General features: G+C 33.3%; 1 protein-coding gene across 3 annotated transcripts; it reads right to left on the reverse strand.

The window, feature by feature from the left end:
- Nucleotides 1-21,155: 21,155 nt before the first annotated feature.
- GABRA5 (gamma-aminobutyric acid type A receptor subunit alpha5) lies at nt 21,156-138,877 on the reverse strand. Of its 3 annotated transcripts, none has more exons than XM_051984648.1 (10): nt 138,779-138,877; nt 135,720-135,876; nt 127,627-127,748; nt 123,253-123,320; nt 122,912-123,132; nt 54,175-54,257; nt 38,359-38,502; nt 30,133-30,285; nt 24,562-24,773; nt 21,156-22,484 (listed from the first exon to the last, which is right to left on the reverse strand). In XM_051984648.1, the coding sequence occupies exons 2-10, from the start codon at nt 135,803-135,805 to the stop codon at nt 22,182-22,184; spliced, it is 1,392 nt and encodes a 463-aa protein (XP_051840608.1). In that variant the 5' UTR covers nt 135,806-135,876; nt 138,779-138,877; the 3' UTR covers nt 21,156-22,181. The 3 variants fall into 3 exon arrangements, with proteins under 3 accessions (XP_051840608.1, XP_051840606.1, XP_051840605.1); XM_051984646.1 differs by lacking the exon at nt 138,779-138,877 and adding an exon at nt 138,550-138,636; XM_051984645.1 differs by lacking the exon at nt 138,779-138,877 and adding an exon at nt 138,351-138,449.
- Between the last annotated feature and the right edge of the window lie 149,481 nt (nt 138,878-288,358).

The raw sequence follows: 288,358 nt of genomic DNA on the forward strand, positions 1-288,358 counted from the left end.
TTGATAACTTTTTGGGCATAATTCCAGATCGCTCTCCAGAATGGCTGGATTCGTTCACAACTCCACCAACAATGCATCAATGTCCCCGTTTTCCCGCATCCCCTCCAACATTCATCATTGTTTTTTCCTGTCATCTTAGCCAATCTGACAGGAGTGTAGTGATATCTCAGAGTTGTCTTAATTTGCATTTCTCTGATCAATAGTGATTTGGAACACTCTTTCATGTGAGTGGTAATAGTTTCAATTTCTTCATCTGAAAATTGTCTGTTCATATCCTTTGACCATTTATCAATTGGAGAATGGCTTGATTTTTTATAAATTTGAGTCAGTTCTCTATATATTTTGGAAATGAGGCCTTTATCAGAACCTTTAATTGTAAAGATGTTTTCCCAGTTAGTTACTTCCCTACTAATCTTGTTTGCATTCGTTCTGTTTGTACAAAGGCTTTTTAATTTGATATAATCAAAATTTTCTATTTTGTGATTGGTAATGGTCTCTAGTTCATCTTTGGTCACAAATTTCTTTCTCCTCCACAAGTCTGAGAGATAAACTATCCTATGTTCCTCTAATTTATTTATAATCTCGTTCTTTATGCCTAGGTCATGGACCCATTTTGATCTTATCTTGGTATGTGGTGTTAAGTGTGGGTCCTTGCCTAATTTCTGCCATACTAATTTCCAGTTATCCCAGCAGTTTTTATCAAATAATGAAATCTTATCCCAAAATTTAGAATCTTTGGGTTTGTCAAACACTAGATTGCTATAGTTGACTATTCTGTCTTGTGAACCTAACCTTTTCCACTGATCAACTAATCTATTTCTAAGCCAATACCAGATGGTTTTGGTGACTGCTGCTTTATAATATAATTTTAGATCAGGTACAGCTAGACCACCTTCATTTGATTTTTTTTTCATTAATTCCCTTGAGATTCTCGACTTTTTATTGTTCCATATGAATTTTGTTGTTATTTTTTCTAAATCATTAAAATAATTTCTTGGAAGTCTGATTGGTATAGCACTAAATAAATAGATTAGTTTAGGGAGTATTGTCATCTTTATTATATTTGCTCGGCCTATCCAAGAGCACTTAATATTTTTCCAATTATTTAAGTCTGACTTTATTTGTGTGAAAACTTTTTTGTAATTTTGCTCATATAATTCCTGACTTTCCTTTGGTAGGTAGATTCCCAAATATTTTATGCTATCAACAGTTATTTTGAATGGAATTTCTCTTTGTATCTCTTGCTCTTGGATTTTGTTGGTGGTGTATAAGAATGCTGAGGATTTATGGGGATTTATTTTGTATCCTGCTACTTTGCTAAAATTATGAATTATTTCTAATAGCTTTTTAGTAGAATCTCTGGGGTTTTCTAGGTATACCATCATATCATCTGCAAAGAGTGATAGTTTGGTTTCCTCATTGCCTACTCTAATTCCTTTAATCTCTTTCTCGACTCTTATTGCAGAGGCCAGTGTTTCTAATACAATATTGAATAATAATGGTGATAGTGGGCAACCTTGCTTCACTCCAGATCTTACCGGGAAAGGTTCCAGTTTTTCCCCATTGCATATGATGCTTACTGAAGGTTTAAAATATATGCTCCTAACTATTTTAAGGAAAAGTCCTTTTATTCCTATGCTCTCAAGTGTTTTTATTAGGAATGGCTGTTGGATTTTATCAAATGCTTTTTCTGCATCTATTGAAATGATCATATGGTTTTTGTTTGGTTGGTTGTTGATATAGTCAATTATGTTAATAGTTTTCCTAATATTGAACCAGCCCTGCATTCCTGGTATAAATCCTACTTGGTCATAGTGTATTATCCTGGGGATGATTTTCTGTAATCTTTTTGCTAATATTTTATTTAAGATTTTAGCATCAATATTCATTAGGGAGATTGGTCTATAATTTTCTTTCTCTGTTTTCAGCCTACCTGGTTTAGGTATCAGTACCATATCTGTGTCATAAAAGGAGTTTGGTAGGACTCCTTCAATCCCTACTTCTTCAAATAGTTTATTTAGCATTGGAGTTAATTGATCTTTAAATGTTTGATAGAATTCAGATGTAAATCCATCTGGTCCTGGGGTTTTTTTCTTAGGGAGTTGATTGATAGTTTGTTCTATTTCTTTTTCTGAGATAGGAGTGTTTAGGATATTTACTTCTTCCTCTGTTAGTTTAGGTAAGCTATATTTTTGGAGGTATTCTTCTATTTCATTTAAGTTGTCGAATTTATTGGCGTAAAGTTGGGCAAAGTAACTCCTAATTATTGCTCTAATTTCCTCTTCGTTAGTGGTGAGTTCTCCCTTTTCATTTTTAAGACTAACAATTTGATTTTCCTCTTTCCTTTTTTTAATCAGATTTACTAAGGGTTTGTCTATTTTGTTGGTTTTTTCATAGAACCAACTCTTAGTTTTATTAATCAATTCAATAGTTTTTTTACTCTCAATTTTATTGATCTCTCCTTTTATTTTTTGAATTTCAAGTTTAGTGTTTGATTGGGGGTTTTTAATTTGTTCCTTTTCTAGCATTTTTAGTTGCAAGCCCAATTCATTGACCTTCTCTTTCTCTATTTTATACAAATAGGCCTCTAGAGATATGAGATTTCCCCTTATTACCGCTTTGGCTGCATCCCATACATTTTGGTATGATGTCTCATTATTATCATTTTCTTGGATGAAGTTATTAATTATGTCTATGATTTGCTGTTTCACCCAATCATTCTTTAGTATGAGATTATTTAGTTTCCAATTATTTTTTGGTCTACTTTCCTGTGGCTTTTTATTGAATGTAATTTTCAATGCATCATGGTCTGAAAAGGATGCATTCACTATTTCTGCCTTACTGCATTTGAGTTTGAGGTTTTTATGTCCTAATATATGATCAATTTTTGTATAGGTTCCATGAACTGCTGAAAAGAAGGTGTACTCCTTTCTGTCCCCATTACATTTTCTCCAGAGATCTATCATATCTAATTTTTCTAGTATTCTATTTATCTCTTTGACTTCTTTCTTATTTATTTTGTGGTTTGATTTATCTAATTCTGAGAGTGCAAGGTTGAGATCTCCCACTATTATAGTTTTACTGTCTATTTCTTCTTGCAGCTCTCTTAATTTCTCTTTTAGGAATTTAGATGCTACACTATTTGGTGCATATATATTTAATATAGATACTTCTTCATTATTCATTCTACCCTTTAGCAAGATATAGTGCCCTTCCTTATCTCTTTTGATTAGATCAATTTTTGCTTTAGTTTGATCTGAGATCAGGATGGCTACCCCTGCTTTTTTGGCTTCACCTGAAGCATAGTAGATTTTGCTCCAACCTTTTACCTTTAACCTGCATGTATCACCCCGCTTCAGGTGTGTTTCCTGTATACAACATATTGTAGGATTCTGGCTTTTAATCCATTCTGCTAACCGCTTCCTCTTTATAGAGGAGTTTACCCCGTTCACATTTATGGTTAAAATGACCAATTCTGTATTACTTGCCATCTTGTTAACCCCGGTTTATGCTTTTCTCCCTTCTTACTCCCTTACCCCCTCCCTTACCCCCCTTCCCAGTATTAAGCTTGTGAGCTCCCCTTGCTTCTCACAGCCCTCCCTTTTTCAGTATCCCTCCCCCCCCTTAGAGTTCCCCCCCCCAACTTATCCCTTTCCCTCCCAGTTACCGTATTCCCTTCCACTTAGCTTATTCCTTCCTTTTTCACTTTTCCCTTCTCACTTTTCAATGAGGTGGGAGAAGTTTCACCATAGATTGAGTATGTCTAAAATTCTTCTCTTACTGCCAATTCTGAAAGCAGTAAAATACTCACTATTTTCATTCCTCTCCATTCTTTCTCTCAGATTTACTAGGTTTTCTTTGCCTCTTCATGAAATGTAGTACCCCCACTTTCCCTTTTTTCTAGTACAATGTCCTTTCCACGTTATCTTACCTCTTAACTGCAAAGTAGGAACACCCGAAATGTTTCCCAGCTAATCCATATTCAGAAATTCATTGCATTTGCTCATGGCACTGATTGCCCCAGATGTGCTATTATTATAAAAAGACATTAAGCCTAATTTTTAAATATTTAAACTACTGTTTTCTCTGAAAGACCCATGGTATTTCCAATTTGGTGGAAAATATCTCATTGATTTGATGCTACTTTTTCACAATGCAAGCTAATGCTGATTGAATACTCACTATGGCCTTCAAAGTTGTGTTCTTCACTCAAGGTACACCACATATGAATAGACTGGCTATAACTGGAATCAATCATTTCAGCTCTTAGCAAGGTGCAATCACATTCATTTACTGGCACTACAGTTGATCAGCAAGCTACTTCATTTTGGGATAATGTCTTTTTTCATGATGGCTGTGGAATAAGGTTGTTTCTTTATGTAGTCTATAACATTTTCAATTTAGATTCATAGTACATAGAACTGTACGACACCCCAAAAACTATATAAGTATATATTCTCACTTCCCTATCCAGTCCCAAATATTGAATAGTAACAAGAACACTGTATTCAGAGTCAAAATATTTTGGCTCATCATCACTATCATCATAATAAATCAATAAATCAATTATCCACATTCACAGCCCTTTTATCACATCATAACTACCTCTATGTTTTAGCTATGTTTAACTAACATAGTTAGTGACTATGAGGCAAGTCGATTATTAACATTATACTCAATTTCCATCAAATATTTATAAAAAGAATAATAATACTTGCACTACTTGCCTCACAAAGCTGATGCAAGAAAGCACTATGTGAATTGTAAAATTCTATATAAATGGAAGACATTATTAACTGTGTGGATATCTTTCAGTTGAGAAAATTGAGGTCTAGAGTGGCTGAGGGATTTAAGGAACATATGACAATATAGTTCATTGATACATCTGATAGCCATCGAGTGTCAAGGAATAGTGTGGTAAAAGGAAGTAACAAGACAGAAGAAATAAGATGACCTGTATTATATACACTTGGTTTAGCAGTGGAATTATTGTGTAACTCTGGGAAAATTTTAAAGTATCTTTTCACCTTAGTTTCTTTATCATAAAATGAGTATAATATTAATTAATATAATAAAATTGGTATTTTATGAAGCATTACATGAGATAATGCTTCAAATCACATTTTTAAACAAAAAAAGGTTATATAAATGCAAAATATTATTGTTATAAAATATTTCATCAAATTTCATCAAATGACTAGTTTATAATGATATATTGAAAGGAAGTCCTCTGACATTCAATCAATGGATCATTTCCCAGTCTGTATTATATTTTCTTTCATACCTAATGAGACCCATTATGGAAAAATGATCACTCAAATACATTCATTCAGGCTAGGCCATCAAAACACTTGCCTTGAATAGAAATATCATGGAGAGATATTATTTTATCAATGACGGTGAATATCCCAATCTTCGAAAAAGAGGACACAAGAGACCAATGACTATAACGTGCCATTTCCTGGTTATAAGATCAAAGATCAGATGATAAAATATTTGTAAAGCTTTTTTTGAAAACCTTCAAGTCCTATATAAATTTTAGATATTATTATCATCATCATCAACTTGAATTGAAAGAGACTTCAGAGACTACTAAACAGTCTAATGCTTTCATTTTACAAATTTGTGCCGCAAGATTTAGTCAGGGTTGTATAGGTAGGAAATGGAAAGGTCAATATTTGAATCCAATTCCTCTGACTCCATATTCTATGAACTTTCCATCAAGCAACAAGGGAATACTATCCCTTGATATCCATGACATAATATCCATGAACCACATTGAAAATTTGGCAAAATTTCATTCAATATCCTAGAGTAAGAATAAAAAAATGTAGATTGATTGGTTGACACAATTATATTTCAAAACTGATTGAATGATCAGAATCCAAAAACAAACTGATTAATAGAATGATTTCTAATTGGAGGCATGTTTCTATTTGAATACCCCTAAGGAAAATTTCTAAACAATTTAAAAATGGAATCATGTTACTTGAGAGGTAGTGAATTCCATATTTCTAAAAGTGTCCAAAAATAGGGTAAATAATGACTTGATGAGGATGGTGAAATATGAATGCTCTTTTTAAAGATTATCTATATCTCACCCCTGGACCCAGATGACTCTGGAGGAAAGAGTGAAATTGGTTACTTTGCACAGCTCTCCCTTATTTTAAATCTAATTCACTTGCAAGTCATGATATCTCCTTTCTGATGTCATGGTGTTCTTTCAGAAATGAGAGACAAACAACAAACTATAAGTAATGGTAGTAACTGCCACATTGGGGAACTGGCCAGCTCCAGATGAGCAACACAGTTCCTTCCTTCCTTTCCTCTTTCATTCCTTCCATTGTTCCTTTGTTTGTTCATTTGTTCCTTCTCTCTTTCCTTCTTTTTTCTCCCTTGCTTCTTTCATTCCCCTTTCTCCTTTTCTTTCTGCCTTCTTTCCTTTCTTCCCTTCATCCTTTTCCTCTTCTCCCTTTGTCCACATAGGGAATCATAATTTTACCTTTGGCTCCCTCTGCCCAAAGGAATATAAATTTTAATCCCTGGAATTTAGCAAGATATGGTGGGATTTATAGGGTAGATTTCTTTTTTATGGATCATGCTTTAAACTCATTCACTCTGCGCTCTTTTAACTAGTTAACAATGGGGTGCAGTCCTGAGTCATATCTGGTCATTGTTTGGATTCTAATGGATTAAGAGTTAATAGCAGTTGTTTCTGCTTTTGTTAAGAAAAACTTAGGTGTTCTCCTCGCAGAATGATTTTATGTTATTTTTTCTAGTAAAAGAAGTCTTCTTTGCTCCATTTTACTTAACCTTAGTCACTGAAAGGCATTACCTCAGACAAACTAAGATCTAGAAAAGATTTTGGCTTTAAAAGAACAAAGAAGATCTTCCACTGCATCTTAGGGCATCTCCAGTTATCATGATGTATATCTGGCCACTAACTCCGATGACTCTGAAGGAGAGGATGAGGCTGATGACTTTGCACAGCCCTGCCTCACTCGAACACAATTTATTTGCAAATCATGGAATCACCTTCCTGGTATCATGGTCCTCTTTGAGAATGAAGCACAAACAAATGACAGACTATACAAGGTGTCCCAAAAAGTCTTAAACTGAACTGATTACTGGAGGTTTATACTCTTTTATATCAAAAATATATAAAAGTATAAGAGATTTATGCACATTTTTGTTTCTTGTCCTATCATATTCCCAAGGTTAGTTTTTATTATGAGCTTGGTTAAATAACAAAATAACAGAATTACAATACCTATAAGTAGGAGATCAGAAATCTAGAAAAACTATTTAATTTTCAAAAAATATATATAATGTTTAAGTCTCAACAATATTTATATGTAGTGGATTAATATTCAAATTTGAACTAGCTCAGCAGGATTGAGAGTTTACTGAATACTAAATTTAAATAGGAAATCATTGTAAACAGGTAGAAAATGGGCTCCCCCCAATAAATGCAAGAATCAACCGATCGCAGTATATGTTTTCTTTATTAGTTAAAAAAAGATTTCTCTACAAACTATTTTATCAAGATAGTATAGAAAGAATGAACCGGGTGAGGGTTATAAATCAAGGAGGAAAAACAAATAATAGTTTCTGATGATATATAATGATATATAAAAACATTAGACTTTTTCTTTGAGGGTATTGGCAGGTTGTAAGAAAAAAAGGAAGTGGTATAATTCTCAACATATTATCCTATAATTATAGCAACTTTCATCAAGCACCAATTCTGGTCACTTTAGAATTGAATAGCACCTTTTGGGGAACTTGATTTCTCTGCTTCATGGAAAGTGGTGTGGGTATTGACTGCTGCTGGGAACTGATAAATCTCACTTACAGAAGAAGCAGAAATTGTCCAAGGACATTTCCCTTCTCGAGAGTTTCACCAACTCTGTAGATCTTTCACAACATTATGGCATAATTAGAAGCAGAAATTAGAGCATGTATTTAAATGTTGTCCACAGGCGGGAGTTTACTAGGCTCATTAAGTAGATAAAAATAACATTATTTGCTCACAAAATTTTAATAGACTGAAATGCTTTAATCTTAGGAACACTTACATATTTGCACATGTAAAAATATATTAAACTAAATGAAAAACTACCCCATAGATAAAATAGCTGAAAAAATATGGCACATACATGTAAAGAAATATATTGCATTATAAGGAAGGACAGATAGGATAGTTTATGACAAACCTGTAAATTCATCCATGTAATGATTCTGTGTAAAAATGAGAAGAGAAGCAGAATTATAAATGCAATTAAATCTATATATTGCAAAGAACACCTTCTGTAAATTACTGATCAATTCAGTAATCAAACACAGTAACAGAGGAGCATTATTGAATAATGTTACCCTCTTTCTAAGAGAGAAGTGATACTCACAATGCACAATAAAAATGACAATTTTTTTAAAAAACATGATCAATATGGAAATTTGTTTTGTATGACTATCCTTATTTGTTACATGTAATTTTTTTTTCCTTTTTCAAAATTTTTATTGGAGGGAGAAAGGTAGTAGAATTAGCATGGTCATTGATAGGATTGCCAAAAAGTGGGGAAAAAAAGAAAAAGAGCACATTTGAAGCAAATATATATGTGTGTATGCATACATATAAATATACATTGTGTGTCTACCTATATGCATATATACACATATGTATGTGTGTGTGTGTGTGTATATATATATATATATATATATATATATATATATATGAAGGAGAGAAAAATAGAAGGAAGTACAGACAAGCAAAAAAAATTGGAAAGTTATACATTTGACTTACATATTAAAATTAAAAAGTAAGCTATGCATGTTAGTGATTTATAGTCACATTAGTCTCCTACATTATATATACATAAGAAAACCAAACTGATCAGTGACTTCCCAGTCCTTAGAAAATGTACAATATACTCTGTCTCACAAATTAATGTTGAATCTTGGTGAGTCTTCTTCAAGCAATGTATGATGGAGGGATCTTTCTAATACCCAAAACAAAAGATACACAGGTGTTCTCTAACTGTTTCCAATTCATTTACAGCATAGTGACAAACAGAACTAAGTTTACATATAAAATATGAATAGGCAAAAGACATTTTTTCTTCTCAGGGATTTTCAAGTGAGGAAAAAAAAAAACTATTGTTTACCTTCTAGATAGAAAAACAACTAGCAGCTGTGGCTACCATTAATTGTAAATGCACTGTCCTGTTCTTTTTATCTCTTTGTGTCAACTCTTTCCTGATCTCAGGGAAATAAGAATCCAAGAAATAAAAGGACCATGCTGGGAGCTTGTGAGCCTCAATATGTGAGAAGAACCAGAGAGGATTAGTACCTAAAGCCAATTGAAAGGCATAACTTGTAGCCATAGCATTCCAAAACCTGGGGAAAAACCAACCCTGTGGAGCAACCTCTTTAACTTAGTCCTTCTGACCTGACCTGATAGTAGAGACAACATGCCTTTTAAGAAAAGAAGTATGTGACTTATTCATTGGCTTTCAGAAATGAATTTGAATACTGTTTGGTAGTTGTTGGAATCCTTACTAACTGCTAACAAATTAGAGTTGATCTAATCTTACAAGAAGATGTTTTGGGCAGAACCTGAAACAAGGTACTAAATAGAACTAATTAATACAAGGCTTGTGTTCACACCTTTACTCATTGGAGTTCAATGAGTTCACATCTCCCTTGAAGCTTTTTGGGCCAGAGAGCACTATGGGAGAAAACCCACAATCCCTCTCTTGAGTATAAATAGAGCTTCAATGGGCCAGTCAAAGAAGTTCTTCAGAGTGAAGAAGCTACAAGTCGAGATTTCACCGGAATGACATGAAGAGTGGTGCTGGCTCTGGAGGCTGAAGAAAGCAGAGGCTGAAGCAAAGGACAAAACAGCAAGAGCTCTTGGAACCAAGCAGAGAGATAGGCCTCTAAGCTAACCGGGCTATATTGGAGATAATAAAAAGATCTGAACTTTTATTACCTGGCCGAATTTTGAGAAGAAAAAGCTCACCACATTTTGGCGCCCGAACAGGGACTAACAGACCCCCTCAGTGGATTTCAGTGGAAAAGCTCTGATCCTGATTCAAGTGGAAAAGCCTCTGATCCTGATCCAGTGGAAAAGATTCTTCAACCCAGAAATTAGGGTGAGTGCAACAAAGAAATTTTGTTAGAAGAGTTAAAGTAGAATTTCAGCTAAGATGGGACAGATATTTAGAAAACAGCTTTCTGTTTCTGTTCAAGGAAAATGTTTAGAGAGCATTGTCAAAATTATGGAAAGCCAAGGTTTAATTATAAGTTTACAGCAAATCACTGATTTTTTACAAACTGTAAAGGACATATGTCCTTGTTTCTCTCTTGAAAAGGAATTAGATCTAAATGAATGGAAATTGGTTGGAGAGGATCTTTGTCAATTCTATGATAAAAATGGGCCTAACTCAATAATTAATACATATAATGTAATACAATTGGCTATAAGAAGTTATTTAAGTGATAGAATGATGAAAAGGAAAGTACAGGAGGAAGAAGTGCCAACTTTACTAGGTGAAAAGGAGGATGAATCAGATGAGAATGGAGTTAATTACAATTCTGAGTATGATACTTCACAGCAAGAGGAATTAGGTGATTCCACATCTCATGACCCTCCCCCCACAATGAACCCTTCATGGGTGGAACAAGGGGGAGGGAGAGAGACAGAAATACAGTCAGCTTCTCCTGTAAAGCAGAATTTGACAAGATTAGAAAAAGCATTAATTAAAGCAAAAAATGAAGGAGAAGATATGTCTGATTTTATAAAGGCATATCCTGTGATTGAAAGGATTGACTCTTCAGGTCAAAAAGAGAGAAAATACACTCCTTTTAATTTGGGAAAAATTAAAGATTTGAAAAAGGGTTGCACTCTTTATGGGGCTACATCATCTTATGTGAAGATGTTACTGGATAATTTGTCTTATGAAATCTTAACCCTGAATGACTGGAAATCCATCGCTAAAACTTGTCTAGAACTGGGACAAAATTTATTGTGGCTTTCAGAGTTTCATGAATTATGTAGGATTCAAGCCCAACGCAATAGGCAAACAGGAGCTGTTGTACAAATCACTTTTGAACAACTAGCTGGTGAAGGTCACTATGCAGAGAGTTCAGAACAGATTTATTATCCCATAACAGTGTATGAGCAAATTTCTAAGGCTGCAATAAAAGCTTGGAATTCTCTCCCTGGACAGAAAGATGGAAATAATGCTTTCACAAAAATAGAGCAAGGTCCCAATGAACCTTTTGCAGATTTTGTGGGACGTTTACAAACAGCTGTAATAAGAACCATTGGAGATAATGCAGCAACAGAAATAATGACTACACATTTGGCTAAGGAAAATGCCAATGAGGTTTGCAAAAGAATTATATGGGGGCTAGACAAAGATGCTTCTTTGGAGGAGATCATAAGACGCTGTGCCACAGTGGGCACAAATGCTTATTATGCCCAAACTATGATGAACATGGAAAGACAAGGTCCTTCTTGGCAAAGGAATTCTAGAGAAACTCGTCGATGTTTTCAATGTGGAAAAATTGGACATCTAAGAGCCCAATGTAGATACAGAGATACAATGAGAAGACAGGGTGAGAGAAAACCCAAAACCCCATGTCCAAAATGCAACCGAGGCTTTCACTGGACCTCTAAATGTATATTGACCCAGAGGAAGGAGAGGCAAGGCCCAGCTCCAAAATATCAATCAAAGGACAGGTGGGGCATGATAGCAGCTGAGGTTACACCCAGAGAGACTTTAGAAATTCAGAACTCTGATGTCATCAACCAAGACATCATTGGGAAGAATATAGGCCTTTTAAGACAACAAGGCAATATCCAGTGCAAATGGCTCCAATGTAATTACCAGATGATGAGGAGAAATCCCAAATTTGGTAAATAGAAGGGAATTAGGTTAATTGCTTGGGGAAGAGGATCTGCTTATATTTCCACAGATGGAAAAGGCTAACAATGAGACTGTCAAAAGAACTTTAAAATCTTCAGCTTTCAGTTCCTGAAAAACCAGTGAGAATCATTGGATTCCTTAAAATGAAAAATTGTTGATGAGACCTTTTGCAGTACTTCAGAGCTTACAAGAATTATTAGATTCCTGGCACATGAACTAATGGACAATGGAATCCTATTGGACTGTTTCTAGGACTTATGGACATGTGTAAATTTTCAGGATGATTCATGTTATTTGTTACATTACTACTAGCCTGTGTTATATTGCTATGTGCTTATGTAAATTATGTATAATGTCTCCCATATTGATGGATTTATGTATACCATGTATATCTGTTACAAAGTTCTGGCCCATATTGATGGATTTATGTGTACCCCCTCAGAAACCCCCTATGTTTTAAAACAAAAGAAAGGGGGAGATGTTGGAATCCTTACTAACTGCTAACAAATTAGAGTTGATCTAATCTTACAAGAAGATGTTTTGGGCAGAACCTGAAACAAGATACTAAGTAGAACTAATTAATACAAGGCTTGTGTTCACACCTTTACTCATTGGAGTTCAATGAGTTCACACCTCCCTTGAAGCTTTTTGGGCCAGAGAGCACTATGGGAGAAAACCCACAATCCCTCTCTTGAGCATAAATAGAGCTTCAATGGGCCAGTCGAAGAAGTTCTTCAGAGTGAAGAAGCTACAAGTCGAGATTTCACTGGAATGACATGAAGACTGGTGCTGGCTCTGGAGGCTGAAGAAAGCAGAGGCTGAAGCAAAGGACAAAGCAGCAAGAGCTCCTGGAACCAAGCAGAGAGATAGGCCTCTAAGCTAACCGGGCTATATTGGAGATAATAAAAAGATCTGAACTTTTATTACCTGGCCGAATTTTGAGAAGAAAAAGCTCACCACAGGTAGTCACTACTATTAGTGTAAATCCAGTCTCCCAAAATGAGAGAAGGTAAAAAAAGGTGTGTTCCTGTATTTCAATTCTTGATATGTCTTTTCAGGAAATCCTCCTTTTTATTTTTCGTTATGTAATGCTTCATGAATTTGCATGTTATACTTTCACAAGATCATTTCAATTTTAGTTGATATTAGCTTGAATAAGGTTAAAATATGTTACACTGAAGAGAGCAATAAATGTCCCTTTGTAAAAGCAAAGTGATATTAACCAATCATCAGTAATATTAGGGATAAAGTAATACAGTCAGTTTGGGAAACACATATGAAAGAGGTTTGGGTAAAGAGTATTAGAAAAACTGTCCATCATCCTTCAGGGTTACTCTTAGAATCCGAAGATACTCGCTTTTATCTTCAGAATAAAACTCAAACATACAAAATGAATAACGTCATAGACTATAGATAGAAAGATTTTGTCTGACTAGAAGAGTTGCATTGGTATCTGTTATATATGTTTTATATACTAAACTTAGTTCCACAGCACAAATAAAATAAATGCTTTAACTAATGTCTATTTAGTGAATTTTATCAATGCAGTATGTGCCATAGAATATGTACATAATTTGGGTCCCAAACTCAAATGTGAAATAAAAGCATTTTAGAAGTTTTCCTTCTTTTTTTGTACGCCTGCATTTTTTAGTTCCTTCACAGATTAATTGTACATTATTTCAAAGTCCAATTCTTCTTGTACAGCAAAATGACTGTATGGATGTGTATACACATATTGTATTTAACATATACTTTAACATATTTAACATATATTGGTCTACCTGCCATCTAGGGGAGAGAAGAGGGGGAAGGAGGAGAAAAATTGGAACAAAAGGTTTTGCAATTGTCAATGCTGAAAAATTACCTACGCATATATCTTGTATCTAAAAACCTATAATAAAAAAAAAAGTTTTCCTTCTGAATTCTATAAGCTAATAATAGCACTTCTTGTTTACTCCCCATAACAGAATATCAATTTAATTCAAAAGAACTTTTTTCTTTTTAAAGATATCTTAAAATTAATTATAAAAAATTTATTCCTACTTTCGTTTTTTAATATCATCTGAATTTCTTCTGTAAATGTAAGAGAGCCATACCTAATAAGAAAGAATTGCTTTATTAAGTAAATAAGAGAATAGAAAAAAATTCAGGAAAACCAATAAAAAAATATGAAATTATTTAAAATATCCCAAACTAATTCAACTCTGAATAGAGTAATAGGAGTTTTTCATATTTTTCTTTATAATTTCAAGATGATTTGATTTCATTTGTTTCATGGTTATTGATTTTTTTTCCATTTATGTCATCATAGTTGTATATATTATTTTCCTAATTCTGCTTACTTCACTTTGCTTCATTTCAGGTAAATTTTTCAGTTTTTTTCTGTTTTCATAATGCTCTTTATTTCTTACACCACTCTAATGAATTCACACACCACGATTAATACTTCTTTGATAAAGGAGCATCTACTTTCTTAATGTGTTTGCTACTAAAAAAGTTCAATTACAAATATTTTACTGTATAAGGAACCTTTATTTTTCTCCATGACATTTTTTTGATTACATACGTAGGAATAGAACCAAAAAGAAAAATTTCTAAAACTCTTTAACAGTTCTAATGATGTATCCCATAAAATTTAGAGTTGGGAAGGACCTTAAAAATTATGTAGTCTGGATTTTTGTCCAGATTGAGGAAAATAAAACATGGACAGAGAAAATGGTTTACCCCAAATCACATAGCTAATGACAAAAAAAGGACATGCAACAGCTTTTCTTATTTCATCTCCAGCATTATTTTCAAAACACTTTATTTTCTCTCTATTAAACATTGCTATTTGTATTTGGTAAATAAAAATAAATTTGATTAAAAATTTTAATTATCTTTTGTACTTCATGCATGTAATTCTTTTGTGCTGAATAACAATTAAAAGTTATGACTAGGTCTAGTTATATCAATAAATTTGACTCTTTGCTTGATTAAAAAGGTATTAATCTGCAAGTCTCAGTAACTATTCAATTAGAATAAATATTTAAGTCTGCTAACATATATTTATAATGTCTCACATGTTTACAAGTCAATTTATTATAAAAACAGGCCTGCATAAGATTCAAATTTGGTTTTCATTTTACATTACTTTTTACTTTTCCAAGTTTAATGGTTGCTTATGGGAAATTACATTAACTTATTTAATACATATTCTTTGAAATTTTTTAAAGCTTAGAAAAATACTTTATGTAAGTCTTAGGGTATATACTAAGTACAATATTTAGATAAAATATTATCCTTGGCTTGGTCTTACATGCTTTTTTTTTAAATTAAAGCTTTTTATTTATAAAACATATGCATGGGAAATTTTTCAACATTGACTCTTGCAAAGCCTTCTGTTCCAAATGATCCCTTTCCCCCACCCCTCTCTGAGATGTCAGGTAGTCCAATAAATGTTAAATATGTTAAAATATATGTTAAATCCCATATATATATATATATGTATATATATATATATATATATATATATATGCATATTTATAGAGTTATCTTGCTGCACAAGAAAAATTATATCAAAAAGGGAAAATAAATACTGGTGAAGAAACCAAAATGCAAGCAAACAACAACATAAAGAGTGAGAATGCTACATTGTGGTCCACAGTCAGCTACCATGATGTAAATGGATGTAGATGGCTCTCTTTATTAGTGAACAATTGGAATTGGTTTGAATCATCTCACTGTTGAAAAGAGCCACATTCATCAAAATTGATCATCGTATAGTCTTGTTGTTTTCATATATAATGATCTCCTGGTTCTGCTCATTTCATGTAAGTTCATGTACATCTCTCCAGACCTTTCTGAAATCATCCTGCTGGTCATCTCTTACAGAACAATAATATTCCATAACATTCATGTATTATAATTTATTCAGCCATTCTCCAATTGATGGCCATCCATTCAGTTTGCCACAAACATTTTTGCACATGCGAATCACTTTCCCTCCTTTAAGATCTCTTTGAGATATAAACCCAGTAAAAACTGCTGGGTCAAAGGGTGTGCACAGTTCGATAACTTTTTGAGCATAGTTCCAAATTACTCTCCAGAATGGTTGGATCCATTCACAATTGCACCAACAATGTATCAGTGTTATGGGCCAGAACTTGAAACAAAGGATTCTTATAAGGTGTTAACTCAGTGGAATTGATAAAGATAATGGTTGTTTAGCATGGTGCTTAAAAGTTCTCTAGTTCAGTACATGTACTTAGTACTTAATATAGTTCCGCAAGATTTACACCTGTGATAAGAGAGCATATAAGCTCCGACAAACTTGGGGAGAGACAGAACTAGGAAAGACAGAGCGGGTGGTGGTCCAACTGCCTCCCCCACAGAAACCAAGACACATTCTGGAGGACCTCAAGAAAGCTGGAAGGGGCTCCAGGCAAAGAGATAATAAAGTATTTGGACTTTAACCCCTGGCTACTTGTGTGGTGATTACTGAACTGAAAGGAAGGCTGCTAACAGAGAGCCCAGGAAAATCAAAACAGAGAACATCACATATCAGTGTCCCAGTTATCCCACATCCCCTCCAAAATTCATCATTATCTTTTCCTGTCATCTTAGCCAATATGAGAGGTGTATAGTGGTATCTCAGACTTGCCGTAATTTGCGTTTCTCTGATCAATAGTGATTTGGAGCACCTTTTCATATGACTACAAATAGTTTCAATTAATCTAAAAATTATCTGTTCAAATCATTTGACCATTTATCAATTAGAGAATATCTTTAATTTTATAAAGTTGAGTCAATTCTCTATATATTTTTAGATATAAAACCTTTATCAGAACCTTTGAATGTAAAAATGTTTTCCCAGTTTATTGCTTCCCTTCTAATCTTGTCTGCATTTGTTTTGTTTGTACAAAAACTGGTCTTACTAGTTTTAATGTAGTATTTTTTTTTTTTTTTGTCATGGAATGGGTAGCTAGATGGCACATGATAGAGTGCTAGATCTGCAGTCAGGAAAACCTATCTTTCGGAGTCCAAATTTGGCCTCAGACACTTGTGTGCTATGGGATTTGGGGAAATCATTTAACACTGTTTGCCTCAGTTCTTCCTTTATTTGGAGAAGGACATTACAAACCATTCCAGGATCTTTCCCAAGAAAGCCCCAAATGGGCTTAAGAAAAATTGGGCACGACTGAAACAACAACAAAAATAACCTTTTCCATTTCTGAATGATTACTTTTTCAGTTTCATGGGAGAGGAACAGTGATTTATCTAAACTTAGAATATCTTCCAACACTTAATCCTGTGCTCTACACAACATTGATTTGCTGCTGCTGCTGTTCTTGTTGTTTTACCTTATTGCTCTTAGTCAGAGGTTCTTGTTCTGAAAGTCCCTCTCAATCTTTTTTGGAGATCAGTCCAGAGTACCTTGAATCAACTTGCTTTCCTGTCCAAGAGGAAAATGTTCAACAAAATATAAAAAGGGTAGGATTGTTTCTTTGAACCATAAAAGATTTAGGATATACATGAATAGAATACACACTGCCCTGCACTGAGGAAAGAAGATAAACAGTTAGTTTCATCTTAACTCTTAAGTTAGAATAAGGTAGAAACAGAGATCCATGTAAATCCTTCAGGAGAGAAGTCTTGCTAAAAATTTCTTATGAAACATTTTGGGCTAAGTTAAAAAATACAAACAACATCAATAGAATGTTTAAATAGTTTGGAGATCCCTTTCATAGTGGCACTAGAGAAGTATAGTACTGTTAGCTGAAATTCAATATATGGGTCAGCTGCTCAGGCATATATCCTAAACTACTAATGAACACTGTCTGCTATTGTATGGATCTGAAAAATAGCAAATTAAACCATAAAGATGAATCTATAACACTTGCCAGAACCAAGCATAAATACAATGGAATTGTTAAGTACTAACTGGGAATAGCAATGGGATATTAGGCAAAGAGCAAGAGCAGAATGATACAGGGGCAAGTCTACCTATCAACTAGAATTAATTAATTACAATTTGCCAGTGTTGGTAATTAAAAAGGCAAAAAGTATAGTTTTTGCCCTCAAGGCGCTTGCATTGTAATGGGAGAAGATAGTCTATAAAAGGGGCAGCTAGGTGGTGCAGTGGCTAGGAATTAGGAAGCATCATATTCTTGAGTTCAAATTTGGACTTACAATTTGATTCTGGGCAAATCACTTAACCCCATTTCCCTTAGTCTCCTCATTTAGAAAACGAGCTGGAGAAGGAAATGACAAACTACTCCAGTATCTTTGTCAAGAAGAGTCAGACACAATTGAAAAAAAGAACTTAACAGCAACAAAAACAAATGTGGAGGGATGGGGAAGGTGGCAGGAAGTAGGAAGAGGAGATCTCTGCAGGATACCATGTGTGGGGGAGGAGGAGGGTGATGCTAGAAAAGTTTAGCATGAAGTGGGACTATTTTAGGTTCTCTCTCAATATGGAAGTTTCAGGAGTAACTCACCAATGAAAGGAAAGAACTTCAGAGGAAGAGGGAGAAAGCAGATGAAATAGTTTGGCAAAGTGCAGCAAATATATCAATAATCCAACCTCCTCCAGTTTAGCATAATATCTTATACTGATATTATAAATGATCTGGAGTGTCCAAGTCCCTAAGAAATAGAAACCCTCTGGAAGGACAGAGAGAGGTTCTTAATTCAGTGCAAATTTGAATGTGACTCTTTTTTTTTTTTTTTTTTTTTTTACTCTGTATTTGCAATTGGTGCTATGTTTTGAATCTTTGTGAGCTTAACTATTTCTAAAGTTATGATTGTTTTTGTTTGGTTGTTTTTAATTGTGTCTGATTCTTTGTGACCCCGTGTGTGTGTGTGTGTGTGTGTGTGTGTGTGTGTGTGTGTGTGTCAAAGATACTGAAGTGGTTTGCCATTTTCTTCTCTAGTTCATATTACAGATGAGGAAACTGCGACAAAAAGAATTAAGTGAATTGTCCAGGGTTTTTGAGCTAGCCTTAGAGGAATGCCAAAATACAAATTTCCACTTGGGCAAGAAGATAAGACGTAAGTAAGAAGGCTCCAAAATATACCCAGGCTATCTTGGAATACTGAGTCCACCTCCATTGAAGGTATAACACTTATAATTCCAAAATGAAAAATGAAAAAAGGAACTTAGAGGTTATTTAATTAACATTTTAACTTTACAACTTTTAAAATAAAAAATAGTTTACATAATATGTAAGGAATTAAAACCGCTAGAAGTAAAATGATTCAGAACCAACTCTTCCAACTTTGTGTCCAGTCTTCTTTTCACTACAGAAAACTAAACAAAGGATGATTGAACATTTGTTGGTATTGTTGTCTGGGTTTTCTACTAGAAATGTTCAGACTAAAACAGCTTAAAAGTGGAAAATATTTAACAAAATAAATGTAATAAAATAAAGGAAATACCAATGTGTGGTTTTCTAAGACAGTATGGAGCCCATAGGGATCATTATGAAGGTTCAGTGACCTTCCTTACCACCCTTTTCTGTTTGAAATTGAAAACATTACATCAGGGGATTTATTGTACATATTGTACTAAATAATTTCAAAATCCCTTATGACTTTCAGATTCCCTAGTTATTCTTGAGTTCTTTGTTGTACTCATGATAATAGAAACTTGAAAAAAGTAAGTGTTCATTTGTTAAAATGATAGCACAAAAAGAAAAAGAAAACCTCAAAAACATCATGAAGAAGAAAATAATAGACAAAGCATACATTAAGATCTTATAAATTTTGGAAATCTAGCAAATGTGTTATAATACAATATGAGATTTTACATTAGCCTCTCCTCATGTTTTACATTTTTTTCTCTACTTTTCAAGAATACATTTGTCTCTAAAGCTATAGTGTCAAACTTAAATAGGAATAAGGATCCTTAAACTGTAAATAAAGATTATGGGCTGCATATTGACTAAGATATAGGTTTACATATTTCTTTTTTACTATGAAATCAAAGCATTAAAAGCAGATAGGAACTACATTTTAATCTAATGTAGCTCAGCAGGTTCTCTTATCTAATGCATACACCACATGTTTGACATTATAAAGGATAGGAAGTGAAATAAAGAACACTTTTTTAAAATTGTGCAATTCTTTAGTTTACCTCAATTGATGAAAGACTAATTTTTAAAACTTGAAGGGTAGGAACTCTTTCTTTCAATGACACAAGTCCATCCTTCTCATTGTCATGGATAACTGAGAGCTAATTTTATCACACTATCACACATATCACAATTACATCTTTAGAAGAAGGGTGGGAAGAATCAGGGTAATTGAAACCCATTATACATTGTCTCATATGAATTCAGCTATAATCTTCAAAGTACATCTTCAAAGTATAGAGAGGTATATAAGTTGTTTTCATTCATAAGAAGAGACTGCGAACAATTTTTTGATAAAGCAGGTTTTATTTTAGTCCCAAGTAATTTAATATTTGAAAAATCTGTGATTTTGTCAATTTGAACATTCTAACTATTCAATTGCATTTTTTTCAACATACAAATTCCTTTTGCTCAAGAGTTTCTGGGACTATATATTGACTTTGTGGACAACTTAATGATGAGTGTCTCTAAAAATAGTTGTTACTCAAACAAAAGATACACATGCCAGGCCTGGGACTCTGGGCTTTTGTCCACAATGAGCAGTTAAAGGACTTTATAGAAATGTGAACTTTATTTGAAGTCTTCATCAATTTTTATGCCATCAGTCAAAAAAAATGCTTAGTTCTCCTATTCTGTTTTAAAAAGAGGTAAAACTATACATATCTTGACTTTCTCTTTTATCTTACTCGTGTGTTGAACAAACAACCAAAAAGTAGAAGAGAGCTTTTCATCAATGTCTCATCTGAAAGTTTTCCCCAGATGCTGCTTTCCTATCTTGAAATAATTTTATCATATTAACATGGGGAGAGAAATGAATTAAGAGTAATAAATTAAGAGTAATGGATGATAACCTGAAGAATGCCTCATTGTATGCAAGGCTACTCCTTCAGCGAGTTCTCAAAAAATGACTGAATAATGTAGATAATAAATGAGAAAAGCTATGAATAGTATGATTTTACTCAAGAAAATGAAAGAAATAATCTTTCATTTCTAGATTTTTAGTGAATTTATATAAATTTAATCTCCATCTTTGGAAAACTATATTTATTACTAAGCATAATGAGAAATTAAATGAAAACATGATCCAAAGAAATAAAGATGACCTGACAACAATTTGTCAAGCTATTTATTGAATGAGTTTTCTTCACGAATTTGTTTAAAAAATAACTCCAGCAAAATCTTAATGTTTGCCTACAAAGGATGACATTTTACCCACAAGAGTAGATTTTTTTATTTAATAAACATTTAAGATTAATTTACAAAAGCTACTAGAGCAATGAATCAGTCATGAATTACTTACAAGGCAATAAAATTGAAAATAACTAATTACAGATTCTCACCACTGAAGCAAAACACACTGGCAGTAGCGAGGAGATGATATGTCTCAGATACATTTAATACATGGGCCAAGATTCCAGTATTGTCTCTGATCCATTCTTCTGTGCTCACATCTCACTTCTTTTCTATGGTACTTATTTTGGTTAGTGGGGAGAAACATGATTTTTTTCCCAAAAGAAATTTATCCAGAGTTGTTTGTTTTAGGGAGGATATTCTGTTAGTCTAACATATGGTATATTTGCCATTAAAGTTTGTCTGCATAAATATTTTCTTATTCTATTTCTTAACATAAGTTCATGCAGTACGTTTTAATTTTAGCACAAAGTGAAAATTAACAAAGGTACCTTATTCTGTATGCGAAAGCTCGTAGTTTCTTTAAAATGAGAATTATGTTTTACAGTCTTTATGACCTGGATTTTTATCAGCTGGGGAAATTAGTATGAATTGACATTTGAAATATAAAAAACATTGTTATGTAATACTTGGAGCAGTTAAAAAATATAACTTGTCTTGTTTGTAAACTAGCAAGGCAAAACCCTGAACAGTTGGGTGCTATTCAGCATTTTCTGACCTTCCAGAATATTGTGTAGCCGCCATTGTCAACTGTCACTTCTTTGAAATATCTGAGGTTACATGTAAAAACAATCAAGGCAATATTATTTGTACATATTATTAAACATGCAAAAATTTCCTGAAAGATGTCGCCCAAATATCAAAAGTCTTGTAGAGCTCAAATTTCTCCTTGGTATCCTTTTGCTGGAAGTATGGCTCTCATAGGGTCTGGGAGTCCTGAAATTTATTTTGGACGAGTTGCTCCTTTAATAACTGGTTCCCTATTCAAATACGTTGCCCAATAGACTAAGTTGAAAGTGCCAAATAGGACTGGAAAAACAATTCGGGACATTTTGTCAATCTTGCTGATGCTATTGTAAGTCTTTTTACTTTCAGGAGGCTTCTCTTCTGCAGGTTTCACAGGAACAGGAGTTGCATTTGAGACACCTGAGGGAGTTGGATCTTTGGGGATGTTTGGGGGATGGGTCATCTTTCCAGTATTATAAGCATTTGTTGATTTGTTTATGAATATTTCACGTTCTTTTTTCTGCAAAATAAAGTTTAAAAAGATAAAACAGATCATGTTGCTTATAACCTGTTTGAAAGAACAAGGGAAGAAAGATGTAGCAGATACAATTACCTCTTTTCTCCCACTGCCATTTCAGTTGTTAAAATGTTTCTCCAATACTATCAGATGGAGGGTTTTTTAAAATAAAATGTTTGCTGAATGATTAAATTGAGACTATTGCATGCATACACACATATATACCACATACACACAACACACACACATTACTCAGTATTACTAAGGACTCCAGTTTTTAATTCCTTATAAGCCATATAATTATCTAATAATTCGGCAGAACATAATGTAATCCTCATAAATGTAATAAAAGGTAAGATTTTATGGAAAAAGAGAGAGAGAGAGAGAGAGAGAGAGAGAGAGAGAGAGAGAGAGAGAGAGAGAGAGAGAGAAGAGAGAGAGAGAGAGAGAGAGAGAAAGAGAGAGAGAGAGAGAGAGCGAGAGATCAGAGAGAGAAACAGAGAGAGGGAGAGACAGACAGACAGACAGAGACAGAGACAGAGAGAGAGACAGAGACAGAAACAGAGACAGAGACACAGAGAAAGACAGAGACAGAGAGACACAGACACACAGAGAGAAACAGAGAGAGAAATTAAGGGAAAGAGGAAGGGAAGGAGGGAGGCAAAGAGGAAAGGGAAAAGGAAGGGAGAGAGGGAGAGAGGAAGGAAAGAAGGAAAGAAGATAGGTTAGTTGTGTGAACATAAAATCCTCCAAGTAGACTGTCAAGCCCACGAGCTCATTACTAGCTGTCAAGGAAAATGGTAAGAGACAAAGTCCTCTTCATCATTTCTATTTTTTGCCTAACATCAGTCTTAGTATCACTGGATTGTAGATGTCAATTTAGAAGATTATATGGAAATCATGAAGTCCAAATCTCTCATTTTATAGAAAAAGAAACAAAGGGCTAGAAAGGCAATACTAAAACCCAGGACTTGCAATTTCAAGTTTCATTTAAAACCCTACCATATAATGCCTTTCCATTTTAGGTCAATTTTTTCTAAGTAGATAATATATAGAATATTAATTATTTATTAAGTGCCCAGCTAATTTCAGGGAATGCCTATATGGGGGGGGGGAACTATAGCTCTCCTGAGGAATTTACATTCTAATTGAAAATTTTTTAACAGATTATAATATTGTAACATAAAATAAAGCCTATAACAAAATTAACAGTACAATCAGAACAATTAGAAATGCAAAATCTCATAAAAATCTTGCTCAATAGTTTACTGGTATAAAATTATCTTTTAGAGGAGAGAAGTAAAGTATCATTTTGTGATTATCATTATTAAAGAGGCAACTTATTCCCCAAATCTTTTATATTATAGACATTTTTGTTTATTTATGTAATCAAAAATGAATACTGCACTCACTTATCCAATATTACTCATGCAATATTTCCCTATTATCCCTCTCTCCAATTATGTTTTATTTTGACATGTGAAGTTCTCCTTCCTCAAATAGATAGGACTACTGTCATTAAAGACTTCCTTTGGATTTTAGGAACTATGTGCGATCGATTAGTTGCTTCATTAGTTTGATGTAACACACTACCTAAATATATCAACTCAAGAAAATAGGAAGTTTTGTGTAACGGCTAACATCTACAAGGTTGGAGAGTGGAAATTTAATGTTTAGAACTAAAAAGAATCATCCCAAGATTATTACTCTTGATCATCCCCCCAAAAATGATGATGTAGGAACTTGTGAGATCCATCTCTTTATTCATAAGCTTTATTTTGTTCATTAATTTTAACCTCCTCTGCTGGCATATCTTTGGTCAGGGTTGTATCAAGTAGTAGTACTAGCTTAAGCTGTATCTAAATATAATTATTAATTTGTGATACCTGTATGGTCAATCTGTCATTTTTCACTTGTTCACATGTCTCTAAAGTTTGTTTTCTTTTTTTCTCACTATCATGCAAATAATAAGGATCCATTTTACCTAAAACCTGAGTTAATGTAATAGCGCACTAATCAGATCCAGCAGTAGATAAAATACATTTTCTTAATAGTGAAAAGGAAAAATCAAAATAAGTACCTTGTTTTTTGCTGCTTCCTGAGCTTTTTTTCCATCCCATGCCCAGCTTCTCTTTGTAAAATAGTTCACTGTTGCAAATTCAATCAATGCAGAAAATACAAAGGCATAGCACACAGCTATGAACCAGTCCATTGCTGTTGCATAAGCAACTTTGGGCAGAGAATTTCGGGCACTGATGCTCAAGGTTGTCATTGTCAGTACGGTAGTTACTCCTTTGGTCAGAAATACCAGGCAAAGAAGGTGGGAGGAAAGAAAACAGATTAATTAATTAATTAGCATCTTGAGCCCTCTGGAGAAAAAAATAAAATAAAATCCAACTACAGTCAACAAATGAATTAATGTGATCCATAACCCTTTGTGACACTGAGATTACTGGGGATGTATAGCATTTAGTGTTATATAAAGTTTTGAGAATGATAACAAATTTAAAGTATTATCATCAATACTACATACAAAGGTTAGATGTGTCTATATAAAGTGGGAGAGATTAATGGTCAATGTAACAACACAAGTGCATTTTATTTTTAAATATCTTAAATTCAAGTTAAATCTGAATACCTATGAGGCAAAATTGGAGTGAAGATACTGATTGAACCTCAGCTTTAATCTGCCACAGCCCTTCATTTTCCCAAGAACAGAATGCTAATCTGTCAGAAGATTGAATTATTATTTATTTCTTAAATTCAGAATAAAATAAAAATAAGATTACAAAAGGTGATACTAGGCATTTCTTCCTGGCTTTGGAGGAGGATGGGTATTTAATTGTAGAGACACTGCTCATGACAGGTGGTATTGCTGATTTTTCGATTCCATGAAATTGGGTAGTAACCCAATAAATACTTTTTGAAGTATCCATGTATTACTGTTGACATGAAAAAGTACAAGTTCCTTCTGAAATAATCCCTCCCTTTTACGTTTTTCTCTCAATAGATGCATTAATTTAGTTGAATAAAGTAACATGGAAAGTATATGGCAGAGAAAGGAGAACATATTTTCCAAAACATGGAGGAGAAAATGTCTATGCCCCTCACTACAATAAAGGGATCCTAATTGCTTCAACTAATAATATTCAACCTTTAAAAAGTAAAGCACACAAGAAAAAAATTCCTAGGCATTCATTCATCTTTACAAATTTTTGAAAGAGAAAGCAGGCAAGAAAAATGAACTAGAACCTCATAGGAAAACAGCAATACAAAATCAGACAACAGACTTCCTGTATCCTAGACAAAGATCCCCTGTTCCCATAGCATAGAAGGGTAGCAATATATAAACTACATTCATTTATTTGACTTTGCATCATTGTATGATGCTATTGAAATGCAATATTTGTAATATTTCCATATGCTATGATATGCAAAAGAAGATGGACTTGAAAAAAATTGCTGCATTGCCTAAATATGTCAAATGATGCATCTTTGGTTCCCTTTACAGTATTTTATTAGTTTTATTGATGAATATTTAAAATGTATCTTAGAGCTGAAAAGACCTCTAAAGAACATATAGCCTAAGAACTTCATTTTACAAATGAAGAAACTGAGGCCTAAAGTAGAAAGGGATTTACCTAAAGTTATCTGACTTAGTTAATAAAAGAATTAAAGCTAGACTTGAAGTATTGATTCCAAATCCAATATATATAATTTTTTACTCCTGAACCATGTTATTTTTCATTTATGAAGTACGTTTTTTGGGTGAAGGTAAAATTTTTCAAATTTTGTTATTGTAATAGTTTTGTTGATGTGTCATTTCTGATACTTTGTAATCTTATTTGAAGTTTTCTTGGCAAATAAACTGAAGTGTTATGCCAGTTTTTTCTTCCCCAAAATTAAATAACAAGTAAAACTAAGACCTTACTAGTGATAGTTCCTTTCCATGTTAATTAAGAAATTAGATTTCCAACTACCTCAAGCCTGTAGAATGTAGTTAAGAACTCAGTATGTGCATAATAATGGAATATAATAATTACTTAATAAATGTTTATTGGATATAACTTGTTGCAAAATCTCAAAAATAAATTGAAGCAGTCTGGGTTTTTTTGAATAATTTTTCACAAATCCCTGGCATATAAGTCTATCCTAAAATTTCAGAGGTCTCCAATTAAGTCCCTAAATGTGGAAGAGGAGAAAAAACATTAAGTTAAAAGTTAGAAGATCTAGATTGTAATTCTAGATGTGCCTTTAATTACCATTGGATAAGTTATTTAATCTCATAGACCTGATGTCAAGAAGACTCATTTACCTGAATTCATATCTGGCCTCAGACACTTAATAGCTGGTGACCCTGGGCAAGTGACTTAACCCTGTATGCCTCAGTTTCCTCATCTGTAAAATGAGCTGGAGAAGGAAATGGTAAATCATTTCAGTATCTTTGCTAAGAAAACCCTATTGTTATATAACATAGCATAACATAATATAATGTATAATTGTATTGTATTAATCTGACATATTTTACATGTATACATGTGTACATGTAGCTTTGCATATATCTATGTATAGCTTTCATTGTGAGAGTTAATATATGCATATTTGTATGTTTTTTGCGTGTATGTATATCTGTGACTGTGTGTGACCATCTTAGAACTATAGTTCATGACTGAAAAATGATTAAAGAAAAAATCCAGTACTAAATCTATGATATTTTATAAAAATAAAATTCCAAATAAATTGAATCAATTGATATTTTATTGTACAGAATAGTAAAAGCAATAAATTAAAGGTGGAATGGAAAAACTAATATAAAGAAGAACAATGACAAGAATGAAACCAGTTAATGACCAGCTTTACAGGAGCACATTAAAAAAGAAAAAAAATAGAGGTTTATATAAAATTGTACTTTATATTATAGCTGAATAGTGAATATCTATAATGATAACCTTGAATCAAACAGAAAAAAATGTTCAGTTATGTTTAGTATCCTCTTTTTAAAATTTAAAAATTGTGAAATATTATTTAGAATGATTTAAAATCAAATTACTTTTAAAAAAAGAAAATGAAATGACACTCTAAGAGGCATACTTTAGTTGTCTGTTTAATTTTCCCCATCTGCATTTTTTGGTAATTGTATAAAATTGTTGATGTTTTTCAGTTTACCAATTCCTATGATATGTCTCTTCCTTTGATTGCTCTAAGTTCAAATAAAGGTGAAAAACTAGAATGGTTGGCTAGGAAAACTCCAAGCATTTCAGGGATTTGCCTAAGGGCTTGAACTAAATTCTGAATTCTGCTATGGGAGGAACCTTATATTTGTCAATTTACATTTACATTTCCCAACAATTTTGGAAAACCGGGTGTTTATTATAATATATTGAATACACTATAATAATATTTTTCTTAAGCATGTCAAATCCGAATACTCAACTTTCTAAAAACTAACCTAACAATATACTTCTGAAGACTGTATGCTACACAGAAATGTAGATAGTTATATATAATATATATATGTGTGTGTGTATATATATATATATACACACACACAGACACACACACATACACACACACACACACACATATATACACACACACATATATATATATGTGTATATATATGTATATATATATATATATAATCTTGTTAATATGTCCAAATTGAAATTGAAAACTTATAATGAATAAAATTCATTTTAAAATTTTCCAAAATTTGTGTATGTCATTAGTTACATTAAATACGTTCTTCCATGTCCTTATGCTATGAAAATATATTCTATTCCTTATATATTTTTCTAATTACAATTATTCCTTCCACATCATGACTTTCCACATTGAAGCTTTGACATATCTTTGTAATTTAGTGGGAGTTTTACAGAAGCTGCAGACAACATACAAAGGCCAACAGATGACACAGAGCCTATGACCAAAAACTTAATCCAAAATTTAGAAGATATTGTAAATACTCCATAAAAGAAAAAGAAAAAAAAAATCAAACTTTGCTGATGCAAAGAGAAAACCAAAATAAATAAATAAATAAATAAAGTATTTTCTAGATTGTGGAGATACATACCCTAACCCCTGTGAAGTGGAAGGGATAACTGTAATGGTTCTAAAAAACTAAAATCATTGTATCTTAAACATGTATGGGTCTTCAGGGATCTTCTATTTTTTTAAAATGTATATTCTTAATCTTAGCTCCCAAACAAAGCAGCATTCCTCTTTATGAGTATCTCATTAGATTCTACTAACAAAACTGAAAGGCAACATATTGTTAATCTTGAAGGAAGACAGACTTGATTGGGCTTACAACCAGCCTTGACATATTATGACGAGCTATACACATAGGCTAATCACTTACTTTCTCAATGTTCTAGGTAATTTTTAAAGAATAAGTAATATATGATTATCAGGGGAGGGTCTAGAAAGATGCATTATATTATATCATCAATATAATATAATATTGTATTAATCTGACCTATATATATATGTATGTACATGTGTCCCTATGTAGCTTTGCATATATCTATGTAGAGCTTTCATTATGAGAGTTAATATATGCACATTTGTATGCATCTGCATGATTTTCATATCCGTATGATTCATGGTTTTGTATGTATGTGTGTATGTTTGTGTGACTACTATAGTTCTTTTTTAAACATTACTTTCTGGCAAAGGTAACAATGGGAACTTCTATTAACTTGTTTTTTTATCTTAATAATTTTATATATCAACAGTTTACTAAGATAAAATATAGCTATTATCAGTATAAAATGATAAGGTGGTTTTCTACCAGAAGCAAAGAAATTTGACAGTTGAAACCAATATAAATTTATTGATCATCCATTGTGTGAAAGGATTTATTACTTTGAAAATAATGATGAAATAACCAAGAGTTAAGTTAATGTTTTGAGATGATCTAAAAATGGCATTTTCAGCATCTTCCACCTCTTTTTTTTTTTTTTTTCTGCTCTACTATCTTCACTGCAGAAGTGGGTGACAGACTAAAGGATTATTTCTTATCTGTTACTTAGCCCAAAGAATTCGTCATAGTAACTATATTCCTGGGGATGTCATCTAAGATAGATACGGACTAGGATGATGCCATAATGTAAATCATGCTACTGTCCTTAGGTTGAGGATCTCAAAACAGATAAAAATTGCTCTTAGTACAGTGGGCAAAGAATTCCCAGTATGGCAGAACTAATCAGGGTATCTCAAGGCTAAAATCCATTGATACCACACCCTCCTCGTTGGCGATAAGATTACTTGATATTTCATTCCTTATATGAATAATGAGGAAAAATCTAACACAAATAGACTTCAGAGCTTGCTAAGGTAACATTGAAATACTAAATGGATTGATTCTAAAGAAAATATTCTTGAACTGAATATGTTAGCACACATGCAATAAAGGCCTCTAAACTTCTCCCTCTTATAATAAACTCCACACTAATTCTTTGTTTCTTTGACCATTAACAAATGGGACTTTCCATTAAAGAAGAATCCCAAGGGAAAGAAAGGTGTTAACAACTGATTAAGAATACACCATAAAACCTGTGAAAATTTAGATAATAAAAGATATATAAGAAATAACTAGTCAAAGAAATGCTGCCTAGTATCTTATAAAAACACAGACATGAAAACTTACCAAAAACAGTTCTAGCTGGAACTGATTCTCTGTTCAGCCAAAATGACACTTGGGATAGGATCACTGTCATTATGCAGGGAAGATAAGTTTGAATGACAAAGTAACCAATCTTTCTTTTCAAATGGAAATGTGCTGTCATTATTGTGTATTCACCTAAAAATAAAAATAAATAAATAAACATGTCAACAGAAATCGGTAAATCCCTTATGAAGAGAACTTTAAAAAGCATATAATTTTTTTCAGCTGCAGTATTAGGGCAAATGACAATGGAAATGTTTATAGGATCTATTTAATGAGCAAAGTAAAGTTCATTTCATAGCTTTTCAGCTTCATATTAAGCAGTGTTTTTTTTTTTTCCTTTTTAAAAAAGAGTGGGGAAAAGGAGGCATATCACAAAAAGGTTGGAAGATAATGAAAGATTATATAAAATTTCACATTGTAAATAATGGAAAAGTTCATAGCCAGAGGAATTTATAAAAGATAGAATAACTTCAATTACATTTTGTAATAGTGAATAGATTGAGGTCCTCAGAATTAGACATATCTAATTATGTGATTCTGGGCAAAATTTTTACCATTTACATGCCTTTAGCAATCCGCTAAAGCTATACATTTCTGTGATGATCAATTTTGATGTATTTTGCTTTTCAACAATGAGGTGATTCAAGGCAACCAATAGATTTGCGATGGAAAGAACCATCCTCATCCAAAGAGAGAATTTTGGAGACTGAATGTGAATCAAAGTATATCATTTTCACCTTTTATTGTTTTTGTTGTTGCTGTTTGTTTGTATTTTTTCTTTCTCATTTTTTGTCTTCTTTTGATGTGATTTTTCTGGTGCAGCATGATGAATAAGGACACATTTAGAAGAATTACACTTTTAACACATATTGGATTATATATAGGCAATGGGAGGAGAAAAAAAATTGGACCACAATGTTTTGCAAAGGCAAATGTTGAAAAAAGTTTTTGCATGTTTTTGAAAAAATAAAAAGCTATTATAAAAATAAAGCTATAAGTTTCATGACTTTCATTAATAAGGGTGTGTGGATGAAAAGAAATGCTGGATTTTCTTGCAGAAATATGTATACATGCAAATGAATATTCCATTTATTGCTAATATAATATATACATGTGTGAATGTGTTTATATGTGTGTGTCTGCATACATGATGTACCCTTTTGGAATAATTGTTAAGCCTTATCAGAATACTATTTTAAATACATAAAATTAAATATATAGGATTATAAAGCAACTAATTATATTAGTTTCAATAATTATACTGAAAAACTTAACAAAATTTTTTGAATTGACAAATTTAGTTTAAAAACTCTTTCTCTATGGAGTTTAATGACATTAAGAAAATACTTGTCATTTATACAAATTATTTTTACTATTATTATTTATAATAAGAATAAGTAGGAAACAATGGGTTCAGTGTTAGAGAATGGTGAAATAAAATTAAATATAAAAGTAATGGTATATTCTTGTGATGTATATTCTTGTGATATAAGCAATGTGGAAGATGAAGAAAATAGAAGAAAGAAGTAGGGGAAGGCTTGAATGAAGTGAAACATACTGAAGCAAGGTCAGGTATAAGGACAATATACAAAAGACTCCAACAACACATATGAAGACATAAAACCAATAGAAACAAGATTAAAAGGGAAGTAGAAAGCTGGAGGAAAAATTTTACAGCCAGTGTTTCTGATAAAGGTCTTATTTCTAAAATATATAAAGAAGTCTGTCAGATTAATAAAAAAATAATTGATAAATGGTCAGAGGCTATGAACAAATAATTTTCAGATGATAAAATAAAAGCCATCTATAGTCATATTAAAAATGCTGTAAATGACTATTGATTAGAGAAATCAAATTAAAACAATTCTGAATTATCATCTCACACCTCTCCAATTGACTAAGATGACAGAAAAGATAATGATAAAAATTATTATCATGTGGGAATGTGGGGAAACTGGGACAATAATGCATTATTGGTGAATGTGTGAAATGATCCAACCATTCTGGAGAGCAAGTTGGAATTGTGCTCAAAAGACTATCAAATTGTGAATTTCCTTTGACCCAGCAGTGCCACTACTGGGTCTGTATCCCAAGGAAATCATAAAGAAGGAAAATGGACTGATGTACAAAAATATTTATAGCAGCTCTTTTTGTAGTAGCAAAGAATTGGAAAAAAGATGCCAATTAATTGGGGAATGGTTACATAAGTTGAAGGCAATAAAATATTACTTTTTTATGAAAAAATGATAAATAACCTTAGAAAGGCCTGGAAAGATTTACATGAACTGATGCTAAGTAAAACAAGCAGAATGAGGAATACACTGTATACAATAACAGCAAGAATGTGTGATGGTCAACTATGAAAAACTTGTATCTTCTCAGTGGTTCAGTGTTCCAAAGCAATTCCAATAGACTTTGGATAGAAAATGCTATGTGCATCCAGAAAAAGAAATACGGAGATTGAATATAAATCAACATGTGCTATGTTCATGTCTTTTTTCTGCTTTTTTTTTTTTGTTCTCTCCCATGGTTTTTCTCTTTTTCTCTGATTTTTCTCTTCCAAAATGATTCACAAAGCAATATATGTTAAAATTAAAAAAAATAAAAACACATAAAAAGACAGCACTACAGGGCATTAAAATTCATATCATTTTCATTGGACAATGTTCATACTAAATCATTTAAGTTAAAGCATTCTTCCTTTCTGTTTCCTGGCACATAGTAAGTGCTTAATAAATACTTGTTGAATTCTAAAGACCTATCCCCAGAGAGACTGATGAAACCTATGTGTAGATTGATTTTTCTTATTTTATTTCTTGTCTTTGTTTTCTTTTGCAACATAGCTAGTTTGGAGATATGTTTTGTGGGACCTCATATGTATAATCTACATCAAACAGCTTGTCTTCTGAAGGAGGTGTGTGGGGCAGAAACAAAAAGGAGGGACAGAATTTGGAAATCATAACTTTAAAAATTTAATACATTTTAAATGTATTTTTAAATAATACATGCTAAAAAATACATGCTAAAAAATACATGCAATTTGGATGTATTTAGCAAAGTAAATAAAATGCATTAAAATAAATGTTTCTTAGTTGGCTTACTGACTGTTACTACTGCTAAATTATAAAAGTAGAAAATGGCATATGCTAAGTCCCAAACACTTAGGTTGGTTTGAGTAATTATGGTAATATACTGAAGACAATTTTTCTTTAAATTATTTTCACTTTGAGTATTTATTGGAAAGTATTGATTATATGCAAACAAAATTCCTTTATTTAAAAAAAATAGAGAATAGTTAGAGGAGAGAGAAGAATAAATGGAATTCCTTAGACCATATTTCCCAAGTGACCCTGATTACTGGCCTCTGGAGAGCTTGATGAAGACCACCAAATTCAGCAAAGAAAAATTATTTTCACTTTGAGTATTTATTGGAAAGTATTGATTATATGCAAACAAAATTCCTTTATTTAAAAAAAATAGAGAGTAGTTAGAGGAGGGAGAAGAATAAATGGAATTCCTTAGACCATATTTCCCAAGTGACCCTGATTACTGGCTTCTGGAGAGCTTGATGAAGACCACCAAATCCTTTGCTGAATAAGGCTTTCCCTGGTTAAAATCGGATTTCTGTATTTTACTAATCCCTAGTTACAATCTGTGTCTTGCTCTCTGAGCTATCCACCCTGCAATCAAAATACAGCTTACCCAGATAAAACATCAGTGCAAAACATCAATGCATATATAAACTGATATATATAGGCGTTCCCTCTTTTATTAGTCTAAATTCAAAGACAAGAAAGTGGATGTGGATCTAAGCACTAAGATTGTGAGTGCAGATTCCCAAGGATCCTACCTAAAATTCCAGTATTCTTCCCTAAGGAAGAAGCAGAAGAAGAGGAAGAAAACAGAAGCAGAAAAAGTCTTCAAGAGAAGAGATTGTTCACTATCAGTGAGGGTGGGAATCTGTTTCCTCCCCATTCTGCTTCTAGTGAAGTTTCTTGGAGATGTACCAATATCTTCTCTGGATCTTCTTTGCTTTGTGGGATGCAAGAGGTGAACTGCCATTCATTGCTGACAATAATGCTGTCCTCACGGTGAACTGGTAAGAAATGGGATTGGTGGATACTTAAGGGGTAGAGATTGCAATCATTTATACTTAGCTATTAGAAGGGTTCAATTTCAATATTGTACTGGAACTTTACCAGAGTACCAGGAGGTATGTGTTTTAGTGCTGGAATTGTGGAGGGATAATGAGTAAAGGGAAAAAAAAAATGGTACACATAATAGAAAATTTGGGAAGGCAGTATGTTGTCTTTTTATGAATATATTTTCAATTAGTAATTGATTGAGTGAATCCTGATTATATGACTATCTAGAAAACAGGTATGTATTCTAGAATACAAACAGATTTTCTCAAACAGATTTTTTAATAAAAGGAGATGATGAAAATGGTTGGTCAAGGGAGACAGTGGGGCTTAGTGGGAAAGAACCATGGGTTCAGAGCTCAAGGACTTAGATTTTAATATTTACTGTGCAACTTATTATCATTATTTCCTCAAGTTAATCATTTAACTCATCTGCTAAATTCCTTATTTCTAAAACAAAGAGTTTGGATTAAATGTTACTTGAAATCTCTTTTAGCTTTAGATTCCCAAATTTTTTGAGGAGGTGGGGAAGAAAGTTTTCTCATCCTTCCCCCCAGATTCTTACTAACATTCAGTATCATAGTCACAGAGGCAAAACTTTTAATGATCAAATAGAGTGTACCCTATCTGCTGGACATTTGAGCTATCATAGTATAGCCAATAAGATCTTGGTTGTGCTCTTGTTTCTACAACATCATAAAAGCTCTAATTTTCTGTAGTTCAACCCTTCAACTTAATGACAAGAAAGGTAAGGCCCAGAAAGATGACATGATGGAGGTAGGTTCTTCTGACTCTGGAGCCAACACACTATCCCTTATCTTGTGCCTCCTAAGAGTATCCACTCTTTGGATCAAATTCCTGCTTTGCACTAATTATTTGTGTAACTTTGGAAAAATTACTTGGATTCTTAAAGTATCTTCCATTTTTAAATCTCTGCTCCTTCATCTGAAAGTCTCCTATGATGTTTTCTAATAGAAATTGCTTAGTTACTTAAATTTAATTTTGAAAGCAATCTTAAAGTAGTGACATGCCTTCCTTCAAATCCTACTGCTAGCAGAGCCATAACAAACACCATTATCCCCTAATTCAAAATACATTCCCTTTCCCCTGACATTCTGCTGCTCTCATTCTAATACATTTGAGAAGAAAAGAAAACATTTAGTAAAAGATTAAACTGGTCAAACTTGATAAAAAGAGGACATGTAGGTACAGGATAAGAAAATATGTGATTGCATAGGAGAGATATAAGGTCATAAAGTAGGGAGTCGAAGGAATAATAGATAATTAAGATTGTGTATTTGGGAGATGGATTGGGTAATATGCTAGATATACTATTACTAATATTGAGGGTTGATGTAGAATACCAAGGTATTAATTGACAAGATACCATAAAACCATAGTTAATGTTAAAAAAAAACGGCATACATTAGTTCACAGTTATTTCACTTCCTCATTTCTTATGGAAATATATTTTCTAATTTTTTCTCACCTTCAAGTCAACATCTTCCTGAAATGGTGAAACTTGTACTATAGATTTAATAATACTTCTCTACACTACCTAACAAGTAGGTTATTATTAATAGGTAACCTACAAACTAGAAGTAAAATATTATTTCATCCATGAACATAAAGAAAATACACACACATTGATTGAAACTTTCCCCATCATCCATTTCCTTTTTTATTCCCCTTCACATTTCAATACAGAACAGTAATAATATAATAAAAATAATAATGAGGGCTATAGTCTGAATGTATGACTTCATGACTATAGGGAATTGCCAAGTGAGGAAAATATCTCTACCAGAGCAGATTGGCACCTCTCCTTTAACTAAAAAAATAAAAGATTTATAATCTCAGAGAATCTAATTGGTTTTTCTAGGATTATACAGGCAACATTTGTTAGAGAAAAGACTTGAACCCATGTCTTCTTGGCTAACTCTCTATCCAGTACTGTCCCTACCAACAATATGAACTATCATTTTCTGGTCATTTTTCAGGTTTGTCAAACAATTATGTACAATATTTCATTTTCATTTTAGGAATATTTTCTGAAGTAACTCTTATTTTCTAGAGAAGAAAAATGAGGCTTGGGGAAATAAAATGTCTTGTTTCTGGTCACACATCTAATAAGTGTTGGAGAAAATAAGCCTTCCTAATTTTAGGGCCAGCATTCTATCTTCTGTTTCATGCTGCCTAAGAACAAACAATTCAAATCCTTGATTTACCCACTTGGATTAATCACTTAAATTCCTTGGACCTCAATTTCTTCATGTTAAAAATGAAAGTCTTGAACTAAATTATTTCTAATCTCTGCTTCTTTATCTGAAAGTCTCTGATAGTTTCCAATAGAACTTGCTTAATTAGTGAAACAGTTATAAAGGTAGTCTTAAAGACTCTCATATTCAGTGACCAGGAAGGCTGTGTTTGGTCACAAATGGTTGGAAATTTTTGGAGAATTTATGACCTTTTACCATCTATTGATCCTCATTCTTTTTTATTATAATTTAATGACTACTGTGATTAACACTTTTCCTGTAATTTAGAGATTGTTGTCTTACAAATGGGACAGGTAACAATTTCCCTCCCACAAATTAATACATTATCTCCACCCATCCTCCTAATAATATTCCCACTCCTAATGGATGACCCCATCTCCAGACACTTAGAATGGAAAGCTTCGAATTACTTTTTTAATTTTTTTAAAAATAGTACTGGATTTTTCCCCAGTTACATAACAAGAAAATTTTTAACATTCATTTTTACAAGATTTTGAGTTCCAGATTTTTTTCTTTACCCCTTTTCCTTTCCCTCTTCTAAAGAAGATCTGCAGTTTGATGTAGTTTAAACATGTGCTATCATGTGAAATTATTTCCATATTAGTCACAGTTGTGAAAGGAGAAACAGATCAAAAGGGAAAAATTATGAAGTAGAATAAAATATAAAATGTTTCTACCTTCTTTTAGACTTCTGAATCACTCTTGAATTTTTGCCTCTTACCTCCTTTGCAAAATATTCAATCATTGCCAAATTGTGTCAATTTTATCTCTGTAGACTATTATGCCTCATAATGATTCCTTTCTGCCCACTTTCATAGCCAAAGTGTTATCTCAGCTCCACATAACCTCCTCTCTAGACTATTATAATGACATATAATTTAATAAAACAATAATTGATCAAACTACCTTTCCAAATGTATTTCATAGCAATTACTGTCATCTTTTTAATCAAACTTCTAAACTGGACTATTTATCTTCAGTCTTTTCCTGTACACTTAACCCTGGGTGCCTCTATGAATATATGTATCATATCACCCTTATCAAATCTTCTAAAGATAGCCTGTTCTCCATAAATTATTTCTTGATCTTCTAGATGGGATAATTTTTTTTTTCCTTCCAAAAACTGTTGGGCCACTTTGACTTTCCATCAATTCTTAATAAACAAGAAGCCCACTGTCCTTATGTAACTATCTCTATATTTTCCCTGGCAAAGTAGAACTGTCCATAAATCCTCTCCTCACCATTAATACCTATGTCAACAAATACACAAATATGCATGTGCCAGTCTGATGTTTCATTATTATCCTACTATATGTGAGTACCTTAATTTCCTTCTACACAGAATAAGAATACTGAAAGTCAGTACCTTCTTGATGGCCAATATTTCACAGCAAAGAGTGCTCTTACTTCTAGTTTCTCTCTTTTCACTAGTTTGGTTTTGTCCAAGAAACTAATGTTAGCTATGTAGTTCAAACATAACTTATGTAAAATTTCTCTTGATATCTTCCATTAAAAGTAGAAATGTGCTCTGAAGGCTAATAAGTCAGAAACATAACCTATGCCTATGCAAACTGGCATTCATGTGCCACGTCTATATGTCTTAAGAATAGTTGCCAACCTATAGTCTATATTCTTCTGTAAAAATTCCATATGTTTGCTCTCTATTTCTATTATAAAGGAATGTAGATCCTGTAAGAAGGGCAAATCCTATATGGACTGAAAAGTGTCATGGGATTTTTTTTCTTGGAATTAATTTAAAAACAAATAGTGTTTTTTTCTCATACCCGTGCTGGTACTGATGTTTTCTGTTCCCACAGTCTGCCCCATCAGATGGTACTGGTTTAGGCGGGATCCATCTTCTGCTACCACCACAGATTTAGCAGTGCCATTTGTCCAGATATAAATCACTTCAGAATTAGGGTATGCATCTGCAAAGAATAATAAAAAGTGACTGTTTAAAAATAGTTTAATTTCCTGTCAGGTAGAACTTAGGATATTTTAGCAATAATAAAGAATAATGATTTGAGTCATCAAGTCTAGTTCTGAAGTTATTAGGTCAAAGCCCTGTGATTTAATAAATATGTAGAGTAGTCAGAATGGACCAGATGCTAATCTATAATCCTTCAGTATCCTTATAGTTTAGATAGATTAAAGTACTCAGAAACCAATGCTTTTTGATGACCTTATAAAGGTATTAGTATGTTGTTTATTCTTCTGTCTATCTGTCTATCTGTTTTGATACAATTAGATCCATTTATGAAAATATTGAATTTAAAGTTTTGGAATCTTCCATTCCAATTTCAGGTTTTTTGTATCCTTTTAGGGTGATTATTTGGCTCCCTTATTATTCACAAAATCATGAAATCAGACAATGTTATTTGAAAATGACCTTAGTGATCATCTAATCTAACCCTTTCTCCTTTTTACAGATGAGAAAACTGAGGCTTAAAGAATAACTATCCATTGTTACATAGATAGTATGCAGCAAAATTAAGATTTTAATCCACAAAACAGCTAGATGGTGCAATGGAGAGATCAATGACCCTGGAGTCAGGAGAACCTGAGTTCAGAAGTGGCTTCAGATACTTAAAACTTATTAGCTGTGTGACCCTAGGCAAGTCATTTAACCCCAATTGCCTTGCAAAAAAGTTTTAATCCATGTCTCCTGATTTTCAATTTTAGAGATTTTTATACTTCACTTGTCAATAGGAATAAAAGTGTACCACATGAGCTAAATTCTGAATCAACATAAAGATAGCTATAAAAAAAACCTTCAATAACTCTAGAATAAAGTCATTATACTGTTTCCTTATCATACATCTTGTCCAAATTGAATGGGACCAAACACTATCTACATTTGTGACATTCCAAAGGAATGTTTTTAGGATCTATCCCTTATATGAGATCCCGACTGGCAACAGTTATGTAACAGTTATACATCCTAACAGTTTTTGGTCATGCTATCTGACATTGCAACTTCTCTTGAAGCTATATGACTAAAAGGTCAAACATTCTTCTCTGAAAGAGACCGGCAGAAGTCCCTTTAGTACAAAACAACTGTATTTGCAAAATGGTAACCATATAAATGAGGTTGTGGGGTACATAAATATAAAAAAAAAATATTGTTTAGCGTGTGTTGCTACATCAAACCTTTCAGTGTGCTAAGGATTTAAGAGCACTAATGTGAGCCAGCTAAAATACTCCTAAAACCTTTTGTTCTTGGATAAGACAAATTATAACCTAAGCCGGTATGCGTTTACATATTCTAAAATATAGCTGGTACTTCAGATCTACAGGTGAATAGGGGAATATATTCAAGGGAGTGATGTGATAAAAAGGTGTTATAGAAACTCTGAGGAACAAACCAGATTGACAAGCTGAAGAAATCTGAAAATTTTAAAGTTCCATTCAAAAGCACAAACTGTGCCTTTGCTAAGGAGAAAGGAAAAAAAAAATAGTACCATAAGTTAAAAAAAAAAAAAAAAGCATGATGATGATACCAATTATGTTTGTTAAGAGTGCTCTGTGAAACCTGGGAGACTTTAGTCATTTCCAATTGAATTATTTTGTGAAATACAGGGGTCTAATATTATTTTGGTAGGGTAGAGGTCATGCCTTTGAATGTTGCATTTGACAACACATAGAGATTCAATAACTTTTCAGAGATGATTGGTAAAATGGTCTCCAGTAAATTGCTCTTCCCCTAAAGGTTTTTTGTTTTTGTTTTTTGGTAAAGCAAACAGAAAAACACAAAAGTACAAAGGGGTTTTTACAAGCTTGTTTGCCAGGTTGTCAGGGTTCATTTTTAGAAATGATTAATAGTATTCTAGGAAGTTATACCATTACTAACAAAACATCTAGTTCAGTACTAGAGAATATTTCTAGGATTTTTGTTTTGTTTTTGGATGGATATGATATCTACATGGCATTAGGATTGATTGCCTCAGTTGGTTGGATTATTATAGTAATGAAGAAATATAGTTTGAAACAAGAATTAATGTAATTAGCATTAGTATAAAAATTATGTCCCCTGACTATATGCTGTATCCTGAATCTTAACCAGCCATCTTCAATGCCAGCATCACAAAGAAGCCCAGATAATAGTGTGAACATTTCCAGGAAAATGATACCAAATGTATGGACAACTTAAAATGAAAGGAAGTCAACAAAATGGTTTTCAACATTTTATATTGTATCTGCCCCCGTTATACAGTGAGCTCCTTAAGGGGAAGTGCTCTTTTCTCCCTTCATTACATGTCCAATGATTACTACAGTGCATCCCCAAAGTAAGAACTTTAATAAATACATTAATAAGATCCAGCATTTACAAAGCATTTCAGGATTTGTGAACATTTTGCAAATATCTTTGTCCTTACAACAACCAAGAGAGATGTCCTAATAATTGTCTGAGGCCAGATTTAAATTCAAATTTAACACATAATTTATTGTACTAGCTAGCTGGCTGTTAGAACCAATTGTTCCTTATTCTAGATGTCTTTTGTTCATAGAAGATAATCATACAAATATTAAATATTAAAATTAACTAAATATTAAAAGCAACTACAATGAAATAATAGAAACTATGCACAGTTATACTATATCATATAGTATATGTGTACATAGTAATGTGTACATATCAAATCTAGTGATATGCTGTGTGGTATATTTGACAGACACCTAGAACTGGACTCAGAAAGACTTGAGTTCAAATCCTACCTTAGTTGTGCAGAAGTCACTTAATATTTAATTGCCTCTGTTTCTTCATTGAAATGATGTTAATATATTCCATACAGGATTGTTGTGAGGAACAGAGATAATATAAAGAAAGCTCTTTGCAAAACTTTAAGTAATATATGTTTTAGGCTTCACTATCATAATCATCATCTTCATCATCATCATACATGACTAGAAAAGGAGGTGAGTCAGTCATCCAGCAAGAATAAAAGATAATAAATGGGTCTAATTACTAAAATAATGCTACCTCGATAACAAAGTATCTGATGAAGATCTTTTATGACTTGGAAAGGGAAGGACAATATTCATACATGATTGGAAGTCACAGAGAGTTTGTTTTCTGCAGAGATAAAGGGAATACGTGTAGAGATGAAACTATGAAGCCAACCAAATATCACAATATTAAGGAGAAAGCACTTTTTGACTGGTAAGGCCCTCATTCATCAATGACAAGGCCATTTTGGAGCCTATGAATATCCCATTCTGAAGAATTGATTAGAATTATATTTAATGGTTAAGTTAATTCAACATATACATCTATGTCACATTATCCTTGAGTGCAACATTTTATTTTTGCCATATGCAGAACAAAAGTTACTTGAAAACAAATAACATCTTACCTATTGCTCCATATCTGTGGAGAGTAGGCTCTCAATACAGAGAATAATAGTGTTCCTGAATGTCATAGTACAATGCTAGTAACAATACTTTGTGATTAAAATTGAAGTTGCTAGCATGTTTGTTTGTTTATTTTTTAATATTTTATTAAGACATGATGTCTCTACATCTTAGGTTTCTTACAAATATGCTTCTCTACCAAGAAAATGCTGGTGGCTGTTTCATCAAAAACGTCCTAATTTTTACTTTATTCATTAAATTGAATCCATGATATCATTGGTATAAAGAAGTATTTACTAATGCAGATTGGTTCCAGCTCTAACATATTCCTTGAGTGTTTTCTGAGGCACCAAGACTTCAATTTTTTTCTAAGTCATATAGTCAACATGTATCAGAGGCAGAATTTGACTCTCCTGCCTCTGAAGCCAACTTCCTATTCTTTATACCAAACTATACCTAAGAGTTTCTGAGAGTGTCTTCCTCCACCCTAAGAAGTACAGTAACTTTTCTTCTTTTGGATTAAATAATGCTGGATTTTCTGAATCCTAGTATCACAATCATCACTCTATTTTGTGTGTGTGTGTGTGTGTGTGTGTGTGTGTGTGTGTGTGAAATTCCACAAGAAATGGCTGGTCAATTCTGATATAAATAACACTAGATACTTTTGAACAATATTTGTGTCATTTCTACTTTCTGTAAATTTTATAGAATCCTAAATTATGTAAAATGATGACATAAAGATATGTATTGTTTCCTATCCAAAATATATATACCAAATTCTGTCCAAAGAGATTAATAAGAATTGAGACAGCAACCATGATGCTTCTATATAGCTAATATGAGCTTCTTTAGCTCTTGGTTTCTTCCTGATCTGCTGAATGACTCATGCTTCTATGACCCTTTCCACCTGCTATCCTGTATTCTTTCTTTTCCCAGTTCATCTATTCAAAAATATTGACACTCAGTGAAACCTATTTTAGAACTCCCTCTGTGGAACAAGCTAATCCTAAATAGCAGTCATTTCTAGTCACAAAATATCTTTCAACCAGAGACAGACTTCCTCACAAATAGGGAAAGCATTAGGTTCTACAAATTTCTTCTCCCTCATTCTTCCAGATATAATACAGGGAATCACTCTAATATGTTGATAAAAATCTAATTGAACACGTAGTTTCTTCTGGGGTCCCAAAAGATAAATGAGGGAAAGGAAATAAATTTCAGATTTGGGAGGAGAATTTAAATTCAAGAGCTCTAAATCCAAAGCTTTTCTTTGGACCCAAGCAGCTGACTCAGCAACTACTAGGAAGTCTAGAGGAAAATGCATTCCTTTTGTGGCAAATCATAGCCAAAACCATCTTTAATTAAAAACAAAACAACAGCAAAAAAGAAGAAAGGGAAAGAAAGAAAGAAAGAAAGAAAGAAAGAAAGAAAGAAAGAAAGAAAGAAAGAAAGAAAGAAAGAAAGAAAGAAAGAAAGAAAGAAAGAAAGGAAGGAAGGAAGGAAGGAAGGAAGGAAGGAAGGAAGAATAGCCATTTACAATCAACTAGGATTTATGCATTGAAAACTAAGGGACTAAGGGAAGAATGAGTCACTGTGTTTTTTGCTGTCCAGAATGCAGTGGAGATATGGGAAAAAGAATTATTCTATATGGTTCTGCTCTTTTATTTCTCCAACAAAAAAGAAAGCAAGTTTAATATAGAAAGGGAAAGAAAGGTGTGAGATACAGAGAATAAAAAAATAATAATAATGCTTTTTCCATGCTCAAAAAATCTTTCCCATTTCACTTTCTTTAGATTTTACAGCCATTTAAAAAAAATATAAACCCTTAAATCATACCATGAAACATAATCAAAGCAAGGCACATCTCTTATATTTTCCTTGTTCTTTATTGCACTGACTTGTCTGGTTGACTAAGTTTGCTCCTGACAGTCTGTAAGTTTCCTTTTTGGTTCCCCTGAGATGCTCTTTTCACATCTGGAATTTCAGGACAGTGATTTAAAGAATACCATTCTTGGACCTCAAATTTTCTAATCTACTTGATTTGTTGGACATGCCTTCCAATCTTCAACATTAAATAAATTCTTCTTTCACTTTATTCTCCCTATTTCTGAGATAGAAAAGATTTCTAGACAAAGGATGCAATTTAGTTTCATTAAAAATTCTATCTAACGTTATCAGGACCTTCAATGCTTAGAAACACTTTTATTCATCCCTATTTAGCCAACTATTACAGAATTGGTTATTTCAGGGCAAAGTGATGATTATACTAGATTTGTAAAGTCATCAGGAAAAGAGGAAATTATATCCTGTAGTACTGTAAAAACAAACTGGTAGATATGATTGTTGAGTAACCACAAGTAGTATTAAAAAGGCTATGCATCTTCTAAGACAGTGTAGGACAGAAAAAGGCCAAATTCACAAGAGAGGTGTCCTGCTTTGATTATGTTTGATGATATAATTTAAAGGGTTATTTTTTTAAAATACCTGTATAAATCTATAGATTTACCTTCCTTTTGAGACTATTTTATTTATGTATATATGCATACATATGTACACATTTGTACATGCACAATCATATGTGTACATATACAATAAATATATATATATATACATATATATATATATATATATAATTGTCTGACATTTTTCTCCTCATTAGATTGCAAACTACTTAGTACAGTACCTAGTATGTAGTAGCATTTAAAAAATGCTAGTTGCCTGCCTGATTGAATAATGATACAACCATTTCAGATTCTCAAGCTAAGGAAACTGCTTTGGTTTTCTAAATTTTTACAAATCATATGCAATAGATTGGCAAGCTTTTTAAATTCTACTCATCAATATATCTCAAAACTAAGCCTCTTTCTATTCACATTTTTACCTCTTAATTCAGCCCCTTATTACCTCTAGCATGGATGACTATAATTATCTTACTAATTTATGAACTAATTTCTCTTCTTCACAATCTATCCTTCACACTGTTACCAAAGTTATCTGACTAATGTGACACACAGAGAATTCATTCCTGTGCTCTGTCTCTACAAGTAGGTCATATAGTAGAGAGCAGGTCTTGGAATCAAGAGGACCCAGTTCAAATTTAAATTCAGAGATGTATTAGCTGTATGATCCTCATCAAGTCACTTAACCCTGTTTTGCCTCAGTTTCCTCATCTGTAATATGATCTAGAGAAGGAAATTGTAAACTGCTCCATTTTCTCTGCCAAGAAAACCCAAAAAAAGTTAAAGACGAGCCATACAAGACTAAATCCCCATAAAAATAGTAAGATCCCTCTATATTGCATACCAAAAGAAAAAGAAAACAAAACAAACCCCTCTTTTTTCCAAAACAATCCAACAACCTGACTTTCAATGTTTTACAAACTGGTTTCAAACTATCTTTTTACTTTTATTTTGCACTATTCATTTTCATTCATTCTAATTTTCAGGAAAACTGAATTGTACATTATCTGATCTCTTATCCTGAAATATCTTGATTCAGTCATTTACATATACTATTCCAAAAACCTGGAATGAATCCCTCTCAATTCTCTGATTATTAAAATTTTTGATTTTAGTGCTACATGAAAGAAATCTACTGTGAAGATTTTTTCATCAACCTAACTAGAAATTATTCTTAATCCTTGAATTACAAATACTACTGTACTTGACTTTTTCAATGTATTTATTCATATTCTAATTTGTATTATAACTATCCCTCTGCACATCTTATTCTTCCTCTAAGAGCATATTGTTCCTAAAAGTAGCAATAATATAATCTCTTTCTTTTCTTTTGTAAGATCCTAGCATGTCCCTTGCACACAATAAGTGTTTGATTAGTGGTTGTGTAATTGAATTGCTGTTTTATTCCTCTCTGTAGAGTGCTTGTCATTTGGTGGATCTAATTCTTCATCAACTTACTCCTTAACCATTTCCAATCTATCTTTTATGCTCATCATTCTGATGAAGTCCTCCCTGGAAGGTTATTATTTCTAATGACCATAATCTGTGTTAATTTTCAGCACCCATTGCTATGTCTGAAAACTCTCAAAAAAACTGAAAACTCCCTTAGCTTCTACAATACCATATCTCCTTATTTTTCTAAAGATCTTAATGTTACTTCTGCCATTTTAAAAAAAAATGATTCTTATTTCCACTAGAATACCATACTCTTAAATTTTTGTCCACCCTTATAGTCAAGGAAATGTTGGTATTGTATAGAGGGAAAAAAGAAAAAAATCAGGTTCTTCTCAAAATGTATAAACAAGGAGGAAGAAATTTAGTTTTTATAATAAAATTATATTTTTGCACTTTAATGTACAATGTTAGAAATAATTTATTTTATTTTTCTTCATGTAATTGGTACAGCATTACAAATGTGGTTTAAGTTTTTTCTTCAGTATTCTAGATTTTGGAAGAGGATATTCAAAAAATTTTTTTTGAAAAATTAACCTATGATCTTATATTGTACAGAGCAGCTCAGTCTCAGAGGGATGACATTCTATTATAATATAAAAAATTGAAAAATAGCAAATGACTGATAAAAAGAAAATTATGAGGAGTCATAAAAGAGTGATACTTCTCTAAGGTTTGCTCAGTTTTACACACATTATCGTATGTGATACCAATAACATTACTGAGGAATCTCATTGATAATCAGATTTCTAAAAGACAGACATACCTGAAGGAAAAAAACCTGGGCAAATAATTAATGAGTAGGTAAACATTCTATGAATGATAGAAATGATAAAGCTCTGAAAGAATTGAGGATTTTATTCCTAAAGACAATAATAACAACAAAAGTTTATGTAAGATATAAATGACAAGATGAATACCACATAAGGGACAAGATTTCTCCTGGCAAATTATAATAAAATTATAAATTATAATAAAAATTCTCCTGTGTAATAGTGGAATCTTTTCTCTGGAATATTAAATAGTGTATAGTCTCTTTTGACAGAAAATTAAATACTCTTGTTAGCTAGCATATTCAAGTAGCATGACATATGTAAAAAAATTACAGTTTCTTTAATATTCAATTTAACTTGGGAGTAGCAAATCTTTAATTACAATAACTTTATATTTGTTTTTCTAAAGTTCCAACTTACCTTGAAAAGAATGTTGTCCTATAGCTTCTTTCAGAATCTGAATTCTATATCTTTGAGTCTTTAAGCAACTGATTGGTGATATATTCCACAGTTTCAATAGGAGTGGGGTAGATAAAATTGACCTACAATATTGAAAATGATGTATTCCTCATGTTTTGCTGACACTATTGGCAAGCGATACCTGTGAAAATTCCAGGAGACTTTAACAAAAGCTGTTCCTTCCTCTTCTTCTTCTTTTTTTTTTTTTGTATGATGGAATATGTGATAATGTAATCACTGTTACCCAAAGTCTTCTCTTGAGCTATTGTAAATGTCAAATATGTTATTGTCATGAGGTATTTTAATATGAACTCTACTAAAAATGATTTTACAAGATATCTCTAAGAAAGCATTAAATTTTGCTTTTGAATTAAATAGCTTGATATTTTCAACAACAATTTGAATGCACACATGAAATTTTTTTTTTAAATTTCATGCTCCTGATAGTGTTGATAATCTTTTAATGATTCTACAAGTTCACAAAATGTAATTTCTTTTATAGGAAACAGAAGAAGTAAAATATTTTATTAAGCTATATGTTTAGGCTATAACAAGTGTCAGAGGTATATTAATTTTCTGTTCATGACATTCTATTTTAATTTCAATGGGAACAAATTTTTTCATAAAGATTTCAAGATGCTGATTAAGTTATGTACAAATTTTCTATATGTCCAAAACAACCATTTGATCTTCTCAGGTTCTGTGATGGAAAATACATTCAATTACTTACCAACTGCACTTGAACATGGAGTTATTCTGCCCTTATTTTTCCACATTAATAGGATATGATTCTAGAATCCAGAAGAGTTATTTTTATGGGTATTAGTAAATGGGAAAAGGAAAAGCATTTGATCAATATGATTTCCTCTTTAGCTGTAGAAACTACTCAAGAAATCAGTGTATCATACAACTTTGGAACTCAAAAGATAAAATGTATCAATGAAGTCAACATGATATTGCAGAGGAAAAAGAGAGAAGCTGAATTTGGAGTAAGAAATCTTGAGATTCAATCTTTGTTTTGCCATTTACTAAATTGTGACAGTTGGCAGTCCATTCTTAGTCTCTCTAGGTCTGAATTTCCTTATTTATAAAATTAGGGGATTTGACTAAATAATCTCCTACAACTAGGCTCTTTATTTCCCACAGAAGAAACTTTGTTTTCTGCAGGAATTTTGTCTCTTCATGTCAATAATTTTCTTCTTTCCCAACTTAATATTTTGGCTGTCTTTGTTTCCTCTAAATTCCAACTAAAATCCTACCTTCTCAAGGTAGTCTTTCCTGATTTCCAGGCCAATAGTGAAGTTCAAACATGATCATAGATATAAAGTATTTTTTAAACTTTAAAATAATGATGATGAGGAGGAGGAGGAGGAGGAGGAGGAGGAAGAGGAGGAGGAAGAGGAAGAAGAAGAAGAGGAGGAGGAGGAGGAAGAAAAGGAGGAGGAGGAAGAGAAAGAGAAGGAGGATGAAGAGTCTCCTTTTACTAGGCCTCCAGTCTGGTGATATCTTCATTCTCTGAGCCTCCCGTTGAATTCAATATTTATAGAAATATATAAAAACAATTTTGTAAATGCTTAACAACCCAGCAATCCAGAAACAAAAATATCTGCCCACACATTTTTAAGCCTAATCTGCATCATTAAGAACTTCTAAAGTTTAGAAAATCAACAAAATAATAAATTCATTTCTGATTTAGAGCACTGTCATTTTTTAATTGTATAAATGCTTAATGTAAATATGCACATTGAAAATTTAGCAATCTCTCCCACTGATCAGCCTTTACACAATTCCTTCCCTTTGTTGATTATCTCAGCTTTAATTTATATTGTACATAATTGTTTTCACAGTTGTCTCTCCCATTAGATTATGAGCTTTTCAAGAGCAAGGAATTTTTTTTTGCCATTTTTTTTTTTTTGCATCCCTCTGCTTAGCACAATGCCAGGCACTAAGTAAATACTTAATAAATACTTATTCACTGACTTCAAGCTCTAAGTCTCTAAATCTATATATTAGAAAACACAATACTTATCTTAAAAGAAGTGATTCCACATCTACAGAAGGGAGAGTTTATTTTAATTTTCTCACTCTTCAGTGAATTCAACATAAAGATGCAGGATAATAATGTTCTTGAAAACAACTGAGTAAAGGCACCATACTAATAAAATTCATAGTCCTTCTTGTACAACTGCCAATATCTAAAATCAAATCAACCCTCAAAAAGTCAACTTAAGTATTAAATAAACTGAGATCTGAAAAAATATGAAACAAAATACATAGTTTTGTCCCCATTGAGTATAAGACATGGAGATAGAAGTAAATTCTGATTTTGTTTTGATTCATGAAAAATGGTAATACATAGATACAGTGGTAAAAAATGAGACAGTGTGACAATAATATGAATCAGGCTAAAAAAGGATACCTATTATCAATGCCTAATGTAAAAAGTGAATGCATCTGCATATGAAAGTAACTATGTAAATCGAGAATGTACTGATGGAAGAATGCAAATATGTGTTTCTGACATAAAAATCTTCTTAACCCCTTCTATGACATTCTTTGTTAGTCAGCATTTCTTGGGATATATTGCTATTGACACAATCAGAAATACCTCTGAATTAAAAGTTCTGTCAAGGAAGAAAACAACATAATCATAGGACATAGAACATGGAATCACCAAACACACATTATGAGTAGAATTCAGAAAAAGTAAGGTTTAAAAAGATGGAAGCCTAGATCTGAACAACATTCAACATTTGTCTGAGTAATATAGAAGGCAAGAAGTAAGTTGCTTTAAAAACTGGAATTTAAAAACAGTACACATCTATTCCAAAATACAGGAGTAAAAATTTTTGTGATTACTCAAAATTCCATAGAGCTTCTATAGGCAAAACCAAGATATGTGAACATATTATGATTTATGGGTTGTCTACAAAGTTGCTATGCAGAGATTGAATGAAAGTTCCCCTAATAAACAATAAAATTAGGGTTTTTATCTGACAAACTTAAAACAAAACTATTTTGATAATTATATTTTAAAATAAATTATTTTCTTTAGATTTATGTGCACTTAATGCATTTAAATCCTTTATGCTGAGAAGGGATCCACAGGCTGCACCAGATTGTAACATATACACACACAGAAAAATGATGACTAACTCCTGAACTAAAATAAGATGAGTCAGTCTAAAATTTAGTAATGTGATGTAGTAATATAATATTAAAAATAATTTTTTGAGACCTTCTGATTTAAAACATAGATGGCAAAGAAAATAGAATACTTTGGCTGGTGTCAGGAAGATCTGAGTACAAATCCAGTTTCAGACACTTATTAGCCATGTACCTTTGGGGAAGTCACTTTATCCTGTTTGCCTCAGTTTTCTCATGTGCTTTAATATTCTATGTATAAAGAAGTGGCCAGAGATAATAATTTATTTGTAAATTTTTCCATGAATCACAGGTATTCCATTAGTTACTTTCTGATGTCTCAATAATTCAAATGTTCTTTTCTATGTTTATAAAGAATTATAATATATAAGAATCATTGCTTTAATTCTCATTCTTATTGTAAATCAATCCTTGCCTTTAATTTTATTATCTATTTTCAAAACTTGAAATTATCTATATTTATTTATATAATATAGTTCTAAGTTATTACCACTTACAAAGTTTTTCAAAGAAATACACTGAAATATAACTAAGTTTTTTCACTGGATCAGAGATTTCTGTTTTATTCTTAATAATCTTAATTATTAAATTATTAACGTATCCTAATATATAGACCAATGAGAAATTTCTCATAAAAATTTTGGAGCATATTTATGTACAATTAAAGTTAAAATGTGGTAGAAAAACACACTACTACTCATACTGAATGTTACTTCCAAATAGTTCTGTTGTTATTGTTAACTAATTCCCTGGAGACATATTACTGTGTTTTTAGAGATTCTCTAAATATAAAGTATGGTATCAATACAACTAGAACTATATCCTATATTTCCTGATCCCAAGTCCAAAGCTCCCTCTATGATAACAATAAATATATCTAATTATTTTTTTGCCATATTTTAGAAAATACCAAATTAAATTATAACATTCACAAACAACCACTCCCACTTGATGTAAGGTTATGACCATTTCCAAATAAGGAGAAATTTTCTAACAATGTGGCAATGAGACTAAGTCACAGGTAGCCTTAGAGCAGGGGAAAAAAGCAAGCCTAAAAAAGACATTAGTTAGGAAAAAAGAGCCTTTCCCTAATCAATCCCTCTATAGGTTAAGAGATTTTTTTTTCTTCTTCAAATCTTCCCATTGAATCATATCTAGAATTTTACTTTGCATATTGTACTTTCTTTCCCAATTTAATTTAACAGATTATGTTTTATAACAATTTAAACCCAGTTTTGAGCATAATCTACTCTAACAAAGCTGTCCGTAGCTATACCTCCTTTATGAAACATGTTCTGAGACAGGTGTTGCTTTTCAGTTTGTCTTACAGGAGTTTGATTCTTTCCTTTCCTTCTAATTCTCTTCATCATGTTTTATACTTGACCATATATACTTGACCTATGCATTTTCTCTTTCCCCCATCTCTAGAAGAATATAAACACTTGAAAGAGTGATAAAACAATACAACAGCAAAAGCTTTGTATTTCTTAAAATAGCAGTGTGGTGTAATGGTTGGAGAAAGGGTCTTGTATTCAGGAAAAACAGGGTTCAAGTTCTGCCTCCCTTACCCACAGTGGCTGAGTGACCTTCAAAAAAATCACTTAACTTCTCCCTTCCCAGCAATTCACTAAAGCTATGAACTAAAGAAATCACCAATCTTTATTGATAGCATTTTTGTTATAAACTCCTCATAGCTGTAAAATCATATATGCAAAGCCTCTCTCATTCTTTATATCTGATAGAGTCCTTGCCATATAAAAATATTTAATACACATTTGTTAATTTAATTAATGATGCCCTCTCCTTTATCTATGATGAATTGCATATATTGATTGACAAATATTGGTTGTCATTGAATAAGTACTTAAACCTGAGAAATGGCTATTTAGGTTCAACCCTAGTTGTTGATTTTAAAAATCTATACTAATGCTCAGATCTATAGAAAATAACTATAGAAAGTGAAAGTCAGGCAAAGATGATCTCAAGAGTAGTTTTGAGTTTTTAATTCCATGTAAGGTATAACAAACTTCTACCAAGAAGGGCCTGAAATTAACTTCTTCAGTGTGCAAGCATACTAAAACATTACAAAATAGTAACAATAACAATAACAACAACAAAAAAAAAAAAACCCTAAATTCCCATAAGGTATTTATATTGTTCTGAAATAAGAGGTCTCCAGATTCAGAGCAATGCCACAGCTCTCCTCTAAACTATTTTAGATCTCTCATTGGATTAGTATGAAAATATTTAAAAGCAGCATGATGAAATAGAAAGACCATTGAACTTAAAGTCTGAAGACTTAAGTTGAAGTCTTTCATTTCAACCAGTGAAGTTGTCTTCTATGAAATGAGGATCATCTCTCTTCTCTATCTTTTTAGGTTATTGTAAGACAGAATTGTAGGAAAGTATTTTTTTCAAAGTACTAGGCAGATTTAAGATATATTGTCTTGCACATTTAGACACAGCCAAATATTTTTTGTATAAATAAATGAGACTGCAAATATATGAACAGCAAGGTATGAGTGAGCAAATTTGAAGAAGAGTATTCTTATTTATCTTCTATCATATTTAAGGTAAAAAACAAAATCAAGTCTACCTGAATGAGCTAGGAAATCTACTGAGATTAGATCCATAGCATGAAGAATGAGATTATAAATAAATCAGAGGAACATAGGACAGTTTATCTCTCAGACTTGTGGAGGAGGAAGGAATTTGTGACCAAAGATGAACTAGAGATCATTATTGATCACAAAATAGAAAATTTTGATTATATCAAATTAAAAAGCCTTTGTACAAACAAAACCAATGCAATGTATACTTATTGTGTATCTAATTTATACTTTAATATATTTAACATCTATAGAGAACTGACTCAAATTTATAAGAAATCAAGCCATTCTCCAATTGATAAATAGTCAAAGGATATGAACAGACAATTTTCAGATGATGAAATTGAAACTATTACCACTCATATGAAAGAGTGTTCCAAATCATTATTGATCAGAGAAATGCAAATTAAGACAACTCTGAGAAACTACTACACACCTGTCAGATTGGCTAAGATGATAGGAAAAAATAATGATGAATGATGAAGGAGGGGATGCGGGAAAACTGGGACACTGATGCAGTGTTGGTGGAGTTGTGAATGAATACAACCATTCTGGAGAGCAATCTGGAAATATGCCCCAAAAGTTATCAAACTGTGCATACCCTTTGATCCAGCAGTGCTACTACTGGGCTTATACCCTTAAGAGATACTAAAGAAGGGAAAGAGACCTATATGTACCAAAATATTTGTGGCAGCCTAGTTTTTAGTGGCTAGAAATTGGAAAATGAATGGATGCCCATCAATTGGAGAATGGCTGGGTAAATTGTGGTATATGAATGTTATGGAATATTATTGTTCTGTAAGAAATGACCAGCAAATGAATACAGAGAGGCTTAGAGAGATTTACATGAACTGATGCTAAGTGAAATGAGCAGAACCAGAAGATCATTATGTGCTTCAACAATGATACTATATGAGGATGTATTCTGATAGAAGTGGATTTCTTCAACAAAGAGAAGATCTAATTCAGTTCCAATTGATCAATGATGGACAGAAGAAAGAACACCGGGAAATGAATGCAAACTGCATTTTTGTTTTTCTTCCCGGATTATTTTTACCTTCTGAATCCAATTCTTCCTGGGCAACAAGAGACCTGTTTGGTTCTACACACTTATATTGTATCTAGGATATACTGTGACATATTTACCATGTATAGGACTGCTTGCCATCTGGGGGAGAGGATGGAGGGAGGGAGGGGAAAAGTTGGAACAGAAATGATAATGTTGTAAAAAATTACCCAGGCATGGGTTCTGTCAATAAAAAGTTACAATTATTAAAAAAAGAGAGAGAGAGAGATTAGAGCCATAGTTTTTACTTGCAAAAAAAACTTACAGCTTCCAAATTTGAGAGGACAAGCATGTGCATCCATTGGGAAGTCTTCAAGTTGCATGGGACATTCAGCAGAGATGGTCAATCTAAAAAAACAAAAGCAAAAACAAAAACAAATGAAAAGAGCTATTTAATTACCATAATGTTTAGGAATTATTCTCTCTGGATTTTGCAGTATGGTAATTAATGTTCATTATCTCACAACTTCCATAGTAATCATCTTTAACCAAGATTTTCCAAATGATTTGGTGGTAATACCTTATGTACTTAGAAGTCTGGTGAAATTGAGAAATTAGGATCAGAAGACCTAATTTCCACTTGTATCATCAACTAACAGTGTGACTTTGGACAAATAATTTAGCATCAGTAACTTCATCTGTAAAGTAGGATGATAATAATCCTTTTTTAATGCAATTTTATTGGCTCTCTCCCCTTCTCTGCCTAATTTCCTCCTCATTTCTTCTCTGAATTCCTTCAATACTCAGCTCAAATTGTATCTTCTGCAGGAGAACTTCCCTAATCTTCTTTAATGTTAGTGCTTTTCCTCTGATAATATCTCCAATGAATTTTTCAATTTTTTGGCAATATTGGTATTTTTATGTTGTCTATACCTATTGGAATGAGTTCCTTGACAACAGAGATTGTTTTTGCCTTTCTTCATACATTCAGCACTGAGCATAGTTCCTAGCATATCTTAAGTGCTTATCAAATGCTTCTTGATGCTATCAGTTTTGGGGAAGGGATTAAATGAGATTATCCAAGTTAATTTATAAAATGTTGTATAAATATGTTATATTATTCATAAAATAATCTGATACCTTCACTGTTCATATTGTTTCTTCCAACCACACTTCCACCAAAATTGCCTAAGATATTTGATTTGGAAAGGAATGATTTAAATGTGTGTGTATGCATGTATGTTAAAATACAAAAACCAGATTTAAAAAAAAATAAATTTTATTACTAACTTTTGATTTTAAATCATCTGTACATTGTTCCTATCCTAAAATATCATTCTTTATAACAAAGAAAAATAAAATCCCAGCAAAATTAAGCAGCATAACAAAAAAGTGTCTTTTTTTTTTCTCATTCAATATTATACATAATTTTGCTGGATATGATATTTTTGGCCACAAGCCCAGTTCTTTTGATTGTCCATAGATATGATTCCAGCACTTGTGATCTTTTATTCTGGCTGAAGAAGTCCTGTACAATCCTAATTGCAGCTCCAGCATGTCTTAATTATTTTTTTCTTGTTTCCTACAAAATGTTTTCTTTGATCTGGAGGTTTCAGAATTTGGCAATGGTATTACTATATGTTTTCCAGAAAGAATCTTGTTGAGATGGTGATTGTTGGATTTTAAAATTTTGTTTCTACTTGCTCCTCATATTCTATCACTCCAGGAATTTTTTTTTTTTGTATTGTTTCCTTCATTATTTTTCCAAGTTTTCTTTTTTGGTCACAACTTTCAAGCATTCCAATCATTCCTATATTTCCTCTTAATCTGTTCTCCACATGTATCATTTTTCTTATAAGGTGTTTCACATTTTGTTCTTTTTTTTTTATTCTTTGTAACCTGTTTTATTATTTCCTGATTTCTTATAGCATCACTGACTTCCCTTTGCTTAATTTTAATTTTCAAAGAGTTATTTTCATCTTTGAGACTCTGTATCTCCTTTTCTAATTGGTTAACTTTTTTTCAAAATCTTGTTTTTCTTAAATATTTTTTATTTTTTTTTGTTTTGCCTCAATGTCTCTTATTTGATTTTTATATATATTTTTGAGTTTTTCTATAAATTCTCTCTGGTAGAGAGCCATTTCATTTTACTCTTTGGGGTAGAAACTTTTTTTTTTTTTACTTCAGCATCTGTAATGTTCTGCTTAGCTTTCTGGAAGGCCTTTGGACTAGCTTTGGTCTCAGCAAAATAATCACCACAAGAATAGTCAGGGATAAAGTCCAAAGTCTTTATCGTCTCCTTCACAGTCTGTCTCCTTTGCCTGGGGCTGGGTGAGCTTTCTAGGGGATCTTTAGATAGACCTTGGTCTTCTTAGTGGAGGAATACAGGAGGCAGAAGAGCCCCCATGAGGCTGGTCGTCCCCAGTTTATATACTCTATTACAATTAAATCAATTCATCATACTGAGTGTAAACCAATCATTATATCACTAGGGAACTATTATTTGTTGTAAAATTAAATCAATCATACTTAACTAGAGAACTTACATGCTAAACTGGATAACCATTGTTTTATCAAATCCACTGAGTTAGCACCTTATTGTAAGAATCCTTGGTTCAAGTACATTTCTCCAGAATTCTGGCCCATTACATGTATCCTCCTCTGAAGATGAAGTGGGTCTTCCCTATTCCTGTAGTAAGTTTCTATGGCTGGGTTCTTTCTTCTGTCAGTTTCTATTTTTTGTCTTTTTGTCTGTCTGTTTGTTTGTTTAATAAGAGGTATTAGTATAAGCACCTCTAATCCTGGGGCTAGGGGGTGGTGCCTCTGTCTCCACTTCAGCTCTCCTCTCTCACCTGGAGTCCCAAACCAAGAGCAAGTTCCTGAAGCTGTCAGCATCCTTCCCAAGTGTTTCTGCACTCACTGGTGTGCTTGTTCCTTATGGTCTGGTGGTCCTAATCAGCTGAGATTCACTCAGTCTACCCTGATTCAGACCCTGACTCTACAAACAATCAAGGAATTGAAAGTTTCTGTGATTCTTGCTTCACTAGTTCCAGCCAAACCTAGCTAGTTGCAGTACTCTGGTGGTGTTTGTGTTCACTTAGGTTAATCCCTGGCTTTGGGTATTTCTTCATATCTTCTTTGGCAGTATCAGGAGGATCCTAGTTTTGTACCAAATCATCTTGATTTTTCACCAGAGTATGTTCACACTGAGGTGAAATTTGTTCTATTTGTGGGGGAAATCTAGAGAGCTTAAATTTTTCCAACCTATTCCAATATCTTCTCAGAATCCTTATATTCATTTTTTCTTGCAACACTTGTACTACAGTCAGTCTCTTTAGCCATCCCAGAGTTGATTGACATGGACTTTAGCTCCTGCTATAAATATATGGGCACTTTCTTTTTAGCATTGATTTACTTGGTATACATGCTTAGCAATAGTATTTCGTGTGTCTGTAGATATAACTATTTTAGATGCTTTATTAGTTGTCAATTATCTGGGACTCTGGTAAAATCTCAAGATTATTTTGATTCATATTAATCATATTTTGAGCACTTTGGAACACTCTTTCACAGGATTATCTACTATTTTTAATTCTTTTGAGAATTGTACATTCATAATTATGACCTCTTTTCTGTTTGGGAATAGTTCTTGGTTTTTGGTCTTAACGTTTTTCATTTGATACCTATATATTTTGAATAGTAGAATCTTATCAGATATGATTGGCAAAGGTCATAATTCCACCAGCTCTTTGATTCTTCCTTAATAAATTTTCTTGTTCCATCTTAACTACCAAATTCTGTTGACATAGATCATTTTCCAACAAATTTCCAGTGTACGTAAGAGTTGGTAATATAAATTTGATTGTGATTTCTCCAAATAATTCTATATATAGAAAATGATTTTTCATTTTTTAAAAAGTTAGGTTGGTTTATGCTTTTTAAAAATTTCCTTTCCTTTGTTTTCAAAAGCAAAGGAAATTAAATGCAATGTTAGTATTTTTTGTTTTGAGTAGTTTTAAATTTAAACATACAGTAGGATTCTAATAGTAGCATAAGTTTTGCTGCCAGGTAGGTTCTCAAATTGTTCATTCCAAGTTAAAATCTTATATCTAAATGTGAATGTGCTGTATGTGTGCCAAATGAGCAATTTATTATTGACACAAGACTTTTGCTATTTGCATTTCATGACTTCTTTATAACTAAATGTATTTACTATATGAAATTAGAACAGAATTCCAGCATTTAAGCACTTAGAGATGTGACATGATCAGTCCAATATATATATACTTACTGTTTTTAAAAAAATAAAAACCTGCTATTTTTGTTTTTTGTATTTCACTTCTAAAAAAAACCCAACCAAAACAAAACATTCTATTGAACTCTGTTCAGTGAAAGAAACAATGAAAAGGAAAAAAAAAAGTACCAGTACTACTTCTATTCTGTCCTTTGAGTTCTTTATTTTTATTTATTTGTTTGTTTTTGTTTTAGGCCAGAAAGGAGAAATGTTTCATTATTTGTCCTAGAGAATCTTTTGAATATGTTTCATCATTTGACAATCTTTTTATTATTTTTTTTGGTTCATTTTGCTGTAGTCCATGTATGTATATGTAGTTGTTTGCATATACATATATGCAAGTGTGCATGTATATATATATATATGTGTGTGTGTGTGTATTTAATTTTGATCTGCATCAATTTATTCAAATCTAAATCTCCCTATAAATCTCTGAATTTCTATATGTATGACCTCTTATACAATAATATTCCATGACATTGATTTACCAGAGGTTTTTTTTTTTTCTTTTCCTCCATTCCCCAATTACTGGAATTTATTTTTTTCAAGTTTTCAAAAAAAAAAAAAACAAAGTGTGGATATAAATATCTTGGTATATGCTGGACATTATTTTTCTGTCTTTGATATCTTTGGGAAAAAAATGGCAGTCATTAGCCATTTAGTCAATCAATCAACAATTTTTAAGTGTTCACTATGAATGAGCCTGGCACTATTCTAGTCACTGAGAATAAAAAATACATTCAATAAAATAATCTCCACTTGAATTAATTACAGAAATTTTATTTTTTGATGTTAAACATGGTAGAAATATATGTTAAATTTAATGTATGCATACATATTTATACAATTATTGTTCTGCACAAGAAAAATCAAATCAAATCAAACAATAAAAAAAGAAGCAGCAAAATAAAATGCAAGCAAGCAATAACGAAAAACAGTGAAATTATGTTGTGAACCACACATTCAATCCCCACAATCCTCTCTCTGGGTATAGATGGCTCTCTTCCTAAATGGACATTTGGAATTGGTTTGAATCATCTCATTGTTGAAAGGAGTCACATCCATCAGAATTGATCATCTTATAATCTGGTTGTTGCCGTGTATAATGATCTCATGGTTCTTGTCATTTCACTTAGCATCAGTTCATGTAAGTCTCTCCAGGCCTCTCTGAAATCATCCTGCTGGTCATTTCTTACAGAATAGTAATATCCCATAATATTCATGTACTATAATTTATTCATCTATTCTCCAATAAGCCAGATCTGATGAGAATAAGATTGGCAAAATGGTCATCCCCCTCCTTTCTTTCCCTCAATAATATTTTCCTTGCCTCTTCATGAGATGTAATTTCCCACACTTTACCTGCATTTTCCCCTTTTTCCAGTACAATCCCATTTTCACCTCTAATTTCTTTTTTATATTACAACAGTAAAATCAAATTATACATGCACTCCCTTGTATACCCATAACAGAAATATAGTTCTCAAGAGTTCTTTTCTTTTTTCCTTTCTATGCTTCTCTTAAGTTCTATATTTGGATGTCACATTTTTTGTTTAGCTCTGGTCTTTTCATCAGAAAATAAATGCAATTCACCTGTTTTGTTGAATGTCTATCTTCTTCTGTGAAAGAAATTGCTCAGTTTAGTGGGATAATTTATTCTTAGCTTCATTCTAAGTTCTTTTGCCATTCAGAATATCAGATCCCAGGCCCCTCGATCCTTTAAGCTGGAACCTGCTAAATCCTGGGTAATTCTTATTGTGGCTCTTTGGTATTTGAATTTTTTTTTTCTGGCTGCTTGTTTTTTGAAGTCTTAATATTGGGGTCTCTTTCAAGAGGTGTATGATGAATTTTTTTAATGGTGATTTTACCTTCTGATTCTATGACATCAGGACAGTTCTCTTGGATGATTTCCTAAAAAATAGTGCCTACATTCTTTTTTTCATCATGTTTCCAGGAAGTCCAATAATCCTTAGATTCTCTCTCCTAGATCTATTTTACAGGTCAGTTGTTTTCCCAAGTAGATATTTTACATTTTCTTCTATTTTTTTCATTTTTTTTGGTTTTGCTTGACTGATTCTTGATGTCTCATCGAGTTCTTCATTTCCATCTGTTCTGTTCTGATTTTTAGTGAATTATTTTCTTCATTTACTTTTTAAACTTCTTTTTGTATTTGTCCAATTGAATTTTTAAATGAGTTGTTTTGTTCCATGGATTTTTTTTTTTTCATTTCACAAATTCTATTTTTCAGGAAGTTGTTTTCTTTTTCCATTTTGTCAAATTTATATTTTAATGAGTTATATCTTTTCCCATTTCACTAAGTCTATTTTGTAGTGAATTTTCTTCATATAGTTTCTGTGTTGTCTTTTACAAATCCTCTTGCAAATTTTTCATGTCCTTTCCCCATTTTACTTCTAGCTCTCTTTTAAGATCCTTTTAAATTTTTTCTAAGAGAACCTTGTGTGATGGGGACCAGATTAAATCATTTTTTGTGGTTTCTTCTGGAGGTGATCTGCTTTTAGTCTCCTCAGGGTTTGAAATCTGTTCTTTTCTTTCACTATAAAAACTATCTATGGTCAGAGTTTGTTTTGCTTTTTTTACTCATTTTTTTAAAGTTGAGATCTGCTTTTAGGACAAGGGAGATTGTCCAAGCTTACTCTACAAACTGTAGCAGCTGCGCTGGATTAGTTGCTGGCTGTGCTGAAGTTAGTGCTTACTGACTTCCAATGCTGGGTGGCCATGGCCAGGTCCCATGAAATTCTGGTGTTTTGTAGTTCACTATCTTTTGAGTTTGATGTTTTATAACTTCTCTGCTGATCTACTGACTTGCAACTAGGGCAGAGTAGCCAACACTGTTATAGATTCCTCCCCATAGATTCTCTGATGTGCAGAGTCCTCACCACCCAGGGACTATGCTGCTTGTACTTGGCATTTGTGCTTTGTCTGTTAGCACTTGGCCTGCTTCCCTCTTATTGAAACAGATCTTTTCAGGAGAGCTTTGAAATTATCTTCTGCTGGTAATTTGTTACACTCCCAATATTCATGGGTTCTGCTAGTTCAGAACTAATTCAGAGGATGGATTTGCTAATTAGTTTGAGGGACATGGAACACATCAGAAACATGTGTCCTCTCTGCTACCTTGGCTCTGCCCCCAGAAATTTCTTGTATATTTTCAATTTGCTATAGAGAAAGTTGGGCCATTTTGTAGTGTCATAAAAGTGTTGGGCTCTTCATTGCCAACATTTACTCTTTTCATGTTTTTTAATTTGCATTACTTGATTTGTGTTTCTCTTACTTTTTTAATGATTTGAAACATTTTCAAATGGTAGGTTACTTTTTACAATTTGTTTAAGGTTTTATTCATATCCTTTAATATCTTATCGAAGAGTAGCTCTAGGTTTTATATTTTTGTGTTTGGGGTATAAGAATTTTAACACTAATATTTGCTATAAATGTGACTTTTTTTCCTATTTGGCCATTTTTTCTTAATCTATTCCCATTGATTTTTTTCATGTGAAAGCTTTTAATTATTTCTAACATGAAGGGAGAAACATTTGAAGACAATGGAGGAAGATAGAACTCTGGGAAAATAATCTACTGTTGTTGCAAAAAAAAGTACAGTGAATGAGTTCTGGATTATAAATTAGATTGTTTTTCTGATTACTACTCTTATGGAACAAGGTATAGAATATAACTATAAATCTTGAAAAAAACACATGACATTTATATGTCTCAACATTTCTATAGATCCAAAGGATGGTGTTAATGATAATAATTGTCTTTTTCACTTTTCTGAGGATTAAATTATATTACGTAAAATCATATTGAAAACTGTAAAAATATTATATCAATGGAAGCTAGGATTACTTTCATTATTATGAACTTTTATGTAGAAACCTTTATAAAGCATATACCATACCAGGCATTATGAAAAGTACTTTAAATATTATCTCATTTGATTCTCACAATAACCATGAGGATTTTACATTTTATACTTGAGGAAACAGAGGCAAATAGATTAAATGATTTTCCTAGTCATACAACTCCTAAGTATCTCAGACATTAAGTTAGGCCTTTCTGACTTCAGGCCCAATACTCTATACAAGTACTTTGGTGCCTCAATTTGCACATGGAAGGCAGAATTTTGCATAAGAGGCAGAGGGATGAGAGAGGATTTGGGGGAGGGGTTGTTTTTTTGCTTTTTGCAAGATAGTTGGAGTAAAATGGCTTACCTAGAGTCACAAAACTAGAAAATGACAAGTACCTGAGATCAGAATTGAACTCTGGTCCTCCTGACTCCAAGACTGATGCTTGATTCACTGAATCACCTATCTGTCCCCAACTTTTAATTTTTTTCAACCAAGATTCATAAGTCTAGAAAGGTAAAGCCTCAATAGGGAGGGTGTTTTTAATCAAATTATAATTGGATGAGGCATCTACCACAATTTTAAATACTTTTATGATCATATTTCATTTACTTAATGCCTTCACATTTACAAAGTGTTTTCCCAACAACTCCATGAAGTAGATAGTATAAGCATTATTATCAGCATTTTATATGCAAGAAAATTGAAGCTTAGAAACATTCATTGATTGCATAGTGAAGAAATACTATAGTTGGAGCTTGAAACCAAATTTCCTTAACTAGTTGTTCTTTCCCTTGTACAGTGTTGCTTTTCTCACAACTAAAGATGCGCTTGAATCTTGACATAATAATTATAGCTGACATTCATAAGGTACTTTGAGGCTTACAAAGTGTTTTACATAGAGGCAGCTAGATGGCACAGTGGATAGAACCCCAATCCTGAAATCAGTAGGATTCAAGTTTAAATCCAGCCTCAAATTCTTGCTTCCTAGCTGTATGACCCTGGGCAAATTATTTAACCCCAATTGTCTTGCCAAAAAAAAAAAAAAGAATTCTTTTACATATATTATCTCTTTTAAACCTTGCACCATTATCCTCTGTGGTAAGTACTTTTATCTTCTTCATTTAAAAAATGATGAAACTGAGACATGAAGAATGTGACTTACTCAGGGTCAAACAAGTTGTGAATGTGTGAGCCAGGAAATGAAGTATTCCTGACACCAAAACCAGAATTCTATACATGAAGGCTTCTTAATTTTTTTTTCTATTTGCAACTTGTTTTTGCCCAAGATATTTTTACATGATGCCTGTATATGGGTATATAAAATAGGTAAACAAATCAAACATTTACTGAAGATGAATCATAAGAAATTTATTTTAAAACAATTCTATGGAATATATATAATTTTTTACTATTTATTAAAGATGAAAATAAATGGTCTTGCTTGAGACAGATTGCTTGTTTATTTTAAAACAAAGAATGAAATCTTGGTGGAATATTTAACATCAATTTTTTTTTGAAGCTCACATGACCTTCAGTCTCATGATCCCATATGAGGTTGCAACACACAGTTTAAGAAGCTTTGCTTGGGTGCTTGGATGAGGTTCCATACCACAGGAAAGAAAAGTTAGAAAAAAAAAGAAAAATGACAATGGAGAGAAATAGGAGGAGGGGAATAATTTGATTGGAAGGAGTGGAAGAAGGAGTGTAGTTAAGTGGAATGGAAGGAATGTAGGAGGAGTAAAAAGCAGAATGAGAAGAGAAAGGAAAAAAAAAGGATTTCTTGTTACCTTGAAAAGCCTATACAGCTTACTATTTATACACATCGCAAAAACTGAAACCATTAATAAATGTAAAAATATTTAAATATGTTAATTGAAGACAGATTCACAGCAATCAGCTATTTGGATAAACTGGAATGTGACCCATCCCAATATTGCTTTTTTCATGTGTTTTCCTCTTCTTTCTTTGTCAGAGGTTGAACTATAAATGAGGGACTACTGGGCTGTCAAAAATGTGGTAGTTCATTATACATATTTTAGGACTAAGTATTCATAGAAATACCATGATACTCATTGATGACAGAGGTAGTAATGCTCCCCCCCCCCAAGAGATTTCAGAGATCATTTTTCCTATTTTCCTAGGTCTTATCTATGGGAGGTGCTGTTTCATATATATTACTTTCATATTAAATACCTTATTTTCTAAATTTGCCCAACAAGACACAAAGACATCACCTGATTATCAGTATGTTGGGGATGGACAAATAAAGAGGTATCTGAGTATTAAAAAGGGGAGTCTACAATCCCAATCTAATCAAGTAGTATTCAAAAATCTGTTTGCTATTAGCAAAACAAGAGGAGGGAATCCTGAAGAAACTATATAATCCAGCCTGATGTAAAACAAATAATTTATGTAAATTGTGTTTATGTAAATTTATGTAAATGTAAAACAAATAAATTATGTAAGAAAAAAACAGACATAGAAAAAGAAAATTGTGGAATATATAATTTAGCTTAAAACTGCATTAAGACTTTTGAGACATCTTGTATTTGGTTTCTTAAAACTTTATCATATCAAAAAATTAGGAGGCAAATTATCTCATTTTCCTTTGTCTCCCTGCAGAACTAACATTTCTTTCTATAAAAAAGATATTTTGACTCATTTCTTTTCTGAATGAGCCCTTTATATTCAAAGGAAATCTTCCAATCAAAATATGTTCATTGTAGTAGTATGGGGAATTTAGATTTGGAGTTCTTGAAAAGAATCTCAGAAAAGGACATCTACCTCCTATTTTAATGATAAAAATTAATATCAGAAAAGAAACATTTCTTTTATACAATCAAGCTCCATTTTTTTAAAAGTGAGTACACGACATGAATACTCCAATAGAAACATTTCATTGCTGCTTCCATTTTTCATTATGATATTCAAGCTCTGTTTTGTTTTGTTTCACACCTGTACTATCATTTGTGAATGGCACTAATTCTTTTTTTTTCCTGAGAAGAATTCTAAAAACTATAAATAGGCCATGGCATTGGTTATTGCTAATTGCATCAGTGAGGGTTTGCAAGTGCAAGTAGTGGAAGAATTATTTCCTCATCACTGAAATCATTACATGTCTGTTTGTTTTTTTCTGCTGAAAGATAAAGTAATCTTGTGGAAGGAACACTTCATTTGGAACATAGGAAATCTGAGTCATAGGCCTGAGTCTGATGCTATATGACCTCTGGCAGGTAGCCTAAAATCATTATGTTGAACACCTGTAAAACATAAATAATAATAGCAGTTTCCAATTCAGGAATATTGAAGAGATAAAATTAGGTGATAGATAACATGTGCAATTAAAATCATTACCTTTAGCAAAAAAGCTAAGACTAAACCCCACCTGACTCATTGTCTGATATTCATTTTATAGGATTACATTTTAGCTCAACCTATAAATGTTCCATGTTATGAGGAAATGTTAATTTTCACTTGCATTAAAATAAGTGTACAAAAAAAAGATTACTTGAAATAGTTACGTACTTCTCATCCAGTTTTCCTATTTAGTCTGTATTAGACAAATTTTTTAACAGAATACACTCACTGAATAAAAACAATTATATAGATTCAATATGTTAAGATTGTTACAAATGACAAAAATGTTCCTGAATATATATATATAGATATAGATATATATATAGATATATAGATAGATATATATACATACACACATATGTGTGTATGATCATATTAAATTGCCATGATAACTTTTCATAGACAAGTATATATAGATATGTGTGTGTTATATGTATAAATATATATATATATATATATATATTTATATGTGTATACACAAATATATTTAACATATATATATATATAGATATGTGAATCAGAGAGGCAGTTTTTTCCAAAAGAATTCATACTTTTTAATATCACTTTTGCCAGTTAAAATGTTCATAATCCTAATATAATTATTCATTTGTAAATTACATAAACATTCTATTATACTATAATTTGTGTACACTAGATAAGTTATACAAAATAAAAATTTTAAAAGAATGAGATAAATATAAAATAATAGTTGATTTTAGAATGTATAAAGTTTTATTAAGTAACCCGACCATATCTGTGGTTTAAGAAAATTATTTTGTCAGTAATGTAGAGGATATATTAAGAGAATGACAGATGTGTTTCTTGGGGGCACAGTTAAGATGGTAGAGTAGAAAAAACATTTAACTGGACTTTTTCAAATTTCCCCTCTAAACAGTTTTAAAATAATGCCTCAAACTAACTTCCAGAGTTACAGGTAGCAAAAGTTCTGTGAGATATTTTTCAAGCCCCAGAAAATGTATGAAGTTGAAAGAGAAAGCTATGACAAAAGGGTGGAGGATGACCTATAGTCCATGTATAGAAATGGTGGTACTAGTTGTTGATAACAGAAGCAACAGCAGGAGCTTTTATGCAAGAAATGGCAAGGGCTCAGGGGACTGGTCAGAAATAAATAACAGAAAGTTACTGTGTTAACACTTGATGCAGAACCAGACATTGTTTGGCCACTCCATTGTGGATATCCACTTCTGAGCCAGAGTTCAAAGGTGAAGAGAAGCTCTCAGTCAAAAGAGAAGCCTTGAGAAGTAACACTGCTTTTTTGTCACAAAAAATCAGGAACCCTGAGGAACAGTATTGCTTCCAGTGCTAAGAGATCAGGGATCCTGAGAAACAGTAATGTTCCTGTTCCTAAAGGAAGAGGCTCTGAAAAGTGTTACCAATTATAATCCCAAGGAATTAAGGGTCCTTCCTAGGTAAGGGATCAGAGTGCATACCAGTGACTACACATCTCCCCAAGATCATACAATCTTGGAAGGACCAAAAATTTCTGACCCTCCAGAACTAGCTCTGAAAACAAAAATATAAAAAACCCTCTAAAGTTTGAATAGTATTCCTCACTACCATCACCTCCAAGACTGGAACAGAACCTAACTTTAACACAAAGTTCAAAGTCAAGAAACAGGATTGAAAATGAGCAAATAGGAAAAAAAACCCAAACCAAACAAACAAACAAACAACAACAACAACAACAACAAAACTGACCATAAAGAGCTTCTATTGTGTCAGAGAACATCAAGACACAAACTCAGAAGAAGCAATGAAGTCAAAGCAGCTTCAAAGTCTCAAAGAAACAAAAGGGAAATGAAACATAAGCCCAATTAGAATTTCTGGAAGAGCTAAAATAAATTTCAAAATCAAATAAAAGTGATAAAGGAAAAATTAGGTAAGAAATAAAAGCAAAACTACTGGGCTTATATCCTAAAGAGATACTAAAAAAGGGAAAGGGAACTGTATGTGTCAAAATATTTGTGGCAGCCTTGTTTGTAGTGGCTAGAAACTGGAAAATGAATGGATGCCCATCAATTGGAGAATGATTGAGTAAATTGTGGTATGAATGTTATGGAATATTATTGTTCTGTAAGAAATGACCAGCAAGATGAATACAGAGAGGCTTGGAGAAACTTAAATGAACTGATGCTAAGTGAAATGAGCAGAACCAAGAGATCATTATATACTTCAACAATGATACTGTATGAGGATGTATTCTGATGGAAGTGGATTTCTTCAACAAAGAGAAGATCTAACTCAGTTTCAATTGATCGATGATGGACAGAAGCAGCTACACCCAAAGAAAGATCACTGGGAAATGAATGTAAACTGTTTGCATTTTTGTTTTTCTTCCAGAGTTATTTTTACCTTCTGAATCCAACAACAAGAGAACTGTTTGGTTCTGCACACATATATTGTGTCTAGAATGTACTGTGATATATTTAACATGTATAGGACTGCTTGCCATCTGAGGGAGGGGATGGAGGAAAGAAGGGGAAAAGTGCAAACAGAAATGAGTGCATGAGATAATGTTGTAAAAAATTACCCAGGCATGAGTTCTGTCAATAAAAAGTTATAATTATTTTAAAAAAAAGAAATAAAAGCAAAGTAAGAAAATTATTAAAAAAACAATGGATAGCTTCATAAAAGAGGCATAAAAATGCTGAAGAAAATAAGTCCTTAAAGCAGAATTAACCAATGAAAATAATTGCTTAAAGATTAGCATTGGACAAGTAGAAGCTAATAACTCTATGATACCTCAAGAAACAATAAACAAAATCAAAAGAATGAAAAAATAAAAGAAAATGTGAGCTATCTCATTAGGAATAAATAACTTACTAGGAAATAAATCAATTAAAGATAATTTAAAAATTATTGAAATACCTGAACCCATTTTCAAAGAGACATCACATTTCAAGAAATAATTGAGAATGTTTCCAACAAACTACATTGATCACCTTATGAAAAAAATTCTAAAAATGAAAATTCTCATAAGTATTATTGTTAAATTTTTGAGCTACCAAGATCAAAAAAATATATATTTCAAGCAGCCAAAAGGAAACTATTCAAATATCATGGAACTCATAGTCAGGGTTATGCAATATTTAGAAGCTATCACATGAAATGACTGAAAGGCTTAGAATATAACACTCTGGGAGGCAAAACATCTGAGACTACTACTAAGCATAACTTAATCAGCAAAACTTATTATAATCTTTCAAGGGAAATGAATGTTTAAAGAAACCAAGAACTTTCAAAAATTCCTGATGAAAAGACCAGAGCTTTGTAGAAAATTTGACTCCTAAATACAAGACTCAAGAGGAGCATAGAAGAAGAAAAATAATAGAGGAATCATAAAGGGCTCAATAAGATAAAACTTTACAAAATAAGGTAAGACTTTACTCAATAAGGTAAAACTTTATTTTTCTTTATGGAAAGATGATACATGAAACTTCTAATAACTATCTAAGGCAGTTAGAAGATTCTACATAGAAAGAACGTACAGGAGTAAAATCACTAAAGCAGTACCATTAAAAGAATGAATAGGTGAAAAAGAGGAAAGTCCTGGGAGATTTACACATACACACACACACACACACACACACACACATATATATATACATACACCCACACCCACATGTGTTTATATGTGTATTTATACATGCATGTAAACATATACATACATACTTAATTCATATTAGAAATTTACTTACCCAACATTGAAGTAGGAGTAGAAGGAGATAAGAGAAAATGAGATGGTAAAAGGAAAGGTAGATTTTTTAAAAGTCAGAAAGTTAGAAGCAAAATAGACATTAGAGGGTCAAAACAAAAAGAGGAAGAAAAGTATAAACAGAAAAAAAATATGCTCAAGGGAAATGCACAAATAGTAATCATAACTGTTAATGTGAATGGAACGAACTTATTCATAAAATGGAAGCAAATGGTAGAATGCATTAGGATCCAGAATTCATCTATTGTTAACAAGAAACACTCTTGAACCAGAGAGAACCATAAAGAGTTAAAATAAAGGTCTGGAGAACAGTGATTATGCTTCAGTTGAAAAAAAGAGGGCAAGTACGGCAACCAACATTTCAGACAAAGCAAAAGCAAAAAAAAAAAAAAAAATTAAAGGAATAAGAAGTGAAACTACATCCTACTGGAAGTCACCATAGAAAATGAAGTAGTTATCAATATTAAATATGTATGTGTATATATGTATATATTATATATACACATACATATTTAATATTATATATATATATATACATACATATATATGGATAGATGTGTGTGTGTTAAATGACAAAACATCAAAATTCTTATAGGGAAAGTTAAGTAAATTGTAGGAGGAAATAACAAAACTATAGTAATAGAGGATTCCAGTTTCTTTCTCCAAGAATTAGATAAATCTAATCATAAAATAAATAACAAAGAATTCAAAAAGATTATTAGAATCTGAGAAAAGGTTAATTATTAAAAGCCTCTAGAGAAAATGGAATTGAAATGAAAGGTTTATGCCCTTTTTTAGCTGCACATGGCACCTTCATAAAAGGTGTCATTGGTTAATTTGATTTAAAAAAAGACAGAACATCAAATTATTAGTATCAAAAATGAAAAGGGGAAGACACCACTGATAAAAATGAAATTAAAACAACTACTTGTAATATTCTGGCTAGCTCTCTGGAGGTCCTCCAAATGGCCCTTGGTTTCTGCAGCATAATCATCACAAGAATAGTCAGAAATAAAGTCCAAAGTCTTTATTATCTCCTTCACAGTCTTGTCTTCTTCGCCTGGGGCCAGGCTAGTTTTCTGGGGGGACTTCAGATGGGCCTTGGTCTTGGTGGAGAAGTGAAGGAGACTGGAGGCTGGAGGCTAGAGGGCAGACTTGAAGATAAAGACCCTCATGGTGGCTGTCATGTCAAAATCTGCAGGAATCATCGAATTTCCTGACACATGATGAGATTATTACAAGACTTCAAAACTTGCAGAAATCATTGGGTTCCCTGACACATGAAGTAATGGACAATATATTGGTTTTGGCTATCTCTAGGACTTATGGATATGTAAAATTCCTCATGTTGATTCATATTGTTATATATCACTACTCACATATATAATTCATGTTTGTTACACCACACTGAGCCTGCACCAGCTATGGGGAGAGCCATCACTACTAGCTTGTTTATATTACTATGCACTTGTGTAATATCTCCCATGCTGATTAATTTATGTATGTTTCAAGTGAAATCCTTCAGAAACCAGCTAACAAAATCTGGTTTGACTCTCCATTTCCCTTTGGTGTTTTCATCTCCCTTTCTGAGCTGTCAGGGAGGGTGTGAGCATCTCCTTTTTTGGTGTTTTCATCCCCCTTTCTGAGAAGTCAGGGAGGGCATGATTACCTCCTTTTTGGGGCTCTCTCCTCCCTGAGAAGTCAGGAAGTTTGTTATAAACCAAAAGAAAGTGGGAGGACTTTCTGAAAATCATGATTAAAAAAAAAGCCTAGATATTATTTTATAAGAAATCATCAAAGAGAACTGTACAGAGGTAATAGAATCAGAAAGTAAAATAGGCATTGAAAGAATACATTAAACACCTTCTGAAAAAGACCTTAAAATAAAAACTCCAAGGAATATTGTGGCCAAATTTTGGAACTATCAGATTAAGAAAAAAAATATTAGAAGCAGCCAGAAAAAATCAATTTAAATACTGAGGTGCCACAATAAGGATCACCCAAGATCTGGCTGCCTCCACATTAAAGGTTCGAAGGTCCTGGAATCTGATATTCCAAAAGGCAAAAGAACTTGGAATGCAGTCAAGAATAAACTACCCAGCTAAGCTGAACATTTTCTTCCAGGGAAGAAGATGGACATTTAGATGAATTCCATTCGTTTCTAAGGAAAAAAACAAAACTAAACAAAAAATTTGATCTCCAACCATAGGACTGAAGAGAAGCAGAAAAGGTAAAAGGAACTCTTGAGAATTGTATTTCTGTTGTGGATATACAAAAAGACTACATGTATAATTTGATTTTACTGATATAATATAAAAAAGGGAAGTAAAAATGGAAAAGTGATAATGTCAGAAAAGAGGGAAATCCCAGAAAGAGGCAAAGGAAACATAATATCTGAGGGAACTCAGAGAGGGGGAGGAACATTGTGTGATCTTACTCTCATCAGAGTTGGCTCAAAGAGAAAATAATTAACATACCTGTTTTACAGAAAGTCTTCTCTCATTTCATTAAAAAGGGGGAGATGAAAAAGGAAAAGAAAAGTAGTAATAAGGGAAGGGCACAAGAAAGGGGAAGAGATTTAGAGGGGGGGGAACAGAGGAATCCTAAAGAGGGTGAGCAGTGTGATACAAGTGGGGCACACAAGTTTCAAACTGGGAAAGAGGGTTAGGGAGGCAAGTAAAAGAAAAACATAATCTGGGGAATAACAAGATGATAGGAAATACAGAATTAGTCATTTTAACCGTAAATATGAATGGGATGAACTCTCCCATAAAGCAGAGGCAGATAGCAGACTGGATCAAAAGTCAGAACCCTACAATATGTTGTTTACAGGAAACACATTTAAAGCAGGGAGATACATACAGAGTAAAGGTAAAAGGTTGAAGCAGAATCTATTATGCTTCAGGTGAGGTCAAAAAAGCAGGGGCAGCCATCCTTATCTCAGATCAAGCCAAAGCAAAAATTAATCTAATTAAGAGATAAGGAAGGAAACTATATCTTGCTAAAGGGTAGAATAGACAATGAAGCAATATCAATACTAAACATATATGCACCAAGTGGTATAGCATCTAACTTCCTAAAGGAAAAGTTAAGAGAGTTGAAAGAAAAAATAGACAGCAAAACTGTAATAGTGGGAGATCTCAACCTTGCACTCTCAGAATTAGATAAATCAAACCACAAAACAAATAAGAAAGAAATTAAAGAGGTAAATAGAACATTAGAAAAATTAAGTATGATAGATCTTTGGAGAAAACTGAATGGAGACAGAAAGGAATGTACTTTCTTCTCAGCAGTTCATGGAACCTATTGAAAAATTGACCATATGTTACAACATAAAAACCTCAAAATTAAATGCAGGACTTCTGGCCAAGATGGCGGAGAGGAAATACACTCCTGTGTAACCTCCATGTTTTTCTCTCACTATCCATTTCATTTCATGCCTCTGAATTAATGCTCGACTGAAAAAAAAAACATACATTTACTTACCAAGAGAAACCATCCTTGAGACTCGTCAAGAAAGGTCTGTTTTTGCGCGAGGGCGGGGACGGTACTTAAATCGGAAGCAGTCTGCGGCCAGCAGCTGCAGGGAGAGCACAGATAGCAGCTCAGAGCCGAGTAGAGCGGAGAGGGGGTGGGGCGTGATCGCAGCCGTCTCTGCGGGGAGAGCTTTGCTACAGGATTAGATACTTTGCTCCGGCAGCGAGTCAGCAGCCCAGCAGAGAAGCTAAAAACACCGGGGGTGAAGAATACAGCCCCAAACAGCTGGAGTCTCTCGGGACCTGGCCACCCCTCCCCCCACAGTGTCTCAGCCCGCTCGGATCTCAGAGCGCTCGGATCTCAGCGCGCAGGCGCCATAGCACAGTAGGACCCATGCCTCACGAATACCCTCCCCCTCCCCCAAAGAAAGCAGCCTCCATTCAAGGGTTTTTTTCTTCTGTTTCTTTGATAGTTTGTCTTTGATTATTAGACAAAATGAGCAAGAAGCTGAAAAAGAATTTAACCCTTGACAGCTTCTATACAGATAAAGAGCAGACTCCAAATCCTGAGGAGACTAAAAACAAACAGTCCCCAGGTGAATCCCCAAAGGAGGAGATCATATGTTCCTCAGCACAGATGAATCTCATGGAGGAAATTAAAAAGGCTCTCAAAAGAGAGCTAGAAGAAAAATGGGAAAAGGAGAGGGAGGCTTGGCAAAAGAGCCTGGAGAAGTCAGTTGAAGAGAGAGTGGATAAAGAAACCAAATCCTTGAAAAATAGGATTGGTGAACTGGAAAACAAAATTGGCGAAATGGAAAAAAATTCCACAGAACAAAAGAACTCAATTGGACAATTAGAAAAAGATCTTAAAAAAGTGAGTGAAGAAAATACCTCACTGAAAATCAGGGTCGAACAATTGGAATTGAATGACTCGAGGAGACAAGAAGAATCAGTCAAGCAAATCCAAAAAAATCAAACAATGGAAAAGAATGTGAAATACCTTCTGGGGAAGACAACAGACCTGGAAAACAGATCCAGGAGAGACAACCTGAGAATCATCGGACTTCCAGAAAAGTATGATGAAAAAAAGAGCCTGGACACTATTTTCCAGGAAATTATCAAAGAGAACTGCCCAGAAGTCATAGAAACAGAGGTTAAAATAGACATTGAAAGAATTCATCGATCCCCTACTGAAAGGGATCCTAAAATCAAAACACCAAGGAATATAGTGGCCAAATGCCAGAACCCTCAGGCGAAGGAAAAAATACTGCAAGCGGCTAGAAAAACCCAATTCAAGTATCAAGGAGCCACAATAAGGATCACCCAGGATCTGGCAGCATCCACATTAAAGGATCGAAGGGCCTGGAATATGATATTCCGAAAGGCTAAGGAACTTGGTATGCAACCAAAAATAACTTACCCAGCGAGAATGAGCATCTTTTTCCAGGGAAGAAGATGGACATTCAACGAAGTAAGCGAATTCCATCTATTTCTGATGAAAAAGCCAGAACTTAACAAAAAATTTGATCTACAAGCACAGAACTCAAGAGAAATCTAAAAAGGTAAAGATTAATCTTGGGAACTGTATTCCGGCTATAAAGATGTATAAAGAATACATGTATACCTTGTTCTAGAAACTAGATGTGGAAAGGACATTGTACCAGAAAAAAGGGAAAGTGGGGGTACTACATTTCATGAAGAGGCAAAGAAAACCTAGTATATCTGAGAGAAAGAATGGAGAGGGATGGATATAGTGAGTATTTTACTGCCTTCAGAATTGGCATTAAGAGAAGAATTTTAGACATATTCAATCTATGGTGAAACTTCTCCCACCTCACTGAAAAGTGAGAAGGGAAAAGTGAAAAGGGAAGGAATAAGCTAAGTGGAAGGGAATACGGTATCTGGGAGGGAAAGGGGTAAATTGGGGGGGGGAACTCTAAGGGGGAGGGAGGGATACTAAAAAAGGGAGGGCTGTGAGAAGCAAGTGGTGCTCACAAGCTTAATACTGGGAAGGGGGGTAAGGGAGTAAGAAGGGAGAAAGGCATAAACCGGGGGTAACAAGATGGCAAGTAATACAGAATTGGTCATTTTAACCATAAATGTGAACGGAGTAAACTCCTCTATAAAGAGGAAGCGGTTAGCAGAATGGATTAAAAGCCAGAATCCTACAATATGTTGTTTACAGGAAACACACCTGAAGCGGGGTGATACATGCAGGTTAAAGGTAAAAGGTTGGAGCAAAACCTACTATGCTTCAGGTGAAGCCAAAAAAGCAGGGGGAGCCATCCTGATCTCAGATCAAGCTAAAGCAAAAATTGATCTAATCAAAAGAGATAAGGAAGGGCATTATATCTTGCTAAAGGGTAGAATGAATAATGAAGAAGTATCTATATTAAACATATATGCACCAAGTAGTGTAGCATCTAAATTCTTAAAAGAGAAATTAAGAGAGCTGCAAGAAGAAATAGACAGTAAAACTATAATAGTGGGAGATCTCAACCTTGCACTCTCAGAATTAGATAAATCAAACCACAAAATAAATAAGAAAGAAGTCAAAGAGATAAAATTAAATGCAGGAAGGCAGAAATAGTAAATGCTTTCTTTTCGGATTATGATGCAATAAAACTACATTCAACAAAAAATGAGGGGGTAAATAGGCAAAAAAGTAATAGAAAACTAAATAATCTCATCTTAAAGAATGATTCAGTGAAACAGCAAATTATAGACACAATTAATAATTTCACTCAAGATAATGACAACAATGAGACATCATACCAAAATTTGTGGGATTCAAAGTGGTAATAAGAGGAAATTTTATATCTCTAGAGGCTTACTTGAATAAAATAGAGAAAGAGAAGATCAATGAATTGGGCTTGCAACTAAAAAAGCTAGAAAAAGACCAAATTAAACCCCCCCAATTAAATATAAATTTGAAATTCTAAAATTAAAAGGAGAAATTAAAAATATTGAAAGAAAAAAAAACATATTGAACTAATAAATAAAACTAAGAGCTGGTTTTATGAAAAAAAAAAACAATAAAATAGATAAGCGTTCAGTAAATATGATTAGAAAAAGGAGAGAAGAAAATCAAATTAGTACTTTAAAATGAAAAGGGAGAACTTTCCACCAATAAAGAGGAAATTAGAGAAATAATGAGTTACTTTGCCCAACTTTATGCCAACAAATTTGATAACCTAAGTGAAATGGATGACTACCTCCAAAAATATAGGCTTCCCAGATTAACAGAGGAGGAAGTAAATTGCCTAAACAGTCCCATTTCAGAAAAAAAGAAATAGAACAAGCTATTAATAAAATCAAAAGGAGAAAAAAATCCCCAGGACCAGATGGATTTACATGTGAATTCTACCAAACATTTAAAGAACAATTAGTCTCAATTCTATATAAACTATTTGATAAAATAGGGAATGAAAGAGTCCTACCAAATTCCTTTTATGACACAGACATGATACTGATACCTAAACCAGGTAGGTTGAAAACAGAGAAAGAAAATTATAGACCAATCTCCCTAATGAATATTGATACTAAAATCCTAAAAATAATCTTTTGCTGTAGTAGCAAAAAGACTATAGAAAATCATCCCCAGGATAATACACCATGATCAAGTAGGATTTATACCAGGGATGTAGGTCTGGTTCAATATTAGGAAAACTATCAATATAATTGGCCAAATTAATAAACAAATTAACAAAACCCATATGATAATCTCAATAGATGCTGAAATAGCATTTGATAAAATCCAACATCCATTCCTATTAAAAATACTCTAGAGTATAGGAATTGATGGTCTTTTCCTTAAAATTATCAGTAGCATCTATTTAAAACCACCAGTAAACATCATATGTAATGGGGACAAACTGCAATCATTCCCAGTAAGATCAGGAGTCAAACAAGGTTTCCCACTATCACCGCTACTATTCAATATTGTATTAGAAATGGTAGCTATGGCAATAAGAGTTGAGAAAGAGATTAAAGGAATTAGAGTAGGCAATGAGGAAACCAAATTATCATTCTTTGCTGATGATATGATGGTATACTTAGAGAACCCCAGAGATTCTACTAAAAAGTTATTAGAAACAATTCACAACTTTAGCAAAGTTGCAGGATACAAAATAAACACACACAAATCATCAGCATTCTTATATATCACTAACAAAATCCAACAATCAGAGTTACAAAGAGAAATTCCATTTAAAGTAACTACTGATAATATAAAATACTTAGGAATCTATCTGCCAAAGGAAAATCAGAAACTTTATGAGCAAAACTACAAACCACTTTCCACACAAATTAAGTCTGATTTAATCAAATGGAAAAATATTAAATGCTCTTGGATAGGGCAAGCAAATATAATAAAGATGAGAATACTACCTAAACTAATCTATTTGTTTAGCGCTATACCAATCAGACTCCCCAAAAAACTATTTTAATGACCTAGAAAAAATAACAACAAAGTTCATATGGAAAAACAAAAGGTCAAGAATTTCTAGGGAATTAATGAAAAAAAATCAAATGAAGGTGGCCTAGCTGCACCAGATCTCAAAATTATATTATAAAGCAGCAGTTACCAAAACCATTTGGTATTGGCTAAGAAATAGATTAGTTGATCAGTGGAATAGGTTAGGTTCAAAGGACAAAACAGTCAATAACCTTAATACTCTAGTGTTTGACAAACCCAAAGATCCCAGCTTTTGGGATAAGAACTCACTGTTTGACAAAAATTGCTGGGAAAATTGGAAACTAGTATGGCAGAAACTAGGCATTGGCCCATAGTTAACACCGTACAACAAGATAAGGTCAAAATGGGTTCACGACCTAGGCATAAAGCATGAGATTACAAATAAATTAGAGGAACACAGGATAGTTTACTTCTCAGACCTGTGGAAGAGGAAGGAATTTATAACCAAAGAAGAACTAGAGATCTTTACTGATCACAAAATAAAAAAATTTTGATTTTATCAAATTAAAAAGTTTTTGTACAAACAAAACTAATGCAGACAAGATTAAAAGGGAAGCAATAAAGTGGGGAAACTTTTTTACAGTCAAAGGTTCTGATAAAGACCTCATTTCCAAAATATATGGAGAATTGACTCTCATTTATAAGAAATCAAGCCATTCTCCAATTGATAAATGGTCAAAGGATATGAACAGACAATTCTCAGACGAAGAAATTGAAACTATTTCTAGCCATGTGAAAAGATGCTCCGAGTCATTATTAATCAGAGAGATGCAAATTAAGACAATTTACTACATCCTCTCACTACATACCTTTCAGATTGGCTAGGATGACAGAAAAGGATAATGGTGAATGTTGGAGGGGATGTGGGAAAACTGGGACACTGATAGATTGTTGGTGGAATTATGAATACATCCAGCCATTCTGGAGAGCAATTTGGAACTCTGCTCAAAAAGTTATCAAACTTTGCATACCCTTTGATCCAGCAGTGTTACTACTGGGCTTATATCCCAAAGAGATCTTAAAGAAGGGAAAGGGACCTGTATGTGCAAGAATGTTTGTGGTAGCCCTCTTTGTAGTGGCCAGAAACTGGAAACTGAGTGGATGCCCATCAGTTGGAGAATGGCTGAATAAATTGTGGTATATGGATATTATGGGATATTATTGTTCGGTAGGAAATAACCAACAGGATGATTTCAGAAAGGCCTGGAGAGACTTACATGAACTCATGCTGGGTGAAATGAGCAGGACCAGGAGATCATTATATACTTCAACAACAATACTATAGAATGATCAATTCTGATGGATGTGGCCATCTCCAGCAATGAGATGAACCAAATCAGTTCCAATAGAGCAGTAATGAACTGAACCAGCTACACCCAGTGAATGAACTCTGGGAGATGACTAAGAACCATTACATTGAATTCCCAATCACAATATTTTTGCCTGCCTGCATTTTTTTTATTTCCTTCACAAGCTAATTGTACAATATTTCAGGGTCCGATTCTTTTTGTACAGCAAAATAATGGTTTGAACATGAATACTTATTTTGTATTTAATTTATACTTTAATATATTTAACATGTATTAGTCATTCTGCCATCTAGGGGAGAGGGTGAAGGGAAGGAGGGGAAAAATTAGAACAAAAGGTTTGGCAGTTGTCAATATTGTAAAATTACCCATGCATATAACTCGTAAATAAAAAGCTATTTAAAAAAAAAAAAAAGAAAAGAAAAGAAAAGAAAGAAAGAAAGTGGGAGATGTAATGGGCCAGAACTCTGGAAAAATATACTTAAGGCTCAGTATGATTGATTTAATCCTACAACAAGGAATAACTCAGTAGATTTGATGACACAATGGTTTTCTAGTTTATATATACTTAGTACTTAGCATGGTGATATAATAGTTCTACAGTTGATATAACTGTAATAGGGTATTTAAACTCAGGACAAAGTCAGCCACAGACATTCCATCTTTGATCAGCCTCCTGAACTTTGGGAGAGACTGGTTCAAAGAGGGAGACTGAAGGAGACAGGATAGCTACTATGAGGGTCTTTATCTTCGAGTCTGGCCTCCAGTTCTCTGTCTATCTCTGAGTTTGTCCTCCCTTCAAGATCTCTCAGTTCTTATATACTTTAAGTATATCATCATAGATATCAATCTTGTAGAATAGGTGTCAACTTGTAGAACTGTACTAAGTACTTAGAACATGTAAATCAGAGAATCATTATGTCAATTCCACTGAGTTAATATCTTATTGTAGGATTAAACCAATCACACTGGACCTTAAGTATACCTTTTTAGAGTTCCTGCCCTCTACAACTACTAATTACTATTTTGTTTGTTTGTTTGTTTTTCTATTTTTTAATTAATAAATTTATTTTAATACACATTGCTTTATAAATCATGTTGGGGGAGAAAAATCATAAAAAAAGGGGAAAACCATAGGAAAGAGAAAAAAAAAAAAAGAAGTGAACATGGCATGTTGATTTACATTCAATCTCCACAGTTCTTTTTCTGGATGCAGTTAGAATTTTCTATCCAAAATCTATTGAGATTGCCTTGGACAATTTAACCACTCTAAAAAACCAATTCTTTCGAATCGATCATCGCACATTCTTGCCGTTATTATGTACAATGTATTTCTGGTTCTGTTTGTTTCACTCAGCATCAGTTTGTATAAATCTTTCCAGAATTTACTAAATTCAGCTTCTTCATCATTTTTTATTCAACAATAATTTTTCATTATCTTAATATACCACAATTCATTTAGCCATTCCCCAATTGATAGGCATCTACTCATTTTCCAATTTTTTTGCCAGCACAAAGAGAGCTGCTAAAAACATTTTTGCACCTGTAATTCATTTTCTCTCTTTTATAATTTCTTTGGGATTCAGATCCAGTAGTGGCACTGCTGGGTCAAAGGATATGCAAAGTTTTTAGCCCCTATTAATTATTTTGACCAATTATATGCTAGTAAATATGATCATTTAAGTGAAATTGATTTATTTTTAAAAATCAACTACCTAGATTGACAGAAAAGAAAAAGAAAATAGAATACTTAGATAATTGTATATTTCTTTTGCAATATACATTATTTAAGTATTCTATTTTCTTTCAATGAGCTCCCTAAGACAAAATCCCCAGGACTAGATTATTTACAAGTGAAATACATCAAACATTTACAGAACAATTAGGCTCAATATAAAAACTACTTGAAAAAATATGTTAAGGAGTCCTACCAAATTCCTTTTGTGATATATATATGGTTTTGATAACTAAACCTGGAGCTATAAACAATTAAAGAAATACTAATTGCTCATAAGTAGGCTGAGCCAATATAATAAAAATGACAATTTTACCTAAGTTAGCTTGTGTATTTAGTGCAATATCAACTAAAGTACCAAATAATTATTTTACAGAGCTAAAAACAAAAACAAAATCCATTTGGAATATGTCAAGAAACCAAGGGAATCAGTGAAAAAATATGAAAAAAAGATGAAGCTATATTTGAAGCTATATTACAAAGCAGTACTCATCAAAACAAACTGGTAATGGCTAAGAAATAAAGTAATGATGATTCAGTGAAATACATTAGTTACATAACACACAATAATAAATGACCATAGTAATCTATTGATAAAATCAAAGGTCCAAGTTTTGGGATAAGAATTCACTATTTGATGAAAGTTGCTGGGAAAATTGGAAGACAGTTTGACAGATACTAGGCATAGACCTATAATTCGCATTGTATGCCAAGACAAGGTTAAAAGATATAAATAACTTAGTCATAAAAGATAATATAATAAGTAAATTAAGGGAACTTGAAAAATGAATTTGTCAGATCCATGGATAAGGGGAGAGTTTAGGACCAAAGAAGAGATTGAGATGATCATGGGAAGTAAAATAGATAATTTTGATTCTATGACATTAAAAAGCTTTGGAACAAAACTAAACTAATGCAGTTAAAATTTATAGGAAACCATAAATGGGAAATATTAGGAAGTTTCTTTGATAAAGGCTTCAGTTCTCAAATATATAGAAAACTAAGGTAAATTTACAAAAGCAAGACACGGGAAATTAGATAGCAAAGAAGATACAGTACTGCCCTTGAATTTAAGAGGAAGTGAGTTCAAATCTGGCCTCAGACAATTAATACTTTCCAGATGTGTGACCCTGGGCAAGTCACTTAACCCAAATTGCATAAGTAAAAAGAAAAAAAAAATTTAAAAATTGACAAAAATAAGAGGCATTCCCCAATGGTATATAATTAAAGAATATGATATATGAACAATAAGTTTTTCAGGCAAAGAAATCAAAAGGATAACATATGTTAAAAGGGATGTGGAAAAAATTGGATACTAATGCACTTTTTGTGGCGTTGTGAACTTTTCTAGAAAAATTTGAAGTTATGCTAAAAAAACTATAAAGCTGTGCATATTCTTTGACCCAGAAATATGTATCTAACCCTTGCTAAGGTCAAATAACTTATATGTCACAGATTCAAAGGTGGGATTTGAATGAAGGTCTTCCTGCTTCCCTCATGGGTCTCAATCCACTGTGCCAGGTTGCCTCTCTTCTTGATACATAGAAGGTTTTAATACATAAATGTTGATAATAGATTGAATGAGGCCATGTAAAAATTAGGTGATACTTAATTTAGGCATATTTTATTGATGTATCCTCCTAAAAATTCTTCTTCCACATCCAGAATATTATTTAATTGGTTCCCCTATGTTATGTTCTTTCTAGTTTTCAAAAACTAATAGATTAAAAAATATAGTTAGAAGAGATCACATTAAGTTATCTACACTAAAGCTTCTTAAATTGTGCATAGCAACCTCATATAGAGTCATATAAATGAAAATGGGAGTCTTAAAAATTTTGGCTACAATAAAAGATGTTAAATATCCCACCAAGATTTAATTCTTTATGTAAAAATAAATAAGCACATGCACTTCATTAACTTGAAATTTGCTTTCATCTTTAATAGATGATAAAATTATATGTATAAAAAAGAATTGTTTTAAGATAATTTTTTTATACTTTATTATTAGCAAATATTTTATTTGCATTCCTATTTTATATACCTATACACTCAGAATTGTGTAAAAATTTCTCAAGTGCAAAGGGGCCATGAATGGAAGTTTAAGTTCAATAGGAAGCTCTGATCTAGAGTTACTCATTTTAAAGATAAGAAAATTGAGAGCCAGGATTCAAATCTAGTTCCTTTGACTTCAAAGCCAATTACTTTTTCAAACTGGATTTGGCAAATGCAGTGCTATGCAGTAGCCAGGGTAGAGTCAGTAATATTTAGGTTCAAATTCCATCGTTGATATGTATAAGCAGTATCTAAATGAGCAAGTCTCAACTTCATAGGGCCTCAGTTTCTTTCTCTCTGACAAATGGGGATAATAATAAAGCCTATGTAACATGATTGTTATAAGGCTCAGTGTGAGAATTTATGTACAGTATTCTGAAAAACTTAAAATGCTATCAAAATAATAATTACTGTTCTTAATTGCAATACTCTGAAGTTTTCAAAACCTGATTATGACAAACATGATCTTGGCAAAACCATGAAGAAAACATCTTCCTTCCCCTCAACTCATACTCATATGCATAAATACTTCATACTGGGCCTACTTCATAACTCTAAGTGGTAACAAGTGTCTAGAGTGTGTTCAGGGACAACTAGAATTTCTGCTCTGAGAGCTTGACAAAAACCTTTCGGGCTGATCATGCACTTTTGCTCTCTGCCTGATTCATCCAACTCTTCACCTATGGCTTCAAGAAACTTAGGCACCTACAGTACCCACACCCTAGTAACACACCTTTGCAGATGGGCTAAACAAGACTGAGAATAACTGATAGGACTTAAATCTGTCAGAAAATTGGAGGGATTTGTACCCCAAGTTTTTGAAGACTTTTCCTAGTGAAATGGGCAGATAAGAACAATTCATTCCAGAGGTAATGAAGTCAACTGAAGCAGTTATTTAAGAACTTTTTAAGTTTGTTGGGAACTTTCTGGGCCATCACTAGTTATCCTCACTTTTGTCTTGTCACTGGACTTCAGTGACTGAAGCTGAAAACTTTATGCAACTAACCCATTTAAATCGAATCTACATATAGCTAATCATGATTTCACTGGCCCTTTTCATAAAAGAAGGACAAACAAGTAGTCACACTTGATATAGGGATCAAGAGTCTCATAAATACCACATTAGGTTCATAGATCACAACACTAAAGCTGGAAGGGACTTTAGAGGCAACTTAATCCCATCTTCTCTTTTTGAAGATAAGGCAACTGAGATATATGGAAATTATTGATTTGTTCAAGGTCACACAGAAATAAGTATTCAAGGGGAGATCTGAATACAGATATTTCAGAAAGAGTATGCTCTTTCTACAACATGTTGCAATAGCATTTGAGCCCATCTAGGTCCTCTCCTAGACTATTCAAGTAAGTTTTCTTTAAACCAATCTTAGAGAAAGATATATGGGCAATCATTGAATTAACAATATCTTATGTAGCTAAGTAGCACACTGGTCCTGAAGTCAGGAACATTTCAGTTCAAATTCAGCTTCAAGTACTTACTAGAAGTCAGAAGACTGACCCTAGTCAAATCATTTGACCTTGGCCTATTTCAGTTTCCTCATCTGTGAAACAGGGGTAATAATATCATTTGCTTTACTGGACAGGATAAGATAATTGTAATAGTCCTTTAAAAACTTTAAAGCACTTTATAAATGTTAATGATGTTAATGAATATTAATCATTATATATGTTATATATATTGTTTGCACAAAATAAATGGTAACAATGATATCTATGCTAATGATGAACAGTTTGTTTACAGAATTGGTGGTCAGAGAGTCTTCACTCTGGTCTTCCTACTTATGTGATCAATTTTCAATTCTGAATACAGGGAATAATTGGCCTTCACTGGCCAAGAAGAAAAGGCAGCTTCCCTGAAAATAGATATTTTAAGCTTATCATGAAAATTCAATCCAACATTCATTAAGTACTTGATATGTATATAAAGCTTTATACAAAACAAAATTCTTATCTTGAGGAAGTTTACATTGTTCTAAAATTATCCACCTCATAACAAACTTTATAGATATACAGTAAGAGTATTATTATTATCTCTGTTCATAGATGTGAAATTCAATTAAATAAGCATTTATTAGGCACCTACTATGTGCCATGCACTGTGCTGTGTGCTTAAAATACAGAAAAAGGATAAAGGTTTTTGCCCTCAAAGAGCTTATAATGTATCCATTCTTCAGGTTTATCAACATGTCTTATTATTTCAATAATAAAACTCATTTATGTAGGATTTTGTTTTTCACAAACTATTTTCTTCATCATATTTCAATTCCATTCAATTGAATACATTTAACAACTGCAGGTACTATACAGCCTACTTTATGAAATAAATCCTAATAAAAATAATAGCTAGCACTCACATAACACTTTAGTTTTTGCAAAGTACATACAAATATTATCACATTTTATTCTAAGAAAAACCCTGTGAGGTAAATGCACTTAGTAACTTTAACTTAGAATCTTTAGTTGAGGAAACTGAGATAAATAGTGTTAAGTCATTTTCTTAGAATAATATAATTCCAATCTTCCTGAATTCAGGTTCAAAACTCTACACTTTTTATTGCTTCTATACCACCAGCTGCCCCTCTCAGTTGCTAACATATATATATGTATATGTATATATATGTGTATATATATATATATATATATATATATATATATATATATACACATATATATACACACACATATAAAATTCAACCCCATTTTCTGTTATGCCCTGAAGTGTCATGACCTGAATTGCTATGCCCTGAATAAAATTATTATAGCCCCCCCATCTCCCGTTGGAATACTCAGGAGCTCTTGGAATACTTGGGAGCCACTTGACAATGGCTGCTGGAGATCCAAACCAGAATGGATCTCCTCTTGTGAAGGATGATGCAAGGAGATTGAGAGGCAGCTGCTGTTCTCTGACTTCTCTGACTGAGAGACCATTGTATTGTCTGACCTCTCTCCTCTTCCCTCTTCCTCCAGTTTATCTCATTCCCAGTCCACAACATCTATGTCAGCAAGGCTGCGTTGCAACTACTTCAGATGTTATGATCCATAGCTGTGGAGGCTCTCGGGGAATTGACTTGTTCCTGAACCACCACCCCACTTTTTCCTTGCCATTAGGATTGGGAGAATTGAATTAGTCAAAACCTTGGATCTCCAGCCACTTTACATTCCATTGTATCATAAAATCAAGCTGCTTATCTTGATCCTTGCTAGGATAATTCTCCTTCCATTTGAGTATTGCCCCACATCTTGTGGTCTCCTGCCCTAGATCTTCTTATCTTGGCCCAGTTCCTGCCAGGATTAAGTTATAATCCTTTCCTGGAATTATGGTTTGTCTACTTATCCCAGTGTCTTTGCCTGCCCCAAGCAATCTGCCTTTGTTTCTCCTCTAATATTGTATATTTAGGTTATTCTGTTTGCAAACACTAGTTAGCTATAAAAGTTCCTTGCCTCTATTCCTGGGTGTTAAATGATTTTTGAACATGAGTTCTGTTTGGCCAGCTAGCCTAAAAAAATTCTCCACATTAAAAAGATTAAAAATTAATCTCTTTCTTGCCTCAGTTTCTCTGGCATTTCAAGTCTTTTTCCAAAAGGGAGAGGAAAGTTTCTGTACTTATCTAAGAATAAATGTTAATGAATGAACTTTATTATTTAAATAGCAGTGGTTGGAGCTGCCATAATACAATCAGTATAAAAAGTTAATACTTTGATTGATTAATTGAGTGGTTTGAGAATCAAAGATAATTGATTAAGTGCTTTCCATAGGAAAATGCATTCAAGCAAACAACAAGGTAAACCTCACAATTTAAACTTGCTTATGCTTGGACTCATAATTGGACTAAATGAACTATATGACCTTATTTTGCATGTTGTTTCTTGAATTAGACTGTGAACCTGTTAGAAGTAAGGATTCTTGGAGGTATGGGAGAGGATAGAGATAGGTAAGACAGAATCTAGAGTCAAGAAGAACTAAGATTAAATCTAACCTTAAACACTTATTAACTGTGGCTCTCTGGGCAAGTCACTTAATCTTTGTTTGCCCTAATTCACTTGAGAAGGAAATGGAAAACCATCCCAGTATCTTTGTCCAAAAAACCTTATGGACAGTATAGTGAATGGGGTCATGAGGAGTCTGAGTGATTGAACAATAACAACAAAAGAGTTATGTGATTTATTTTTTACTTTTCTTTGTATCCTTAGTACTTAATATTGTGGCTGACATATGGTAGATGTTAATAAATGCTAATTGACTTGCTATATACCCATTATTAACCTTTTTGGTTTCTTTGAGCCTATAGGTCTCAAAGGCTACTTCTACTAACTTTCCCCTAAAGAATAATCACAATGTGGTTTAAAGTATAGAGTGCTAAGGGTATGAAATTCAATCCCAGAGAGGCAGATAATGCTTACTTTAGGGGAAATACATACATACATATATATATATATATAAAACTATGTGTCTGTCTCTCTTATTTTAAATAAATGAAGTAAATAAATAGGTCCTACACCAAGCCCCTTTTGGTCATTGTTTGGATCCTAATTGACTCACATTGAATGTAAATAGCAGTCATTTATGCTTTGGCCAGGAACTCTGAGGATCTTCCCCTCCCAGATTCATTTATTTGTTTAGATATTTTGAGGGAGAGTGCTAAGTGAAAGAGGAGATTCTTTGCCTCAATTGATACTTAACTTTAGTCACTGAATGCATGGGTCTCAGTTAACCTGAAACCTATTGAAGATCTTAGCTTAAAACTGCTGAGGTCTCGCATTTCATCCAGGGCCATGTCCAGTTGCACTGATCCACTGTCCTGATGCCACTTGATTCAGATGGCTGTGGAGAGGAAAGTGAGGCAGGTAGCCTTGCCCAGCTCTCCCTCACTTAAATCCAGTTTGTTTGCATGTCATGTCATCACTTCCTTAACACCATGGTCCTCTTCAAGAACAAAGGACAAACAACAACAACCACCTCTTTTATTTTATTTTTTACCTAACTTCTTTTGAGAATTGCCCTAATTAAAAATATTGAATTAAACAAAAATTTATTATGTTATTATGTTTCTATGTTGTTATAGAGCAGGGGTGGGGAACCTCCTGCACACTGGCCATTTATGGTCCGTGAAATCATTTGCATAATCAACCTCTGGCAATAATAGATAGAAAAACTTTCATTGCTTGAGTTCTATAATTTGATAATTTTGTATGGCTTGCAAATAATATAAATATCTAAATGATCATTGACATAAAAAAAATTCCCCCACCTCTTCATAGAACATTGGAATAGATTAACTGATGGAGTATTCAGGTATTATAAGATTAAATAGGATGGATTGCCTATCTTCATAAAGATTTCAATCTACTGGGAGTAGAGCCAAGATGGCAGAGAAGACACACACATCATTCCGAGCTCCCTTCTACCCTCACGACTAATTACCAAATTCAGCCTCAGAAATAGTGCTTAACTAGTAAAATCCATGAATTTTGGGAGTACAACAAATTACCAGCCAAAGATAATTTGGAAGATCATCAGAAAAGGTTTGTTCTGATCGGAGGGAGCAGGCCAGTGCAGGTAGAGAGGCAGAACCAGAGGCTAGCACACTGAGCAGAGAAGGGGGTGGTCTCCACAAGTGAAAAATTTGCTAGGAGGACACTACCATAAGTTGGCTGCTCTGCTTTGATTGCAAAGCAGTAGATCAGCAGAGAAGTTAAAGCCAAAGGTGGAGTGTACTCCAAAAAATGCCAGAATCTAACAGGATCTGGCTACACCAACCCAGTACCAGAAGTGACTCAGCACAGACCACAGCACAACTGTGCAGCCACATTCTGCAGCTTAGGGCTTTTGGCCTGGGACAGTCACATTTCTGCAAGATAGAGGGGCTTACCCCAGGGCAACCATAAATCTGCAGAGTGGGTGAGGGCCTCTGCTTTGGGGCAGCCACAAATCTGCTCAACGGGACGGCTCTGCCCAGGGCAATAGAACCTCTTCAGTATGGTTACACTTCCCAGAGCATAGAAGCTTCCAATGCAGGGCTCCTCCCAGGGCAGCTGCTCATCCCCACAGAGAGGGTTCTGCCTGGGGCAATGACACTTTCACTTCTCAGCAGCTAGTCCCAGGGCAGCTGTGGATTAGCACAGCTAGGCTCTTCCCAGGGCAGAGACATTTCCAGTGCAAGGCTCTTCCCAGAGCACTCCTGCAGCTTCACCACTCTTAGCAGCCTGTTTGCAGGACAGTTACTGTCCATATATCTATCCCTGCTCTGTAGATGAAGCTGCTAAACTCCGTACCCTGAAGGCAGACCCTAAGGGCTTTTAAAGATAAAGAAGTGAATTGGAAAAGATAAAGAACTCCCAGGAAAGTAGGATTTGTGAATTGGAAAAAAGAAAATAATTTTTAAAAATTAGTGAAATGGAAAAAAATTCCATAGAGCAAAACAACACACTAAAAAAAAAAATTTATATATGTCAAATGGACATATACAAAAAGAAATTTAAAAAGCTAATGAAGAAAATAACTCATTAAAAATCAGAATTGAACAAATACAAATTAATGATTCATTGAGACATCAAGAATCAGTCAAGCAAAACCAAAAAAAAAAAAAATGAAAAAAATAGAAAAAAATGTCAAATGTCATCTTGGCAAAACAATAGACATGGAAAATAGACCTAGGAGAGATAATTTGAGAATTGTTGGACTTCCTGAAAATTATGATTTAAAAAAAAGAACCTAGATACTATTTTAAAGGAAACCATCAAAGAGAACTGCCCAGATGTAATAGAATCAGAAGGTAAAATAGGCATTGAAAGAATTCATCGAACACCTTCTGAAAGAGACCCTAAAATAAAAACTCCAAGGAATATTGTGGCTAAATTTCAGAACTATCAGACTAAGGAAAAAATATTACAAATACCCAGAAAAAAACAATTCAAATACCGAGGAGCCACAATAAGGATCACTCAGGATCTAGCTGCCTCCACATTAAAGGATCAAAGGTCCTGGAATCTGATATTTTGAAGGCAAAAAAAACTTGAAATGCAGCCAAGAATAAACTACCCAGTTAAGCTGACCATTTTTTTTTCCCAAGGAAGGAGATGGACAATTAATGAAACAAGTGAATTCCATTTGTTTCTAAGGAAAAAAAAAAACAGAGCTGAACAAAAAATTTGACCTCTAACTATAGTACTCAAGAGAAGCAGAAAAAGGTAAAAAGAACTCTTGAAAACTGTATTTCTGTTATGGGCATACATAAAGAGTGCATGTATAATTTGATTTTATTGATAAAATATTTTTTAAAAATGGAAGCAGAAATAGAAAGGGGATAGTATCAGAAAAAAGGGATATAAAAAGAGGGAAACTACATCCCACCAAGAGGCAAAAGAAACCTATCATATCTGAGGGAATTTAGGGCGGGGAGGGAACATTGTGTGAATCTTACTCTCATCAGATTTGGCTCAAAGAGAAAATAATTGACATATTTGGTTTACAGAGAAACCTCTCACCTCATTAAAAAGTGGGAGAAGAAAAGGGAAAAGGAAAAGAGTAATAAGGGAAAGGTATAAGAAAGAGGAAGGGATCCAAAGGGGGAGTGAGGGATTCTAAAGAGGAAGATCTGCATGAGGCAAGTGGTGCCCATAAGTTTAATACTGAAGAGGGGAGTAAGAAAAAGAAAAGCATAATCTGGGGATAATAAGATGGCAGGATATACAGATTTAGCAATTTTAACCATGAATATGAATGTGATGAACTCTCCCATAAAGCAGAGGGAGATAGCAGACTGGATCAAAAGTCAGAACTCTACAATATGCTGTTTACAGGAAACACATTTAAAGCAGGGAGATACATACAGAGTAAAGGTAAAAGGTTGAATCAGAATCTATTATGCTTCAGGTGAGGTCAAAAAAGCAGTGGTAGCCATCCTTATCTTAGATCTAGCCAAAGCAAAAATTGATCTAATTAAAAGAGATAAGGAAGGAAACTATATCTTGTTAAAGGGTAGCATAGACAATGAAGCGATATCAATACTAAACATATATGCACCAAGTGCTATAGCATCTAATTTCCTATAGGAGAAGTTAAGAGAGTTGAAAGAAAAAAATAGACAGCAAATCTGTAATAGTGGGAGATCTCAACCTTGCACTCTCAGAATTAGATAAATCAAACCACAAAACAAATAAGAAATTAAAGAGGTAAATAGAATATTAGAAAAGTTAGGTATGATATATCTTTGGAGACAGAAATGGAGTACATTTTCTTCTCAGCAGTTCTTGGAACCTATACAGAAATTGATCATATATTGGGACATAAAGACCTCAAAATTAAATGCAGAAAGGCATAAATAATAAATGTATTCTTTTCAGATCACAATGCAATAAAAACTTCATTCAACAAAAAGGTACGGGTAAACAAACCAAAAAGTAATTGGAAACTAAATAATCTCATCCTAAAGAATGATTAGGTGAAACAGCAAATCATAGACACAATTAATAACTTCACTCAAGAGAATGATAACAATTAGACAACATACCAAAATTTGTGGGATGCAGTCAAAACAGTTATAAGGGGGAATTTTATGTCTTTAGATGCTTGTTTGAATAAAATAGAGAAAGAGAGAATCAATGAATTGAGATTACAACTTAAAAAGCTAGAAAAAGACCAAATTAAAAACCCCCAATCAATTATTAAACATGAAATTATAAAATTAAAAAGAGAAATTGATAAAATTGAACATAAAAAACTATTGAATTAATAAACAAAAAGTAAGAGTTGGTTCTATGAAAATAAAAAAACAATAAAATAGATAAACCTTTGGTAAATCTGATTAGAAAAAGGAAAGAGGACAATCAAATTGCTATTCTTAAAAATGGAAAGGGAGAACTTTCCACCAATGAAGAGAAAATTAGAGCAATAATTTAGGAGTTACTTTGCCCAACTTTATGCCAATAAATTTGATAACCTACATGAAATGGAGGAATATCTACAAAAATATAGCTCGCCCAGATTAACAGAGGAAGAAGTAAAGAGAATAAACAGTCCCATTTTAGAAATGGAAATAGAACAAGTTATTAATCAACTCTTTAAGAAAAAATCCCCAGATCCAGATGGATTTACATGTGAATTCTACAAAACATTTAAAGAACAATTAAGTCCAATGTTACATAAACTTTTTGAAAAAATAGGAATGAATGAGTCCTACCAAATTCCTTTTATGACACAAACATAGTACTGATACCTAAACCAGGTAGGTTGAAAACAGAGAAAGGAAATTATAGACCAATCTCTCTAATGAATATTGATGCTAAAATCTCAAATAAATATTAGCAAAAAGATTACAGGAAATCCATCCCCAGAATAATACATCATGTACAAGTAGGATTCATACCAGGAATGTAGGGCTGTTTCAATATTAGGAAAACTATTAGCATGGTTGACTATATCAATAACCAAATTAACAAAAACTATATGATCATCTCAATACATGTAGAAAAAAATTTGATAAAATCCAACATCCATTCCTATTAAAAACACTTGAGAGTATAGGAATAATTGGACTTTTCCTTAAAATAATCAGCAGCAACTATTTAAAACCATCAGTAAGCATCATATGTAAAGGGGACAAACTGCAACCATTCCCAATAAGATCAGGAGTCAAACAAGGTTGCCCACTATCACTGCTACTATTCAATATTATATTAGAAATGCTAGCTTTGGCAATAAGAGTTGAGAAAAAGATTAAAAAAATTAGAGTAGGTAATGAAGAAACCAAATTATCACTCTTTGCAGATGATATGATGGTATACTTAGAGAACCCCAGAGATTCTACTAAAAAGCTCGTAGAAATAATCCACACCTTTAGCAAAGTTGCAGGATACAAAATAAACCCACACAAGTCATCAGCATTCTTATATATCACTAACAAAATCCAACAGTCAGAGTTACAAAGAGAAATTCCATTTAAAATGAATATTGATAGTATAAAATACTTAGGAATCTATCTACCAAAGGAAAATCAGAAACTTTATGAGCAAAACTACAAAACACTTTTCACACAAATTAAGTATGATCTAACCAATTGGAAAAATATTAAATGCTCTTGGATAAGGCAAGCAAATATAATAAAGATGAGAATACTATCTAAACTAAGCTATTTATTTAGTTATACCAATCAGACTCCCAAAAAAACTATTTTAATGTCCTTGAAAAAATAACAACAAAATTCATCTGGAAGAACAAAAGGTCAAGGCTTTCAAGGGAACTAATGAAAAAAAAAATCAAATGAAGGTAGCCTAGCTGTACCTGATCTAAACCTCTATTATAAAGCAGCGGTTACCAAAACCATTTGGTATTGGCTAAGAAATAGACTAATTGACCAGTGGAATAGGTTAGATTCAAAGGACACAATAGTCAATAACTTTAACAATCTGGTGTTTGACAAACTCAAAGACTCCAGCTTTTGGGATAAGAATTCACTGTTTGACAGAAACTGCTGGGAAAATTGGAAATTAGTATGGCAGAAACTAAGCATTGACCCACACTTAACACTATGCATCAAGATAAGGTCAAAATGAGTTCATGACCTAGGCATAAAGAATGAGATTATAAATAAATTAGAAGACCATAGGTAGTTTACCTCTCAGACCTGTGGAGGAGGAAGGAATTTGTGACCAAAGAAGAACTAGAGATCATTATTGATCACAAAATAGAAAATTTGGATTACATCAAATTGAAAAGTTTTTGTACACACAAAACTAATGCAGACAAGATTAGAAGAGAAGCAATAAACTGGGAAAACATTTTTACAGTCAAAGGTTCTGATAAAGGCCTCATTTCCAAAATATGTAGAGAATTGACTCTACTTTATAAGAAATCAAGCCATTCTCCAATTGACAAATGATCAAAGGATATGAACAGACAATTCTCAGACGAAGAAATTGAAACTATTTCTAGCCACATGAAAAGATGCTCCAAGTCATTATTAATCAGAGAAATGCGAATTAAGACAATTCTGAGATACCACTACACACTTCTCAAATTGGCTAGGATGACAAGATAATGTTGAATGTTGAAGGGGATGTGAGAAAACTAAGATACTGATAGATTGTTGGTGGAATTGTGAATACATCTAGCCATTCTGGAGAGCAATTTGGAACTATGCTCAGAAAGTTATCAAACAGTGCATATCCTTTGATCCAGCAGTGTTTCTACTGGGCTTATATCCCAAAGAGATTTTAAAGAAGGAAAGGGACCTGTATGTGCATGAATGTTTGTGGCAGGTCTCTTTGTAATGGCTAAAAACTGGAAACTGAATGGAGGCTCATCAATTGGAGAATGGCTGAATAAATTGTGGTATATGGATGTTATGGAATATTATTGTTCTGTAAAAAATGACCAGCAACATGATTTCAGAAAGGCCTGGAGAGACTTACATGAACTAATGCTGAGTGAAATGAACAGGACCAAGAGATCATTGTATATACTTCAACAATAATACTATATGATGATCAATTCTGATGGATGTGGCTCCCTTCAACAATGAAATCAACCAAACCAGTTCCACTTGTTCAATAATGAATCAAACCTGCTACACCCAGCAAAGGAACTCTAGGAACTGAATGTGAACCATTACATAGCATTTCCAATCTCTCTGTTTTTGTCCTTTTTCATTTTTGATTTTCTTCACAGGTTAATTGTACATTATTTCAAAGTTCAATTCTTCTTTGCAGCAAATTAACTTTATGGATATGTATCCATATATTGTATTTAACATATACTTTAACATATTTAACATGTATTGGTTTACCTGCCATCTGGGGGAGTGGGAGAGGGAAGGAGGGGAAAAATTGGAACAAAAGCTTTTGCAATTGTCAGTGATGAAAAATTACCCATGCATATATCTTGTAAATAAAAAGCCATAATAAAAAATAGATTTCAATCTACCAACCATAGGACTTTTATATAACAACCCCTACTATACATTCTGCCATGAGTAAAATAAAGTTTGCCTCAAAAAAAAATTGTAATAAAGCCCATCATGATGACCACATAGAGAAGGGAATTAGTAAAGGAAGGAAAAGAGAGAGGGACAATGGCAAAGACAGATAATTGGGGGGGGGAGGGAGGAGAGTAGACAATGAGACTACTTAAGCTGGAAACTTAAGAAAAAAATTAAGTGATTTTCTTTGTTGTGTAGCCAATTTTTCTCCAAGGATAAAATAAAATGTACTAGAACAACAAAGATATTTTGAAGTCATGTGTCTTAAAATTGGGTTTTTTTGTGAATTTTTTTTAATGTTTTAAGACTTAATCATATTCTTTTCTTACACTTCAATCTAATCCCATAAATAGTCAGAATTCAAACTCAGTGAAATGAAAATCTTGTAGAAAATATAATTTGCTTCACAAATATATTTTCCTTCATTTAACCATTTTTGGGGGATGGGAGATGGCTCCTTAAAAAAGTCATTAGAAACAGTATGATATAGTGGATAGAGAATTAGTCTCAAAAAATGAAATGCTGAGTTTAAATGTTGTCTCTGATTTCTAAAGGTGGGTCACAATTTGTGAAAATAATTAATGACATAAAGTAGTTCTAGTATATAAGTTCACTCTACATATTTCCATTTGGCTTAAACCAATTTCATTAATTTAGATAATTTAAATTTAGAAGAATTCAAATATATATAACTAGTTAAGGAGATTAATTATTTTAACTAATTGATATCTAGCTATATTTGGCTGTGTATCTAATCAAATCATTTGCTCTAAGTTCTCTAAAAATATAAATTATGGCAAAGTTGCCAAGTTGCATTGATTAGGGAATTGCCTTAACTAGAGTTTCCCTGTGAAATCCCAGTTCTAGTCCCCATCCTAAAATAAATGTAGGGAACATAAAGATGTTATGTTAAAACTTTGCAAATCCCAGCACTCTAAAAAGAGGTTCTCTGGTCTATAAAAATCTAGTGTTCCCAATGTCAACCTTTTTTTTTTTTTTTTTTTTTTTTTTTGTGGAAATGATCTAATGAATGTCATCTTCTAACAAAGTAGCCAAATTATGTGACCTAATTATAATATGAATTAGAATCTCCATAAGTGAGTCCAGAATTAATGGCTTAATTTTGTACCTCTCTTCATAATGGATTTGTCCACGTGACTATCCTCAATTCATACACTTGGGCTAAAAATTACTATGGAAAAAATATACCATTTATTAATATTTGTACTGTATCTGTACAATTAGAAAAGGGTGTTGGAAATTATTGCTAATTATGTTAGATGAACATAAGTTTCACAATTTTATTTAATTGTAAAATGAGCATTTTTCTTATTTGGTTTAGTGTTATAATCATAATAGTTCAATATTTTAGTTTGATAATGTGGCTTCAATAGGTAGTTGCTTTTTGCTTGGACAGGTATTAAGTTCCGTAGGTAAATTAATAGTGTAATAGGCCAAGTAGATATTTGTAGTTCAAACAGTTACAGAATTAGATCTGGAAGAGACCAAAGTGGCCACCTAATTCACCCCACATTTTGAAGATAAAGAAACTAAAACTGACTGTGAGCATTTAATTGACTTCTCCAACATCACTAAGTAATTATCAGAGTCCATCAGTTTGTCTCATTCCAGAATTAGTGTTCATTCCACTCTGCTATGCTACTTACTAATATTTTTATATTGTATATGTATATCCCAAATCCAAGGAAATAAGTGTCTTCATAAATAAAATTCAGGTACACCAAAGTGAAAGAAAATGAAATGGCTTCAAATGAAAAACAGTGGTAATACACACTAAAGAAAGAACAATTCACATTTATACACCCAAGGCTTTTTCTATGAGGTAGGTGGTAAAAGCTTTCATCCACATTTTACAGATAAATAGACTGAAATTTAGGGAGATTAATTGACTTGTCTAAATTACATAGAATGTGGCAAAATAAATATTCAAAAAAAAACCATATTTTCTGATTAGAATACTCTTTGAACTCTTCCCCACTGTTTCTGCCTCAAAGGTGTGCCTCATCCAGAAACCTAAGGAAAATACTTCACACAACATTTTTAGCTTTTCAGTTCACTTTCATGTCTAGTTTATGAGCGAATACTTATCATCTCTTTATGTAATAAATTACTATTTCACAACTAAAGAATTTGAGGCACAGAGAAAATAACTGAATTTTTCAATATTATACAACAACTTCATGAAAGAACAGGGACTAGAAAGAAAGTTTCTTGGATTACAGCTTTAAATTCTTTCTATAGGACCCCATTGCCTCTCAAAATGAGATATGAAAGTCTAAAGTGGCAACAATTAATCAAATGTTTCCTATTATCAGTCTGTTTTTAAAGATAACAAAGAAATTCAGTCTTGACATAGTGGATAGAGAGCTGACCTTAGAGTCAGGAGTAATAATAATAAGAAGAATTATAATTAAAATTATAATAACTTTTATATCATGCTTTAAGGTTTGCAGATAATTTTACACTTATTATTTCATTTGATTTTCACAACTCTGTGGTAGGTAGATAGAAAAAGTAAACAGAAAGATAGATGGTAAGATAGATAGAATAATTAATAAGCATACACAATGTGCCAAGCTTTATGCTAAGCACTGAAGATACATGCACAAGCAACAATAGCCCCTGTCTTCAAGGAGTTTACATTCTAATACTGGAAAATAACACCCAAAGAAGCATGGGAAGTACATGTGGCACCATAATGTGGAGATACCTGGGAAATAGAGGTTTTGTTTCCAGATAAGTCAAAGATCACTTCTCAGAACCAGAGGATGCAGGGGTCAACTTCAATGCCAATGAGGAAAAGGAAATGAGAATGATGACTACAGAATTCATTGTAATGAGATGTCCAGGAAATGTGTACATTTTATGAATGAAGAATGGGAGAGTGGAAGTTTAAGTAACTTACTCAGGGCCACATGTATTTTAAGTATCTATAGCAGGTTTCAAACTCAGGTCTTCATGACTCAAAACCAAGTACTTTATATGTTATACCACTTAAATTTACATCATCCAGATTTTCCCTCTTCTGATATACGCTGGATGTGTGACTCTGGGTGTTATGTGTTCAAATGTTGGAGTTCTTGTTCTTCTCAAAGCACAGCCGATTTAGAGGCTTAAAGCCCTTCGGATGTCTCCAAATCCAAAAGTTCTGTCCTTCAGCCTCTGCCTCTGCTTTCTTCTGCCTCCAACCAACACAGAGATGGAATGTCTCTCTTGACTCCTTCTGGGGAGCCCAGCCACCAACTACAGTGGTGTGAGATGAAGATGAATCTGGTTGTCCACTGAACTCTCCACTTGTAGCTTTATCCTCTGAAAACCCTTCGTCTGCCACCAGAGTCGCTCCTCTCGAGTCCAACTGAACTTTCTTCTGCGACCAGCCAGCCAAGAGGAAATAATGTATTCTGCCATAGATCCCTCATCGCTGGCCTTTTATCTGAGAGAGAATGGGATTATGGGTTTTCTCCCATAGTGCTCTCTGGCCCAACGAGCTTTAAGGGAGGTGTGGACTCCCTTGAAGTTAGAAAGTGTACTTTGTGAAGCTAGCATACTTGTGGACTCCAATGAGTAAAGGTGTGAACACAAGCCTTGTATTAATTAGTTCTACTTAGTACCTTGTTTCAGGTTCTGGCCAAAATCTTCTCCTAAGATTAGATCAACTCTAATTAGTTAGCAGTTAGTAAGGATTCCAACATCTGGGCACAACACTTAACGTCTCAGTCACCCACGAAAACTTCCAAGAGAGTTAAGGTGCAAACACATGATTATCTGCATATGGTAGAGTGGGGTTCTTCACAGGTAGTGCTCTGAAATACTAGATTAAACTCTCAAATAAAATGACAAAGGAAATCTGAGAACAAGGCAGATTGTAACATTTCTTGAGTATTATGGGTCTAAACTTTAAAATATCCATGTTTACAATCTCAGGAAAAATGCATTCCAATAGGTTTTGTAGTACTTTTAGGATGTGTGGTGGCATCAGTGGAACTCTGTGATTTCACAACTGCTATTTGTCAGGAAAAAAGGAAAGAGAGACTATGATTTTTAAAGGGGAGAAGGTTTATAAGATATGTGGGAGAATGAATAAGAAGTATTACCTAATGAATCTGCATCTGGCATCCACACTTCAGAAGCTGTTATTTTCAGTTTAATGATTCTTCTTTAAAAGAACTTTGGAAGTTGTATTTAATGTACCAATATAACTAAGAATATTTAAGATTGCATGGCTGGTTTTACTTTTACCAATCTGGCAACTATTGGGCAACTTTGCAGTGACTTTTTTGGGAGAAGATCCCAAACAAATACTGGCTTTTGAATCTTTCTGGTAAAAAAAAAAAAAAGCTGTAAAAAGGATTAAAAGATCTTACTGACAGGCAGCTATTTTGCAATCATAAAGTCTATCTTTAATAGAGACAACTTAGGGTTTGCTTTATTACTTGTGCTTCTGTGCTTTTCTGCCAAACATAAAGTTGTATAATTAGAAAAGAAAGGGACCTTGCAAGCCATCCCATTACAAATTATCATTCAATAAATAAGAAAACTGACACAGAAACTATGTAATTTATGTAAGACTACATAGATAACAAAGTAGTATGCAGGATTTAAACCCAAGTCTCTAACTCTAAATCTCTTACTCTTTTCATTATATCAAACTGTCTTCCCACCTTTTTAAAAAATTATCATATTCAGATTGTGATTGGCTAATAGTTAAGGAACTTTTGGCTCTTTACATCACTGATTAATTGATACTGTTGTCTGACTTAAACCTGTATTGCTAATACTTCCTCCTACTTAATATTTTTAAATGCTCATAGGAATTCAGGCTGCAGGGGACTTTAGACAGTAAAGGAAATTAGCTGAGGTCATATATGCTACATATACATAGTAGAATTAAACCAGGTCTTGTCATTCCAGAGCCCAATGCTATGTGGTTTTTTTTCCTAGTCTACTGTTATCCCAGTTGCTGCAAATCTCTAAAACAGCAACTCATTTTGTCATTTATCACTTAGTATCACTATGTGTTCAAGTTAATGCTTTGTAACTATCAGTGATAAGTGCTTGTAAACCACATCTTAAATAGGAAAGAAATGTTGTTGTTGTTGTTTTTTTTTTGGTAATTTAATATTTACTGAAGACAATTCTTCTAGTGTCTAAATCATTTCATGTGGATACTGCAGAGAAAAACAGCTTGCTTTAAAACCTGGGGACAGAAGGAATCTTCAGGAAGTTTGTTGCAGTCAGCCAGTTAAAACTGCAGGGAGCTATCCAATGTATTAGTGCTGATCCTATATTCATGCTGGAGCTTAATGATTATATATAGGAAGATGGAAATAAAATTTAGAACATTGTACAGAGAGCAGTATAGCTTCAGTGGTCTAAAGTTCATAGGCATCTCCCTTCTGTGTATCTATGAATTGTGATACTAAACTGATCACTTTGGAAAGATGGTCAAAACTATGATTGAATGTTTGTATGTCTGGATGAGAGGAGAGAGAGAGAGAAAGAGAGAGAGAGAGAGCAAATTTTCATTTTGAAAAACACAGTTCAATATATTTCACTGATCCCAGGATTGGTCATGGAGTGGCCTGCTCTTATTTTTTAATTCTATTTGGATTTCTTTTTTTAAGGTCACTAAATGATAGTATCATCCATCAATAAGGATTCATTTCATGTGTGCTATATCCTCAACTTTATGTTAGATTTCAACTGAAAATTGCAATGAAAGCACAGGATTTTAATATTATTCAGATGGGACTTAACATCTGGGTTAAGAAGATTAATGCATATGGAATGATTAGTGATATATATAATAGTATACTACTAAGTACATAATTATTAACATTGACCCAAACTGGCCCAGGAATTCCAAGAAGGGTGGTGGTGGTAAAATAAAACATTTGACTTAAAATTTAGGATAAAAGGCATTTTAGAAATCAAGTAATATTTGACTAGATGGAAGGGCGGGAGGAGTATATGTCAAATAAGTGGAATAGCATGACATAAGAGAATTTGGATCAAAAAAGAAATATTTTGGTTATGTCATTGAGATGCATTAAGAAACAGGAGTAAACCTGAACAGAAGTGGTGAAGGATGGTTTTTGGATTGCCAAGTAAAGGAATTTGGAGTTGATGAAAACAGGCAAACATTTCTCCATTCAGTTCACAAAGTCTTTTAATTCACTTACTTCATATTAAGCTCTGTGTTCATTCTAATAACATAAAGATAATAAATCATACTGCTCTTTCCCTCAAGGAGTTTATATCCTTCTTGAAGAATATGATATTTACATTCTAAAATAATAATGTTTAAGTTGGAGTGTTTTGAAAGCAATGATGAAATACAGACAAAATGCACTGAGAAAATTTGAGGAAGAAAAAAATAGTTTATGTTGTAGGGAAGGTCACAGAAAAGGAAAAAAAGAAGACTAAGGAAGATTTCTTAGTTTAAATGAAGACTTGAAAAAGAAGGATTCTGAAATGCATAGATGAAGAATGAGCAAATTCTGGTTTGGCCTGGAGAATAGCCTTGAAATATATAATGTGTAAAATACAACTGAGAAACTAGGTGAAAATCAAACTGTGGGAGACTGCATGCAAATTACTTTATTAGTCATTGTGTTGAGCTAAAAACAATGCATGCTACTTCCTCAAGAAGATTATAACCTAATTAAAACTACAATTAATATACTCACATGAAAAGAAAAAATGTAAAATAATTTATAAAATAAATTAATGCAGTACAATTGACACATGAATTATACAGCACAAATTAGTGGGATAAGGTTAATGATAGAAAACTTTCTGGGAGATTTGACTTTTTAAATGAGATTTTACAGGCAGTCTTTCATAAAAGGTTTATTCCAATACAGATAATAATGATTATGATGATAATCATTTTTTAATTTAATTTTTATTTAATAATTACTTTATATTGACACTCGTTTCTGTTCCGATTTTTTTTCCCTCCCTCCCTCCCTCCGCCCCCTCCCCTAAATGGCAAGCAGTCCTTTATATGTTGGATATGTTGCAGTATATCCTAGATGCAATATATGTTTGCAGAACTGAACAGTTCTCTTGTTGCATAGGGAGAATTGGATTCAGAAGGTATAAATAACCCGGGAAGAAAAACAAAAATGCAGATAGTTCACATTCGTTTCCCAGTGTTCTTTCTTTGGGTGTAGCTGCTTTTGTCCGTCATTTATCAATTGAAACTCAGGTCTCTTTGTCAAAGAAATCCACTTCCATCAAAATATGTCCTCATACAATATCGTTGTCGAAGTGTATAATGATCTCCTGGTTCTGCTCATTTCACTTAGCATATGATGATAATCATAATCATAATAACATTTGAATGACACTTAATGTGTATAAGGCACTGAGCTAAACTTTTTACAATTATTATGGCAATAGATTCTCACTATAGTCTTGAGAGATAGATGCTATTATTAACCCCATTTTACAAATGAGGAAACTTGGTCAAACAAAAGGTAAGTGACTTATATAGAACATACATTTAGTTAGCACCTGAGCTTGGATTTGCACTCAGGTCTAGAATTTATCTATTGTGATATCTCTCTTTCCCATCTAAACATAAATTGTTGAAAATAATGTCAACTGAAAAACCTTTGATGTTGCAAAATAGGAAGAGCATTCTTACAGGAAGAGGCCATAACTTCAAATTCTACTTTTGGTTACTCATAGTATAACTCTATGCAAGATTATTAGCTTTCCTGAGTCTCAGTTGACTTATGTATAAAAAGAGAAGTTTACATATGGTTGATCTTTGAGGTATCTTTCAGATCTTGACACATGATCCTATGATTTTAAATATGGTTCACACATTGATGAAACTTTAATTTCCAGGGTCAATTTAGCGAAATAAAAGGACAGATTCAATGGCAACAATAAAACACACAAAAAAAGAAAAAAATAAATTGATCTTCAAACCTGTGTGACTTCATTCCATTTCTATAATCATAACAATAATGACAGGAAAGTCAGAAGTCTGTCATAGTTAGCAAACAAATAAATGTAAATTAGAGAACAGAAACAGATAGTGGTGTCTTGAATTCTCTGTGGTTTTTGATCTATTTATAACTGTAAAGTGCTAATAAAATTGTCTTCAATGTGCTAAAGGAAGAAATAGAAATAGAGCCAATGAAAATCAAGATGGTAAAAACCACTGGATCAAGTATTCACAGGAAATTCATGTTAGAGCTAACATGATTTTAAGGATGTTGAGAAAAATCTTCAAAATATATGAAGGGTGGGATATTGAATAGGTATAAAAATGAAAGATATTGCAATGAAAAAGGGAATAGCAAGAGCTTGAATAAGTATCATACTCTAACTTCTTCCTTCTACAGAATATTTATGAGAATGATCTCTATACATTTTGATAGCATACTCAATGAAAATATGAGGAGACTTGTTCAAACTATTCTTTGGCAGACCGCATTTTTACAGTTATAAATAGACTAAGAGTGACAGAAAGACCTTTCTATCTACTTCTGTTCTCTACTTTATTTGTTTGCTAAATATGACAGACTTTTGATTAGGCCAAACAAACTGCAGTTTTAACATCTTTTGCAACAATTATTTTCTAGAGAACCAATTAAAATTATACAAGTTTCCTTGATTCAGCAACAGCAATAATTTTGATAATTCTCTGACTTAATTTCTAGCAAGGTAAAAAAAAATGTCATTGCTTATAAAATTTGTTTACCACTCCTGTGGAATGTATTCTACACAGAATCCAAATGAAAGATGAATTCTTTATAGATGGTAAGGTCCTGCAAATATTCATTGGTAGATGATATTTTGCTGTTTGAACAAAGTACCAAGAGGTGGAAGATCTTTCTAAATGAGATTTGTACCCACTCAAAAGAGTTCTACCTAGACACCCAAGAGGAAAAAGTTAAACCTGATTGTCCAGGTTATTGTTCAAGTGACAACACACTTGAATGTATGGGCAACTAGGTAGCATAGTGGATAAAATATTAAACCTAAAGTCAGGAAATTCTGTATTCAAATCAAGCTTCAGACACTTGCTAGCTGCGAAACCTTTTCTCAAGTCACTTAACCACTGTCTACCTTAGTTTTTTCATCTATACAAGAGATATAATAATAACACCAATTCCCTATATTGCTATAATGGTCAAGTAAATTAAGACTTGAAAAGACCTCTATAAGATTTAAAGCACAATAAAAATACTATTTAAGCAATGAACTATGGTCTCAGTTAAGTAAGACAAATAGAGCAGACTAATATCAAATGTGAACTCATTTAGTGCTTTAGACAACTTCAAGATTCTCATTAGGATTGAAATATAAACCCATTTTTTGAATACCAACTTTCTCCTTATAATTCCATATGCCTAAAAGCATGTGGGCCATCAAAAGAAAAAAAGAGGTGTGTGGCATGTAAATAATCTGTTATATGATGGCTTATTGAATTTTACACACAAGGCAGCATTAAAATACCCTGTTGCAAGAATGAGTGATAACAGAAAGATAATCCTGAAGCATAAAATTTTAAGAAACCTAGAGGAAGGCCATTAGCAATGTGAATGGAAGACTTATAGGAAGAAGCAGGCAAGAATCACTCAGGATAAGGGTTGCAATTGTAAATCCTATTAGAGGAAACAATGATATCTATGCGATTCTAGTACCACTGAAGTATTAAAATACTTAAGTATGGATTGGGGGAAGATGACAGGAGATATGGGAGAGAGAATAGACAATTCATGTAAGAGGAATGGTATATGAAAATGCATAGCATCTCAATACATTAAATCATAAGATGAACAATACAAACAGATTTTTCTTGCTTAGAGTCATATAAGAGACAAATAAATTGGTGGAAAGCAGAATTGGGGATTTGAGATAAGAATTCACAGTTTAATACACAGGAAATGTGTAGTGTGTGGGGAACAGTAGTTAGGCAAAAGAGTATTCAGCAAGAGTATTCAGAGTTCAGATTCTGGTCTTTCTGCCTATTAGCTATGTGAAATTGGGCACACTTCACTTATCCATTTATATCACGATAAATTTAAATCCAATACCTCTGTGATCAGTCTTATTTCTAGTTCAGTCCCCTCAGCCATCATCCTGTGAAGAAACTCTTACTGAGGTACATGATGGCAATTGCTCCTATTTGTATTGTAGCCACAGTCACTTAAGACTTAAAAAAGAAAATTCTTGCTCCCCAAATCATTATAATTATCAAATGGATTAACATCAGAAAATGTTATCATTTTTAATAGTAGAAATAACATTTTAGAAGAAGCATTTACATGATGATTCAAGACATCCCAAAAGACTTGGGATCTGAATCAGGAGAAAACTATGGAGACTGTGAATGGGGATCAAAACATAGTATTTTCACCCTTTTATTTATTTATGTGCCTTATTCCCTTTGAGTTTTATTTTTCTTGCACAACATGACAAACATGTAAATATGTTTAAAAGGACTGCACGTATTTAACCTATATCAGATTGCTTACTGTCTTGGGGAGGAAGGTTGGAAAAGAGGGAGAAAAAAATGGAACACAAAGTCTTACCAAAATGAATGTTGAAAACTATTTTTACATTTTACATGCTTGGAAAAAATAAAATCATATTGAGTAAAAAAGAAGAAAGAAAAAGGAGACAATAACATCTGCTTTTCTGCCTCACCCTAAAGAGGTAGGATTTTTCCATTTCTTCCTTACAGATGAAAGCTGTCATATGTGTTGTCTTCTTCAATGAAATGTGAGGTCCTTGAAAGCAGGGACTTTCTTACTTTTCTGCATTTATCCCCAGAGCTTAGTACTGTGCTTTGTACAGAGTAAGAACTTAATAAATTCCTCATTCATTTTCCATTCATTCATGTCAAGCTAAAAATGACAGTTTTTCTCAAAAATTGCCAATAAAACTATCCATTCATAATCTTTTTACATTGATAAAGTATTTGACATCCATTAATGAATTCACTCTGAAAGTATTCTTAAACAAGTCTTTTAATGTTTAAAAATATTTTGATAACTCCATCTGAATACAATTTTTCGAATTGTAATTCCATGTATTTTATTTTTTGCATTTAAATGTTACTTTGAGAAGTTCCACTGGATTCATAAACTACCAAGCAGTCCATGAAACTCAAAAAAAGTTAGAAATATCTGCTGCACATGCACCATCTACATTAATTCTTCTGATACAAGTTTTTTTTTTCTCTTTGCAGTTTTCAGAATTCCCTACCACAAAATTTACTAGCTAAAGTGTGCTCTTAATAGGGATTTAAATATCTTAGAAGAAAAACATCTATTATGTGACTTTAAAGTAGGACTTATTTTATCCATATATAATAAATATCTTTCACTATTCATGTCTTCATGACCAAATATTTTTATAAATGAAGTATTTTATTCTCATTAAAAATATTTTGCCCCAGATAGTTATTTAGAGGTAAAACAATGATAACATGTTTGAAAATTCTTTCTCTCTTTTTTCAATAGAAAGAGTGCCTCCGTGTGGAAAATACTTTCACAAATTTTGGTTGGTTGAAAAAAAAAGTTTGTAACAAAACCACAACTCTTGCATAGGGCATAGAAAAGATCAGTATGTAATTGCATTAATTAAAAATGCATCAGTAGGGATGCTTACATATGGTTTAGTGCCCCCACTTTTAATTGAATGTAGTATCAATGATATAGTCCATCTCCTCACTCTAAAAATGAGTGAATCAAGATCTAAGTAAGTCAGAATGTTCCAAAGGTCATTTGAATAGTGAGTAATCAAATTGAGAAAATTGAGAATTAAGCGTAGTTCCAATTTTTGTATTCTTCCTGTTTCATTAAACTATAACCATTGGTGATCTACCTCCTTCACTTCTCTGAATAGTCAAGAGTCATAGTCAATAGATATTTTTAAGGACCTACTATGTACCAGACACTGTGCTGACTACTGGGTTTATAAATTAAGGCAAGAAAAAAAGACAGTCCTTAATCTCTAGGAGCTCATATAACAATCTCATCATTACTGACAAATAAAGCATGGCACTAGCCTCTGATTAATCACTAAATAAAGTGTGTTCTGATGGTAAAATAAGTGAAGTCCTATATGATGTTGGGGATACTTTCTTTAATGTTCTGTTTCTTCCTCCCTTCCCTTGGCCATTTCAATAAAATTTATGTTCCATTCCTATGGAAGAAGAAGTAGTATGAGGGACACCATGAAGTAAATATAAGATTTGAAAAGAAGATGGACAAAGGATATGAAAAAATCAAAATTATCAGAATGCATATTTAATTTCAGTTTGTACAAGTGAAAGCAATTTCCACATTGGTGACATATGCAGATTCATTGAAATATTCAATTCCAACATAAATAAGAGCCAATATTCAATTAGTATAATGATAATATTAATAATTAGCATTCATATAGTACTTTGATGTTTGCAAAATGCTTTACAGTTATTAGCTTGTGTGATCCTTACAACAATATTGGAAACTAGTTTCTACTATTACCTTCCATTTTATACATGGGAAAATTGAAGCAATCTGAAGTTGTGATTTGCTCGCCATAGCTAGTAAATATTGGGTTAGATTTTGTGCTCTGGTCTTCTTAATTCTATTCCCAACAACTCCTTATCTATTGTACCATCTAACTCTCAAGCACACACACTCACAAACACACTTACATCCACACACACATTACATTCAGATTTATTCAATCTTGGCTGACTCAAATTATCCTTTTATATACAAGTGTATGTATATTCATATGCACATGCTCAGATCTATTGCACACATATGTGGGTACGTATGTCTAAGTAAATGTCAACATCTACATAACAAATGTATATACACATACATACATACTTTTGCAACCATAAGGAATTTAGACAGTAGACAAGTTCATAATTGCTTAATTAATTAATTAATTAATTGGTCTTCTGATGCTTTCTCCTTACCTTATACTTAGAAACTGTTATTGTCATTACTTTTGTATTCTAGATATGGCAATTAACTCTAAAACCATACCTGTGAATATCTTTATAGATCCCAACAATTTAATTCTGTCTTCTATATTGCTAGAAATGATTAGATTCTTCTTCATCTCTTTGCTGATAAATTCACTAAGAATAGATAATGTAAATACTACTTGATTTTTTAAAACTCAATTATATTTATGACAGTATCATAATCTCATTTTAAACTGGGATAGAATCTGGAAGACGCAATTGAAAACAAGTTGGATTCTAATTTCCCCACCATTATCAAGCAGAAGCATACCATATGATTTAAAGTGCAACCAGAGATGTAGAGTCCTTAGTCAGGTCTCAGTGAATTCAAGATAGGGATGAGAAAGGAAAATATTTAAGATGAAAACAAGTTTATTACTTATAGATTGGTGAAGCTCTGCTAAAAAAACAGCCTCAGTTCAATTTAATTTAGTTCAATATAATTTGATGGCTATGCCTATGCAACCAAAATGAAATTTCCAACTGTCTGAAAAATCTGAGGGTATTTCTCCATTAATTATTTTTACTGATTAACCAAAATAGATTTGTCATCTCCAGCCCTGTAGTTCTTTACCAATACATTAAATATGAGAACAACCTATATCTATGCCATGTCCCTAGATTGGAAGAGTTGCAGAGTTCAACCTAGAAGTATCAACGGTCTGCCTATGTCATAGTCTTCTATGTATAGGTTTCTAATTAAACAAAGCACATTTACTGAGTTTTATTAAGAACTCTAATACTCCATAGAACACTTAGATTATGTTCAATATTCTCTTTAGATAAGGGAAATTGACTTGTCGAAGTGACTGTACTAAATCTAATAAAATTGAATTACAAGTTGAAATCTGCATAGTTAAACCATAATAGGTAATGAAAAATAAGCTATAGAAAGAAAAAGGGTGCTAATCAATTATTAGATGTGTGTATATGTACATATATATGTGTGTGTGTGTGTGTATTTATATGTGTATGTATAAATGTATAGTGTGTGTATAAATATGTGTATGCTTCCTTAATACTTAATAGTATAAAAGAAAATCATTTTGTCATTAACAAAAGGTAATGTAGTCTTCCATAAAGTTTTTGTTTAAGTTTCTCAAATTACAAAGTATGTCATTGTTTAGGTTATGACAAAGTCTAAATTGCCCTTCTTCTCCAAATGACTAAGACCTTGTCTATTCTAAGGAAAGAAATGAACAAGATTATTTTTATTCTTGTCATTACATGGTAATTCATGCAAAGATGAACCCTCTTCCATCTCCACAATTATGCACACAGATAATATGGAAAATATCATATTAACTTTTACCATTGAAATGAGACACTGAGTTTCAGTTAATGAGATAAATTTAGAAAATTTATTTGTATCTTCCAAATTGAATAAAATTCTTTGAAGGAAGAAAACTTTTTAAAGTTGTGCTAAAACCGATGAACAGGACACAATACTAAACATGTTTTAAAAGTAGTTCTCTGGACAAGGCCTCCAAGCTCAGGTTTTGGGCAGTGTGATAGATCTTTCTGAAAGCAAAGGCTATGCTAGTTCTGCTCATTAAGCATAAAATATATTCTATCATAATAAGGTAGGAATTTTCCCCCTTTTTTCTAAAAAGGTCAGAATTTCATTAACCAAAATTTTTATGAATCCTACAATTAACCATTCTTCATTATACTCTGATTGATTTTAGAGCTAATTACATGTTATCTGGACTAATATGCTCATCTATAATTTTCTTTTAAAATTATTACACAGTTAATACAATGCATTAAATTAAAAGTCTAACCCCTAAATAAATTTCCTTTTTAATGCAAAAACATAATGAATTTTGAACACTCAATTAAGATACTGAAATGGTTTCCATACACCTATAACTATGGTTATGCTGCCATCTAATGGTTGATCACAAAATATGAACACCCCATGTAATTTTAAGGGATTTAAAGGTTTTCTGTGTGTGTGTGTGTGTGTGCATATGTTCTAATTTATCATCATACTGTGAAAATGACCTCACTTCCTTTAAATTTATACTAGTTTCATAAAATTGTGACAGACAATACCAAGTTGGAAATGTGTCATGTGGTGTTCAGTCTAGCTAAGTTTGAATAGTCTCATCATCACCAAAAAAGAGACCATCAAGTGATTTATTTGCTTCCAGTGATCTATGAAAATTACTCTCAGAATTATAGTCAGAGAGATGGAAGAGATCTCTGAGCCCCAATACATAATTTTATGTATTAAAAACCTGAGACCCAAGAAAGTTTAGTTCTTTGCTTCTCTTATATATAATAAACATTAGAGGCAAGATTTTAATTTAATTCCTCTAATTCAATCTGCCACTATGCTATCAAGTTTAGAAAGCTTGAGTAAACATGAGTAAAAAAAAGGTCTCATACCAGTGAAATCATGGATTATTTCAAGAATTAAAAGTTATAGAAAAATCAATAACATAGCTATATTGAATTAGAATAATATATGGCAATGCTATATCATCTGTGATGCATAGTTCTCAGTCTCTGAAGAGACTGACAATGTAAGTAATCAGCCAACATTTCTCTAAATTTTTATTGATAATATTCTTCACTGGAAAGATTAAAAAGAAAGTTAAAAGATTTTTTAAAAAAAGTAATTCGGGGGAAGGGATGGAGCTAGATGGTGTGGTGGATAGAGAACTAACCCTGGAGTTAGGAGGACCTGAGTTCAAATCTAGCCTCAGACAATTAATGCTTCCCAGCTGTATAACTTTGGCAAGTCACTTAATTCCACTTGCTACATAAAACAAAATAAAAAGTAATTCTGTCTCTGTTCTAGCCACATGATCAATATGTATATATACATATATATATATATGTGTGTGTATACAAGTATATATACTTGTGTATGTGTATGTATATATATATATGCATGCATATATATATACATATATCTATATGTATGTATTTAAGTACTTTCCCACTCTTCTTATATTGTCTGTACTAAAAATCATTATTTTTCATTATTAATAGAATGATCTGGATGTCTCTATATGACCTTGTGCTATTTAGCATCTTGATCAATCATTTGAATTACAAGCATAAATGATGTCCTTATGAAAATTTCAAGTGTCATAAACACAGGACAGCTAATACACTAGATGTCACAATAAATATCCAAAAAGAACTAACCAGATTAAAATGATAGAACAAATTAAATATGATGAGCTTTACTGTAAGTATGAGCTATCCCAGTTGGCTTAAAAAGAAATTAGTTCAGAGTGAAGTAGATGTGGTGGCTAAATAAGAAATAACATGAAAAAAGACCTAAAGATTTAGAAGATTCCAATGATGAAGAATAAACAATGTGGCAGGAAAATCCATAGAGCTAATTCACTATACATTACTTGAATAGAGGAAGATTTGTAGAATAAAGTGATATTATTACATTGTAATCAGCTCTGGTACAGAATAAATCTAAAATGCCATGTTTGGTTCTGGAGGAAATATTTTGACCAGCATATTGACAAATTGTTTCAAAATTAGATAGAGAAGTGAAAAAAAAAATGATTGCAAGGGAAAGATGTTTAGTCTGAAAACAGAGAATTTAGGAATGAAGTAAAAGATGTTTTCAAGTATTTGAAATACCATCATGTCAAAGATAATGTAGATCTTTCCTTGGACCAAGAAAGCAATTTGAAGGAATGGGTGAAAATTCCACATAGGTAAGTTTAAATTTGATTTGAGAAAAAATATAATAATTACACATGTCCAAAAGTGGAATCAGATTCTTTGCTAAGTAGTGACTTATTGTCTTAGAAGTTCTTAAGGAGAGATTAGGTGATTACTTGTCAAGGATTTTATAAAGATGATTCCTTTTTCACATATAGGTTGGAACAAATAACCTCTGAAGGTTCTTTCAACTCTGATTTTTTTAATTGCTTTGCTGAGAGAAATATATAACATTCATCTCTCCTGATCCCCTGACAAATGATTGTCTGAATCTTTCTATTATATTAGAAAACAACAGGTTGTAGAATATATGTCAAGGTGGCACAAAAATTAAATAAAAGTTGTAAGAAAGCCAGAGAGGGGAGAGGAGAGATAGAGAGAGAGAAAGAGAAAGAGAGAGAGAGAGAGAGAGAGAGAGAGAGAGAGAGAGAGAGAGAGAGAGAGAGAGAGACTAGAGAATTTGTGTGTGTGTGTGTGTGTGTATTTGTTATACTAAAGCTCTTTCCATTATCTTCCTTTCCTTTTTAATTCTGTCTCCTTTTCCTGAATTAGCTAGCATAAGAAATTGAATTGCTGTGATGCTCAGCAACATAAAGAATAGGAAAAAATCCCCCCAAAGCAATCGCTAACCATATAGTTGGATTTTTTTCCCTTTTCTTTTGTTTTTCTTTTTTAATTTCAATACTATTTTATTTTTCTAATTAAATGTAAATATAGTTTTCAACATTACTTTTTATAAGATTTTGAGTTCCAATTTTTTCCTCTCTCCCTTTTCTCCCTCTCTCTGAGAAAGCAAGCATTATAATATGTTATATAGTACAATCATTTTAAATATAGTCCCATATTGTCATGTTGTGAAAGAAAAATCAGAACAAAAGGGAAAAACGATGAGGAAAAAAGTGAATAAAACAACTAAAAGGTGAAAATAGTATGATTCAATTTGCATTGGGTCTCCATAATTCTTTCTGGATGAGTATGGCATTTTCTTTTTTTTTTTTAATTATTATTATAGCTTTTTATTTACAATTTATTTATTTTATTTTTATTTTTATTTATGCAGGAATAATTTTTCAGCATTGAAAATTGCAAAACCTTTTGTTCCAGTTTTTCCCCACCTTATCCCACCCCCTCCCCTAGATGACAGGTTGACCAATACATGTTAAATATGTTAAAGTATAGGTTAAATACAATATATGTATAACATGGCCATACAGATATTTTGTTGTACAAAAAGAATCAAACTTTGAAATAATGTACAATTAATCTATGAAGGAAATCAAAAAAGCAGGCAGACAAAAATAGAGTGATTGGGAATTCTATGCAGTGGTTCAGAGTATGGCATTTTCTATACCAAGTCTATTGAAATTGTCTTAGAACATTATTTCTGAGAAGAGCTAAGAATATCATAACTGATCACAAAATCTCACTGTTACTGCATATAATGTTCTCCTGGTTCTGCTTACTTCACTCAGCATCAGTTCATGTACCTCTTTCTAGACTTTTTCTGCTCATTCTTTCTTATAGAATAATATTCCATTGCATTTATATACCACAACTTATTCAGTCCACAATTGGCAAACATCCACTCAATTTCTAATTCTTTGCCACTACAAAAAAAGCTGCTACAAATATTTTTTTACACATGTGGGTTTTTTCCTCTTTTTTATAATATTCTGAGGTTACATATCCAGTAAGGACACTGCTAGATCGAAGAGTATGCATAGTTTTATAGCTCTTTGAACATAATTCCAAATTGCTTATTCTAAATTTCATAATCTTACCATACTTCCTTTTCAGTGCTACTTCTTCATGGAAAAAGTTAAAGATTATGTGAGGTATGTTTTCTTTTAACTGATTGGTAACTGGAAAATACATTTGAAATTTGAAGAACTCCTGAATTATAAGTTATAGCACAGCCTTCATTCAATAATCCTTTCAAAAATTGCATGACCTTGAATCCTAAACATTTAACATTACCTATAGCTATTCACGTGAAGAAAGTTTCCTGACAAATTGCTGACCTAAAAAGAAAAGAAATCATTCATATTTCTCAATTTTTTAATTGTCACGTTATGAAAATTCCATTTCTGAATGTTTTGACTTGAAAGTTAGAAGATGAGAGGTTTTTTTTTTTAAATTTTTCTTTTTTCTTTTTAAAGAACATGACAGAATTCCAAAGGAGGAGCCAAGATGGCAAAGTAGAGAAAGCATTTAGCTGAGCCCTTCCAATTTTCCTCTCTAAACAATCTTAAAATAATGTTTCAAATAAAAATTCTAGAGTGGCAGAGTCAACAAAATTTGAGAGAAGAGGTTAGAAAGAGAGATCTTTATGTCATACATGATTGAAATACCAATTGTGGGAATAAGTGGCAGCACCAAAAGAAGCATTAGCTTCAGGAATTCTCAAACCAGAGATGGTAAGGGGACCAGAAAGCTGGACAGAAAGAGATTATATAGGAACTTTGTGCTACTAGTAGGTTCAGGACTAGGCACTTCATGGCAGCTCCATTATGTATACCTACTTCTCAGTCATAGTACAAGAGTAGAGTGGAGCATTTTTCTTTTTTTTTTTCTTTTTTTTTAATTTAATTTTTATTTAATAATTACTTTATATTGACACTCGTTTCTGTTCCGATTTTTTTCCCTCCCTCCCTCCACCCCCTCCCCTAGATGGCAAGCAGTCCTTTATATGTTGGATATGTTGCAGTATATCCTAGATACAATATATGTTTGCAGAACCGAACAGTTCTCTTGTTGCATAGGGAGAATTGGATTCAGAAGGTATAAATAACACGGGAAGAAAAACAAAAATGCAGATAGTTCACATTCGTTTCCCAGTGTTCTTTCTTTGGGTGTGGCTGCTTTTGTCCGTCATTTATCAATTGAAACTCAGGTCTCTTTGTCAAAGAAATCCACTTCCATCAAAATATGTCCTCATACAATATCGTTGTCGAAGTGTATAATGATCTCCTGGTTCTGCTCATTTCACTTAGCATCAGATCATGTAAGTCTCGCCAGTCCTCTCTGTATTCATCCTGCTGGTCATTTCTTACAGAACAATAATATTCCATAACATTCATATATCACAATTTACCCAGCCATTCTCCAATTGATGGGCATCCATTCATTTTCCAGTTTCTAGCCACTACAAACAGGGCTGCTACAAACATTTTGGCACATACAGGTCCCTTTCCCTTCTTTAGTATTTCTTTGGGATATAAGCCCAATAGAAACACTGCTGGATCAAAGGGTATGCACAATTTGATAATTTTTTGGGCATAATGAGTGGAGCATTTTTCGTCAAGCAGGAGCAGAAACCATTAGGAGTAGTATCATTTTGGTCATTTTAGTCACATGGGACCAGAGTCCCTGAAGAACAAGATGACTTCTGGTCCCAGGGAAACAGAGCTCCTGAGGAAGAGCATTGTGATATTCTTCTCTAAACTGTAAGCTTTTCTGGGAGCAGGTTTCTTGGGGGGCTTCTGGGAGCAGCCTTCCTTTCAGTTCAGTAATCACAAGTGCAGCCAGGGATTAAAGTCCAAATCCTTTATTGTCTCTTTCCAAGTTTTATCTCCTTTTCTGCAGCCTGGTTAGCTTTCTTAGTGGCATTCTGTAGTCTTGTTTCTGAGAGCTTGAGCTCTGGCTTCTGGCTTCTAAATCTCCTTGACTGAATCCTGGTTGAGGCTCCTAGCTTATATATGCTCTCTTAAAGGTGTGAATCTTGTAGAACTCTAGTAAGTACTAAGTACATGTACTGAACTAGAGAACTGTTAAGCACTATGCTAAACAACCATTGTCTCTATCAATTCCACTGACTTAGCACCTTGTTTCAAGTTCTGGCCCAAACAGCATGAATTGCAATTCCAAGAGATCAGGATACCTTCTTAGGTGAAAACTAAAAAGACTATAGTGTTCTTGTTGTTTTTCTGGAAGTCTTGGAGCAGCCTTCCTTTCGGCAGATTAATCACCAGAAGAATAGCCAGATGTTAAAGTCCAAATTCTTTATTGTCTCCTTGCCTGGGGCCCAGGCTATCTTGGTCTCAGTGGAGGAAATGTAGGAGGACAGGCCAGCCACTAAGGTGGTGTGAGATGGAGTGGATCTCGCTCTGACTCTAAAATTTATATGCCCTAAAGGTCTTTCTTACCCCAAAGAAAAATGGCAAATGGTCATCTGTTCCAAAATAATTCATAGAATAAATTAAAAAAGACTCAAAATAAACTGAGAAAAATTGAGGAAAAAAATTTAATTAGCACAATTCCAAAAAAAGCAAGATTAGGAAAAGAAAAGAAAATCAAACAACTGGATAAGAAGATCCAAAATTTTAAGGAAGAAAACAACTCCTTGAAAATTAGAATTTGGCAAGGATTTTGTTGTAAAAAAAGATCTGAACTTCATAAAATATTTGACATACAAGATCCAAAGTAAACATCAAAACTAATTACAAGGGACTCAATAAGAACAAATGTTTTTAAACATGGAAATATAAACCACATATCTAAGATTGTCATTAGGTAGTTAAGTAGTTCAAAAGAATGATTGAGGTAGAGATGAGTATGATATGATTCTAAAAAGTAAAACTATGTAGGAAAAGTGAAAAAGAGTAATTATATACGTAAGGTGTTAAAGGGAGACCTGACAAAGAGAAATTAGATGGGGCAGGAGAACTGGTAGGTCTAAAACTCTACTCTCATCAAAAATGGATTGAAGAGGGAATAATACATAGACATCTAGAAAAGTATAGAAGTCTTCTCAATTCAGAAAGAAAGAAAAGTGTAAGGAGATAGGGAAAGACAAAGAATAAAGGAAGGATTTGTAGGAGTTTTGCTCACCTTAGGGATTAAAGAGAGAACAACATATACATCAAGAAGAGAATAAAAGTCTTCTAAATTTATAAAGAAATAAAAGGGTGAAGGAGTAGAATAAAGGTATAGAAAGATGTGTAGATAGGGTGTGTAGAGTAATCAGAAAGGGGTAAGAGGAAACAACATATATACTTGGAAAGTTATTTAAGTCTTCTAAGTTCAGATAGAAACAAGAGAGCAAAGGGAAAGAGTAGAAATAGAGGATAAGGAAGGAATCCCTGAAAGGGGTTAGATTAAGTAATAGGAGAGCAAGGAAGCAAATAGATATCAGATAGAGCTTTACCTTTTAGAAGGTAAAGCAAATGAGGCAGGCAGGATAGGAAATAAAAGATACACACAAACATAAAAATAAATATTAAGAGTAGAATTTATTATTTAAAAAATCAGGAGTGGTAATCATGATCTCAGACAAAGTTAAAGCTAAAATAGATTTAATCAAAAGAAAAAAACAAAGAAACTACATTGTATGCAAGTCATTAATCAATACTGTTTTAGATTGTTTAAAGTAATTAGACAGTATAAGATTGGAATATTGCTGTGGTGTAGGAAATTATGATTTGTTGGGGTGAGAAAAACATGAAAAGATTTGAATTTATAAAGGAAGATGTTATCCACCTTGAGAGAAACAAAGAACCAATCAGCATAATATGATCTTCCACAGATGCATATGAGTCTTTAAGTGTATATATGTAGGATAATAGATATCTATGTACAAAAATGTGTATATATAAATATATGCACATATATGTGTGTATACATATGTTTGTGTATATATTTATAGGTATGTGTGTGTGTGTATTGATAACAATATTGATATCGGTATCTATCTATCTATCCACACTTAATCATAGCTTTCTTGGCAGAGGGGAGGAAGAAAAGGGAAAATAAAGTGAGAAGTGCATAGCTTGAAATGGTAATAAATTGTTTTATATTTTGAATCCTCTCATATGTTCTATGTGCCCATGGCAGTGTTTTTTTTTTTTTCGTTTAAGCTTAAAATCACATATATATATATATATATATATATATATATATATATATTATATATATATATATATATATATATATATATCCAGTAAGAGTGGTAAAAGGAAAGTTAGATAAAGAAATGAAAGTAGACAAAGAAAATTATAATTGTTTGGGAAAGAGGAACAAAACATGCTGAGGAAAATAAAATAACACTTTCAAAAACACAATTGGCCAAATTGAAAAAGAATTAGAAAAATTGACTAATGAAAATTATTCCTTAAAAAGCAGAATTGGTCCCATGGGTTTCCCTGATATCCTAGAGAGAGGAGGTAAAATAAAAATTTAAAGAAACTACCAATCACCATATGAAAGATATCTGCAAATGAAAACTCCAAAGAATATTATAGGCAAATTCCAGAGCTTCCAGGTCAAAGAGAAAATACTTTGAGCAGTCAGAAAGAAATTACTGAAATACCATAGAACCACATCAGGATCACACAAGATTTAGTAGCTACTATGTTAAGGGAGCAAAAGAACTGGGATTATGCCCAGATTAACCTATCCAGAAAAAAACTAAGTATACTATTTCAAGGAAAGAATGGATATTTAATGAAATAGAGGACTTGCAAACATTCCTAATGAAAAGAACAGAACAGAATAGAAAATCTAACTTTCAAACATAAGACTCACGGGAAAGCATAAAAAGATAAAGATGAAAAAGAAATCATAAGAAATGTAATAGGGTTAAACTGTTTACCTTTCTATATAGGAAGATGATATATGAAGCTTCTAAAAATTTTATCATTAGGACAGAAGTATTCTACTTTAAAAGAGGTCGTGGAAAGAGAGCATTTATATTGCAAAGATGTGAACACACGAGGAATAGATAAGGAAGATGGATGAAATGGGAGAAGGGGAAGACATTAATGAAATTAAAGTTTTTTACATGAACAAAATTAAAATTAGAAGGAAACTAGAAAATGAAAAAGATATAGAAAGTTTCTCTGATAATGACCTCATTTCTGATCATATAGGGAAGAGCTAAATTTATATAATAATAATAATACTACTCAAAATAATTAGCATAGTTTCTTAGTTCATAAATAGTAAAAGAAAATGAACAGACATTTTTCAGAAGAATATATCAAAACTATCAATAGATATGAAAAAATGTTCTAAATCACTATAGGAAATGAAAATTAAACTCTAGGATAACACCTCAGACACAATAACAATCATTATTGATTAAGATGACAGAAAAGTATAACAACGAATTCTGCAGAGGATGTGAAAAACCTGGACACCAATGCAACTCTGGTTGGAGTTGTCAAGTACTCTAATGATTTTAGAAAACAATTTGGAACTCTACACAAAGAGCTATAAAATTGTCTATATCCTTTGATCCCAAAATAACACTGGTAGGTCTGTGTTCCAGAGATCCAAGAAAAAAGAAAATGATCTATTTATGTAAAAATATTTCTAGCAGTTCTTTTTGTGATGGCAAAGAATTGGAAATTAAGGAGATACCCATCAGTAGGAAAATGGCTGAACAAGTTGTAGTATATGATTTTAATGGTGTAATATTATGTGATAAGAAATGACAAGCAGGTTGGTGTCAGAAAAACTCAGGAAGGTTTATGAACTGATAAGAGTGAAGTAGAAGCAAGAAAACAGGGTACTGCATAGTAATAGCAATATTATGAAGATGATCAACTAAGAAAGATTTAGCTACACTGTTCAAGGCAAGCCAATTTCAAAGAAGTCACTATGAAAACTGCAGTCCAACTATGTTGACAGAACAATGTGAATGCAGATTGAAGAATATTTTAACCTTTTTTTCTGTTTTCTTTTGCAAGATGGCTGATCTAAATATATGTTTTGCATTATTTCACATGAACAATTGATATCAAATAGCTTTCAAGAAATAGGAAAGAGTGGAAAGAAGGAAAATAATTTGGAATACAATTTTTAAATGAAGGCTATTTTTAAATGCATATTTTTGAAAATTGATGAAATAAATACATATTTTTAAAAAGATCCAAAGAGTTTAGCCCTCACAAATATACCCCCTTTTCAAAGATGAAAACATTTTATGTTGATTTTTAAAAATATGCCTATCATCATATTTCAAAGATTCTGCTGTTGTTATTGTTCAGTTATTTCAGTTGTGTCTTAGTCTTCACAACTCCATTTGAGTTTTTTAAAATGACATTAGAATAGATTTTTCATTCCTTTCTCCAGTTTCTTTTATGGATAAAGATTTGAGATAAACAAGACTAATTGTCTTGCCCAGGATCACACAATATGACCCTGAAGGCAGTAGTGTCTGAGGTCCTTATTCTATTCATTGCACCACCTAGATGCTTCAGCAGCTATAGAAGATTCTGTAAGTGAATTATATTTCAAGGAATGTATCTCTAGAATATATGACCTCCTTAGCATCTTTTAAGTCCCAACTAAAATCCTACTTTCTATAGGAAGCTTTCCTCAGTCCTTTTTAATTCCAGGGCCTTCCTTCTTTTTTTTATTTAACAATCTTTTATTTTTTTTATTTATTTAACATCTTTTATTTAACAAACACACATACTGAGCTTGTTTTGTAAAGGCCTCTTTTGGAAATAAGAGTTCAGTCCCACAATAATGTGAATTATACAATAAAGCGAGTCATGAATTTTTTTGGTTTCCCAGTGCATATAAAGTTATATTTATACTATATTGTAATCTATTAAGTGTAAAATAGTATAATGTCTAAAAAATCAATGTACATACCTTAATTAAAAATACTTTATTGCTAAAAAATGCTAATCGTCATCTGAGCCATCAGTCATAATCTTTTTTTGCTGGTAGAAGGTCTTGCCTTGATGTTGATGGCTGCTGACTGATCAGGGTGGTGGTTGCTGAAGTTTGGGGTAGCTGTGGCAATTTCTTGAAATAAGAAAACAATGAAGTTTGCCACATCAATTGACTCTTTCATTTGAACACAGAGGCCATTGTAGGGTTAGTAATTTCAATATTGTTGTGTTTCAGGGAATAGGGAGAGAGTGAGGGAATAGCCCATTTGGTGGAGCAGTCAGAGTATACACAATAGATACGTTTTTAGTCTACTGTCTTATATGGGTGAGATTCAGTATTCCGCATAATGATAATAGTATTATCAAAAATCACTGATTGCAGATCACCATAATAGATATAATACTAATGAAAAAGTTTGAAATATTAAGTGAACTACCAAAATCTGATAGGCATGATATGAAGACTTTGGGAAAATTGCCATCAATAAACTAGACTCAATCCAGGGTTACCACAAACTTTCAATTTGTCAAAAATGTACCATCTGAGAAGCATAACAAAGTGAAGAGAAATAAAATGAGGTGAGATTCTATATATTCATATGAATATTATTTCTTCCCCATGATTGTAATTTCCTTCAGGACAGAGAGAATTTTTTGTCTCTTTTATTTCTCCAGTGCCTAGCATGGTGCCAGTTACATAGGTGGAACTTAGTAAATGTTACTTGTTTGGTCAAAATTAGGGGGAACAGTGAATTAATATGTTTTTATTCAACAAACATTTATTAGGCTCATGCTTTATATAATTCAGTCACTTTCCTAAAGGGGTGTATCTAGAACCATTAACAGAGTAGGTAGTGGGCAAGGGAGAGAGGATTGTATGGAAGAGTTTCAAAGCAATTTGATTGAAGACTCCTCTCTCTGAGTACTATAACCTTCAGGACTAGGCCTAAACCTTACTCATACTTCTGGCCCTATTTTAGAGTCTAAGCCTAAATGTATTTTTAGTCAAGGGGATTATAAGTAGATCTACATCAATTAAAATCAAAATATTTAAGTAAAATCATATTTAAAATAAAATCAAAGTAATAATTTGATGCTAATGTTCTGGCTGTCCCTTAGTGTAATAGTTATGATGTCAGGAGAAAAATCCTTTTTTATATAGTTGGAGTATAGAGCTGATCTTGTAGTCACTTTTTTTGAAGAATTGTCCATATTTAAAATATGCAAGGTATTACTTATGGAATAACAGTCAGAATTAAAAGAATATTAAATGTCAATGTGAGTTCAGATCTCTATTCAAACATTCATTAAACAAATGAAGATAGATATTAAGACCTGGAGTCAGAGAATGATTTGCTTAAGATAAAACAGCTTTTTAATGATAGAGGTAAGAAAATAGAATTAACATCTAAAGCTTATGAAAATCCCCTTTTTTTCTTTTTTAACTAAACTACATTTCCTCCCTATGAGCAAGATAGGCAAATTTAAAATCCATGGCAATGGAAATAGAATAGAGAGAATTAACATCTTCTTAAAGTATTCTTAATATTCTTTCTGTACTATCATTCTTTTTAAAAAGATCAAGTGCCCATTTTGAAAGATCCTCATTCTTTTGTGTGAGATTATGAGATAAAGGGAAGGAATTCAACAGACTTAATTTTCTTATGTGTATAAATATCTTCTTAGGTCAAATATTTTTTCTGTACTTTTCCTTAGTCTTTCCTATATACTTTGTGCAAATGGAGATTTTTAGTGGAAACCTTGTTAAGGCAATCTTTTGTCTTAAACTCTGTTCAATTGATTGGTTTAATGATAGATTTACTTAGAGTTAATGAACAATTCACAGCACGAAATTAAGTGAGATCATTCCAAATGAAAAATAATGAGATATCCAGTATGAAAATATTATCAAATTATATGTTAAACATTGGATGTTAAAAGGACCTTAAGATATAAAAAAGGGCTTTTTGAAAAGCAAATATAAGATGGTTCCTATAGTTTTTAAAATAGACACAATTAATGACTTGCTTACTCTACTAAATCTAGGTCATCTTCTTAATATTAGACTAAATAAATAAATATGTATCGCAAGAATAGCAAATCCATAATAACTCAAGAAAACAACTTATATGTCCTGTGAGATTTCCTTGTTAAAATATAATAATAATATTAATGTATATATAGTGCCTATTATGTATCAGGCACTATGCTAAGTGCTTTATAATTATCATCTCCTTTGATCCTTAAAACAATCCCTGGAGGTGGGTATTTCCATTACCTTTATTTTATAGATGAGAAAACTAAAACTAACAAAAGTTAGTAGGTGCTATTATTATCCTCATTTTACAAATGAGAAAACTTGAAGAAATATAGGTTAAGTGAGTTGCCAGAGATACATAGTAAATGTCTGAAGACAAATTTTAACTGAAGTTTTACTGACTCCAGGTCAGACTATTCACTGTCCTACCTTAAAAAAGACTTGAATGGTTTTGTAATAGCAATAAGAAGAGCACTAGAAAGAGAGTTTTAAATTCCATCTAATAATCAGTCAATTAATCAGATTTTTTACTAAATGTCTATTATATGACAGACATTGCACTAGGCCCTGGGGATAAACCTAAGTAAGAACAAGCACTTTAAGCTGTATAACTATAAGCAAGTTAACTATCTACCCTTTCTGTATTGTTTTTCATTTGCAAAATGAGAATTGGTTTGGAGGAGTGCTAAATTTCCTTGTTTTAAAATCTTTATTTCTATTATTCCATGAATGCCTAAGGTTCTTCCAATTTTAAGACTCTGAGAGAACTAAGTATAAGTAAAAAATGGAATCTTTAAACAGAATTTGAATTGATGTAAGCTGTAAGAGACTTGATGAATGGAGACTTTATTGACTATGTTTCCATAGTAGCTAGTACAGAATTGTGTGCTCAATGGTCATTCTACAAATAATTAATAATTATTATCATATAGTGTTTAAATAGTATAGTTTTCAAAAAAACTTTACACATATTATCTTTTTTTTATCCTCATAACAACCCAACAAAGTAGATTTTATTACAATTCCCATTTAAGAAATTAAGATTGAAAGAAATTAAAATGATTTTTCCAGGGTCATATAACTAGTTAGTGAGTGTCTAAGGGGTATTTTTGAACCCAGGTCTTCCTGACAAAGTCCAGTACTGCCTGATCTGTGATACCTAGATGCATTAACTATTCTTAGAAGGACTTCATAGGAGATACTTCATTTAATGATTAATATTAATTATATAATCTTAAAGAAGAAGCTCATTACAAAAAAACAATGAGAAATTAATCTCCTTTCCCTAGAGGAGAAACAAAAGGCTCCAGAAATAAGTGATGCTAAGAAAGAACTCTTCAAAAAGTCAGTATTCTAAAGAAATGCATAAATGGGACTTTACCTCATAGTATAGAGCAAGGTACCATCATCCTCCAGCCTTAAGAGCTTGTTTGGTGTAGTCATGTTGTGAGCTATGGACTTCTTTCCATTGTGAAAGAATGTATCTGGAGTCCAAATCTTGCTGGCCAAAAGGTTGTTGAGAGGGAGTCGCTGCATTGGTCCTTTAAAACGAAGTCTTTCATCTTTCCAACTTTGTCGGAAAAATACATCAATGGTATACTCCTAAGTCAAAGAAAGAGAATTAAGGTTATTATCTTTCAATAAATATCTCCCTTGGAGATGTTATCATTTAACATTTGGATGTAATTTGGGGCTTGATAAGGTTCATGCCCTGTATCCTACCATTTCTGTGTCAGACACTGGGCCAAAGCTGGTAACATAGATGTCTGTTCTCACTTGAGTTATTCTCTCTGAAATATAGAAAGATGAAACCTAATTTAGTCATTTTCATAAAGATGAACAATTAAACAATGAAGATATATTTTATTCTCTAATTAATGAATATCTAATCTTCTAATCTATGAGTATTATAATTTTTAAAAAACTATTGCTTTGTTTTTAAAAGTAGGTACAAATTAAATTACACCAAAATGTGTCCTAAGACCCAGAGTATTTTCTATATTTCAACTCAGAAAATGACAATCTGTCAATACATCAAGGATCAGTTATATCAGAGTACTAGGGAATCCTTCCATTTATATGATGCTCACCACAACTTACCACATACATCTTAAAGAGCTGTCTTAAATGTTGAGTGAGTAATTAACTTACTGGTTGTATTAGCTAGTGAAAAAAGAAGGATTCAAATTTAAGTAAATTTTATTCCAAATCCTATAATCTATCTCTGTATCACAAGATGATGCTATTACATCTATAATAAAAAAAAGTTTCTATAATTTTTGATATGTAGTATTATATTGTACATTCCAGGATGCATTCACTATTCTCTAAGAAACAGAGACAAAATGGATGGCCAATGATAAAACCATTTTAGATTGATACTCTCACACAATGAATTGCCACACAGAAAGGAAGATAGAGGGTATGAATGCAAGAGAAAAAGAGACAGATGAAGACAGATATAAACAAAGAAATAGAAAAATGGAGAGAGATAAAAATATGGAATAAAAATTCCATAGACAAAATAAAATAGAAAAAGAGGTTTATATATGAAAATGCAGCATTCCTTTTTTTCTCATTAATTGCCATTCAGTTAATATGAGTAGTAAAGCAGTATTTTAAAAAAACTAATCAAAATGGAGCCTCTAGATAGCATAATGGATAGAGCACTAATCTTGGGAATCTGAAGGACCTGAGTCCAAATCAGAACTCAGACACTTAACACTTATGAGCTGTGTGTCCCTGGACAAGTCACTTAACCCCAATGACCTCAAACTAAAAAAAAAAAAAAAAAAAACTAATCACAAAAGATAATTTGATGGAATAGAAAGAACATTATATTTGATGTCAAAAGTTCTGGGACCAAAAGATCTCATTTCCTTACTTATAGATTATGTGATTTTGCCCAGGAAATATTTCTGATAATATTTCTGAGTCTCAGTTTCTAAATTTGTCTGGTTGGGATAAATATATTTGCCCTGTATCCCATGTGGATGGAGCAATAAAATAAAATAATGGATATAAAATGCTTTGAATAATATTGAATTCAATATCAGGATTCGTGTTAAATACTTCATTTCTTCCTCATCGATGTCTTTCTATGCGTCAACAATGCAGATTATGACTACCTGACAACTCATCAGATATTCTTTCAGAATAGTTTTGGGCAAAAATTCACCACTACCACTCCGAGTATAAACCTTTCCAAATTCTGAGCTTTTAGCAATAAACATATTGCTTGTCCAACACAGCCATAATCTTTCTAACAAAGAGCTTTCTCTGAGACTCCAGATTCTCAGCCACCAACCACAACAGACATAGGAGCAGGATTATAGTGGAAGCAAATGTGATTTTTAATTTTATAATAATTGAATTATTTCATAAATAATTGAATAATCACATAATAATTGAAACTAATATAATTAATTAATCAATTAATAGTTATTAAGAGCATATCATGTGTCAGATATTGTGCTAAGCTCTGGGGATACACAAAGAGGCAAAGCATATTCTCTATTCTCAAGAAGCTTGCAATCCAATGGAGGGAAACAACACACAAACAAATATATACAAAACAAATTATATACAAGAAGATAAGAGATAATTAACAGAGGGGAGGAACTGGAATTAAGGCAGGGCGATAAGGAGAAGGCAATTAGCAAAGGCTTCCTGTAGAGGATGGAATTTTAGTTGACACTTGAAATGGCTAGTAGTCAGAGCAAAGGAAAAAGTATATTTCAGGTATGGAGGTATTCCAAAAAATGCCCAGCACTGAGATGGGATGTCTTGTTCTTGAATACCCAAGAGGCTGATGTCATTGGATCAAAGAGTATCTATTGGGTAGTAAGATATAATACAGGAAAGGAAGTAGAAAGCTAGATTATGAAGGCCTTTTAATGCCAAATATCATGTTTGATTCTGAAGGCAATAAGAAATCAAGGGAGTTTTCTCTTGGCAGAAGGGTGCTATATGAATGGATCTGTTTAGGAAAATCATTTTAGTGGAGTGGGTTGGGGAGAGACTAGAATCATTCAAACCCAGTAGCAGGCTATTACAATAATATAGAATAAAAGGGAGTAGGTCATGCAAACAAGGTTATGGCACAGGAAAAAGGGAGTGTATATGAGAGACATAGCAAAAGGGAAAATAATAAACCTTGGCAACATATTATATATGGGAGGTGAGAGATAGTGAATACCGGATGACTCCTAGTATTGATAGACTGGCATTGCCTTCTATACTAATAGAGAAAGCAGAAGAGGAGATTTTTAGGAAAAGATGAGTTCTATTTTAGACATAATGAGTTTAAGATGTCTACTGGATAGCTAGTTTGAAATGCCTGAAAGACAATTGAAGATATAAAACAGATGATTGTTTCAAAATATAATTCTTTAATAGTTTTGCACTTTTAAAAATATTGTTTCAAAAGAGGATCCTAGAATTTTTTGGTTTATAAACTATAATTTAATATAATTATATTCAATCCTACCTGTTTGTATTACTACTGAAGCAGCATTAGGACTTTAAAGTGCTATCTTATAAGAAGACTTCAGCATATTTCCATTTACTTGGAATATATTTGGTATTCCTGAGAAATATCTTAAAATATTCTATGTTATAAAATTAGGAAGACAATTATATCTGATCATTTTGTTCCCCTTGCTCTTTACTCAAATCTTTCCCATCTTTGATGACTCAGCTCTGATCCCATGTCTTTCATATAACTTTCCATTCATCATCATTTACAAAGTACCTATTAGGTAAAAAATATCTCATTACTCTAATCCACCCTAAATGAGTTCTTTCAAATCTATACTCTGATAGTATTTATAGCCTAAGTACTACACTTACTACTGGTCATATATTGCTGATATTGTCATATTAAATCTTTACATGTATATATCTTATTTCCTCAAGTAAATTGCATTCTCTTTGAAAGTTAGAATAATGCTTTAATGTTTATGTATTCTTCACAGGATCTAACTTAATGCTTTATACACAATACACATGCACACACAGACACACACATATACACATGTATATACATATGTATATACGTGTGTATGTAAATCATTGATATAATACTCAGAAATAAAATTCAGTAACCTTTGCAACATTTAATCTTTAGATCAGTAGTTTTTTGGGAATGCTAATTGGAAAACCCTCCTTCTAATAATTTCATCTCACACCAGTTATTGCTTCCTACAATTTCTCTTTTGAGTGTGTGTTTTATAAATTGGCACTGTATCTTATTTGAATAGCAAATGAGTACTTTGAAAACCAAACCACATAAAGGGAAATTAAACTTACTATCACCTTTTTCTTAGTTTTTAAATAAACTACTTTTTATCACCAATGCTGCATGTTATTAAGGAATATCATAATCTGTCCTATTCTGCAGAACATCTGTTTTTTCTTTACTGGTTATTCACTTGATAGGAAATTATTTTCTCATCAAATCTTTGAAAGGCTGAGTTTATAAAATTGATTTGTAAAGATCCATCCATTCAGGATTGGCCTAAATTTTTGTTTTTCTTTAAGTGTCCCAGAAAAAGTGATTCTCTTTGGGCAAGAATACTATCAAGAACATTTGCTCTCCGAAACCAATAAATTTACTCTAAAACAGTTAAGACCTAGAAAATGGAAAGTAAGATACATGTATCCCTGGAACAGTATAGTTAAGATCACTGGATTCATTGAGTCCTAGCTAAACCATTAATTATCTGTGTGATATTAGCCTAGTAACTTAACCTTAATAACCCTCAGTTTTCTAATTTGTAAATTTTTAAGATAATATTTTGCACTGGACTTAGCATAACTTGTTGTGAAAATGAAAGGAGTCAACACATACCAAGAATTTTGTAACTCGCATGTAAATGACCTTTCTTTAAAATTAAGCATATCATTTCCTGTTTCTAGTCCAAATATGTCATATTACAATGATTTAACTGTTCAGTATAAGAGTGAAAGGTTATTTAGGAACATAAAAGGAGCCACTCCATAGAGTTTCTTGTACAAATTTCTTTAGTACAAGAAATAAAGAAGTGTAATTGTTCCCAGTATTCATCTCTCTTCACAAAAAGATCATATACCCACCTCCAAGTCCTGGGCGTAGTCTGTTGTCATATCCATCCAAGAGACCATCCAGGATCCTGGTAAATATTGTAATATTATCATTGGTCTCATCCTTCACTGAACTTGTTGGCATTTGTGAATAGCTGTTTAAGAAAAGGATTTTTTTTTAAAAGCAAGACCCTGCTAAAGCTAGGAAATTGATTTCCTATGAGTTCACTTGCAAATTTCCCAACAAGTGATAAGGTGACATATAATGCCTAATGAGATAATTCCAAAAAGGGAGAGTAATATATAGAGTGACTTGTTTTAGGGAATCTTAGAATCCATACTACTTTAAATAGTAAAACTGAAAGAAGATTTTAGATTACTTTACCTTCCATAATCCAATATTATTTATTGTTTTAAGAAGTCTATTCTGAGATTTCCTGAAATATTCTTGACAATTTCAAAGAGAAGAAATACTATTTAATTACTAGCTTTCACTGCTAAGTAACCACAGAAAAAGTACATACAAGTAAACATTGTTAAAAGTTTTTATGTCCCATGTTAGTTGGATCTCTCAATCTTTTGGTCTATGTTGAATTTTCTGATGTGGCCAATTATCAAACTATATCATTTTTAAATATTTAATGTAGAGATTGAAATACAGTATGATGAAAACATACACACACATATATACATACATATATATGTATTCACAGAGAGAGCTAAATAGTTTAAGAAAATAAAAATTTTAAACTATCACAAAGTTACATATTGATGAAATGATATTAAATGGTTAACTAGAATGTGAATAGTTTTGATAACTGAAGAACAGATATCTTAGATCAAGAATTAACTACATTTAATACTCAGACTGCTTTGTATCTATACAAAGTAATGTGATGCCTCTGGTATCTCCTCTTTATTTTTTGTGAAAGTTAAGGTATGTGGGAGTTTGGGGGAGAAGTAACAATGGAAGAGAACTTTCTTTGAAAGTCACCAAATGATCTCAATAATCCGAAAGCCCACAGAAGTCTTAAGTAAAGATTTCTCACTACTAAAGATGACAAGAAAAGTTTTCTAACTTCTAAAATGATTGTAACAAGGTTAGGAGTCTCTTTGATTCTACTTTTGTATTTTGTTTTTTTCATTAATTAGTTTCCTAAATATATCATAAGTATAACAACTCTAATAAATATCCGTGATTCAAACCGGGGGCTTTGAAAAGAAGATGATTTTCAGAGATGTCTCTTGACTTTTAAATTTCAAACTAATTAATTAAGAGATGCATCTCATATATCTTAACATTTTCTTTTCCTTTTTCAAATAGGAAGCACACATCCTTTTTCTCTTGCTTGTTCTGACTCATTGTTCAATCGACTGCCAGATGAAGCTGGCAGATAGAGATGTAACTTCACTCCCAATGTCACGCTGAGTAGTTGTCATGCTATGTTTAACTAACTGCCTATTGACATGAAGAATGTTCCTAACTTCTTGATAAGGCATACACTTAGGAATTATTTTCTTTCATTAGCTTTATTGTTTCCCTAATTATTAAGTCCCATGGGTGGATTAAGCTTTAAATTAGGTGTTTTTTTTTTTTTTAAGTGCACAGAGATGACTCAGATTGACAGATTGACTCTACACTTGTTTTCCTTTATGTTGTTTTTATTTTCATGATAAAACTTCAAATTATACCAACCCTACAAATTTATGGCACTATCTTTTAACAAATGCCCTCCTTAAAAAAAATAACTTTTTTAGATTTAATAGCTTGGTAAAAGTGTGTGTGTGTGAGTGTGTGTGTGTGTGTGTTTGTATGCATGTACTATGTATGTGTACAATACATGTAGTATCTACAATAGTCCCAAGAATCAACATCCTTAGGTATTTTGTTTGAATAAAGATAACAGAGTAACAATATGGAATAAAAGAAAATTTAAACATCTATCAAATAAATTAAGAAGATATTTTTAAATATTAAGATCTGTTCCAAAAACAGAAATAGATTTGGATTTTCTAGGGTAATGGAAAGGTAGGAGAAATCAGAGTGTCATCATATCGCCTACTTAAATTTATCATCATATTGGTTCATGACATTTTCATGTATTTTTCATATTTCCAATCCTTTTATTAAGAACAAAAAATAAATTCCTATACATATTTCACATTAATTTTTTATAAATATAAGATTTTTAAAATTGTATCATTTCCTTCATCCTCATTCTCCCTCCTTATTTTCTATAAAGTTTTTCTCTTTCAGGTAGTTCTCTTAATTCTAGATGTGTGAGTTTCAACATTTTTTTACTTAGGGAGTGGATCTTTATTCTTAGACTGTCAGCCTTTGTCCTTCCTCATTCTCTCTTAATTTTAATAAGATAACTTAATATCCTTCGTGACCATAATCTTGTCACTTTTTTCTAAACCCTTTTCTCCATGATGATCTAAAGCAAATGACTCCATTATTCAGACACTAAGTGGTTCTATATTCATTTACCCCACTGTACTTTTAATATCTATATGCCAGGAATGATCTTCACCATTTTACATATTTAAAAACAAAAGCAAAATCCTTGAATCACAAGAACATAAAATGTTTTTTTTTTCCAAGATCATATAATTAGTTAGACCAACGACCAGAAACCAGAGTATTTGACTTCTCAGTTTCTACTTTTTTTTCCCCTGAACTAGCATACTTTCCAAATTATTCAGATACTTTCATTTTGCAATTAAGGTGATTCAAAGTTATGAGCACTTTTTCATTATAATACAAACTTTGACCACTAAAGTAATGTCATAGTTGCATATAGCCCTGAAATATTCTGAGACACTTGTAGAAGTCATTTTATTCAAGATTTAACTTAACATAGAAAATAATACCGAGTTTGAGTAAGGGATATATATTTACCTATATCAGATTCAAAAGTTGGAATACTAAAATTCCTCCAGTCTCTTTTTAAATGGGTGAACAAGATGATTTCTGCCACTTTTACTGCATTAATTTACTGTTTTTTTAAAAAGCCATCACATTTCACACAATTCTACATGTAGGAATTCATAGCACCACTTCCCAATAGTTCCTTTTTTATGCATTTAGTGTATATTCCTTCCACCGAGGCAGACTACAATCACTGCCTTTGACTTAATAGGTTATTTTTAGACCATTTCCTTAGGATAAAAATTGTTACCTTGATGGCTAACCTTCTGGGGATGTGCCATTCGGAATTTTGCTAGGCTAATGTTTGAACCATAAACAGGGATGCTACTTGGCATCCCACATATGTTTCCTTCCAGCTAAGATTAGAACAAAGGATCAGTTCCCAGAATTTCATATTCAAATATCTTAAATTTGTATAGACTGAAAACCATATCTTGAACTTGTGCAATGAACATGTTTACATGTGAAGTAATGCAAGTAATCTTACAATGACTAAATGTCTTTATGACAACTACAGAGTTTAAAGGAATGAAAGTTTATATTCTTATGGAAGAATCAACAAAGAGAGTGATAGAAGAATGATTGTGGAAATACTAATAGTGTGAAATACAGACTTTCAGGTCATCTTAGACCTGCTCGTTTTTCTTTAAAATATGAAAATAGGAAACTAAAGAATATGATTGGTATGATTGATGAAGACTGAAGATGAACATTCTGTAATTTATAAAGATGAAAAATAAACCCTAAATGGGCTAAATTTGTGAATAGACAGCTAATCTCCCAAACAATTAAATAAGAGAACCAAAATGTTTCAAGAAAAAGATATTTTCCTAATCCCAACCATAACTTTCACCACTAGAGTGCTAATTTCCTAAATAATTGTTAATCATGAGCCAGTCAACAAACTAATAAATTTCAACATTGATTATATATTAAAATGAATATATGCATGTTAGTATGTATGCAGGTGTAAAATTAGCATATTTATGCATGTTTATACATGCATATGTGCACAAAGGTATCTATATGTTTGTCAGATATACTCATGTATTATTTTAGCTACAAAATAAGTGGGTGTTTAACTTTTATTGCATTGGATGTATATATATTTTATATAATACTTATATAAACACATAAATTCTTAAATCTTTTGATTCCTGCAATTTAGAACATTTCCCTAATGATTAATAATCTAATAGTTAAGTTGTTCACCTATTTAAATGAATATTCTAGTCTTATTTAAGAACTCAAAGTACTTGTCCAAAAAGAGTGGGGGGATTGGATTAATTTTCTCTGGATCACTATATCAGAGAAATCTATTCTTGAAATACACACATACACACACACACACGTGTGTGTGTGTGTGTGTGTGTGTGTGTGTGTGTGTGTGTGTAAACAGCATATTTCTTATATTAAAGACTTTTTGCAAGGTAATTTAGTATAAAAAATTAATGACAGTCAGTAAAAATTCAGTAAAGATGCCTACTAATTTCATTTCTGCCAATAACTAGCTGTCGTATGCTGTCACTATGTCACTATGCTGTCATATGCCTCATATCTTCTTCTACATAAGGGAGAGAGGGGTGATTTTCTCTGGTTTACGGAGCCTATGTGAAGAGTAGAGGTTGATAGAACTACATTTGCTTTAATTTAGAGCTGGAAAAAATCTTAAAGATCCTTGAGTTCAATTCTCTTCTTTTAAAAATGAGAGAACTAAGATTGACAAATTTTAAATGACTTCAAGATAAAAAATACAGTCAGTTGCAGAGCCCAATGTAGAACCCAGATGTCACACTTTGCAAGGCAGAAATCATTGAAAAGTTAAGTATACTATATAAAGTAAGGTAATATTACCAACAATGTGTCATATATATCTTTTCCTTCCTTCCAAACTGGTATTTAAAGTTTGGTATTTAAGCCTTGTATTTAAAATTTCTCTGTCTCTGGTAATGGCACACCAGATTTTGGAGTCAGTTTTGATTCTTCCTTCTATTTATCATAAGCCACCACATCAAAACAACTGGGAAACCCTGTTGCTTCTATCCTCACAATATGTCTAGCATTTATCCTCATCTTTTCATTTACAGAGACATCACCCAACTTCAGAACTCAATTACTCTTTCCTAATTAGGCTTACTTTCCATCATCCATCCTTCACAGTGTTTTCAAAAGAATTTGACTAATGCGGATGGTCTAGGTAGCTCAGTGTACCAGGCCTGAACTCCGGAAGACTCATCTTCATGAATTTATTTCAGACACATCAGCTATGTGACCCTCAGCAAGTCATTTAACTCTGTTTGCCTCAGTTGCCTCATGTGTGAAATGAACTGAAAAAGGAAATGACAAATCACTCTAGTATTTTTACCAAAAAAGCCCCAAATGGAGTCATGGAAAGTCATTATACAACTGAAAAACAACTCAACAACAATAATGTAAAGTGTCATGTTTCCTCCTTATTTAAAAACCTCTGTTGGTTTCCATTTGGTTAAAGGGAATGATACAAACTCCTTAGCTTGGTATTTAAGAGTCACTAGGATCTGGTTAAAAAATATCCCTCCAGTCTTATTTTACATGTATCTTCTTCATCCAGGCTATTTTATAGCTACAATGAATTATTTGTTTTCTGCTCTCCTAGTATGACTTCAGTATCTCTATGTTCACAAGGGTAATGCACCAAAAACTGCCTTCCTTCTTATCCCTGCCTGTAAAATTCTCCTTTTCCTTCAAAATCCAGCTTGAGTATAACCTACTCCATAAAATTTCCCTTTTCTGATTCTCTACACTGATTCACTCCCTCCTCAGATTTTATTTTGTCACTGTACTTTGATCTCTGGTATTCTATACTATGCTTCTTTTTGTAGATATCATCCATTCTTAATTAAGTTCTATGTCTTTAATGAACAGGACTGCAATTTTTTACCTCTATACTTTCAAGATTTAACATTGCCTTGAATATAATAAAAACTTGGATTAGCTAGATGGTACAGTAGATAGAGTTCTGGAGTGAGGAGGAGCTGAGTTCAAATTCAGTCTTAGACACAGCTGTGTGACTCTGGGCAAGTTACTTAACCCCAATTGCCTTAAAAAAGAATATAATAGATGGTTGTGAATTAATCTAATATCATATTAAGAGATAGGTAATGAAGTATAATAGGAAAAAAGAATACTGGGATTTGACGTTTGAGGCCTTCAAAATCTTTACTGCCATTTACTACAATAGTTTTACTGACCTTCAGTCATCTCATCCACTAATAGTAACAAAAATAGTGACAATAACAATAGCATTTATGTAGCACTATAAAGAAAAGCGCTTTACAAGTGATATCTAATTTTATCCTTAACACTAACACTGGCAAGTCAGTACTATTACTAGCTACATTTTACATCTAGTAAAGTGAGATGAAATTGAAATGACTTGCCCACAATCACACCACTTGTAAGGGTCTGAGGTAGTTTTTGAGCTAAGGTACTCTTTAACTCTCGATTTAGTACTCTAACTAGGTGCCTCTGTAAATGGCCTCTAAAGTTCCTTCCACTTCTAAATTTCTGCTCCTATATTGATATTTAAGCCTTACTAGAGAGGACTCCTCTAACTTACTGACTTAACTCTAAGTTAAGGTGTTTCCTGAAGAAAACTAAAGAGTAAATATCAAAGCACATATTTCCTTTATTAATTTGGTATAATTCTCAACATAGAGTTAGGATCCCAGAGAAATCACAAGATTTCCAATTGGCTCATGGCACATAATAATTCAAAATCCTGATAACTGGTGATGAGCCTCCTTTAGGATTTTTAAAAATGGATTTAGGGTTTTAAAAAATGTTTTTGAGGGCTGATATGGCTACTATGGTGATACATCCTCTGGGGATATCTAAGAGAAGGAAGAGGGAAAAAAAAGGAAAAGCATAAGTTGAAAAATATATAGCTATAAATAACTTCAATAATATTAATTAAGATGTATATGACTCTCAGAGAATAATTGTTTAAAGTGAATTCCAAAAACCATTGGTACATATTCCAAAATTCTATTGCAAATTTCCTAGGAACACTAATTTTTTAAACTGAAAACAGTGTGCATGCAAAAATGTTAGATTACAGAGGGGATTAAATATTAGGAAAAATATGAATAATTACATTGGAGGTCAGAAAAAGCATTTTCTACTCTAACTTTCTCAGTATTTTTGTCCATTTTCATTTTAAAAGAGTTGCTCAGAGGGCAATTCTTTGGTCTGACAGTTCTGTAGCTATGGAAGCTTTCTGTGATACTCTCTTTAATTACTTTTCTTAATTTCATCAGTGCTAAGAAATACTCACTTCCCTTATTAGTCTGAACAACACAAAATGGGTGTGAAGACCTGTATAGAAAGAATGAGTTTCTCTGGCATGATAAAAATGTCATTTTGGGGAAAAGGACATTTTTTAAAATACCCATAATGTTGACTCTATAAGTCACACAAATGATAATAACAGAAATAAGAAGGCAAGGAATCTTTCATCATATAAGACTTCAAGGTGACTTTTCAAAGACTCAAAGTGGACATAAATCCAAGATAATTGAGTAAATTTAGCACAACTTTTTAACGCCATAAGCAGTTAATCACAACCTTCAAATGACACCACACGTTTCATAAACTATTGTGAATAAGAGAACAATAAGTATTAAATTTTGAGAATCATGTTTTCTAACAATTTTTTTTCAAATGAGTATTAAAATTTTGTTTTTTAACCTGTATAGGAAGAAGCATTGCTGATTTTGAATCAATTGTTTTCTATCCTTAAGCTTATGGATTCATCAATATTCCCTATGCTAGTCTTCTTGACTCACTTCAGAAACTACACTTCAGGTGGTCAAACTATCAAAGTCTCATTTAATGCTATTTCTAAGGCTAAAACATTGAAGATACTGAATCTCTTAGGTGGGTATAGAATTATGGACTTATTATTCAGTGCACTGAATTTGAAGTAAGAGAACATGAATTCATATCCCAGCTCTGAATTGATAAGACTTTTAATATCACTTGACATCTAGAATTCATTTTTCTCTTCAGTAAAATCTGAAGAATAGATTAGAGGACCTATAAGATGTCTTCTAGTTCTATATGTATGATCCATTGAATAAAAATGTTTAACTGAATGTGTTTGTTGCTGATACAAAGCATAATAATTAGGGAAAAAAAAAAAAACATGACTTACCCAAAGTGACTGGCTAAATTCATGGAAATGCAAAAAAGGAGGAGGTTTTTAATCATGACAAAACTAGAAAACATTCCATTGTCCATTCCCAATAAAAACGATAAGTAAGATGGTTGAATTTTGGAGGGAAATGTTCTTTTCCACCTTGATTCTTAGGCTGGAAGAATAAAAAGAAAAGAACATATGCCCATGAATGTCTTAGTGATAAACAACTTGGAACCCAACCTACTGCAAAGACTCGTTTTTTAACTATTCATAAATAAAGACACATTGGGATACATTTTGATGTCATTATACAAGTACAGTTTCATACTCACTCCCTCATGACTTTCATTTTCAGAAGACAATAAAATACAGTACAAAGAAATTATCATAATGCTTTATTTTTCACACTTAAACATAAAACAAAATGCAGAATCATGCTTCTGATTTTAAACCATTAATACGACAATTTAATTTTAACCTCATAGTCTTTGTTAAAGTAATAAATATCCAAATGGTCCCCACATTAAATGCATTGTATTTTCTGAGAAAGTGAATTATGCATTTTAGTATCTGATTTTTTTTTTCCTTTCAAAAATACCATTCCCTCTAAGTGTTCAAAGCCAGCTTATTCCTTTTACTGCAAGGTATCAGGAAAAATTTTGGACAAAGAGGACAAAGGTCACTTTTTTGGAGCATTCAAAGGAGCAGGATTGCTATAATATAATAACTGCTTATTAGAAAGGTTGCCACTTTCTTGGATGGCTGCCTCAGTGACTAAATAACCTCATAATTATTATATTTTGAAGAAATCTGTCTCTTAGCTCTGCTCTGATCCCTAATTAACGTGTTAAAAAATTGGAGGCTGTAGTTCTCCTCTTTGGTTAAGGACTCAGATCCGAGCAATGTGCTTCTCTTTGTGCTATCCAAATCAACACACATCTGCACATACATGCAGCCTGCCTGCTTTCATTGTACTTTGTTCCTGAGAATCGCAGATGGCAATTCCCCAAAGTGAAGGACCACAATAATGAATTTTAACAAAAATGCTAAAATACTTCCTAGTGTCATCCCAAGGCAAGTTTAAATGCAGAAGGTCTCCGGAGTCCGAGGTCACCTACACCCTGCCTTTTCACCTTTCGATCTCCCTGTAACTGGCATATAACCAGGCATATAACAAACAGGAAAGGGGAGGTGATGAGGAGCAAAAAAGAAGAGGGCTTCTTTCTCTTCTAGCATCCTATGCACTAGGTGCTGAAGGAAAGAGGTAAGGAGCCCCAGGGGGTCTTCAGTTCGCTGCGTAAGCTCTCTAGTCGAGAACACTATCCTCGTGTGTGCCAGGGTGTGTGGAGGTGGGAGGAAAGCGGGAGGAGGATTGCGGAGTCGGAGCACTGTATTCACTCTAGTCTTCTCTTTTGGCTAACTCGACCCCTGCTTCTCCCTCCTGGGAAAATTTCACTGATCTTTAGATAATCTACCCCACCTTCGGATTCTACCTCACCTTGCTTTTCTTTTCTCACTTCTCTTCCCGGTTCCCTATCTAGTTCTAGATCTGCCTTTCCCTCTGCATCTCATTGAATTACTCAATGTTATTTTATCCGTAGGTTTCCCTCCTTGCAAATCTCGGGTCTCACCAATGTGCAAAGGGCGGGTAGAGGCTCCACAGCCAAAGCATCTGCCAATTGATCCGTGGTTAGCCGCCCCCTCTGAATCGCACTGCAATACACCAGGCTGCACCTAGTCCCAGTCTCCCAACCTCAACTCTTCAAAAGCAAGCAAGCCAAAAAAGGGAAAACTTACCCAGGTGCCCCGAAGAGAGGGCAAAGAAAGGGAAGGAGGGAGGCTGACAAATTCAATAAGCGCATACTATGGGCTAAACATTGGGAGATATACAAAAGATAAATAGGCAGTTCTTGGCCATATCCCTTAGCGCGCTAAATACACCTCTACCCTCAGCACTTTAAACATCAAGGGCACTGGAGGTGGGGGATGAAGTGGGGAGACCCGGGGGAGAAGAAGCCGAGAAAACATTGATATTTCCAAGATCGACACCGCCTCCTAACAGCACCCCTTCCAGTCTTTTCTCGCTCTGCAGCTGCGGTCTCTGGGTTGGGGGAGGTGGGCAAAAGCAACCCCTTTGGAAGCGATTCCGCACCTCGGTAGCAATTCTCTATCTTTGTACTCCTCATTCAATGCGGGCTGCGCTATCTTCTGTCTCAATCCTTCTCCCTGCTCTGGGATCCGATTTGCCCCCGGAATCTGGCTAGGCAAAGTTTATACTCTTCCCGGGCTCTCCCGGGTTCCTTTCTTCCGTCAATTCCCTTCTCTCTACCAGATACTGCTTTGCTCCGGGTTCTAGGCATCTCCCAGTAGGAAAGGCGACACATTGTTCCCTCTGCCTGGGGTCTGTCTTTCACTTAACCAAAAACACTCCAGCCAGCATTGACCAGGCTCTCTCTCCCTGTCCCAATGGGTCATTTGTTCCCCTGAGAAGGCGAATGAGAACCAGCCCTATCCATCCCGTGCCCTTTTTTCATCCTCGCCACCCCACTCATCTCTTCCCCATGAGGTCGAATTGTGTTCCACCCCTCATCCCCTTCCAGTATCTCCCCCACGGAGCCCCCACCCCCATTCCCTCACCCCGCTTACCAACTGCGCTGGACATGGGAAGACAGGTTAGTAGATGTTCTGCAAATTCCTTTCTCTCCCCTTCCCCTCCCCGGACCCTTTTGCTCCCCAGCCCGAGCTGCCTGGTGCATATGTTTCAGTTGTCACCAGCACATCCTGTATCTCTTGAAGTTCCCACCGCTTCCCCAAGTGGAACGGGATGGAGGGAGGGTAGGCTCACCCGCTCTCTGCCTTGATTCCCAGCGGCTCCCTCCACAGCTCCTCCTTCCAGGATGCACTGCTTCCCTCTTGCAGATTCTCTCTCTCTCTCTCTCTCTCTCTCTTCTCTCTCTCTCTCTCTCTCTCTCTCTCTCTCTCTCTCTCTCTCTCTCTCTCTCTCTCTCTCTCTCTCTCTCTCTCTCCCTCCCTCCCCCCCACCCCCCCATATACACACACTCTTTTTCTCTTACCTCTCCTAAGCCTCCACATGTCGTCTTCTTAGGCGAGAGTAATGTTTGGATGCAGCTGTATCCCAGCAGAGGCCGCCACACACTCAACAAATGGGCTGACGGGCCAACACAGTGTGCGTGTGGGTAATAAAGAGTCAGATCTCAGATCTCTTTTTTAGAGGAGGAGCCAGGAGTCTCATAAGTCCTCTATGGGAAGGGTTCATGTACCTCTCTTTAAGTGAACTGATGGCCTTAGGTGACATTTTTGGCTGTCTTCTAATAATGGTAGGTGGGAATATATGTAGGAATGAAGGGAAGGAAATTCACTAAATGTGACATGAAGCTGTCACCCAGTCAGACACTGCAAAGACTTTACTAGTGGCAGAGGCCAGAAGGAGATCATTGCAACATGACAGGACCCTTGTCCAAGACTTCTCTAAAATTTAAACTATCTTTTCCCACAGATTTTATTAGCTTCCTAGAGACTTTGTTTTGTATCTCTAGTTCTGAGTCAATAAAATACAAGTTGATAAACACTTTTCCTGTTCCTTTAAATAGTAGTAACTTCATTAACTGCAAGACAGCCAATAAAGTTGATCTAGAATAAAATATTTAGCAGTTGTTAGTCATTTTATGCAATTAGTAGTTTCCTTAATTTCCTGTTTTACAAAACTGAGATTGCTGTGATAGAAGGAAGTATTTAAGTAACTTTCTCATCAGTATTGGGTTTCAGGGCATCTAAAGGCTTTTGAGTCATGCTTTTGCTGTTAACCCATTATTATATTAAATAAGCTATTTAATCATATTTTGCCTCAGTATTCTAATCTATAAAATGGGAATCCTCAATTAACAATGCTTGTCTCCTGTCTAGAACATGATGGAGAAAGGGAAGCATACTAAGAACGAAGTGATGAAAGAGAATATTATATGAATAAAAAGAATCCTTCTCAAGAATTGATTTTAAATACTCTTTAATAGGATCAAAACTTTCAAAATTATGAAAGCCAAAATGGACAGACTTTGGCTCTATAAGTACCTGGTGGAAAATGCAAACAGCATGAAAAATTATGCATAATTCTTCAGTATTTTTATATAAGTTTTGCAAGAATTTTTAAAATCATACTGCTGATAATATAATGTAGGTCAAATCTGTTTTGTATCTCATGTTACAGAAATGCAGGAATTTTTGTTTTGAGGAATTTTTTATTTTTAAAATTCACTATAGAACAGAAACAGATCTTTTACTGTCTGTCTAATTATCCATATACTTAAAGCAGAGCACTTGTCAGTGTCACTACATATTCACATAAAATCCTATAACACTTCATTACCTTTTTAGAAATGCATATCAAGACTAGAGCATACAAATATGAATGTCTAAAATACAGTTTGTGCCCTTGCAAATTTGCATGTATTCACAGCCTGCAATAATTAGTATCTATCAATGCCAAATTAAATTAACATGTAACCAATAATAGCTTTGAAAGCCTCCCAGTTCTAAAATGAATAAATTGAAAATTGTTACTCTCTACTCATTTTAAATAATTTCAGAAGCGGGTAATGGCAGAGGGCATTTTTTAACCAGGACTTTACTAAGGAAAACATAGATCTGGGCCAATAATAATAATAAGAAATTATAGACCTGTGTATATGTGTTAAGGGCAAGTACTGTTAATATAAAAAGCAAAATCATCCTTGCCCCCCAAAAGTTTGTATTCTAATATTTAAAGATAACACATTTGAGGTTTGTAGCCTTAAAGTTTAGTTTTGGTCAAAAAAGTTACTGGGATGTTGAATGTAGTCATAGGGCAATTGGAATAACATTCTCTGAAGGTGATAGTAATGATTTGACTATTGTTCCCAGAACTGTAAGGGGGGGGTTGAAAGAGAGAGAGGGAGAGAGAGAGAGAGAGAGAGAGAGAGAGAGAGAAAGAGAGAGAGAGAGAGAGACAGAGAGAGAGAGAGACAGAGAGACAGAGAGAGAGAGAGACAGAGAGAGAGAGAGAGTATGTGTTGGGGTGGAAGGAGGGCCCGAGAGAGATATATGCTTTCATGGCATGGTGTGGAGACTGTCAAGAATAGAATCATTGAGTTTATGTTGGAATAAAAATGTTGAAATATCACGGATTTTAAAACCAGGCATTCAGAGAAGATTGCTAATTAAGATAAAAGTTTCTTAGATAGTCACAGCCATAAAATAAAGAAAAATACAGGATGTATAATAATATTTATTAATATCAAACCTAAACAATCTCATTTTTCTCATTAGCACAATGAAGAACATTGACTATGTCAGTCAACAAGGACTTATTAAGTGTATTATATGACAGACACCATGCTTAGTGCTGGAGATACATATAAAAGGGAAAAACTACTTGTCCCTAAGGAGTTCACAATCTAATGGGAGAAGAAAACATGCCAAAAAAAAACAAACAAAACTGTTTACAAATAAGATATTTACAGGATAAATTGGAGGTAATCAACAGAGTAAAGGCTCTAAGGATAAAATACACTGGAAAAAGTTTCTTGCAGATTCAGTGATCGGTAAAGTCTTTTGAATCTAAATTCTAATATCCTATGATCTATGAAACATTGGTATTTCAGGATTTTGAGTTATTAGTGGATTGAAAATCAGGTTTGAGTACTATAAAAAAGTGTGATAGATTTTAAATAAAAAAACTGGGTTCAAATATTGGCTATTTTCAATTACTTCCTGTATATTTATACAATATTATTTAATATATCCAAATCTGTTTTGTCCTCTATAAAATAACAAAGTTTGGCTGGATGAATCAAAGGTATTTTGCAATTCCAAATATAGTGAAATGGCACTTCAGGCAGTTTGTATATTTGCACTTTAAGAATAACAAAATAATTTTTAAGTGAATATATCTTGTTTTATAGCTTGTAACCAATAGTAAGCAAAAGGATGTAAGAACAAGGGATTTCTATTTGCAACAGTGGGAAGGTCTCAAAATAATTCTCAACAAAATTAACTTTAAATGGAAACATCAAAGGGAGGGAGAAAAATAAAATTTGAGTTGTGGTTGTGATTATTTTATTCTTTTTCATTTGGATAAATATTTTCCTTGTTTTTGTGCATTTTATTTTGCCAAAATGTATAAATGAAATCAAATAAAAATGGGTTTTCATTAAGTGAAAATTATTTTTAACTCTGAAAATAAGTATACAATCCAAGAATACTGACTTCATGGTAGAAAATTTCCATCTCCACAATCCATTTAATATTAATGAATGTAAATTTAATTCCTAAGTCAGATATGATTCTGACAAATATGTATCTAAATAAATTTATTTAGATATTCAATTGAATTTAACCACTAGATAAAGAAGACCTTGGAGAAACTTTCATTTTCTGAAAATGACTCATAATTATTTATTAAATATTATTGCTTTATAAATATCTATCTTGGACTGAAAGAGGCACCTTATCATTACTAATCTAATTTGTTGTCAACACTTCCCTCTCATAAGAACAAAACAAAAACAACAACAACAAAAAAATTTCCCTCTCAAATTCAATGTACAGAAAAGTGTAAGTTTTAAATAGTCCATCAGAGGGCATTACAGTTCCATATAACCATAGCTATGTAGCTAATTTCTTTATTGAAAACAATATCACTGTGGGGTTTAAAATAATGAGTTAGTTAAGATGCTTGGTGCTGTGGGTGGAGCACTTGCCCTAGAACATCTATTGTTTATATTCATCAGGAGATTATCAGGTTAGTTCCTTTGTGTATGATTTGGGGAAGAATGAGTAAAACATAAAAATAATTTATTTCTTTGCCAAAAACATAAACTGCACCTGTTTATCAAGCAGAGTCATTCTAACATTCCAGTCATTCTTAATAATCCAAGGCATCTCCCATATTTTTCCTCTCCAGGATTCTTGATCTAGATTTGGATTTTAGGAAAAATATGAAAATAGAAAAGAAGTTGTCAGGAGGAGATTTATGCAAAATAGAGCTCTTAATATGACATAGATAGCCCTCTATAGGCAGAAATCTCTCTATACTTTGGTGTGGGCCTAACATAATTTCAATGAAACCATAAAACTCTGACTCCCTCATTTCTCTACCAATCCTCCCAATTTCTCATCTTCTCCCTCTCTACAAACCCCTCATTGGAATAGTAATCATTAAATCCAGGAACACAGACCTTTATCAGGAATTATGTAATTATTAATGAATAATCAGCTGTCATTAACAAAATAAAGAAAGGTAATAATCCTTCAATAAGTCTCTTTATCATAATACAGTGCTTCAAATGTGAATGTTATAATAATTATGACAACTGACATTTATATAGCACATTATACTTTGCAAAGCATCTTACATAAATTATTTTATTTAACCCTCAAAACAACATCGTGAGGTCAATGCAATTATTTTCTCCATTTGACAGATAAGGAAACTGTAGATCAGAGATGTTAAGCGATTTACTTAGGGTCACAGTCAAGCAATCAACAAATGTCTATTTTCTAAGTTTACTGTATGCTATGTATGAGACACTGCTAAGCAAAAGACAATACAATTATAAAGAATGAAATAATGCCTAATCACAAGGAATTTATATTCTTTCAGGGAAACAATTACAAATACAATTATGTACAGAATGAATATAAGGGAAAACAAATGTAGATAAATACAAAGTTTTTAAATATAAAATAGTTTGATATGGAAGACCAGCAATTGAGGAGAGAGGGTTAAGAATGAATTCATGTGAAATGTCATTATTGAATTATAGTTTAAATAGTATTTCAAATATGAGAGAAGTTAATGCAAAAGAAGGGGAGATTAAAGATGAATTGCTTTTTTTGAGAAACAAAAAGGATGATGGTACCTTGAAAAGATATTGAGAAATTTTAGAGAAAGGAAAGTTCAGTAGTAAAGGTGAGTTGATTTTTGGCTATAGTAAGTTTGAGATATCTCCAAGAAATAAATTTTAACTGTCTAATACATGATTAAGGGTATGATACAAAAATTCAAGGGGAAAATTGGGATTAGATTTGTAGATTAGTGTGTGATCTGCATAGAGTTGATAATTAAACCTTTGGTAATTAATAAGGTCACCAAGAAAGAATATGGGAAATTATAAAAGGACACATTACAATTCCAGGAATATCCACAATTAGAGGGTATGAGATATATGATGAACAAACTAAGGAGATAGAGAATTGTAATCAGACAGTATTAAATATTTGATTATGATTCAAATCTGAACTCCAATTTCTTAACCACTTTCAACAAGACAGAAGAAGAAGCTAGATTTCAAAAGCTTACTTGAAGAATATCAATTACATTCAAGTGTTTATTCAGATAAGGAAAGAAAATGTATATATATATATATATATATATATATATATATATATATATATATATATATATAGCTTCACTATTGGCATTACTTAAGGTAGTGCCAAGAATTATACTTTCAAAGAAATGGTTCAAAAGTCTCAAAGAATCAATAGTTATATTTACAGTTGGGAGGAAAAAGAGGAATTCATAAAAGTTTTCTGGGAAAACATGACAACTCCCAATAAACAATTTTTCCTAGAAGTTTATAAGTATGTCGCATATTGTCAGGCCTCTGCATGCTCCTAGCTTCTTTTACCACCTTTGACCATTTGCATGTTTGTTTGTTTTTAATGTCATCTTCCTAACTCCCAGAAGATGGAAGGATTTTTGCCATTTCTCCATTCCCATAGTGGATTCCCTTGTTGTTCACATAAGGTTTATATTTCTCCAACAGATAATAATGGTCTCTTTTGCTACCCTCTGCCCATCATGTTACTATGAGAATCCAGTGCCATAGTTTTGACCATATTCCAGTGTTTCCTTATTTTGGCCTTCCTCTGACCTGTTTTCAGTTCAATGTCAAATAAAGCACTCTTTCATTTTATCCCCATGTTCTATAGTATATAAAATTTTGTTCTCACACAAGCTTATCCAGTAGTCAAGAACACACTGCCCATCTCATTGTCTAAGTGAATTTCCATCTATAAAGCCATATTGATGAAGGGTGGTTCTATAGATATTGGATTATATATTTAAGGATGAAAAGAATTTAGTGGTGATCGATCCATAGGTTCATCATAGTGGCATAATAAAACTAGAACTTGGAAGGCATCTTGCAAGACTAGTCCAACTACCTAATCTTGAAGAAATCAACAGCTTCTTTTAGACTTGGGATTAGATGCTTAGCAGAATTCCCAGAATTCATCTATCACTCTCTCTTGCACACAAGTTTTTTCTTGTATCAGAGTCCCTCTAGAGCCCAATGGGTGAGATTATTCAAATTACAGAAAATTGTCATTCAATCTAGAGAAATTGATTGAAGGAGAATCCAGGTACTTGCTCATCATTGTTGTACACAAGTAAAATAGAATTTTAACATTTATTACTTTAATGATGCAAGAAAAAGAAAAGTAGGATAAATATTTTTCATTAAATAATGAAAAATACATATAGTAGTATTTAAAATTGTATTTCAAACCAAAAGTAATTTTAAACAAAACCAAAGTAAAGTGGAATACTAATTACAGAATTCAGGACCAAAATATCATTACGATACTTAGAAAACTCAATAATCAGTTTAGGCCTGAAGTTATTAAAATTGACTTTAAGGTTTTGTTATTTTCTTGATGTTGGAATACTCTGTAGTCAAATATTGAAACAGTGTTATATCTTTCAGAATTGCTCTATATGAGCAGTCTTATGGCTAGTTTTTGATAAGCCTTTCTGAACATGAGTAGATGGGTTTTTGAGTTACAGATATAGATATTTCTCCATTCTAAAAGTCTTTGTAGTTTTGGTATAGCTACTGAAATCCAAAGTTCCCTTTATACTATAAGGATGCATCATACTTAAGACAGGTCAATAATTAATTTTGATTGTTGTTGTTTAGTCATTTCCAATCATGTCTAATTCTTTATAATCCTGTGTAGGTATAGCTACTGAAATCCAAAGTTCCCTTTATACTATAAGGATGCATCATACTTAAGACAGGTCAATAATTAATTTTGATTGTTGTTGTTTAGTTATTTCCAATCATGTCTAATTCTTTATAATCCTTTTTTTTTTGGAGTTTTCTTGGAAGAGATACTGAAGTAATTTGCCATTTTATTCAGTTCATCTTATAGATGAGGAAACTGAGACAGAGTTAAGTGACTTGCACAGGACCATATAGCTAATAAGTATCTGAGACTTGATTTGCACTCAAGTCTTCCTGACTGCAGGCCTGGCACTCTATCCACTGTTCCACCTGGTTGCTCTATATGTACTATGGAGCTGTTAAAGATTTTGTAGTAAAGGATGAACATGTTTCACACTTATGACATTAGAATACTATATTAATAGTTGTGGTAAGAATATATCAGAGCAGAAGCTAAGAAACCTAAGTTTTAAATTAGAGTTTATCAAATATCTCTACCCACACAAAACATTTAGATGCAGCTCTGGCATTCAGTTATTCAATTCAACAAAGAAACAAGAAGAACAAAGTTTAAATTAAGCCCTTAGATATTTAGTTCTATCAGAAATCATTTAATTGGATTGCTTCAGTTTTTATTATCTATAAAATAGGGGTATTAATAGAATCTATCTCCTAGGAGGATTGCTATGAAAACGAAATTAGATTTGTGTAAAGTGCTTTGCAAAGCTTAAAGCATCCTGTAGTAATAGTAATAGTAGTAGTAGTAGTAGTAGTAGTAGTAGTAGTAGTAGTAGTAGTAGTAGAATTCAGAGGGCTGTTGTGATGATAAGAAAAGATAAGAGCTATAAAAATGCTTGGAAAAAAGTATAAATTATTAGACATATTTACATAGTCTTGACTTCAGTCCTTTTCTGATTTCTCATCATTTCATTAAAATAATCCTGATTTCTCAGTGGTTATCTCAAAAAATGTGAGGTCTAGTAGATTCCACAAAACTGGAAAGACAACAATGATAATATTAATGGCAGTTAATATTTACATAGTCCCTACTATGTACCATGTACTTTGCTAAGTACTTTACAATATTATCCCATTCAATCCTCATAAAACCCTAGGAGATAGATGCCTTTATTATTTCCATTTTGCATATGAAGAAACTGAGGTCAACAGAGACTTTCCCATGTGGTTACACAGATAGTGAACTTGAATATATATCTTTTTGACTCTAGGTTAAGTGTTCTAGTCATTTTGTCGCCCCTGATGGTCCTGGTGATAGAATCCTTGCCTGAGATTCTTCCTGGCTGTCTTCATAAAGGTGCATAAAAACCACAAAAGTTGGTCTAATAGATAATGATTTTTATGATGACAGTGGTACATAGAATCCTCTATGAAAATGTGGAAGGATAATGAATAACACTGAAGGATAGTGGACCTCTATTGATGTCATAAATCTATTGAAAGTACTTCAAAATATGTAATGTATTATTATGGTCATAAAGTAGAAACTGGAATTTAAACACATTCTTTTTTTAAACTTACATATTTCCTTTGTCCAAAAACTTGGATGTCAAATCACCAAATTACTGTTTAAAATAACTGCTTCTGAATTTTCCTGCATGTGAGCAGTTTCCATCTAGGAGATATGAACCTAAGTGGTCTTGTTAGGATTCTATATATATCTACTTTTTCCACCAAATGTTGTATTTTTTATAAATATTCAATTCCAAGAGAACATGAAGTTTCATTAAAATGAATATATGATCATATTTTCCTTAGAATGAATAAGTAGCATAAGACACATGCATACATATATGTATGTATATGTGTACATCATTAATTTTGGTCAAATTATTATGGTGCAGTTGTGATCTATAAAATACAAAATCATTTAAAAGTGTTACTGAATTCACAGTACTTTAATGAAGCAGATAAGTATTTTCATTTGGATAAAACACAGTGTCAAAGCCAAGGTAGGGATTTTGCTTCTGACTGATATTTACAATGAATATAGAAGTGTAGATTATCTTTTGTTTACACCTTTTTTGAGGACAAAATTTCATTTGCATTAAAAACCAGAGATCATAGCAATTTTTAATTCTAACACTAATACAAAGAACTATACTTTTACTAAAAGAAATCAGAGCTAAAAGACAAAATATTGATTTCAAAGAGAGGGATTTTTTTAAAATTCATAGTACTTGGATATGGTAGTTCTTTTCCTTTTATTTTGTTTAAAGAGATGTTAGTTTATCCTTCCTGTGGAGATATTTTTTTAATTACCTTAGCCAAGAAGAAATGAGTTGAAATAGCCCAGAGGCGACCCTGAGGAAATTATGTCTAAAAATTAGTAATGGGAAGCAATAAATAGCAATAATCACAAGACCATAGAATTCAAAAACCCAGTACAGAGCAGAGAAGACCAAAACAGCAAAGAGAGATGGGAATACTAGCTTGTGGGAAGCTACTGGAGTCTTTAGAAGACTATGACAGCTGGAGTCAGCAGAAGTTTGAAATATGCCTTTATATTTAACTACATATTTAATTATTCCTACATATTAAACTTCAGCCTCTCTATATATGCTTCATCATGAGTATGTCTTGATCAAAAGTGTCTCCATAAAAATGCCCTATTTGTATGATCTCTCTAGTTCACAAAAAAACTCCTATTCTTTCTGTCTTTAATTGGCATCTTTGTGGAAGAGAATGCCTCAGATTTAGAGTAATAGAAGATTTTTTACTGTTATTCATTATAATATTTGATTTTGTTAAGTGCTTTTTGCTTTGAACTAATTGCATCCTCTGACTCACTAGTAAATCTGTAAACATCAATAGGAAGTTGTGAATTGTGGTCCTTAATGATACCAAATAGCCTTTTGTCAGCCTCTCCAACAATTCTACACTATTTATTTTGTTTGTATTTGTAACAAAATTTATAATAATAACAGTGATAGTTTAAAGAAGACAGATCTACAGATCTTTGAACTCAAGATAACTTTTCTGGGTTCCTATATTTCTAAGAGTAGATGCTCTACATAATAACTGTAGCTTTTTTATCAGCATGAAATTTTTAATCAATAGATATTATCAGCATAATTATTATCATGGATCTAATTATCAGGGACATTTTTGGATATTCTTATTTACAAACCATTTTTTTTTGATGAGAGGATGTCAAGATATAAGGTGAATTTTTTATTGATTCATGATTTTATTGTCCCTAACACATTTTTCTAAGTAAAATATATTATCAAGCTTAAGAAGTATAGGAATTTGTTTCCCAAACTGGAAAAGTTAGAGTTCAGGTCTGATGACAATACATATTCCTGCTGTCCATAGAACAGACTAGCTTGGTTTACTGAACCTTATCACTAGGGTTGCTGCTTCTGAATTCTATGGAAAGAGGTTGTGGGAAGAAAGAAGAGAATTTGACTTGAATAAGATGAAATTGCCCAGGTGGCTGGAGGGATTTAGACTAGAAAATTGAATCAGAAAGAAAATTTTAAAAAAGAGAAATTTGTGAAATTTGAAGTTAATTGAAGAAAATTTGAAAAATAAAAACAATATCCAAGAAATGACTCCAGATTCTACTTTGAGATGGAAAGAAGAAGACGATCAAGGAGTGTTAAAGAGATCATAAAAGGAATACACATCATAAATAAGTAAAAATCATTTAAGGATTGACTATGTTCTAAGCATTATGGTAAATACTGGAGATAAAAGTAAAAAAGAGACTACCTAACCACAAAGAACTTATATTCTAAATAACTAGAGGAAGACAGATAGAAAATGATGGCCAAAGTGTTACTAAAATAAAGAGAATCTTCAAAGCAATTGGCGTTCCTGTTATTGATAGGAGTGGTTGTGTTAATTTGATCATTTTCTCCTAACCTGCAGATGGAAAGGTAGAAAAGGAGACAGAATGGGGTATTCATGGAACTATCATATGAAGATATCCATGGAGTAGCATGTTGTGTCTAGGTCAGGTTAGATAAGGTGATTTTTAAAAATAGTATTATATTTTTCCAAATAACATGCAAAGATAGTTTTCAGCATTCACTTTTGAAAAATCTTGTGTTCAAAATTTTTCTCCCGCTCCCTTTTGCAAGACAGAAAGCATTCTGATACAGGTTATACATATGCAATTCTTATTTTTTTTTAAATTTTATTTTATTTAATAATAACTTCGCATTGACAGAATCCATGCCAGGATAATTTCTACACGACATTATCCCTTGCAATCACTTATGTTTCGTTTTTTCCCCTCCCTCCCTCCTCCCCTCCCCCAGGATGGCAAGCAGTCCTATATATGCTAAACATGTATGCAATTCTTATAAATATATTTTCAATATGATGAATTCTCAATATTAAGTTCAGGGACTAATGAAATGAAATGAAGCATAGAGTTGGAAATGCAAATTGATTGCATGGAGATGGCTAGGTAAGAGCTGTCTGAATTGGGCTATCTGTTGCAAATTTTCAGCAACCAGAAGTTTATGGATTTCCAGGGACAATTTAGGGAAACCATTAAGTAGAAAGCTCATGTAGAAAAAATGAGAAGGTAGGTTGTAAAGGGAAGAAAGAAAAGGTAAATGGAAATAATAGAGGACAGACGAAACTGATAGAGTAAATATATGGGTGAGACAAATGGGTAAAACAAATATTCTAAGAGAGCAGTTATCTGCCCTAACTCATATGAAGTATGGCATTGAATATTGAAAGAAATGAAAAATGTGATTATTTGGAAAAATTGAAAACATGAGTTATCATGGGATTAGAGAAGGGAAAATTTACTCTTAATCAAAAAAAATCAAGGAGAACAATGTCTGGAAGCTGTAGACTAGTAAGTCTTTGATTCTTGGGAAAATCTATAGATTATAGAGATGTTTGGCTATTTTGCTGCATGAGGAGTGTTTAATCACACATACTCATTGTACCTTCAAGAACAATTCATGCTAGAAGTCTTTCTTTTTTCTTTAAAATAAGATTACTTGAACTAGTAGATTAGAGAAAGGTCATATCTATAGTTTGTTTAGATTTTAGCAAAACATTTGATGAACTATCATAATATTATTGTGGAGAATTTTAATATAAAGTGCATACAGTAAATTGCTATGTGCTACATGGTATGACAAAAATACTAAACAGACTTAACACTCATAAGTGCTTGCAATCAAATTTTATTATTCTATAGTGTGCAATTATCTACTCAACAATAAAAACACCAACCCCTCTATAGGAACAAGTCACTCGTTTGAATCCTAGAAGGCTAATAATAGTATTCCATGTCAGTATTCAAAACAAGACTTCCTTACTGCCTGGCCAAGGACCATATTTTCTATCTAACATAGACTTCTTACAAGTTTTCATCAATCATCACTTCCTTGCGCTAAAACAGAGTATTCTAGTTTCAAGTGCAGGGAATGTAGAAGTTTTTCCTTGACATGACTCAGGCACAAGCTCTTAAGTGGTACCTCTGACTAGCTTTCACAATTCTAGGGAGAAATATTAGGTGGTAACATTCAAGTACTGATTGGCTTGATTTGCTTGTCATATAATTTTCTTGGTTGGTAGCTATGTAAGAAATTGTTAAAATTGTTTGCAATATTTTATATTGGTAGTCTGTTCTCTCTGAGTGTTTATCAGTTGCTTATGGGGCCCATATACAAAGTCTGCTGAATCAAAATAAACAACTATTAATATTGTTATCAAAAACAAGAGACAGAAAACAAGCTAATAGCAAAATTGCTTAACCAAAACATTTCAATCACAAAATGGACGCTTTAAACAAAAAGGAGGCAATTATGCTAAATTAACATACTTAGTATTTCTATAGCAAGATGGAGAATTTAAGTAGATAGAGAACTGGATAAGTGGCCACATTCAAAGAGATGTTGATGGCTTCATGTTAATATGACTGGAAGTCTCCTATGGAGTACTCTAAGGATCTGTATTTGGCCCTATGCTATTTAACATTTATCAATGATTTTGATTAAGTTATAGACAGTATACTCATCAAATTGCAGATGATATAAAGGAGCAAGGAATAGATTACACAATTGAATCAGAATCCAAATATCAGGATCTCTAGCTCAAAAAGACTATGTTCAATAAGATGACATTCAAAGGAAATATAAAGGCAATTAAATGGACAAAGGACAAGGCCTAGAGTAAGAAGTCCTGATTTCAAATCTAGTTTCAAACATTTAGTAGGTATTTGACCTAGGTAAGTTACTTAACCTAGTAAAAATGGTGAAGGAAATTACAAACCCTCTTAGTAGCTTTGCCAAGAAACCTCAAATGTAGTTTATTAAAAGTCAGAAATTACTGAAATGACTAAATAACAACAAATATGAAGTCTTACACTTGGTTATCAGAAAAGCAATTTCATAAGTTATGGAAGCATGAATAAATAATAGTTTTCTTTAGAGAAAAAAACAATAGTAGGATCTATAGGACTGTAATTTCCCTATCAGTTGTGTGATGAAGCAAAAATGAAGCTAATACCATCTTGGGCAGTATTAAAAAAGAAGTAGCTTCCAGGAATAAAGAAATGATAATATATCTGTACTTTGCCTTGAAAATTCTTATTGTATTCTGAGCCCCATGATTTTATATGAATAATAATAAGATGGAAGGCATCCAAATATTGGTAATTAGAATGGGGAATAAGGTTAAATCCTTGTCATATGAGGAATCAATGAAGTCATTGACTATGTTTACATTGGAGAAGAGAAGATTCAAGGAGACTTAATAGCCATTTTCAAATATTTAAAAGATGGTCATTTGGAGAGGGATCATGGTTCTGTGTAGATGAAAAGGCAGCACCAATAAAAATGGGTAGAAGTTACCCAAAAAAGCAAATTTAGAACTGATATATGGAAAAAATATCTTCAAAATTAGAAATGTCCAAAAATTGAGTGGGATGCTATAAGATAGTTCCCCATCATAATTTATCTTGAGACAAAAGATAGTTGACCACTTCTTGGATGAGTTGTGGTGGGGTTTCTTTTCATAAATGTATTGTACTAGAAATCGCTTTTTAATTTTAAATTCTATGATTCTGATGAATTGGTCTGACAAAATGAATCATAAATACTAGATATCAAGCTCCTCAGGGGTTATGATATGTAATTATGAAGAGAGTACCCACAAAGGTAAAATGCTAGAGCTTTGAAATAGTATGCAAAGGTATATAATAGGTTTATGTATACATACATGCATATACACATACATTTATGATATTAAAAATGAAAGCTCTAGCATAAAACAAAGATTATTATATTCTGTTGTCTTTTCACTTAAAGTTTTAGGTAACGGCTGTTAAAATTTGTCTCCTTGTCATTTGTATCACATTTTAATTATTGGTTCCAATTAATAAAGCAATATACAAATATTTTACACACCTTCTATGTGCCAAATATTGAGCTGGATGTTGGTGATACGAAGAGAAAAAGTTTACATTTTAATAGGGGAGGTTACAAACCCTCACAAAAGTATAAATACAATATATATGTATATCTATATCTAAATGTATACATACATAAATATATAGAGAGACATACGTATGTATATATAGTTATATACAAAATAAAAATTTTGAGGAGTATGGAGTATTTGTGTGTGTGATTACACATATACAACATAGAAATGAAATTATATATGTGTATATATACATATATGTGTGTGTATATATATATATATAATCGCCAAATTCTTAATGGGGTTATAAAATAATATCAAAGAGCTACACTAAGACTTTTGGGACACTTTGTAAAAAATAATATAAGGTTGATTAAGAAGTAAGTATGCAACAACTTGAAGTCTGGGAGGTGGGGTGTCAGGAATAGCTTAAAGTAAACAGAAGGTGATGCTTGAGCTAAATCTTTTTGGAAACTAAGGATTCTAAGATGATGAAGTTAGAATAAAGTCCATTCCAGGCAAAGAAATAGGATACGAATTCTATGAAATAGAAAGCTAGAGAAGTTGGGTTGAAGAATGGTAAGATAGAAAGAGGTTAGGTAATAAAGACTTTAATGCTAAAAAGAAAATTTTAAATTTTATCCTGAAGGTAACAGAGTAAGAAGGAGATGAGGTATGACATGATCAGATATGTATTTTAAGAAAATCACTTTGGTGACTATGTGGAGTATAAATCAGAAGAGGAAACCTTTAAAGGATAGAAAATAACTGGATTCTTATAGTAATCTATTTGAGATGTATCTAGAAAGTTAACTAGTGATGTGTCTGAGTAAAGAGAAGGAAACATTTGAAATATTATTGTAGAAATAGGAAGGAAAATATTTGATTACAGACTGTGTATATAGGGTGAGTGACAGCAAGGAATCAAGAATAAGTGAGATTTTTGATGACTTGAAAGGTGACTGTGTCTTTGACAGTAATAGTAAAACTTAGACGATTGGGTTTGAGAGGCCAAGAAATTAGTTCTATTCTATATATGCTGAATTTGAATTTTAAATTCAATATCCATTGTGAATATCCAAAATATCCAATAAATATCCAAGTAAAAATTACCAATAGACAGTTTATGATTGGAGATTAGAGTTCAGAAGATGGACCAAGGCTAAATAAATAAATGTGAAAGTCATTTGAATAAAGAAAGTAATTGAACCTATGGGAGCAGATGATGTCTGCAAGAAAAAGTATGGAAAAATTGTGTAGAGGAAAGAAAAAAAAGGGCTTGAGAAAGATAATTAGTGTTTCACTTGAAGTTAATAACATTGAAATAAATAATGAATAAGCAAAGGAGTCTAAGAATGAATTTTCATAAAGGAAGGAAAGAAACTAGGATAAAGCAAAGTCTTGAAAACCCAAAGAAGAAAAAAGACTCAGGAGAAATTAAACAATAAATGTAATCAAGGAGGATGAGAATTGAGACCAGACATTTTGATACAGCAGTTAGGAGATTGTTGATAACTTTGAAAAGAGAACATTTGGTTGTGTAATTAAGTTGAAAGTCATATTTTAACTGACCTAGAAAAAATAACAAGAAAATTCATATGGAAGAACAAAAAGTCAAGAATTTCAAGGGAATTAATGAAAAGAAAAGCAAATGAAGTTGGTCTAGCTGTACCAGATCTAAAACTATATTATAAAACAGTGGTCATCAAAACCGTTTGGTACTGGCTAAGAAACAGAGCGGTTGATCAGTGGAAATTAGATTCAGAGAACAAATTAGTCAATGACTATAACAATCTAGTATTTGACAAACCAAAAGACCCAGCTTTTGGGATAAGAATACACTATTTGACAAAAACTGCTGGGAAAAGTGGAAACTAGTATGGCAGAAACTAGGCATCGACCTACATCTAACATCATTATACCAAGATAAGCTTGAAATGGATTCAAGATCTAAACATAAAGAATGATTTTATAAACAAATTAGAAGAACATAGTATATTTTACCTCTCACATCTGTAGAAGAGGAAAGAATTAGAGATCATTATTGATCACAAAATAGATAATTTTGATTAAATTAAATTAAAAAGGTTTTGTACAAACAAAACTAATGCAGACAATATTAGAGGGGAAGCAATGAACTGGGAAAACATTTTTATATTCAAAAGTTCTGATAAAGGCATCATTTCTAAAATATATAGAGAATTGACTCAAATTTATAATAGTTCCAGTCATCCTCCAGTTGATATATGGTCAAAAAATGAACAGATAATTTTCAGATGAAGAGACTGAAATTATTTGTAGTCATATGAAAAGGTGCTCCAAATCACTATTGATCAGAGAAATGCAAATTAAGACAACTCTGAGATACCACTATACATCTGTCAGATTGGCTAAAAAGACAAGAAATGATAATGGCAAATGTTGGAGGGGATGTGGAAAAACAGTATTGCACTGATACATTGTTGGTGAAACTGAATGGATCCAACCATTCTGGAGACCAATTTGGAACTATGCTCAAAAAGTTATCAAACTGTGCATACCCTTTGATCCAGCAGTGTTTCTACTGGGATTATGTCCCAAAGAAATCTTAAAGGAGAGAATGGGACCCACATGTATAAAAATGTTTGTAAGAGCCCTTTTTTGTAGTGACAAGAAACTGGAAACTGAATGGATACCCATCAATTGGAGAATGACTGAATAAATTATGGTATATAAATGTTATGGAATATTATTGTTTTGTAAGAAATGACCATCAGGATGATTTCAGAGACATCTGGAGAGACTTAAATGGACTGATGCTAAGTGAAATAAGCAGAATTAGGGGATCATTATACATGACAGAAACAAGTTTGTACAACAATCAATTCTGATGGATATGGCTCTCTTCAGCAATGAGATGATTCAAACCAGTGCCATTTGTTCAGTGATGAAGAGAGCCATCTACAACCAGAGAGAGGACTGTGGGAACTGAGTGTGGACCACAATGTAGCATTTTTCACTCTCTCTTGCTGTCTGCTTGCATTTTGTTTTCTTTCTAATTTTTTTTCCTTCCTTCTTGATCTGTTTTTTTTTTTGCAGCAAGATACATACATACATACATACATATATATATATATATATATATATATGGATTTAACATATAATTTGACATATTTAACATGTATTGGGCTATCTGTCAGCTAGGAGAGGAAGTGGGGGAAGGAATGGAAAAATTTGAAACAAAAGTTTTTGCAAAGTTCAGTGTTGAAAACTTACCTATGCATATGTTTTGTAAATTTAAAAGCTTAAAAAAAAGAAACAAATATGAAGACTAAAGAAAAAAGAAAGTCATATTTTAGAAAGTTAAGAAAAGATAGAGAAGAGGAAATGATGGCATTTATTATATGTTTAGAAGTTTTACTGAGAAAGGAATGAAAGATATTGAAAAATAGAAAATATAGGAGAGGAGGAGAGTAGATGGTACAGGAATCACGAACTTACAAGCTTATGACCCTGGGAAAGTCTCCTGTTTGCCTCAGTTTTTTCATCTGAAAATGAGCTAGAGAAGGCAATAACAAAACACTGGAGTATTTCTGCCAAGAAAATCCCAAATCGGGTATAAAAGAGGCAGTCACAACCAAAATAACCGAACACCAAGGAAAGTATGATATATTCTGGTGAAAGGCATCTTTGTGTGTGTGTGTGTGTGTGTGTGTGTGTGTGTGTAGTATGTTTATATACAACAGTGATGGAACCATTAGATCAGGAGACAAACATTCTTATTTATCTGTCCTGCTTAAGTAAGGTTTATTCTGAACTTCACATAATTTATGTTTCTAAATTGGAAAATTGAAAGCAAGTTTGACCAAATAAATGTCCTTAATAGATACATGAAAATGAGCTAGACTGCAACTCACTTCATATAATCACTTGTTTTTCCTTAAATATGCTTAGTCATTAGAAAGTTGAGATGGTAACAATAAAATTTCATGTAGTTGCTAAATGAGAGTGTGGAGAGAAAAGTGGGGAGGGAGAAGAAGAGAAAGGGAGAGGCAGAGAGAAAGAATTCAGATCCCACCCTGAATCATTATTTCTTGAAGTCTTTAGGAATGGTCAGCTTCTTCCCAGAGACTTTCTTCTTGGCCTTGAAGAGAAGTTGAAATCCAATACATATTCTATCTCAATATGGTAAGCTAAAATCATTTAAAAGTCTGAAGGATCTAAAACTCTCTTTTATTCCCTTCTCAACAACTCTATCTTATCCCTTTGTTAGGGACAGGACATAAATCTCTACCAATGAGGAAAGAATTTCATACCAATGAGTTTTAGTGCTCAAATTACACTTGTTTTTATTAACTTTACTGGGTGAGGGGAATTAAAAAAGCTAGTGATTAGAAAAAAATGTAACTCATATATTTAGAGAGGATTACCAAATATGGCATCATAGTATTCTAGGATTTTATTATATGAAGTGATGTCATTTTATGGAAGTTAGAGAAGGAAGAATACTCAGAGAAAAGTGATTTGGGATGGCATGAAAAAAGAAATATTTGAGGTCAAAAATGAAGTTCAATTGGATCTCATTCAAGAAGCAGCTGTTGCTGAAGTGGTTCAATAAGACCTAAAGCTCAGGGTTTGATTGTATGCTCCACACACTGCATCATCACTTTATAAGTCAATACAAATATCAGGGTAATGATCTTCTGAAGACTAACAAATTGTTTTAAGACTTCTTTAAAATTAGATGGAAAATATTTATTAGTCATTATTATCATCCATCTAGTGGCAATTATTTTCAGAAATGGTGGTCATAAGTACAATTTTTAAGCAGAAACATTTATGATTTATACACAGACTGTTGATTTTTCTAATCATATTTCAATGAGGAATCTTATGTCGATGAAGTAAAATATTTGCTTCAATAATATATTGATCTATTATTTAATTGTTGTGGGTCCTTTTCAAGTCCAGATTACAAATCTTCCAAACCTAAGCAGATACTTTTGTGAGTTGCTTTTGAAAAAATCATTACCTGAGGATTAAACTTCAAATGATTAGTTCTTTTAAATTTGGGTTGGTCTTCAGATGACAGAAGTTACAGGCCCTAGATCTAAAATATTTCCAGCTTGATGAGAATTGCTAAAGTTTCTGATTCTATGACATAACCCTGCAGAAGGTTGTAAGTATGATAACAGTATAAATCTATGTTGAAATAAGTAAAATATATTAACCTATAAATGTGACCAGTACATATTTTTTGATTTTATCACAATGACATTAAAAGTATGTTATGCATTTCTGAGATGTGATAATTATTAAGTAATAAATAATTATAAAGAATTAAATCCCATCATAAAATATAATTTTGAATATTATTCTTTGTTATCTTCCCACCAAGGAAATTTATTAAAATAGATATCACTTATATTGATTATTATTGATATTATATTGATTATTAAAATAGATATCAATATAAGTGAAGCTCCCAAACATTAAAATATCATGAATGTCTTACAGGCTTGTGACCTTAATTCATTATGCAATTCCTTCTTCTCTACAGAATATATATAGTTTAAAACTGCAATAATATTAGTTCTGCATTTCTATTTTTTCTTCTAATAACTTTGCTTCATGATGCTTTCTCTTTTTTCTTCCGAGATTTGCTTACATAATATCATTTCCTACATTCTGCTTCTACTCTCCACCATCCCTTCACCTATTCTACTCTGTTAATTTGAATAAGCTATATCTTTATCAACCCATACACTATTCAACAATCCCATATCATTGAATCTCAATGATTCCAAAAAAATGAAATTTGCCATCTTATACTTTGATATCCAGTTCACCTTAAACTTTAATTAGATTTTATGCATTTATATTTAGACATCTTAGACTATGGGTTTTATTGCTATCTCCATTCTAGAAAACTGAATTATAATTTATTATTCATCTCTTGTGATAGCCTTCTTTTTTTCTAAAGCTTTTTATTTAAAAAAATATGTATGCACAGATGATTTGACAATATTGACCCTTGAATAGCCTTATGTTTCAGATTTTCTCCTCCTTCCTCCCACCCACTCCTCTAGATGGCAAGCAATCCAATATATGTTAAACATGTAAAAATATGTGTTAAATCCAATATGTATAAATATGTTATATAATTCTCTTGCTGCACAAGAGAAATCAGATCAAAGAAAGAAAGCAAATGAGTAAGAAAACAAATTGCAAGAAAACAACAGCAAAAAGAGTGGGAATATTATGTTGTGATCCACATTCAGTTCCCACAGTCCTCTCTTTGGGTATAGATTGTCTCTTAATCATTGGATCTGATATTAATCATCTCATTGTTGGAAAGAGTCATGTTCATCAGAAGTGATCAACATATAATATTGATATTGCCATGTACAATGATCTCCTAGTTCTGCTCATTTCACTCAGCATCAGTTCATGTAAGTCTCTCCAGGCCTTTCTAAAACCATTCTGCTGATTGTTTCTTACAGAACAATGATATTTCATAACATTCATATACCATAACTTATTCAGCCATTCTCCAACTGATGGGCATCCACTTAGTTTCCAGTTTCGTACCACTACAAAAAGGGCTGCCATAAACATTTTTGCACATATGGGGCTCTTTCCTTCCTTTAATATCTCTTTGAGATAAAGATCCAATAGGAACTCTGCTGGTTCAAAGGGTATGCACAGTTTGCTATTTTTTTTAACATAGTTCCAAACTGCTCTGCAGACTGGCTTAATTTGTTCACAACTCCAACAATAATGTATTAGTGTCCCAGTTTTCTTGTATTCCCTCCAACATTTCATCCTTGTCTTATTCTGTCATGTTAGCCAATCTGAGAGATTTGTAGTGGAATTTGCATTTCCCTGATCAATAGCAATTTAGAATACCTTCTCATATAATTAGAAAGCTTTAATTTCTTCATCTGAAAATTGTTTATATCTTTTGATCACTTATCAATTGAAGAATAGCTTGGACTCATAAATCTGAATTAAATCTCTATATATTTTAGAAATAAGGCCTCTAACAGAATCTTTAAATGTAAAAATGATTTCCCAATTTATTGCTTCCCTTCTGATTTTGTCTGCATTAGTTTTATTTATACAGAAATTTTTTTAACTTAACATAATCAAAATTATCTATGTGATAGTCAATTATGAGTTTCAGTCCTTCTTTCAACAAAAATTCCTTCCTTCTTCACAGATCTGAGAGGTTAATTATTCTATGTTATTCTAATTTGTTTATAATATCATTCTTTATGTCTAAATTATGAACCCATTTAGAACTTATCTTGGTAGGTAGTGTTAGGTATGGGTTGAGCTCTAATTACTTTCATACTATTTTCCAATTTTTTCAGCAGTTTTTGACAAATAGTGAGTTCTTATCCCAAAAGCTGGGGTCTTTGGGTTTGTCAAACACTAGATTGCTATAGTTATTGGCTATTTTGTCCTAACCTATTCTACTGATTGAGTACTCTATTTCTTAGCCAGTACCAAATGATTTTGATGACTGCTGCTTTATAATATAGTTTTAGGTCTGGCACAACTAGGCCACCTTCATTAGCATTTTTTCATTAATTCCCTTAAAATTCTTGACCTTTTGTTCTTTCACATGAACTTTGTTACTATTTTTTTCTGTATCTGTAAAATAATTTCTGGGGAGTCTGATTGGTATGGCACTAAATAAGTAGATTATTTTTAGCATTTTTTATTTTTATTTTATAAAATGCTGATGATTTATGTAAATTTATTTTGTATCCTGCAACTTTGCTAAAGTTGTGAATTGTTTCTAGTAGTTTTTTAGTTGATTCTTTAATGTTCTCTAAGTATACCATCTGCAAAGAGTGATAATTTGGTTTCCTCATGATTTACTCCAAATCCTTTAATCTCATTTTCTTTTCTTATTGCCAAAGGTAACATTTCTAATACAATATTGAGTAGTAATGGTCATAGTGGACAGCCTTGTTTTATTCCTGATCTTATTGGGAATGGTCCTAGTTTGTCCCCATTATGTATGATGCTGGTGATGGTTTTAAATAAATGCTACTAATCACTTTAAGGAAAAGTCCATTTATTCTTATACTCTTTAGTGTTTTTAATAGGAATGGTTGTTGGATTTTGTCAAATGCTTTTTCTGTATCTATTGAAATAAATCATATGATTTTTGTTAATTTGGTTATTGATAAATTTGATTATGCTAATAGTTTTCCTAATATTAAACCAGACCTGCAATCCTGGTATAAATCCTACTAGGTCATAGTGTATTATCCTGGGGATGACTTTCTGTAAACTTGTTGCTAAAATTTTATTTAAGATTTTTGCATCAATATTCATTAGGGAAATTGGTCTATAATTTTCTTTCTCTGCTTTCACCCTACCTGGTTTAGGTATCAGTACCATGTCTGTGTCATAAAAAGAATTTGGTATGAGTCCTATCTATGGTAATCTTTAGCAAAATATACTTTCCTTCCTTATCTCTTTTAATTATATCTACCTTTGCTTTTATTTGATCTGAGATCAGGATTGCTATCCCTGTTATTTTTTCCTTCTCCTGAAGTATAATAGATTCTGCTCCAGCTTTTTATTTTCACTCTGTATATATCACTATGTTTTAAATATGTTTCTTGTAAACAACATAGTGTGGGATTCTGGTGTTTAATCCAGTCTGCTATTTCCTTATGTTTTATGGGAGAGTTCATCCCATTCCCATTGAAAGTTAATATAACTAATTCTGTATTTCTTGCCATCTTATTTACCCTAAATTATGCTTTTCTCTTTCCTTTCTCCCTTCTTTCAATCAGAGATTTTGTTTTTGATGACCATCTCCTTCAAACTGCCCTTTCCTTTTAGAGCCCCTCCCCCATTTTTACAACTTTTCCCTATTTTTTTTTATATTAGTTTTTTTCCCTTCTTTTCCCCCTTTCCCTCCCACTTACCTAGAAGGTGAGACAAGTGTCTTTGTGAAATCAAATTTGTATGATATTCTCTCTTTGAGCAAAACATGATGAAAGGAAGATTCACATAATGCTCATCCCCCTCTTTTCTTTCCTTCAGTTATAATAGGTTTTCTTTGCTTCTTCATGAAATGTAATTTCCCTTATGTAACTCCTTTTTCCTCTTTTTGCAATATTATCCCCTTTCCACCTCTAATATCTTTTTCATATTATCAAAATAAAATCAAATTATCCCTGCATTATCTAAGTATATGCATAACAGAAATATAGCTCTCAAGAGTTCTTTCCTTTTTCCTTTTTTATATTTCTTTTGAGTTTTATATTTGGAAGTTAAATATTTTATTCAGCTCTGCTCTTTTCACCAGAAATAAATGGAATTCACTTGTTTAATTGAATGTCCATCTTCTTCCCTGAAAGGTAATGTTCATTTTACCTGGATAGCTTATTCTTGGCTGTAATACAGGTTCCTTTGTCTTTTGGAATATCAGATTCCAGGTCTTTCCATTCTTAAATGTGGAAGCTGCTAGGTCCAGGGTAATCCAGGGTAATTGTGGCTCCTTAGTATTTAAATTTTTTTTTTTCTGGCTGCTTGCCATATTTTTTCCTTGGTACAATAGTTCTGAAATTTAATCATGATATTCCTTGAGGATTTAATTTTGTGATCTTTTTCAGGAGGCGATTGGTGAATTCTTTCAATGGCTGTTTTTTTTATCTTTTGATTCTAAAATATCAGGGCAGTTTTCTTTTATGATTTCCTGTAAGATAGTGTCTAGGTTCTTTTTTTTTAATCATGGCTTTCAAGAAGTCCAATAATCCTTATATTGTCTCTCCAAGAACTATTTTCCAGATCAATTGTTTTTCCCTAGGAGATATTTCATATTTTCTTCTATTTTCTCTTTTCTTTTCTTTTTCTTTTTTTCTTTTTGGTTTTTGTTTGATTCTTGAAGTCTTATTGAATCATTCACTTCCATTTGCTCAATTCTAATTGTTAGTGTATTATTTTCTTCAGTTATCTTTTTTAGCTCCTTTTATAATTGACCAATTGAATATTTTTGTTCACTGCATTCTTTTTCCATTTCAGGAATTTTGTTTTTCAATGAATTGGTGTCTTTTTCATATCTCTTTTGTAGGGCATTTTATGCTTTTTCCATTCCTTCTTGAAATGATCTCATTTCATTTCCTGATTTTTCTTCTAACTCTCTCTTAAGATTCTTTATGCAATCTTCCAAGAAAGCCTTGTGAAATGAGGAGCACCTCATGTCTCCCTTTGGGGCTTCATCTGGAGTTGCTTTACCTTTAGGAACCTCAGGATTTTAGGTCTGTTCTTCTCTCTCTCCAAAAAAAGCTGTCTATGGTGGGAGTTCTTTTTGTTTTTTAAATTAATTTTTTAAAGATTGAGGTTTATTCAATGCAAAGGAACAACAACTGCTTTAATTTGTCCTTGTCTGTTGATTTTTTTTTTTTTACAGTGCTGGGTTATCATGGCTAGGTCTGGCAGTTTTCAGGGCTCAGTGATTTGCATTTGCTTTTTACAAAGGGCAAATATGCCAACCCACCTGCTTGCAACGAGGACAGAGTAGTCTAATAAGCTCACAGAAGATTCCCAGGTGCATGGAAACTGCAATGCTTTGACTCCTGTCCCCAGCTTCTTGCCTTGGTCTCCCTGTGCTGCAGTCTGTGCTTGGCAGACTGAGCCCCTGCCCATTTGAAACACCTATTTTGAACTTCTTCCAAGGTAACTTCTTCTAGAAATGTGTTGTATTCCAAATATTTGTGTATTCTTTGACTACAAAACCAGTTTTGGGGCTTAATTTGCTGTTGGTTTGAGGGAAAGTCAGAGGAGGTCCCAGAGAGTCATATCTGCTCTTGGCCATCTTAGCACCACCCATCTTGGCTCCAACCATGATAGCCTTCTTTTACTCCATTTCCTTCAAGAATTGATGAAGTGCTTCCTATGTTTCATATACATCAGGGACACTGATCCAAAATAAAGTAATTTTGTTCTCAAGGAACTTGTATTCTATTTGGCAAGTAAGACAAGACATACCTGTTTAAGGCTTAGATTTATGTTCTAGGTTAGCTTCTACCCTTTCTTCATTTTTCTCATTTTAAAGTCTTCTCTGTCTGATTCTTAAGAACTTAGGAAAGCATGTTTTTATTTTGCTTCAAAAACAGAATTCCACTTTTATCCATGAACCAATATTGTATTTTAAGGTGCAGCCCAAGAATCTAAATTATTTTCAGACATCATCTGCTTATCTAATTTTTAATTTTCAAAATATGCTTTTCTTTAGTGATGTCTCTCTAAAGAAGTCTTGGATCTTCAATTGGCAGCAGTGATTGTAACACTTCTAAATTTTACTAATTGCTATTGTTGTGGCTTTTGTTGTTTTTCTCAGGCTTGTATAATCCTTTTCGGTATTCTAAGTCCCTTCTCATGGAATCATATGTTTCAATATAAATTATCATAAGTGTACACTAATTGTAAAATTTGACAATTCTAAAAAGGTTCCCCAATATGATTCAAATTAATGTTCTAGGAAAGTGGCAGATATCTCCACTATTTATCCCAGATTGACAAGTAACAACTTAGTTATATTTCAGTAGGAAGTTATCCACTGCTACTGTTCACTGGTTCTTCTGAGCATTTCAGAATCATAAGATTCAATAGTTTCTGACTGACCAATCAAGCCAACTCATGCTTTTAAATTATTCATTTTGAAGTACTGATATCATGGCATAAAAAGCCTCAAGTTTAATTGCATAAAAGCAGAAATAGTAAACATACCTTTTTCAAACAATGCAATAAAAATTACATTCAAAAGAGACTATTTAACCACAGATTAAAATTGATTGGAAACTAAATAATCTGATTTATAGCTCTAGAGGGTCAAAGAACAAATCATAAAAACATTCAATAATTTCATTAAAAAGAATGGAAATGATGAGACAATATACCAAAATTTGTGAGATGCAGCTAAAGCAATATCTCTAAGTGGATACAAGAAAAGGAAAGAAAGAAAGAAGGAAGGAAGGAAGGAGGAAAGGAAGGAAGGAAGGAAGGAAGGAAGAAAATAATGAATGAAAAGAAGGGAAGGAAGAAAAAGAAAAAAACACACCAGTGAATTAAGCATGAAACCCAAAAAATAGAAAAGAATAAAATTTTAAGTCTCAATTAAACATTAGACTAGGAATCTTGAAAATAAAAAAATAATAATAATAAACTTGAAAATTAAAAATTAAATTAATAAATAAAGTTAGGATCTCATTTTATGAAATAAAATCATAAACCTTTAGTTAATTTGCTTCAAAAAAATAAGAAAACCAAAGTAGTAGTATCAAAAATGAAAATAATGATTTCATTCTCATTCAATATGAAATTAAATTATTAGGTGATATTTTGCCTAATTATTTGGACATAAAACTGAAAGTAAAATATATAAATATGTATTAAAATATCAACTGTCCAGATTAAGAAAAATAGAATACTTAAATAACTTTATGACAGAAAAAGAAATTGGACAAGCTATCAAGGAGCTACATAAGAACAAATTCTCAGCACTAGATGGATTTACAAATGAATTCTATCAAACAAATTGATTCCAACATTACAGAAACTATTTTTTTTTAAATATGTAAAGAAAAAGTTCTACTGTGAATAATCTTTTGTTACCCAAATCAGTGAGAATAAAAATAGAGAAAGAAAACAATAGACCACTTTCTTTAATGAACATTGATGCAAAAATGTGTGTATTTAAATAAAATACAAGCAACTAGATTACAGCAATGTGTCACAAATGATGCAATGTGATCAGGTGGGATTTATATTAGAATGAAAAGGTAATTTAATATTAATAACACTATCACCATATTAAAAACTAAAACAATAAAAATATGATTATATCAATAGATAAATAAAAAGCCTTTGACAAAATGCAATTCATTCCTATAATAAGCACTAGAAATTCTAGGAATAAATGGAGTTTTCCTTAAAATGATAAATTTGAATTCTAATAAGATCAGGCATTAAACAAGATGTCCATGTTGATAATACAAGAAAAAAATAGAGAAATAAAAATAGGCAATAACTTTTTTGCATATTGGATGATTGTATACTTAGATAACTTTAGAAAATCAACTAAAGAAGCTAGTTGAAACAATTAGCAGCTTAGCAAAGCTGCTGAAAAGAAAATAAATCCACATAAATAATCGGCATTTCTATATACAACAAAGCCCAACAGGAAGAGATAAAAGGAAAGATGTCATTAAAAACAACTGCAAACAATAAAAACTACCTGTCAAGATAAATCAAGAGACTGTACAAAAACATTTATAAAATCTTTTCAACAAAAACAAAAATAAATCTAAATAATTATTGAAGAAATGTAATTGTTTAGGAGTAGGCCAAATCACTCTAATAACATGACAATTCTATCTAAGTTAATTACTTATTTGGTACTATACTGATCAAACTAATAAAGACTTATTTTATAGAGCTAAAAAATTCATCTTGAAGAAAATAAATGGCCAAGAATACCAAGTTAATTAAAAATATAAAAAACAAGTATCAGATTTCAAACTATATTACAAAGAGATAATCATGAAAATGATCTATTTCTAGTTAAGAAATAGAGTGGTGGAACAGTGGGATAGAGTAATTATACAACATGACCATAGCTATCTGATGTTTGATAAACCTAAAGATCTAAGCTCTGTGGGTAAGAACTAACCATCTAACAAAAATTTCTGGGAAATCTGGAAAAAATATGGCAGAGCTTTGGCATAGATCAACATCTCACTCTGTATTCCAATTGCATAAAAGTTAAAATATAAAGAATTTAGACATAAAGTAGGATAACATAAATAAATAAATCAGCATGGGGGGGGGGGGAGAATCTGTTAGATCTTTGGATAAGAGAAGAGTTTGTGACCAAAGATGAGATAGATTATGGGAAGCAAAAAGGATAATTTTGATTACATGGAATTAAAAAGCTTTTGCACAAACAAAACTTATGCAGCCAGAATTAGAAGAAAGCAGGAAAAAGGTGGAGGGGGACACTTAACATCAAGTTTCTCTTATAAAAGCCTCATTTATGAACATATAAAAAAAAGCCAAATTTGGAAAAAAAAAAAAAAAAAAAAAGGAACCATCCCCGTATTGACAAAAGGTCAAAAGAGATGTATCAGCAATTTTCAGATAAAAAAATCGAAGCTATTAAGTCACATAAAAAATATTCCAAATCACTAGTGGTCAAAAAAATGAAAATTAAACAACCCTGAAATACTAGCCTATACCTGTTATATTAACTAACATGACAGAAGATAAAAATGAAGAATTCTGGAGGACATGTGGAAAAATTGGCACACTAATGCATTGTTGTTGGAGTTGTGAGCTAGTCAAACCATTCTGGAGAACAATATGTAATTATGCCCAAAGGACAATTAATCTATGACTCTCTGACTCAGTTATACTATTATTAGATCCATATCCCAAAGAGATTGAAGAAAATAAAAAATGTACCTATTTGTACAAAAATTTTTATAATAGTCTTTTTGTGATGGCATAGAATTAGATATTTAGGAGATTTCCATCAGTTGGAGAATGGCTACAAGATGTGATATACAATTGCAATGGAAGACTATCATTCTATAAGAAATGACAAACAGCATGGTTTCAGAAAAATTCTTGGAAAAATCTTATATGAATTGATAAAAAAAAGTGAGCAAAATCAGAAAAAATATCATATATAGTAAAAACAAAATTGTAAAGATGATCAACTATGAAAAACTTAGCTAGTCTCATTAAGACAATTTCAATGGACCTATGTTAAACAATACTAGAGAACTGATGGATTCTGAGTATCAACTAAAGCATACTTTGTTTTTTGTTTGTGTAGGTGTTTTCTTTTACAACATGGTCAATATGGAAATATATTTTGCTTGACTTCACTTGTCTGATATCATAATTCTTGCCTTCTCAATGGATGGGGGAGGGATGGGACAAAGTGAGAACATTTAGATTTTCAAAATGAATTTTAAAGTTTTTATATAATTAGGAAATGTTTAATGAAATAAATAAATAAAAATATTATTATTTAGAAGTATACCTGACAAGTAGTTAAATAACCTTTGTTTGCAGACCTCCAGTAAGGAGAGGGGTCACTAAATTTCATCTATTCCATTTATCATTAGCTTTAATTGTTCTAAGTATCAAGTCAAATTTGCCTCTTTAGAATAGTTTACTAGGTGGGAAATTATCACTCTTAATTTGAATATATTTATCTCATTCTTCTTGTGAGAGTTCTATAAATATTTTAGTAGAGCTATCATGATGCCTGAAATAGACTTCATTCAAATGTAATGGAGTCTCATTGCTTTTCTTTATTAAAATTCTAAATTTTACTTTTTTTTTCATTTTATGATTAGACATATTGCAACTGCTATTTGGATTTTCCTTTTTTAAATAGCTAATGCATTTTAAATTCAATCCCAACTTCTATATCTTCTTTTTACATATAATTCTAGGGATTTGTTTTCCTATCTGCCATTTTCTTTCATGGAATTGCATGATTTAATTGAATTGTAAGTAATTACATTTTGTTTTCTTTATTATTTAGTAGTTTCTTTAATATTGCTTTTTAAAAAAATCCTGTCCTTGTGATTACTTTCTTGATATTCTTCATCATTCTGGCCATCTTCACTTAGCCTCTAAATAATTTATTAATATCCTTCTTAAAATATGACATGAAGAACTGAATATAGTATTCTAGATTTGAAATAACTGGACAGAGTAAAATATAATTCTCAATGTTATCTTCAGATTTCATCAGTTTTCTTTGCTTTATCTCATTATGGACTGAAATTGAGCTTTATGTCCACTGAAAGTCCAGATATTTTCCCCAAGAGTTATTTTCAAGTCAGGCTTCTGGTTTAGATGATGATGTGAAAAGGTATATATGCTGCCCCACATATAACCCAGAAAATATTTGAAAATGACTTACATATTTTTTCACCAGAAAAATGACTAAAAAAAAAATAAAAGAAAGCTTCTATATTCATTTCAGTCCTGAACAAAAAAGACTAGTCTGGCACTGAGTATGTCAAAAAATCCACCATTAATTCTGGCAAATAAGCCTAAGGCATATTGACTCAACAAAATGTTTACTTTTTTGTTTTTAATGAACTTTTGCTAAGGATCTGCACTTCAAAAGAAACTGTTAGCTTTAGCAATTGGGTACTTGAAGCCAGATCCTAACGTTTGACCTATCCAAAAAAAAAAAAAAAAAAAAGGAAGTGAGGGTCAGAACTTAGTTCACTACAAGGGAAAGACATGTCTGTTTACTTCTTCAAAATCTGAAAAAGATAACCTAATCAATGCATCAGTGGCTAGGTATTCACACCTGGAGTTTCTCACTAAGGCCTAAGGTCAGTACTACTTGAAGCATTCAAATAGGGCCTATCAGGATTGCAACAGAAGATATGATCAACCAACAATAGATGATGGTGAAAGTACAGGAAGACAGGGAGAGACCAAAATCTACACACTTAGTTGGCCACCAAGAGGCTGAAAAAAAAGTAAGAGATTGAGGCAGAGTTGCTGGTTAACAGTCACTCCATCCAAAACAACAGCAGCATCCAGACAACAGAGAGTACAGCACCAAACAGAACTTTTGCCTTTGAGTTATTCCAAACAGGTTTATTCTGAATAATAACAGAGAGTTGAGCTTGGTCCTGATATATTGTACTAATTCAAAAACTGAGGGTAAACATATGAATAAATAGAAGAAAACAATGAATATAATGATATAATATGGATTACAATTTACCCTAGAGTAAACTCGAAAGAAAAATCTAATTCTCTAGCAAGTACAGGCAAAAATAATAGAGGGTAAAAAAGTGATCACTGAACTACAAAAGCAGCTGGAAAAAATAAAGCAATAATATCTCATTAGAGTCTTGAAAGCCAAAGTCAAATAAAATATGTTTGCATGGTCCAAGGGAACGCAAAGTTTCTTCTCCTCTCCCCCCAATCAAGGGCAAGCTAATTGTACCAAAGAAAGAGACAGAGAGTGTAGTGTTCTCTCCTTTTGTGTAATATGATCGTTCTCTGGGAGCAGGTTTCTCGGGGTGGGGGGGTGTTCAGGGGCTTCTGGAGGCAGCCTTAGTTTCAGTTAAAAGTAATAATCACCTCAAATACAGCCAGGAGTTAAAATCCAATCTTTTATTGTCTCTTCCAAAATAGCCCAGTAAGCTTTCCTTGGTTCTGAGAGCTCTTGTTGCTAGTCCTTGGTCTCTGCCTCTGCCAACTTCAGCCTCTCCTCTTCCAAATTCTTTGTTTTGCCTGACTGCAGTCTCTGGCTTTTCAATTTCCCTGACTGATTCCAGGAGCTCCTTATATATGATTTCTTAAAGGTGTGAACCCAAAGGTTGACTCCTCCTCTGAGAGAGTGGGATTGTGGGTTTCTGACTTGTGAATCTCCCGAACTTGTGAACTCTAATGTGTGAGCTAATATGTGAACTCTCAAAGGTGTAAACTTAAGCATTGTTTCTATCAATTCCAGTGAGTTATCACTTTGTTTCAAGTTCTGGCCCATAACAAGAGAAATCCATTATGATTATGAATGGTTAAATAATCACAATGGGTTACTTACATAGGAACTATCTGAGAATAGCTGCCAGACAATTCGATAGACCTCAGATCATTCATGCAATTTGTGGCAAAAGCCAGACTATTTAGTGGATCTCCAAAAAGATCCCCAAAAAGTCCCATGGTAAATGTAGAAGTCAAAAAAAGGGAAGAGGAGCTGCAAAGCATCATTATAAATGCCATTAAAATTTGGCATCATGCTTAGCAAGCAGTTCTAATTTTGGACCTGGGTCCTAGGGCTCAGGCATTATCCCAGAATCCTTGGGTGAATGTCTAAACACCAAGACTATGTGGCGGAAACAGTGAAGATTGTACTTTGGTCACGATGTCTTTGTTATGTCTTGTGATAACTTCTACCTGATTACTATATCCTTGTTATGGCTTACAGCCTAATAGGTACCTTATAAGGCCATGTGATGGTAAATTTGAAGAAATTCTCAGACACACAAAAATTATTTACTAGACACAGTGTGTTTAGAATAGCTTTTCCTACCCTCCTCAGAATGGCTTTTGCCAACTGGAACCCCATAATGTTCATACAATATTTCAAGAAATCATAATATGAAACTATGAGACTCAGAGATCAGAATGAAATCAGAAAGAATCCAATGATAACATTTAGAATGGAATGGAGGACTTCCGGTTAAGATGGCGGAGAGGAGGCTCACAGTTGCATAAGCTCCGCGCTTTCTCTCACTATCCACTTCATTACAAGCCTCTGAATCAATGCTTGACTGAAAAAAACCCACAAATAGTTACCAAGAGAAGCCATCCTTGAGATCCGCCAAGAAAGGTCTGTCTTTACTGGAGGGCTGGGGCGGTTTTAGATCGGGCGCAGGCTGAGGGCAGCGGCAGTGAGAGCACGGGAGCAGAGCTGAGAGGGGGTGGGGAGTGATCGTAGCCTTCTCTGCGGGGAGAGCTTCGCTACAGGTTTGGAACCTGCAGCAAGTCAACAGCCCAGCAGAGAAGCTAAAAACACCGGGGCTGAAGAACACAACCGCAAACAGCTGGAGTCTCTCAGGACCTGGCCGCCTGCTAGTGCCTCACTGCTGCCCCCTGCAGTCTGTAGAGGAAGCTCGATAACACACCCAGCCCCCCCCCCAAAGAAAGACTCCAGTTTTTTCTGTTTTTCTTTGGTAGTTTGTCTCTGATTAATAGACAGAATGAGCAAGAAGCTGAAGAGGACTTTAACCCTTGACAGCTTCTATACAGATAGAGAGCAGACTCTAAATCCTGAGGAGACTAAAAACAGGCAGGCCCCAGGTGATTCCCCAAAGGAGGAGATCGTCTGTTCCTCAGCACAGATGAACCTCATAGAAGTGATTAAAAAGGCTCTCACAGGGAGCTAGAAGAAAAATGGGGAAAGCAGAGTGAGGCTTGGCAAAAGGAGAGGGAAGCTTGGAAAAGGAGAGGGAGGCTTGGCAAAAGAGCCTGGAGAAAGTTAAAGAGAGAGTGGATAAAGAAGTAAAATCCTTGAAAAATAGGATTAGTGAACTGGAAACAGAAAACAGCTCTCTAAAAAACAAAATTGGCGAAATGGAAAAAAATTCCACATAACAAAAGAACTCAATTGGACAATTAGAGAAAGATTTAAAAAAGTGAGTGAAGAGAATACTTCACTGAAAATCAGAATTGAACAAGTGGAATTGAATGACTCGAGGAGACAAGAAGAATCAGTCAAGCAAATCCAAAAAAATCAAACAATGGAGAAAAATGTGAAATACCTTCTGGGGAAGACAACAGACCTGGAAAACAGATCCAGGAGAGACAATCTGAGAATCATTGGACTCCAGAAAAACATGATGAAAAAAAGAGCCTGGACACTGTCTTCCAGGAAATTATCAAAGAGAACTGCCCAGAAGTCATAGGAACAGAGGAAAAAATAAACATTGAAAGGATTCATCGATCACCCACTGAAAGGGATCCTAAAATCAAAACACCAAGGAATATAGTGGCCAAATGCCAGAACCCTCAGATGAAGGAAAAAATATTGCAAGCGGCTAGAAAAACCCAATTCAAGTATCAAGGAGCCACAATAAGGATCACCCAGGATCTGGCAGCATCCACATTAAAAGATCGAAGGGCCTGGAATATGATATTCCGAAAGGCTAAGGAACTTGGTATGCAACCAAAAATAACTTACCCAGCGAGAATGAGCATCTTTTTCCAGGGAAGAAGATGGACATTCAACGAAGTAAGCAAATTTCATCTATTTCTGATGAAAAAACCAGAACTTAACAAAAAGTTTGATCTACAAATATAGAACTCAAGAGAAATCTAAAAAGGTAAAGATTAATCTTGGGAACTATATTTTGACTATATAGATGTATAAAGAATACATGTATACCTTGTTCTAGAAATTGATGTGGAAAGGACATTGTATCAGAAAAAGGGTAAAGTGGGGGTAGTACATCTCATGAAGAGGCATAGGAAACCTATTATATCTGAGAGAAAGAATGGAGGGGGATGAATATAGTGGGTATCTTACTGCCTTCAGAATTGGCTTTAAGTGAAAAATCTTAAGACATATTCAATCTATGGTGAAACTTCTCCCATCTCATTGAAAAGTGAGAAGGGAAAAGTGGAAAGGGAAGGAATAAGCTAAGCGGAAGGGAATACGGTAACTGGGAGGGAAAGGGGTAAGATAGGGGGAGGAACTCTAAGGCGGGGGGAGGGACACTAAAAAGGGAGGGCTGTGAGAAGCAAGGGGTGCTCACAAGCTTAATACTTGGAAGGGGGGAAAGGGGAAAGAAGGGAGGAAAGCATAAACCGGGGTTAACAAGATGGCAAGTAATACAGAATTGGTCATTCTAACCATAAACGTGAACGGGGTAAACTCCCCCATAAAGAGGAAGCGGTTAGCAGAATGGATTAAAAGCCAGAATCCTACAATATGTTGTTTACAGGAAACACACCTGAAGCGGGGAGATACATGCAGGTTAAAGGTAAAAGGTTGGAGCAAAATCTACTATGCTTCAGGTGAAGTCAAAAAAGCAGGGGTAGCCATCCTGATCTCAGATCAAGCTAAAGCAAAAATTGACCTAATTAAAAGAGATAAGGAAGGACACTATATCTTGCTAAAGGGTAGCATGGATAATGAAGCACTATCTATATTAAACATATATGCACCAAGTGGGGTAGCATCTAAATTCTTAAAAGAGAAACTAAGAGAGCTGCAAGAAGAAATAGACAGTAAAACTATAATAGTGGGAGATCTTAACCTTGCACTCTCAGAATTAGATAAATCAAACCAGAAAATAAATAAGAAAGAAGTCAAAGAGGTAAACAGAATACTAGAAAAGCTAGATATGATAGATCTCTGGAGAAAATGTAATGGAGACAGAAAGGAATACACTTTCTTTTCAGCAGTTCATGGAACCTATACAAAAATTGACCATATATTAGGACATAAAAACCTCAAACTCAAATGTAGTAAGGCAGAAATAGTAAATGCATCCTTTTCAGACCACGATGCAATGAAAATTACATTCAACAAAAAAGCAGGGGGAAGTAGACCAAAAAATAATTGGAAACTAAATAATCTCATACTAAAGAATGATTGGGTAAAACAGCAAATCATAGACATAATTAATAACTTCACCCAAGAAAACGATAATAATGAGACATCATACCAAAATGTATGGGATGCAGCCAAAGCGGTAATAAGGGGAAATTTCATATCTCTAGAGGCCTATTTGTATAAAATAGAGAAAGAGAAGGTCAATGAATTGGGTTTGCAATTAAAAATGCTAGAAAAGGAACAAATTAAAAACCCCCAGTCAAACACTAAACTTGAAATTCTAAAAGTAAAAGGTGAGATCAATAAAATTGAAAGTAAAAAAACTATTGAATTGATTAATAAAACTAAGAGTTGGTTCTATGAAAAAACCAACAAAATAGACAAACCCTTAGTAAATCTGATTAAAAAAAGGAAAGAGGAAAATCAAATTGTTAGTCTTAAAAATGAAAAGGGAGAACTCACCACTAACGAAGAGGAAATTAGAGCAATAATTAGGAGTTACTTTGCCCAACTTTATGCCAATAAATTCGACAACTTAAATGTAATAGAAAAATGCCTCCAAAAATACAGCTTGCCCAAACTAACAGAGGAAGAAGTAAATATCCTAAACAGTCCCATCTCAGAAAAAGAAATAGAACAAACTATCAATCAACTCCCTAAGAAAAAATCCCCAGGACCAGATGGATTTACATGTGAATTCTACCAAACATTTAAAGAACAATTAACTCCAATGTTATATAAACTATTTGAAAAAATAGGGATTGAAGGAGTCCTACCAAACTCCTTTTATGACACAGATATGGTACTGATACCTAAACCAGGTAGGCTGAAAACAGAGAAAGAAAATTATAGAACAATCTCCTTAATGAATATTGATGCTAAAATCTTAAATAAAATATTAGCAAAAAGATTACAGAAAATTGTCACCAGGATAATACACTATGACCAAGTAGGATTTATACCAGGGATGCAGGGCTGGTTCAATATTAGGAAAACTATTAGCATAATTGACTATATCAATAACCAAACAAACAAAAACCACATGATCATCTCAATAGATGCAGAAAAAGCATTTGATAAAATCCAACATCCATTCCTAATAAAAACACTTGAGAGCATAGGAATAAATGGACTTTTCCTTAAAATAGTCAGGAGCATATATTTAAAACCATCAGTAAGCATCATATGCAATGGGGAAAAACTGGAACCTTTCCCAGTAAGATCTGGAGTGAAGCAAGGTTGCCCACTATCACCATTATTATTTAATATCGTATTAGAAACACTAGCCTCGGCAATAAGAGTCGAGAAAGATATAAAAGGAATTAGAGTAGGCAATGAGGAAACCAAACTATCACTCTTTGCAGATGATATGATGGTATACCTAGAGAACCCCAGAGATTCTACCAAAAAGCTATTGGAAATAATTCATAATTTTAGCAAAGTAGCTGGCTACAAAATAAATCCCCATAAATCCTCAGCATTTTTATACATCACCAACAAAACCCAACAGCAAGAGATACAAAGAGAAATTCCATTCAGAATAACTGTTGATACCATAAAATATTTGGGAATCTATCTACCAAAGGAAAGTCAGGAATTATATGAGCAAAATTATAAAAAAGTCTCCACACAAATAAAGTCAGACTTAAATAATTGGAAAAATATTAAGTGCTCTTGGATCGGCCGAGCGAACATAATAAAGATGACAATACTCCCTAAACTAATCTATTTATTTAGTGCTATACCAATCAGACTTCCAAGAAAATATTTTATTGATCTAGAAAAAATAACAACAAAATTCATATGGAACAATAAAAAGTCGAGAATCTCAAGGGAATTAATGAAAAAAAAATCAAATGAAGGTGGCCTAGCTGTACCTGATCTAAAATTATATTATAAAGCAGCAGTCACCAAAACCATTTGGTATTGGCTAAGAAATAGATTAGTGGATCAGTGGAAAAGGCTAGGCTCACAAGACAGAATAGTCAATTATAGCAATCTAGTGTTTGACAAACCCAAAACCCCTAACTTCTGGGAAAAGAATTCATTATTTGATAAAAACTGCTGGGATAATTGGAAATTAGTATGGCAGAAATTAGGCATGGACCCACACTTAACACCATATACCAAGATAAGATCAAAATGGGTCTATGACCTAGGCATAAAGAACGAGATTATAAATAAATTAGAGGAACATAGAATAGTTTATCTCTCAGACTTGTGGAGGAGAAAGAAATTTGTGACCAAAGATGAACTAGAGCCCATTACTGATCACAGAATAGAAAATTTCGATTACATCAAATTAAAAAGCCTTTGTACAAATAAAACTAATGCAAACAAGATTAGAAGGGAAGCAATAAACTGGGAAAACATTTTCACAGTTAAAGGTTCTGATAAAGGCCTCATTTCCAAAATATATAGAGAACTGACTCAAATTTATAAGAAATCAAGCCATTCTCCAATTGATAAATGGTCAAAGGATATGAACAGACAATTTTCAGAGGATGAGATTGAAACTATTACCACTCATATGAAAGAGTGTTCCAAATCATTATTGATCAGAGAAATGCAAATTAAGACAACTCTGAGATACCACTACACACCTGTCAGATTGGCTAAGATGACAGGAAAAAATAATGATGAATGTTGGAGGGGATGCGGGAAAACTGGGACACTAATGCATTGTTGGTGGAGTTGTGAACGAATCCAACCATTCTGGAGAGCAATCTGGAATTATGCCCAAAAAATTATCAAAATGTGCATATCCTTTGATCCAGCAGTGTTTCTATTGGGCTTATATCCCAAAGAAATACTAAAGAAGGGAAAGGGACCTGTATGTGCCAAAATGTTTGTAGCAGCCCTTTTGTAGTGGCTAGAAACTGGAAAATGAATGGATGCCCATCAATTGGAGAATGGCTGGGTAAATTGTGGTATATGAATGTTATGGAATATTATTGTTCTGTAAGAAATGACCAGCAGGATGAATACAGAGAGGCTTGGAGAGACCTACATGAACTGATGCTAAGTGAAATGAGCAGAACCAGGAGATCATTATACACTTCGACAACGATATTGTATGAGGACATATTTTGATGGAAGTGGATTTCTTTGACAAAGAGACCTGAGTTTCAATTGATAAATGACGGACAAAAGCAGCTACACCCAAAGAAAGAACACTGGGAAACGAATGTGAACTATCTGCATTTTTGTTTTTCTTCCGGATTATTTATACCTTCTGAATCCAATTCTCCCTACGCAACAAGAGAACTGTTCGGTTCTGCAAACATATATTGTATCTAGGATATACTGCAACATATCCAACATATAAAGGACTGCTTGCCATCTAGGGGAGGGGGTGGAGGGAGGGAGGGGAAAAAAAAATCGGAACAGAAATGAGTGTCAATATAATGTAATTATTAAATAAAAAATTAAAAAAAAAATAAAAAAATAAAAAAAAAATAGAATGGAATGGAGTGGAAGTAGAGCCAGGATAATGGAGAGTGAACAAATCTTTCTCAAAGCTCTCCTGGCTTACCTCAGATTAACACCAGATCAAGCCTATGAACAGGTTTTGGAGGGACAGCACCCATAAATATTTTGTATGGCAGGTAAATCAACCAGGAGGCTCTTAACTGAAATAAAGCAGCATTGGCTACTCTGTCCTGATACAGAAGCCAGTGGATAAATGGATTAGCTGTAAGACATCCAAAACAATAGTTGAACCTCTCAACTTCAGCTTAATATGAGACTTGGGCACATTCACCCAGAAACCAGCAGCACCAGTGCAAGGATAGCATAAAGCCAAAGTTGTCTATAGAGCAAGCTTGGGAAAATCTCCCCTTTGCGCTAAGTGCAGAACTCAACCTTTAAAAATGTGCAAAAGAACAAAAAAAATCACTGATTATGGATATATTTTATGAAGACAGAGAAGGAAAGCTCTCAAACCCTGAGAACACTAAACACAAAGCATCTCCAGATGAAGCTGCAAAGAGTGATACAAATTGATCAACATTATCACAAAACTCTGGGAAGAATTTTAAAAGGATTTTAAATAAAATTAGAAGAAAAATGGGGAAAGGAAATGAGACCTCTGGAAAAGGAAACGCAGAAATTATCTAAAGAAAATTACTCTTTAAAGAATAGTTTTGGTGAAATGGAAAACAAAATCAAGTTCTTGAAAAACAGAATATTTGAAATAGAAAAAATCCAATGAACAAAAATAACTCATTTAAAAGTTTAATTAACCAAATGAAAAAGTAAATAAAAAAAGCTAACTGAAGAAAATAATTCACCAAAAATTAGAATTGAACAAATGGAAACAAATGACTCAATGAGACATCAAGAATCAGCCAAACAAAGCCAAAAAAATGAAAAAAAAATAGAAAAAAAGTGTAAAATACCTCATGAGAAAAACAACTGGCCTGGAAAATAGATTCAAGAGAGACAATCTAAGAATTATTGAACGTCCTGAAAAACCACAATGATAAAAAAAAAAAAGATCCTAAATAATATATTTCCAGAAATCATCAAGGAAAACTACCCTAATGTCCTTGAACCAGAGGGTCAAATAACCATTAAAAAATCCACTGATCACCACCTTAAAGAGATTCAAAAATGAAAACTCCAAGGGATATTATAGCTAAATTCCAGAATTATCGGTTCAGGGAGAAAATACCACAAGCATCCAGAAAGAAAAAAAAATATTGAGGAGCCACAATCAGGATTATGCAGGACCTAGCAGCTTCCAATTTTAGGGATCTAAGAGGATAGAATATGATATTCTGAATGGCAAAGGAACTTGGACTGCAACCAAGAATCAAGTATCCAGTAAAAATTAAGCATTATGTTTCAGAGGGAAATATAGACATTTAATGAAATAGGGAATTTTCTTTTTTTTTTAATGAAAAAAAAACAGAGCTGAACAGAAATTTTCATCTTCAAAAACACAACTCAAGAGAAACACAAAAAAGGTAAAAGGGAAGGAAAAACTATGTTTTTTAAAATATTAAAATATTCACATGCTTATATGGGAAGATGACATGTTTTACTCTTGAGAACTGTATATTTGTTAGAAGTTTTAGGGGGTATAGGTAAATTTTGACTTTAATATATTGAAGCTATGGGATGAAAAGGGATTGTACTGGAAAAAAAGGAAAGTAGAGGTAAAATCGAGTAAATTACATCACATGAAGATGTAAAAAAAAAAAGGTATTACTTTTGCGGCAAAGAAGGGAAGGAGATAAGCATTGTGTGGGCATTAATCGCATTGGATTTGGATCAAAGAGAGAATATCAGACATATTTAATTTAATATACAAACTTGTCTCATCCAATAGGGAAATAGAAGGAGAAAGAGGAAAGAAAAGGGAAGGCAATAAAAGAGAGAATAGAAGTAGAAAAGGGAAAGGGATAAGAAAGGGGAAGAGGCTATAAAAGGAGAAAGCAGATTAAGGGAGGTGATGGTCAAAAGCAAAACAGTGGTGAGAGGGGAAAAAAAGGGAAAAAAAGAAAAATATAACTTGGAGAAAATAAGAGAATGGGAAATACAGTTAGTTATTTTACCTGTGAAAGTGAATGGAATGAACTTTCCCTTAAAATATAAGTGGATAACAGACAGGATTAAAAGCCAGAATCCTACAATATGTTTTAAAAAAAAAAAAAACAAGAAACACATTAAAGTAGAGTGATATATTCAAAGTAAAGGTAAAAGGCTGCAGCAGATTCTGCTATACATCAGTTGAAATAAATAAATAAATAAAAGAAACTGGGAAAGCAATCCTGTTCAAGGATAGCAAAAACAAAAATAGATCTAATTATTTTTTATTATAGCTTTTTATTTACAAAGATATATGCATGGGTACTTTTTCAGCATTGACAATGCAAAACCTTTTGTTCCACTTTTTCCCCTCCTTCTTCCTCCTTCCTCCCCCAGATGGCAGTTGATCAACACATGTTAAATATTTTTTAAAGTATATGTTAAGTACAATATATGTATACATGTTCATTCAGTTATTTTGCTGTACAAAAAGAATCAGACTTTGAAATAGTGTACAATTAATATGTGAAGGAAATCAAAAATGCAAGCAGACAAAAATAGAGGGATTGGGAATTCTATGTAGTGGTTCATACTCATTTCCCAGAGTTTTTTCACTGGGTGTAGCTGGTTCAATTCATTACTGCTCTATTGGAACTTATTAGGTTCATCTCATTGTTGAAGACAGCCACATCCATCAGAATTGATTACCATATAGTATTGTTGTTGAAGTATATAATGATATCCTGGTCCTGCTCATTTCACTCAACATCAGTTCATGTAAGTATATCCAGGCCTTCTGAAATCATCCTGTTGATCATTTCTTACAGAACAATAATATTCCATAATATTCACATGTCACAATTTATTAAGCCATTCTCCAATTGATGAGCATCCACTCAGTTTCCAGTTTCTGCCCACTACAAAGAGGGCTGCCACAAACATTCTTGCACATACAGGACCCTTTCCCTTCTTTAAGATCTCTTAAAGCCCAGTAGTAACACTGCTGGATGAAAGGGTATGCACAGTTTGATAACTTTTTGAGCATAGTTCCAAATCACTCTCCAGAATGGCTGGATGTATTCACAATTCCACCAACAATGTGTCAGTGTCCCAGTTTTCCCACATCCCCTACAACATTCAACATTATCTTTTCCTGTCATTCTAGTCAATCTGACATATGTGTAGTGGTATCTCAGAGTTGTCTTAATTTGCATTTTTCTGATTAATAATGACTTGAAGCATCTTTTCATATGGCTAGAAATAGTTTCAATTTCTTCTTCTGAGAATTGTCTGTTCATATCCTTTGACCATTTATCAATTGGACAATGGCTTGATTTCTTATAAATTAGAGTCAATTCTCTATATATTTTGGAAATGAGGCCTTTATCAGAATCTTTGACTGTAAAAATGTTTTCCCAATTAATTGCTTTCCTTCTAATCTTGTCTGCATTAGTTTTGTTTGTACAAAAACTTTTCAATTTGATGTAATCAAAATTTTCTATTTTGTGATCAATAATGATCTTTAGTTCTTCTTCGGTAACAAATTCCTTCCTCCTCCACAGGTCTGAGAGGTAAACTAACCTAGGTACTTCTAATTAATTTATAATCTCATTCTTTATGCCTAGGTCATGAACCCATTTTGAGATCATCTTGGTGTATGGCGTTAAGTATGGACCAATGCCTAGTTTCTGCCATATTAATTTCCAATTTTCCCAGCAGTTTTTGTCAAATAGTGAGTTCTTATCCCAAAAGCTGGGATCTTTGGATTTGTCAAACTAGATAACTAAAGTTATTGATTATTTTGTTCTTTGAACCTAACCTATTCCACTGATCATCTAGTCTGTGTCTTAGCCAACACCAAATGATTTGCTTTATAATATAGTTTTAGATCAAGTACAGCTAGGCAGTTACTTTAAATGGAATTTCTCTTTGTAACTCTAACTGCTGAATTTTGTTAGTGATATATAAGAATGCTGATGACTTATGTGGGTTTATTTTGTATCCTGCAACTTTGCTAACAGTGTGGATTATTTTTAATAACTTTTTAGTAGAATCTCTGGGGTTCTCTAAGTATACCATCATATCATCTGCAAAGAGTGATAATTTGGTTTCCTCCTTACCCTACTCTAATTCCTTTAATCTCTTTCTCAACTCACTGCCAAAGTGAGCATTTTTAATACAATATTGAATAGTAATGGTGATAATGAGCAACCTTGTTTCACTCCTGATCTTATTGGGAATGGTTCCAGTTTATCCCCATTACATATGATGCTTACTGATGGTTTTTAATAGATGCTATTGATTATTTTAAGGAAAATCCATTTATTCCTATACTCTCAAGTGTTTTTATTAGGAATGGATGTTGAATTTTATCAAATGATTTTTCTGCATCTATTGAGATGATCATATGGTTTTTGTTAATTTGGTTATTGATATAGTCAATTATACTAATAGTTTTCCTAATATCAAACCAGCCCTGCATTCCTGCTATAAATCCTACTTAGTCATAGTGTATTTTCCTGAGGATGATTTTCTGTAATCTTTTTGCTAATATTTTATTCAAGATTTTTGCATCAATATTGATTAGGGAGATTGGTCTATAATTTTCTTTCTCTGTTTTCAAACTACCTGGTTTAGGTCTCAGTACCATGTCTGTGTCATAAAAGGAATTTGGTAAGAGTCCTTCATTCCCTATTTTTTCAAATAATTTACATAACATTAGAGTTAATTGTTCTTTAAATGTTTGATAGAATTCACATATAAATCCATCTGGTCCTGGGGATTTTTTCTTAGGGAATTGATTAATAGTTTGTTCTATTTCTTTTTCTAAAATGGGACTATTTAAGCAATTTTATTCTTCCTCTGTTAATCTGGGAAGCCTATATTTTTGAAGGTAGTCATCTATTTCATTTGGGTTACCAAATTTATTGGCATAAAGTTGAGCAAAGTAATTCCTACTTATTGCTTTAATTTCCTCTTCATTGATGGAAAGTTCTCCCTTTTCTTTTTAAGAATAACAATTTGATTTTCCTCTTTCCTTTTTCTAATCAGACTTGCCAAAGGTTTATCTATTTTATTGGGTTTTTTTCATAAAACCAACTCTTAGTTTTACTTATTAATCCAATAAGTTTTTTACTTTCAATTTTATCAAGTTCTCCTTTTAATTTTAGAATTTCAAGTTTAGTACTTGATGGGGGGCTTTTAATCTGGTCTTTTTCTAGTTGCAAGCCCAATTCATTGATCTTCTCTTTCTCTATTTTATTCAAGTAAGCCTCTTAGGATATAAAATTTCCCCTTATTACTACTTTGGCTACATCCCACAAATTTTGGTGTGTTATTTCATTGCTGTCATTTTCTTGGGTGAAATGTTTAATTGTGTCTATGATTTGCTGTTTCATCCAATCATTGTTTAGGATGAGATTATTCAGTTTCCAATTACTTTTTGGCCTATTTACCTGTAGCTTTTTTTTTAATATAGTTTTTATTGCACCATGATCTGAAAAGAATGCATTTACTATTTCTCTCTTTCTGCATTTAATTTTGCGGTCTTTTATGTCCTAATATATGGACAGTTTTTGTATAGGTTCCATGAACTGCTGAGAAGAAAGTCTGTCTCCATTTAGTTTTCTCCAAAGATCTATTATACCTGAGTTGTCTAATATTCTATTTATCTATTTAACTTCTTTCTTATTTGTTTTATGGTTTTATTTATCTAATTCTGAGAGTGTAAGATTGAGATCTCCCACTATTATAGTTTTGCTGTCTATTTCTTCTTGCAAGTCTCTTAACTTCTTTAGAAAGTTAGATGCTATACCTCTTGGTGCATATATGTTTAGCATTGATATTTTTTCATTGTCTATATTACCCTTTAGCAAGATAGAGTTTCCTTCCTTATCTCTTTTAATTAGATCAATTTTTGCTTTTGCTTGATCTGAGATAAGAATGGCTACCCCTACTTTTTTTACTTCACCTGAAGCATAATAGACTCTGCTTCAACCTTTTATCTTATTTTCTGTATGTATCTCCCTGCTTTAAATGTTTTTCCTATAAACAACATATTGAAGGGTTCTGGCTTTTGATCCAGTATGCTATTTGCCTCCGCTTAATGAGAGAGTTCATCCCATTTATATTTATGGTTAAAATTACTAATTCTGTATTTCCTGCCATTTTTTTACCCCCCAGATTATGGTTTTCTTTTTCTTATCCCCCTTACCTCCCTCACCAATATTAAACTTGTGTGGGCAGCGCTTACCTCATGTAGCATTCCTACTTTAAAATCCCTCTCACCCTTTTTGAATTTCTTCCTTTTTTTTATACCTTTTCCTTATTACTCTTTTCCTTTTCCCTTTTCCTCTCCCACTTTTAATGAGGTGAGAGAAGTTTCTCTGTAAACCAAATATGTCAATTATTTTCTCTTTGAGAATAAGATTCAGACCATGTTCCTCCCTCTCCCTAAATTCCCTCAGATATGATAGGTTTCCTTTGCTTCTTCATGGGATGCAGTTTCCCTCCTTTTATCTCCCTTTTCCATTTTTCCAATACTCATCCCCTTTCCATTTCTACTTCCCTTTTTTAATATTATATCAGTAAAATCAAATTATACATGCACTCTTTATGTACGTCCATAACAGAAATACAGTTCTCAAGAGTTCTTTTTACTTTTTCTGCTTCTCTTAAGTCCTATAGTTGGAGGTCAGATTTTTTGTTTAGCTCTGTTTTTTTCATTAGAAACAAATGGAATTCACCTGTTTCATTAACTGTCCCTTTTCTTCCCTGGAAGAAAATGCTCAGCTTAGCTGGGTAGTTTGCTCTTGGCTGCATTCCAAGTTCTTTTGCCTTTTGGAATATCAGATTCCAGGTCCTTTGATCCTTTAATGTGGAGGCAGCTAGATCCTGAGTGATCCTTATTGTGGCGCCTCAGTTTTTGATTTTTTTTCTGGCTGCTTGTAATATTTTTTCCCTAGTCTGATAGTTCTGAAATTTAGCCACAATATTCCTTGGAGTTTTTATTTTAGGGTCTTTTTCAGAAGGTGTTTGATGTATTCTTTCAATGCCTATTTTACCTTCTGATTCTATCACATCTGGACAGTTCTCTTCGATTATTCCCTGTAAAGTAATGTCTAGGCTCTTTTTTTAACATAATTTTTATGAAGTTCAATAATCCTCAGATTATCTCTCCTAGATCTATTTTCCAGGTCTGTTGTTTTCCCAAGTAGATATTTAATATTTTTTCAATTTTTTTTTTTTTTTTGCTTTTTATTGATTGATTCTTGATGTCTTAATGAATCACTTATTTCTATTTGTTTAGTTCTGATTTGTAATGAGTTATTTTTTATTAGCTTTTTTACTTCTTTTCTGTATATATTCAATTGAGTTTTTAAATGAATTGTTTTGCTCTGTGGAATTTTTTTTCATTTCACTAATTCCTTTTTACTGAGTTATTTTCTTTTTCCAATTTACAAATCCTACTTTCCTGGGAGTTCTTTATTTTTACCAATTCACAAATTTTGTTTCCCTGGGCATTTTTTTTTTCCAATTCACATTTCAGGAAGTTGTTTTCTTTTTCCACTTTAATCAATTTTTTTAGCGAATCATACGCCTTTTCTTTACTCTCTTGCAGAGCTTCTCTCACCTTTCCCCATTTTTCTTTTAGCTCTCTTTTAATATGCTTTATAATTTCTTCTAGGAGAGCTTGCGTGATGGGGACCAGTTTATATCCCCTTTTGGGCTTTTGTCTGGTAACAGTCTGCTATTAATCTCCTTAGGGTTGAAAACCTGCTCTCTTTCTGTACAGAAGCTATGGATGGTTAGTGTATGCTTGACTTTTTTCTCATTCAAAAAAAAAAAATTAAAAGTCCTTAGGATCTGCCTTCAGGGCAAGGAGGTTACTAGCTTCCTCTGCAGAGCAGTAATCGATATACAGATAGTAGTTGTCCTTCAATAGGGCTGCTAAGAGTGGCTGAGCAATGGAAGTGCCCTAGGAAGAGCCCTGAACTGGAAGTGTCTCTGTCCTGTGTTGAGAAGCATAGCTGTGTTGTAGAAATTCTATTGCCCTGGGCAGAGCTCTCCTGCCATGCAGATTTGTGGCTGCCCCAGGCAGAACACCAACTCCCCCCCTCCAACACACACGTGTGTGCACACACACACACACACACACACACACACACACACACATACACACACACACACCTGCTGATTTGTGGCTGCTTTAGGCAAAAGCCCTGTGCTGCAGAATGGGGCTGCATACAGCTGTGGTCTGTGCTGAGTCACTTCCAATGCCTGATAGTTGTAGCTAGATCCTGTTAAATTTTGTCGGGTTTTGGAGTATACTCCACCATTGGCCTTTTTGTAACTTCTCTGCTGAGAACCAAAGCAACCAAAGCAGAGCAGCCAACCTGTGGTAGAGTCCTCCCTGCAAAATCTCCACCCACGGAGATTCCCCCACCCCCACTCTGCTCAGTGTGCTAGCTTCTGTGTTCTACCTCCCTGCCTGCAATGGCTTGCTCCCTGAATCAGAACAAACCTTTTCTGGCTATCTTCCAGATTATCTTTGGCTGGTAATTTGTTGTACTCCCAATATTTGTGGATTTTACCAGTGAAGAACTATTTCTGAGGCTGAATTTGGTAATTAGTAGTGAGGGTAGAAAAAGAGCTTAGAATGATGCATGTGTCTTCTCTACCATCTTAGCTTCACTCCTCTAGAGAACAGCTATTAAAATGTTATCTATAAGGGTGGCTACGTGGCTCAGTAGTTTGAGCATCAGCCCTGACTTCAGGAGGACGTGAGTTCAAATCTAGCCTTTGACACTTAACACTTCCTAGCTGTGTGACCCTGAGCAAGTCACTTAATCCCAATTGCCTCAGCAAAAATAAATAAATAAATAGAATTGTCTAGCAACATTCTAAACATCATGTGATTATGAACAATCACTGATTTATATGCCACCATTCTTTCACCTAGTACCTTGTACATTTGCCCTAAGCTACTCGTTGCTCCTCACAAAGTCATGGCTAAAAGTTAATACTTCTGTATTTTTTGAATTCTTAGAAAGGAAATAAATAAATGTAATAGAATACTAATATGTTGTAAGAATTGACCAAACTAAAGTGGTCAGGGAAACCTCAAAAGACACATATGAGAGCTGATTCAGAATAAAGCATAGAATAAGAAGAAAAATGTTTTTAACAACAACATTGTTAAGACAACTTCAATAGACAACTTTTATCAATGCAATAACCAACCATTGATTCAAAAGGCTAATGATGATATGATCTGTGCTACTCAGCTTCTGAACAAATAAAGTATAGATTCAAGATGAAGAATGAGAAATATATTTTTGACTTAGGCAGCGTGGGCATTATGTTTATTTATTACAAGAGTTTTGATTCCCTTTTAAATTAAAGGGAGGTAAGTGTGAGAAAATATAAATGCTTACCCATTGAATTTTTTTTATTAAAGCTTTTTATTTCCCAAACATATGCACCTTTTGTAGTACCTTTTATTATGACTAGAAATGTTTCAATTTATTCATCTGAAAATTGTCTGTTCATATCCTTTGACCGTTTATCATTTGGAGAATGGCTTAAATTCTTACAAATTTGAGTCAATTCCTTATATATTTTAGAAATTAAGACTTTATCAGAACCTTTGAATGTAAAAATGTTTTTCCAATTTATTGCTTCCCTTCTAATCTTGTCTACATTAGTTTTGTTGGTACAAAAACTTTTAAACTTAATATAATCAAAATTATCTATTTTGTGATCAGTAATCTCTAGTTCTTTGGTCCCAAATTTCTTCCTCCTCCACAGATCTGAGAGATAACCTATTCTGTGTTCTTCAAATATGTGTAAAATATCATTCTTTGTGTATGGATCATGAACTCATTTCAACCTTATCTTGGTATATAGTGTTATGTGTGAGTCAATACCTAGTTTCTCCTATACTAGTTTCCAATTTTCCCAACAGTTTTTGTCAAATAGTGAATTCTTATCCAAAAGCTTGGGTCTTTGAGGTTGTCAAACACTAGATCATTGACTATTTTGTTCTGTGAACTTTACCTATTCCACGGATTAATAGCTCTATTTCTAGGCTAGTACCAAATGGTTTTGATGACCAGTGCTTTATAATATAGTTTTAGATCTGGTACAACTAGGCCACCTTCATTTGCTTTTTTTCCCCCATTAATTCTCTTGAAATGCTTGACCTTTTATTCTTCAGATGAATTTGGTTTATTTTTTTCTAGGTCAGTGAAATAGTTTCTTGGGAGTTTGATTGGTATAGCACTAAATAAATAGAATAGTTTAGGTAGTATTGTCATCTTTACTATATTCTCTTGACCTATCCAAGAACACCTGATATTTTACAAATGTATAGATGTGACTTTATTTGTGTGGAAAGTGTTTTGTAGTTTTGCTCAAATAGTTCCTGACTTTCCCATTTTTTGTGTCTATGATTTGCTGTTTCCCCCATTCATTCTTCAGCATGAGATTTAGTTTTCAATGATCTTTTTGGTCTATTTCCCCTGGCATTTTATTGAATTGCATCGTGAGCTGAAAAAAATGCATTTACAATTTCTGCTTTTTTGCATTTGATTTTGAAGTCTTTATGTCCTAACATAGGGTCAATTTTTGTATAGGTTCCATGAACTGCTAAGAAGAAGGTGTACTCTTTTTTGTCTCCATTCAATTTTCTCCAAAGATCTATTATATCTAGTTTTTCTGGTATTCTATTTACCTTTTTAATTTCTTTCTTATTTATTTTGTGGTTTCATTTGTCTAGTTCTGAGAGAGCAAGGTTGAGATCTCCCACTATATTTTTCTTTTAGTTTTGCTGTCTATTTCTTCTTGCAAGTCTCTTAACTTCTCCTTTAGGAAGTTAGATGCTATACCACTTGGTGTATATATGTTTAGTATTGATATTGCTTCATTATTTATGGTTTCCTTCCTTATCTCTTTTAATTAGATCAATTTTTGCTTTTGCTTGATCTGAGATCAGGTTGGCTACCTCTGGTTTTTTTTTTTTTTTTTTTTAACTTCACCTTAAGCATAATAGATTCTGCCCCAGGCTTTTACCTTTATTCTGTGTGTATCTCTCTGCTTATGCTTTATGGGAGAGTTCACTCAATTCACATTTATGGTTAAAACTATTAATTTTATATTTCCTGACATCTTATTAACCCCAAATTATACTTTTCTCATTCCTTTTCCCCTTTTCATCCCCCCCCCAGTACTTTACTTAGGAACACTTTTTTTTGCCTCAAGCAGCCCTATTCCTTTAGAGTCCCTCTCCCTTTCTTATAACTTTTCCTTACTGTTTGTTTTCCCTTCTATTTAGCCTACTTCTTCCCTTTTCCTCCTTCCCCTCCCATTTTTCTAAAAGGTGAGTAAAGTTTCTCGATGAAACAAAATATCTTTAATATTTTCCTTGTGAGTCAAATCTGATGAAAGTGATATTCACAAAATTTTCACCCCCTTCTCTTCTTTCCCTCAATTATAATAGGTTTTCTTTGCCTCTTCCTGTGATATAATTTCCCTCATCTTGCCTCTACTTTCCCCTTTTTCTGGATACAATCCCCTTTCCACTTCTAGTTTCTTTATTATATTATAATAGTAAAATCAAGTTATACATGCATTCTCTCTACATACTTATAACAATTCTCAAGAGTTCTTTTCTTTTGACCTTTTAATGCTTCTCTTGAGTTCTATATTTGGAGGTCAATTTTTTAAAAATTCTGATCTTTTCATCAGAAATAAATAGAATTCACGTGTTTCATTGAATTTTCATCTTCTTCCCCAAAAGAAAATGTTCAGTTTATCCAGATAGTTTATTCATGGCTGCATTCCAAGTTCCTTTGCCTTTTGGAATATCAGATTTAAGGCATCTTCGATCCTGTAATGTGGAAGCTGCTAGGTCCTGGGTAATCCTTATTATGGTTCCTCAATATTTGAATTTTTTCTGGCTGCTTGTAATATTTTTTCTTTGTCCAATAGTTCTGAAATTTAGCCATGATATTCCTTGGAGTTTAAATTTTGGTGTCTCTTTCAAAAGGTGTTAAGTGAATTTTTTCAATGGCTATTTTACCTTCTGATTCTATGACATCCAGGCACTTCTCTTTGATAATTTCCTGAAAAAAAAAAGGGGGTCTAGGCTCTTTTTTTCATCATGGTTTTCAGAAAGTCTCTCCTAGATCTATTTTCTAAGTCAGTTGTTTTCACAATTAGGTATTTTATATTTTTTCTGTTTCTTTTCTTTTCTTTTCTTTTCTTTTTTTTGGTTTTGCTTGATTGATTCTTGATGTCTTATTGAGTCATTTCCATTGTTCAGTTCTGATTTTTAGTGAATTATATATACATATACATATATAGTGTGTTTGTGTGTGTTTTCAGACACCATTAGACCACCTTCTAAACTGAATACTGCTGGTGTAGACATAAAGTAGGAAAGTTAAGTGGGCCTGGAGTCAAGAAGACTAATCTTCCTGAATTCAAATCTGGCCTCAGACACTTACTAGCTGTGTGACCTTAGACAAGTCACTTAACCCTGTTTGCCTCAATTACTTCATTTATACAGTGAAGTATTTGTAAAATAAATTTTGTAAATATCTCATTTGTAAAATGAACTTGAGAAGGAAATGGCAAGTCATTCCAGTGTCTTTGCTAAGAAAACTCCAATTAGGGACAAGAAGATTGGACACAACTGACATGACCAAATAAGAACAGAGATAAAATAGATAGATTGGTATACAGAATCTATCTATCTATCTATCTGATCATAAAAGGCTGTCATATTGCCTTCCAAACCGAATTCTGTTGGCATGACTTTCAATATGTCTAGGCATTACATCACCTCTTGCAATAAAGTTTCTAATTAATTTCTGTCCCTCAATTCTTTCCTCCCCAACCTATACTTCACCCAGCTTCCAAATGATACTCCTCATACATAAGTCTGACCACTTTATTTTCTAGTTCAAATAATTCCAGTAGTCACCAGAAGAAAATGCAAACTTCATTTGTTTTTGAAAATATTTCACTATTTGTCTTCAGACTACCTATCCAAACTTGTTACACAAAGTAACAAATTAAATATACTTTGTTTCAAACACAATGGATACTTGTTATTCATACAAATCATTCCCACCCCTGTGTTTGCTTTTTATTTACAAAATTTTATGCTTTTTTGTGTGCATGATTCCACATAGTAGAATGCAAATTGTTTGAGGGCAGCAATTTTGATTTTGTCTTTGCTATCTCTCTTGCTTGATATATAATAGAACTTTAAGAAAAACTTATGAATTCATCATCTGATTGATAAATAGTGGAAATTCTGAGGATTGCATCATTTTGTATGTTTAAATGTTCATGGGTTGCCATGACCAGCCCAATCCATCATTTCTCACCTAGGCTACTGGTGAAGATTCTCTCTATGTAACTTATTGTAAGATATGGTAGGTCACCAATAATCAAAGCTTGTCAAGCTTGATACAAACTTTTGTAGTTTGTATTCTGTTTACATAGTCTATAAGAACCAAGATTTTCCTTCAAATACTTATACCATGTTTTAATATAATAAGTGTTTATGTGTGAAGACCACTCTAGCCCCCAGGACACCCCAGAATCAGCTAGAATCAGGATAAGCAAAAGTCCTTAATCTTTATTCTTGGTCCCCAGACACAGGACTGAACAGGATGGAAGCAGATTCTCTGTAACTGCTTTCTCCCTATCTACCATCAAGTGTGTGTCCCTGGCTAGCTTTACTCCACCCCCTAGTCCTTCCTATAATCCTCTATACACCAATCATTGAGCCAGATTGAGCTACAGATAGTGGAAAGGACCATTTTTCCAAGCATATGCCCATAGAGTACTTTTCAATTGGTAGTTAGCCTCAAGCGCTCAGCAGTCCTAGACCTCAGTGCATTGAATTCAATAGTTTCAGCCCTCTACATTAATGAATGTTTGTGAGTTGAGTGGAAACAGGTAATTAAATCAAGTTCTTCTGGATATAAATGTACAGTTAGGTTCCTAAGTGACATGAGCACCTTTGCACTAAGCATAGGAATTTGAAAATTCATGACTGTGGAGTAGGCATACTCCCTATTGACAGTAACAATTTTTAACCTATACAAAGAGATAGAGAGGCATAATACTACAACTGTCCATCCAATGTGGGTGAATATGCCTCCGTAAGTGAGTTACCCACAGGCACATTGAAGTAAATTGGAAGTCCCATGATGAGCTTTTCATGATTCTCTTTGGTGCCCTCTTAAGAAAATGATTTCAAGGGATTTGTTCTTGTCTCTGTATCATTTGAATAGAAATCCCAATGGTGCTTCTATTTGTCTCTGTTCATCTCTGGGGCTTGTGAAAATGAATTGGAAATGTGTCCCAGGACAGAGAAGTAATAATGGGAATTTATTTCTAAGGGTGATATAATAGGTCTTCTGCAAAATTCTCTGTGCCTTAGAACTTGTTCAAAGGCAGTTGCTTTTTCTGAGCTACAGAATTAGGTAATAGTACATAACAACTAATATAACCTGATTCCTATGATAATAAAGAAAAATTATTTTCTAACAAAATTTTAACAAAATGATCCATGGCCCAATTTTTGATATTTTATTTATTATCTTTTGTCCTATAAGACCTAAAGATGATGTCATTTATGCCTGTAATTATTAAAAGTTAGCATAGGCATTTAACATCTTAAATGACAATATTCTAAATGGCCATAGAATAAGCATATTAATCCACACAAGTAAATCTATTGCTTTGTAAAAAAAAAAAAAAAAAAACAAAATGAAACTCTCTAGAACAAGAAATCTAGATTAAAAGTGTTAGAACAGAGTTGACATTAATGTTATCTATGGCCAGAAAATTCAGATGAAAATTTTGTGATGACTATGTATTTTAAAATCAGCCAGAGTCAGGAATTCAGGTTAGGGGAAAATCATCGATCTTTATTCTTAGTGAAGGTAAAGAAGGATTGAAGATGAAGGGAAATCGGAGGTGAAGGGGGGTCAGAGGTGAAGGGGGGGTCACGATAGTAATGTGTGCAGTTGCAACAAGACTCCAGCCAGCAGTCTCTCTTTCCACTTCTCTTTCCATCCCCCTGCCTCCACCCACCAAAATCGTCATTTCCTATACAACACATCAGGACTTAACAAAGAGTGGGTGGGGCCATTCTTTCTCCAAACATATATATTAATAGTGTATCAAATTACTATTTAGCCTCACATGCTTGGGACCTCAGTGCATCAACTTGAGCCTCAGCCCATTACATTTCCCACTTTCTTTTGTTTTAGAATACAAGTGGTCATGCCATCTCTGACTCCTCAGGGAGGTCAGAGCCCCCAAGGGGAGGTGATCACACCCTCCCTGACTTCTCAGGAAAGGAGGTGAAAGTACTGAAAAGGAGATGATCACGACCCCCCCCCCCGACTTCTCAGGAAGGGAAGTGAAAGCACTAAAAAGGAGATAATCATGCCCTCCCTGACATCTCAGGAAGGGAGATGAAAAGCACCAAAGGGAAGTGGGGGTTGCTAGTGGGTTTCTGGGCTGAAGGGTCTTATTATGCACAAACCCATCATCATGGGAGGCATTACACAAGCACATAGCAATAATGCAGAGGCTATTAGTGATGACTTTCCCCACAGTCAGTGCAGGCTTGATGTGGTATAACAAACATGAATTGTACACGCAAGTAATGGTATAACAAACAATATAAATCAACATGGTGTTGTAAAAGATTGCCAGAGGTCCTAGAAGGAGGGTATGTAAACAGCAGTCACACATACGCCTTCTTCAGCAGCCAAGAGATAGTCCAAAACTAATCTGTTATCCATTGCTTTACATGTCAGGGAATCCAATGATCCCCCCAAGTTTTTGAAGTTCTGCAAAAGTCTTTTTATATGTTAGGGAATCCAATGATTCTAGCAGATTTTGAAGTCCTGTAACAGTCTTATCATTTCTCAGAAAATCTAATGATTCCTGAGGGCTTTCAAGTCTTATGTCTCAGAGAATCCAATGATTTCTGAAGGTTTTCAAGTACTACAACAATCTTATCATGTCTCAGAGAATCCAATGATTTCTGAGGGTTTTCAACTTCTACAGTAATCTTATATTTCAGAGAATCCAATGATTCCTGAGGTTTTTGAAGTCCAACAATTTTCTATGTCCATGAGTCAAATGCCATAACTGCCACGCTCTTTCAATGGTGAGCACAATCAGCAACAGAACCATGCGATATTTCTTGGGTCTTCTCCTTCGTTTCAAGGGTCTGCTCTGTCTCTCTTTGATGGACAAGGCGAATACAGCTCGTTGGCACCCATCTGATTCCTTCTCCACCTGTAGAGATATAAGCAAACCCTCTCCCCCAAGCAGTTAGCCTATCTGGTCCCTTCCATTCACCACTTTCTGGGTCTCTCCACATCACTTGGCGATTATCTAAAGATAGAGGAGCTGCTTGCATTGGACACTGCCCTTCCGGTGGGTTATAAAACCTGTCTGCCAGAGCCAGTGCATCTTTGTCAAAAATCAAGAAGTTAATAGTATAAAGAGTTAGATTTAGAAGTTCTCTAGGGTTACTTGTGGCTCCCCCTTTCTTTTGTTTTTGGAGCAGTATCTTAATGTCTCTGTTTCTCCTTTCTACTATTGCCTGTCCTTGAGGATTAAAGGGTATGCCAGTGGTGTGTAAAATCTTATATTGTGCACAAAAGTGTGCAAAATGTTTGGAGGTATATGCAGGACCATTGTCTGTTTTTATTGCTTGTGACACATCCATAATGGTAAATACTTGTGTGAGGAATTCAGTGACCACTTGGGCTGTCTCTTTTGCTGCTGGTATTGCAAAAGTGAATCCTGAAAAGGTGTCTACCACAACGTGGATAAAAGACAGATGACCAAAAGATTTATAATGGATCACATCCATTTGCCCGATTTCATTGGGTCTCAAACCATGAGGGTTCTTCCCTGGAGGCAGTGTAGGAACGTGGAAAGGAAGGCAAGCCGTACAGGCTTTTTCTATGCTCCTAGCGTCCTCTCTTGTTATTCCAAATTGTAAACTTAAAACTCAAGCAGCCTGATGATATTTAGAATGAGATGCCTGGGATTCTTGGAATAAAGGAATATTGACCAACATAGTTCGAGAGCTATCTGCCTTTGAATCACCATCAAAAATGGGAACTGGAAGTCCACTATGTGAGTGGACATGAAAAATATAAATCTTACCTGGATGCTTTCTCATTCGCTCTTGAAGTTTCTTAAAGAGGTGATATATATTAAAGGAAACAAATTTTATTTGGGTTGTGGCAATTCTTTGTACCACACCTACTGAATAGGTCGAATTAGATATTATATTTATGTCTCCTGGATAATAAGTAAGAGCTAGAATGATCACATACAATTCATTCTGCTGAGTGGATTGAAAAGGAGTTCTGACTACTCTCTTTATATTTAAGTCATGAGGGTATACAGCACAATTATTATGTTTGGATGTATCTGTAAAGATAGTTGGTCCTTTAAGAGGAACTTTAGAAACTTTTTCTTCAAGAATTCACTGTAATAGTCTGGTTATCTTTAATGGAGTCCTATGTGTAAAATTTGGTGGCATCTATTGGATATCTCCTATCAATTTCTGAAAATCATTTAAGGTGTTTAGCTTCTTTGTTCTTAAGGACAGTTTTTGTACTGTAAGCACCTTAGGGTATATACTTCATATCGTAAATATTGAAAAGGAGCATATCTTTGAATTTTTTTTCTGCAGCTATGTACAATTTGTAATTCCTTAGTGGTTCTATGGTCTTTTGTAGACATGCTTCTAACATTTGTTCCTCAGGTGCACATCCCAATATATCATCCATATAATGTAATAGCATAACTTTTGGAAATGCTTTTCTTACTGGAACAAAAGCAGCAGCAACATACATTTGACACATAGTTGGGCTGTTTTTCATTCCCTGTGCCAAAACTATACATTCATATCTTTTATAAGGCTCAGCTAAGTTAGCACTGAAAAGGCAAATCTTTTCATATCTTTCTTATCCAGAAGGATAGAATAGAAACAATCCTTAATATCTATGACCCAAAGAGGCCATTCTCTAGGCAATTGAGGAGGAGATGGAAGTCCAGGCTGAAGAGTTCCCATAGTTTCCATCTGTTCTTCACCTTTCTTAAATCAGTCAACATCCTCCATTTTCCAGATTCCTTTTTTACAACAAATACTGGGGAATTCTAAGGACTTAGAAAAGGTTGTAAGTCTCCTTGGTCAAGTTGCTCCTGTACTATATCTAATGAGGCCTGAATTTTATTGCTACCAAAGGGCCACTGTTCTATCCACACTGGTGTATCAGTTTTCCATTGGATAGGAACAGGTGAAAGTGTTGGCAGGCCTTCAACAGCAGCCCTGACTAAAAAACCAAAGTACTCATTTTTAACCCTAATTGCTGTAATACATTTCTTCCCACAGATTGATGGGGATTTTTTCAACTATAAAAGGTGTAAAAATTCCTGTTTTGCCTTCAAAAGTCCATCTCACAGGGGCAGCAGTAACTTCAGCTGCTATTGATCCCCCTACTCCAGACATGTAGGTGTCTGCTTTAATCTCTGGCCAGTGACTGTCCCAATTGGTACCTCTAATAACTGTATGATCTGTGCCTGTGTCTACCAATCCTTCTAATGATAGGCCATTTTTATAGATCGTGAGCATAGGTCAGTCAGCTGTTACAGCTGCTGTCCAGTATATTCCTGTATTTTGTGGCCTGGAGTCAGAATCTGGGTGACTATCACCATGTTGCTTATTAGGATTCTTTATGAGTAAACCTGATGCTACTACTTCTCCTGGGTGATAAGTCATACATTGTCTACCTGCATTAGTGACTGGGATATTATCTACACATTCCCTAGTTTCCCACATCAGTGTATGGATGGACACTATTTTGTACATACTCTCAGGAGATGATATGGTCAAGCCTACTGTGACTGGAGGCAAGGGATCCACAGGCTGGAGAGGAACAGATTTCACCTCTCCAGGGGGTATCTCAGTTGTCCCAACTGCATACAACTCTATTCTCGCCAATTGTAATCCCTTTTTCCCATCAGGTTGCTTCCTGGCTGATTGATTGTATAATCTCTTTCTCCCATCATATGGCTTCCTGGCTTATTGGTCATGTCTAGGTACTGGATTTCTAGGCACTCTGTGGGTGTACCATTGGCTGCCATCATGCCCCAAGTGTTTTTTTTTGCCTGGGGCCCTGGGGCTGTGCCCCTCATCCCGTTTTCCTGAATCAGTCTACATTCTGAGGCCCAATGGAAGCCTCTGTTGCATTTTGGACATGGGGTATTGGGTCTTGTTCTCCTACCCTGTTTCCTCACTCTGTCTCTATGCCAACACTGAGTTTTCAGATGCTCTACTTTACCATACTGAAAGCATTGATGAGTCTCTCTGGAAGTCCCTTGCCAAAAGGGACCCTGTCTTCCTTCTGTTGGGATTTTGGTAAGTCTGCATCATAGCCTGGTTATAAATGGCATTTGTGCCCACTGTGGCACAGCGTCTTATGAACTCCTCTAAAGGAGCATCCTTGCACAGTCCTAGTATAATTCTTCTGCAAACCTCATTAGCATTTTCCTTAGCAGTTTGCCTTATCAAAATGTCTGTTACTGCATTTTCACCATTTGTTCTTATGATAGCTGTCTGCAAACGTCCCACAAAGTCAGCCAAGGGTTCATTTGGCCTTTGTATTATTTTTATGAAGGCCTCACTCTTGTTGTCTTTATTGTGGAGAGAAGTCCATGCTTTGATAGCATTAGCAGCAATTTGCTCATATGCTGCTATGGAATAATTAATCTGTACTACAAAGTCTGCATAGGAACCTACACCTGTTTGTAGGTCACAGGTGATTGCAGCATGAACTCCACTTTGACTATTTTGTTGGGCTTGTATCCTACAAAACTCACTATATTCAAAAAGGCACAAGTAGTTTTGTCCAGGTTCTAGGCATACCCTTGCTATAGATTTCCAGTCATTAGGGATTAAGATTTCAAAAGCCAAATTCTGTAATAACATCTTAATATAAGCTGATGTAGCCCCATAAAGAGTGCAAGCCTTTTTCAGGTCTTTGAGGATTTCAATATCAAAAGGAGCATATTTTCTACTTTCTTGTCCTTAAGAGTTAAACTGTTGAATCATAGGAAAAATGTGAGGTTGGAGCTCAGTTACATGTCTCCCTTTCGCTTTGGATGTAATTAGTCCCTTTTGCAATCTACTCATAGGAGCGGGTGGATGCTGGGGGGGAGGTGCTGGTGCTGTCACTGCCCCCCCCACTACCCCTCCTCCCTCTATCATGGAGGGTGGAGTTGACAGGAGACTCAATTACCTGCTCCTTAGGTGGGGCTGACGGTGCCTCCTGGGGTGGAAAGTCACCACACTCTTGAGCCTCACTTAAGTCTCTTAACTTAAGTCACTTACATGGAAATATGGTCATTAATCTGTTCATTGTCTTCCTCCTTTATCTCAGGCTTCCCCATTTTGCTATTCCTAGACCGTTTTATTATTTTTTTTCTATTAATCATAGGCTTTTTAAAGGCCAACTGTATTATATTGTATACATAGAATGCCTTGATGGAAATTGAATGAGGACCTTTTTCATTGTAATATTCAGAGAGCTGATGCCCAATTAAAGTCCAGTTATCTGTAGAGATTTGCTCTTCCTTTAAGAACTAAGGGGAGGTGCGTTTTAATGTCCCCAGAAGCTATCTGTTTCCAAGTTATAAGTAGCCCTTGTCCTTCTATCAGCTTAAGCATGCTTTCTATAGTGCCACTCCTGGGTGGGGGTGGGGAGTGGGAATGGGGATGGGGATGGAGAATCTTTAGCTAGCATCTGTCCCATTTCAGCCAAAAAAGGTTACTAATTTAGTCTTTAAGAAAATAAGTTCCTTTTTGTCTATTACAATACTCACCTAAGTTCTTGGTCACCAGAGACTTCTTCAGTGAAAGTAGGGTCCTTACTTCCCACACTTGGGCACCAATTGTGATGACCATGTATTTTAAAATCAGGTATCCAGGTTAAGGGAAAATTTTCAATCTTTATTCTTTGTAGAGGTGAAGAGGGATGGTGATAGCAATGTGAGCAGCTGTGATAAGAACCCAGTCAGCAGTCTCTTTCTGCCTCTCTTCCTGCCCCTCTGCCTTTACCCACCAAAATTGTCCCTGTGTCATTTCCTATACAACACATCAGGACTTGCACAAAGAGTGGGCGGGGGCCATTCTTTCTCCAAGCATATATATTAATAGAGTATGGTCCAATTACTATTTTCCTCATGTGCTTGGGACCTCAGTGCATCCACTCGAGCCTCAGCCCATTACAAAATTTAAATATTTTATTTAAATTTTAATATTTGCTTTTGAACCTGCTTTTAAAAAAGTTTTAAACACAGCAATATTCTTAGTAAATCAATTCATTTTCTCTTGGAGCTTTGTAGTTATCAAGATTTCATCTACTCTCCTAAACTCTCAATTGGCCACATACGATACAACTCTGAATGCACATTTTTATTATTTTTATTAATTAATTTATTATTATATATTATTATATTATTAAATATATTATTTAAATATTTATTGTTTTATATAAAATATGAATTTATTATTATTATTATTAAAACTAAAAATAGTTTTATTTTTCATATTCTTATTTTGAAAAGAGAATGATTTGCATAGGATTTTTAAAAAATTTCTCTTTCACAAAAAAAACAACAATAATAATGAGGGCACAAATTCTCTTCCCCATTTTGCTCATTTGTTTTTGGTTTTAGTTTCCTCCCCACCAAAAATAATGGGGGAAGAAGAGGCTTTGAGACTCCTCTAGAATTCAAGATAATTTGTGTGGTCTGGCCAAGGTCACTCATAGGGTCAACAGGAGAAGATATTTAGTTGGAATGGGTAAGTGGAAAGGTTTATGCAATTCTCTGTGGGGCAATTTTCAAGTACCTTCTAGGCAGAAATGTGAATTTTACTAACAAAAAGTAGACATATATTTCCAGTCCACTTATATATTGGTCTGGGCTGGCTAATTTCAAAGAAACTTTACTGAAAAAGCAGTAACAGCAAAGATTTGTCCAGTCCAGTCCTTCTTGCAATTCATTACGAAACATGATCTCCTTAAAGATTTTCATTTCCTTTATGTAAACTGGATGTGTGTGTGTGTGTGTGTGTGTGTGTGTGTGTGTGTGTGTGTATTTCCATGGTTGAAATGCATTCCTTTCCTAATTTTAACTCTTTGAATCACTATTTATCTCTAAGACTCAGTTAGAGTATCTTTTACATGAGACATTTCCTTAACATTTCCTATCATGCTAATGCCCTTAATGCAAAATCATCTTACATCAAATGTAAGCCTGTTTTATATATTCACACACACAAACACACACACACACACACACACACACACACACACACACACACACAGATACTTTCCCCAATTGAATAGAAGTCTGAGAATGTTTCTTCATATCCCCAGTACAAACAAATGTTTTGACACGCAATAGGTGTCTAAAAATCAACCAACTAGCATTTGTTAAGGTCTCTATGTATCAGGCACTGTGCTAATAACTGGCCTTTTTTTAGGGTAAAAAAAAATACAGTTCCTTCCCTCAAGAACTCTAAGAATTAATGAAGGAGATGAGAAGCATACAACTATGTAGAGATAAAATATATAGGATAAATTGGGTGTAGTCTCAGAAGGAAACCATTAAGATAAAGACGGGCTAGGAAAAGAGTCTGTAAGAGGTGGCACTTTAGTTAAGAATTAAAAGTTAGAGAAATAGTTTAGTTAGAGAAATTAGAAAGCAGAAATGATGAATAAACTGACTGGACTAGACAGTAGGTTCAGATTTATCAAGGAAGGGGAGAATGCTGATTGCCACAACAGTTTACTAATCTTGCAAGGGAAATTTATGGATAGAAATAATTGGAGAGTCCAGGTCAATGACTTAGAAGAATACACACACACACACACACACACACACACACACACACACACACACACTTGCACTAACTGTAACTAAGGTGAAAGATAAGATGGTACTCAGTCTTGTAAGATAGAGAGTACTTATCCCTACTAATCCAGACACACAAAAAAAAGTTTTCCCAAGCATCATCAGCACTGGTTAATCTCTGGGTGGAGACTGACTCTGGCTATGGGAATCCAGGCATTTTGTCTACTCACCAAGAGTAGACAAAGAGCTCATCAAGAAAGGGGCAGCCCCAGAGTTCCAATCAGCAGGTTTTTTTTGAATGATGCCATTGTTCACACCCAGTCCTTTCTTGCTATGTATGGGTGAGAGCCCAAATGGTTAATTTAAGATTTGCTCCTCACTCAAGGAGGAAGAAAGTTCCAAACATGGAAGACAGGTTATAAAACTCCTTAAGATTCAGGAGAAGGGGTGTTTTGTTTAAGGAACACAAAGGAGAATTCCTTCACAGGATCACATGGAATGGAGTAAAATATAAGAAAAATGGAAAGGTAAAAAGGGGCCAGATTATGAAGATCTTGACTGAAGAAGAGAGGCAAAACTGAATCTTGCTCTCTTTAGTACTTCAAATCATATGGGTTTTGTAGATCTGTGTGAATAGTATAAATACTAAAGTGATCATGGGTAATTTATTTTCATGAAATATATGTGTTGCTATAAGTGTGGAATATGTGTATAAATTCCTAGGGAAAGTGAATCTTTCTTGTTACCTATAACAAGTTTGACTTATTTTTCTGCTTGGTTGAACTTAAAACTAAAAGTATTATAAATCTATAGTGTTTCTATAAGTGACTGGTCAGATAGAATTACTAGCTGGGATATTTTTCTAAACTGTGTGTGCACTCACATTTGAGCCCTTTGTGCATTCTTTTCTAGGTTTAATACATTTTTCTATGTTTCATGATTTTTTCAGCATGTTGCTTGTAAGGGAGGACAAGAATGAGGGCTAAAAATTAATCAAATTCAGGTACCCCCCCATCCCAGAACTCTGATTGGTGTCAAACATGATAGCTATTGACATTTTCATAGCATTTAAAATTTTGCAAAGCACTCTCTATACATTGTCATGTTTGAATTTTATACCAATCTTGTAAGGTAGGAATGACAAGTATTATTATCCCATTTTAAATTGATAACCACTCTCTGGGAAGTCCCATGCTCTACTTAGCATTTTGTGAATGTTCCACTGAGCAGAAGTAATGAATGACATCTCCTATATGGTATTCAGAATTTGTAATAATCCCTTAGCTCTGCCTCCCTTTGTAGGATATGACTGTCTCATTTTTAAGAGATTGTAGATTTATGTATCTACTCAATTAAAATTTAGCTCTAAGCTCTACCCATTGTTGAACCTGATTCTCTTTTCCTGAACACATTCTATTTCAGCAAAAAAACTAGTTGTATGTATATGGTATAATGATGTTGTTTCTCCATGGAAGTAGATACCCATGCTGTGGCATTTTTTTTTTTGCTAATTGTATAGAATTAATAGAATTAAATATTAAATTATAAGAAGTATGAAATGCCTAATAATAACACATTTAGAAAGCAGCTATCAACATGCTACTCTTTAAAATTCCACAAATCTCTTGGGCATAAGATTGATATAAACCACAGTGTTTTAAGAAATGTACAGGTAAATGGGCAATGGAATGTAACAAACATTCCTTAAAGATGCGTAATTTCAAATTGGAATACTATTAGGTACTGACACAGAACTTCTAGAGGAACTCAATTTTGTACTAACAAATTAGGTGATATACTTGGCATCTGGATTGATACAGGATCTAAGCTCATACTGAGATTTGTAACTTGTTCTTAGCTCTCTTTACTGGTAAGTATCCTGAAATTCTTCTGTATACAATTATGCAATCTCTGATAAAGGTGAATGTATGAAGTAGACATCCATCACAAAGAAAAGTATGGGAGTGCCAATGACTTTTAACATTCTCTACAACAACTCCATTTTCTTCATTCCCTCTCATTGCCCACAAACAAATCCCCATTGTTTCTCCTGACAAGTTGCAGATTTGGTAGTCAGTGAGAACAGTGTTGTCTCTGATTTTCCTGTGTACACATAATGCAGTGACATAGAAAGAAAACTAGACTTAGAATCAAAGGGCTTTAGATTTTGAATTCTAGTTCTGCAACTTACTACCCATTTTACTTTGGATACATCATTTTTCAAGCAATCTATAAGCATTTATTAAACATTGTGCTGAGCACCAGGGATAAAAAATAGACAAAAGACAGCCTGTGTTTATTACTGAGGGAAGCCATTAACCATCAATTTACTAATTTCTGGCTAGTATAACTAATAAATTGATTATTAATTGATCAGAAACATTGTCTCTTGGGAATTTTCACTTCATTTCACATTTATGTGTCATTCTACCTCCCCCAGTGCATCTTCCTTGTAATAATGATTATAGGATTATGGGTTATACCTATATTTTCATTGGCATAGAGAACAACCAAGTAAGGAATTGCTTATGTCAATAAAAGTAAATTATTTTCTTTACAATTTGTAGACTTAGAGATTTGCCTTGAGCATTGAGTTTCAGTGACTTGTCCAATGTGTGCCCGAGAGATAGGACTTGAACTCAGATCCTCCTAACTCTTACGCCAGAACTCCTATACACCATGAAATGGCCTCCTCTTTGCTAACAGGTATTAACAAAAATAATAATAATAATAATAGCAATTAAATATAAAACAAAACAACCAGCCATCACAACAATGGCTGCCTGAATATAATATTTCATATTCACAGTCCCCTGTTTCAGTGATGGGAAAGCAGTGCACTTTCTCATCTCTTCTCTGTGAACAAATTTAGAAGTTATAACTACTAAGTGTTCACTTTTATTTTGTTATTTCTGTTTGTATTATTGTAGTCCGTGAATTTATTATTTTCCTGATTCTATTTACTTCACTCTCTAATAATTTGCATCTTTGCATGTTTTTCTGAGGGGTCGGAGTGCTGGACTCAAAGCCAACAAGGATGAGCTCATATACAGCATCAGATAATTACTATATATAGATACCTATCTTCTTCACAGCTTCAATTTCATCATCTGTAAAATTGGAGAAGTAATAGTATCGACCTTCCAGGATTGTTATGAAGATGGAAAAGAAATTCTTATAAATGCTTACAGAGCTACAAAAAGGCTAATTCTTAGTAACTGATTATTATTATTTATTGTTATTTTTATTATTTCAATGTGGTGATTTTCCACTACATTCTTATATCACAATTTAAACTTAGCTCTTACTGATTCGGGATTTCCATATCTTTAAATCTCTGTTCCCCTTCAAGAATATATTCAGTTATCATTTTCAGCTTGCAGCCTCTCTTTATCTCACCTTTCCCTGCATTTATGAGCTTCCTAAAATACCTTACATTTCTTTTATTTACAATTTGCATATATTTAAATCCATAAATATTTTTCTTTTACAATGCAAGCTCAATGATAATAGCTTTGTTTCACTTTTGTTTTCATTACTAATTTTTTGTTTCCCTTTTTTTGTTAAGAAAAAAGATCCGATATTGTGATTTGCCCTTGGGATATACATTTATTTAAAGGTCACCCTAGCACTAGGTAGGGGGGAAGTACATATAAAAATTTATTTTTTTCTCTTTATGTACTTTTAAAATCTTTTTGAAAGATCTTTTTTTTTCTTTTTTTCCTCTTTATTTTTTAAGTTTTATTTCCCCATCTACATGTGAAACAACATGTACATTCACTTTTTACATATTTACATAGGGATCATGTTGGTAGAGAAAAATCAGAACAAAAGGGAAAAAACAAGAAAAAAAAAACAGAATATTTTTAAAACGTGAACACAGCAAGTATTGATTTACATTCAGTCTCCATAGTTCTCTTTCTGGTTGCAGATGGTGTATTCCAGCCAAAGTTTATTGAGATTTCCTTGGATCACTAAACCACTGAGAAGAACCAAGTCTATCATAATTGATCATCACACAATCTTGATGTTGCTGTGTACAATGTTTTCCTGGTTTTGATTGTTTCACTGAGCATGAGTTCATGTAAATCTTTTCAAGTTTTTCCAAAATCAGCTTGTTCATCTTTTTTATAGAACATAACATTCCATTATTTTAATATATGATAATCTTATTCAGCCATTCTCCAATTGGTGAGCATCTACTTGTTTTCCAATTAGTTGCTACAAATATTTTTTCAAATGTGAGTTTTCCCTCTCTTGTGATTTTTTTCGGGGATACAAATCTAGTAATGGCACACCTCGATCAAAGGATATTCACAGTTTTATAACTCTTTGATCATGAAAGTTTTTTTTTTGTTTAAATCTTGCCACTATTCCCAAATCATTTGTCAAATCCTTGCCTCTAAAGATGAATCAAAACTACAAATCTATATGATTCAATGAGTTCAGGTTATTCCCCCAATCTTTACAGGAGATTTTGAAGAGAATTATGACTTTTTTATTCTTTATGTCTTTCTATGGGAGTATTTTATGAATTGAACTATTCATATAATTCTCTTCAAAATTCCCGTATCTAAAATTCCATGACTTTGTGGTAAGGCATGTTTCTGGAAGGGAATCCACATTTGAACAAATGTTCTACCATTTCCTACCTGTATGACAGTTCACATCTCTGAGGTTCAATTTACTCATTTGTAAAATGATTGTGAGGTTGGAAAATTACATATAACAAATTTTTAAAAGGACCTTTATTTACATGCCCAATAGCTACTACTATAGTAGACAAAAGTGAGACATTATATTTAGTCAATACAACGTTAAATTAATTGGTCAGACACAAGGCTTTTCACCTAGGTTATGTCAATATTATTCTTTGAACATTGTTAAGTTGTTTACTCTTTTAGCTTTTTGATTTGTCACATAGTATAATAATAATAATAATAATAATAATAATAATAATATCATTAGCATTCACTATGTACCAGGCACTCTGCTAAACCCATTACAATTATTATCTCATTTTACCTTCACACTAATTCTGGGAGGTAGTATTAATATAATCCATATTTTACAGATGAAGAAACTGAGGTACACAACAATTAAATGATTTGCACAGGATCACATAGCTAGGAAATGTCTAAGGCCAGAGTCAACTCAGGTCTTCTTGACTTTAGATCAAGTGCTCAATCCATTGGGCCACCTAGTTACTCTGCTAAATACTCATTTATTGATGAATGATCGATGGATTAAAAAGCTATACTATGAAAAGTGAAGAGACAAAAGACTGGTGCGATGAATGATTTGTTGTTCAATTGGAGTAACAGTAAACCTGAATAGGTTTAGTTTCATCAACTATTTTTGTCACAATCATTTAATAAAATGATTCGGAAAGTACATTATATGATTGTTAACTTGGACCTACATCAGATGTCTCATTGCTTTCATCCTTTTCATTTATGGTTAATAAACAGGATAATCAATACTTGTTCTCATGTTATAGGATTTTGCATGATAATCCTGAAAGTTGTTTCAGGTAGTCAATATTTAGAATTCTGTAGCTTTTACCTTAAAGATAATGATACAGATGGATTAATTCTAATATACCTATATAATACTCAGAAATATATGTCAGTTCATTATATACATGAGTAAAAATAAAAATATTGAGACATTTGACTTGTCACACAGCTAATCCAAGTTCACAATATGATGAAATCTGAGATCTCATACCTTCTCAGGGTATTATATTAACATTTTTGTGTTTGTTTTTGTAAACATGATGAAATTTATTCCTTCCATATTTCTTGCTTTTCTTTCTATCCCCAATGCATGTTATATTGTTTGACACATAGTAAGATCTTAATAAATACTTGATTAACTGACTGACCATATTCAGAAGTCCAAATTGTCTGCTCTTTGTCTACCTAGAATTTTCATAAAATCCCGGGTGATAACATAGGGAAGGGGTGCAAGTTGTCTTCTCTTTGCCTACCAAGAATATTCATGATATTTTTTTTTCTGAATGATTTTTCCAAGTTCTGTGCTCAAAGAGAAACATATGTGTGCTTAGTATCAGGTAACCAAAATTGTCCAAGGGCTCTGGACAGGAGGAGGCAGCAGTGAGCCATCAACACAATAGAAGACAATTAGATGCAATGGATAGGCAAATAAGCAAGCCTTTTTTGTTCCACTCTTAGCAGAATAAAATAGCTCTACACTTCCTTATCAGTAGCTGCAGTACCGCAAAACCTTTTGAACACTGCTTCCTTTAATATTCACCATAAAAGGAAAAAAGGGGAGGAAGGAAGGAAAGAAGGAAAGAAGGAAGGAAGGAAGGAAGGAAGGAAGGAAGAAGGAAGGAAGGAAGGAAGGAAGGAAGGAAGGAAAGAAGGAAGGAAGGAAAGAAGGAAAGAGAGAGAGGAGAGACAAGGGAGTGAGAGGAAGGAAAGAAGAGAAGAAAAGTAAAATTGGGAAAGGGAGTCTGACATTATGAGTTGTTCCTAGTTCATTCATTTTTCTAAGGATGACTTTAACTCTAGGCATAGGAAATTTATAACAAATACAAAAGATTCTTTATGTGGATATCTAATAATTCTATGGTAAGGAAAAGAAAGAGGTTATATTTAGGTGAGAGAACACTGGATTAGTTTTTTGGGGATATAACCTGTCATCCTATGTGTGTCAATGATTGTCTTGTGAAACCTTTTGGTTGCTGTTTATTTGCTAAATGGGATGAAAAATCTTTGACCTCTATTGACAGCAGTCTGAAGATTAATGAAAGAATGTCAAGAGAATACTCTGACCTTAGAAGAAAAGTACTGGAGCAGCTAGGTGGTATAGTGGATAGAACACCAGCCCTGAAGTCAGGAAGACCTGAGTTCAAATCTGATCTCAGACACTCAACAGGTCCTAGCTATATGACCTTGGTCAACTCACATAACCCCAATTGTCTCAGGGGGAAAAGTGAAGAAAGGTACTAAAAAAGATTACATATATATATTTGTTTGGGTGCTTTTGAGCCTTTAACATTCTAAATCACCCCTGTCTTTTGAAATTATGCCATTCTATTATGAATGTCAGAAATCATTTCTGATACTACCTCAGAAGACATTAAAGATCTTTTAACTATTTAAGAGAAATATATATTAAAGATTATTTTTAAAAACTGGATAATTTTTCATTATATCAAATTCAATGATCAAGATGCCTGCCAATGTACTTGCAATTTTTACAAAGTTAGAATGAAATACTTATGAGAGTATGGGGCTTAGGATGTATAAAAAGAGCTTACTACTCTTTGCTATTGAAGTATCTCTTAGATACTTTTATATCACATTATCAAATAATATGAATGGGGAAGAGAAGATAGAAAAATCTAAAGAAACTGATATGTTTTATAGGGAATTCTCAGATGAGTTAGTTTTGAAAAAGAATGTGTACAGAAAGATAAAAGTTGGGTCAAATAGTTAAGAAACAATATAAAAGACCAACAGAGTTTAAAATAGTATGAGGATGGCTTATTACAGAAGACAAGAAAATGCTAAAGATTATATAATACCAAAGAAATGTTTATTTATGTAATAGGAAGAAGAAAGTTCTGCACTACTGTTCAAGGAATAAAATACAACATTAACAGATGAACGAACGATTCTAAACTATCTAATTTCTATAAGTCTTCTGTTTTCTTCCAAGAATGATCTACAGATATTAAAGAGAGGAAAATAATAAAGGCCTAATTTCTAAAATATATAGAGAATTGATACAAATTTATAAAAATATAAGCCATTCTTCAATTGATAAATGGGCAAAAAATATGAACAATTTTCAGATGAAAAATTAAAACCATTTCCAATTATGAAAAAATGCTCTAAATTACCATTAATCAGAGAAATGCAAATTAAGACAACTCTTAGTTGTTATACTAAGACTGCTACTACACTAGACAATTCTCAGATTGGCTAAGATGATAGGAAAAGATAATGATAAATGTTGTAGGGAATATGGTAAAACTGGGACACTAATACATTGTTAGTGGAGTTGTGAACTGATTCAAGCAATCTAGAGAGCAATATGGAACTATGTCCAAAGGGCTATCAAACTGCGCAAATCCTTTCATCCATCAGTGTCTCTATTGGGTTTGTATCCTGAAGTGATCTTTAAAAAAGGGAAAAAGACCTGTGTGAACACAAATGTTTGTAGCAGTCCTTTTTTGTAGAAGCAAGGAGCTGGAAACTGAGTAATACCCATCAATTGGGCAATGACTGAATAAGTTATGGAATATTATTATTCTATAAGCAATGATCAGTAGGATGATTTCAGAAAGACCTGGAGAAACTTACATGAACTGATGCTAAGTGAAGTGAGTAGAACTGAGAGAATCTTGCACACAGTAACAACCAGATTATGTGATGATCAAATCTGATAGAAGTGACTCATCACTAATGAGGTGATTCATAATAATTCTGATAGACATGATGGAGAAAGCCATCTGCAGCTAGAAAGGGAATTATGGGAACTGAATGTGGATCATAATATGATTGGTTTTTTTTTACCTCTTTTGTTGTTATTTGCCTGCTTTTTGTTTTTTTTTTTCCTCATTTTTTTTTCCTTTTGATCTAATTTTTCTTGTGCAGCATGATAAATGTAGAAATGTATATAAAAGAATTGTACATGTTTAACATATATTGCATTATTTGCTGTCTAGGAGAAGGAGTGGGAAAGAGAGGGACAAAAATTTGGAACACAAGTTTTTGCAAGGGTGAATTTGAAAGCTATCTTTGCATACATTTTAAAAATTACAAAAAATATTATTTAAAAATAAGAAGTAAAAAGAATAACACATATGATTAAGAGGGAAATTGAGACAAAATATAAGTCATTGTAAAGACCTATTTAATAGTGGCTTTAATTTAATTCTAGTCCTTTTTGTGGAGATGAATATGTCCAAACCTATTATTCTATCAGTATCAGGGAATTTCCCACTATAGAAACTCCTTCCAGCCATGAAGATAAAAATTTGAATTGTAAGTTACCACTTTAGAAAATCATCTGGGACACATTTCCTTGCTCTTATAGCTATTTTATTTTGACAGAAATGATACTTGAAACATGGCTCCCTATCCATTACATATTTTTTTATTAAGACTTAAAACATGTATCCAACAAAAAAATTTATAAACAACTCCTTCCAGCTTCTAGATTTTCCTTGTGCAATTGTGACTCAGAAACTCTTGCTCCTTTGAAGTTCACTCTATCCATCTATATTACCACATATAGAGAAATGGTGTCTGTTGTCATCTAGTGTCCTTCAAGTATTTTTTCTCTTTTCTTAATGAGCTCAGTGCTTGGTTCAAATTCTGTCTATTTCTTTATATATACTGATGTACATTTTATTGCCTGATTAAATAATCTGGCCTCTAATCACCAACCTCCTTTCTTCACTTGATATTTACTTTTTCTGATTATGCAATTGATTTCATCATTCTCCATAACTATCTGACCTCTGTGATAAAAAATTTTGAAATTTCTTTCTCAGATACTATTTGTTCATCTATCTCTACCTCATTCCCATTTAATCTAATATTTATTTTCATTATTACTTCCAATAATTTGCCTCTTACTTCCTGCTTTTCTAGTTTATAATCCCTTGGGTCTCGTTTTTTTTTTTTTTCCTTTTATCCTGTAGAAACTAGATTTAATCAGTTCAGCCTTAGAATCCATTGTCCACTTAATTGATTATAACTAATACCTTTCCAAATACCAAATTTGGGCTAAAATCACTCCCTTGATGTCTTTGCTTTTATTGGCACATTGTCAAACATTGAAGAAGAAATTTCACAACCCTGCTGATTTGCTAACAAGTATATGAGATCTAACATCAATTGGATCCTTACTGCTGCATGGCACTTTTATTCCTCTCTTATTGGAGGAATTCTTTTATGCATTCTGCAAAGCATCTGTTCCAAATATTTTTTCTTCAAGAGACACATTCCTCATTCTTTGTCAGCAAATTAAAATATCTTAGACTTTTTCAAGAAAATAGAGGCGATCTGATTTGAGTTTCTTTTTCTTTCCCTAATTCTACACCACAAATCCCCTCAATATGTAACAATTCTCTGCTTTGCTATAGTCTCAAAAGAAGAAGTAGTAATTCTTTTTACCAAGGCCAACCCATTCATGTATGACCTGAAATTCATCCATATTTTAGGAGTTTGTGCCTTCCATCAATAAGTAATACCCTTCCTTATTCTTCAACCGATATGTTTTTATTCATTGGCTCTCCCCTTACCTAAAATACAAACCATGATTTCCTATCACAAATTTTCACTTAGCCTTTCTATCCTCTCAATTTATTGTCTTACTGCATGTTTGTCCCCTTTTATGAGCTACACTATGCCCAAAAGCTATCTACTTGAAGTTATCATTGGCTGTATGTCTTCACTAACACTTACTTCTTGTAATTTGACTCTTGCATCATCACTTGATTGAAATGGCTCTATCCAAGGTTACCAATGAGCTCTTAATTGCTAAATTGAAATTTCACCATCTTTTTTCTTTCTCATTTTTTGAAAATTGCCACTATTGCTCCCCCTCTCTTCAATTTTTTGTGTCTTCCTTGGTTTTTGTGACACTGACTTTTTGTGATTTTCCTACTTAACTGTCCACTCATATCCAGTCTCCTTTGTTGGATTTTCATTCATATCCTTTTTCTGTTGCTTAGAGATATGACAGTATTCTCTCCTATGGCCTGCTTTGTCCTTTTCTTTTCTCATTCCCAGTTTGTTTTTATTTTTTGTTTTATTTTGGTCAATGACTTAATAAGGACCTATTGATTCTTAAAATGGATATAGCTGATTTCCAAATCTAACTATCTAGTGCTCATATCTGTCATTATGCAACTGACATACATCAGCAACTGCTCATGTAAAATCTCAACCCCAACACAACTAAAATTAAATTCAATTACTTTCTTTCTGAAACTCTGAACTTCCTAAATTACCCATTTCTATCAATTTAACCATAATCCTTCAGTGATATACGTTTATAATCTTGAAGTCATCCTCAATTCTTTTTCCTTAATCCATCCTTCCCTCAGATATCAAGTTTCCAAATCTTATCAATTCTATTTCTACAACATTTATTATAAATAACCTATTATTTCTTTTAAAAAACATATTTAGGAGATGGATCCAAGATGGTAGAAGAAAGGCAGCGACTCACCTGAGCTCTCACTCAGATCCCTCTGAATACTTTTAAATAATGACTAAACAAATTTTAGAGTCACTGAATCAATAGTAGCAGCAGAGTGGCAACAGTGCTGGTGGTGGCTGAAGCAACCACAGCAACAGCAGCAACTTCTAGAAGTCTCAGTCTTCAGGTAATATAGTTAGATAGCTGATCAGAAGGAGATTACAAGAGTCTCTATGCTAGTACTGAGGCAAGACTCTATTGCTTTGCCCATACTCAGATTTTGATTACAATGCTGGCTTACAATACCAGTCCCTAGAAGGATCTCTGAAAACAATTGAACAGAATCCCTGAATCTTGGGACAATGCATCCTCCACCCTAGAAACAGAACTCTATTTTAACAAAAAGTTAAAAGCCAAGCAATAGGCTGTGGAAATGAGCAAACAACAGAAAAAGAGTCTGACCATAAAAAGTTACTATGGTAACAGGGAAAATACACACTCAGAAAAAGATAAGTCAATGCTCCTACACCCAAAGCCTCTAAGAAAATTAAGAATTAGACTCAGACCACAGAAGAATTTTTAGAAGATTTTAAAAATTAAGTGAGAGAGGAAAAATTGAAAAAAAAAAGAAATAAGTGAAGGAAGTACAAAAAAAAATGAAGAGAAGAATGTCTTAAAAAGCAAAAATGGCCAAAATGGAAAAGCAGGTACAAAAGTTCCCTCAGAAAAATGATTTCTTGACAATTAAAATTCAACAAATGGAGGCTGATGTCTTTATGAAAAAAAATCTATGTATATATGTATGTGTGTGTATGTATATATAAATATCAACATGAAATATCTTTAGAAAAACAACTGACCTGGAAAACAGATCCAAGAGTGATACCTTTAAAATTATTGGTGCACCTGAAGCCATGATCAAAAGAAGAAGCTAGACATTATCACTCAACAAATTATTAAGGACAACTGTCCTGGTATTCTAAAACCTAAAACCAGAGGGTAAATTAAAAATTGAAAGAATATACCTAAAATCTCCTAGAAGATATCCCAAGATGAAAACTCACAGGAATATAATAGTCAAATTCTTGAATTCTCAGGTCCAGGAGAAAGTATTGCAATTATCCAAAAAAGAAACACTTCAAGTATAGTGGAGCCAGGATCAGGATAACACAAGATTTAATAGCTTCTACATTAAAAGATCAGAAGGCTTAGAATATGATATTCCAGAAAGTAAAGGAAATAGCATTACAACCAGGAATCTTCTACTCCGCAACACTTAGTATTATCCTTCAGTGGGGAGGAGAATGGAAATTCAATGAAATAGAGGGCTTTCAAGTATTCATGAGGAAAAAACTAGAGCTGAATAGAAAATCTGATTTTCAAATACAGGATTCAGAAGAAGCATAAGGAAGTAATCAGGAAAGGGAAATGATAGAGGACTTAATATTGGTGAATCTATTTATATTCCTAAATGGCAGGATGATATTGTAACTCATAAAAATGTTCTTATTATTAGGACACAGTTAGGAGGTGTACATATATAGATATAAGCACAAGTGTGAGTAGAATATTAAGGGATAAAATCTAAAAAATAAAATTAAAGCATGAAAGAGGAAGGTATTGGGAGAAAGGCAAAGAAAGAGGTGAATGGTGTTACTTATCTGCCATGAAATAGGCAAAAAAAAAAAAAAAAAAAGCTTTCATAATGTGAAAGAAAGGGGAGAGGGGAGGGAGAATCAGTGAATCTTATTCTCACCAGAATTGGCTCAAATATGGATTTAATATGGATATAGAAATCAATCTTATTCTGCAGTAAGGAGTAGGAGGGGAAGGGGACACAAGAAGGGGGAAGAGTGATAGAAGAAAAGATATTTTGGGGGAGGGGATGAGCAGAAGCAAAACACTTTTGAGGAGTAACAGGGTGATAGGAGTGAGTGAATAGAATAACCAAGGGTAAATATAATTAACAATAGTAATTTTGAAACAAGTTTCTCAGATGACTTTCCCATTTTTGTATCTATGATTTGCTGTTTCACCCATTCATTCTTCAGGATGAGATTATTTAGTTTTCAATTATCTTTTTAGTCTATTTCCCCTGGCATTTTATTGAATATAATTTTGTTGCATCATGATCTGAAAAAATGCATTTATTATTTCTGCCTTTCTGCATTTGATTGTAAGGTCTTTATGCCCTAATATATGGTCAATTTTTGTATAGGTTCCATGAATTGCCAAGAAGAAGGTGCACTCTTTTCTGTCTCCATTCAATTTTCTCCAAAGATCTATTACATCTAGTTTTTCTAGTATTCTATTTACCTTTTTAATTTTTTTCTTATTTATTTTGTGGTTTGATTTATCTAGTTCTGAGAGAGCCAAGTGAAACACACTTGAAGGACAGTGATACATACAGAATAAAGTTCAAAGGCTGGAGCAGAATCTACTTTATTTCAGGTGAAATGAAAAAAAGTAGGGGTAGCTGTGAAGACCATGTTAGCATGCTGGATACTTTAAAATCATCCGGAGTCAGGAAAAGCAAAAGTCCTTAATCTTTATTCTTTGTTGAAGGGAGAAGAGAGAGAGTGGACACAGGAATCTCCTCTTTCTTCTACCAGCGGGAATTCCCTTGCTTGTCCTACTCCACTCTTTTATCCCTCCTCCCAATCTCCCAATACAACAACCAATCAAGCCAGCACATTATGGTGGGGTAGGCCATTTTCCAAGCAAATGCTAATAGAGTATTGTCCAATTGGTAACTAGCCATAGGTGCTTGTGTGTCCTAACATTGGTGCATGAACTCAATAGTTTCAGCCCGTTATAGGTAGCCATTCTGATCTCAGATCAAGCAAAAGCAAAAATTGTTCTAATTAAAAGAGATAAGAAAGGGCACTATATCATGCTAAAGGGTAGCATAGATAATAAAGCAGTATCAATACTAAACATATAGCATCTAAATTCCTAAAGGGGAAGTTAAGAGAGCTGCAAGAAGAAATAGACAAGAAAACTATAATAGTGGGAGATCTCAACCTTGCATTCTCAGAACTAGATAAATCAAACCACAAAATACATCAGAAAGAAGTTAAAGAGGTAAAAAGAACACTAGAAAAGTTAGATATGATAGATAGAGCTTTGGAGAAAACTGAATGAGACAGAAAGGAATACAGTTCTTGGCAGTTCGTGGAACCTATACAAAAATTGATCATATATTAGGGCATCAAGCCCTCAAATTCAAATACAGAAAGGCAAAAATAGTAAATGCATCCTTCTCAGAACATGATGCAATAAAAATTACATTCAATAAAAAGCCAGAGGAAAATGGATCAAAAAGTAATTGGAAACTAAATAATTTCATCTTAAAGAATTATTGAGTGAAACAGCAAATCATAGATACAATTAATAATTTTACCCAAGAGAATGACAATGATGAGAAATAATACCAAAAAGTGTGGGATGTAACCAAGATGGTAAAAAGGGGAAAATTTATATCTCTAGAGGATATACTTGCATAAAATAGAGAAAGAGAAAATTAATGAATTAGGCTTACAAGTGAAAAAGCTAGAAAAAGAGCAAATAAAAACCCCAATCAAACACTAAACTTGGAATTCTAAAAATAAAAAGGGAAATCAATAAAATTGAAAGTAAAAAAAAAAAAACCTATTGAATTAATAAATAAAACTAAGAGTTGGTTTTATGAAAAAAAAATAGACAAACCCTTGGTAAATTTGATTAGAAAAAGAAAAAAAGAAAATCAAATTTTTAGTCTTAAAAATGAAAAGGGAGAACTGTCCACTAATAAAGAGGAACCTAGAGCAATAATTAGGAGTTACTTTGCCCAACTTTATGCCAATAGATTTGATAACTTAAATGAAATGGATGAATACTTTTAAAAACATGCCCAGATTAACAGAGGAAGAAGTAAATTGGTTAAATAGTCCCACTTTAGAAAAAGAAATAGAACAAGCTATTAATCAGCATCCTAAAAAAAAAAAAAAAATCCCCAGGACCAGATGGATTTACATGTGAATTCTATCAAACATTCAAAGAATAATTAACTCAAATGATATATAAACTATTTGAAAAAATAGGGATTGAAAGAGTCCTACCAAATTCTTCTCATGACACAGACATGGTACTGATACCAAAATCAGTAGGACGAAAACAGAGAAAGAAAATTATAGACCAATCTCTGTAATGAATATTGATGCAATAACCTTAAATAAAATATTAGGAAACAAATTACAGAAAATCATCTCCAGGATAATACACCATGACCAAGTAGGATTTATATCAGGAATGCAGGGCTGGTTTACAATTAGAAAAATTATTAGCATAATTGACTATATCAATAACCAAATTAACAAAATACATATGATCATCTCAATAGATACAGAAAAAACATTTGATAAAATCAAACATTCATTCCTATTAAAAACACTTGAGTATATAGAAATAAATGAACTTTTCCTTAAAATAGTCAGGATCATGTATTTAAAACAATCAGTAAGCATCATATGTAATGGGGATAAGCTGGAACCATTCCTAATAAGATCAGAAGTGATACAAGATTGCCCACTATCACCATTACTATTCAATATTGTATTAGAAATGCTAGCTTTGGCAATAAGAGATGAAAAAGAAATTAAAGTAATTAGAGTAGGTAATAAGGAAACCAAATTATCACTTTTGCAGATGATATGATGGTATACTTAGAAAACCCCAGAGATTCTACTAAAAAGCTATTAGAAATAATCCACAACTTTAGCAAAATTTCAGGATACAAAATAATTTCACATAAATCATCAGCATTTTTATACATTTCTAACAAAATCCAACAGCAAGAGATACAAAGAGAAATTCCATTTAAAATAACTGTCAATAGTATAAAATATTTGGGACTCTATCTACTAAGGGAAAGTCAGGAACTATATGAGCAAAATTACAAAACACATTCTACATAAATAAAGTCAGAGTTAACCAATTGGAAAAATATTAAGTGCCCTTTGACAGGTTGAGCAAATATAATAAAGATGACAATACTACCTAAACTAATCTATTTATTTAGTGCTATACCTATCAGACTCCCAAGAAACTATTTTAATGACCTAGGAAAAAATAACAACAAAATTCATTTGGAAGAACAAAAGGTCAAGAATTTCAAGGGAATTAATGAAAAAAAAAAATCAAATGAAGGTGGCCTATTTGTAACTGATCTAAAACTATATTATAAAGCAGCAGTCACCAAAACCATTTGGTATTGGCTAAAAATTAGACTTGTTGGGGGGGGGGGGAGCAGAAGCAGAGCCAAGATGGCAGAGAAGGCACACGAGACTTTCTGAGCTTCTCTCATAACCTCACTACTAATTATTAAATTCAGCCTAAAAATAATGCTTGACTAGTAAAATTAATGAAGATTGGAAGTGCAACAATTTAGCAAACAAAGATAATCTGGAAAAGCACCAGAAAAGGTTTGTCCTGAATGGCAGGAGTAGACTAGTGCAAGCAGGGATAGAACCAGAGGCTAACTGGACCAGGGGCAGGGTGGTCTCTCTGGTTGGAAAACTTACAGAGAATACTCTACCATAGGTTGTTTGCTATGTTTTGCTTGCAGAGCAGTAGACCAGCAGAGAATTTAAAGCCAAAGGTAGAGGGTATACTAAAAAATGCCAGAACCTAACAGGATCTGACTATACCACCCAAAACCAGAAGTGAGTGAACCAGCAAAGAACACAGCACAGTTATGCAGCTGCATTCTGCAGCACAGGCTTGCTTGGGGCAGTCACAAATCTGCACGGCATGGGGCACAGCCTGGAGCAGCCTCTAATCTGCACAGTGGAGGTCTTGGTCCTGAGCAATAGAACTTCTGGAGCTCACTAGTGCTAACCAATCATTTCTGGAGTGGAGCTTTTCCCAAAGCACTCCTGCAGCTCGGCCACTCTTTGCAGTCCATTGGCAGGATAGCTACTGTCCATATACCTATCCCTGCTCTGCAGAGGAAGTTGGTAACCTCCTTGCCCTGAAGGCAGATCCTAAAGGATTTTTTAAAATGAGTAAAAAAATAAAAAGGATAATCAATAGCTTCTATACAGACAGAGAACAGATTTTCACCCCCGATGAGACTAATAGCAGATAGTCTTCAGACAAATTGCAAAGGGGGATGTAATCTAGTCCCCATCACACAAGGCTCTCCTAGAAGAATCTATAAAAAAGTATTAAAAGAGAGCTAGAAGAAAAAATGGGGAAAGGAAAAAGAAGCTATGCAAGAGAGTAACAACTTCCTGAAATGTGAATTGGAAAAGGTAAAGGACTCCCAGGAAGTGCAGGGAAACAAAATTTGTGAATTGGAAAAGGTAAAGAACTCCCAGGAAAATAGGATTTGTGAATTGGAAAAAGAAAATAACTCAGTAAAAAGAAAAAAAAAAGTGAAATGGCAAAAAATTCCATAGAGCAAAACAACTATTTTAAAAATTCAATTGGACATATACAAAAAGAAGTTTAAAAAGCTAATGAAGAAAATAACTTTAAAAATAAGAACTGAAGAAATAGAAATTAATGATTCATAGAGACATCAAGAATCAGTCAAGAAAAACCAAAAAAAAAGAAAAAAATGAAGAAACAGGAAAAAGTGTCAAATATCATCTTGGCAAGCAACAGACCTGGAAAATAGATCTAGGAAAGATAATCTGAGGATCATTGGACTTCCCAAAAATTATGATGAAAAAAAGAGCCTAGATACTATTTTACAGGAAATCATCAAAGAGAGCTGACCAGATGTAATAGAATCAGAAGGTAGAATAGGCATTGAAAGAATTCATCAAACACCTTTGAAAAAGTCCCTAAAATAAAAACTCCAAAGAATATTGTAGCTAAATTTCAGAACTATCAGACTAAGGGGAAAAAATTACAAGCAGCCAGGAAAAAAAAATTAAAATACCAAGGTGTCAAAATAAGGATCACTCAAGATCTAGCTACTTCCACATTAAAAGATCGAAGGGCCTGGAATCTGATATCCTGAAAGGCAAAAGAACTTGGAATGCAGACAAGGATGAACTCCCCAGCTAAGCTGAGCATTACTTCCATTGAAGAAGATGGACATTTAATGAAACAGATGAATTTCATTTGTTTTTAAGGACTAAAACAGAATTAAACAAAAAATTTGATCTCCAACCATAGGACTCAAGAGAAGCAGAAAAAGATAAAAATCACTGTTGAGAACTGCATTTCTGTTGTGGATATACAAAAAGACTACATTTATAATATGATTTTACTGATATAACATAAAAAAGGGAAGTAGAAATCGAAAGGGGGTAATGTCAGAAAAGGGGGAAAGAGGAGATAAAAAGAGAAACTACATTAACAGAGGAGGAAGTAAATTTCTTGAACAGTCCTATTTCAGACAAAGAAATAGAACAAGCTATTAATTAACTCCCTAAGAAAAAATCCCCAGGACCAGATGGATTTACATTTAAATTCTACCAAACATTTAAAGAACAATTAGCCCCAATGATATATAAACTATTTGAAAAAACAGGGAATGAAGGAGTCCTAACAAATTTCTCTTATGACACAGACATGATACTGATACCTAAACCAGATAGGTTGAAAACAGAAAAAGAAAATTATAGACCAATCTCTCTAATGAATATTGATGCTAAATCTTAAATAAGATATTATCAAAAAGACTACAGAAAATTATACCCAGGATAATACATCATGATCAAGTAGGATTTATATCAGGAATGCAGGGCTGGTTCAATATCAGGAAAACTATTCATGTATTTGACTATATCAATAACCAAATTAACAAAAACCATATGATCATCTCAATAGATGCCAAAAAACTGTGATAAAATCAAGCATCAATTTCTATTAAAAACACTTGAGAGTATAGGAATAAATGGAATTTTCCCTAAAATAATTAGTAGCATCTATTTAAAACCATCAGTAAGCATCATATGTAATGGGGATAAACTGAACCATTCCTAATAAGATCAGGAGTGAAACAAGGTTATCCACTATCACCATTACTATTCAATATTGTATTAGAAATGCTCACTTTGGCAGTAAGAGTTGAGAAAGAGATTAAAGGAATTAGATAGGTAATGAGGAAACCAAATTATCACTCTTTGCTGATGATATGATGGTATAGTTAGAGAACCCCAGAGATTTTACTAAAAAGCTATTAGAAATAATCCACACTTTTAGCAAAGTAGCAGGATACAAAATAAACACACACAAATCATCAGCATTCTTATATATCACTAACAAAACCCAACAGTTAGTGTTACAAAGAAAAATTCCATTTAAAGTAACTGCCTAGCTATACCTGATCTAAAACCATATTATAAAGCAGTGGTCACCAAAACCATTTGGTATTGGCTAAGAAATAGCCTAGATGATCAGTGGAATAGGTTAAGTTCAAAGGACAAAATAGTCAATAACTTTAATAATCTAGTGTTTGACAAATCCAAAGACCCCAGCTTTTAGAATAAGAACTCACTGTTTGACAAAAACTGCTGGGAAAATTGGAAATTAATATGGCAGAAATTAGGCATTGGCCCATACTTAACACTGTATACCAAGATGAGGTCAAAATGGGTTCATGACCTAGGCATAAAAAATGAAATTATAAATAAATTGGAAAAGCATAGGATAGTTTACCTCTCAGACCTGTGCAGGAGGAAGGAATGTGTGACCAAAGAAGAACTAGAGATCATTATTGATCACAAAATAGAAAATTTTGATTACATCAAATGGAAAAGCTTTTATACAAGCAAAAACAATGCAGACAAGATTAGAAGGGAAGCAATAAACTTGGAAGACATTTTTACAATCAAAGGTTCTGATAAAGGACTCATTTCCAAAATATATAGAGAATTGACTCTAATTTATATGAAATCAAGCCATTCTCCAATTGATAAATGGTCAAAGGATATGAACAGACATTTTCAGAGGATGAAATTGAAACTATTACCACTCATATGAAAGAGTGTTCCAAATCATTATTGATCAGAGAAATGCAAATTAAGACAACTCTGAGATACCATTACACACCTGTCAGATTGGCTAAGATGACAGGAAAAAATAAAGATGAATGTTGGAGGGGATGCGGGAAAACTGGGACGCTGATACATTGTTGGTGGAATAGTGAATACATCCAGCCATTCTAGAGAGTGATTTGGAACTATACTCAAAAAGTTATCAAACTGTGCATACCCTTTGATCTAGCAGTGTTACTACTGGGCTTATATACCAAAGAGATTTTAAAGGAGGGAAAGGGACCTGTATGTGCAAGAATGTTTGTGGCAGCCCTCTTTGTAGTGGCCAGAAACTGGAAACAGAGTGGATGCCCATCAATTGGAGAATGGCTGAATATATTGTGGTATATGAATATTATAGATTATTATTATTCGGTAAATAATGACCAGCAGGATGATTTCAGAAAGTCCTGGAGAGATTTACATGAACTCATGCTGAGTGAAATGAACAGGACAAGAAGATCATTATATACTTCAAGAATAATACTATATGATGATCAATTCTGATGGATGTGTCCCTCTTCAACAATGAGATGAACCAAATCAGTTCCAACAGAGCAACAATGAGTTGAACCAGCTACACCCAGTGAAAGAACTCTGGGAGATGACTATGAACCACTACATAGAATTCCCAACCCCTCTATTTTTGTCTGCCTGCATTTTTGATTTCCTTCACAGGTTAATTGCACACTATTTCAAAATTCAATTCTTTTTGTACAGCAAAATAACTGTATGGATATGTGTGTGTGTGTGTGTGTGTATATATATATATATAATATATATATATATATATATATATATAATTTAACTTATACTTTAACATATTTAACATGTATTGGTCAATCTACCATCTGGGAAGGGGGGTAGTGGGAAGGAAGGGAAAAATTGGAACAAAAGGCTTTGCAGTTGTCAATACTGAAAAAATTATCCATGCATAAGTTTTGTAAATAAAAAGCTATAATAAAAAATAGACTAGTTGATCAGTGGAATAGGTTAGGTTCACAGGACAAAATAATCCATAACTATAGCAATCTAGTGTTTGATAAATCTGAAGTCCCCAGCTTTTGGGATAAGAATTCATTATTTGGCAAAAATTGTTGGCAAAATTGGAAATTAGTATGGCAAAACCTAGGCATTGACCTATACTTAACACCATACACCAGGATAAGATTAAAATGGGTTCATGATCTAGGTATAAAGAATGAGAGTATAAAAAATTAGAAGAGCATAGAATCTTTTACCTCTCAGACCCGTGGAGGAGGAAGGAATTTATGACCAAAGAGGAACTAGAGATCATTATTGATCACAAAATAGAAAAAATTTATTATATTAAGTTAAAAACCTTTTGTACAAATAAAACTAATGCAGACAGGATTAGAAAAGAAGCAATGAACTGGGAAAACATTTTTATAGCTAAAGGGTGTGATAAAGACCTCATCTCCAAAATATATAGAGAATTGACTCTATAAGAAATTAAGCCATTCTCCATTTGATAAATGGTCAAAGGATATAAACAGACAATTTTCAGATGATGAAATTGAAACTATTTCTAGTCATATGAAAAGGTGTTCCAAATCATTATTGATAAGAGAAATGCAAAGAAAAGACAACTCTGAGATACCACTACACACCTGGCAGATTGGCTAAGATGACAGGAAAAGATAATGAAGAATGCTGGAGGGGATGTGGGAAAGGTGGGACACTGATGCATTGTTGGTGGAGTTGTGAATGAATCCAATCATTATGGAGAGCAATTTCGAACTATACTCAAAAAGTTATCAAACTGTGCATTCCCTTTGATCCAGAAGTATTACTACTGGGCTTATAACTCAAAGAAACCTTAAAGAATCCCAGGGACCTGTATGTGCAAAAATATTTGTGGTAGCCCTTTTTGTAGTGGATAGAAACTGGAAATTGAATGGATTCCCATCAATTGGAGAATGACTGAGAAAATTGTGTTATATAAATGTTATGGAATATTATTGTTCTGTAAGAAATGACCATCAGGATGAATACAGAAAGGCTTAGAGAGACTTACCAGAACTGATTCTAAATGAAACGAGCAGAACAAAGAGATCATTATATACTTCAACAACAATACTATATGATGATTATTTCTGATGGATGTGGCTCTCTTCAACAGTGAGAGGATCCAAATCAGTTCCAATTGATCTGTAATGAACAGAACCAACAATACCCAGAGAAAGAACAATGGGGAATGAGTCTTGAATACAACATAACATTTCCACTCTTTCTGTTATTGTTTGCATTTTTGTTTTTTTCTTCTCAGGTCATTTTTACCTCCTTTCTAAATCTGATTTTTCTTTTTTTTTCTTTTTTTTTTTTAATAACTTTTTATTGACAGAACCCATGCCAGGGTAATTTTTTAACAGCATTATCCCTTGCACTCACTTCTGTACCGATTTTCCCCCTTTCTTCTTCCACTCCCTCCCCCAGATGGCAAGCAGTCCTTTACATGTTGAATAGGTTACAGTATATCCTAGATACAATATATGTGTGCAGAACCGAACAGTTTTCTTGTTGCACAGGGAGAATTGGATTCAGAATGTATAAATAACCCGGGAAGAAAAACAAAAATGCAAACAGTTTATATTTATTTCCCAGTATTCTTTCTTTGGGTGTAGCTGCTTCTGTCCATCTTTGATCAATTGAAACTGAATTAGCTCTCTTTATCGAAGAGATCCACTTCCATCAGAATACATCCTCAAACAGTATCGTTGTTGAGGTATATAATGATTTCCTGGTTCTGCTCATTTCACTTAGCATCAGGTTATGTAAGTCTCACCAGTCTTCTCTGTATTCATCCTGCTGGTCATTCCTTACAGAACAATAATATTCCATAACATTCATATACCACAATTTACTCCACCATTCTCCAATTGATGGGCATCCATTCATTTTCCAGCTTCTAGCCATTACAAACAGGGCTGCCACAAACATTTTGGCACATACAGGTCCCTTTTCCTTCTTTAGTATCTCTTTGGGGTATAAGCCCAGTAGAAACACTGCTGGATCAAAGGGCATGCACAGCTTGATAACTTTTCGAGCACAGTTCCAAATTGCTCTCCAGAATGGCTGGATGTGTCCACAATTCCACCAACAATGTATCAGTGAACCTGTTTTCCCACATCCCCTTCAACATTCCGCATTATCCTTCCCTCTCACTCTAGCCAATCTGATAAATCTGATTTTTCTTGTACAACAAGATAACTGTAAAAGTATGTATACATATACTGTTAAATACAGTGTTAAATACAATAACATACAGTGTATGTTAAATACACTTTAACATATTTAACATATATGGGACTACCTGCCATCTAGGGGAAGGGATGGAGGGAAGGAGGGGAAAAGTTGGAACAGAAGTTTTTGCAAGGGTCAATGTTGAAAAATTACCCATACATATACTTTATATAAAAAAAAACTATAAATAAAAAAGAATGTAGATGGGACATTCAGATCTACATCATACATATTTTTAGATATTTTTGTATTAAAAAGTTATACTAATAAAAAATGACAAGCATCATCTATCTAAAACCATTAGCAGAAATTATATGTAATGGGGAGAAGTTAGTTTGTATAAGAGATAGCTCTCTAAAAGGGGAAAAGTGGATGAATACAGATGGAATTTCTGGAGAGGTGAAAACATTAGATTTCAATAAAAATTTATTCTTAAAAAATAAATATTGCAAAATTATAAAGAATCATCCCAAAGAAGATCTGTATGTAAATAGTTTCTTCCACATACATTCCTTTGCAAAAGTACAAAAACCTCCATTGGTGTGAAATGTTGGCTATGTGAGATTGTTTTTTTTTCAATAACTTGATTTGACTGGCTTTTCCCTCTTATTTCTTTTCTTTTTTTTTCCTTTTCTATATAAATTCTTTAGTATAAGGGAATAGCTTGAAGAAGGAAGGGGGGAATATATGTGATATAAAAACAAAAAAGATATCAATACAAATGTATTTATAATCTATTAAATTTGTTTTATGTTTCAAACAAAAAAAAAATTGCCCCTCTCTAATCAGTACACTCCCATTATTCTAAACACCCTTCTACACTCCACTTTATCCTATTCCCTTCCCCCTACTTTAGATTTTGGATAGTGCTATACCCTTCATAGTATGTAGACTAGATAGATATTTAGAGAAATAGATCAATAGACAGATAGATATTATGCCCTATTTATTCATTCCCAATGTGACTAGGTTTTTAGAATGACTAACTCTCTTCCCCCATCTAATGAGTCTGTTTCGGTTCTTTCTTCTGTACCTCATTTATATACCATAATTACTAACTTTACCTTTTTTCCTAGACAGCTTTGCTTTTTAGTCAAATCATACTCAGTGCTTTCCCAATCTTTCTTTTGAATCCCCCAATTACTGATGTCAATCTTAAACGTATGGTTTACATTCCCTTATATAAAACAGTTTGTCCTTGTTTAGTCTCTTGAAATTAATCTTTAATGTTGATTCTTACATGTTAAATTTCCTATTGAATTTAGATCTAGTTGAAAGAAAAATCCTGAAAATGCTCAAGTCCATATAATATCCATTTTCTGTTGTTCTTCAAGATTATGGTTAGGTTTGCTGGATATGATATTTTTGGTCACAGGTCTAGTTCTTTTTGATTGTCAATATATAATATTCCAGGATCTGTAGTCTTTTGTTGTAATTGCTGATAAATCCTATTCAATTTTAATTGTAGCTCTAGCAGATTCGAATTGGATTTTTAAAAATTTGTTTGTTCCTTATAAAATATTCTCTGTGATCTGGGGATTTCAAAATTTAGCAGTAATGTTCCATTATGTTTTCCTTGTAGCCTCTCTCTGAATTGATGATGAGTAGATTTTTTTCTAGCTATAATTTTCCCTAATTTTCTATCACTTCAGGACAATTTTTTTTATTATTTATTGTAGTTTTGTGTTAAGGTTCTTTTTCTGGTCACAGATTTCAGATAGTCCAATTATTTTTCTATTTTATCTCCTTGATCTGTTCCCTTTTATGTTTCACTTTCTCTTCAATTTTTTTTTTATTCTTTATATCTTATTTTGTTATTTCTTGGTCTCTTCTAACTTCAATGATCTCCCCTTGCCCAATTCTAATTTTCAATTTTCAATAATTCAATTTCAATTTTCAATAATTTTCTTCTTTAAGACTCTGGATCTCCTTTTCAGTTGGTTGACTTTCTTTTCATAATCTTTGGGTGGGATTTGGAATTTTTCCCCTCAATCTCTCTCATATGATTTTAAAAGTCTCTTTTGAGTTCTTCTATAAATTCTTTCTGGACAAGTAGCCATTTAATATTACTCTTTGAAGTAGAGAGGCTTTTTTTTTTTTACTTCAATTTCCTCTCTGAAGATGAATTCTGGTCTTCCCCATTCCCTTGGTAAGTTTTCATGGTTAGATTATTTCTCTTTTGCCGCATCATTTTTTTTCATGAGAACTTATTAGTGTGATCACCTATAATTCTAAAGTGGGGATGGGTGCCTCTTGATTCACTCATCTCTCCTCTCTGACCTTCAATCCCAAACCACGTGCCTGCAGCCAGTAGCATCCATGCCCCACTGCTTCTGCACTCATCAAGTCATGCTTCTTTTCTTCTTCTTCTTCTTCTTCTTCTTCTTCTTCTTCTTCTTCTTCTTCTTCTTCTTCTTCTTCTTCTTCTTCTTCTTCTTCTTCTTCTTCTTCTTCTTCTTCTTCTTTCTTCTTCTTCTTCTTTTTTGATAAATGTTTGTTGAATTGAATTAAATTAAATGGGCAAAAAGTTACAATGGATAGAATGTTTGGAATCATAGAATTGATTTTTCCCACTTCCTCTGACAGTTGCTTTTAGCAAAATACTTAATTTCTTTAGGTCTAATTTTTCTCATCTATAAAATGACACAGTTGGCTAAGTGGCATAGTCTTAAGGGAAAGAAAAACAGTTGGATTTGTTTCTTGTATTTTTAGTTATTGTGGGGATTCATAATTTAGACCTGAGCTACTTAAAGACAAATTCAATGTATATAGAATGACCAATACTTTTGGAAACCTTCCATTTATTTAGATTTTCATAAAGGTAGCAAATTTACTACAAAATGTTTCAGTGTAATGGAAACAGTTTGTTTCCTCTTTTGTTTTTATTCGATGAGGTAGTAATTTTTCATATGAAAAGGTTCTGTGTGCATGTTGTGTTAGTTTTATAGTGTCAAGTACAAGCTAGAATGTTTTCAGTATGTTGAGGATATCATTCATGCACTGAAGAAAAAGAGAAATGAGAAACAATACACTGTGTTTAGCATAATTTAAATGGATTTTGTTAAATAATTTTGTTTGCTATTTGTTAAAATATTTATTCGCATATAATGGGAACCTAAAATATAAATACAAATTATTAGTTTCTTTGTCATTTGAGGATCTTCTTGCTAATTCTTGAATTGCCAGAAGAAAAAAAAAAAACAACTTACCTTAACAGCTCAATAATAAAGAGCATGAATGAGGTCATAAATACATAGTGGGAAGTTTGTCAATTAGATATAAATTTCAATAATTAAGAAAGAAGAATGAATTTTAAAAGTATGAATTAGCTTGGAGTTTTGGCAAATCCAGAGATCTAAAGAAAACATAGAAGTTCAGTTCATAAATGGACACACTCCAGAGAATAAGTTAGGTGCAGATATAAAAGCATTTCTAATAGCCTTGGAGTATTTTTGGCCCAGAACTCTTTCAATACAATATTCCTCTTAAAAGAAGGATAACTAGATATTAAGTGATGAGATTTCTTTTTTACTGGTTTTTATAACAATGCATACAATGTATAAAAATTGGGACATGTTGCATTGAAAGTGAATGAAGATAGCAATTATTTGGTGACTGACATTTGACAAATGCTAGAATACATCGTTTATCTGGGTTACTTAAACATCTTAAAATGTTACACTTTAAAAGGTGCATTTATCTATTATATTATATTATACATCTATATTAATTGCATTATATAAAATTGTTATCTTATAATTTTAATTTTGATATATGGTAGTTTGATGTATAGACTTCCATTTACTAGAACACAAAGTATAGTGTGCCCTGCCATGAGGAACCTACATCCCAAAGATCTCACTGAATAACCATAAGTACCCTATTGACTAACCTCTCAGTGCCTTAGTTATCTCAACAACAAATACTTAAGAAGAATACCAAATCATATTAATATGATTCTTTAAGGCCTATAAAGTTCTTACCTCCAAAGAACTTCAAGTAGTAGGTAATATTAATGTTATTATCCTCATTTTGCAGAAGAACATGAGACTAAGAGGGTCATAGTTAATATGTTATAGTGTAGGCCCTATCTCTAAGATTTGTATTCTTTTGACAATAAACATAATATTAGTACTACATATATGAAGAGAGATACTATTAGGACAAAATATGAGGACTGAAGTTATGTTGAAAATGCTATCCATACTCAGAGAAAGAATTGACTGTATCTAAATACACATTGAAGCCTACTTTCTTTTTACGTCTCTTTCTTCATGATTTTTTTTTTGGGGGGGGGGGAATCTATGTTTTCTATTGCACAGCTTCCTAAGTGCCTTCTCAATGGATAGGGATGGAGATGGAGAAAGGGAGAGAATCTGGAACTAAAAGTTTTAAAAACAAATGTTTTACATGTAACTGGGGGAAATAAAATATTAAAATAAAATAAAAATATTTTTAAAATATGTTTTCTAAGTACTCAAAAAGGCTAATTACTATAGTCATCTCATTTTATTTACAGTATTTTGGCTCTCACTTTGAATATTAGATTCTTGTAAGTGCAAACCATACTCATTTAAGAGAATTCAGTTTAAAAAATGAGTGATGAATATTTGTTGTCTAACATATGCTTTGTGTTTGAATGGAAAGACTATAAAGCTTATTGATCATTATCTTCCAATCAAATTCTCTCTTTTTTACTTCCCTTCTTCCTTCCTCTTTCCTTTCTTTCTTTCCTCCTTTCCTTCTTTCTCCTCTGTCTTTCTTTCACATCTTAGACAAACATTCCAAATGTAAAATTAATTTGACAGAATTGAAAAGATACCACATTTGTTGACTATGGAATATAATAAAGTTTTTTTTTTTTGATGAATTCAACCTTTGTCTTATTAAAAAGGCCCAAGAGGAACATAGAATAGTTTATCTCTCAGACTTGTGGAGGAGAAAGAAATTTGTGACCAAAGATGAACTAGAGACCATTACTGATTACAAAATAGAAAATTTTGATTACATCAAATTAAAAAGCCTTTGTACAAACAAAACTAATGCAAACAAGATTAGAAGGGAAGCAACAAGGAAAACATCTTCACAGTTAAAGGTTCTGATAAAGGCCTCATTTCCAAAATATATAGAGAACTGACTCAAATTTATAAGAATCAAGCCATTCTACAATTGATAAATGGTCAAAGGATATGAACAGACAATTTTCAGAGGATGAAATTGAAACTATTACCACTCATATGAAAGAGTGTTCCAAATCATTATTGATCAGAGAAATGCAAATTAAGACAACTCTGAGATACCACTACACACCTGTCAGATTGGCTAAGATGACAGGAAAAAATAATGATGAATGTTGGAGGGGATGCGGGAAAACTGGGACACTAATGCATTGTTGGTGGAGTTGTGAACGAATCCAACCATTCTGGAGAGCAATCTGGAATTATGCCCAAAAAGTTATCAAACTGTGCATGCCCTTTGATCCAGCAGTGTTTCTATTGGGCTTATATCCCAATGAAATACTAAAAGAGGGAAAGGGACCTGTATATGCCAAAATGTTTGTAGCAGCCCTGTTTGTAGTGGCTAGAAACTGGAAAATGAATGGATGCCCATCAATTGGAGAATGGCTGGGTAAATTGTGGTATATGAATGTTATGGAATATTATTGTTCTGTAAGAAATGACCAGCAGGATGAATACAGAGAGGACTGGCGAGACTTACATGAACTGATGCTAAGTGAAATGAGCAGAACCAGGAGATCATTATACACTTCGACAACGATATTGTATGAGGACATATTTTGATGGAAGTGGATTTCTTTGACAAAGAGACCTAAGTTTCAATTGATAAATGACGGTCATAAGCAGCTACACCCAAAGAACGAACACTGGGAAACAAATGTGAACTATCTGCATTTTTGTTTTTCTTCCCGGGTTATTTATACCTTCTGACTCAAATTTATAAGAATCAAGCCATTCTACAATTGATAAATGGTCAAAGGATATGAACAGACAATTTTCAGAGGATGAAATTGAAACTATTACCACTCATATGAAAGAGTGTTCCAAATCATTATTGATCAGAGAAATGCAAATTAAGACAACTCTGAGATACCACTACACACCTGTCAGATTGGCTAAGATGACAGGAAAAAATAATGATGAATGTTGGAGGGGATGCGGGAAAACTGGGACACTAATGCATTGTTGGTGGAGTTGTGAACGAATCCAACCATTCTGGAGAGCAATCTGGAATTATGCCCAAAAAGTTATCAAACTGTGCATGCCCTTTGATCCAGCAGTGTTTCTATTGGGCTTATATCCCAATGAAATACTAAAAGAGGGAAAGGGACCTGTATATGCCAAAATGTTTGTAGCAGCCCTGTTTGTAGTGGCTAGAAACTGGAAAATGAATGGATGCCCATCAATTGGAGAATGGCTGGCTAAATTGTGGTATATGAATGTTATGGAATATTATTGTTCTGTAAGAAATGACCAGCAGGATGAATACAGAGAGGACTGGCGAGACTTACATGAACTGATGCTAAGTGAAATGAGCAGAACCAGGAGATCATTATACACTTCGACAACGATATTGTATGAGGACATATTTTGATGGAAGTGGATTTCTTTGACAAAGAGACCTAAGTTTCAATTGATAAATGACGGTCATAAGCAGCTACACCCAAAGAACGAACACTGGGAAACGAATGTGAACTATCTGCATTTTTGTTTTTCTTCCCGGGTTATTTATACCTTCTGAATCCAATTCTCCCTATGCAACAAGAGAACTGTTCGGTTCTGCAAACATATATTGTATGTAGGATATACTGCAACATATCCAACATATAAAGGACTGCTTGCCATCTAGGGGAGGGGGTGGAGGGAGGGAGGGGGAAAAATCGGAAAAGAAACGAGTGCAAGGAATAATGTTGTCATTATAAAGTAATCATTAAATAAAAAATAAAAATAAAATAAAATAAAAAGGCCCAAATAGTTCCCATTGCTGCTGTCAGGGATTAATAGATAAGGGAACATATTCTGAAAAATGCAAATTGCAAAGGTGATCAGATTGTTGATGAGTTACTATTTATATATCCACCTCTCAGCAATCTACTATACTGCATTTTGTCTGCCTTGTGGAGCCCTTTGATCAGAGTTTCATCAGTTTTTTTGTGATTGCTACTCCAATATTTCAGGTCATGCTTTTAAAAAATTAAGTCTTTTGTTTTCAAAACATATGCATGGCTAAATTTTCAACATTGACTCTTGCATAACCTTGTGTTTCAGATTTTCACTTCCTTCCTCCCATCCCCTCCTCTAGATGGCAAGCAATCCAATAAATGTTATACATGTTAAAATATATGTTGAATTCAATAGGTGTAAACATAGTTATGCAATTCTCTTGCTGCACATGAGAGTTGGAAAATGGCTGCATAAGTTATGGCATATGAATGTTATGGAATATTATTGCTCTATAAGAACTGATCAGGAAAATGATTGTAGAGAACCCTGGATAGACTTACATGAATTGATGCTAAGTGAAATGAGCAGTACCGGGAGATCATTATACATGGCAACATCAGTATTATATGATGATCAATTCTGATTGATCTTTCCAGTAATGAAATGGCTGATGTCAATTCCAATGATCTTGTGATGAAGAAAGCTATCTACAACCAGAGAGAGGACTGCGGGAACTGAATGTGGATCACAACATAACATTCTCACTCTTCTTGTTATTGTTGGCTTGCATTTTTGTTTTCTTAATCATTTACTTTCCTTTTTGATCTGATTGTTCAGGTCATGCTTTTTATTAATTTATATATCCTATCAACTGCAGTTGTCATCCCTTACTGTTACAGATACTAAACTATTATCATTCTTTTATAAGTTGACTTAGAGAAGAGGGTACAGCATGAGGAAGCACACTTAACCATCTTTCTCCAACCCCAATAAAAAACCAGGAAGAGAATCAGATTGAGTTTAAAGGAAAAGTCAAAGTATGCCATTTTTCTACTCCAATATTATATATAAGAAAGGAAGGAAGGAAAAGGAGGGAGGGAGGAAGGAAAAAAAAAGAAGGAAGGTAGGAAGAAAGGAAGGAAGGAAGGAAGGAAGGAAGAAGGAAGGAAGGAAGGAAGGGCAGAGTGAAGGAGAGGGAGGACAAGGGGAGGGAGAGAGAGAAAAAGGGAGGGAGAAAAGAAGAATGGGAGGAAGGAAGGAAGGATGGAATGGAAGGAGGTAAGGTAGCAAGGAAGGAAGGAAATAATGGAAGGAAGGGGAGGGAAGGAAGGAGGGAAGGAAAGGAGGAAAAGAAAGAAGGAAGGAAAGGAAGGAGGGAGGAAGAAAGGGAGGGAGGAAGGAATAGAAGGAGAGAGAGGTGGAGGGAGGGAGGGGTCTACATAGACAGATACATAATCGATACTTATAGGTAGATAGATAGATAGAAAAAAAATTAAGAGCATAATGCCAAGAATGTCCAAGACACAGACGCAGAAAAAGAAAATAATTTCAAAATGTCTATAAGAAAAAAAAACATTTAAAAAACACAGCTTGGTCACAACAGCAATGAAAATTCTTGAAATGAATGATTTAATGAAGCAAGTGCTAAAAATGTAAGTAAAAGAAGAGTGCTTAAGGAAAAACATTAGAAGAGAAGAGTTGAAAGCCTTGAGGGAAGGACTTGGAAAGAGAATTAATAGAATAGTACATAAGCTACAAAATCTTATCCAAGGAACAGATGTTTTTAAAAGTGGAAATGAGAATGAATGTAATAAGTGAAACAACTTAAGTCCAGAGAGGGATTATGATGACAGGTTTACAGGGAAAGAAAGAAATGCCAAGAATATGTGATGGGCAGCTAAATGCAGGAAAGAAAAAAGCAATAGGAACAAAGATGATTATATAAAGCATTGGTGAAGAGCAAACTCCTGTTCAAAGAACCTTTTTTTTTCTATGCAAAGAAGGAGGAGAGAAGTAAAGGGAGGGAAAAGTATAGGAAAAGAATGGAAGAAAATATATAATTAATGAACATAACTGAATATAAATGAGATGGATTCACCCAAACAGAAGAGGATAGTTGAAGAGAACAGAACTCAGAGTAAAATAATATTTTTCTTGCTTAGTAGAAGCATAAAGCATCAAAAACGTATGCAAAGTTAAAATGAAAGGCTAAAACAAAATAATTCATATTCTCAGTTTAATTTATTTTAAAAAGCAGGAAAGCAATTATGACCATAGACAATTGTAAAATAGGCTTGTTTAAAATATAAACAAAGAAACTATATCTTGATAAAAATGAAAACTATGTATTTTAGTTTTCATGATATATGCATTGCATAGCATCTTAATCTTCAATCACTGACTCAGTAAAGAATCATTAGAAAAAATAGATAATTTCATTAAAGATAATGACATCAATGAAGCAATATACAAAAATGTTGGCATTATTTATGAAGAAATGATGTCTCCAAATATTTTCACCATGAAAGTGAATGAGCAGATCAAAAATAACAAAAAGAACAAAAGAACATATGCTGCTCAATTTCTCCTATAATACAGAGTTTTGATAATGCAATGCTTAGCTGAGTTCCTAGTATCTAATAGTATCTAATGTATCCTTAATACATATTTATTAACTGATTAGACAAGTGAAAGTCAGAGAAAGAAGTAGTAAGCCAAAAGTTCTAGTGAATATTGCTCCAAAAGTTTAAATAAAATTTAGTAAAGAGGCAAAATTAAAGCATCACAAAAATGTACATCCTCTGAGAAAGACATTTCTTTAATATTAGAAAAAAACTATAAACAATAGATAATTCTGTTAACGATAAACATAAATGATTATGATTATAATTATTTAACTATCTAAATCTATTATAAACAATTGTTTAAGAATACAAAATCATACAATTATATCAGGATATAGAGAAAATGGCAGACTTCCAGCCAAGATGGCGGAAAGAACAAATGCATCTATCTTGGTTCCTTCTTAACCTCAGAACACTTTTTTTCATGATATGGCTTCAGAATTAGTGCTTGACTGAAAAACCCCACAAATACATTACCAATAGAAGATATCCTTGAAATTCAACAGAAAAAGTCTGTTTTTGCTCATGGGCAGGGATGGTTAGACCAGGCACAGACTGCAGGCAGGCAAACTCGAGCATGGAAGGCAGATCACACTGAGCAGACTGGAGAGGGATAGGGTATAGTCACAGCCTTCGGAAAATTTGCAGGGAGAACTTTACCCAGTGTGAACTTCTTTGCTCTGGCAGCAAACCAGTAGATCAGCAGAGAAGTTATAAACACAGGGGGTAAAAACCTCAATTCTGAAACACTTAGGTCTCTCAGGACCTGACCACACCCACCCAACACCCAGAGTGACTCAGCATGCTCCCAGAGTCACAGAGAGTAGCTGTGCTACTGTTCCACTGCTGCTTCATTGCTACCTCCTGTAGTCTGTAGAGAAAGCTTGGTAACACCACACTGCCGAAAAAAGCAGACTGTATTTACTGTTTTTTGTTCGTTTGTTTTCTTTGATTCTTTTTTGTCAAAATAAGCAAAATAATAAAGCACACTCTAATTATAAATAGCTTCTATATGGATAGACAGCAGACTTCAAATCCTGAGCAGACTAAAAACAGAGCATCCCCAGATGAACCCTCAAAGGGGGATATGATCTGATCCCTAGCACACAAGGCTCTCATAGAAGAAATTTTAAAAGATTCTTACAAGATAGCTAGAAGAAAAATGGGGAAAGGAAAGGGAAACTTGGCAAGAGGGTCAGGATAAGTCATTTAAAGAGAGAGTGGATAAAGAAATCAAATTCCTGAAAAACAGAATTAGAGAACTGGAAAAATTGCTCTCTAAGAAATAAAATTGGCAAAATGGAAAAAAAATTCCATAGAACAAAACAACTCACTTAAAAACTCAATTGAAGAATTACCAAAAAAAAAAAAAAAAGTAAGTGAAGAAAATAATTCATTAAAAATCAGAATTGAACAAATTCAAATGAATGAATTGAGGAGACATCAAGAATCGGTGAAGCAAAACCAACAGAAAAAAAAAAATGAAACAATGAGAAAAATGTTAAATACCAACTTGGGAAAACAACAGATCTGAAAAATAAATCTAAGAGAGATAATCTAAGGATTATTGGACTTCCTGAAAACTATGTTAAAAAAAAGAGCCTAGTCACTATTTTCCAGCAAATCATCAAAAAGAACTGCCCAGATGTAATAGAAAGAGAGTGTAAAATAGACATTGAAAGAATTCATCAATCACCTACTAAAAGAGACCCCAAAATCAAAACTTCAAGAAATATTGTGGATAAATTCCACAAAAATCAGACCAAGAAAAAAATACTACAAGCATCTAGGGAAAAAAAAAAATTCAAATATAGAGGAGGCACAATAAGGATTACTCAGGATGTAGCAGTGTCCACATTAAAGGATCAGAGGGCCTATATTCCAAAAGGCTAAAGAACTTGGTATGCAGCCAAGAATCCCCAGGCAAAATGAGCATTTTTTTCAGGGAAGAAGATGGACATTCAATGAAATATGTGAATTTCATCTATTTCTGATGAAAAAAATGGAACCAAACAAAAAGTTTGACATCCAAATATAGGACTCAAGAAAACATTAAAAAGTAAAAAGAAATCTTGGGAACTATATTTCATGAAGTATACGTGAATATACATAAAGAACACATGTATGATCTGGTTTTACAGTTATAATATAAAAAAGAAACTAAAAGTGGAAAGGAAATTGTACCAGAAAAGGGGTAAAGTGATGGCATCTCACAAAGAGGCAAAGGAAACCTATTATATCCGAGGAAAAGAAGGGATGGGGATGAATACAGTGTGTATCAGACTCTTACCAATTCTGATAAGAAAATTCTTATCAGAATTGGCTTAAAGAGAAAAATATTAGACATATTCAATTTATAGAGAAACTTCTCCCACCTCATTGAAAAGTTGGAGGGGAAAAATGAAAAGGGAAGGAGTAAGCTAAGTGGAAGGGAATATAGAAATTGTGAGGAAAGGGGATAAAAAAAGGGGAGGAACTTTAAGATGGAGGGGAGGGATCCTAAAAAGGGAGGTTGTGCTCACAAGTTTAGTACTGGGAAAGGGAGTAAGGGGGAAGGAAAGGAGAAAAGCATAAGTAGGGATTAACAATATGGCAAGAAATACAGAATTAGTAATTTTAACCATAAATGTGAATGTGGTGAACTCCCCCATAAAGCAGAAACCGATAGCAGACTGGATTAAAAGCCAGAATCTTACAATATGCTGTTTACAGGAAACACACTTGAAGCAGGGTGATACACACAGAGTAAAGGTAAAAGGCTGGAGCAGAATCTACTATGCTTCAGGTGAAGTCAAAAAAGCAGGGGTAGCCATCCTGATCTCAGATCAAGCAAAAGCAAAAATTTATCTAATTGAAAGAGATAAAGAAGTGCACTATATCTTGCTAAAGGGTAGCATAGATAATGAAGCAACATCAATATTAAACATATATGTACCAAGTGGTGTAGCATCTAAATTCTTAAAAGAGAAATTAAGAGAGCTGCAGGAAGAAATAGAAAACAAAACCAAAATAGTGGGAGACCTCAACTTTGCACTCTCAGAATTAGATAATTCAAACCACAAAATAAATAAGAAAGAAGTCAAAGAGGTGAATAGAATATGAGAAAAGATAGGTGTCATAGACCTTTAGAGAAAATTGAATGGAGACAGAAAGGTGTATATTTTCTTCTCAGCAGTTCATGGAAACTATACAAAAATTGACCATATATTAGGACATAAAAATCTCAAATTCAATGAAATCAAACTATCACTCTTTGCAGATGATATGATGGTATACTTAGAGAACTCCAGAGATTCTACTAAAAAGCTAATAGAAATAATTCATAACTTTAGCAAAATTGCAGGATACAAAATAAATCCACATAAGTCCTCAGCATTTTTGTACATCACCAACAAAATCCAACAACAAGAGATACAAAGAGAAGTTCCATTCAAAATAACTGTCAATCAGGAAAAAATAATGATGAATGTTGGAGGGGATTCAGGAAAACTGGAACACTGATGCATGTTGGTGGAGTTGTGAATGAATCCAACCATTCTGGAGAGCAATCTGAAATTATGCCCAAAAAGTTATCAAACTGTGCATACCCTTTGATCCAGCAGTGTTACTTCTGGGCTTACATCCCAAAGAAATACTAAAGAAGGGAAAGGGACCTGTATGTGCCAAAATGTTTGTGGGCAGCCCTGTTTGTAGTGGCTAGAAACTGGAAATTGAATGGATGCCCATCAATTGTAGAATGGTTGGGTAAATTGTGGTATATGAATGTATGGAATATTATTGTTCTATAAGAAATGACTAGCAGGATGAATACAGAGAGGCTTGGAGAGACTTACGTGAACTTATGCTAAGTGGAATGAGCAGGACCAGGACATCATTATATACTTCAACAATGATACTGTATGAAGATGTATTCTGATGGAAGTGGATTTCTTTGACAAAGAGACCTAACTCAGTTTCAATTGATCAATGATTGACAGAAGCAGCTACACCCAAAGAAAGAACACTGGGAAATGAATGTAAACTGTTTGCATTTTTGTTTCTCTTCCCGGGTTACTTCCACCTTTTGAATCCAATTCTCCCTGTGCAACAAGAGAACTGTTCAGTTCTGCATACACATATTGTATCTAGGATATACTGCAATATATTTAACATATATAGGACTGCTTGACATTTAGGGGAGGGGGTGGTGGGAGGGAGGGGAAAAATCAGAACAGAAGTGAGTGCAAGGGATAATGTTGTAAAAAAATTACCCTGGCATGGGTTCTGTCAATAAAAACTAGGACACTGATATATTGTTGGTGGAATTGTGAACAAATCCAACCATTCTGGAGACCAATCTGGAATTATGCCCCAAAAGTTATCAAACTGTGCATATCCAGCAGTGCTACTACTGAGCTTATACCCCAAAGAAATATTAAAGAAGGGAAAGGGACCTGTATGTGCCAAAATGTTTGTGGCAGCCCTGTTTGTAGTGGCTAGAAACTGGAAAATGAATGGATGCCCATCAATTGGAGAATGGTTGAGTAAATTGTGGTATATGAATGTTATGAAATATTGTTATTCTGTAAGAAATGACCAGCAAGGTGAATAAGAGAGGCTTGAAGAGACTTACATGAACTGATGCTAAGTGAAATAAACAGAACCAGAATACCATTATATACTTCAACAACAATACTATATGAGTATATATTCTGATGGAAGTGAATATCTTCGACAAAGAGAAGATGCAGTTCAGTTCCAATTGATCAATGATGGACAGAGTCAGCTACACCTAGAGAAGGAACACAGGGAAATAAATGTTGACTGCTTGCATTTTTGTTTTTCTTCCCAGGTTATTTTTACCTTCTAAATCAAATTCTTGTGGAACAAGAGAACTGTACGGATCTGCACACATATATTGTATCTAAGATATACTTTAACATATTTAACATATATGAGACCACCTGCCATCTAGGGCAGGGCGTGGAAAGAGGGAAGGGATAAGTTGGAACAGAAGTGAGTGCAAGAGAAAATGTTGTAAAAATTACCCATGCATATGTTCTGTCAATAAAAAGCTATAATAAAAAAAAAACAAGAAAGAAAATGGCTATTGATAAATTCCAAGTCCCATTTCCATTAAAAATATTAGAAAACATGGGAATAATTTTTCATTTTCTTAGATTGAAATGTAGTTTGTTCTCAAAATAAAAGTGACCATTCTATGTAATGAGGATACAATAGAGTCCCTTCTACTCCTACTATTTCTTAGAATGCTAGAAATACTATTCATAGTTAGAAGACAAGAAAGAAAGAAAGAAAGAAAGAAAGAAAGAAAGAAAGAAAGAAAGAAAGAAAGAAAGAAAGAAAGAAAGATTTATAGATTTGACAAATTCAATGAAATAATTGGTTTTAACCAATAGTATGTAAAGAGAATCTTAAACGAGCTGACAAAAACTGAAACAATAATTTTAATAACATTGAAAAATATAAAATATATCCCCATAAATTACCAGCACTTTTATATACAAACAACAAAACCAGTAAGATGATATGGAGAAAGAAATTACACTTATAATAACAAAAAATGTGTAAAATACTTGGGAGTCTACCTTCAAGGTGCACAAGGAAATATATGAATACAACTGAAAAATACTAAACAGACCTAAATAATTAGAAGGAAGTTAATTGTTCATAAGCAGGCTAAGCCAATACAACAATAATGATAATTAATACCTAAATTAAATTACTTTTGCCATAAAAAACTACCAAAGATTATTTCATAATACTAATTATGAAAAAAAAAAGATAATGAAATTAATCTGGAAGAAAAAAAGTCATAGATAACAGAAAAACAATTTTAAAAAATAGAAATTAATATGAATTAGCAGTTACAAATCTCAAAGATACTACAAACCAGTTTTTATTAAAATAATTTTACATACTTTAAGAAATAGAGATGTTGCTTGGTGGAATAGATTAGGTATATGACACGTTAAAACACATAAACTTAGTAGACCAGATAAGACAATTATGATTCACATTCTGACAAAATCTGCTTAGGCAACTGAAAAGAAGTCTTCAGAACCTAGATTTGTATTAAGACTGTACCAAGATTGCCTCCCCAAAGTTGCATGATATACACATAAAAGATTATATCATAGAGGTAGCTAGGTGGCACAGTGGATAGAGCACCAGCCTTGAAGTCAGGAGGACCTTATATGGTCTCATGTTTTAAAAAAGAGAGGACAAAGGAGAAAGAATCAACCATAGAAATTTACTTTGGGAATAAGGAATACTGTGGTTCATCTTCAGAAGATGACATTGAAGTACAAAACAAAAAGCTTCACCTACCACAAATAATAATATAAATTGGTTATCTGCTTGGAAAGAAGTTATAGAAAAAACTCAAAAAAAAAGACTTAAAAATCAAATGAGAAAGAATGAGAAAAAGAAAATTATGAAAAGAAAGGCAACAAAATAGAAAAGGAGAACCAGAGTTTTAAAGAAGAAAAAAAAATTTTTTTTGAAAATTACAATATGGCAAAGGAAAAGTCAGTGAAGTTATAAGAGATCAAGACATAACAAAATGAAATATAAAGAATGAAAAAAGAGAAGAGAATAGATCAAGGAGAGAAAATATAAAAGTAATTGAATTACCTGAAAAATGTGACCAAAAAAAAAAAAGAAAAGAAAAGAATCTTGACACAAAGCTAAAAGAAATAATAAAAAAAATTGACCTGAAGTGATAGAACATGAGAATAAAGTAGAAATACAAAAAATCCACTAATCACCACATCAAAGTGATCCCACAAAGAAAACAAATTGGAATATTATTGCTAAATTTAGAAATCCTTAGATCAAAGAGAAAATTCTACAAAAAACAAAAAATAATTCAAACTTGCTAGAACTATAATTAGAATTGCATAATATTTATCAGAAGCAACAATAAAAACCACAGTTACTGGAATACTGAATTATTATATATAGAAAATCAAAAGAATTAATCTGCAGCCAAAATATAATATTCAGTAAAACTAAGCATAATCTCAAAAAATAGATATTTAATAAACTTGCAGATTTTCAAGATTTTGTCTCAACCAATCCTAAACTCAATAGAAAATCTAACATACAAGAGCCAATATCAAAGATTAATTTCAAGGGACCAAACAAGGACAAATTCTTTCTGTTTTATTTGTGGAAATGGAAACTATCTAAGATTGACATAAATAATTGGGTAGTCCAAAAGAAAATCAGGGCAGAGCTGATTATGATTTGACTCTAAAAAGCAAAATTGATTAGGAAAAGATAAAAATAGTATTAATATACAAATGAGGTTCAGAGGAAGAACTGGCACATAGGCATTAAATAAGGGAGAAGGGCTGGTAGCTCTGAAAACCTACTCACATTGAGAATGGGTTAAATAGGGAACAATACATACAGACATAGACATTGACTATATATATATATATATATATATATATATATATATATATATAATATATATATATATATATATATATAATATAGATATAGATATATAAAATGAAGGGCATAACACACTCAAAATATATAAAGAAATAAGGAATAAGTTAATAAATAGATGGGGTAGAGAAACATATGTAGATTTATGGCAGTAAGACAAGGTATGCAAATTAATTGGAAAAAGATAAAGAAGGAGGGAAAGGCTGTCATAGGATAAGGTGGGGAACCAAAAAGACATTCTGGTAATGAAAAGATTAAAACTTTCAGAGTGGTCTATCCCTGTTTCCATATCAGAGTAACTGGAAAGGATTTTCTGAAGATTGGCAACATTAGTGAATGAGGAATTCAGGAAAATAATATTTCTTTTTTTTTAGAATGTCATATAAATTTACCTAAATAGATATAAATGCTGAGTGAAATGAGCAGGACTAGGAGATCATTATATACTTCAACAACAATACTATATGATGATCAATTCTGATGGACCTGGCCATCTTCAACAATGAGATGAAGCAAAGCAGCTCCAATAGAGCAGTAATGAATTGAAACAGCTACACCCAGTGAAAGAACTCTGGGAGATGACTATGAACCATTGCATAGAATTCCCAGTCCCTCTATTTTTGTCCACCTGCATTTTTTGATTTCCTTCACAGACTAATAATACACTATTTCAAACTCCGATTCTTTTTGTACAGCAAAATAACTGTTAGGACATGTGTGCTTATATTATATTTAATTTATACTTTAACATACTTAACATGTATTGGTCAACCTGCCATACGGGAGAGGGGATGGGAGAAGGAGAGGAAAAACTGGAACAAAAGATTTGGCAATTGTCAATGCTGTAAAATTACCCATGCATATAACTTGTAAATAAAAAGCTATAAAAATAGATATGGAAAAGTACTTTCAAAGATTTTAACAAAAGATGTTATCATAAATACAGTAGTGCTTAGATCAACCCCTCCCCTCAACTGGAATTTCTAAAATATCAAAGAGTAAAAAGAATCTTCAATTTAGACTTTCTTTTCTATTTTTCTTGAACTTTTTTACCTTATATGTCTAAGAATTTATCTCGGTATTAAATCAATACTTTTTGTCATTTTGAAGAGGGCAGGATTCATATACACAGGATCTTTTTCTAATTACCACTACCTACAATATTTTTGTAAACTTGACATTTTAATCAAATTACATGAAATTAATATTTGAATACTCATAAAACTAAACATTTCCTTTCAATAACTAAAGCACTACTGCTGGATCTCTTGAGTTCAATTAATTGATTTCCTAATTAATTAATGATTAATATATATCAAAATCTCCCTAAAATATCAATATTTGATTATTTTATTTGTTCTCTGTGTAGCAACTTTTATATCCTTTCAAGTCCATTTCCTTTGATGTCCTTCAAATTATTTCATCTGCATAGATTGATCTATGTACCATTTTACTGTTTCTAAAGTGTTTTACTGTATTTCTATCAACCTTCATCTCCCCTATGTAATTGATATTATTAGGTCCATTTAATAGAAAATAAAAATAAGATTCATTGAGGATAATAATTTCATCAGAATCATATATTAACAAGTGTTAGGTGTTGATTTCATATGTAAGTTCTTTTATGTACCAAATGCAACAGTTTTTCTATGATATCATATTATATGTAAATTTTTGTAAAGGATCTCAAAGCTCAAAAATCACTCCCAAATCAGTTCCTCAATAGAAATTGTACTTCCATTCAATATATCATTTTAAATATTCTTTTCTTTCTTCCTCGCTCCCTCCCTCCCTTTCTCCCTTCCTTCCTTCCATCTTTCCTTTTTTCCTTCCTTCCTTCCTCCCTTCTTTCCTTTCTCCCTTCTTTCCTTGTCCCTTCTTTCTTTCCTTCCTTCTTTCCTTTCTCTGTTTTTTCTTTCTCTCTCAAACTCTATAGGAAAGTATATTTGGGGTGGGATTTAAGATTTATTGACTGAACATTTAAAATCTTTTACTCAACATCCTAGCAGAAGTGCAATTATATTAGCATATCATAAATAATCCATAATTTGCCAAGTATTGTAATTTTTTCAGATGATAGGAAATATATTGTTATTTTTCTAAAAAAAAAAGAGAGAGATAAAGAGTAGTAAAAATGTTCTCAATAATGCCACTTCATAATAATATTCAAAGCAATCTTATTACGGTTTTCATTTTGTGATAGTAAGAGCCATAAATGTTTTACCAGAAAGAATAGTTTCTTTGGCAGTCTTCTGTGCTTTTTCTTTTCATCAAATAGTTCACAAATGATGTATTTATAGATTTCTAAAAGTGTAATTACTCATGGTAGTAAATGAATGGGTTTTTTGTTTATTTTTAATTTATGGAATAAACAAGCATTTTCATAATATAACCTAAAAAGAATATCATACACGAAACTGCACATCCATTATGTACAATTTACTATTCCTTTTAAAAATATAATCAAGTTTGTGAGGTAAAACCTTGAGGCTCCAGGTGAGGTAAAAGTTGGAGTGAAATTTGTTGAGACCTCGTCTGATTCCTGACAGAATTGTCTTAGGGCTTGCAATTTGTTTCTTCAGTGGAGTTGGTGTTGTCTTGGAGATGTCCTCACTGTACTAGGGCTAACCTTCAATCGTGGAGGTCCTTTTCTAAGGTCCTTTCAAGTTATTTTAGAAGGATTACTTTCTTTGCTGCTCTTTGTTCATTTCATGGCAATTTCCTATTTATGGAGGAAATCTGGAGAACCTGGAAATAGAATTCTCACTTACTCCACCATCTTCCCAGAATTAAATTTGCTGATTGTTCATACTGGTGATAGATTCTTTGCAAAGAACTGAAGGATTAACATCATTGGGCAGTTTAGGAAATTTTTAAGATACTTAAACCATAATGGATAGTTTTACAAAGATACAATTCTATTCTAGGATGTGAGAATGGCCTCAACAATTCAGACTTTTGATATTTAGTTTCTTCGATTTTGTGATATTCCATATATCTTCATTTTTAAGAAAGATAAAGAATATCTATCTGTATTTATTCTAAATAAAATATTCATCCTAAAATAGAGCATGTATTAAGTTAAATGTGGCATTATTAACTTAGTATTAGTGGCTTCACTTTACTTTTCCATTGGGTGAAACAGTCCCAGATTTCTACCATTATAAGTGAAAAGTTTTGATTTTTTTTATTGCAAAAGAATGACATTAGTTCATGAACTTATTATTTTTAAAAGATAATTAAAGTTTCTATAGGCAGAGCAGCTAATTGACCTTAAAGAAAATGAATTGGAAGACAATCCACCCCCATATTCTCAAAAGCATTTATAGACCCCAGACACTAGAGGTCATTCAATCCAATTCTATCCTTTTACAAATGAGGAAACAAAACAGAAACATAGAATAGTTAAGCAAGTAAACCAAAATCAGGAGCAAAAGGCAGTGCTGAAATACTAGTCATGGCCCCTGATACTAGATTCAAAAGCATCATGTTGACTCTATGTGAAATCCAAGATAAAACTTTTTTTTACACATTAATTTGCACAACCAGGGAATCATTTGGGAATTAAGTTTGAACCATGATAGCATACAATGATTCATATTACTTTCCCATCAGAAAAGCATTAACTATAGATACCTTTTGATTGCTATTATCATGGTCTCCTAAGAGCTTTATAGTTACTGACTTTTGTTCAGAGTTTGAGTAGCTTTCAGCTTATACATTAGACTAACTGATCCTGAATGTAAAACTAATAATTTGGGAGCAGTAAATGTTTTGTTGTTTTCTATTGCACCAGATAAAGGCATATATGGATAACCACTAGGTGGTACTGTGGGAGTGTGCAATCATCTAGGTTATTTTTATAAAGGTCTCTTTGGTAGATCACACACTGACCCTATCAGTATACTAGCAACTAATCTTTCAATAGTTTTCCACCCTATACTATATTTCTCAAATGATCCGGAAATATGCATATCAATCTCATGTCTCTATATCCATTTATTTTAGCCACATATTTCATTTCTACAATGTGATTCCCAATTATTCAACCCCCTTATGCATTATTTGAAGAAAAACTGTTAAATTAATAGAAGTATAGTAAACAATATGAATGAGAGTTAGCATAGGCTCTCATTTGAGTTCAAATAAACACAAGACATTATTTCCTATCCTAAACTACCTAGTTTCATCAAACCTTGAAACAAAAGATTGTAAGTAAACCCAGAATTTGTCAAACATCATCACTACAGGAAATACAATAAGCATAAAATAAGAGAACTTCTTTACTTTGTTCATAAGAATTTTTTCACTGTATAGTGCAAACCAACCGCACACCAAATTTCCATTAAGATTTGAACTCTGATCATTGGATTCAAAGTCCAGAGTACCTACCATTATGCTACAGAACTGATATAAGGAACCAGTAGTTTCTAATTCAATACAAATGCTTTCATGGCATATACTACTACACCTTTTACCTGCTGATTTGATTTATTCTGTTACATACCTTGCTGTACTTTATTCTTATATGTGGATATTGTTTAAAGCAAAAGGGATTTTTGTATATAAAAGTTTTAGCACAGGTAAACAGTTAAATTTAATAATTTTGGTTGACTACAAAATGAATGCTATACTCTGTATTCCTCATTGGGGAAAAACAATAGAAAGAATGGTACAAAGAATGATGTCAAAGGAACAGTTCTTCCCTCACATTAATAATACAAAAATCCCCACTATATAAAAGACTCAGCAATGTCAAAAATGTTAGTGAAGTATCTACTACAAAGACATTAATAAAAATAGGGAAAAACAACAATGATAACTATAAATATATTAACTCATGTAATTGCCTACTTTGGTATTCAATTTATGTATAATGATGACAAAATATAAATGAATATACCTATTTTTAAAAAGTCAAACTCTTGAGTATTTGAAAAAGCTATAATTGTACTTGACAATAGATAATATAAAATATATTTTCCCATCAAGACTATAGATAATGGACTAACAGAATATTAAATACTTAATCAACTGTTATCAGTTTATTGAACTTTTGGCCTATTTTTGTCACAATCTACAGCAAAACGAAATGAAAATAGCTATAAGATAAGGAGAAATGCATCAATAAAATTTTTTGACCACATTATTCTGATAACCTCCCTGTAACTTGTCTATTTTCTGGTTGAAAAACAGACGTATGAAGTTCATAATGACATATTAGTGATGTTATTAGGAATAGTATATGTTTAATAAATACCACTGGATAATTCTGGGAAGATAGTGAAGTAGATTAGAAAATTCCAAGCTGTTCTGATTTCCCCCACAAAGAAAACAAAATTGCACCTCAGGGTGAAATGAAATGAAAAACAGTGAAAAACAAATAAAACTTGGGGTAAAACATGGTTCCTTCTAGGAAAACCCAAGAAGACTAAATGTAACACCCCCAGAACCCAGTTTTATTGCTGTGAAGTGTTAGAATCCTTACAAAATGATAAGTCATTTCTTAATTTAGCATGGTACTTAGCAAATCCTCTAGCTCACTAATGTATTTAAGTACTCATTGGGATTCACACTTTTGGGAGATTCACAAATCAGTATTCAGTATGAGATTCACAAGCCAGAAACCCATAATCCCACTCTCAGATCCCATAATCCCACTTTCTCGGAAGAGGAATCAACCTTTTACACTGAGCATAAAAAGAGCTTCAGTGAGCCAGTCATTCAGTTCAGAAGAAGCTCACTCTCAGAGGCACAACCAGATTCATTCATCCCATCTCACACCACAGTGGTGACTGGGCTCCTGCACTTCCCCCACTGAGATCAAGGCTGGTCTGAAAGGCTCTCCAGAAAGCTGCCCAGCCCCAGGCAAGGAGACAAGACTCAGAAGGAACACTCCGGGAGATTGAGAGCCAGAAGCCCTCTCTTGGAGGCAAGACACATTCTTCCATTTTCCACCTTTGTGCTGGCTGAAGGCTGAAGGACAAACCTTTAGATTTGGAGACATTCGGAGGGAGCTCTTGGAACCAAACAGAGAGATAGGCCACTATTTTGGAGGAAGCAATAAAAGATCTGAACTTTTAACACCAGCTGCATTTGGAGTGATTATTACTCTGAACTGAAACTAAGGCTGCCTCCTGAAAACTTCCCCAAGAAACCTGTTCCCAGAGAGAACCATTACATTTTAAAGAAGAGAACACCACAGTGAAGGACAAACACCACCAGACTAGCTCCACTGAAACAGAAAAGGGAGCCATGGGGTTAGCCTAATTCAGAAGTAGCCTCAGCCAGAACCAAAAGAATTTCACGTCCCAGACCATGTGGGAGTCTCCAGTCTGAGTCCAAAAGATTGAGGAAATCTCAGCTTATTAGGAATGCCAGGTCCAGCTATGTTGCTGAGACTCAGGCATAAGCAATAAAGAACCATCTTACCTGCATACCTGATGAGTACACAAAGAATGGAGCCAGGTAGGTAACTGCAGATACTTACAAGGTGGTGAACTTCTTGGTTTGGAATTCTAAGCTAAAGAGGAGAAATGAAGTGAAACCAGAGTCTCCATCACCACCACCCATTTCCAGCATTATAGGTGATTACACTAATAAGTTATCGATTATTTATTTATTTATTTATTTTGCGATTATTTATTTATTTATTTATTTTGCTAAGGCAATTGAGGTTAAGTGACTTGCTAAGGGTCATACAGCTAAGGCCAGATTTGAACTCAGGTCTTCCTGATTTCAGGGTTTATGCTCTATCTACTGTGACACCTAGTTCTCTAAGTTACTCTAAGTTCTCACTTTTTAAAGGTGAGTAGGAGGAAGAACTCAACCATAGACACTTCTTATGGGAATGGGGAAGACCATGGTTCCTCTTCAGAGGAAGACACTGGGGTTTATTTTAAGGCTCTTGTATGCCAAAGAGTAACATTAAATCACAACTGTCCGAGATAGAATTTATAAAAGAACTCAAAAAAAAAAAAAGAATGTAAAAATCAAATACGACAGTTGAGGAAAAGTTTTAAAAAATAAGATTTAATCCAAGAAAAACAAAATTATGAAAAGAAGTTCAAACAACTTGTCTGTCATGTATAATGATCTCCTGATCCTGCTCCTTTGACTCAGCATCAATTCATGTAAGCCTCTCCAGGCCTTTCTGAAATCATCCTGTTGGTCATTTCTTACAGAACAATAATATTCCATAACAATCATATACCACAATTTATTCAGCCATTCTCCATGGCAATCCACGCAGTTTGCAGTTTATAGCCACTAAAAAAAGAGGGCTGCCACAAACATTTTTGGCAAACACAGGTCCCTTTCCCTTCTTTAAGATCTCTTGGGGATATAATCCCAGTAGTAACACTGCTGGATCAAAGGGTATGCACAATTTGATAACTTTTTAGCATAGTTCCAAATTGTTCTCCAGAATGGCTGGATGTATTCACAATTCCACTAACAATGTATCAGTGTCCCAGTTTTCCTACAACCCCTCCAACATTCACCATTATCCTTTTCTGTCATTCTAGCCAATCTGAGAGGTATGTAGTGATATCTCAGAATTGTCTTAATTTGTATCTCTCTGATTAATAATGACTCAGAGCATCTTTTCACATGGCTAGAAATAGTTTCAATTTCTTTATCTGAAAATTGTCTGTTTATGTCCTTTGACCATTTATCAATTGGAGAATGGCTTGATTTCTTATAAATTAGATTCAGTTCTCTATATATTTTGGAAATGAGGCCTTTATCAGAACCTATGATTGTTAAAATATTTTCCTAGTTTAGTGTTTCCCTTCTAATCTTGTCTGCATTAGTTTTATTTGTAAAAATGCTTTTCAATTTGATATAATCAAATTTTTGTATTTTGTGATCAATAATGATCTCTAGTTCTTCTATGGTCACAAATTCCTTCCTTCTCTGTGCTGATCGCATATTTAAAATCAGCCAGAATCAGGAATTCAGGTTAAGGGGAAAATCTTCAATCTTTATTCTCAGTAGAGGTGAAGAAAGATTGTGATAGTAATATGGGCAGGTGCAACAAGAAGCCAGCTAGCAGAGGGGAATTGGAGGTAAGGGTGGTCTCAATAGCAATGTGAGCAGCTGTGAAAAGACACCAGCGAGCAGTCTCTCTTTCCACTTCCCTTTCTGCTCCCTTGCCTCCACCCACCAAAATCGTCATTTCCTAAACAACACATCAGGATTTGCACAAAGAGTGGGCGCGGGCCAGTCTTTCTCCAAACATATATATTAATAGTGTATGGTCTAATTACTATTTAGCCTCATGTGCTTGGGACCTCAGAGCATCAACTTGAGCCTCAGCTCATTACATCCCCCACTTTCTTTTGTTTTAGAACACAGGTGGTCCTGACATCCCTGACTCCTCAGGGAGGTCAGAGCCCCCAAGGGGAGGTGATCACATCCTCCCTGACTTCTCAGGAAAGGAGGTGAAAGCACTGAAAAGGAGATGATCACGATCCCCTTGACTTCTCAGGAAGAGAGGTGAAAGCACTAAAAAGGAAATGATCACTCCCTCCCTGACATCTCAGGAAGAGAGATAAAAAGCACCAAAGGGAAGTGGGGGTTGCTAGAGGGTTTCTGGGCTGAAGGGTCTTATTATGCACAAACCTATCAGCATGGGAGGCTGTTGGAATCCTTACTAACTGCTAAGTAATTAGAGTTGATCTAATCTTACAAGAAGATGTTTTGGGCAGAACCTAAAACAAGGTACTAAGTAGAACTACCCATAATCCCTCTCTCTGGAAGGAGCATAAATAGGCCAATGGGCCAGTCGGAGAGTGCTCTAGAGAGGAAGATGCTACAAGTTGAGATTTCACTGGAATGACATGAAGACTGGAGCTGGCTGGAGGCTGAAGAAAGCAGAGGCAGAGGCTGAAGGACCAGACCTTTGGATTTAAAGACATTTGGAGAGAGCTCTTGGAACCAAGCAGAAAGATAGGCCTCTAAGCTAACCGGGCTATATTGGATATAATAAAAGATCTGAACTTTCATCACCTGGCTGCTTTTTGAGAAGAAAAAGCTCACCACAGGAGGCATTACACAAGCACATAGCAATAATGCAGAGGCTATTAGTGATGACTCTCCCCACAGTCAGTGCAGACTTGATGTGGTATAACAAACATGAATTGTAAATGCAAGTAACGGTATAACAAACAATATAAATCAACATGGTGTTGTAAAAGATTGCCAGAGGTCCTAGAAGGAGGGTATGTAAACAGCAGTCACACATATGCCTTCTTCAGCAGCCAAGAGATAGTCCAAAACCAATCTATTGTCCATTGTTTCACATGTCAGGGAATCCAATCATTCCCCCAAGTTTTTGAAGTCCTGCAAAAGTCTTGTTATGTATTAGGGAATCCAATGATTCTAGCAGATTTTGAAGTCCTGTAACAGTCTTATCATTTCTCAGAAAATCCAATGATTCCCAAGGGCTTTCAAGTCTTACGTCTCAAAGAATACAATGATTCCTGAGGGTTTTCAAGTCCTACAACAATCTTATGTCTCAGAGAATCCAATGATTCCTGTGGGTTTTCAAGTCCTACAACAACCTTATCATGTCTCAGAGAATCCAATGATCCCTGAGGATTTTCAAGTCCAATAATTTTCTACATCCATGACTCAAACGCCATAACTGCCATGCTCTTTCAATGGTGAGCACAATCAGCAACAGAACCACCTGATATTTCTTGGGTCTTCTCCTTTGTTTCAAGGGTCTGCTCTATCTCTCTGAGATGGACAAGGCAAATATGACTCGTTGGCACCCATCTGATTCCTTCTTCACCTGTAGAGATACAAGCAAACCCTCTCCCCCAAGAAGTTATCCTATCTGGTCTCTTCCATTCACTACTTTCTGGGTCTCTCCACATCACCTGGCGATTATCTAAAGATAATGGAGCTGCTCATTCTGGACACTGCTCTTCCAGTGGGTTATAAAACTGTCTGCTGGAGCCAGTGAATCTGTCAAAAATCAAGAAGTTAATAGTATAAAGGACTAGATTTAGAAGTTCTCTAGAGTTACATGTGGCTGCCCCTTTCTTTTGTTTTTGGAGCAGTATCTTAATGTCTCTGTTTCTCCTCTCTACTATTGCCTGTCCTTGAGGATTAAAGGGTATGTCAGTGGTATGTAAAAATCTTATACTGTGCACAAAAGTGTGCAAAATGTTTGGAGGTGTATGCAGGACCATTAGCTGTTTTTATTGCTTGTGGCACACCCATAATGGCAAATGCTTGCGTGAGGAATTCAATGACCACTTGGGCTGTCTCTTTTGCTGCTGGTATTTGTAAAAGTGAATCCTGAAAAGGTGTCTACCACAATGTGGATAAAAGACAGATGACCAAAAGATTTATAATGGATCACATCCATTTGCTCGATTTCATTGGGTCTCAAACCACGAGGGTTCTTCCCTGGAGGCAGTGTAGTAGCGTGGAAAGGAAGGCAAGCCATACAGGCTTTTTCTATGGTCCTAGCTTCCTCTTTTGTTATCCCAAATTGTAAACGTAAAGCTCGAGCAGCCTGATGGTATTTAGAATGGGATTCCTGGGCCTCCAGAAAATAACAGGTCAGTGAAAGTAGGGTCCTTGGGCCCCACATTGGGTGCCAAATGTGCTGACCGCATATTTAAAATCAGCTGGAGTCAGGAATTCAGTTAAGGGAAAAATCTTCAATCTTTATTCTCAGTAGAGGTGAAGAAGAACTACTTATGGCTAACATAGTTAAAAGGCTATCTGCCTTTGAATTTCCATCAAAAATATGATCTGGATGTCCACTATGTGAGTGAACAAGCAAGATATAAATCTTTCCTGGATGCTTTCTCACTTGTTCTTGAACTTCCTTAAAGAGCTGATATATATTAGAAGCTGCAAGTTTTATTTGGGCTGTGGCAATTCTTTGTACCACACCTATTGAATAGGCTGAATCAGATATTATATTTATGTCTCCTGGGTAATAAGTGAGAGCTAGCATAAGTTCTGACTACTCTTTTTATGGTTAAATCATGAGAGTATACAGCACAGATATTTTGTTTGGATGTGTCTGTAAAGATATTTGGTCCTTTAAGAGGAACTTTAGAAAGTTTTTCTTCAAGAATCTATTGCCAATTATGTAAAAGTCTGTTTATCTTTAATGGAATCTATGTGTAAAATTTGGAGCCATGGCTAATAAAATTTGCCACTCTGGGATAGTCTTACAACACACATTAATTTGTGTATTGGTATAAAAGGTATATATCTTGTCAGATCTTGTCCCAATAATTATACTGCTTGCTTAAAGGCCTTTATTAAAATTCTAGCCACAAGCACTGGGTAAGGAGTAAGGCTTTGTTCTGGTTGTGCTGGGAGGTTCACTCACTCTATCACACTGTCTCCTTGATGAAGGACTGCTGTGGGTGCCTCTTGTGTGCCAAAAATTGATATTTCCAAAGGTTTTTGGGTGACTCTTTCAACCACATTGAATAAAGCCAGTTCAACTTTTCTCAAAGCCTCTTGAGCTTTTTTTGTAAGCTGGTATGGTGAATTTAAAGCACTGTTTCCCTTTAAAATGTCATATAATGGTTGTAACTGATAGGTAGTCAAGCCCAACACTGGTCTCATCCATTGGATATCTCCTATCAATTTCTGAAAATCATTTAAGGTGTTTAGCTTCTCTGTTTTTAAGGACAGTTTTTGTACTGTAAGCACCTTAGGATATACTTCATATCCTAAATATTGAAAAGGAGCATGTCTTTGAATTTTTTCTGCAGCTATGTAAAATTTGTAATTCCTTAGTGTTTCTATGGTCTTTTGTAGACATGCTTCTAACATTTGTTCCTCAGGTGCACATCCCAATATATCATCCATATAATGTAATAGCATAACTTTTGGAAATGGTTTTCTTACTGGATCTTACTGATCTTCTATCAGCTTAAGCATGCTTTCTATAGCACCACTCCTGGGTGGGGTTGGGGGTGGGGGATGGAGAATCTTAAGCTAGGATCTGTCCCATTTCAGCCAAAAAAAGGTTACTAGTTTAGTCTTTAAGAAAATAAATTTTAAAATTTCTCTTTCACAAAAAAAAAAAAACAACAATAATAATGAGGGCACAAATTCTCTTCCCCATTTTGTACCCAGAAGTCTAGTTGTCTGTTCCCAAGTTATAAGTAGCCCTTGATCTTCTTTTCTTACTGGAGCAAGAGCAGCAGCAGCATACATTTGACACATAGTGGGGCTGTTTTTTATTCCCTGTGCCAAAACTTTCCATTCATATGTTTTATAAGGCTCAGCTAAGTTAACGCTGGGCACTGAAAAGGCAAATCTTTTCATATCCTCCTTATCCAGAGGGATAAAATAGAAACAATCCTTAATATTTATGACCATTCTCTAGGCAATTGAGTAGGAGATAGAAGTCCAGGCTGAAGAGTTCCCATAGTTTCCATCTGTTCATTCACTTTTCTTAAATCAGTGAGCATCCTCCATTTTCTAGATTTCTTTTTTACAATGAACACTGGGGAATTCCAAGGACTTAGAGAAGGTTGTAAATGCCCTTGTTCAAGCTGCTCCTGTACTTTATCTAATAAGGCCTGAATTTTATCGCTACCTAAGGGCCACTGTTCTATTCACACTAGTGTATCAGTTTTCCATTGGATAGGAACAGGTGAAAGTGTTGGCAGGCCTTCAACAGCAGCCCTGCTTAAAAAACCAAAGTACTCATTTTTATTCCTAATTGCTGTAAAATGTCTCTTCCCCACAGATCGATGGGGATTTTTTCAACTATAAAAGGAGTAAAAACTCTTGTTTTGCCTTCAAAAGTCCATCTTATAGGGGCAGCACTAACTAACTAACTTCAGCTGCTATTGATCCTCCTATGCCAGACATGTAGATGTCTGTTTTAATCTTTGGCCACTGACTGGGCCAATTGCCATATCTAATGACTGTATGATCTGCACCTGTGTCTACCAATCCTTCTAATGGTAGGCCATTTATATAGATTGTGAGTATAGGTCGGTCAGCTGTTACACCTGCTGTCCAGTATATTCCTGGATTTTGTGGTCTGGAGTCAGAATCTGGATGACTATCACCAGGTTGCTTATTAGGATTCTGTATGAGTAAACCTGATGCTACTACTTCTCCCGGGTGATAAGTCACACATTGTCTACCTGCATTAGTGACTGGGATATTATCTACACATTCCCCAGTTTCCCACATCAGTGTGTGGGAAATATGCCCTGTAGGGATATGGTCATTAATCTGTTCATTATCTTCCTTGTTTAGTTCAGGCTTCCCTGTTTGGCTATTCCTAGAGTTTTTTTTTTTTCCTTTTCTTCTATAACTTATATGGTTTCTTAAGGCCAACTGTATTATATTGTATAAATAGAATGCCTCAATGGAAATTGAATGAGGACCATTTTTATTGTAATATGTGGAGAGCTGTTTCCCAATTAATGTTCAATTATCTGGAGAGATTTGCTCTTCCTCTAAGAACCAAGGGGAGGTGTGCTTTAATGTACCCAGAAGTCTAGTTGTCTGTTCCCAAGTTATAAGTAGCCCTTGATCTTCTATCAGCTTAAGCATGCTTTCTATAGCACCACTCCTGGGTGGGGTTGGGGATGGGGGATGGAGAATCTTAAGCTAGGATCTGTCCCATTTCAGCCAAAAAAAGGTTACTAGTTTAGTCTTTAAGAAAATAAGTTCCATATTTGTCTATAATACTCACCTAAGTTTCTGGTCACTGGAGACTTCTTCAGTGAAAGTATGGTCCTTGGGCCCCACGTTGGGTGCCAAATGTGCTGACCACATATTTAAAATCATCTGGAGTCAGGAATTCAGTTAAGGGGAAAATCTTCAATCTTTATTCTCAGTAGAGGTGAAGAAGGATTGCGATAGCATTATGGGCAGCTGTGACAGGAAACCACCTAGCAGAGGGGGATCGGAGGTGAAGGGCGGTCACAATAGCAATGCGAGAAGCTGTGACAAGATGACAGCCAGCAGTCTCTCTTTCCGCTTCTCTCTCCACCCCCTTGCCTCCACCCACCAAAATCATCATTTCCTATACAACACATCAGGACTTGCACAAAGAGTGGGTGGAGGCCATTCTTTCTCCAAGCATATATATTAATAGAGTATGGTCCAATTATTATTTAGCCTCATGTGCTTGGGACCTCAGTGCTTTACACTTCTCCACAGGTCTGAGAGGTAAATTATCCTATGCTCTTCCAATTTATTTATAATCTCATTCTTTATGCCTAGGTCATGAACCCATTTTGACTTTATCTTGGTGTACGATGGTAAGTGTGGGTCAATGCCTAGTTTCTGCCAAACTAATTTCCAATTTTCCCAGCAGTTTTCGCCAAAAAGTGAATTCTTATCCCAAAAGCTGGGTTCTCTGGGTTTTTCAAACACTAGACAATTAATGTTGTTGATTATTTTGTTCTTTGAACCTAACCTATTCCATTAATCAACTACCCTATTTCTTAGTTAATACTAAATGGTTTTGGTGAACACTGGTTCATAATAGTTTTAATCAGGTACAGCTAGGCCACCTTCATTTGATTTTTTTTTTTCATTATTTCCCTTGAAGTCTTGACTTTTTGTTCTTCCATATGAATTTTGTTGTTATTTTTTCTAGATCATTAAAGTAGTTTCTTGGGAGTTTGATTGGTATAACACTAAATAAATAGATTAGTTTAGAGAGTATTGCCATCTTTATTATATTCACTCAGTCTATCCAAGAGCACTTAATATTTTTCCAATTATTTAAATATGACTTTATTTATGTGGAAAGTATTTTGTAATTTTGCTCATATAATTCCTGACATTCCCTTGGCAGATAGATTCCCAAATATTTTGTACTATCAGTAGTTACTTTAAATGGAATTTCTCTTTATAACTCAATCTGTTGGATTTTGTTAGTGACATATAAGAATGCTGATGACTTATTGTGGTGTTCTTCTTTTATATAATGGTTCTCTCTGGGAGCAGATTTCTCAGGGAAGTTTTCTGGAGGTGGCTTTAGTTTCAGTTCAGAGTAATAATTACTCCAAATGCAGCCAGCTGATAAAATGCAAACATTTATTTTCTCCTTCCTTGGGCCTGGGTAGCTTCCTTGGAGGCCTCAGCTTTCCTTGGTTCCGAGAGCTCTCGTTGCTAATTTTTTTCCTCTGCCAGCTTCAGCTTCTCTTCTTCCAAATATCTCCAGCCAGCACCAAGGTGAAAGTTGGAATGAATCAGACTCCACCTCAGAGAGTGAGCTTCTTCTGAACTGCTCTGACTGGCTCACTTAAGCTCTTTTTATGCTGGGTGTAAAAGGTTGACTCCTCCTCCGAGGGAGGGATTAAGGGAGGTGTGAATTCACAAAGTTACAAAGTTAATTTTGTGAATCTTCCATACTTGTGAACTCCAATGAGTACTTAAATACATTAATGAGTTAGAGAATTTGCTAAGTACCATGCTAAATTAGATAATTATTGTCTCTATCAGCTCTAATGAGTTAACACTTTGTAAGGATTCCAACAATGTATGTGGGTTTATTTTGTATCCTGCAACTTTGCTAAAGATGTGCATTATTTCTAATGGTTTTTAGTAGAATCTCTGGGGTTCTCCAAGTACCACCATCATCATCTGCACAGAGGGGTAATTTGGTTTCCTTATTACCAACTCTAATTCTTTTAATCTCTCAAATCTTATTGCCAAAGGTAGCATTTCTAATAATATAGTGAATATTAATGGTGATAGTGGGCAACATTATTTTACTCCTGATCTTATTGGGAATGGTTCCAGCTTATCCCCATTATATATGATGCTTACTGATGGTTTTAAATAGATGCTACTTATTATTTTAAGGAAAGTCCATTTATTCCTATACTCTCAAGTATTTTTAATAGGAATGGATGTTTGATTTTATCAATTGGTTTTTCTGCATCTATTGAGATGATCATATAATTTTTGTTAATTTGGTTATTGATATGGTCAATTATGCTAATAGTTTTCCTAATTTTGAACCAGCCCTGCATTGTTTGTATAAATCCTACTTGGTCATGGTGCATTATCCTGGGGATGATTTTCTGTAATCTTTTGCTAATACTTTATTTAAGATTTTAGTATCAATATACATTAGGGAGATTGGTCTATAATTTTCTTTCTCTGTTTTCAAACTACCTGGTTTATGTATTAGTACCATATCTGTGTCATAAAAGGAATTTGGTAAGAGTCCTCCATTCCCTATTTTTTTCAAATAGTTTATATAACATTGGAGTTAATTGTTCTTTAAGTGTTTGGTAGAATTCACATTTAAAATCATCTGGTCATAGGAAATTTTTTCTTAGGGAGTTGATCAATAGCTTGTTCTTTTTGTTTTTTGAAATGGGACTATTTAAGCAATTTATTTCCTCCTCTGTTAATCTAGGGAACCTATATTTTTGAAGGTAGTCATCCATTTCACTTAGGTTATCAAATTTATTGGCATAAAGTTGAGCAAAGTGACTCTTAATTACTGCTCTAATTTCATCTTCATTGGTGAAAAGTTCCCCTTTTCATTTTTAAGACTAACAATTTGATTTTCCTCTTTCTTTTTTCTAATCAGATTCCCAAAGGTTTATCTACTTTATTGATTCTTTCATAAAGCTAAATCTTAGTTTTATTTATTAATTCAATAGTTTGTTGTTGTTGTTGTTGTTGTTGTTTTTTACTTTCAATTTATCAATTTCTCCTTTTAATTTTGGAATTTCAAGTTTAGTATTTGATTGAGGGGTTTTAATTTGGTCTTTTTCTAGCCTTTTAAGTTTCAATCCCAATTCATTGAGCTCTTTCTCTATTTTATTCAAGTAAGTTTCTAAGGACGTAAAATTTCCCCTTATTACCACTTTGATTGCATCCTATAAAGTTTGGCATGTTATCTCATTGTTGTCATTCTTTTGGGTGAAGTTATTAATTGTGTCTGTGATTTGCTGTTTCACCCAATCATTCTTTAGGATGAGATTATTTAGTTTCCAATTACTTTTTGGTCTATTTGTCCCTAGCTTTTTGTTGAATGTAGTTTTTATTGCATTGTGATCTGAAAAGAATGCATTTACTATTCTGTCTTTCTGCATTTATTTTGAGGTCTTTTATGTCCTAATATATGGCCAATTTTTGTATAGGTTCCATGACCTGCTGAGAAGAACGTATACTCCTTTCTGTCTTCATTCAGTTTTCTCCAAAGATCTATCATACTTTACTTTTCTAATATTCTATTTACCTCTTTAACTTCTCTCTTATTTATTTTGTGTTTTGATTTATCTAATGCTGGGAGTGCAAGTTTGAGGTCTCCCACTATTATAGTTTTTCTGTCTATTTCTTCTTGCAACTCCCTTACCTTCTCCTTTATGAAGGTAAATGCTATACAAATTGGTGCATATATGTTTAGTATTGATTTCATTGTCTATGCTATCCTTTAGCAAGATATAGTTTGCTTCCTTATCTCCTTTAATTAGACCAATTTTTATTTTTGTTTGATATCACCTAAAGATGGCTACCCCTGCTTTTTTTGACTTCACCTGAAGCATAATAGATTCTGCTCCAGCTTTTTACCTTTACTCTGTATGTATCTCCCTGCTTTAAATGTGTTTCCTGTAAACAACATATTATAGGGGTCTGGCTTTTGAAACAGTCTGCTATCTGCCTGAACTTTATGGGAGAGTTCATCCCATTAATGTTTATGGTTAAAATTACTAATTCTGTATTTCCTGCCATCTTATTATCTCCAGCTTATGCTTTTCTTTTTCTTGTCCCCGTTACTCCCCTCCCCAGTATTAAACTTATGGGCACCACTTGCCTCATGCAGCTTTCCCTCTTTAGAATCCCTCCCACCCACTTTGAATTCCTTCCCCTTTCTTATACTTTTACTTATTATTCTTTTTCTTTTCCCTTTTCCTCTCCCACTTTTTAATGAGGTGAGAGAAGTTTCTCTGTAAACCAAATATGTCAATTATTTTTTTCTTTGAGCCAAATCTGATGAGAGTAAGATTCACATAGTGTTCCTCCCACTCCCTAAATTCCCTCAGATATGATAGGTTTCCTTTGCCTCTTGGTGGGATGTATTTCCCCTCTTTTTATCTCCCCTTTTCCCTTTTTCTGATACTATCCCCTTTCCATTTCTACTTCACTTTTTTATCTTATATCAGTAAAATCGAGTTATAAGTGCACTCTTTACGTATGTGTATAACAGAAATACAGTTCTCAAGAGTTCTTTTTACCTTTTTCTGCTTCTCTTGAATCCTATAGTGGTCAAATTTTTTGTTTAGCTCTGTTTTTTTCATAAGTTGTTACTCTATGGAATTTTTTTCCCATTTTTTCCATTTCACTAATTTTTTTACTGAGTTATTTTCTTTTTGCAGTTCACAAATTCTACTTTTCTGGGAGTTATTTATCTTTTCCAATTCACAAATTCTGTTTCCCTGCACTCCCTGTGAGTTCTTTACCTTTTCCAATTCACATTTCAGAAAGCTGTTTTCTTTTTCCACTTTATCAAAATTTTCTTTTAGTGAATTATATGCCTTTTCTATATTCTCTTGCAGAGCTTCTCTTTCCTTTTACCGTTTTTCTTCCAGGTCTCTTTTAAAATCTTTTATAATTTTTTTCTAGGGGAGCCTTATGTGATGGGAACCAGGTTACACCCCCTTTTGGGGCTTGTCTGGAGACTGTCTGCTATTAGTCTCCTTCAGGGTTGAAAACCTGCTCTCTTTCTGTATAGAAGCTATCAATGATTAGTGTAAATTTGGCTTTTTTACTCATTTTTAAGCTCATAGGGTCTGCCTTCAGGGCAAGGAGGCTACCAGCTTTCTCTGTAGAACAGGGATAGATATATGGACAGTAGCTGTCCTGCAAATGGGCTGCTAAGACTGGCTGAGCTGCAGAAGTGCCCTGGGAAGAGCTCCACAAGGGAAGTGTCTCTGCCCTGGGGAGCACGGCTGAACTGAGGAAATATTACTACCCTGGGAAGAGCCCCACTGTGTGGATCAGCAGCTTCCCTGGGAAGAGCCCCACACTGGAAGTGTCTCTGCCCTTGGAAGCCCAGCCACTGTGGAAGTTCTATTGCCTGGGGCAGAATCCCCCTACTATGCATATCAGCTACTGCCCTGAGACTAGCAGCTGAGCAGCAAAAGTGTTACTGCCCCAGGCAGAAGTCCCGAGCTGTGCAGATTTGTGGCTGCTGGGGGCAGAGTTCCCCTGCCTTGGGGAAGTGTGAGTGCCCCAGGCAAAATCCTCGTGCTGCAGGATGAGGCTGCATAGCTGTGCTGTGGTCTGTGCTGAGTTATTTCCAGTGCTGGGTGAATGAAGGCAGATCTTGTTAGATTCTGATGTTTTTTTGGAGTACACACTACCTTTGGCTTTAACCTCTCTGCTGATCTATTGCTTTGCAACTAAAGCAGAGCAGCTAACCTGTGGTAGAGTCCTCTCTGCAAATTCTCCACCCATGGAGACCACTTCCACCCCAGTCCACTCACTATGCTAACCTCTGTATTCTACCTCCCTGCTTCTGGTGTGCTCCCACCATCAGGACAAACCTTTTCTGGTGATCTTCCAGATTATCTTTGGCTGGTAATCTGTTGTACTCCCTGTATGCATGGATTATACCAGTTAAGCACTATTTTTGAGGCTGAATTTAGTAATTAAGTAGTGAGGGTAGAAGAGGAGTTTAGAATGATGTGTGTGTCTTCTCCACTATCTTGGCTCTGTCTCCCAAGGAGGTACAGTCTTAAAGAAGAGAATGATCCTTTGAAAATCCAAATTGGGCAAAGTGAAGCTATGAGACAAAGGAATAATAAAACAAAATATAAAGAATGAAAAATTAGAAAAGAATGTAAAACATTTTATAAGAAAAATAACAGGTCTGGAGGACAGTTCAAGAATATAAAATATAAAAATAATTGTTCTATCTGAAAGTTGTGGCTAAAAAAAGATTCTTGACACACTACAAGAAAAAATGAAAGAAAATTGTTCTGACTTGATAGAAGAGAAATCAAAGTGGAAATAGGAAAAAAAAAACACTAATCTCCACCTCAAAGAAGAGATCCTATGTAGGAAACATATAGAAACATTATTGCTAAATTTTGAAAACCCCAAATCAAAGAAAAAATTTTACAATAAACATTCTTTTAAAAAAATTCAAATCTACTGGAGCTACAATTAGAATGATAAATTTTAATATATATTTGTGTGTGTGTGTGTGTGTGTGTGTGTGTGTATTAAAATTATATATTATAGCACCTAAAACAAAAGACCATTGATGCTGGAATATCATATACTGACAATGAAAAAAACTAGGTCTGTAGCCAAAAATATCATATCCAGCAAAATTAAGCATATTAATGAAAATTTAAAAATAGATATTCAATTTACTTATAGATTTTCAAAATTTTATCTCAACTCAACCTGAACTCAACAGAAAAGTTAACATATAAGAGCCAATATCAAAAATTAATTTCAAGGGACCAAACAAGAACAAATTCTTTATGTTTTACATGTGGAAATGGGACACACATCTAAGATTTACACCAGTAATTGGCTAGTTCTGAAGAAATACTGGGGCAGAACTGAGTATGATCTGACTTTAAAAAACAAAACTGTAGGAAAAGGTAAAAATACTAATTATGATATACAAATCAGGTGCAGAGAACCCTAACAGAGGCATTAGATAAGGAGAAGGGCTAGTAGTTCTAAAAATCTACTCATTATTAATGGTTAAATAGGAAATGATATGTGTGTGTACGTCTATACATATATACATATGTACATATATATGCCATGAAGGCAGAGTACCCTCCTAAATCTTCAAAGAAATAAGGGAGAAAGAAATATGATAAACATTTCTGTACCACACCTTGTCCTACGCAATTATTTCCTTTCCTCCTTATCCCTTACCCATTAACTAATAAAACTTCTACCACTTTATCATATTTCTTTAGAACTAGCCAATTACTGGTGGTAGAAGTTTTATTAGTTAATGGGTAAGGGATAAGGAGGAAAGGAAATAATTGCGTAGGACAAAGTGGGGTACAGAAATGTTTAAATCTAAATGTTTAGATTTATTTAGAAGAATCTTAATCTAAATGTTTAGATTAATGTAAGTGGGGTAAAATATGTAGATTAACAGGAATGGTATAGAAAATGTGGGGAAAATGAGGGAAGAAGATAAGGGAGGAATCCCTGGTTGAAAGAGGTTAAGTATTAATAAGGCAAGTTAAGGAGTAGAATTAAAATAGAAGAGTTAGCAAAGATAGGAACTAAGAATCCTAGAATTTATTAGGAAAAAAAAGTAGGTCTAGTAATCACTGATTTAAATAAAACTTAAAGATTTAACAAAGAGATACATTTTCATTATATGTCAGGCATGTTAATATTGTTTGCCTATGTATGTCTAAATGTATATACACATATGTATTTGTGCATATATGTGTGTATATGCATGCATGTATACATATAGATATATGTGTGTGTTGCTGGTGTGTCTAAACACCTGTGTATGTGCATGTGAGTATACACACACATATACATATATCTGTCTTAACTATAACCTGTTTGAAGGAGTTCTTTCCTTACCAATTATGTAGGAGATTATATGTAGAAATAATCACTTTATAAATTTTCTTAAAAAACATTTTCAAGACCTTGCAAATTCTGTTTCAGACGTCTCAAAAGATATTTCTTGTGTCTAGTCACACTCTGCCTCCTCTCATTATGAATATCTATTGCCATTATCCAAAACAGAGTCTGAGAATTTAATTTCATTATTTTGGTTAAAACTATATATTGCTAGTTTTTTTTTTGTTTGTTTGTTTGTTTGGTGTCTAATTCATTGTTCAAAGGTTTTTGTTATTAGTGAAATTCTTTGGGAATGAAAAACTAAATTTTGAATGTTGAGCCTGTAGTGAATTTTACTAAAGTATAGAAATTATATATTCACAATGTTTTCTAAAAACCTTTTTGTGCTTTCTTATTTCATCTTAAAATTATAGGCAACACCAGCTTTCTATTTCCCCCACCTTTCCTTGTCCCCTAAACATTCCAGAACAGCAATGAACACAACTCTGGAAGAGAACATGGTATTTTTACAGAACCTGTCCTTTTACAATTAAAGGAAACAAAGAATCTGAATTCTTATGACATCTTAAGAGGATTTTCTGAACAGAATGGCCTGTTGATCTCCTGAACTTTCTATGTCCTCTCTTCTCTCCTTCAAAATGCTCATTCCTTTATTCTCTGACTTTTTTGTCTTGGTAGTGAACTTAAAGAACAAAGGAAGGGAAAGCTAGCTGATTTCAGGAATATTAAACATTTGATAGGGTGAGGTTAGTACACAATATGATGCTATAATTATATGATGAGGTGAAATAAAGGCATTCAGCATTTAGAATCCCAAGTATTTCTACCTGAGGAAAGCGATCTTTGGAAGTGAGAAAACTGGTATAAAAAGAGAATGTGAAAATTAATCAAACACAAATTTTACCTATTTCAACAATGTTAATACACTAGGAAACTCATCTATCAGGGTGGAAGGGAGGAGGTTTTTTTCCGAACTATTCTTTCTCCTATATTTCATATACAGTACATTTTAAGACATCATATAATAAATAAGCTTTTCTGAGTAGATCATAACTAGGACTTCTACCACTGTTGGGGGGGGAGGGAGCATGAATATGAATATAAGGTTCACAATAACTGATTTTTAAATTTTTTTTGAAATAAACACATTATCAATGTGAAGATTGCCTATAATAATAATATTGTCAGGAATTGTGTTGCATTGGGGCTTTTCATCTAGTCATAGATATTTGCTGGAACTGTTCCACAATGAAAAGCTGACTAATTCTGGTAAGGCTTTAAAGGAAAATAAATTAATTCTTCAACAGATTGAAGTGAGAAGGAGAACTGCTATTCTGAACCTAATCCTAACCAATTAGCAAAAACAGGTTCCTAAAGCTATCTGTTCTTAGAGTCTGTAATATAGGGAAGAAAGCCAAGTATGCTCTGATCCAGACATTAGTTCAGGGGTGTAGTTCAGGGGTTGATCTTTTCCAGATCAAACTCAATTAATGTATATTGAATCAATCGAAATGGTAAACTAAATGGAAATGATTCTTTAATCATTTTTGAAGGAGTGAAATGTTTCAGTCCTTAGGTAAAAGCAAATGACATCACACTGGAAACATATGATTGTTTAAAGTGATTAAGTCAGCCAATCCCCAACAGATAAATTTTAAGAGATTATGAACAAGAACCTTTAAAAAGAAGAAATTCAAGTAAGGACCAGCATTTAAAAATGTATATATTCCAAATCATTAAAAATTAGAAAAATGCTAATTTAAACATTCTCTGAGGTTCTAATTAACATCCATCAGATTGTCAAAGATGACAAAAATGGAACATTATAGTTATATATGTATTGAAATTGTCAAAGTAATGCACTGTTAATGGGATTATGAATTATTCCTGACATTTGAGAAAACAATTTAGAACTTTGCACAAAAAAGTTGCTAAACTCTGCATACCCTTTGACCCAATGAAGTCTTTTCTAGTCCTAAATTCCTCTCAAAAAAAAGTTAAAATCTGTCCATAAATATGTTTATAAAAATACTTTATTATAGCAAAGAATTATAAAGGGAATATCAATCCATGGTATAAATGGATATACAATTTGTGATATATTAATATAATAGAATAGTTTGGTCCATAAAAAAATGAAGAGATAGGTTCAGAGAAACTTGGAAATGAAATGTTGCTGAAGGAAATAAAAAACCAGGATAAAATACTGCTGTTATTTTTGTGATATCTGAGTAGGACGATATACTGCTTTGAAGAAATTCTCTTTTGCATACATTTTTATTTTTAAAACTCTCTTAATCAAATTAACAATTCATATGCAAATATGCATGCACATATAAATATGCTTATATATCTATGTGTATATGCATGTGTGTAAATATGATTTTATCAGACCTATGAAAAGGTATATCATCTCTAAAAACTTCTCTTAAGCTCTGGTCCAGAAATACAAATCCTACCTCCAGATATAATATTAAGTAGCTGTACACCTCCCAAATTGATATTTACTTTTTAAAAATATTCTAAATATCTTTTATTTTCAGTTCCATATTTTTCCCTCCACACCCAATGAGAAGACGGGAAATTTCAAAACTCTCACAAATATGATGTTATACTAAAAAAATTTCTGCATTAAACATATTTTTGGGGGAAAGCAAGAAAAACAAACAAAAAAGGATGTGCTTCAATCTATATTTTCAATCCATCACACATCTATCTGAAAGTGGATGGCATTTTTAACTATGGAGGGAACTATGAAACATTATGGAGTATTGATGAAAATGAATGAATCTTTTAACAGTTGTTTATCTTTAAACATAACTTATTTTATTGTTATTATTATTATTATTATTACTATTAATTATTTACATAATGGCAGCACTGTGTAAATTGTACACCTGGTTCTACTCACTTCATTTTGCACAAATTACATAAATCTTCACAGATTTTCCTGAAGACATATTTTTCATAATTTCTTACAGCTTAATGGTATCCCATCCCATCCCATAAAAGACTAATTTATTTAGTCTTTCTCTAATCAAAGGGTATCCCCTCAATTTTCAAATCTGTCATCACTAAAAGAGCTGAGATATATGTGTGTATGTGTATGTATATATGTGTCCATCATTCTTTTCTGAAGTATCTACAGTATTTTGAATCAGCAAGAGTGATGAAAACTTTAAATAGACTTTTTAAAAGGTATCTCATTAAGCGGGAGTCATATGTGAATATTTGTAATTTAATATAACATCAATAATACATTTTTTTAATCACATAAGAAGTATCCTGTAGGCTTCATTTTCTTTTTCAGAAATTCATAATTTCTAGCAATTTCTACCTTCCTTGTGATAGATTCATGAAATCATACATGATTAAGTTAAAGTAGTTGTCTTCTGGTTTGACAGATTTCAGGAGACTGTCTTTTTGATACATGACCCATTACTCTCAAATGTTCTTGTCACTCCATATCAGAATTCCTTTGTACTTTTCAACAGTCAGTCACTAGCAAACGTAAGAAGTCTTCTTCAGCCTATATTGGATAACCACTCTCCTTGAAGTATCTGTGGGTTCTCCCTTTCATTTCTTGGAAGACAGAAAACTGTTTATTCCTCATAAAGTTCATCTTTAGTCTCTGTGAAAATAGCCACTTCTTCATTACATTGAATCAAAAATAATTATTCTATTTCTTTCTTGTGATGTATTCTTTTCACACGCTAGACTTTTGACAGATAAGAATGTCTTTCTTCATATTTCTAACTTAATTTTCCTTTTCCATTCTTTCAACTGATATTTAATTTTGGAAATGTTGGGTAGTAGAAAGGCAATTTTTATATTATAAAATTTTCTTTGAAAACACAAGTATTTTTGCATACCATTGACTGATTTTTTTTAATTACCAGTTTTCAGATATATGTATATTTTTACTTTCAAGAAAATATTTTTATCTACCTGTTTAACTTGCTTTTCTTGATATGTTCAATCATTATATTTGACAGAAAATAGTCTTCTTGGGCTGAATTAATGTTTGAGCCTCTCTTTTGAATATCAAAACCTTGTAAGACATTACTGATATTTAAAAGCTTAAGAATTACTAAATTCCTTACTTTTTTAAAAATATGGGATTGTGTAAAGAGCACTAGGACTTGTGTCAAAATCCTACTTCTGATACGTATTATTTGACCTTAAGCAAGTCACTAAATGATCTTAAGCAAATCACTAAATCTCTGCAAGTTCCTAGTTCTTTATCTGAAGATGAATGGATTGAAATTAATGTCCTTTCAGATGCCTTCCAACTCTAAATATATGTTCCTGTGAATAAATGAGGATTTAAAAACAAAAACATCAACCTTGTGAAGGTAATTCAATTCAGGGAGTTGAAAACTACTCTAATACTAGTAATAAAAAATAAAGTTGATAAAATAAAAAGTACTTGTCTTCCGGTAGAGAAAATTTAGATTTTTTTTTCTCCCTAGGCAATTCCTTGAAAAATAAAGCTACTTCTTTACCATATTTTGAGATTTCAAATCACAATTTGGATCCTCCTTAGAATGGCATACAAGTTCTTCTATATCTGGCTTCAAACTACTTTCATGTCATTTCACAGGATTATCTGTCATATACTCTATACTCTATCCAAATTGTGCTTCTCACCATTTCTCCTACTCACTTTCTACTTCTATCTCTATCTTCTTATTCATCATGTTCCCTAAATCTGTAAAACCCTTCTTTCTATACTTACCTATTGATAGTTTACTCATATTTCATGTCCTCCCTCAAATCCCACTTTATCTTTTAAACCTTATCTAATCCTCTCAACTGGAAGCAATTTCTCTTCACTGAACTCCCTACCTCTTCAGGCTTGAAGTATTCATTTATTCCCAAGTGTTTTGTATTTATCTGTTTACATTACCTCCAATCAATTGTAAACTCCTTGAAGAGAAAGAACATGCTTGAAATTCATATTCATATCTCCTAGAACAGTACCTTGCCTAGAGTAGGTATAAATGTTTCTTGAATAATTGCTTAATCCTCTTGGGCCACTCATGAGCAAATACAGCACTTCAGCAATAACATTTAGCAGATAAATGTATGCAGACAGTTGCATTTAGGCGGTAATAACTATGCTCAAATCTTATGAGTTGTTGTAGATTTCATTCCATCTAAACTTTGGGGAGGAATTTAAAGTTTTGCCATCTCATCAGATTCTTTTAAGCTGGGAAATTGAAGTACACTATAGCACATGAAATGCTATAGTTAATATTATCTTCCATTTTTCTTTTATCATTAACTTGTCATTCCTGTGGAGAAAGTGAACTGAGCTTTATGAATAGCATGGTTCACTATGTCAGTCGGTTCAGTATCAGAATACAGAATTCTCATTCTGTTTACAAGATGCATAGTAACTGCCTACTACTTAAGCAGGGTCCATGGGCTAGCTCCATAAATCTTTGGGGTTGGCAAGCCTCAGAAGTGAGATTCATATTATGCACCAATTTTAGGGTAAAGCCCTTGCAATAATAGATAATATAACTATATTACAAACTGTGAAAGTTTGTGAGGCCAGAAAAATCAGTTATATTTCTAACAGTGTTATCATTGAATGCAGAGGCTGCATAAATATGAATGAATGAATAAATAAATAAATATGAAGTTCCTGTCAGCATTAAATAGAAAAATTTGCTTATAGATTAGTAAGATTCTATTAGCCTAGCAAAGGCTCCCTAGACATTGAAAATGTATTAGATGGGAATATATTTCAAACCTTGGAGGAGCATAGATAGATATAAGAAATGAGGTATTACTTAAGGATATTTAAATAAGACTAATAAATTATTTTGAAATAATTTTACTTCTTGTTCATTTTCCTTTTTAAAGAAAATTTGAAAGAATAAATTATTCCTATTGATTTTATTCATCTTCCTTTTAGTCATCAATAAGTTATTTTCACCCTTTTGTCAGTTCAAATCAAAGAGCATTTATTAAGTGCCTACTATATGCTAAGCACTAGGTGTGCAAAGAAAGGTAAAACAGATCCTGCCCTCAAAGTGTTTACAGTCTAATGGGAGAAACAACATAGATACATACAGCCATGTTTGTGACTAATATTAACTTAGTGGTTTGGATTTAATAAGCTCAGTTAATAAGATATGGTAATTTGATAAATTTCTCCTCTACTTCATTTATTTCAATATTGCAAAAATATAGTGATCATTATTCAGTCACATTTTTTTTCTCTAAAGAAAGAAACTAATATAGTAAATAGCCAACCTTGGAACCATGAAGATAGTTTCAAATAGTAACTCTAAAGTATACTATTCTTGTGACCATAGGCAAATGATTTTGTTTCTCAGTGTTCTATGCAACTTTAGAAAACTACATTTCAAAGAGAGTGTTCATTTGTGTGGATAGGGAGTTTATCTGTGAGGACCTCATGGAAATCTGACACCTTCTAAAAGGAAGAATGTATTAGACCTAAATACTGTTTCAAGATTTAAATTGAAATCCTATCTCCGTGTTCATATCCTGATCACTAACGTAACCAGTAACAAAAACCAAAATATCCTAGAAAAAAGGAAGTTTCTTAGTTACCTATTCTTCAAAGTTTATATAAGTTCTAAAATAATAAACAAATAAGAAATATCTTGATTCTTTAAGTATAATATTAAGAAAATAGAATAGCTATAAAATCCCATGGACTATTTTCTCCTAAATTAAAGTATCTTGCAAACATTAATGTGAGAAAAACAAGCTAGTTTTAGCCTGTACCATCGATTATGTTAAAATGCAAATTATTTAACAATATAACACATTTTTAAAACATTTCTTCACTAGAGTTATATTTTTAGGTTGGATTTTAAAATAAGAAATCACTCACCAAAATTAATGCATGCTTTGCAGCTATACTTGAATGTGAGTTGGCAAAAAAGATTTTTTTTTAATTTTTAAAATTTTAATTGCAATCATGTTTTCTTGTCTATTTCAAAAGATGAGTTGTGTACAATATGACTGACTGAATACATTTCAGTATGAATGATGTAATCTATATTGAGAAATATTGTAATTCATCAAAATTTTGACAAAAAGTACATTATGGAGAATTTAGGTTGATAAAAGGTTAATGGACTTATTCTGTAACTGTAACATAATTTAATTCTCTGCTTATTGCAAGACTTGGAATATTTATTAAAGATTTTAAAGTTCATATTCTTTCTTTTTAGGAATGCAATTGAAGAGAACAAAAAACTTTATGCCATTTATGATACCAGGTGAGTTTGCAATTCCCACTAATTGGCAATTAAAAACTTTCTATTGTTGCTGATCCTACTAAAAGTTAATGATTTTTGTACAACTCAGATCATTTTTCATCTTGTTCCATGCCCTTTCTTTAAGATGTTTTCTGTTACCATTACCATAAGTTATTCTTCAATACTGTAAGGATCTATAAATTTGTTAGCATGCTATTCCTTCCATAGAAGATTGCAACTCCACCACTGCTTAATATATAATGTTGGTAAATTGATGTGGCCAAAAAGATATTTTCCAGCAAACATTTCTAGTAATGAACCTCTCTGAAATTCATTAGATTGGCACTTGGATGAATAGTATATAGTTTGCTACTGGGTATATATGCTTGGAATGTTTCTAGTTGTGTAGGATTTATGAGAGCATATACTCTGTTCACATAACCTTAAATAGCTCATACTCATGTGGATACCACAATGAGGGAAAAAAGTAGGATTTTAATGTAGGAGCATGGGCTCTCAATAAAAATGATAGAGTGACAGAGTGACATGTTATCCTTATTTGATACTTACTGGATCAAAATTTTAAGAACTTTGGAATCTTAGAATGCAAAGGAATCTCAGTTGTCCTTTAGTCCAATCCTTCTATAATATTTTTGAAAAAATTAATTACCTAGTTTCTGCTTCAACATCTCCATTGATGACAAACCCAAGACTTCATGAGCTAACAGATTAAAACTTAGGGCATCTAAAATTCTTTGAAATTTTTCTTTATATTGAACTGAAATTTGCAATTTTGCAACATCTATGTGTGTGGGATTCTGGAGCCCTTCATCAAAGCATGGCCATGTTATTATCCTGAGCAATTAAGAGTACATGAAAAGTGAAGTTTTTATTGAGGACCACATTAACATTTCAGTTTTTTCATTAATTGAAGAAATGTAGAAAATAATAGCACTTACCTCACAGAGTTATTGTAAATATCAATTGAGCTAAGAACATAAAGTGCTTGTGAAAACCTTTATATAAATGCTAGTTTATTATCATCATCTCCATCATCCCAATTTTTTTTAACATTAGCCTTCATTAGCATTAGCAGAACTCCTCCCATTCATAGATATTTTGCCTAGACATATTTCCCATTGGTTAACATATTTTCATTTTTTTCTGACTTCTCCTAACTCAGTAATACTATATCCCCAGAGACTATACAATAAACACCTCTCCCCAATATATGTTAAAACTTTCATCTTTCATATTCATCATATTACCCTCCCCAAAGTCTGATTTGAAATTCACCTCTCCATTCCACTCTAGCCTCTGTTTTTATTAAACTTCATTTTTAAATAAAGTATAATTTTCAGTATTATTAAAATCCATTCTCAAACTTTATTTTACAGCTATAATTGTTATGTTCTTTCCATCCTTTGGCACTTAATGATGCCTGGTTTCTCCCAGATGATTCTGCATCCTAGGTCTTTCTTTCTATCATTGGTTGAACTTTTTCTATTCCTCCCTGATTAACTGGTTCTGGTGAGGAAACTGTTCTTTTCTATGCTCCCTGTTGCCTCTTTAACACTGTCCTTCTGCTGACCTCACTCAGCAAGCTTTTCTTTAGTAGTTCCTCCTTCCAGATTTATCACCTAAACCTCAACTGGAATTGTTATATAACAACACCCAAGACATTAGCTCTCCTTTCTCAGTGAATTCATTGCCTGTTTCACAACTTCCCTCTTCACCCAAATCCCTGTCCTCATTATAAGGGACTTCAACAGACATATTTAAATCCCCTCAAATATCCTTTGAAGTTTCTCAGTCTACTTATGTCCTATGTACTATTCCTCATCAGTACCTCAGCTACACACATGTTTGGCCCTGCCCCTAATCTTGAAATTATGTAAATTATTACAGTTCCATGATAAAAACCTTTTGAATTTCTTTAGCTAATTATAATTTTTGCTATCCTGTCTCTCCCTGAAGCTTATGTCTTCTAAATTCATTTTCATACTTAGTGTCAATCCCTCTCTTTCCTCCTAAATGACACTCTGTCTCACTTACCACAGCAGAACTTTTTTTTTTCTTTCTCTTAATACTTCCCTAGTCTTACTTTGTAAAGTCTGGGCTAGCTCCCTGGAGGCCTCAGGAACAGCCAGAATCAGGATAAGTAAAAGTCCTTGGTCTTCAGAGGGAGAAGTGAAGGAGACAGACAAACTGCCACAAGCTCGCCACCAACCTCCCTTCTCCTGGTCCTGCTGCAAAGTAAAGTTCTCTCTCCCTACCCCTTAATCCTTACCTACAATTATCTGTATACACCAAACATCGAGCCAGCATGGAACAGTGAGAAGAGCCATTTTTTCCAAACATATACTAATAAAATCATTGTCCAATAGGTAATTAGCCTTAAGTGTTCAGTTGTCTGATTCAAGCACACCTTTTAAGAGTTTCAGTCCTTTACATCTCCCACTTTCTTTTGTTTTAGAACACAGGTGGTCATGCCATCCCTGACTTTTCTAGGAGGTGAGAACCCCAAAAAGGAAGTGATCACAACTTCCCTGACTTCTCAGAAAGGAGGTGAAAACACTGAAAAGGAGGTGATCACACTCCCCCACCCCCCCCGACTTCTCAGGAAGGGATGTGAAAGCACTATAAAGGAGATGATCACACCCTCCCTGACTTTTCAGGAAGAGAGATGAAAATCACCAAAGGAAAGAGGGGAATGAAGCTAGAAATTGTTAGTGGATTTCTGTGCTGAAGTGTCTTAGTAGAAACAGGAATGCACAAACCCATCAACATGAGGGATATTACATAAGCACATAGCAATAAAGCACAGGCTAGTAGTGATGACTCTCCCCACAGCTGATGCAGGCTCAATGTGGTGTAACAAACATGAATTGTACATGTAAGTAGTGATATAACAAATAATATGAATCAACATAGTGTTGTAAAAAAAATTTCCAGAAGTCCTAGAAGGAGAGTAAATAACAATCACATATACACCTCCTTCACTACTTGCTCTTCTCAGCTAAGCTACTTAAAATGTTCATCAAGAGGTAGCTGGTTGGCAGAGTCAATACAGCACCAACCCTGAAGTCAAAAGGATCTGAGTTCAAATCCAGCTTCAGACACTTAATATTTCCTAGCTGTGTGACCCTGGGCAAATTCATCAATACTAAGTGGCTCTCCGTTCCTCTCACACTTTTCCACCATCTTGACCTCTTCACTCTGACTTCTGAATTAATTTTTAAAATTAAACTGCATTCTTCAATGTTACCAGAGGTGTCTTCATTGACAAATCTTATACTCTTACTATAACATATTACATATATATATATATATATACACACACACACACACACACACACACACACACACACATATATCTTAATCTTTGTTTTAAATTCTCTGTAGTATTTAATTCTGACTTCTGCTTGCAGTTTCATAAAAAAGGTTTGAATTTTTGTTTCCATTTTAACTTGTTTTTAGTTCCAAATTTTCCTGCTTCTCCTATTCCCTCCTTTACCCATGGAGAAGTCAAAAATAGGTATAAACAGGGAAAACAAATATCTACATTTGTCATGTTTCAAAAAAGAAATAGAAAAAATGCTTCAATTTGCATACTGATTCCAGCAGTTCTCTTTCTAGTAGTGAATATCCTGTTTCTTTATGTATTCTTGTGAAGCATAGATGACCATTGTATGAATAAGAATAACTAAATCCTTCAGAGTTGATTATCTTTGCAATATTGTTATTACTGTATAAATTATTCTACTTGTTTTGTTCATTTTATTTTGTATCAGTTGACATGTCTCCATATTTTCCTAGAATTTATCTCCATCATTTCTCTCATTATAATATTCTTCCATCATATTCATATAACACCTTTTGGGCATTAACCAACTAATAGGCGTCTTATTACAATTATTGCTATGACAAAAAGAAAAAAGAAGCTACTAAAATAATTTTTAGAGGTCCTTTTCCTTTAATCTTAGGGTAAAGAGAAAGTACTGATAATACTGGGTCAAAACATATGAACTATTATGTAGCTTTTGCTAAATAACTTCAAGTTGCTTTGCAAAATAGTTGGACCAGTTTAAAACTTCACCATAGTTCATGAGTATACCTAAATTCCCAAATTGCCTAAAGCTTTTGCTTGTTTCATTTTTGTCATCTCAGTCAATCTGATGGGTATGAGGTAGTTTCTTATAATTGTTTTAGTTTTCATTTCTCTAATTATTAATTATTTAAAACCTTTTATCATTCAGCTATTGAATTTTTAAAGGATTTACAAAGTCAGAAATTTATTTATTTATTTGTATTAAATTAAAGCTTTTTAAAATTTTCAAAACATATGCATGAATAATTTTAACATTCACCCTTGCAAAACCTTGTAATTCCAATTCCCTTTCTTCCCCTCCCCTAGACAGCAAGTAATCCAACATATGTTAAACATGTGCAATACATATTTTCACAATTATCATGCTGCACAAGAAAAATCAGATCAAAAAGGAAAAATAGAAGAAAACAAAGTGCATGCAAAGAACACCAAAGAGTGAAAATACTATTTTGTGATCCACACTCAGTTCCCACAGTTCTCTTTCTGGGTACAGATGGCTCTCTTCATCATAAGACCACTGGAACTGGCCTGAATCATCTCATTATTGAAGAGAGACACATCCATCAGAAAATCCAGCTTCTTGTAGCTTTGATTTCTTCCTCTGAAAACTATCTGTTCTTATTCATTGAGCACTCATCACTTGGGGAATGATTCTTATTCTTAAAATATGACTCTTGTTTCCTATATATTTTAGAAATTAGGCCTTAATTAGAAAAGAATCCCCCCCCCAATTTCCTGCTTTCCTTTTAATTTTATCTTCATTAGTTTTGTTTGTACATTTTTAAATATTTTGTATAATTTTGTTTATTTTAATACACATTGCTTTATGAATTGTGTTGGGACAAAAAATCAGAGCAAAATGGAAAAACCATGAGAGAGATAAAAGAAACAAACAAACAAAGAAGCAAGCATAGCTTGTGTCTGTTTATATTCAATCTCCTTACATTCACGATGCCATTTTCTCTCCAAAGTCTATTGGAAATGCTTTGGATCATTGAACTACTGAAAAGTACCTAGTCTGCCATCACACCCTCTTGCTATTATTGAATACAATGTATTCCTGGTTCTGCTTGTTTCACTCAGCATCAGTTCATGTAAATCTTTCTAGGACTTTCTAAAATCACTTTTGTTGATAATTTTTAGAGAAAAATAATATTCCATTATCTTCATATAACATAACTTGTTCAGAAATCCCCCAATTGATGGGCATCTACTCATTTTCCAATTCTTTGCTATCACAAAAAACAAGTGTTACAAACATTTTTGCTCATGTGAGTCTTTTTCTATCCTTTATGATTTCCTTGGGATGCAGATACAGTTATGACACTGCTGGATTAAAGGATATACACAGTTTTATAGTCCTTTGGGCATAGTTGTAAATTGCTCTCCAGAATGTTTGGATCATTTCACAACTTCACCAATATATGTGTCCCAGTTTTCCTACATCCTGTCCAAAATTTATTATTATTTTTTCCTGTTGCCTCAGCCAGTCCGAGAGGTGTAAGGTGGTACCTCAAAGTTGTTTTAATGGGCATTTCTCTAATCATTAGTGATGTAGAGCATTGTTTCATATAACTGTAGTTGGCTTTAATTTCATCATCTTCAAATTTTCTCTTCAGATCCTTTGACTGTCAATTGGGGAATGACATATTCTTATAAATTTGACACATTTCTTTATATATTTTAGAAATAAAATCTTGAACAGAAACACTGGCTGTAAAGATTTTTTCCTAGTTTCATACTTTCCTTTTAATCTTGTTTCTGTTGGTTTTGTTTGTGCAAAAACTTTTTTTAATTTAATGTAATCAAAGTTGTTCATTTTGCCTTTTATAATCTTTTAGTTCATCTTTGGTCATAAGCTCCTCCTTTCTCCAAAGATCTGATAGGCAAAGTATCCCTTGTTTTCCTAATTTGTACATGGTATCATCCTTTATGCCCAAATCATGTACCTATTTTGACCCTATTTTGAGTTTGAGCTGTAGATCTATGCCAAGTTTCTGACATATTATTTTCCAATTATCCCAGCAATTTTTGTCAAATAATGAGTTCTTATTCCAGAAGCTGGAGTTTGGGAGTTTGTCAAATATTAGATTGCTATATATCTTGATAATTATGTTGTATGTATTTAATCTATTTCACTGATCCACCACTCTATTTCTTAGCCAGTGCTAAATGGTTTTGATGAGTGCTGCTTTATAATATAGTTTTAAGTTTGGTACTGCTGAGCTAACATCCTTTGTATTTTTTCTATTAATTCTCTTGGTATTCTTGACTTTTTATTCTTACAGATGAATTTTGTTATTATGTTTTCTAGTTCTATAAAATAATTTTTGACACTTTAATTGGTAAGGCACTGAACAAGTATAATTTAGGTAGAATTGTGATTTTTATTATATTAGTTTTGCCTACCCATGAGCAATTGATATTATTCAGCTATTTATATCTGACTTTTGTTTGTGTGAGAAGTGTTTTATAATTGTGTCCATATAGTTCTTGGGTTTGTCTTGACAAGTAGAACTCTAAGTATTTTATTTTGTCTAGAGTAATTTTAAATTTATTTTTTTCCTATCTCAGCCTGAAAGACTTTGTCAATAATAGGAATGCTGATGATTTGTGTGTTTATTTTGTATCCTGCAACTTTGCTAAATCTGTGAATTGTTTAGAGTAGGTTTTTGTATAGTTTTCTAGGATTCTCTAAGTGTATCATCATATAATCTGTAAAGAGTGATAGTTTTATTTTCTCATTGCCTATTCTAATTCCTTAATTTTCTTTTTCTTTTCTTATTGCTAAGGCTAACATTTCTTGTACAATTTGAATAACAATGGTGATAATGGTAATCCTTGTTTCACCCTGATCTTATTGGGATTGTGTCCAGCCAATACATTATATGTATTACTTTCTGTTGGTTTTAAAAAAAATACTACTTATTACTTTAAGGAAAGCTTGCTTTATCCCTATGATCTCCAGTTCTTTTAACAGGAGTGGCTGTTCTATTTTGTCAAAAGCTTTTTCTGCATCTATTGAGATTATCATATGATTTTTTTGTTGGTTTTATTATTGATATCATTGATTATGGTAATAGTTTTCCTGATATTGAACCAGCCCTGCATTACTGGTATAAATCCCACTTGGTCATATTGCATTATCCAGCTGATAAATTGTTATAATCTCTTTGCTAATAATTTATTTAAATTTTTGCATCAATATTCATTAAGTAGAAGGGTCCTTCTTAGGTCCTTCCTAATTTAGGTTTCAGTGCCATATTTGTGTCATACAAAAACATTTGTGTTTTTTTTTTCAAAAAGGTTACATAGTATTTAAATTAATGATTTTTTAAATGTTTGGTAGTTTTTCACCTGTCCTGGAGATTTATTCTTAGGGAGTTCATTAAGGTTTATTCAATTTCTTTTTTCTAAAATGGGACTATATAAGTAATTTATTTCATCTTCTGTTTATCTGGGCAAGTTATATTTTTGTAAATATTCATCCATGTTGGTTACAATGTCAGACTTGCTGCCATATAGTTGGGCAAAATAGCTTCTAATTATTGCTCTGATTTCTATATTACTGATGGTAAATTCCCCTTTTCATTTTTGATTCTGGTGATATGGATTTTTTCTTTCCATTTTCTAATCAAATTAACCTAAGATTTAGGTATTTTGTTGAATTTTTAATAAATTCAATTCTTAATTGTATTTATTAGTTAAGTAGTTTATTACTTTTAATTTTATTCATCTCTCCTTTGAGTTTCAGAATTTCTAATTTGATATTTAATTGGGGATTTTTAATTTATTCTTTTTTCTAGCTTTTTTAGTTGCATGCCTAATTCATTGATCTCCTCTTTCTCTATTTTATTCATGTATCTATTTAGAGATATAAGATTTCTCTTAAGAACTGCTTTATCTGGATCTATAGGTTTTTGTATGTTGTCTTATTATTTTCATTCACTTTGATGAAATTATGTTTTATTTCTGTGATTTGTTGTTTGACCGACTATTTTTTAGAATTGGATTTTTAAGTTTTCAATTGGTTTTAATCTATCTTTCCTTGCACCTTTATTGAATATAATTTTATTGTATTGTAGGCTGAAGTATTTTCTATTTCTGCCTTTTTGCATTTGATTGTGAAGTTTTTATGCCCTAATATATGGTCAATTTTTGTGTAGGTGCCATCTACTGCTGAGAAAAAAATGTATCCTTTCTGTCTGTATTCAATTTTCTCCAGAAAACTATCATATCTAGGTTTTCCACGATCCTATAATGTCCCTAGTTTCTTGTTTATGTTGTGGTTAGATTTGTCTGATTCTGAGAGAAAGGTTGTAATCCCCCACTAGAATAGTTTTGCTATCTATTTCTACCTGTAACTGATTTTAAATTTTCTCTAGAAATTTGGCTTCTCTACCAATTGGTGTATATGTATTTAATATTATTATTACTCCATTGTTTATGGTACTTTGCTCTTTTTAGGAAACAGACTGGTTTTCCAGATTTTGCCCTTGGAGCTGGGACTGGAAGCTGATTTTGTTCCTTTACTGAGACATGACTGAGGGTCTTAGACACTGATTTTCTGTGATTTAAGATCTTCTCACCAACTTTCCCAGAGTCTATCTCAGCAGGGCTGAACATCCTTTTAACCCCAGTGAGACTAACTTTTCTTGAAGTTTTTTTTTTTGTTTTTTGTTTTTTTTTTTAGTCTAAGGAAGCTAAACCAAGATGGTGGAGAGAAGAAACATCTTTTTCTGAGTTCTCCTCATGTCCTTCAAATTAACAGCAAATCCAGCCTCTGAACTGGTTTTGGAGTGACAGAACACATGACTATTGGGAGTGTGACAAATTTTCAACAGAAAATAATTTCAAAAGATCTCCAGAAAATGCTTGTTTCAATCAGGCATAGAGGAAGGCAGGCCAAACACAGGTAGGCCCATCACAGACAGGTCCAGTACAGGAAGGTCAAGCACAGGCAAGCCAAGCACATGCACCAAATGCAGTCCCAGGGTGGTGTGAGCTCCATAGGCTGGAGAATCTACCAGAGGGAATCTATGCCAGTGTTGGCTACTCAATCCTGGTTGCAAGCCAATAGATCAGTAGACTAATTATAAAACATCCAACATGAATACAAAGGCAAATAGTGAGGTCCTAAACACTAGAATTTCACAGTACCTGGTAATAATCACCTAGTACCAGAAGTTAGTCAGCATTGACCCAGTGCAGTCGATGTTGCCTGTAGAGAAAGCTTGGACAATCTCTTCTTTGCCTTAAAAGCAGACCTCAACATTTAAAACAAATGAGAAAAAAAAAAAAAAACAAAAAGAGCTCTGACCAAAGATAGTTTTTATGGAGAAAGAGAAGAACATATTTCAAACGCAGAGGACACTAAAAGCAGATTGGCTCCAGATGAAACATCAAAGGGTGATATAAATTGATCCTTATCTCACTATGTCTCTTGGAAGAATTCTAAAAAGGATCTTAAAAGATAGCTAGAAGAAAAACAGAGGAAAGAAATGGGAACTTTGCAAGAGGGTTTAGAAATACAAATTATCTGAAGAAAATACTTCACAAAATATATTTGACAACATGGAAAAAGAAAACAACTCCCTGAAAACAGAATTTATGAAATGGAAAAAGAAAACAACTCCCTGAAAAACAGAACTTGTGAAATGGGGAAAAAAATCCATAGAACAAAACAACTCATTTAAAAATTTAATTGGCCAAATACAAAAAAGAACTAAAAAAGGTAAATGAAGAAAATAATTCACTAAAAATCCAAATTAAATAAATGGAAATGAATGACTCAATGAGTCATCAAGGATCAGTTAAGCAAAACCAAAAAAATTGAAAAATAGAAGAAAATATAAAATGCCTCCTTGGAAAAACAACTGACATGGAAAATAGATCTAGGAGAAACAACTTAAGGATTGTTGGACCTCCTGAAAACCATGATTTAAAAAAAAAAAGAGCCTAGACATTATCTACCAGGAAATCATCAAGGAAAACTGCCCTGGTGTCCTAGAATCAAAAGATAAAATAGCCATTGAAAAAATTCATCAATCACCTCCTGAAAGAAATTCCAAATTAAACACTGCAAGGAATATCATAGCTAAATTTCAGAACTATCAGGCGAAAGAAAAAAAATATTGCAAGCAGCCAGAAGGGAAAAAATTCAAATACTGAGGAGCCACAATCATGATTACCCATGACCTAGCAGCTTCCACCTTAAAGGATCAAAGGTCCTGAAATCTGATATTCCAAAAAGCAATGGAACTTGTATTACAGCCAAGAATAAACTATTCAGATAAATTGTGCATTATTTTTCAGGGAAGACGAGGGACATTCAACGATACAGGTGAATTTCATGTATTTATAATGAAAAGATCAAAGTTGGGCAAAAAATTTGACCTTTAAATATAGAACTCAAGAGAAGCATAAAAAGGTAAAAAGTAAATAACTCTTAATACCTATATTTTTGTTATGGGTACCCAAAGAGAACACATGTATAATTCGATTTTACTATTATAATATTAAAAAGAAACTAGAGGTGGAAAGGAGCTTGTACTGGGAAAAAGGAAAAGTGAAGGTAAAATGAGGGAAAGTACATCTCACAAAGAGGCAAAGAAAATCTATTATAATTGAGGGAAAAAAGGGAGAGGGATGAACATTTTATGAATCTTACTCTCATCAGATTTGGCTCAAAGAGAAAATATTAGACATTTACCTAGCTAAATCAAACCCAAAAATAAATAAAAAAGAAATTAAGAAGGTATATAAATTTTTAGAAAAGTTAGATATGATAGATCTTTGGAGAAAATTGAATGGAGACATAAAGGACTATACTTTCTTCTTGGCAGTTCAGGGAACCTATACAAAAATTGATCATATATTAGGGCATAAAGACCTCAAAATCAAATGCAGAAAAGCAGAAACAGTAAATGCATTTTTTTCAGATAATTATGCAATAAAAATTACATTCAATAAAAGATCAGGGGAAATGACCAAAAATTAATTGGAAACAAAATAATCTAATCCTAAAAAATGAATGGATGAAACAGCAAATCATAGACACAATAAATAATTTCATCTAAGTGAATGACAATAATGAGATAACATACCAAATTTTTTATCTCTAGATGCCTACTTGCATAAAGTAAAGAAAGAGAAAATCAATGAATTGGGCTTGTAAATAAAAAAGCTAGAAAAAGAACAAATTAAAAACTGCCAATTAAATATCAAATTTGAAATTCTAAAAATAAAAGGGGAGATTCATAAAATTGAAAGTTAAAAAACTATTGAATTAATAAATTGATTTGGTTTCATGAAAAAACAAAAATAGATAAACATTTAGTTAATTTGATTAGAAAAAAGAAAGAGGAAAAATCAAATTGTTAATCTCAAAAATGAAAAGGAAGAACTTTCTAACAATGAAGAGAAAATTAGAGCAATAATTGGGAGTTATTTTGCTCAATTTCATGTCAATAAATTTGATAATCTTAAGTGAAATGGAGGAATACCTACAAAAATATAGTTTTCCCAGATTAACAGAAGAGGAAATAAATTACTTAAATAGTCCCATTTTAGAAAAAGAAATGGAGCAAGTATTAATCAGCTGCCAAAGAAAAAATCTCCAGAGTCAGATGGATTTATGTGTGAATTTAATTTAAAGAGCAAATAACTCCAATACTATGCAAAATATTAGAAAAAATAGGGAAAGAAGGACTCCTTCCAAATTCCTTTTATGACACATAGTACTGATTCTTAAACCAAGTAAAATGAAAACAGATAAAGAAAATTACAGGCCAATTCCCTTAATGAATATTGATGTAAAAATCTTAAATAAAATATTATCAAAAAGATTACAAGTAGGATTTATACCAGGAATGTAGGACTAGTTCAATATTAGGAAAACTATTAGCATAATTGACTATATCAAAAACCAAACCAACAAAAATCAAATGATTATCTCAATAAAAAAGAATTTGATAAAATCCAATACATTCTAATTAATAACACTAGAGAATATAGGAATAAATGTACTTTTCCTTAAAATGATCAGTAGCAGCTGTTTAAAACCATCAGTAAGCATAGTATGTAATGAGACCAACTAGAACCATTCCCAACAAAATTGGGGGAAGGGTGAAATAAGGTTGCCCACTATCACCATTACTATTCAATATTGTATTAGAAATATTAGCTTTGGCAATAAGAGAAGAAAAAAAAGAGATTAAAGGAATTAGAGTAGATAACGAGGAAGCCGAATTGTCACTCTTCACAGATAGAGGATCAACTAAAAAACTACAAGAAAAAATTCACAACTTTAGCAAAATGGCAGGATACAAAATAAATCCATAGAAATCATCAGCATTTTTATATATTATCCACAAAGTCCAGCAGCAAGAGATACAAAGAGAAATTCCATTAAAAAAAACTGTTAATAATGTAAAATGTTTGGGAGTTTACCTGGTAAGGCAAAGTTAGGAACTATATGAACACAACTGCCAAACACTTTCCACACAAATAAAATCAGATCTAAACAATTGGAAAAATATCACTTCTCTTGGGTAACCTAAGCAAATATAATAAAAATGACAATACTACCTAAATCAATCTAATTATTTAGTGCCATACCAATCAAACTCCCAAGAAATTATTTTATAGATCTAGAAAGAATGATAACAAACTTCATCTGGAAGAACAAAAGGTCAGGAATTTCAAGGGAATTAGTGAAGAAATGCAATTGAAGGTGGCCTAGCTGTGCCAGATCTAAAACTATTTTATAACACAGTGGTCATCAAAACCATTTTGGTACTGGCTAAGAAATAAAGTAGTTGATCAGTGGAATAGGTTAGATTTACAGGACAAAATAATCCATGACTAGAGTAATCTAGTGTTTGACAACCCCCGAGACCCCAGCTTTGGGTTTAAGAACTCACTATTTGACAAAAACTGCTGGGAAAAGTAGAAACTAGTATGGCAGAAACTAGGCAGTGACCTATATCTAACACTGTATACCAAGATAATGTCAAAATGGGTTCATGAGCTAGATATAAAGAGTGATATTATAAGCAAATTAGAACATAGGATAGTTTGCTTCTCACATCTGTGGAGGAGGAAGGAATTTGTGACCAAAGAAGAGCTGGAGATCATTATTGATCACAAAATAAATAATTTTGATTATATTAAGTTAAAAAGTTGTTATTCAAGCAAAACTAATATAGATGAGATTAGAAAGGAAGTAATGAACTGGGAAAACATTTTTATATTCAATGGTTCTGATAGAGTACATTTCTAAAATATGTGGAGAATTGACTCAAATTTATAAGAATTCAAGCTATTCTCCAACTGATAAATAGTCAAAAGATATAGACAGTTTTCAGATCAAGAAATTGAAATCATTTCTAGTCATATTATAAGGTACTCTAAATTGCTATTGATCAGAGAAGTGCAAATTAAGACAACTACACACCTCTTAATTTGACTAAAAGCAGGAAAAGATAATGCTGAATGTTGGAAGGGATGTGGGAAAACTGGGACAGTAATATATTATTGGTTGAGTTGTGAACTGATTGAACCATTCTGGAGAGCAATTTAGAACTATGCCCAAACAGTTATCAAATTGTTCATATCCTTTGATCCAGTAATTTTCCTACTGGGATTATTTCCCAAAGAGATGTTAAAGGAGGGAAAGGGGCCCACATTTACAAAAATATTTGGGGCAGTCCTTTTTTGTAGTGGCAAGAAACTGGAAAATGAGTGGATGCTCAACATTTGGAGACTATCTGAATAATTTATGATATTTGAATTTTATGGAATATTACTTTTCTGTAAGAAATGATCAGAAGAATGATTTTAGAGAGGGCTGGAGAGAATTGTGTGAACTGATGCTAAATGAAATGAGCAGAACGGCAGATCATTGTACATGGTTACAGGAAGATTATATGATGATCATTTCTTATAGATGTGATTTTCTTCAACAATGAGATGATTCAGATCAGTTCCAATGATCTTGTGATGAAGAAAATCATCTATACCCAGAAAGAGGACTGTGGGAACTGAGTGTGGCTCTCAACATAGCATTTTCATTCTTTTTGTTGTTTACTTGCAATTTATTTTTTTCTCATTTTTCCTGTTTGATTTGAGTTTTTATGTGCAGCAAGATAATTATATAAATATGTATGCATATATTGAATTTTACATATATTTCTACCGTGCTTGCCATTTAGGGGAGGGAGTTGAGGAAGGGGGAGGATTGGAACACAAGGCTTTGGCAGGGTTAATGTGAAAAATTATCCATGTATATGTTGGGAAAATAAAAAGCTTTAATAAAAAAATAGTTTTTCCAATCTATCTTGAGCTGAGTAGTTTCATTCCCTCAGATTTTGTTCAGAGGCTTGCTTTTATTTGGCTTTCAAGGGAAACTGGAAAACTTTGAACAGCTTCCTGTTCTTAACTGCCATCTTGGCTATAATGGCTAATATGATCATGTATGGCTATATATTACATACCTAATCTTTAAGCTGATCATCTCCTCTGGTTCTTGTTGTATTGTTTTGTTGATTGGTCATGCATAACTTTTTTTTTTAAAAATAACTTTTTATTGACAGAACCGTTGCCAGGGTAATTTTTTACATTATCCCTTGCACTCTCTTCTGTTCCGATTTTCCCCCTCCCTCCCTCCACCCCTTCCCCCAGATGACAAGCAGTCCTATACATGTTAAATAGGTTACAGTATATCCTAGATACAATATATGTGTGCAGAACTGAACAGTTCTCTCATTGCACAGGGAGAATTGGATCCAGAAGGTATAAATAACCCAGGAAGAAAAACAAAAATGCAAGCAGTTTATATTCTTTTCTTAGTGTTCTTTCTTTGGGTGTAGCTGCTTCTGTCCATCTTTAATCAACTGAAACTGAGTTAGATCTCTTCATCGAAGAGATCCACTTCCATCAGAATACATCCTCATACAGTATCATTGTTGAAGTATATAATGATCTCCTGGTTCTGCTCATTTCACTTAGCATCAGTTCATGTAAGTCTCTCCAAGCCTCTCTGTATTCATCCTGCTGGTCATTTCTTACAGAACAATAATATTCCATAACATTCATATACCACATTTTACTCAACCATTCTCTAAATGATAGGCATTCATTTATTTTCCAGCTTCTAGCCACTACAAACAGGGCTGCCACAAACATTTTGGCACATACAGGTCCCTTTCCCTTCTTTACTATCTCTTTGGGGCATAAGCCCAGTAGAAACACTGCTGGATCAAAGGGTATGCACAGTTTGATAACTTTTTGAGCATAGTTCCAAATTGCTCTCCAGAATGGCTGGATGTGTTCACAATTCCACCAACAATGTATCAGTGTCCCTGTTTTCCCACATCCCTTCCAACATTCTGCATTACCTTTCCCTGTCATTCTAGCCAAACTGACAGGTGTGTAGTGGTATCTCAGAGTTGTTTTAATTTGCATTTCTCTGATTAATAATGATTTGGAGCATATTTCCATATGGCTATAAATAGTTTTAATTTCTTCGTCTGAGAATTGTCTGTTCATATCCTTTGACCATTTATCAATTGGAGAATGGCTTGATTTCTTATAAATTAGAGTCAATTCTCTATATATTTTGGAAATGAGGTCTTTATTAGAACCTTTGACTGTAAAAATGTTTTCCCAGTTTATTGTTTCCCTTCTAATCTTGTCTGTCTTAGTTTTGTTTGTACAAAAACTTTTCAATTTGATATAATCAAAATTTTCTATTTTGTAGTCAATAGTGATCTCTAGTTCTTCTTTGGTCATAAATTCTTTCCTCTTCCACAGGTCTGAGAGGTAAACTATCCTATGCTCTTCCAATTTATTTATAATCTCATTCTTTATGCCTAGGTCATGAACCCATTTTGACTTTATCTTGGTGTAGGTGTTAAGTGGGGGTCAATGCCTAGTTTCTGCCATCCTAATTTCCAATTTTCCCAGCAATTTTTGTCAAATAATGCGTTCTTATTCCAAAAACTGGGATCTTTGGGTTTGTCAAACACTAGATTATTAAAGTTATTGGCTGTTTTGTCATTTGAACTTAACCTATTCCATTGATCAACTAGTCTATTTCTTAGCCAATACCAGATGGTTTTAGTAATTGCTGCTTTATAATGTAATTTTAGATCTGGTACAGCTAGGCCGCCTTCATTTGATTTTTTTTTTCATTAATTCCCTTGAAATTCTTGACCTTTTGTTTTTCCATATGAACTTTGTTGTTATTTTTTCTAGGTCATCAAAATAGTTTTTTGGGAGTCTGATTGCTAAATAAATTGATTAATTTAGATAGTATTGTCTTTTTTAATTATATTTGCTTGCCCTATCCAAGAGCATTTAATATTTTTCCAGTTGGTTAGATCACACTTAATTTGTGTGGAAAGTGTTTTGTAGTTTTGCTCATTAAGTTTCTGATTTTCCCTTGGCAAATAGATTCCTAAATATTTTATACAATTAGTAGTTACTTTAAATGGAATTTCTCTTTGTAACTCTAACTGTTGGGTTTTGTTAGTGATATATAAGAATGCTGATGACTTATGTGGGTTTATTTTGTATCCTGCAACTTTGCTAAAGGTGTGGATTGTTTCTTTCTTTCTTTTTTTTTTTTTTTTTTTTTTTTTTGGTTACTTCTTTATTTATTTATTTATTTGCTTTTTATTAGCTTTTATTTCTTTCTTTTTTTATATTTTATTTTATTTTATCATAACTTTATATTGACAGAATCCATGCCAGGGTAATTTTTTAACAACATTATGCCTTGCACTCGCTTCTGTTCCTATTTTTCCCCTCCCTCCCTCCACCCTCTTCCCTAGATGGCAAGCAGTCCTATATATGTTAGATATGTTGCAGTATATCCTAGATACAATATATGTTTGCAGAACTGAACAGTTCTCTTGTTGCACAGGGAGAATTGGATTCAGAAGGTAAAAATAACCCGAGAAGAAAAACAAAAATGCAAATAGTTCACATCCTTTCCCAGTGTTCTTTCTTTGGGTGTAGCTGCTTCTGTCCATCATTTATCAATTGAAACTGAGTTAGGTCTCTTTGTCAAAGAAATTGGTGTGGATTGTTTCTAATAACTTTTTAGTAGAGTCTCTGGGGTTCTCTAGGTATACCATCATATCATCAGCAAAGAGTGATAATTTGGTTTCCTCATTCATGCATAACTCTTCATGACCCCATTTGGAATGTCCTTGACAAAGTAATTTTATCATTTCTTTCTCTAAATCATTTTATAAATGAAGAAAGTGAGGCAAACAGGGTTAAGTGACTTGTTCAAAGTCACATGGCTAGTAAGTTTCTGAGGCCAGATTTGCACTTAAGTCCTCCTAACTCTAGAGTTAGCACTCTATCCAGTCAGGTAACTATATTTCTTATAGACAAATTGTTTTGATGATTACAGATTTGTAGCATATTTGAATTCAGTACTACTGGGTCCTTTCTAGTTGCCTCAAATCTCACTCCATTGCCAACTGTCATTAATGATTCCTAAGAAGAGCAATAATACATTGCCCCTCCCATTCCACCAGCCCTTCTGACAACATAATCTTTACAGAAATCTTTGTAACATTTTTTTTTTTTTGTGGAGAAAAGACCTACCCTTCAACCATCACCGTGTGGCTAAACAGATGCCAAAAAGGAGACCAGCAAGCTAGATGAAACCCCCAACTTTTGGTGCCCCCATCATGTGGTGTCTATATTACCCACACCTTCTTTCCTTTCTTCCTTCCTTTCTTTCTTCCTTCCTTCCTTCCTTTCTTCCTCTCTCCCTCTCTCCCTCTCTCCCTCTCTTCCTTTCTTCCTGCCTTCTTTCATTTCTTGCTTCATTCCTCCATCCACTCCTCCCTTCCTCCCTTCCCCCTGACTTCTTTCTTTCTTCCATTGTCTTAAGAGGCAAATCTTTTGGGAATGTGCCTTGACAAATTCCTCTGCAAATGTGCAATCCCTGCCTCCTCAAAAGTCACAGCTACAGAAGAGTTAGAAAGTTCTCATCACTGAAGTCCTTGGGACTGTCATATGATTCAAAATCAGAAAATAATATTGTTTTATTAGTGGAAATGGTATAGAATAAGATGCATCACTTTATAAATTGCCATACACCTACAGGATCA

Source organism: Antechinus flavipes, chromosome 3 (genome assembly GCF_016432865.1).
Source record: "Antechinus flavipes isolate AdamAnt ecotype Samford, QLD, Australia chromosome 3, AdamAnt_v2, whole genome shotgun sequence".
In the NCBI taxonomy this organism is placed as follows: Eukaryota; Metazoa; Chordata; class Mammalia; order Dasyuromorphia; family Dasyuridae; genus Antechinus; species Antechinus flavipes.

Excerpts from the sequence above, each read along its gene's own strand:
- GABRA5 (XM_051984648.1), bottom strand. The coding sequence starts at position 135,805 with ATGGACAATGGAATGTTTTCTAGTTTTGTCATGATTAAAAACCTCCTC. Across the intron at positions 54,258-122,911 it reads ACCTTGCTCTATACTATGAG|ATTGACCATCTCTGCTGAAT; the intron begins GTAAAGTCCCAT and ends TTGTTTTTTTAG. Across the intron at positions 24,774-30,132 it reads TCCAGCTAGAACTGTTTTTG|GAGTAACTACCGTACTGACA; the intron begins GTAAGTTTTCAT and ends TTCTGACCAAAG.